This window comes from Genypterus blacodes, unplaced genomic scaffold, assembly GCF_046128005.1.
Source record: "Genypterus blacodes isolate CSIRO-AG114 ecotype Tasmania unplaced genomic scaffold, CSIRO-AGI_Gbla_v1 ptg000007l_1, whole genome shotgun sequence".
Taxonomy (NCBI): domain Eukaryota; kingdom Metazoa; phylum Chordata; class Actinopteri; order Ophidiiformes; family Ophidiidae; genus Genypterus; species Genypterus blacodes.
The window spans coordinates 3,080,332-3,319,298 of record NW_027466821.1 but is presented as its reverse complement, the minus strand read 5'-3'; the positions used below and the strand labels follow the sequence as shown (position 1 = coordinate 3,319,298).

The window sequence follows — 238,967 nt, the reverse complement described above, 5'->3', positions numbered from 1 at the left end:
CACTGACTCAGCTGATCCAGAATTAGAGAGAAAGAGAAAAAGAGAGAAAATGACAGATGACCATAATGTAGATGAGGAAGCTCATTTTACAATCTATTTAAAACCACATCACATACATTTCTTACATTTCTAATAGAGGACGTATATTGTTCCAAATTGCAGCATTACCCTTTGCTTGGCTGCGTTGGAATTATCAGTTGTATATTTGATTTGAGTTGTAAATTACAGTTTTACTTTTAGTCTGCCGAGCACAGTTTGAAACAAAATGAATCACATAAACTACATTAGGATTTTATGGGGTACTTTAAACAAGATGTTTTTGCATGATATACTTTGGAACCCAATTAAAGTTTATTCAAAAAGCTGTAACGCAGACAACTGCAGCCTGTGATCACTCACAGTTTTATTGAATTGCTGATGTCTGAGAGCACATGAAAAGATTAATCAAAAACCGTTAATGTAATTCCTTTTCATTTAAAGTTTGACCAGTGTGCGAGTTTGCTGTTCAGCTAAATGTGTTGTATCATCAAACTCCCCCGCAGACCTGTGTGTGTGTGTGTGTGTGTGTGTGTGTGTGTGTGTGTGTGTGTGTAAACTAGGCAACAAGTCGCTAAGTGTGAGGGCTGGAATATGATGGTTGGTTCAGATGAGAGGTAATAGTTGGGTTGTGTATGTATCTCAAAACATTGCATATGAATCGCTATAATTGGAAAGCAGAGATTAAAAGCAATTACGGCAGATATAATGGGATTTGTACCATCTGCACCGCACTTGTAGGCATATTGTAAGTGTATGTAACTGTAAACGTGCTCTCAGTAGTGAGAAACCTGTCTCCTGTGTCTGTTTCGCTGCGCCCACTCACGACGTCCCGCAACAGATTCAAACACGAAGAACAGTTTGCATGGCGTCGGTATCACAGATGCACTCTCACAACAATGCTCGTCGCGATGGCAACAAGGGTTCTTTTCCCGCCAAACGTGTCGGATATGGTGAAGACGATTTCGAGGGTAGTGGCTTGATTGGCAATTTGGGCGCTCGTACTAAAAATAAACACACAGCATTTTAGACCAAATTGGGCATTAAAATCCATAGAATAACACCGCTGAGCAATTTTCACCAAAGCATGACTCAACATTTGCAGGTGGCATACAGAGAAGCTGACTGAGTGCAAATGAGCACAGTTGGACATTTTTTGTGAAATAGCACAGCATCATAACCTAATGATTAAAAGAAAATCTCCACCTATGTAATGCCGTTGGTTGCTGCATTCGTATCCCATTGTCTTTCTTTGTTGAATGCTCCACACCCCGCTTAACGATGGAAACGGGGTTGAAGGCATGAACGCTGCAGCCAAAAATAGAGCAGATTAAAAAATGTGTCTTGTTCATTTGAAATATGTTTTTGTAATTCCACTGTTCAGAGGGGAAATCCTCTGCACAGAAAGGATCAGGGCTGGCGTGGGGCTTCAAACCCATGCCTCTGTTGCTCTGAGGCAACAGATCTGACTACTGCCCCGCCGTGCGCCCTAAAGGCATCTGGATCGAATGATTGAAAACAAATTATGCGTCCTTCGTCATGGCTGTGTCCTACCCTTCCTCTACAGAATTATTAGAGAACTTTTTAAAGTAATCCTGCAACAAACCAATCGACACAGGCAAAGACACACACTGTATAGAAAATTGCGTGTGTTTTTATCGATTCAACATGATTACGGCTACAAAGGGCAGCAGTGATGACATTTTGCATGACCTTTGTGTTTTTGGTGGCTTAAAACTTTAAATGTGAACCTAATCGCAACATAGAAACAAGAGAAACTCCCTTAGTTTGTTTCACTTTCAGCAGCTATCGATGTGTCCATTTTGCCCTGTTTTGGTCACAGCACAGGGTGTCCAGCTTTCCAGACAGCAGGTCAATAGGCTCGGTCACACGAGCACAGCAACCCGAGCCACCACAAGCGTCTGTAGGCTCGATGTATGTGCTAGTGGCTTCACGCTGCTGCACAGTATGTGTGCGCATATATGAGGCCAGTCACACACCCAGTGGTTTAGAAAATCACTCGGCCTGACCTTAGTCTCGGACTCTTGACAGTGTGTGGATCCTACACGGCCTATAAACTGCACAATAGGCCCAGTGGCTGGCAGGTAAACACAGACGCACGCGAAAGGTCATCGTATACAACCCCTAACAAGATTAAAAATGATTCATGGGACCTTGGCGAGGCCTTCCACCCTCCTGCCGAGAATACTTCTGTTCTTTCCCGGCACAGAGAGGTGACAAAAATATATTTATTCGGTAACTTTCTGAACACGCAGCCATTAAAAGGGTAGGGCTTTGAGTTCTCTCGGCGGTGTGCTTCCCGGTGGTGATGGGTAATTACATAGGTGCGGCTCCTGCAGGAAAGAAGCTGCAGATTTAGTATATTTTCATGAAAAGGGGGCAGTATAGTTAATCGGTGTGTACCTTATGATCCGCCTTGCAGGGCGTTAAGCTCATTTTAATATTCAAAGCGGTCGAATAATAATAATGACAGAAATATCTGTAGTACCCAAATGTACGGTAGGGGCCTGAGAGTCTGGATCACAATGTATAATTTAAGTCTAAGTCCTTTAACCTTTGTTGTTTTTATCCTGCCCCTACGGTGTCTAAGTTGACCAAGCTTTATTTGTTTTGGTTAGCTTTCACAACAGAAACAATTTGCTACGGCTGTCTCTGGGACCGGGCATGTCAGAGACACCATTCGTAGGTGCCGAGACATTACAATGAAGCGGGAGACACAATCACAACAATGTAACGCTTTCCAGATATAGTGACGCACATAAAAATGAAGCGTGCCACAGAGCAACTTGAGGATAAGAAGTGGGATTGAGATTGGGAAGCAGTGCAGCTTAGAATGATTGGTTGTTATTCCACCGAGAGAGCTGCACTTGTTAAAGGGAACATGTTGTGCTTTTTGTTACTTTTCATCACACTTACAGCGTATTATCGTATGGCTTATGTCTTGAACACTGTGAAATATGCTAAACTTGATGCTTAGGCCTGTAGAAATGCATCCAGTAAGACAAATTTATAGATACTAAACTGCTGGAAGGTTTGTCTTTGTTAAATTGTTTATTTCCTTAACCGGCCGGATGCAGCTAGCCAATCAACACACAGCAAGCGTTTGTGGAGGGGGGCCTTAATTAATTGTATTAATTGTTGCATATATATTTGTCATAGAAGAAATCTACTGATGAGAATGTGGGAATTTATACCATATGTCCCCTTTGAGAGAAGTAGCAGATTGTATCAGCCAGGATTTTGACCAGGTCGACCCAGACAACTGTCCAGTCGCAGGTTGTAATCATTGTGTGTTTTCTGTTTGCAGTGGTTTCAGCTGGATGAAAGCAGCTACAGGAGCAGATTGTGGTTACCCTTTCTGCTGTCGTTTCAATCGATTCCCATCCAACCCTTCTCTGAGCAAAGGTGGGTGTCTGTCTGTTTGTGTACATGCACACAGGTTTGTGCCTGTTGAGCTGTGTGTGTGTGTGTGTGTTTGTGTGTGTGCGTGTACACATGAGCCTGGGAAAATATTGTCCTTTTTTTTTATATCTGCATGTGTCTATTTGCGCGTGTGTGTGCACGCTGTATGTATGAGTCTCCAAACTGCAGGCCATTTTATTATCTAAATGGGCCCAGGCAGCACTGGGCTGGAACCAATCACACCAAACAGCTATGATAGGAATCCTCGGGGACAGCATCAACTAAATTCTTTCACTATTCCATCTCAAATGTGGCTGGTCTTTACTTTATATGCACATGAATCAACCCAGTATGACTGTTTAAGATAACGCTGGTCATCAAATTGTCAAGCAGGAAAACACCACCTGCATATGCATTGTAGAGGAATATAGAGCATGCACAAATAACTTTATTGAGGTTGTAGCCACACATCAATGCCTACATAGTTTTAATAGTTTCATTTGCAAAATTGCTAGCAAAACATTTCACTTTATATTTAACTGCTGCTGCCATTTTTTCAGATACTTCACAAACACTTTTTCACTCTTAATCAGATCTCCTTTAATAAGCAAAATAAGAAATGACTGGTTGACTGAATCTGCCCATTTTGATCACGGAAGGTGTAATTAATAAATCCAATTCAGATTTATTTCTCACTCCACTTTTAAACATTACAGGTGGAATCTCAACAAAAGACCTGCAGCTTTACCATTTAGCTTCTAGAAAGTTCCACCTTATTTGATATCCCTATTGTTGTCATGACCGCCGCTTTGTCTCCAGATAAAGTTGCAATTGGTGGGGGCAGTAATTCATGCATAGTGGATTGTTTACGTTACTTTCTTCTCATCGATTAAAGATAGAAATGGCGCAGAGCGGTTGTCCTGTTAAATGTTTCATATGGCATGAATTAAGAATGTGACAATCCCCAAGGACGGACAAAAGAAAACAGATAGAGGGAGGAAGAGAGCTATTGAACACATGGGAGTATCACCGATAGACTGTGTGTGTGTGTGTGTGTGTGTGTGTGTGTGTGTGTGTGTGTGTGTGTGTGTGTGTGTGTGTGTGTGTGTGTGCAAAGATACGGCTACAACATAGAAAAGCCTGCTCACAAGAGACCACTACGAAATAAAGCAGCAGGACAGGCACACAAATGGATATGCACATATGTTCACACATGTCCAAACTAATACATGTGCACCCACACACACACACATTCAGTGGAAGTCCACTCGTGCATTCCCAAAGCTGATCTCAAAATGAAATCCATCCAAAACGGCGGCTTTGCTTGTGTCTCCCCCTCAAACACTTTTCAAAGCCTGTGGTTTTTCTCAAATTTATGCCGAGATCAAAATCCATTTAGCCATGTTCTGCAGCACGTTAATTTAAATCAATATCCGGGAGAAGAAAAAGAAGGCTTGTGAAATCTCCCAAAGCTATTTAAGAGCGCGAGATAGGGAGGAAAGGAGAGCAGTGGGAATGGTACAAACAAGGAAAACAACTTCAACATAATTTGAATGATTGGATCAAACCTCATCCACACATTTATGCTCCAGCAGGATTTATCTTTGTAAATTGTGGCTTAATCTCCTTCTCATGGTAGAAGCCTTTTCCTTCATCCAGTGCGAGTGAACTGACTCGCACAAATCTTTTCCGAAGTAATGTTCAATATAGCAAATTATACAGCACGATATATAAGAATCCTGCTGGGACTCGAACCCCAGAGCCAAACAGGTTCCTGTCATGTCTGTCACAGCTTTGCTCAGAGTTCTGTAAGTGTCATAGATGGAAGCAATGGAGAAATGCCAGAGAGGCTCACAAGCAGCGTTGGGCAGCAATAGATCCTGGAGAAAAGGTTATTGCATAGACGGGACCGGCAGGGCCAACAGGGTGCGGAAAGGTAAGTGCTCATCGCTTACCAAATTGTTGTTTTCCACCGCTCATTTGTAAGCAGCCGAAGCCTCAAACCTTCCCTTGCTTATAAATGATCGGACTACCAATAGGGTCGGGGGGAAACCAGTTGGATCTAAACAAGCACAGTGGAAGAGTGAGGGAGAATTGGGCCCCTCTGAGACAGCAGGCTTTCTTTGCATGCAGTCTGTGAAATGGGTGTTGGCTGTAATGGGTTCATTAAGGACGTTGCCAGCCGCCTGCAGGCTGGCACCGCTGTTAAAGTTGTCTCCCCCCCCTATTGAATTCAACAGCGGGTTGCATTTAACGGGGAAAGAGAGGTGAGCACCCATACTAACGTAGGGCAAGACAAGCAGCCGGTGTGTACGCTGAAGCTCCGTAGAGACACGCGACAAACACAAGCCTGAATGCAAGCGGGCGTCTGATTGAATCATCTTCTGAGAGATGCATTTGCAAACACACACACACGAGGCGCACCTGTTGTCTGAACCTCGGCCCCGCGCGGTAGTTTGATTTGGAGGCGTCTTTGGAAAAGGGCAGAGGCGCACAGTGACATTTTGGGAGGCCTTGCAGTCATTCATTCATCCCTGTCTCTCTCTCTTTCTCTCGCTCCCTCTGTCTCTCGGACTCCCTTGGTAAACCAATACCGATCCCAGCAGCAGAGTAGCTGACTGAGTGCCTGTCTGGTAGACACGCCGACTGTGCCCAGTGGTGGATTAATGTGGTTACTATTGAATCCCCGGGTTAGGAATCGATGGGTCCATTCATGGCATGAATCTGCAAGAAGGTGCGGCGTGTGTGTGTACGTGTGTGCACGTGCACGTGCGCGATTCTGCTTGTGTGCCGAGTTCAGTGCGCTTGTGTATTTCCATTATATGTGCCAGTCCAGTTGTGCATTCCTGCCTTCTGAGCGTGTTTACATCAGATTTGTCCAGGTTTACATGACCTTTACTCTGCACTTATTTGTCTAGTTTTGACATGTGCGTGTGTGAATGTGTGCGCACATGTGTGTGTGTTTGTGTAGTGTACTTAAGTTTCAGTCCATCTTTCTTACCAATCCCTCTTTGTTGTCTTACTGCACCAGTGTTATTTTTCATCTATGCAATGGAAGTCCATTCTGATTCCTGTTAATTGTATCTGCAGGCTCTGCCGGTCACCCGTCTCCATTTCAAACCACGGATGGAGGCCGATTCCACCATAGTTTACCTCATTGCCTGATGCAGTACTATTACATTTGGCGTAATTACATTTTTCTAGGTGATTTAGCCGCATGTCTCCAACCGAGAGACCTCAATGAGCTCTAGATTGAATTGTACCAAGAAATCAGGCAGCATTGTGTGTGCTCTGTGTGTACTTGACTTGTATGTGTGCTGAGAGAGGCATTGTCTGTGTCTGTGCTTGGATATTGTGACAGCCAAAAAACAATACCGGCGCCGTTTCTGCGCCATCTGCCCATTCCTCTGATCAGTGAATCTCTCCATGCTGCACGGGAGGGTGGAGGAATGTAAAACGAACAAGGAAAACGCAGATTTCCCGAAACATTTGTTGAGTCGGAAAGACTGGACAATCATCTGTGTATAGTTGCCTGTGTTTCCATCTTTCCATCACTCGCATTCCTCATTTTGTTTAACATATTTAGTACATTGTGTTATTATCAGCCATTCTGGGTAAATGGGTCACACTCTGCGCTTCCATTTTAAATTTAGTCTCAAATCAGTCCAGATCAAATGGATTCTTTGAAAGTCTGAGTTTTTAGAAACCCAGTAGAAAAAAAGAGCTTAATTGAGGTGAACGGCGCCTCATTGGTCACTGGTCTGTTGCAGCAGAATAAAATATTGCAGTGTCTCATGGTGTTTCTTTGCCTTTATTGCGCACAGAAGGCTTCATTATTTCAATTATTTGAGTGCTTTGTATCGCACGGAATGACATCCGTTCGTTTATTAAAGCCTTCCCTCATTCCTCCGGGATGCGGACGGGAGGCCTCATTTGCGCTTGCGCGGAAAGAATGTATTAGAAAATGCGACGAGTTAGATGCTAAATCAATAAGACGGAACTCAGCGCGTTTGTCTTCACACAGTTTATGTACAAATGTCGTACAGGGATCATAATTTGGGCCACATTTGAAAGGCAAACCCCCGCTTCCTCCCTGCCCTCACCCAGCAGTCGTCACCCCTGCTCTCTAAATCAGTACCTTCCCCCGGCTGCCTCCTTCGCCCGCATGCTGCCTCCGTATCTCCATGGGTGGGACTCTTTGACTAAGACCATGCAGCCAGCATGCAGCCACTGGTGATGGATTGTCCCATTACTCCATGACTTCCCTGCTGTTTGCCTGTGGTCTACCACAGTGTCTTAGAGTGGATTGTGGAGTGTTTGCCTGTGTGTGTATGTGTGTGTGTGTATGTGTGTCAGAGAGAGAGAGAGAGAGAGAGAGAGAGAGATGTGAAGGGGGAGAGCCAGTCTGCCATTGTGACTGCATTTAATAGAATAAAAATATGATGCAACTGATTGTTTTGGGATTATGAAGACATCATTTGTAATCTAACAACTGTTGACTAATCGGTCCATACGCGGTGTGCTACGGAGAAGAAAACAAAACAGAACAGCAGGCTGTCCAGTAGGTGTCCACCTGTCCCTGTCTGGGGGAAAAAGAAGCATGTGCGGCCAGCACCTGCTTGCAGGTCTCACTGGAGCCCAGTGAGAGTCCAGCCCGGCCGTTCGGCCCCTAGAGACCTCGATTTGAAGCATTGTCATACAGCCCCACTACACCGTCTAGACTGGGCTACACAGGGATTTGGTTATTATTACTGCTGGCACATAATGGGAGCGTTTCAGTGACCTCGGCATGCTTCAAAAACAGCATTACAGCTCACGCAACATGGAGTCTGAGCACACTAGAAATGAATAGAATTCAGCCTCTTCTGTGCGTCTTTGTAATCCCGACACGGTGAGTTACATGAATGGAGATAACGGCGCACACTTTGCCACACTTCGTTTCATCAGTCCCCCCCTCCAGTTCACTCCATCCAAACAAGTACACCCAAAGGTTCCACTCCTCTCATTTGCCCACATGAAACCCGGTCACTTATTGCTTTGCACCACCATTGCCTTGTTTTTGTTTTCCCCCAGTACATTCAGATGCAACTATCGCATGCTTGGCTCGCTGGCGTGTTTGTGTTGCAGCTACTGCCTCTGGCAAGTCCATGTCACTTTTTTGTCACGCTCTCGTATGTCGGCCTTTGCCAGCTTTGTGTTTGCGCCACATTGGTAGTGGCACCGGCGACTCCGATCCAATCCCGTTTGTAATTTGTAGAATCACTGGTAGCACACATGCCAGAAACATGAGCTTGCTGTCATAACCCTTACAAGTTGAAAGTTTGAAGGAAATTAAATAATATATCCATATATCAGCCTTTCCTCACTAAAATATAACAGTGCTGCAACTTCTCATGGGGAGAGAACATGGGCCATTATTCTGGATGTTGCGCTATTATGACTAATACATGGAAATATCAGGGGGGGGACGGGTTGAGCTCATCGGAATGGCTATTGTTGTAAAGAAGCAGGGAGTCTAAATCCAGCTGTGGATTGCTAGTGGGGTCGGTTTGGAGCGCAAGAGGGGTAGAACACCCAGCGACTGACTCATACAAGGGTTCAGCCTGTGATTGGTGACTCGAGCGAGCACTGTGCCGTAATGATTAGGGAGCTTTTTCTCCTCGCGAGCTGCATCCCGAAGTCTTTGGGGAGTATGATACACACTCCTTTCTTCCCACTGCGGGTTCCTGGCTCAGGAAATGCTTTACAGAGCGAGTGTGGCGAGTATTTGCACAGTGACACGCTTTCTTATTATTTCCGATGTGAAATGACAGTGTCAGCGCTGACTGCCAGCTTTAATCCCTCGATATTTTTCAGGGGCCGATTTGTGTAAGGAGCAGAGCCACAGTTCGCAACACCCCCTTTATCACATGTCGACTAACAGGATGCCGACAGATTAGGATTGCAATGAATAATCTGGTCTCTTTTCTGGATTGTCGAAAAGTCTTCATGTGCAATTACTTCTGGGAGAAAAGACAGGCCGAGAGAGGAGAGGAGAGCGTTTTGCAGATTTGAGACAAGCAAGGTGACACAGTAAAAGAAACACATGTGGAGACAGAATTAGAGAGGAGCCACAGAAAGGCAGTGAAAGACAGATGAGGAAGGAGGAGAAACACCTGACAGCTTCAGCCCTTCATTCCGCTTTGCCAGCGCAAATCTGTACACCCCTGCAAATTTCACCCCCCCCAAAAAACTGGGGCTGTCAGCAGCGAGATGGCCCCTCTTCACAACAGGCGCTACATGCAGCACACAACCACAAAGAGGAATAGGTAGGTATACACACATGCAGCAATGCACAAAGGCACACACATAAATACGATGGCAGACACACTCATAAGGGCAATTGAGGTGGTGGAAGAATCCTGTCAGCTGTCCACCTCCAGATTGAGTAAGGCTGGAGACCATCCGGGGACATACACACCTATACAGGGAGAAGCACACTCTTGTCACTTTGACTTGTCGCTAACCTGCTGCAGGTTGCATCTGGTGGTGAAATGTGGATGACAGTCTTCACCCCCTGTGTGTAAACAAACGCATAAAGGGTAACGTGACACGGCACCGCGTTTCAATAGCCCAAGAAGAAACCCAGTCTTTAGCTGTAAAATATATACTGTATATTAAAAATGTGATTTGTACCTCGCACGTTGAGGGTATTGAGATCACAACGCTGCCGAATCCAATCTAGGCTCCCATTGTGATCAGATCCCGCAGCCAGCCAGGTGCCGGTGCGATCCGTCCAGCTGGGACGCCGCTGCTAAGTGGATGCCTGCACCTGGATTGGTGACAAGGACAGCCCATGCCAAAACATCATTAGCTGCTTTAAAAATGGACGAACCAAACTGCACGGTGACCATCTGCAAAGATCCCAGACAGATTTTAATCCCTTTGTGGCGTCATTCCCATAATGCATTTGGATACAGAGAGAGTGAGGCGAGAGTTAAAATTAGTTTCTTTGTGTGCCGAAGTTCCATCAAGGACGAGCTTAACCCAAAACCACACATCAGCTTCCTACATCAAATTTTTTAAAATTTGTTTGCACCAGTGTGAAACCACTTTTGATTGACATCTGTTGATGAACCAATTTTGCCTCCTCGTGTTCTAAAGCTCTGCTCAATAAAGTGTTGATTAAATATTTAAATCAGCCAATAATTACAGGGAAGAAGGAGAGCGCACACACACTCACTACACAGCAGCTGACAACAACAAGCACAAGGTTTGGGTGTGTACTATAACGGAGAGCAATATCCATAATCAATAATACATTTCACAGTGAGAGTTTAAATTCATCCAATTATGAGACTCGACGGGTTGTGAATGTTTCCCACTAAAAATAAAGCTTTATTAAGGACAAAAAAGGTTGGAATTATGAAAACAAGACGTCCTCGTAAAGTGGGAGCAAAGTGGACTCGTATGATGTATTGTTCTCGTTACTAGAGTTGTTAGTAGACTAATTAGTGACGGTGTTTAAAGTTAAAGTCAAAGTGGTTATTGCAGCGCCACCATCAGGCTGCACAACTGTACTGCCTGATGCTGCCAGATACTGACCCGTCTGTGTTGAGTCATCCAATACACATTCCGTGCACAACACAGTTAGTACGTTTGTCCCAACAGCTTCAAAGTCACTGAATCCAAAGGCAATAACGTATAGTATTGATCTGTTAAGCCGCTTGCAGCCAGACGCACATCTACACAACACGTCCGTGGCTGCACCGTGACGCATTAGAGGATTAAGGAAAAGGTTGTAAAAAAGAAAACTTTTTTTGAGGGGCCGAGGAAGTTCACTCACTTGTTTCGCAGCCGGAATACAAACAAGAAGATTCTTCCTCGGGTTCTCCAAGTCAAACTCCGGCAAAATAGGTGAGTCGTTAGTGTCTCTCTTGTAACCGTGAGGACACGATGGTGAAACCAAGACTGACGCAGCTTAAATGCCAATAATAGAGGCAAGGCCAAAACTAAACAGCAAATCAAACAGAAACTCCACAGCTCATGTAAGATCGTTTCTCATGCGCCGAAATCTCTTGACAGCAGTCATTAATCATTCCCATCATTACGAGACGGCAAATAAACAGTGGGGGTGTTTCGGCTCCTTCACTACTCTCCTTTTAATCTTAACCCCCCCTCCTCTTTCTGCCATTTGCTTGTCATTCCTTTTGATCGCCCATACATAAGTTTTGACTTTGTCTTTCCTTCTCATAGTGTCTTTCTAATCCTTGAACCATGATGACAACAACCTGACAGCCATCTCTCGCTCTCTCTCTCTCCCTTTCTGTGGGTTTTGGAAGTGCATAGTGGATTGTGGTTGGGAGGGAGGGAGAGAATGCATTGGCAGGTAATTTGAGGGAGAAAAAACAGTGACTCTGGTCCACACACTGATACGCCAACAGCGGTACTGAGCAGCCGAACCCTCTCTAATTACTTCCCAACCATGCACAACACTTTTGTGTGTGTGTGTGTGTGTGTGTGTGTGTGTGTGTGTGTGTTTTGTAGACCTCTGTTATATTGTTTGCAGTTAGGCATTTTTCATTGCAATGGGACTTTGTTTTCCAGGGCTCACAGGCTAGCTTTGAGCCTGGGCAGTAAAACCCATTTGGGGATATTATGGACTGAGGCAGGAGTACTGTGAATGGTGGAGTAGATTATGGAGCGATTCCCCTGTGCTCTCCTCTGCCTCTTCACATTACACAACTAATACACACACCGGCTCAATGGCATTGCTTGTCCCCTGGATCAAAGCAGACTTTTTTCCCCGCAGTCAGTTGGGAACCGAACCAATTGAGGCTGCATTTCGTGGCTCTGCATGACTGTTTTGCAATAAATTCGCATTTGTTTCGCTGTCAAACAATTTCGGAACAATGTAACGGGTTAGAACTTGACCACATTTGCCACCCTACATGTCCTCAGCATTAGTTTTCTGCCGTGACGCAGCAAGGAGACGCGGGAGACGACGAAGACAACCCAAAAGACGTCCCATTTACTGTATCACTGTTCAGATTAATGGAAACATGCAATTTAACTGTACCTCACCGCACAGAGCAATGGCACTGCTCTTCTCAGGGGAAATTCATTTAAATGAATTCACCCCCTTAGGTTCCTACTTCACACCTGGCCACTCCAGGAGAATGAATGTGTCTTTAGGGAGCAGGGCTGGGTCAGGTCCCGTTCCTGCGTGGGCCTCGAAGTGGAATGTGTTAAAACCTCTGTATGCTCCCCCCAGATTTTGTTTACCAGTACACAACTTTGAGACATTCATGAAGTTAATGACTAAATGCTACCATGAGGCGTGGCTGTAATGAGGCAAGCCGACTAAAATGAACATAAATGCGAAAACCTATTAAGATGATATTATTCTGTTCATTGATTTTCATACCTCGGCCTTGATTATAGGCTTAATGATTAAATAACACAACACGCAAGGTGTGTGACTACACAAGGCTTGCACACCACTGATTTACTTATCTTTTATAGCTCTTAAGATTTTCCCCTTCCCCGACTCAGAAAGGATCTGATTTTTATGCCGCGTTTCATTTCACGGCTGCCTTCCATGTGTTCCAAGGACTCATCTGGCCCAAGGTGTGAGCGACTCTTTGAGGACAGACACCGGCGTGCTGCCCACCACTGACTCAGAACTGAAGAAGCTACATGGATTAGTGACAAAACATCATCTAGATTAAACGGCGAGACATTTTGCCGTGAGGGGCGTCTGTTAGATATCAAATGACCTGGGTGAGCTTCAAAGAGGATGTGTGGTTGCCTAGTAGAGGACCTTCACACACACTCCAATATTAGTTTGTTTTTACTCAAAAGTCGACACTTGAGATTGAGTCCGACTTGAGTTTCTAAAGTTTCACGACCACAGCGTCTGAGCTTTACTGCGTTCCAGTTAGAAAACAAAGTGTGCGATGTCACTTTAGAAATGAAACCTTAAACGTGCAAGTGTGGTCATACATTGCCATCGATATGGCTGCACACACACACATACACACAAACAACAAATAACTTCCAAACTGCAAATCCTTCCTGTACACTTTCATCCCCAGAGTTTACTGTATATTGCTATTCCAGCCATCTGAGATGGTTCGATGGCACAGGCGCATATCCCATATCCCTGGATCTCTTTCGGGGGTTATTTTATATTTAGCCTTCTAGTGGCTGGTCTCGCATGGCTGCACGAGCCTCTTGCTCAGCGCTGCACCAAGAATCCATAAAGCTGCCCCAAGGATTCAAGCCTGTCAATTTGTGTTTTTTTCTGAGAATACTGATTCCTGCCCTTCATGCTTCTCCTCTGCTCCTCAGTCACAGCGTTGGGTAAGAAGAGACATAAAGCACATTGTGCAAAAGAGGACCTGAGTCCAGGAGCTGTAAAGAGGTCTGTGGTTTGGAGGAGAAACTGGGTTTGGCCAAGAGAGATGGCTCGGTGTTTGACAGCAAATATGAAACGGTGTGAAGTAGTGGCCAGAGGGCTGGTGGCAGAGCGCGAAGCCTGAAGTGTGGGCATTAAAATGCTGGAGGAGCGAGCTGGGCGCAGCAGCATGGAAACGGTCTGGAGGGATTGTGCGGTGCGGAGGAGATGACTTGCGATGGGGAGGGAGGCTCCGAGGTCGGGGGAAATGAGCACGGGATGGGAGCGAAGGAGTCACTGAGCATGGTGGTTGGCGGCGTTAAGAGGGTTGCTTGGATTGGGGATGAGGGCAGGGACAGAGTGCGTTGGAGGGAAAAGCCAGGGATCGAGGGCAAAGCCTGGGGGGAAGGGAGATTAGCCTGCTGCCTTGCTGTCTGGGATTGATCTAATATACTACAAGGTGGCTGCTCTTGATCGAATATGTATGATGATCTAGCAGATTGCCAAATAGCCGAAAGCATGACAGGGAAATGAAATAGAAGGGCACTTCCTCTCCTCGACATGGAAATGCTTACTTTTGTATTTGTCTGTGATCTAATTTTGAGAAAGTCTTAATCCATTTACAAATCAGTTGTATTTTGAAAAGGGATTTGCTTTCACCAAGACGCATTCTTATTCCAGCAAAACAATAAGTCCCAGTAAAGCCATACTGTAGGAGGTTTTACAGTTTTCCTCCTATAACAGTCCTCTTTTCAGGCTTTAGACTGAGCCAAGGAAGATTTACACCAACAGTAAATTTAGACACAATAGCTTTGATTAGAGCCTCTGCTTCACGCTCACCTCCCATTCCCAAAGACTTCCGAGTTCCAAGTGTCTCCCTGCTCGCTTCCAAAAAGCTCACGTGGGATCATTTCAGATTCCCAGAGAAATATATTCATTACCATGCAAATTAGTTTGGGAATCGTTGACTTAAAGCGCTCGACATACTTCATTTCAGAGTCTGTAAATGCAATTAATGGGGGCGCCGTTCACAACAAAGAGAATTGCCTGCAGATAATTGTCATTGTCGGGATCCTATTAAAAGTTTCTCCGGCAGTAAAACGTAGCATTGAGAGGAAATGTTAGCCGGCACGTCACTGGGACACAGGCTCCATAATGGGATAATACAAACCCCTTTCATCTACTCTGAGTACAGCGACGCTTACAACAAAGACGCACAGAATGATTTCTAACGTGATTTCCAAGAGCGCCCCCGTTCAATTACCACTCGTGAACAATCTATGCAAATCGTGTACCTGCAGTGCCCGGCCGCAATGGATGGCACAGCGTGAAATCCTTCTTAGCGGGGGGATTCTGGGAGGAGAGGGTTTGAGTTTGGGACAGGGGCATAAAGAAAAAATCCAACTGACTCACTAGTTCTTCTTTCAATGGTTGAAAGTGTATGACAATTGCTGAATTGATTTATCCACAGTTTGTTTGAGTCTCTCTTTCTGTGACCTCCGGCTCTTTCTGGAGGATTCCAAGCCACAGGGATCCCAGAAAATCAATGGAAGCGCCACAAGCAAAACAGACAACAGAAACCATATAAAAAAGAAGTAAAACAGGTGATTTTCAAAAACTAGACAGCACTTTGAGAGTGCATATCTCTGCCAAGGCTGAGTTCTCCAATTACGATTATGTCTGTCACAGGTGTACCATACTTGAGCTCAAGATTCACTCCCACTGTTTGAAACACAAATTCTCCCTTAGATCTGTTTTCTTAAGCCAAACTTTGAGCGGGTGTCGATTGGCCACAGCAGAGTGCAGACGACGATGGCGGCGACGGGCTCACCTGCTGCAGCACTGTGGTCAACGTGACGCCATGCGTCAGAGGACAGAACAGCAGGGAAGGGTCGAGACATTTATCTCATGCGTTTTAATAATCACTGTCAGACGCGTCATCCGTTATGATAAATTGTATTATTTTCCACGTGCGGGGGGCAGACACATGCACTCCATCACACACACGCATCCCATATCTGCGCCCATTCCCTCTGGACTTGCAGATAATCAGCGAGATGTCAGCAGAAGGTGCTGGGATGGAACACACTTTGATCATAGCGGCACATCTCCATTAGTAGTAAGGATAATTACAGTTTATTATAGCATCACATGGCTGGGTGTTCTGTTGCTGCTGTTTGGGTTATAAGGGGTTTCATAGAATATATTAACATCGGATCGAGGGGTGGAACAAAACGATGGCGACGACCTCATCGGGGCTTTCGGTTCCAAATCGTAAACACAGTGACATTTCAGATGAGAAAAAGGGAAATATTATTTTATTTTCCATACAGAAGTAGGATATTGAGTCCGAGACAGGAAATATAAATCATGGTGGTGACCTTTCACACAGCAGCACTCATAAATTACGCAAATATATGTAACCTAGGAACGTTTTCACAGTAGGTTACGAGAATTTTAAAGATGCTGTTGAATACAATATTAGCAGTGTTTGATGGTGTTGCCTCATCTCAATCGCATCAACAAGGGGACTGAATCAGAGACGTGAAGCCAAACTGTCCTCCAATTAAGGATATTCGAAGGGAGAAGGAGCTCATTTGTGCCGAAAATAAACTGTTGAGAACACGAGAAAGTGCAGCAATTAAAAAGTATTTTGTTGACTGGTTCTTTTGAAGCATATGATATTTCTCCTAACAAGTCCGGCCATCTGTTTGCATTGTTAATTGAAGGCAACACTGGACGGCCCTCATGGTTTATATCTGCATGTAATTTAGATGTCAATTTTCCAAACCCTTTGTGTCGCTCCCTCTCAGATTGTCGCTGAAGGCCAAGCTGAGGAATGTTATACATACTGTTATAATTCGGTGTTATCAGCCCAGCAATTAGCTGGCGGACTATGAGGGTTTTTCATCTCTTTTCTCTGTGTGGTGAGTCAATCTCATATTGCGAGGAGCTGAAATAGCATCTCAACTTCTCTCTCCCTCTCTTTCGATCCATGACGGCAAGAGAGCCCAGAATGCGCTTGAGTCAAAACTGCAAGTGGCAAGTGAAATTCAAAGCCCCCAGTCGGTGGTCAAAAGAAGAGGAAGTCGCTCGCGTCTGGAAGGATCAAAGGAAGGAAACGGAGAGAAAGGTCAGCGCTCGGACGCATTCACGCTCAGTGCAACGCTGAGAGAAGGAGAAGTTCCCTTGCCAGGTTTTCCATTACGGTCATAATGGCTGCTGCTGAGCTCATGCTTGGTGGTGTTCTCTTTTTCACCCATGGGGCCCGCCACTGACAACATCAAGGACACGTCTCACCAGGCTAAACCACAACGTGAGGCTCGCAAAGAGAAACGTCCTGCCTAATTGAGCCCCTTGGATTTGTCTTATTTGCGTAAATGAAGCTGTACAAACTCAGGAATCAAACTCTTGAGGGTGAAACACTACAGGCACTATCTCTCTCTCTGTGAGTGAGTGTGTGTGTGTGTGTGTGTGTGTGTGTGTGTGTGTGAAGTGTTTGGCTGCTGTCTGAAAAGCTAAATACAGTGACAAATCAATCAATCAATTTCATTATTATAATTTTTTGAAGATTTTTAAATATATACTTTTTGACTTTGTGAGCTCTATCATCTCATCAGTCTCCATTTTTTCTAAATCCAAATAAATGTAAATGTGGCGAGTCCCCTTCTAGTAAAAGGTTGATTATATTCAAATTCTTGTTTTCCCCAAATCAGATTCCATCAGTAAGAGAGACAAGATCTTTTTTTTTAAAGCACTCAAGTTGTGAATTTACAGTCAGGTTGTTGGCAGGAATGTCAACATTTCAACCAAAACTTCAAGAGAAAGATGAATTTGAATTTATCACAATTTGGGATTATTTCATCCAGTTACCTCAATATCTTTCAGTTTGATCCAGCTGATGTTACCTCTTCCTGCCATTTGGAAGATGTTGCCAACTGAAGTCTTAAACTACTAGTACCGATTGGAGTGTTTTTCCGTGTTTTAATGGCGGCTTACACCGGCTTACCTGCTAGGGGTTTTGGTATCTGACCCCATAAGGAGACGCACAGCTGCTGGACATGTACACAACTTTATGACCTTGTAGTGGCAGGACACTCACTGTGACCATGAGTGCCAGACCCCTCCTCATCACACACGCTTAGAGGAGAAAAGAGGTGTAAAAGTGAGCTCTTCTTAAACTGTTTACATCAGTTTCCGCCACATGTGTAGTTGCTGTTTGAGACAAACAATCCAATTTCCAGTGTGTACCACCAAGGCTGCGAAAGGTATCTGTTGCCAGGGACACTGCTTGTTAAGATCCCAGCAAAGTCAGTGACCACCAATCACGCTGTGTCCTCCCAGGACTCCCCACTATGTGAGTTCTTATTAGGCTGCTAGTCCGAACCAAGTCATGCTTCTTGGCTGTACTTGCTTCCATGCAGTTTGTTTTTTAGCAAATGCAGCAGTAGCTCAATATGTTATCATGTGTGCAAATATTAAGTCAAGCAAGTATTCAGGCAGACAAATGTCTGAGATGATGTCATCTTCGCCTTATTAAGTATTTCATTGACGTGCAAATCTAATCAATAATACAGAGCGTTGATTACAGTCAATAATCACTTACGCGGCTTCGGCAGTAGGGTTATCATTAAGTGACGCTTGAAAATGGAAACAGTTGAAAGATGGAATACAGCGTTCACATGGATGGATAAGCACTGCCTGTGTGACTCTCTCTCTCTCTCTCTCTCTCTCTCTCTGTGTGTGTGCCTCTGCCATTCTTACACACACACCCGCTTGTTCCATATTACTCTTTTCCCACATATGCTCAGAAAATGCATACAAATTACTCCATGGCAGAAATTCAAGTAACCAAGCAACGGCGGCGCTCAAAGTTCCAAAGAGCAAACAACAACAATTGGTCAGAGTAAGCATGAAAGGACGAGGTGAAAGTAAAAAATAAAAAATCCACCTTTTTAAGAACAGCAGGAACAACGTGCACGATTAAATAATAATATCACCTGAAATCAAAGCTTAAAAACATGAAAAGGAACTAAGCGAGAAATTACAGATCACTGCGCGAGCGTAACTGTAGGTTTGGGCTTGGAACAAACAGGCTTGATTACTGCTTCAGAGATTCAAAATGTCCCTTTTCACTCACATCTACTTGACCTACATGTTTGTGTTTCGCATTCACACCAGATTGAAGACAAAGCATGTGTGAATTCTGGGCTCAGCCAGATATTTTCCTCTGGACGCATAGCTCGGGGTATTACCTGAAGGTGCAGAGTATATACGCCTGATTGTATAGGCCAGTTTCCCGCGGGGGCCACTGTCTCACTCAACTACGGGACATTTATCATTCGGTCGTGATTTGCCCAGCCAAGTTGTACACATATATGCGTGCATACTGCAAGTCTTCAAAGAAACACCATTAAGTGCCGAGTAAACAAAACAAGCACAAACAACATCCGAGTTTTTGACATTCGTCTCCCTTCCCTGCTCGCCCCACAGCCGCCTCTACCACATCTGCTGTTGGTATCACTCACTGTCTCCTCTCAGTGTGAGCCTCTTTCTAGTGCGGCACACGGGAGTCCTTTGCTCTGCCGCAAACACAAGGGACCCTATTTTCAGTGTGTTTATCAGATTTTTTTTCTTCCAAAGCGGTCACATTTGGCGGCAGCTGCTGTTGAAATGTACATTCAAAAACAAACAAACTCTGCAACGAATCCCTATTATTTATCTGACTTGGATCCATTTCAGCTTCCACAGAGACCGTGGCGCTACACATGAATGAGCTTGAAGGGTCAGTGAGGCCAGGGCCGCAACGTGGATGTGCGTTAAGAGAGAATAAAATGTATCAATGCCTCTGAGCCAAAAACACAGGTCAGGCTGCATTTTTTGAAGCCTTTTAATGGGATAATACTCTTAAAAATAATCTCTCTCTCTCTCTCTCTCTCTCTCTTGCTCTGCACACCACGCAGGAGGCAACCTGCCAACGCTTTCCATCTAATCAGGTCTCTAATTGACTGTCTACATTTAGTCTTTTCCTTTTAAGATCAATCGCGCAACGAAGGGAGATGGCGCAAGGGGGAAGAGGGGGATGGGGGGGGCAGTTCGTTTTGAAAAAAAAACGAAGCCCTTTAACCACTTCACAGTCGTTGCTAACATAAGTTACTGAGTAGAGCAATTAAAGCTTTATTAAAGGATTACAAGGTCTAATTAGAACAAAAACAGCTGTTAACTATTTTGTGACAGCCAGTGCGGTTTACAGTCTGGTTTACAAGGCATCCAGTGCACATTACAAGGGCTGCAGGCTGAGCAGCACTGCCTTGGAGTCTCTATAAAGGAGCAACGCACTTGTTGTTAATGATCAATCCCCTGCCCCTCAGACACAGAGACACAGAGACACAGAGACACAGAGACACAGAGACACAGAGACACACACACACACACACACACACACACACACACTGTTTCCGAGTCAGCTGCAGCACCAAGACGCTGTCCATGGTGCTGAAGTTGGGCAGCAGTATGGGCACCAAAGGGTCATTGTAGCTGTCCGCAGTGCTGAATCTCTGCAGTTCCAGCAACTCTGTGCTTTACCCCATTAACTCTCACACACACACACACACACACACACACACACACACTTTTTGTACACAATCTACATTTGTACCTCTGTGAAGGAGATTACCCTTTCCGCCCTGTTTGCTGGTCACCCTGGTTGTGGTGCTGCTGTAATTACCACTTTTATATGTTGGCCTTTATCTTTATTGAGGACAATCCACATCCATCCATCCATCCATCCATCCATCCATCCAGGTCATGTCCACGTCTAATATAATCACATCTAATGTCTGCCTGCTTAAATTGTCTCCTAAATCTTTGTCTTAATTTTCATGAATGTTTGATCAAATACCTGTTACATTGCATCATTGAGAGACTGAGTCATGCTTGGAGGACTACTCCCTGGAGGAAGTAAGCACACTTGATGTGAGTTTTTTTACTTGTTTTCCCTCCCTTTTTCTCCTTATCTTCCTTTTTATTACTATGACCACCGCCTCTTTGCCACAGTTCAATCACACTATATTTACTGTCTGTTTCATATTAAGGAACAATGTTATCATTCGCCATTTATTTGCTTATTCTTCTCGAAAAAGAGCCAATCTGCGCAGCAATGTACAATAAATCCCACTGTTACACACCTGACAGAAACACACCTTCACTGCAGAGCTGAAAATCACACACACAAACACACACAGAGAAAGAGAGGGAGGGTGCGAGGGAGAGAGAGAGCAAGACCGACTTTGCATTTGGGAACATAACAGCGTCTCTGCTTGTTCTGATATCACTGTACGACCACCTCACGTGGCTGAACGCTGACGTAATATTGATTTCTGAATGTTTCACTTTGGCAAATAAAACGCTCGGAGACGCACAGTGCGCACTTTTCCCCCTCTCTCCCTTTCTCTCCCCCCTCACTCTCTCTTTCTCTCTGTCTCTCTCCTCTTCAACCCTCCGTCTTTTCCGACCGCAACCACGCCGCGATCTTCCGTATTTTGGATTTTTTTTTTTTACTTCGTCCGCGATGTTAAATGACTTTGTACCGCGTCTCACCCTCCTCTTCCTCTGCCTCCTCCGTCCAACGCACGGGATTTTAACGGGAGATCGTCGCCTTCGTGTCCTTTCTGAACCGCGTTTCTGGGCTCTGCCGGCGGCGCTTGGCGAGACCGGAGCGGATCGAGGAACCTACCACAGGTGAACGGAGGGTTTTCTTCTTTCCTTCTTTTTTTTTTCTTTTACGACGCTGCGGTATAAATGATTGAACACTTTTGAGCATCAACTCAACGCGATCCACCGGCACCGCTACGCCTCCGGATCCCTATCCGCAAAAAAAAAAAGGCATAGGACGGAAAACTGAGATTAACGCACTTTTGGGAGAAACTGGAGAAACAACTAACGGGGACGGGAAACTTGTGTTTTTCCAACGATTATCTAAAAAAACACTGCGTTATTTCCCCCAACTAGGATTCCCGATGGAAGATGTGACCTTTTTCTTTTACGCACCGGCAATTCTGACTACCTGAGGAGCAAGAAACGTCGCCTTTCATCCCCGTCGCTCGGTCTCAACATGCCTCTCTTTCTTCGGGGATTACGCGGAGCAATGAGCGTTGCGAGAGAGCGAGCTGGATTTTGAGATTCGGCGTCTTTTCCCCGTTTTTTGTGTTTGTTTGTCTCTCAAAAAAGAGGAGCTACCCGCCCCGCACACCTCCCACCCCTCACTCGACCAATGGCTTCTGTGTCGAGGTCGGCGAGGCGTAAGGATGCCGGTCGCTGGCCGAGGATGTCGTCAACTTTCTGGGCCGTGGTGCTTCTGACCGCGCTGCTGGTGCTCTACTGCGGTAAGTGGGCGACGGACCACACACGCGCACAAACACAGACACACACACACACACGCGCGCGCGCTACTGCGTGTGGAGCGTTTGGCACGAGACGTGGGTGCGCAGTGAGCGACGCGTGTCACGGTGTCGCTCTTAACCGCTTGTGTTGCGACTGGTGGTGCCATTGATTATCACTCTGCGTGTATTGATCTCTGCTGTTGTCACCTTTTGATTTTTTGTGCGTAAACGCATATTGGAAACCCTTGGACACAGGCGGGTAGCTGCGCAGCACATACACAGACCCAACGAACCGCCTTCATCTTCATTCCCTCTGTCACGCTCTCCCTCCCCTTCTCACTCACTCACTCATACTTGAGGCACCTATCCAGAAAGAGAGAGAGGGAGAGGGCAGAGACACAAACACACAGAGAAGGAGAGAGAGAGGGGGGGAGTGTGTGTGTGTGTGTGTGTGTGTGTTCGGTCAAGTAATAAAGTAAACATGTATTGAGGTCAGTCACTCATTGGTTATATTCGTCTTTGCATTTAAGTGGCTACAACACTTTGAATTGGTGAATACGTCCCGTCTGTTTTGTCCCAGGCAGTGAGACAGTAAGTCTCCCTCCTGGCAGGGGCAATTCAACTACGCCTGAGGATAACCTTATTAGGCAAATGTATGCTCACACACACACACAATCACAGCCTAGTTTCCTTGGTCCGTGGCATTCTCTCTCTCTCACACACACACACTCACTCTCTCCCCTCTTTTCTCCTTAAAACTGAGCCTGAGTCACGCTGGAAAGCAAAATCCAGCTGGCATACGCAAGCTACGTGCCGCCGCCATGATAAGCCCATTTGCAAACCGAGCTATTTCATTAGCCGCCGAGCTAATGACTAATATAATCATCTCCTTGTCTTGGAGCACATTAGCCATGCCAGCGTTGTCGAGAAATTAGCGGATTCATTACGCCATCACTTCATCCTCGCCTGGTGGCTTGTGGAACGGCCTCCGCTCTCCCGCTCGCCCTTTCCCCACCTTCTCTTCGTGTTGGATTGAAAGAAAATTGGGTTTGTTTTGTAATCGCACAGTGCCAGGTTGATCAATGTGGAGTGTGTGTGTTTGGGGGGGCTGTTTCATAAAAGCCTGGGGGGGTCTTTTTCTTTGATGGTGCCTTCAGCCATGTCGATTGATCTCCTGCTTGTGTCTAATCGATGGCGTTTGGATGTGTGTTTCAGTCAGCAGTCTTTGAACCCCCCCCCCCACATACACACACACACACACACACACTCTTCTGCCCTCAGCACCTAACCCCCCCGCTCCATCCTAAAAACTGGGCCGGTAGAGATTTTACTTTTGTTTTCTTGCATTTACACTGATTGTCACCACGACGGTAAAAGAGAAGAGGAAACAGACGATAAGCTTAAAATTGGATGTCGGTGTTTCTCTGCTTATGGGACGACAAATTGCATTCCAGGTTTCCTGAAGCAGTGGCAGCATTGCACTTGCTGTTGTGGTCCAGCCCAGCACAGTGTGTGTGTGTGTGTGTGTGTGTGTGTGTGTGTGTGTGTGTGTGTGTTTGGCAGAGAAAACTCCAATCATATCTTCCTCCACTTTTAATTTTGTTTAATCTTCCCTCTCGGCCGTCTTTCTCTTTTGTCCTTTTATTGTCTCTCTTTCCTGCCTCCTCTCCATGGCTCGCCTGCCGTCTTCCTCATTATTTCACTTCTCTCCTCTCTTTCTTCGTGTGTCGGCTCTGTCTCATTGTCTCTTCCCCTCTCCTTCTCTTCAATCGATGGACACAAAAACACACTCACGCTGGTGTGTGTGTGTGTCTATGTAGCCATTGTTTTGTACCAAAGGGTGACTTTGCTGCCGCTGTGTTATGCAGCCAAGTAGGGGGATTGAGAGAGAGCTCTGTGATTATGGCTGTGACTCATATGGTGCCTGTCACCTAGAATCAACATCCAGCTTCCCATGTTACGCCGGCCTCACCCCGGCCCCTCAGCGAGGGAGCGGACAAGGTGGGGAATGCAGAGGCGCAAAGGAGAGAAGAAGAGGAGGCAATGGGCAGAAGAGGGGAGGTGATGTCTTTGCTGAGCAAATGCACAGGTGCAGGGAGCAGTAGTGAGTGAGATGGGGGGAGATGGAGATGAAGATGAAGAAGAAGAAGAAGGTTGAGACTGAGGCAGAAGATGAAATGGAGAGAGAGCGAGAGGGAGGTAGCAAATATTGAGACAAAGCTGGAGGCGAGGAGGTAAGGCGAAACAGATGAGAAAAGAGAAAATGTGAGAGGAGGAAAGAGAGCGGCGTGAGGAATGAGAGCTGCACACACCACACACACCACATACACACATCACAAGCTGCTGCTGCTGCTGCTGCTGGAGCTCTCCTAAAGAACCCCTAATCACACCAACGCCTTGCTGCCCTGTGATTACATTTATACTGGCTTCACACGAATTTTTTTAAAACTGCATTGTTTTTCTGCGCACGGAAGCTCCCCCCTCTGGAAGGTCTCGGACATGCAGCTGTTTTGGTTTTTCATGGCCGGCGGAGCAAGAAGGAAGGCGACAGCGGTGCCGTGAGGCTCGCTAATCAGTATGCTCATCTTAACCCAGGGACGGGCAAAGGGACATAGCATGACTGTGGTCCTGTTGTCAGGGAGAGGGAGAGCGGGCGAGAGAAAGAGAGAGAGAGAGGTGTTGGGGGGGTGGAGGGGGGGGGGGGGGGGGGGGGGGAAGGGAAAGGTCAGTGTGTGTCTCCTTTCTTGTCGCAACCTTCAGCGTCAAGTGTAGTGATTGCTGATTCACCCGCAGTCTAAAATGTAATCCTCTCTGCTCTGCACGCAGTTACATACATGCACACACAAACTCTCTCTCACACACACACACATAAGCACTCAAGGGCAAACGCACACAAGAGACATAAATGAAGAGCGCCAAAGTAGGTGGGGAGGCACAGTCAAAAAGCAGGCAGGGCCACAGAGAGAAGCAGACAGAACACATGACCTACTTGCCCATGTGTGATCAGAACCTGGCGTGGATGTCGACGCGAGCGTCTTAAAAGAATGCGAAGAAGAAGTGTTAGAATCACAGCTTTGGGAGGCGTCCAGACGGTGTGACGCACACCCTGATAACCCGAGCGTATCACCTCGCCGCCGCTTCAGCTCAAAACACACAATCCTGCATGTAGCTGACGCACACAGACGCACAAAGTCGGAGATATCTGAGATCTTTGCCGGGGCTGATTCGGCAGCTGAGAAAGCGTGAGTGGGCTGACCTCGAAAATGCAAGCACTTGTAGGTGAACACATGCACATATTTGAATATCTTATCCTATTTTCAGCGTAGCCCGGAGCCTCTTCCTCTGCAGGGAGAGAGAGGCGGGAGAGAGGAGCCGCTGTCGGGAGGCGGCGGCGAGGGCTGGCGATGGCCCGGGGACGTGAATTCATAAAAAGCGAGTCAAACCTGTTGAGTTTCCCCCACCAAGGAAGCAAAGACAGCCAGCCGCAGTACGGACCCCCGGAAATGGGGCCAGAGACCGCGATGCATATTTCAATAGCTTTTGCAAAATGTAACAGCCTGCAGTGACGCGCCGCTGGGGGAAGGAGGAGGGCCGAGCAGCGCAGGTGCAGAATTGTCGGGAAGTTTGGAAGGAAGATGGCATTGTGCACGTAGAAACTTTGCCCAATTGTTAACTGATTTCTGAGGCCAATTTGCTTTAAGGTTCAGTGCAATGCGATTGTTCGGATATTGTTGAGGAATGCTCATCACAAATTCTTCAAACCACAGAAAATCCTCACAATGGAGCAACTACAAGCAGCAAACTAACAAAAATCATTTTCAAAATTATTAAATTGTTCTTTTTGTCAGGATTAATGGAGCGATTTATTACTTCCAGCACAAATTGCTTCCTTTCTTACGCAATCGACAGTCCTCGACGATCCTTTGACTTGAGCGGCTATTGTAAGAAGTATTTAGTGTTTCACGCTTTTTGAATGGAAACCTCTTAATTACAGCATTCATCCGTCGAGAGCTTTGAAGAAAGGCAAACGTCCTACATTCTCTGAAAACTTAAATGCGTCACGCTTCGATTTGATCAAAACCGAGAAGTCAAACATTGTCCTCTGTAGTGTCTCGCCATCTTGCCGAATTGATGAGTGTCGGCCTTTTACTTGATACGTGTAACATGACAGCCCCGGCATCTGTTCCTCTGGTTTTTGCCGTCTTCATGTTTTGCCTCGCCTCCAAAAGGCAAAATTTCTTTCGCCTCTTGGAGAAATCCTCGGCCTTGGTCAAACAGTGCGCCGCCTGTTCCTCCACAGCTGCTCCACGGCCTCTCATGGCCTCTCAACAGTTAACGGCTACAACAGTTGGCTCACTTGTTTGCCCTCAGATGCAGTAACAGTTGGGTTAAAGCGCTCCCTCTCTCCATCCTCTCTCTCTCCCTCCCTCTCTCTTGATGCGTCGCCCTTGTCGCTCTCTCCTCCGTCGTCCTCGCGTTCCCCGTCCCTCACTCCCTGGCTCCAGTATCTATAGCCTGTTTTTTTCTCTACCTGTGCCTTTGGAAAAAAAAACCCATAAATGTCATAATTGCATGCAAATAGCTTGTGACATTTACGTAATGTGAAAACAATTTGTCAAATGTTTTGAGTTCGCACTTATGCAGAGCATCATCATAGCCGCCTCCATGGCTAATTGCACCCTAAATACCGTGTGTACAATCACGACTTAATGTGCCAATTTGACTTTAATTACCACTAAAATTGCATGCGTAATATTTACGTCGTGAGCGGGCTGTGATTGGACGAGAGGCGCCACAGGTCACATGGCAAGGCCGGTGCCACCGCGAAACAGCAATTATACAGCGCACGAGGGGAAATAAACCCGCAGCCTCTCGAGATTGCGGCTTCTCAAACCAACATTTGATGAGTAATTAACGGCAGGTTTTGTAAATCAATCTTTGATTTCGCCTTGGGTGCCTTAATTGGGTCTGGATCTGGACAGAGGCTTGCGGCGCGCTTCTGCCTCGGGAGGATTTGCGGATGTGCTCTCGTGCTTGTTTTGCTTGGGGCCAGTAAGCCCATTCACAGAGACGACGAAGCTGCTCCCCCCCACCTTTATTACTGCGAGCGAAAAAAAGCAATTGCACGGAAGAAAATGCCAGAATGGTGCTTTGAATTCCTGGAGGGGCCCATCACTGAGATGCGGCCCACGGAGCTGAGACAGCCAGCATCTGGAGCGAAGACGTGGCGGCAAAGTGGAGGGAGGGAGGGAAGGAGGGAGGGAGGGAAGGAAAGACGGTAGAGAGGTAGTGAGAGAAAGGAGAGCGAGAGGGAGAAATGGTGAGCGCGGGACAGACGGAGCAAAGGGCTGATGAGAGAGTGGTGGGAGGAGGTTGAGAGCGAGAGACGAGGGCCGCGCACAGGCAATGAGACAAAAGACAGAAAGACGAGAGAACACTCAGACGGTCCACCAATTGACAGCCGGCTGGGGAATAAAGTCGGCTAACACAATGAAGCAGTCGGCAGACAGACTCGGCGCGGAGTAGCCGAGAGGCTCTCAGAAGTAGAAACAAATATTACATTAGAAGAGACAGAAGCCATTTGTCACGGCGGGAGGCCTGAGAGGTAGTTAAGCTGCAGAATATAGAGACCTGTGGCCTGCTTGATGCGTGTCGCCACCAGGAGGAAATTGTACTGAAGTCAACTCCGTTCAATCAATTGTCTGGTGTCCTTCAATGACTCCTGCACTTAACAAGATAACAGCGGCGCAAACTTTCACCGGCACATCTCTCCCCAACTTGTTACGGGGCCTCCAGGGCCTCCCTCAGCTACTTTTCTCCACTCTTCCCTCCTTCCTCTCATCCCTTCCTTCCCTCCTCCCTCTCATCTCTTCCTTCCCTCTTCCACACCAAGCAAGCCACGGTGACGCACTCCGGGCGCTGACAGCCGCGACTCGCCACTAATGTTTTCCGGAGGATAAATCTAGTGGACGTTTATAGCGCTAAATGACAGCTGCACTCTGTCTGTACCCAGACGCCGGAGCGATCCCGGATTCTGAAAGCGGTCCAGGGAGTTGCATTCGGTCACACGTCCAGCCACTCAGCCACTCACCTGGTCAGTCAGTCAGTCAGAGTGCTCTTGGCTAGGCGCCACCAGTTGCATTACCTGGCACGGGATTGAAATGGACTTCATTAAATGATGGCTGGAGTCAAACGTTCATGATAACAAAGGCATCTATTTCCTTATATTCTCTCTGTCCCTCCTTCATCCTGAGTCAAGCTTAGCTGCTGACACTTTGTGATTGATATTGAAATTACAACGTGTTTGCCCTCATTTATCTTCAACTGCTCCTTGTTCCTGCCCCAACAACCATTTCGGGATGCAGAAACGATGAACTGATTTGTGGTTGCTGCTGCTGCTGCTGCTGCACAGAGCCAATGGAATGTTAAGATTTGATTGGAGGCCCGGTTTCGCCCTCAGGACCGGAGAATTTTAATGGGGAAAAAACAATGTCTGTGCCTATGAGCACAAGTTTCCCCTTTTTCATCACATACCTCATTTGCTTGCACGCTTTATTTTGATACCATTGACTTTACTTGTGCCTTTTGACTCGTAAAGTAAAGGTTGTGCAGGTTATTAAGTACAAATTATATACAAGCACCCACAATTTGTGTGACGTTACCATGGAAATCTTTCTAGACTAGAGTAAGGACATACCTATCTTGGTGTGAGACCTACTCGTGACTCGATGAACTCTCCTTGTTGGTTAGAATAATAGTTTGAATGGTCCAGAAGTGGAAGAAGTATGCAAAGTCTTTACTCAAGTAAAAGTAGTAATTCCACTATTGCAAAATAGAAGTAAAGGTCAATGGTTAAGTACAGTTTTATCGAAAAGGTTAGCCAAAAGACTGGAATCAGGTGGAAACTGCAAGCCTACAACTACAAATATGTCTTTGTTTGTTGTCAATTGTACTATTGAATCATCAGTTCGCCTGTCCCTGTTTTGTCACTCCCGAGGATGATCCCTGTTCCGCTCTCCATTTCCCCTCCTTTTCCTTTCTCCTGCATCTTCTGCTTACGGTCTGAAAGACTGAAAGACGAGGAGGAACACTCTGACGCACAGAAGGAGAGGAGGACGGGATCAAAGAAGGAGAGAGGGAACGAAAAGGGGGCGAGAGGTTTAGGACGGCGTTGGAAATGTAGCCTGAAGGTGTTCGGCGAGCTGCAGCACTGCGATTCCAGCTGATGCTCTCCATGCAGAAACACAGCTTGATTAAGCATGCAAGGAAAGATGGAGAAGAGTTATATTCTCTCTCTCTCTCTCTCTCTCTCACTCTCGCCCTCCCTCTCCCACCCTCTTTCTCTCTCTCTACTTCCCTGAGCCTTTGGCACTGATAAACCCTTCCATTGTCACAGTGACAGCAGAACATGCGAGTTATGCCTCCCTCTCCGGGCTTTGAGGAGCTCATTACGACTCCACAGCAGGGAGCCTATAGGCAACAATATATTTGATGTGCACGTGGCGCGATCGGTGAAAATCATGCAAATGCAGTCTGTTGTAATGACTTATAGTGTAAGCTGTTTCCCTCTGAGCCACATAACTCCAACGCTATCGCTGACAAGCCGGTATTTCATATGAGAACTGTATTTATGCAACACCAATAGAGGGAAATAATCAGGGGAAATGGAGGGCGTTTCTCTTGATTTCATGGTTCCTTTCCATGTTTCGTGCAGGATTTCACAATATATCAGCTGCTGATGGAAGTAGAAATTGCTGTCATGAAGACCGTGAAATGCAATTTCACTATTATGAATTGATCGGATTGAGGAGCTTTTAACTCTAAACGACCCAAAACCGGGAAGGATAGTTCATCATTTCATGGTGAAGGAATATCTTTGAAGAGTAAAAATTGTATATTCGCGGTAATTTCAGTGGCCTGTCAACGTTTGCACGCACGGCTCATATCTCCAATGCGTTGCGTGTTTGAAGCAGTGACGTGGGCTGTTTCCATTAATTTCTCTCTCGCACTGAGAAGGAGACACAAACCACGTCCACTCATCTGTTCATTCATCAGTCAGAGATGCACACAGACAGCAGGCAGCCACAGAACGATACCCTCTGTTAGTTTGCTCACAATTCCAGGCAAAGAGCAGAAAACAATTTGTCAGAAAGACTGAAATTCAGAGCATTATTGGCTGGTGTAGGTTCATTACATCCACACACACGCATTCCATAGGTTGCATAATGACAGCTAATGATAATATATCAGCTCTCACCCCAGACTAAGGACAAGATCAGATGGAGCAGAGAGTTGGAATGTTGCCTTTACATTCCAAAGCCCCAGTGTAAAGACATCCTCACTTCCACTCCAGAACATACCAATACTGCTTTATCACCAGCCTGCACATTTCAAATTAAAAAGATGACGATGAAATATTAATAAAGGTTGCCAACGAGATTGCCCTGATTATTCTGTCGCATCATAAATACAGCTGAACAAACAAGTTCCATATTTCTCCTAACCTCTCGTGCATGAATAATTGTCACAAACTCAATTTGCCCCATGACGAAACGCTAATCATCATTGATCCGGGGCCATTTTTGAATACTGTACATTTTCGGAGCCGTCACATATGCAAGAGAGAAAGGGGGAGAGATTTCATTTTGATAAAAAGTGATCTGTTATCGCAGGACGATGCATGTGTCGCGGGCTCCCCAATTAAATCAGGAGCTCTCGGTAGCGAACGTCGCCTTATGAATCAATCCTACAAACTCACATAAATGTAATTACTACATTTGTCAACGTCGGGGGAGACCACATCCAGAACTCTTCCCCCATCTTCGTCTCCCGCGCAGGGCATGTTCCGCGCAGCTTAATCAGCAGTAATTGTTTCGCGTAGAGTTGAAGTACACATTTCATCCTTTCCCGGTGGCCCACAGAGGACGTTACAAGCCGCCCGCTCCCGGAGAAACACATGTATTATTCAACAACATGCTAACATCAATTAAAGCAAGATCCCATAAAAAATTAGCCTTTTTGTGCCTTTGAGCCATGCATATTAATGGCAGGTGGGGGTGGCATCTGTTGTTATGGGTGCTGTTGCGGAAAGGTGGCGATCAGACGATGGGTGTTGTTGGGTTTTTTTTGTAATCTAATCCCATTTTACATCGAGAGGACAGATGTTGGCGAGCTAATTAACAAATCCTCGGGCGACGCCGAAGTCAGCTGAAGCATTCGGATTCGTGTTGTATAGTCAGCCTCAGCAAACACACACACACACACACACACACACACACACACAAACCTCCTCCTTATACCTCTCATTTTGTTGCAACACATTAAACGGGGGAAACGCTGAGTCAGACAGGGCTACGTTCCATCACATCCCACAGCGTTTTCATTCTCACTCGCCGGCTTTATTGAAAAGCTACACTCGTTACAAGACGCACTGCATCGTATCACCGCTTTAATACACAACGCAAAAGTAAATACATTCTCACCTTTAGTATTTCTGGAGTCATTTTCTTAGCGCGCTGTCGCATTAACAAACTTTAATTGGAATATAACTGCCAAGTTCATTAACCACTGTGCCCTTTTGTATTCCGTTTGTTTTCATGTTGTTCTGTTTTAATGGTACTTCAGCATTTTAATTGCTTCACACAGTACATTTGTTAATTAGCTTTGTTAACCGTTTGGGACTTTGTTTTTTGAAACTGATAAGAAATCATTTCATTCTTTATAATTGATGAAGATAGTAACTTCCCCAATGTGGAACATTTGCTTGCAGCGTTGGAGAATGTGGAAAAGTTTGGTACATTTTAGACTACCGCCTAGTGAATCTGGTGTTCTCAGGCGGCCACAGCTAGCATCACACTGCGAGGCACAAGGTAGTAGGCTAGCAACGCGGATCTCTACCTTCTTACCGAAGTCGTCCATCTGTTTTCAGAGTGAGACCTCTGTCTCTCTGTTGGACATCCATATGGTGCTCACACAAACATACACAGAGGAGAGTAAGCAGTGACAATCACATGCTTGGACAAACATGCACACAGTCACATGCATATTTATTCACATCTGCATGCAATTTCATTTGCTCACACACACATGCAATCTAATTGTCCCTTTCTGTCTTTCTCATACTCACTCACACACGCAGTCCTGTGTGTGTGAGTGTGTGTGTGTGTCAGCCACGCACATTCCCATGTGCCCACTCCCACGCCAACACACGTGCGTTATTCTTGTCAAGGCATTTCTTGATTCACTCCCCTAGAGGTTAACCTGACTCTGACCCTAATATCCCCTACTTTTAACCTGTGCCTCCAGCTTAATCTCGGTCCACGGTAGCACAGCTAAAGCAGACTGGAACACACACACTCACTTCCACACATACATGATTTGCAAATTCATATGGTGGTGAGAGGGGACCAAATAATGAATCCACATCCTACAATTGCAGGGAGATGAATGGCCAAGAGCGAAGAAATAGAATTTCTCAATTTCATAACCTCATTCTTTTGTTGTATTGTCATCTCGTGTATCGAGGTCACCTCAAATCACTCCTTACCCACTAGGAATCAGGGGAACAAGAGTGTGTTAAGGGAGAGAAGAGGAGGGGAAAAGAGAGCGGAATGTAATGTCAGAAACGTAAGGTTCTCAAGGGCCAATTTTAACTGGGCCGGTTAGGTACTAAATGTGTTGATGCCTCTGAAAAGCCATATTTCAGCATTTGAAATGAGCACGAATTATGCTGCTCATTTGAATATACGGCTGTGTGTGTCTCTTTGTGTGTCTCTCTGTGTGTGTGTGTCTCTCTCTCTCTGTGTGTGTGTGTGTGTGTGTGTGTGTAAGCAGTTTTGTTAAGGAGCGCAGCGTTTCACAGTTAGAATGGAGTGAATCACCAGAACGCTTTATGCACGGTCACGCCTGAGAATACGCATATGCTTCCTTTTCGATCATCTCTCGCCATCTGACACACACACACACACACACACACACACACACACACACACACACACAATGAGCACCTCCTTCACCCTCCAACCTCCAGTCGCAGGATGGGGCCACTAACTTCTCCTCATGTGGTAGTCAATGCAAGAGATAAGCCTAAAGGAGCTTCTCTCTCTCTCTCTCTCTCTCTCTCTCTCTCTCTCTCTCTCTCTCTCTCTCTCTCTCTCTCTCTCTCTCTCACACACATTATTCAGCTGCGCCCTGCATCTATTAATGGAGAGCGCGGTCAGATTTATCGCACAGGTTTAACTGTACGGTAAAATAGCGCATTAAGCAGATGATATCACAGTGTATATGAGATGATTATGCGGCCTCCCAGATTTAAAAAAAAAGTAGAAGAAGAGAGGCTAAGGGGACCTGCTTAATTAAATGCAAGGTCCAATGTCGTACATCACGCACAGACCACTTAATGCACCACGAGGAAGAGGAGGTGCATTTTCTGTTTTTTTGCTGCACTTTTTTGTAGTAAAAAACAAAAAAAGCTGATCTGCAGCGTTTCTCCTCCTTTTCCTCTCTGCTGTGTCATCTCGCGTTCCAAATTACACCTCCAATTTCCTCCCGGCTTGCAGGAAAAGAGGGTTTCCTCTGCGGGCTCGTTCCCACCATTCCACATCTGTAATCTCCCCCCTCCGAAAAACAATAAACGCTGCGATCAGACAAATATCAGAGATTGACTCGAGTTGCAAGGTTTTCATCGACTGAGCGAGAGTGATGAGCGGTCTTGGAGGGAAGCTTGGCGACCTTTGCGTGAGGACAAACTCCCGTCAACTCCCCGCCACCAATTCCTCAATTCCTGAAAGCACACGAGGGGGCTGCGTTTCCTCGCAGCCATGTAAATTTAAATTTGGGATAAAATCAGATTCACTCATGATTCAGCAGCGTTTAAGTAAGCCGTAGATTCCGTCTCTGCTCTCTCGTCCCAGTAAGTACCAACGCCGGGATAATTCAGGCGGAATTGAACGCTCGATCCGTTTTACCGTCCGGCTCCTCTGAGCTCCCTCAAGCTTCTTTATTGAATAGCCCGAGATGTTTGTAAGGAGGAAAGTGAGAAGGGACCGCCGACGCTGCCAAACACACACTGGCGGCTCCAGAGTGAAGCAGTCAAAATAACTTCTGATAGGGTGTGAGTACTTTGTTCTGTGTGTGTGTGTGTGTGTGTGTGTGTGTGTGTGTGTGTGCACCTTTTTGTTTATTAATGCGATTGTGCTGATACAGGGAGTTTGGGATGTCTGTCTGTTACTTTTTTTATATTTGCTAATCCTAGGGGTGGCGTTTATCCAAGGCGACGCACATGTGAGGTAGACAACAACGCAAACAAAGAGCTGATCGAGGAGAAAATAAAAACAAAAAGAAGTGCCACAATGCAAATTTCTAGAGGGAGATGCATGAAGCCAAAGACAAAGAAAGGTTTTTTGAGGTTTTTCTATTTTTTGATATAAGCAGATACACACACTGGAGCCAGGATACTGGATTTTTGACGCAGGTACTATTGATATTTGACAGTAAAATAAATCAAATATATAAAGCTGCACCCCGGAGCAAAATTGAACATTGGTGTTAACTATTAAAAATGACAGAAGCCGGATATTTTAGTCTACAGTAAAGTTTGAAAATGTGATGACTATGAAGGCTAAACATCTTAAGTTAAACTAAAAGACACTCAGAGAGCACATACCTCTGCCAAGGCTACACAGTCCATTTGTCCTTATATCCTGTGAAAGGTGATGACAGAAGATAAATACAATTGCTGGTTACTAAGCACATTTTATAATGACACAACAGATCTCTGAGCAAAACGCAAAGCAAATTCAAACAGAGGTCATAATTAGTATAACGCACTGGAGGCGAGCAGATGACAGCCTGTGACTTCATATGGAACGTGCCAAGTCAAACCTACTGGGAGACCACCTGGGGTTACGTACGCTCCAATGTTCCATGCAGATCTGTTCATGTTTTTGCTCGCGTCACAATCTAACTTCCCACCAAGTTTGAATGAAATCCGTCTGTAACCTTTTTGAGAAATCCTGCCAACAGACCGATAACATGGAGGTAATGAATCTGAAATTGGGTGTAATACGCAGAAAAATGTCCCAGCTGAAGCACAGAATTCAAATATGAAGGTTAATCTTTCATTTGATCAGCCAATATGAGCCAATAATATCATCCATGGTTCCATATTAATATTGAAGATCTGTAATTGACACAACTTGTGATTTACCGTATTGGTTGGAGAACATTAAACCAAACTTTATTCCACACAGTTATCTTGGCACTGTTCACCTGAATTAAGAAGGAAACGCACACACCCAGGATGCGTTTTTCATCCTGGGTGAAAAACGCACACACATCCTGCCTCAGCATATCCTATTCTCCACACTTATAATGATCACATATCAATACCAGTATCACCCTCAAAGATTGTGTATCTGTCAGACATAACACACACACACACACACACACGCACGAACACACACACACGCGCGCGCACACACACACACACACACACACACACACACACACACACACACACACACACACACACACACACACACACACACACACACACACACACACACACAGACACTGTCACGTTGTGTTGAATACTACATAGTGCTGACAAATGCATTTCATTCAGGGTGACGGCACACAGCAGGTGTGTGCTACATCCCATAGCCTCTGAGTCATATGGATATAAAATATACAGTAAGTGCAGTAAGTCCTCGCAAAGTGTGTTGTTGAGTGAAAAGTCTGGGAGTGTAGGGAGCTTAAAAACGTTGTTATTCTTTATAGCTGTAACTATTACTGCACAAATCTGCTTAGTTCTCAACAGCAAGGCGTGTGTGTGTGTGTGTGTGTGTGGGGGGGGGGGGGCGGAGACGTGAGGAGACGTAGATAAAGACGTTGCAGCCTCGTGGATCAGGGCGCTACTGTCCCGTGCGAAACGCGAGCCAAGCTTTTTAACGATTACATTACGCCGGGGAAAACACTTATAGTAAAGTATACCATCTGCGAGCTAGTGGGAGAGTTTGAGTTTGCTACCCCCTCACTCCCTGTGCCCAGCTTGGGTCTAACTGCTCACATATTCACTCACGCACACACACCTTCCAAACATCCAGGTAGACATCCATTCATGTGAGCATAAATTCCACCGGAGACGCAAGCAGGTAAGACTGATGCACAAACAAAAGCACGTGTTTGTAGAGAAATGAAACCCGTGTGCACAGGCCAGCACACATGCAGGAGTGTGTCCCTTTGGAGAGTGTAGGTGGACTGTACGGGGGCATTTTCAAAGCCAGAGGCGCCTAAATTTACGCCTGTTCTGCCCCCTCTGAAACAATGCGGCCCCTGATCGGCTTTGTCTGAACTCAGTGGGTGTGAGCTCAGGATAAAGTGTTACAGTGAAGAGTGAATTCTCCTATAGCGCCCAGGATTGTTTACTCGTGCGGGAATAAACAGCCAGGCGTGGCGGAACCGGAGCTGTCGGTGTGCTATATGTGGAAAGGAATAAAACAAAGACAATATGGGCGGCGGAGATGTCGTTGTTTGTTGTCAGAACGCTGGACTCCATTTTATTCCACCTCTATCTGTGTCTATTCCTCTCCCGCTGCTTAACAGGGCGCCCTCGGAAGCAGCAGAGCCATAAAAAAGCCACATTTTACGACGAAGCTTCTGGCCCCAGACGACTCTCGCACAATTTTGCAGAGTCATGTAGTTATATTCCTGCGTCCAGAAATTGCTGTCGAAATCCTCGTCGGCTGTCGAAACGGCGGTGAACCTGAAGCGATTTGAATGGGGAGGAAAAACGCACACGCGGGACAATTACCCCGTCCCCCCCACCCTTGTCTTCCTCAATCTGCTAGTGCGAATCAGTGAAGGGAGGAAGAGTGGAGATTTTGTGGGAAGAAAGGGAAACTGACAGTGGGGGTGATGGGATGAGAGGAAAGGAGAGGAGAGGAGAGGAGAGGAGAGGAAAGGTTTTGTTTCTACTGAAGAGGAAGAGGAGATGTAAAGGATGTAGCCTGGATTTCACCCTTCATGAGATTCTTATTGGGGTCTCCTTGGCTGACCTGTGATGAAGATTTTGGCTCCTGTAAACACGGATGACATTCAGGTTTATATCCATACATGGATCAGCAGGGCCCAACAATAACACACAGGACACTGTCCACTGTCTGAACCAGCTCAGCCTCAATATTATCAAATGTCCTGCAAAAGTCTCAAAAGTCTTGATCCGTGTCGAGCCGTGTCTCACTTTGAAGTCCAGACTTATGCCCCAATGGCCAGATGTGAACATCGCAGATACCAGTGTCCAAGAGATAATGCAGGAGCTGAAGGACAGGGCAGGACAAGACGAAGACAGGGCAGAATAAGAGAGGAGAAGAGGACAGGAAAATAAGAAAGTCTTCATTTTATGGTTTTTGCCTTGAGACTGTCCTCGCGTGCTTTGCATATTTATGGCGGTGAAAGGGGGGCAGGTATAAATCGGAGCCGGGATTTAGAATAAAACTCCATTCCCTGTTGACCCCCCGGGCAGTAAAATTGTATTAATCCACCAGCGATCTGATATTGAAAGGTATATTAACTTTTAGAGCTTCCCCATTTCTCCTCTTGCTGACTGATCATCTAAATATTTGAATGACTTAGACTTTACTGCTGCTGTTTTACTGATACTGCAAAGACATGTTCCCCTAAAAACATTGAAAATTAAATTGAGAGATGTTTTTTCTTTTTCTTTTGACAAACATTTTAGTTACCAGCTAGTGATGACAAGATGACCACTGGCATTATCCAGTGTTTGTACAATGTACCATCTATGCATTCATCTATCAATTACCAATATACACACACAGCATATGCACAAGGTAACTGTAGCATTTGTGAGTGGTTTTTGCGTCCAGTTTGTTGAGTTCAAAAATGTGGACATGTTGACATCATTCCTTGCCTCCCCTTCCAAGCCCCCCACAATCCTCTCCCAGTCTCTCAGCGGGAACCTGTCAAGCGAAGCGCTGGGAAGTACAAAGTGCGTTCCTAGAGCCTTTTTCCCCAAGTACAGATCAATTTCCGAGCTTGATGTGATAAAAGTGTTTCCAAAAACATTTTAAGGGCAAAGACATATCCTTTCCATTCTCCCCAGTCTGCCACTTTGAAGTCTCGGCATGGGTTTTGCTGATAGCGTTTGGTTGCTTTCTTCCCTTTTGTCGGCTACGGCGTGGGCGTTGACTTGGGCGTCTGGTTTTGGGATGCAGCCCACGCAGCAGCCCGCAATCGGCCCACTGTTGTAGTAATCAGTCGGACACAAAAGCCGATGTTGTAGTTGCTGAAATATTAACCCCCTCTTTCAGAAAGGATCAAAACCACCTTTTCTGCTCTTGATTTAAACGTGTTTTGAGATTCGATTGCAGTGTCGGTCAGGATTTAAACCCTCTCGGTCGGTGCTGCCACATAAACAGGATTTCCCCGTCGGCGGTAAGGCTGGCATTGCATTCCCCGCGATCCTTTGAAGTGGCAGGGCCCCGAGTCCCCTGGGAGAGGCTTGGGATCTGTTCCCTCTGCTCACACACCTGTCAGCACACACACACACACACACACACACACACACACACACTCACCATCATCCAGGCACATCCACATCCACATACGCATAATCTCCCCTTGCTCGATCAAGCACCCACAAAATATGATCCCCCCCCCCTGCAAACACACACACACACACACACACACACACACACACACACACACACGCACACGCACACGCACACACACACACACACACACACACACACACAATTACACATATATCTATGCAGCCAGGGCTGATAAAAGGGCAAGCAGGAAGCTCCCAGAGTGCACCTGGCTCTGTGTTGATAAAGGAGCAGGTCACCGCTCCCAGCATGCACCGTGGGCCGGGCCAAGAAAAGAGGGATGAGCTTGAATGACAGAGAAACCAGGGATCTGCGTTATATGGTAGGAAAACGTGGTGTTTTCCGAATGCCTTATTATGTCTGCCTCCACATCTTCGCTCCTCTAAAAAATGGTAACGCGATAAAAATGTCCTACTAAAGTTGTGTTTCCGAGTAATAACGATCAGTCGTCTAATCTCAGCTGAACCCGCCCTGTATCGCCCTCACAGCACACATATCACTGCTACAGACGTGCTGTTGATTCCGCTACAATTTACCAAATAAGTCGTTTAAATAAGTGGCGTCTCTGATTTAAACGCCTCTCCAAATTGACAATTATAATTATTGGATTTTGCCTGGAGTGTGGGAGAGAGCCAGCGGTTTGCACTAATATTATTGGGATTCATTTAATTTATACTTTCAAGATTGTGTGTACTAATTGATTTGCTTTAATCTAACTAAATGAGGACGTCATGTTGCCCGAGGCACTGGGATTATGATACGCTGGCAGGTTATGAGGCTACACACTCCTTCTAATATGGCGCATCACTCATCTGCCCACAAACCGACGGGTGTTTGTTACACAGACCGATGCCGCGATTGATCACGCCACAAAAGGTGGAAAAGATTAAGAGCGAGGAGGAGACGGAGGCATAAATAAAGACGCCGCCCGGGTGAGAGAAGTAATTGAGGCGCGCGAGAGGGTCGAAGCCGAAGAGGCGGAGAGCGAGGAGCCGAAAATCGGGGGGGGAATCGATAAGGAGGGAGAGGTCATCAAAAGCTTTCAGCTCGGTGCCGAGTGTTATGAAAGAGGCTTCATCAAAATGGCTCACCTCCCCAGCAAACCCACCCGTCCTCCTGTTGATTGTGCTGTGCTCCATCAGCCAAGGGGGGGGGGGCAGCAGTGCTGGCGGTAATATTGCAGGGGTTGCCTATTATCGATTAACTCGTGACCGCCCTACTTCATTTCTGCCTGTCGCTATAAGCTCTATAAGGCATTTTATATAATAGAACCCAAACTCCACCTGGAATAAGAACAGTAACAGCCCGGGCAGGAATGTTAGTGACTATGAGTCAATCTGAACAAATTCCAACCTCTAGCGTCAATACCTAGATGACGCATACCGGATGCCGTCGGGTCTAACGTGCCATTCCGGAATCCTAGGTGACAGGAAAAGTAAAGTCCCAATGCTGCACTGTAACTGTCAAAGTACTCGGAAAGATCCTCCTCTCTACAGCGCTACTTCTTCCTCTTCCTCTCTCACCTTGCGTTTCTTTTCCTCCCACCCCCAGAGGCACAGGGGACGAGTTTGAAGCAAGGAAGAAAGTGCTGAGGACACTCTTTTTTTCTTTTCTTTTAAAGACCCTCCGCCGTTAAACGCATGTAAACAGTGGGGTCTCGTAAGCAGTCCAGATGACAGGCGGCAGATGTTTACCCCAGGGCTCCGTAAATCACAGGTTAGTTACTTTGATTACGGGCCCTCGCCACTCCCCAGGGGGGCTAACTTGACAGGCTTTAAGGCAGGCGCGTGGCATGAATTATAAATAACACAGTCAGCCAGTCACCGTTCTTCCATGGTCAACCAGGGAAATGTGTGTGCATGTGTGTGTGTGTGTGTGTGTTTGGGTTACGCTAAAGTGGGTTACACATATGGCAGATGGTGATGAGGCAGAGGGTTAAGTGACAGGACGCCCCCGAAAAACACAACTTCATGTGTGTGTGTGTGTGTGTGTATGTGTTTGTGTGTGTGTATGTGTGTGAAAGTACAGTGTAAGAGCTGTGTCTGTGCCATAAAGGAGCCTTCTGCGAGGTAGGTGGTAACACATGAAACCGTGGACATGCTGCCTGTGTGTGTGTTTGTGTATCTGTGGCAGCCAAGCGGGCAGTCGTGCATCACGCAGCCACTGTATCAAACAACAGCGGCGCGTGCCAGACACGCTTTCCGCTCCTCACATGAAAGGAAGAGCGGCATGGCTGGGATGCAAGAGTTTGTGGATGGAGGACAGAGGGATGGACGGATGGATGGACGGACGGCCCGAGGTGGCTGCCAGGCACCCAACTTCCCTGCACAGATGGAGCCTCCTCCTCCTCCTCCTCCTCCTTTCCCACCTCCTTCTCCAAGCACTGGCCAGCACCAGCCAACTAGTCCAGAGACTGTTGGAGTGAGTGTGTATGTGTGAGAGAGAGAGAATGAGTGATGATGTGGATGTGTGTTTTGGGGATTTTGAGGTGAGGTGTGTGAGCCTGTGGTGTTTTGATTGTGTCTGTATTTCTGAGCCTGGCGAGCGTGTATGCTTGGGTTTTTATTTCTCTCTCTCTCTCTCTCTCTCTCTCTCTCTCTCTCTCTCTCTCTCTCTGTGTGTGCCTGTGTGTGTGTGTGTGAGCGTGTGTACGTGCAGGAGGAGGATTTGCTGAGACGTCGGCAGGGGCGGTTGGAATGCAAATGCCCCACCACCAAATGAGAAAATTCAGGCATCAGCTCATTTTTATGCATTTTTTTTAACGGTTACTGCTCTTGAATCAATCAATAAATAAAGCAAACGTGGGGAAATAAAACGTGCATTTGTGGGCAGAAAATTGTCGGCGGATGAATATGTAAATGCCACGGCGGCTGTGAAACATAGCCGCTGCCCTCCAAGCATTTGGGGGCCTACTTTAGATGCAAGCACATGAGTGATCAGAGCCAGAGCTCGCTTGATAGTGCTCCTCCCCGAGGAAGCTTTTTACGACATGAAGGCTTTCTTCCTGTCTCTCCCTCCCTCTCTCTCCCTCTCCCTCCCTCCCCTCCCTCCCTCTCTCCCTCCCTTCCTCCCTCCCTCCCTCTCTCCCCCCTCTCTCTCCCCTTTCTTAATCAGTGCGCTCCTCTCACTTTCAATTAATCAACCACTCTGTTTCTCAATCTGTTTTCCTCTTTCCTACTTTCAATTATTACTCCTCTCTCTCTCTGGTGTACAGAGTGTGGTCACGCTAATGTTGCCGTCGTCGCTCCTGTGGTACATGGAGAGAGAGGGAGAAAGAGACAGAGAGAGAGCAAGAGACGGCTAGAGAGGGAGAGAGAGAGAGAGACTTCATAAGCACCCCCTGTGGTGAAAGTATGAACAGCCATTTGTGGTCTTGGCAGCAAAAAGGGGAGATTATCAGGGTGAGGTGTGTGTGCGGGGGCATGTCCACGAGTGGGTGTGTGTGTGTGTGTGTGTGCGCGCGTGTATGTGTCTTGCAGAGATTTATGATAAATATGTAAGAGGCTGATTTTGACTTGCAGAACAGGCAGCCTTGGAAACCACCATGCTCTTGACACCGCCCCTGCATGTCTGAACTATAAATTCTTCTCTTCCCTCTCTTTCTCTAAGACACACACACACACACACACACACACACACACACACACACACACACACACACACAATTTAGTAGGAAGGGGAACCTCCCAACACCCTGCAAAACTAATCTCATATCTACTTTTGCTGTGAGATTATTTGTGCGACGCCCCTAAGGAGAGCTGAGAAGGCGGAGAAGGGGACAAAATCAAATCTAGCTGTTGTCACCGACTCAATTCTCTCAGCAATGCTTGCATGTGTGTGTGTGTGTGTGTGTGTGTGTGTGTGTGTCAGCGTGCATGCGTGTGTGCGTGTGTGTTCAGATCCCCAACACTTGTACATCACCCCTGAGAAAATGGAGTTTGAGCTTTGTCCGCCTGGCATTCCTACACCAAAGTTGTACACAAGGCCCGTGAATGCGTCTGCTGCTCGAAAACGAGCGTCATCCATTCTCGGTTCGCCCTTCAACTAAAGAGCCTCTCGAGCCGCCAAGAACGGGCGAGAGTGTTTTCTTTTTCTTTCTTTTTTTTAAGGCAGTGGCTCGGGTGCGCAGGTAAGCGCTCTGCTCGCTGCGCCGGGGAATAAGAAATGGAGATGGAGGCTCGGCGTGTCTATAGCCGGGGATAATGGGATTCCAGGCCACATTTTCACGGTGTAAAGAGACAAAGTCAGCCTGGAATCAGGGTTGATCCCCTGTCACCCAGTGGATGGGTGCTCCATCCATGTTTGTTATCATTCTCATTCCCTCCTACTGTCCATCTCTTCCTCTTTCTCTTTCCTCTTCCATACATTCTCTCTCTTATTCTCTCACTCTCAGGTGTTGGGGCTTTATTTCCTTTTCTTTTTTTCATGATAGTGTTCTGAATGTGCAAAATCTTATTCCAACGTCGACTTATTTGTGAATGACTCTAAATCCAAGTAAGGAGGAGCCTCTGTTCTTTCTCAAACAAGTGAGATTAATCAAGTATAATTGACACCTTGATTAAAGAAATTATTGATTGAATAAAAATCCAAATTGACCAAATCATGATTAATTAGCAAAAGTGTAATTAGTTGGGATTGTTACTTTCTCCTGCCTGTCTTTACAAATATTGATGACCTGATTAATAATTCAAAATATCAAAATAATACCTAATGGCAGGAAGTTGACTGACAAGTAATCAAAGCCATGAGTCACTTTGCTGAAGTCCATTGTACCTTTTTGTGATATGGGTAAAAGCAAAGCAAAAGCAAAAGCCAACTTTTTTCATACATTCTGTGATCTCGTTATGCATCTTTGTGACTAAATCTCCCCATATCACTTATAAATCGACGTTAAAATGCCTGATTTAAGACAGGAAGTGGTGGTGTGTTGTGAAAAGCAACGGCGATCTGACCGCTCTGAGAGTCGTATTGGTGCTGCCTGTCTCTGGTTACTGGTCCCTTTTCTGTCCTACAACGGAGGTAAAATCACTTCCCGGGCACCGGCATGGTAAGCTGTACATGGCGTGCACAACAGTAAGCACAAAAACAAGCACCTCATAAGCTTATTAGTTTTGTTGTCGCCGCATAATATCGAGCTTAGAGCCCCGTTCCCCAGATAATCCCCTCTGACTGTAACCGAGGGCCGCGCGTCTACAGCGGAGCCCTACGACTGAGCGGAGAGACGCGGAGTGCGGATCCAATAACTGGCGTCCATCAGTGGCCTGTGGCGACACACACTCACACACACACACACACACACACACACACACACACACAGACTGTGTTAGTATTCGACTCCCTTGCTGGAACACTGCTGCAAATTGAGAATTGTTTTGCCCTTCGCGTCACGGCGTGCACTTACTCTCTGTCTTCCTCCCGTCCCAAAAGACAAAAATTTGCTTTTTTCTCTATGGGTCTCTCACTCCATCTCTCTCTCGCTCTCCCTCTGCCTCTTTCTCTCCATCTCCTCGTCTAATAATCACATTTCTTTTCAATTGCCTGTTCTTTTCCCTCCCGGTTGTAGGCAGGTACTCCAGGGTGATCCAAGGTTACGGCAGTCTGGAGGGGAGGCCGCTCTATTTTCTGTACCTTGCGCCAGACTACGCTTCTCCTCAATATCATCATCATCTGCTCGATTTTCACAATTGAATTTGGCTTTTTGACCACAGAGGCCACAGCCTTTCCTGCTTTCCAGCTATTGCTTCTTTTCAATTTCCGCCGTATTGCTTTTCATCCTATAGTGAGCACTGTACAGAGCTAAGCGTGCTGCATTTATTCAGAGCTATACGTACAGTGGAATAACCAAGGCTAACAGTCCTGAATATGAACACACTTCTCTGTGAAATGACACACCGGGGGGAACATTTCACATATTTCTCATGCTGCTACTGTTTCAAGCATCGTTACTGCAAATTTAAAGGAAGCTGTATGCAAGGAATATAAATCCCAGGTCTAGACGCTGCATATTGTCACCATCTTTGCACACCTTGTTGATGGTTGATGGCCATTATTATAGGTTGCGTAGCTTTTGCGGCAGCGGTCAATGTTTGTTTATTTTGCATTTTTCAATAGCAGTGGCGAATGAAGTACCTGGAAGTCCTACTTGAGGAAAAGTCATTTAGGTAAAATTCACCCATTACAATTTGAATTAATGAATGATTTTACTTTTTTCTTGAAATATTTAGATTTTATTCTTGTAATATTTTGATTTTTTTTCTCAAATTTTAAGTTTATTCTCAAAATGTCTCCTGTTTTTCCAACAGGGGCCCCATCAAAGCTTTGAAAGAGGTGGTGGAGTAAAAGTATATATTTGATTTATTTATTTATTTTCAGGAAAAGTAAATAAACAAAATACTCTACTCAGGTACAAATTGTCCCAAAAGTTTTATACCACTAATAGTCATCTGTCTGTCATTCACAAACAGTTTTACTACACAGCATACCATGATGTAGCTTATTAATTATGTTTATTAGTAGGTGTCACTCATGTCCTCAAACTCAAACTGCCACCGGATAGCGACAGTGCTCACTTATCGCACATTTTAGTTTAGTTGTAGCTAAAGAACCCAAATTAGCTGTGTGTTGGTTCTCAGAGGGGTGTGTTTGGTGCCATAAAGCTGGTGAGTTGAACGTTTTCGATTCGTATCCCCATGCACTTTTATTGGCTGGGTAGTAGGAACCAGAGCTGTTATCAGTTGGATCAGCGTCTCGCCTGTTCTCACTCTGACGCCATCGCGCTCTCATTTCCATAGTTAAATTTCCTCGCCTGCCCCTTGTGTACAAACAACCGTCGCATTCCCCTGTTTGCTCTCAGATGATCCCAATGCGTGCTGAGCTCTCACACGACGTACCATCAACCTTCCTGACGACCTCACAGTGCTTCATCTGCCGCGAAAACACTCTGACCTCTGGATGTTCTCAAGTCAGTCATCTCCCCCCCCCTTGCCGCCACTTGAAAAATAATGCCTAGCTTGCATTCCTTTAATGTTAATTACATATTGATTCCCAATTACTTCTTAACAGATTAAATATGACACACTCATTCCAAAACTTGATCAATATTTAAATGATAAAGTCTTTCTTCCTAAATCGCTGGCTTTGAGAATGAATTGGAGCGAATCGTCGTTACGCCGTAATTGATGTCAGCTGCGTTGTCTCTCGCCCCTAATCAAGGCAGTTTGTCAGCCACGACACATTTTTGGCCACTTTTGGAAAAATGCAATCAATATAACGGCAAAACTGTTTTTATTGCACTATTCTTGACTGAAAGTATAAAAACACTGTCACCTCATGAATGCGTAAATCATCACTATATTCCACACCATTAATAAAGGCCCATTGTAAAAGTACTGATTAAAGCCCTGAATAAATATTTAAGAAGAAGGAACACAGGCGACTTTCCACACTATCTCCACTTCATCAAACCAGGAAATTCACAAGGCAACTTTTTTTTATTGTGCCAAGAGTAATGATTGGATAAGAGATCAAAGCGCTTGGTTGATTACTCAGTGAGTATTTGCCTGACAGTTTTCCTTTGACGTGTTTCCGAGACTTTCTTGCGGTTAATGAAGCAATCGAGCCTGTTTGTATTTGTCATTTTCACCCATTTGGAAAGAAAACACCAAGTAGAAAAACTTCAATTTGCATTTGCTGAGGCATTTCTGAGTCTTTTCCCACCTTTTGTCGATTGAGACTACATTAGTTTTGCACTTGAGGCTTTATTAAATCTTTGCCTTATATTTAAAGTGCATTTGTTTCCTTTTCCAGTTTGCCGTCGGCGTGTTTTTGCTTTTCTATTGTTAATGTTACAGGGACATTTTGCCAGATTTTCAACGAAGAAGTCACGCCGCACCTTAAGCGATGCTCGCATGGTGGAAATTGGTGAAAACGGTCATGAATATTAACTAAGCAAACCTAATCATGCATGTAATCGTAATAATTCAGATGGCATTGCAGCACTTAACTGGTAACTAACCGACTGGGGTCAGCGATGGAGAGACTGATGAAGGGATGGGAAAGAAGCAGGGGAGGCAAACGTGTGGGTGCGTGTTTGTTTTCCTCCCCTGCTACAGGAAATGTAAGGAGCTTAGCGAGAGACTCAAGAGAGTGAGTCTATATCCAGTGTTTGTCGGCTCAGAATATTGCGTTTCCTGTAATAAGACTTAATAAAATGTGCCTGGCATTGGCGCGGCCACAGTTGTGCACAGCCAATAACGCTGCACGCAATAACTTCGTAGTCAAGTTGTTCCAAGCAGCGACGCCGACACTGTTTTGCGATTACAAAAGGAAGCAGTTTATTGTGGACACTGTAATGAGTTAGCGGACCACCGGCGCTATCAGAGATCAAAATATAACACGGAGACAGGTTCACAACACTATCACGTGCTCTATGTGTGTGTGTGTGCGTGTGTGTGTGTTTACCTGACATTGTATTGAGACTCCTTTCTCCATTTTTAATCTGATAAAGTTAAGATTTTACCTATTGTTCATATTATAAAACAAATGTATATTATATAATTAAAAACAACTAGCACCATTACTATCATTAGACCACACAATCAATTGGTTTAGCCTCATATAAACAAACAAACATTAATGAAACATTAAAATAAATCTCCCCACTGAATTTCACTTAAAGTAAATGACTAAGTAATGATTTGTGCCTTTCTATTGCCTTTATTTCTACATCTAGATTTCCTACAGTGATTTTGTAATGATATGCATGTAAAACACTACAAAGGACCTAGTTGTGTCAATGCTATTTACAAAGCGACATGTTTGGCAGATCATTTTCCAGCCAATAATCCAAGTTTCCCCACGGATGTGCAAACTCTCAACTTGGGCACAAAGAAGCACTGAATAAACGAAAAGTTTTGCCTGTTCAAAGTTAAAGTTTGTGCCACTTGTGATGGATTATCTCACTCAGGCAATTTTTAAGTCTGTGGTCAAGTTGTTTCTCATACTGAGCCAGCGTACATGGCAGCAAAAACCCTCCGCTGAAGGAAGATTGATCAGTAGTGTCTCCAGCTATGGCGACTGTGTGCAAATACCGCTAAGAATGAAATAAACAAGCCCAACAAGTTGGAGCGTTGCCACGTGCATCAACATCAAACTGGGACACACGTAAAGCTCCATTTGCCAGTGATTCCGCACCGCGATTCACGTTAGATGACTGGTTAATTAATTTCTTAAAGGACTCTCTTTTGATTAGATCTCAACTGAGAGACGCCGAGACGCTCATTGTTTCATGACGGGCGACAGCAGTGTGTTCATCTGCGCAAACATAATGGAGCCACCTGTCAGGAGACAAAGCGGGTCATGAGGGAAGCCGCACTAGTAGCTGCCACCTCCACTGTTATCTCTGATTAAACTGTGGGAGCCTTTACGTTGGACACACCGCTGGACAAAGGCCGTATGTTCCAGCTTTTCTCTCTGATTAAGCTCTCTTCAGATTTATTGGCCATGGGAAATAATGGGAAACACAGCGAATGTAGAAGTTTTAGGCCATTAGTCATGGCTTTTATTGGCATGGGCGCTGTCTGGCGCGTGGCCAGTGACCTGCAGAGGACAAAGCAAGTAACGCCTCTCCTGGCTCCTGGCACAGGAGAGCGAGGCAGCGAGGGGGGCGGTGGTTAGGGGAGCGGAGGGGAAGGAGGGACTGAGAGAGGTGAGGCGTAGGCTGGGAGGTGCAAGAGGAGAGAGGAAGGAAGTGGCGCAAACGTTTATGGAAGAATAAAATGGTTTCATGAACTACAGCGTTATGGGACATTATATACTGTAATAAAACCTCGTTAAGATAAATGCTGAAAAGTGTAACGGCGTATGCTCAGAATAGTCGGTCACCTTGGCAACAGTAATTTATGTACTGTAGGTTTATTGGGCTGATATCAGCAACCTAATTAGATAATGGGGTGATATGAAGTCATGCAACATGTTCTACTTACTTCAGTTTTAGAAATAGAGAAATCCATGTCTTGACACTCTTTTTTTGCTCATGGGGCTTTCAAGAGAGGTAGAGAGGTTTCAAGTAGAAACTGTGTTCCAGTGTTTATTCTTTATCATAGTTGCCTGAGGCGGAGGCACGGCATAAACATGGATCCACCTTTTTATAAATAACTGAACAGGAAAGCCTAATTGCCGGCGAGGAAGCGGGCAGAGCGCGTTACGATTTCCAGAACGCTGTATGTTGTCACCCTAAATTGGTGTGAAAAAATGAAGCTCCAAACAGCTTGCATATGGTTTGGGCGCTTTGGGATCATTTTACAGGTTCAAATGCATCAGACGCAATGGCAGGAGCAGGTGCACCAAGATGGCAACCCTGTGAATAGTTGTAATTGGTTGCTTTGGCATATCAAACTGAATAATGCCGTGTCTGTGTTTCCTACTGTTTCTTAATTAGGCTGTATGCTAAGTTATATTTAGGTTACACACACACACACGCACACACACACACACACACACACACACACACACACACACACACACACACACACACACACACACACACACACACAGTCATAGCCGCACACAAACACACATTTCCCACAACAAAATCCTTGTAGGGGTCATGTCTTTGTTAATTGTTGTCCACACAGCAGATTGATGGATCACAGTGTTGGTGAGGAGGCTGGTAACAGGGATACTCTCCAACACACACACACACACACACACACACACACACACACACACACTCTCGCTATAGATATACAAACACACTCTTAGTATGAGTCAAGCAAGCAAGCACACACTCAAAGGATTCACAGCAATTCACACACACAGTCTGACATGCATGCCAGCCAACAGAGAGCGTTCTCAGCTAATTAGTGCTGGTAGCTGCAGGGGCCACCCTTATTGACACCGCAATGACAGCTCCCTGGTTTGAGCTGTGCCGTCAGTCGCCTGACTGTGCCGTCGCGATTCAATTACAAACACACACACACACACGCACACACACACACACACACACACACACACACACACACACACACACACACACACACACTCAGACATGGGAATAAAACTCCCAACCACCCCAAAGGAGATGTTGTCTTCCGAAGCTGCCACCGTTTGAGCAGCCATCTGTTTGTGACCAGTGTCCCCCGACTGACTAACACGCCTGTGTGACTGACTGGCAGGGTGAGTGAATGAAAGCGTGCGTGCATGAGTGAATGAATATTTAATTTGGCTCTATAAGCACCCCATCCCACACGACATTGCACTGAAACAACACACACACACACACGCACACACGCACACACAAGTATGCATAAGGAACAATGGCTGTGTGGGTGCTCAGCGGGGGGCGGATTACACAGGCCATTGTCTTTCTATTCAATATTGGTCCTCCTCCAGAAGTCAGAGGATCTCCCTATCCTGCCAGCGGAGGATGACGGGTTCTGCACATCTGAATCGGCGTTGGTTATTTACTCCTACAGTGTGATGACATTTTAGGCTGCTTTTGTAAAATGGGTTGGGGCGGTGGAGCCTGAGGCCACCATACCAAAGTCCTCTGCTTGTTTCAATAACTGGAAGGCTCTGCTAATATGAGGGAGGAGGAGGAGGAGAAGGGGGGTTCTTCCATAAATAGCACTGTTTGTACTTCTTTCAATGTGCAGGGATGAATTGGTAAATCCAGCTAAACTCAGCACATTTTGATTTGTGGAGGCTGCAACCTTTTTTTCCCCCCAGCCGTGGATAAATATCTTGGGTTCCACCAAAACCAAAGTAACGTTTTGAATCCTATGATTTGTTTGTTTTTTGTAGTGTGTGTGTGTGTGTGTGTGTGGCGCTCCTCTGTGGCTCTGCTCGCACGCACCTACACAGCACCGCCGTCCCATGTTATACCTTAAAGCGTGGAGATTATTTGGGGGGGGGGGGGGTGTGACGTAACCTGGAGCTGAGCAGAACACACACAAGCACACACACGCAAAGACAGAGAGTGAGAGAGAGAGGGAGGGGAGAGCGAGAGAGAGAGAGCGAGAGAGCGAGAGAGCGAGAGAGAGAGAGAGAGAGAGAGAGAGAGAGAGAGAGAGAGAGAGAGAGACTGCTGCATGCAACAATTTTGATCCGTATAGATTATCTGATGGGAAAACAAGCCAGAGGGAGAAGGAGTCGGCGCTGTGCGTAATTCGCCGATTCCCGTGCGTAAAGAGGAGAGAGTTGCACCGAACTGGAGCAGCGGAAAAGAGAGGAAACCCGCGACAGAGAGAGAGAGGGGGAGAAAGAAGGCGAAAGTGACCGAGCAAACAGAGAGAAACGGGGAGAGAGTCATAACGCTGTGGAGAGAGAGCGAGAGAGCGAGTGAGAGAGAGAGAGACGGAGAGAAGCTGTGAGGCGACTTGGTGGTTGGTAGCGTGGGGGGCTTTTTTTCCTCCTCCTGCCGCTGCCTCTCCAGTAGTGGGAGAAGATGTGCGTAACATGCAGCGGAGAGCAGTGATCGTCGCCTGCGCGCCGCATCGCCGTGCGCACTACCGAAGACTGCGAGACACCGCCAGGGCGCTGCTCGCTCCCGCTCCCGCTGAACCTGCCGTGACCGAGACGCCGATCAAAGAGAAAGCCACCGGAGGAGGAGAAGGTGACTGGTGAAGTGGTGTGAGGGAGGATGTCAGCCCTCTAGACGGCGATCGGGGGTTAATTGCCCCTCGCTTTGGAGCGGTAACCACTCTGACGCACCGGCGGCGAATCGAGCGCATTGTTGTTGTTCTTTTTGTGGTCGTTCCACGGAATCTCAGCCCTCTTCATCGCGGGAGATTGTTACACGAGATGAGAGCTGAATCACACCAGGACATGAGCCGGCGCGTGTGTGTGAGCTGAGTTGGAGCGTGTGTGTGAGTGTGTGTGTCTCGCTCCCCCGCTTGCACGACTGCCTCTGTCCGCTCGAACACCGCTTCCTGCGCCAGGATGCAGCTCCTCAGAGTTGCGTGGGCACTCACCGGAGCGGCGATCTGCTGCTTCCTCATCCTCCTCATCCACTCCCGCCTGCTCAAAGAAGGTAATCGATCACCGCACCGGTTTTGTCTACCGATCCTGTGTGTCCCCTCGCCGCTTCCCCCCGTACTTTAAACAAAGTTTGCCCCCTTTTATAACACAGCGTTTGGCAATGCGGAGTTTGCGTGTCGCGCTTCGGCGCGGCGTGCAAACCCCTCAGTTTGTCTCCTCGGCTGTGCTGGAATGGAGCATCCAGCCGAAACGAGAGTCGGGGAGAATAATTTGAAAACACAAACGGAAAGATATCGCTCTGCTACCATTTTCTTCACTCACATCAACAAGTCACCTACCCCCCCGAGAGGTCGATCGACTGATCGATCACATTTGGTGGGGCGAAGGGGGGCTGGGGGGCTGAAAAATGATTGTGCAAGCTGCGCAGGGGGGTGAAAGAAGGCAGCATCAAAAACCAGCAGCTCCGTGTTTGGATAGAATACTGATTTGCTGTAAACGTTTTCAATAGATGGCACTAGAGTCTAGCTTAAGGGTAACATTGAGGTCAAATGATTCTAATGTTGTTCCATTATCATCTGCTGCGATTCTTAACTCCCATTTTCCAAGCTTCCAAGCATTTTACTAACATCAGAGCAGGCATCAGGGTTTAAATGCTGTCCATAATGTGCCCATAGGCATGTCCACGCTGTGTAAAAGACACAGGCATGGGAGCTCTGTGGCTTGTGGCTCAGTTGTGGGTGTAATTAATTGATTTCCATTTGCTGACATTGTGGAGTGACTAAATGGTATGTCATTTAATGACTCCAGCAATAATCAGAACCCAAATGGCATCCATCATAACCTAACCGGTGGTTCGTTGTGGCAGCACATGAGGCATTAAGTCGACCCCCAATGTCTAATATATACAAATAGTAAACTTGTCCAGAGGGAAATCGTCATGCAGGAGTTGAGTACACTTACAGCTCAAACTCCTCATGAAAGTCAAATGGTGGGACCTAGGGAATTGCTGCACTGTATGAACCTGGCACAAAACACGGCACTTTAATGTAATATTCCCACTCTACGTCTACGCCCTGGGGCGAGCAGGATCTGTTTGGCACTCAGGATTGGTCCTCTGTGCTGGGTTTTATACAAACACGGCTTGGAATGGCCCGCTATCCCCTTCCCCGCCTCGGGCCCTGGGCAAATATTCAGGTCAAGTAGTGGCAAACTCTCCCCCGCCATGGTACAGTACGTCCACGATTACTGCAGGCGAGGAGAATATCCAAGAATGCTGAGAGAAAGAGAGGGAAAGAGAGAGAATGAGAGAGGAAAAGAGCCAAAATGGCGCAGAATAGGAGTTTGGGATTTTTGCTTTGGCGCATCTCCAGAATCCTTCTTTTGGAGTTTTAATTTACCCGATTTTCCCCACCACAGAGGTCAAAATGTGGATTGTGTGGCTGACAAAAAGTGCTGCTAGTGGCAGTGTCAATGCAAGGGACTCTCATTAGATTCAGGCCATCAGCATTGTTGAGCTTGTTGACTGGCAAGGCAATATTTCTGACCTTCACCGCAGCCGCCGTTCCTCTGTATCATGTTGTGCTTTTACAGTGAAGTGTTTTTTCCCCTTAAGCCTGCATTTTCCTCGCTTTCAAACTTGACACCGAATAGCTTTTTGTTGTTGTGTTGTTGGGTTTTTGTTTTTTTCTCAGAGGGGGGAGGGTGGGTTGCTGCTGCTGCTGCTGCTGCCGGTCGCGCTCTGTAGCAACAGAAGCCGCAATTGAAGTTCATTACATTTTATTAGGTCCCTGCTGAAGTCTATTGAGGGAGAGAGGGAGAGAGAGGCTCACAGAGGAGGGTTGAAAATATGCTCACTTTAGGCAACAAGAATGGCCAAGGTCAAAGCCAGCTGTAAGGGCTAAAACGCACTGATAAAATGAATTAAAAAGACTGCATTAGTGGCGGTCTTCAGGGAGGAGGATAATGAAAGGCATGTTCAAGGGGTTTAAGAAAGAACAGATGTCTTTTACTCTACAGGCAGAATTCCATCGCAAGCATTAATAACATTAGTGTCATGCAGCACGGCCCACTCCAATATGAATTACCTCTGCGGGACAAAATGAAGAGGAAAAACAAAGAAATGTTATTTTTAATCCCCTCTTTATGTCACAAATGGTTGCACATGGTCTGGGTGGATACCTGGATCAGAGGTTTGCATGAATATGTGTGTGTGTGTTGATGTAGTTGGTGCACATGCCCATGCAGGTGGTTTGTTATTTGAATATGTCACAGCCAAACGTGTCAGGAAGTGTATTTTTGGGACCTGTACGCCTCATTACGTCAGTTCTCTCGCATAATGTGACTCGGGATCCTGTGGATTGGGAGTGGGAACATATTTAAAACGTCGTGCATAGGGAATGCGGATCCATTTTCCAGGATAAATGGCTCGCACCGGCCACTTTCAATAATTCAAGCTGCGGAGCAAATCCCATTTTGCTCTTCATTGGCTCAGAAATTTGTCTCATCGCAAAGGAGTCCTGTGACAGGTTCATAGAACAGTTCTTGGCGTGGGAAACAAAAATGGTTTCTCTTAGCATGAGATACAGTAGAATTGTAGGACAAAATGCCTTACTGATTATGGTAAAGCAAGTTGTTTCCACGATAAGGAGATTGATGGAATTTCTGCTAAGCAATACTTCTCGATGAAAAAAGGCAAACCAAGAAGTTTTGAGAGCTCATTGTTAAGTGAAGTGTAGTAATCTTGAATGATTGGCCTGAATTTTTCATCTTTTCATCTTCATGGCACTGTGGTGTTATAGTCTTGCCAACATTTTATAGTAGTGATTTGTCCTATCCTCCAAAACAGGCTTGAAAATATGGAAGATAAAGTTTAATTCCATCTGTAGTTACAACAAGCCTGAACTATAGGATGTGCTATTTTATGGATGTGCACCTGTAGTCGCGTCACCTCCTTTTTTAAGTCTACCAATATTTCTAGGTAGGCTTTATTACCGTGGGTAATGCACATAAAAAAGGCACATTGTCTCAAATCTCTCTGTCGCAATGCCGCGTTGGAGCACCATTCGGTCTCCTCTGTTATTCATTTATAAAGCCTTATATTTCCACATGCCGCCAGCCTCTTAGCATCCTCCGCCTCCCCCAAGCAGGCATCCCATCTGCCCCGGCTGCAGTTACTGATCCTCTGGTAAAACCACAGGCTGAGCCATAATGGGCCAAAGTGAGTGAGATTTGTGTATTTATACACCAAGCCTGACATCTGGCGACCAGAATCTGTTTTCATCGACAGCAGATCTCCTTTGGTCAGAAGAATTTTGGATTAGAAAGGACATTGTGTGCCGTGGCAGCTCCATGACGGAGCCTCGGGCAGATCTGGGTCGAGCCGTGGCAAACGCTTTGTGTCGTGCACGTATACGGCCCAGGGAGGAAGGGAAGCCCTGACACATCTCGGGTCCTGAATTTAAAAAGGAGGGGAAAACCTCATGTCTGCACTTACAAGTAGCTTCTGTCTTGCATTTCTTATTTAGCTTGGATTGCTTTCTGAGGGAAAAAGTTTCGGCTTGCCACTCACATCAATGCTCATCTGGTTCAGCATTGTTTTAAAATGAAACAATGTAATAAATGCCTCAAAACGAAGGTTGCAACAAGAAAAAGGCTAAGTATGCTTCAAACAGCACCTGCTCGTTGAAAAGTGTCTAAATAAAAACTGATGAACTGTAGAAGGTTAAAACCTGTTGCCTTGCCTTAAATACCATTCAGCAGAGAAGTGAAAGTGTTGACTGTTCTCCCCTGTAATTCATAGCAAGCTTACTGAGGCCTTTCCTTTAACTAGTAATGTCCTTGTGCAAACCAGTTATATCCTGAATTAAGATTCCTCATTGGCACTAGGGAAGTGACGAAAAACTGTAGTACAAATGTTCGTCATGTTCGCAATTGTAAGTCCCTCTACCGCACGTTGTATTGTTTTGTTTTCGTTGGCTTATTCATGCAGTGAGAGCTCGAGGGTTCCATTACTGTTGGATGGCGCTGTTTGGTATATATACATTCAGTCAGAGCTAAAGGAGCAGATTTGGAATGCTAAATAGCAGGTTTGTTATGAGGCATGGTTGGTTGCCAGCTGTCGCCTGCATGTAAGAGATGTAGATTGTGTAATTACAGTCGAGGCAATGGTGAACTGCAGTGAGAGCTGTGCCGTGGAATACAGCTTAGAGTGAGCAGAGGAGTAGTGATTAAGCATTTCTCCTTTGTTGCATATATTATTCTTCTGAAGAAAGCAATGATTTTAGACAATTCTACCCCAAAGTGCATCTGTAGGCACAAGTGACACGGAGATAATAAGCGTGTGCTTAATGCCGCAGCCGTACAGAATCCTACACATTTGCACGTTTTTACTTGGCAAATCTTTAATGATGTCAAATCTCCTCGCAACAATGATGCAGGTAAGTGCTGCATTCCGCCACATGTAATCTGCCGTAAACGGATTTAAATTGCGCACGATTTATCGTTAATGGTTAGTATCAGCAGTAATCCATAAGGGTAATGCACATTAATCAATTGCTTAATTGATTCATTACTTAAAGGGTTCCTTAATTAATTCACTTCAATGAATCAATCACAGTTGCAGGGGAAGCCTGTGGTGGTTTTTCGAGGCAATCTAAGTCTATTCCAAACGACCCCCTTGTGTACTGCATCTAGGGGCACTTTTAATCTGTGTGTGTGTGTGTGTGTGTGTGTGTGTGTGTGAGAAATCTCCAATATTTACTCATGGCCTGTTTTTTTCACAGTTCCTATTGATTGTGTTTGGTCTAGGACAGTAAAAAGTGCACTATTGCACCCTGTTTTCTTAAGATCCTATTGATTGCGTTTTGGCACTGCTGTGGGACAGTAAAAAGGCAGCGCTCGGAGGTAGACGCTAATGAAAAGCTGGCTGTGAGGATCCTCTCTGGGTCCCAGTTTTACGGGAGAGACTCATTGGCCTTTAGATATAGCGATGTCAGAGAGACATCGACCTAACACACTTCATCCCTGGCCTTCCACCCGTGAAGTACCGTCTAGAACTCCCCAAGGTCCCACCAATCCCAGCTTGAAGACCCGGTTCTGAGCGACTGTGTAAAACACAATCCCCAGCAAGGACACGTGACATGTTACGTCTCAACAATCTCAAGCACGTTGACGTGATGTAGATGCTGTCGATAAAACGTCTCAACACACGCAGCAAATTGAAGCACAGATCAGCACATTGCTAGATTGGTTTTATGGTGTATCTCTCTGAAAGGTGTGTGTGTGTGTGTGTGATGGGGGGCTTGAGTGATTTTAATAACTGTAACTATATCTTTAATTAAAACGTTCTGCAGCAGCCAGGGATAATGTAGTGGTCACTGCGATCTGATGTGGCTTGGCTGTATTAATTAGTTATATAAGCTACACACAAATACACCCACATGCACACACACACACAACACAGAGGGGTTGTGGAGGAGGAGCAATTCCGATTGGCAGAAGACACACAATTAAGAGCAAAGCTAGTAGTTTGAGAGGTTAGAGACGAGGGAGGCCATTTGTCTATTGGCCTGTCAGCTGGTTGGAGAAAGATCCCCTCAGATCAGCGTTTTCCTCGCAAGGAAGGGCGGAATCTTCTGGGCCCGTTCTGGCAGCGCTGACAATGTATCCATCACGGACATCCCTCAAAGAGAAGATTGTCCCTCCCCTCTGCGCCCTGTAAATAATGGAGACGATCCACCCGTGTGCTGATTTAAGAGCCCAGAGAAGGGTCCTCCATCTGTTTTATTCATAAGCAAACTCTCCAGATTATCGATTCGTCGACTGCTGCGGATTGCCGAGGAAAACCGCAAGCGTGAAGTGTGCTTACCCTTCTGTAGTTTCAATTTGTGCCTTCCTGCTGTGTCAAAGGTAGAGACGAGGTCATGCCGTTGTCAGATCAATCGCTCCGTCTCTGTGTTCATCTAGCTGATCAATAGGTACTTAAGAAGTTTGATCTGCTGGCGCGTTAGATCGTAGTCATTTGAATGGATTTGGAAACAAGGTTTTCTCTGTCCTGGAGGCCATTGTGCCACAAATGTGATGTCAGTGATAACGGGCTTGGTCACGCTATATGGATCTGGCGTTTCCTCCTGCCACCTGATACAAACGCAGGTTTTTATCTGACATGAGGGTCGGCTGCGGCGCATTAGCTCTTTGTTTTCGGCGGGGGCAGAATATTACCGATGCCACGCCGCTCTGCCGAAACAAATTGCATGTTTCTCCCTTGAAAAACTTTAAAAGGCTTTCATCGATTCGAACACGACCGGCCACTTGCTTTGTCTCGCCTGTCAGATTGTGTCTAAAGCAATTTCATAAAGATCATTATTTTCTTTCGCGGGGTGTCTCGCAGCTAAACAAGATTCTCCGCCGTTCATTCCCGCCTTTTCCAGCGCTGGCGGCGGCAGCTCTTATGGTCCAATTGAAAACGAATTAGAATAGAATGACACATAATGAAAATCACTACAAAACATTGGCACGTCACATCCCCTTAGCTCGTTGCACCCTTGAATAGATTGCATGCAGGGTTCCAATTCGTATTCTCCATCTAATGCAGGAGGAGAAAATAGGTTTTTAGCTCACTGTAAAGGACGCACGGTAACATTATTGGTCATAACAGCCGGTGTCACCCGTTTATCTTGTAATGTCATTATACGGAGTGGAGGGAGAGCTGCTGACATGGGCGTTAGTTGCGCAACAGAGCGAGAGAACGCAAGATAACGCCACACTTATAGTGATAATCACCACTGTAATTGATCTGGCTGGCAGACTTTACATCGGCGAATAAAACGTAATCCAAACCGGCCGCTGCAATAATAACGTGGGATTTAATTGCATGTTGTGTCTTGTTGTTTTTGTCGGGGACCTTTTGTCGTAAAGTTGTCGAGTGAAATATTCTGGAACGGTGCAAACGGTTTTGTTCATTAGTAAAGTTAACGCGGCTGTAAAACCAACTTTTACTATTTCATCAAGGAGGTCGGATGTTTGGTTTGTAAGCGATTTTGTTCAAGGGAGGAATCAAAGCCCTTAGCAATATAAGTTTTAACAAGATTTGCTGGAAGAGTGGGGTATGATTTTGTGAAGTTGTGAGGTATTTTTCCATATTTTTGTCAATTCCTACAAACACAATGCCGCAATCGCAGCATTATCTGGCAGGACGCACGTTAATGGAATTTTTGCACAATAACAAACACAGCTAGAAGCATGCAATAACTGACACACCTTTTATGGATGAAAGAGGAAAATATGATGCTAATTTGAGGCATGTCTTTCTCTTTAGGCCAGTGTGTTATGAAAAAACAACACTTGGTCTCAGCTCGTTCAGCCTTCAGCCTTAATTGAGAGCGCGAGTCAAACAATTTTAATATACCTTAAACATGGAAGCCTAAAAAAGACTGTAGCTTTAAATGGCAAGAGCTGGCCGAGATTTGAGCGTCCGTTGCAGTATCTCTGTCTCTCTCTCTCTCTCTCTCTCTCTCTCTCTCTCTCTCTCTCTGACGGCCCCCCCATCCCTGTTAATAGCCCCTTTTTTTTTACAGTTACAACGTAGCAACATATAGTTTTATGCTTATGTTTACAGTTCTGTCAATACAGTGGGGAGGAGGGGAAGAAAGGAGGAGGAGGAGGAGGGGGTGGAGCAGAAAGAAAAAAAACAGATGGCGATTCTGCTTCATCATAATCATTACGGTCCATTCCACATGGGGGAGAGGAACTTCATTACTGTACCTGCAGGGACCGTTAAAGCGCGGTCATGAATACAGAGAGCTCTGCTTTATACGCTGTGTTGTTCCTGTAAAGCACCGCTACCAGGGAGGTTTAACAGAGACGCCGCCACCAACCCAGACACGCGTCCACGCAATTATCCCCATACGCGCTGCTGCGTGTGTTCAACCAGCCTCGGCTCAGTACGTACAGAAGGCCGCGCAGGTCAGCGACGCCTCAAACCGTTTTCTATCCCTTCCAAAGTAATGCACATTTTTCTATTTGATATGCATTGACGTGCACTTTTCCACCCATCTCAGTTTCCCACACGTCGCTCCTCTCCGTCGCCGTCCTCGTCGCCACGCAGACGCGCCCGCATCTCTTTGCCCGAATAATATTCCATATCTCAGAGGTTATTATCGCTGGGATTTTCACAGGAAGTGTTTGAATCAGACATATTTCAAACAGTGTATTGGCAGCGCTGTGTTGAAACACAAGAAAGGCGGCTGGAAAAGAATCATATTTTAATAATGATATGTATTCAGCAAATGAAATATGCCAGGCTTGCACATTTGCCTTGCTGAACAGACAATAAATTATACCTCCTGCACCGTCACATAAGCCCGAGGATAACGCCACGACCAATGAGTCGAAGGGGAGAACAGGGCTTTTTGGGGACGAAAGAACCAAACTCTTTTGCTGAAATCAAACATAGGACATGACATGAAGGTCCCTTCAAGCACGATTTACATCCGTGTGTTTCCGGTATGTAAACGTGCAGTCACACTCTTCTCTGACACCGTAGATAAACGTCCTGCTGTCTGGGTGGCTCTAAACTTCTGCACACTTCCAGTTAACGTGCATAGGTATAATGCAAAACAAATGCAGACATGTGCATACACACGCAAATATATGCTGAAGCTCGACAAGCTGTCTGTGCAATCTTGTGTTGCCTCTGGAGTGTGAGCAAATTCCTGTAGCTCCAAATCTAATTTATCAGACTGTGTGTGTGTGTGTGTGTGTGTGTGTGTGTGTGTGTGTGTGTGTATGTTCTACTTATTCATAACAAATACACTTTCTTTCTCCAAAGGATGTATACAAAGGCACAGAGGCAGACACAAATGGTCACTTGCGGACGCACACACACACACACAGTGCAGCAGGTTCTTATTGGACTCTAGAGGGGATGAAATATTGCTGCAGAGGCCACACACCCATGCATACAGGCAGTATCGACACAATCTCTCACACACACACACACACACACAGACACACACACACACACACACAGACAGAGGGATCATTGATGCACCCTTGTCAAAGATGGAGATGTGTGTGAGATACGGAAGAAGCATCTGCTGCCGCTTGTGCATGTCAGCAGTTTGATACCCTGACATACAACATGTGTACACGCAGATGCGCGTCCGCATAATATTAACATCATCTGTCATTTGGTCGCCACACATTGACAGATGCGTCCCGGTTAACGTCTGAGGACTTGACATATTGCACAAGCCCGTGCACAGACAGACACACACACACACACACACACACACACACACAGCCATATAAATGTATATACAGTGAGGCGTAGCCAGTCAGAGGGCAGAAGTAAAAGCAGTGACACCTCAGCTCTAATAGTGTCTGATAGGTAAACAGAGCATAGCCACCCACCTGCCTTTTGGCCCAGGTGGAACCACTTGAGCAAATTGCCTTCTTAATTGATGGACTTGAACTGGTTGCTGTGCGCGGGCGTGTGCGTGTGTGTGTGACTGCCGGAGTTTCTGCCGGTGCCTGTGGCTAGGGGAGCAGTAATAGTGGAAAGAGAAATCTGTCAGCTGGTAATGAAATAATTGGCACAAACGGTTGCACATGCAGGCTCCTACACATACACACACACACACATACACAGATTTAAAGCATTCACAGTGGTCTGCACTCTGTAGGGCACAGGCACGCACACACACAAGAGCACACCAACACGCGCACGCCCCCTGACCATGAGTACAGATAAGAGCGCGGTGCCGGCTCCTGATGCACCATTTCCTCCGGTTGTAGCTACAAATGAAGTGAGTAGCGGCTGGATACGGACAGGAGGACATGCAGCCTGTGACAGCAAATGAGGCGTACAGAGGAACAGACGGATAAGACGTTTGTAGGGATCCGCTAAGACGAAGGAGGAGGGAAAACGCATGGCTCTCATCTCTCCGTTCACATACGTCCGTAATGGAATGTATGTATGCAGAGCAGAGGTGGAAACAGACAGAGCGGCGTGAGAAAGAGAGCGAGCAGGCGGGTGGGCACGAGCGAGCGAGACAGACAGAGAGAGCGAGTCACAGGTTGTTGCCGATGGGTTGCTTCCTGAAATAAATTCTCTCTTTTTTTGGGAGGGGGGGTTGCCATGGCAACTCAGGTAACGGCAGGCGGCGATTGGTTGTGCTAGTAACCTGCGCCAGCGCTGAGCGAGCTACAGAGAGAGAGAGAGGAAGGGAGAAAGAGAGAGGGAGAGAAATGTTTCCTGCGTTTGTGAGTTTTACTTTGAAGCGCAACATTAACAATGACGTAATCGTTTCTGCATCCCAGATGAAGATATGGATTCAACTTGCTCATTTGATGCGGGACAGGAAGTGATGTACAGCAGGACGGAGCTATAGCACTGTTGATTATAGAGCAAACATTTCACTCAAATCTGAATCATTATCTTATTTAAAAACATACAGAAGTGATGAGTACGCATGAGTATGAGTTTCATTTCCTTCACTTTCTGGCTTTAAAGCACATTAATCAAAATATCCCTTTACTTGTACACATATCCTATTATACAGTATACAGCTGTCTGTGTGTAATCAGTGCTTTGGGTTGACTTGCGAGTGTTCTTCTCTGTTTTAGTGCTTCATTCCTCGGCAGATATGATTTAAATGAAGTGTTTTTGAATATTAAATCCCAGCTGAACATGTTCTGCATTGTGTATAAATCCCTCGTTATCCGCAGTGTCACAAAGGAACACTTTGAATAAGGAAAGCGTTCCCCCGTTCAGGTCAAAGGTCAGACGGCTTAATGACCTCTGGCGTCCGTCTCCATTTGTCATCCGTCGCAGCTTTTTTGTTTGAGTAACTCGCAGTAACAACATGAAAGAGTCCTCGTTTGGTTTGAACCCCACTTTATTTTGACTGCGCTTGACATTTTGTCGCCGCTCTGTAATTTGCTTTAAATGTAATTTTGTCAGTTTTGACAGCCACCTTCCTTTCATCTCCAGTTGTTTTTTTTGCGCCCACCTCCTCCGCTGCTAGCTCGCAATGTTATATGTGTTCATACTATAGACTGTATATATATAAATAGTTTGCGTGATTAATTCTCATGCAAGCCACTGTCACACTTTACAGCAGTGAGGATGCTGCAGTTTGAGTCGAGAGCTGCTCGCGTTTACTTGCCGTCCTCAAAATAGACCCGTAATGGTGCTGTGCAGGTACATGTGTCTTGTTGTGTGCAGCCCTCTGGAATTGAGAGGAGATAGAAGAGAGGACACGGGGAAAAGGTGTGTGTGTGAGTGTGAGTTGAATGGGGAAGATGCAGATGTGGGGGAGCTGTGCCAGTAAAACTCTTCTCAGGGGGGCTGCATAAGGTTGTGTAATGTGTGTGTGGGTGTGCGAGGTGCATGCATGCAGGTGTGCATCCGCACTGCCATTTGAATATGAGTGCAAGCACGTACCTGTGTGTGTTTGTGTGTGTCGTTGATGACTCAGTTGGTCTGTGTGTGTATGTGTGTGTGTGCTTTTGTAGCTCGAAACATAGTCCGTCAATAATTAGCACAGGCAGCAAGGGGAGGATGATGAGAGAGAACAAGATGGAAAACAAGGCAAAAAAAACACAAGAGCAGAAAGCGTTGCGGATCACACACTCACACACACACACACACACACACACACACACACACACACACCCCTCACTCCCCTACCCCCTCCCTACCCACACACTCACCCTCCGGTTACTGTGGAAATCCAGATAAGGACGTTTCCTTATTCTGCTTAACAGGGCTCCACGTTGGCTCCGACGGAGCCTGAATACCAATTACGCCGCCTTGGCACCTCCTCCTGCTGGAGATAAAGACAGAAACACGGGGGTTTGAGGGGAAGAGAGCGACGGTGGGGTGTAAGGAGAGAGAGGGGAGGAAAGAGGGACGAAAAGAGGGGGACAGCGAGTGAGGAATGCCTGGGAAAGCGAAATGGAGAGACAGCGGGGTGCTGGGGAAGGAAAGAGGAGGAGAGGAAGTGAAGGAGAGGGGTAAAATGGCCTAACGAGCCGTCCCAGCTCGTCTCTTAGAGTCGCGTGAAGTTAAAGCCCATTTCTTCAGCGCGTTAATGTGATGGTTGACCGTCGCCGGGTAATAACAGCGAGGCCCGATGATAACTCTGGCGTTGGCGCCAATGAATAATTAATCATTTATGCCGCGCCGCAGTGAGCACATAGTCCCCATTAAAGCACATTGACTGTCTGTGCTCCAGCGCCAGCACCCTGCTTTTTATTACTGTCACACACACACACACGCATGGATATGCATAAACACAGTAATTCAGGCAAAAATACACACGCACAAATTTTAAAAAGTGAGCTTTCGCTGCATGTGCTTGACATTTGCCCATCTTCTTCTCCCCGTCTGGCCTTTATTCTCTTTTGTTATGCAGAAATGGCTGTGCTGCTCTCACCAATATGTCAATTACACTTCAGAATAATCTTCAGCGTAGTTTAACGCTTAAGAAATTCAGAGGTAGTCAGAGAGAAGCGTGGCAAGTTAGCTTTGTCAATGGGTCGTAATGGGAGGGCGGGGGTTGTAGGCGCAGGTATAACCAACAGGGGGCGGTCAAAGGAGACTTGACCCAAAAGCGACCGGAACAACAGCAGCTTCTCTCGCTCCTGGCGTTTGCCAAGGACACTTTGATTTTGATGATCTTCAGCTCCACGCAAAAAGCACAACAAAAATAAATACAAAAACACAACTTGGACATTCTCACACTTCACCCTCTTCAATCCTCAACTTGTGTAACCACGAGCTGTCACAGACATTGCTCTATCGCTCACAAGCTCTCTCTCTCTCTCTCTCTCTCTCTCCCACTCTTTCCTTTCCTCCCCCTCCCCAAATCTCTTTCAAAGGCGGCAACAGTATGCTTTCTTTTTTTTTTGCTGGAGTCAGTTGCCAAGTACTACCTTTTGTGTTCGCCTGGCACAAAGCTTTGAAATGCAGCGACTCCATCAGCTTAGGCTCATCCAGGTGTCCTGTGTGCGGGATACACACTTTGTACTCTTTTGAGTGTCATTGTCGCTCCGCCATTGTGCATATTTGACTGTTCATTTAACATAAGGCGCTTTGTTGTTGACTGAAACGCTTTTTTCTTTATAACACAGTTTTACACACCGACCTGTTATGTTGCGCAAGCATCCAGAGAGTTTTCATGTATGTAGTTTTAGAAAGTGGCATTATAATGAATAATGGAGAACAGGTGAGGGTCTCGTTTGCGCTGGATGTGGCTAAGTGACACACTTTATGCTGCATTACTGCCATGTTTGATCTGTCATAATTCCTTTGACATTTTTGGGAGAGTCGAGAGCCTCAAATAAGGCTGCGCAAGCGAGGTAAAGTAATTTCACAGTGACTCACACCCGTGTAAAATGAAGATGAGCAGGCGACTTTAATTAGCTGCCTTACAGATTTTGTGGCAAATTGGAAAAAAGCACAACAGGGCTCGATGTAGCGGAAATGGCAACCTTTGTACTAAAAATGTCTCTGTGCAACTTTTTGACCTGAAAAGATGATACTCATGTTAAAACATAGAGTAATGAGTGTGGCAGATCTGGCGCAGATAATCCTGAGGCCTGTAGTTTCTACTATTTTGTATCCCTTTGTTGAAATGAGAGGGAACAAGCGAGTTTTGAATTTTGCAACAGTAACATAATGTAAGAAAATGACACTAGAGGGCTCCAAAAATGACCTAGTGTTGTTTTGACATCGCGGAAGAAGAAATGAATACTGAAACGATGTAACCGTTAATTCATTGAGCGCCCACTCTGATCAATATACTGTACATTTAAAAGTAACCCCAGTATTTTGGCTACCCAGAATCCCACTAAAATTGCGCCCTGGTTCACGCAGGGTGTCCATACCAATCCATATCTCATTCCCTGCAGGTAATATTCCCAAACTTATTTCAGTATATTCTGTTATGTGCCGCTGCCTCCTTGCTTCCCTGCACCTTCAAGGCGCAAGATTGTGATATCTCTGCAGCCATGGGGTGGGCAGTAGGTGTTATCAATGTTGACACACTTTAAGAGGCACGGCACACACACACACACACACACACACACACACACACACACACACACACACACACACACACAGGTGCTGCATTGCACAGATAAAAAAGATGGTCTCCCTTTCAGTGTACCCAGGGGCAAAGGAGAAACAAACCAGTCACACCCTGAAAATGACATGGCTGCCATTTTCTATCCCCTCCCTGAGTTTGTCTTTGTTTTAAACCAGATTGTGGAGTTGAGTTGCTTTACTTGCATGTCTGTAGCATGTTTAACAGTATGCGTGTAGGCACATCTGGGTGTCCACCTCCATCCCTGTGTATGTGTGTGTGTGTGTGTGTGTGTGTGTGTGTGTGTGCGTTCCGTTCGTCATAGCGGTGGCCAGGTTTTCTCCAGGTTTTCCCCTCCTCCTTCATCATTATCTCCTACACCAACTCATAAATCTGCGTGTTGATAGTGCCGCTCCAGCGTCCTAATGCATATTCATAACGCCACGGCCTAAATATTCATGAGCAAATGTCTGGCCAAACACCCCCCCCCCCCCCCCCCCCCTTCCTCCACCCCTCCACCCCACCCACCAGAACAGTGAAATATAAGCCGCAGTTTGTCGTTTTATGTGCTTGTTTCCTCTGCCGTTTGCGGCAGTGGGTGGGGAGATTCGGAGGATGTGATGTATTAGCATGTCTCAGGGAGAATTATGGGCGCGAAAGTTTCCTTCCAACTATACAGATGACTTCGCCGTGGTACTTTCGCCGTTCATTTGAGCTTTTTTCCCCCCACACCTTCAATATTGTCCAGAGGCTGGCTGTTTGAAGTTGAAAAATGAGTCGAGTAACAACTTCTGACTGGTTTATTTTGCAGGGACGCTGCAAGTACATCAAGGTGGCGACAATAAATGACATATTACCATGCAAATTACAGACGCATCGCAGCCACTTTTTTACAGCCAAAATAAAACCCTAAACTTTGCGTATTTTATCAGCTCATATCGCGACCCTCTGATGCTTTTCTGAGGTTTTATTGGACCGTGCAGTGTACGTTTCTTGAAATAAGGATTTAACTTAAACCGTTTTCGGTTACTGTTGCCTCGCAGTGGTGATAGTTCACTTTTGATTACCGACTCCGGCTGATATAGTGGAAATTGGATATGGAGAAAGGACAAGGACAAGTGGAGACAGGGTGAGATGTTTTTGACTTCAGTTATTCTCTGGTTGAATGACTTGGTGGCAAACTGATGGCAGGCGGAGAGAATGGGAGGTGAGTTATGCCGGGTTGTCAAGCACAGGCGGAGGTTGTCAAGAATCCTGCCATTGCTTTATTAGATACATAAGTGTTGTTACACTGACAAAAGCACCCGCACAATGCAATACCCTCACATAAACTCTTCAACCCTGAGAACTATAGAAGATGTGTAGAATGAAGAGAATTATAAGGGACATTATAAATACCACATCTTTAATAAGTAAGGGGTATTATAATGTAATTAATTCTTTTTTTAATGCCTTTTGCACATGCTTTATAAGATCATTAATGAGTTGCTAATGTGAGAAGACCCATTAACTTTTTCCCCAAGTCCATTAAATGACCCTGGACCGTTTAATCTTTCTTAATTTTGACAATTAAAGAGATTTCTATGATCTTATTGTCACTAAGAAATCTGCTGCACACTGGATGAAAACACGTTGTTTTAGGCGCTGTTTTTTTTCTCCTCTCTGTTGTCTATCTATTCTCCAGCTTCATGGGTAAATTGACGTCAATGTTACTTTATGTCATTTTAGGACCTGTGGATTTGTCTGGCTCAGTGGATGGATTCATAAAGGAGTGACGATTTATAACATTTACTTCCTGGCATATTTCACTATACAGTAGGAGTAACAACAAATCTCAATTCCCCAGATTTCAAGACCTGCCCCTTAATACCGAATCACTTCCTGTTTTCCCTTTATCGCCTCAGCCTGGTGTCTATATCAGCCATTTCTCTCGCTTAACAAAGGAGACAGTTACATCATATCACGGGTATTAATAAATACGGCTGCTCAGCAAACCTGATGATTCAAGCTTAGCTGGACAAAATGTTGCACTTATAAAATTGGCCTGAGTACTAAGTAACCCAATTATATATACTGAGCAAAAAAGCCCTAGAGGGAATTCTTCTATTAATGGCCTCTTTTCTCTATATGTTCACTATGCCTTGCACTTTCCTCTTTACTTAAGCCCCAACACAGAGTACACTATATGGCATAACAGTGTAATTTGCAATATTTATGATGCACTGACTATAATTACATCACAGCTATACATTTTCAAAGAAATATTCCAACCACCATAAGTAGCTAATGAAGTCTTTACACCAGGGGCTCAAAGTCCACAAGGTGTTCCGCCTGAGCAACCGCTATTACAATGGCGGCAGAGGCATCTTCACTGCCTCATTACCGTCTGTTTGTGTACCACGGCAAGTAGCAGTTATTGATACCGCAGCCAATGCTGCGCCGCAGTACGTAGCTTTAACAGTGAGGGAGAGTGTGATGGATGAAATGAGAGCAAGTTACAAACTATCCAATAAATTCCACTATCATTTCGGGTGTTAGGTTGTATTGACGGGTGTAATCAGGAAACGTGTAAGGCTGCATTTACGCCTCCATTGAAAAGTGTTGTTTGTCCAGTTAAAACGCGTGTAAATGGAAGGCATAAATGCAGTGTGATCAGACTGCAATCTAACCAGATGCGGTCTCGCCATTGTGGTCAAATCTCGACTACAACATGCCAGGTGTGATTTGCAGTTGCACCTGGGACGCAGTTCTGATTCGGGGGAGTTTAGTCCCCCCCCCCCCTTAATGGGGACGTCCTACGCAAAATATGTTGGCAGACAGATGGGAGAACAGGAGCACGCTTGGAAGGTGTCGGGACAGGAATAGCAGAAGCAGGAGTGCCAGAAACCACCCGAGCGCCCACACGCTGCCGCGGACGAGCAGACGACAAGGACGCATTTTAACGCAAGGTGTCAATGCAAGTCCATGCGATAGTGAACCTCATTTTTTGTGTGAAAACAATGGGGACATGTAACAGCTTGTCCCCGTGTCTCAGAGCTAATGGTCCCTAATCCCTGTTTCCTCCAGCATTCATCATGGGAACACCAGATTATTCATCTTTAGAACATTTGAAAGTTTCCTTCTTTTCTTTTCCATCGCTCACTCAGATGGTATTTTCTGAGTAGGGCTATTTCAGTTTCTAACAAGGCAAAAAGTCTAAGTCACGTGTCAAGTCTGTGTGTGTGTGTGTGTGTGTGTGAGTGCATGTGCACGAATGAAAGTGAGCGTTAACAATTGTGCGACATGAGACGAGCTGCGTTTGTGGTGTTCTGCGTCGCCCTCTCATTGTCAGTCATTCAGCTGTCAACGACATCATTGCGGTGATTAGGAAAAGGCCTTTTGTTCACACCAGAGTGGCATCTCTGTTCGACGAGAAGGAGAGTGGAGAGGAGGAAACGCTGATGAAAAGGCAGAGGTTGGAATACGCCTGAATATCAGAGGCCAAGTCGTCATTTTCTCCTGATTTTCTCCCACTCTCTGTCTCGTCCCATCTCTCCTACTTTCCCACTTCTTCCCTCTCTTCCCCCGTTTGTCATCTCTCTCTCTTGCCCTCCTTCACATGGCGATCTTTGAAATCCTGATGAAGTGACAGCTGTCGCTTCCTCGCCGCCTGCTCAGCTTTTATTGGCGCCCGTACATTGCGGGGTGATAATTGGGTAAGCTGCTAATCAAGCACAACACAGGGTTGTTTATGTTATTTAATTTTATTTTGTGCTATCGCTGTTTTCGAGCATGACACAGCTGAACGCATCTGGTAATTGCCACCACAGTTGCTTGTTTTACTTTAAATGTTTGGGATTGCCTAACCTTGTGCTTAAATGTGGCATTTACTCCACTATTGCCTCCAATTTGGAGAAACCTGGGCCTGTTTTCACTTGTAACCATCTAACAAGCGTCCGCTGCCCTGTTCATCTGAAAGGCAGCCAAAAGCATCAGTCAAGTTCTGATAGGTCAAGTCTCTCTGTTTACTACCCTGACTTATCCTGGCATCCTGGCTCTCCCGGAGGAGGCGCAAATATTAACTTTCAGGCTCTTGCTGATTCGGCGGTGGCGGCCAACTTTCCAGACCTCGCAGGCACATTCTGTCAATCACAGCCACCGCTTCAGACGCAGGTCTTCTCAGGTCCAGCAGCGTGTTTGCCGCGCCATCATCAAGAGAAGATCTCTCCTCTCACCTAATAGAATGTTCCAATCTTCGCCCCCGATATTGGGTCTTCCCTTGTGGGCTCATCATAATCCCGGCATAGATGGCCTTTGGCTTTATAGAATCCTGTGTATCCCTCTGTCAGTCATCTCACCTCAAGATCTCCCGGGATCCTGCCTGCTTTTCATTCTCATTTTTATTCCTCCGACTGCACAGACCTGCAAGGGTTTTTTTTTTTTGAAAACGGACTACTTTTACCATCTGCACTGCACTGTGTGATTACAGGGTCCTTGCCCTCCCCACGGCCAGCGCTACTCCCCCTCATTTTCAGAGATGACAGTTCAAACAGTAATAAAGAATCCCTTTCTTTACGCCTGCTCTCGCCTGCTGGAGGTTTTTTTTTATACGTCTTTGTGGGCCTTTCAACATCTCTTTTGGATCGGCATCTCCACCAAGCTGGATGTGCACATTTGAGCAGGTAATGAGAGGAAGAAACGGCACATTGATCTGACTAAGAACACCAGGTGATACCGCTCACATTAGCGAATGCTCCTGGCAGGATTCTGTACGTTTTGTTTCCTGTACATTTCCCTAGACTTATTGATCCAGTCGACCCAGCAGGTATTCTTGTCCACCGTGTGGTCGAAGACAACAGCTTGAAAAATGTCTTTTTGTTAAAGAAGGAGGAAGGTACAAAATATTCCTGGATTGCGTTTGTGTACAGTGAGGGCGTTTTTTTTCCACCACGATAAAACAGCCAAAGTAAAAGCTGGCGTTCACTTAAGAACAGCAAAGTGAAGCAGAGAAATGTTTTTTATGGCACCAAGAATAAGTGAAAACACACACACAACACGCAGACATTCAATGTAATCAAGGACAACGACATCCTGAAAAACTTGAATCGGAACAGTTGGAATACACTTCTGCTCGCATCCCAGTGCCAACAGTCTAAAGCAGAAACTGGCAGTGCAGTGATTCCTGTGTCTGTTACACTTTCCAGGAGGAGGAGGAGGAGGAGGAGGAGTTCAATTGAAAAGCATAGAAAATGATGATGAGATTTCAGCAGCGTGGCTAGAGCGGGTAAAAGAAGTGCTTTTAGCTGAGAGATACCTTAAGCTGCAACTCAGCCACCTCCAAACCGGCCGCTGATCTTATTACATGCGGTCTACAGTGCCCCCCTTTGGCTAATGAAGTAAAATCAATAATATTCAGACAATGGCATTGACATTTGCCTCAGTTACATAAAGCAGAAAAACCCAGAAAGGTACCTAGATTTCCAGCTAATGGCCTGTTAATGTTGATAAATCGTTTGCTTGAAAGATCAGTAATAAGCCATTCAGAAGAAAACCTTTTTTCTTGCCAGGTCAGGAGAAATTCCTTTGGTTTGGGTTCTATTCGACTCCAGCCAGCAGGTCTCTATCATTAATTCACCAGGAAAGCTGCAGGAAGGGAAATTGATGATTTTCCCCCCCCTGGTGGATCAGCCCTTTATTACTGACATGCAAATGTGTAGCGCCACAGACCTGATGTTGTATTACAAAGTGAGAAAACGAAGCCACTATGTCCATGACTCACTCACGTTTCTAACTGCAGACTTGATGGCTTTTCATAAAGTCAGACAATCTAGCAATCCAACATATATTTGTTGATTAATTAATGGCTTTTTTCTGATGTAAAATGCATGAAAAATTGATTTATTATCCATTAATGAATCCATTAGTTGCACATTAAAATCCCTCTACAATATCTGTCATGAGCAAGTGGGACCCAATGACCTAAAGGAGGTTCTACCATCTATTAGCTTGATCCATTATATATAATGGTATGATTTATTTTCAGTTGATTTGTGAGCCGTTCAAACATGCCGTTGACGACTGAGATATATCAGAAGGGGCTACATATTCTGAACTGTTATGGAGTTCAAATCCCAGTGGTGTGAAATCTGTTGTGAACCGCCATGACAGCATGGATACAGGGCCATAGTTCTATCAATATGTTGCTTTGTTTAATTCCAGAATTATGATTGTGATGTAGCATGAAATACTCTGCATACTGCATATGTAACTTCTTAAACATGTTTGTAGTTTAGAGATGTTATGGACTCATGTGTTGTGAACTATGGGACGTCATGTGCAAAGCAGAGAATTTGATCTGCGAAATGAGTTCTGTTCCATGAAAAGTTTATTTTCAAGATGAAACCAAGTAACGGTGCATTTTGATGCATTTTGTCCACATAAATCAAAACGGCATTTGTATTTCGTCCACAGAAATGTTGAGACAGGACTTTCTTATGCACACAAAATGACAAGGAGCATTGATTTTTGTGCATTGAATTTCATTTTCTTGACAAAATGCATGCAAGGTGTTGCTTGGTTTTGTCATGGAAAATTTGTATTTCATGGCACAGAACATATTTCATATACGAAATCCCCCATGAACAGCATGGCGATTTGACAACAGAGCTCGGGGTGTGTGTGACCTCCGCGTATACATCAGAACACCTGCTGTCATAGAGAGGACACGGCAAGACGAATGGAGGGAGACCGTGTGACCCAGACGCATAGAGAAACTGCCACGGGGGACATGAGGCAACAGAAAGACACACAGATCAAAGGACAGATAGGAGTATTGGGCGAGACTGGCAAACATTGCAGAGTGTGTATGTATGTATGTATGTATGTGTGTGTGTGTCTTTATGCCCCAGCTGAGCCTCGGCAGAGCAGCGGCACAGAGGCCAAGTTGAATGGGGAGGAGAGATTAAAGTCAGTGCCGGGGCCTGCAGCCTCAGTATTCAATCACCGCTCTCTCACATACCTCCGCCTGCATGCTGATCAAGCGCCTGTGAAAGGAGCCATGCACCCTGCCACCTCCACAGACACACACATACACACTTGATGCTATACATGCACACACACGAGCAAGTGCAGAAACCTCACACAGATAAACCGGCGTGGAAGTGCCTGTATGTACTATTATACTCACACACAACTAAACACGCTAGCAATTGTCGTCTTGTAGATTTGTCCCCGTTCAAGGCCTGATCATACACACCTCGCTTTCTGTCCCCCATGGGTGCAGCAGGAGAAAAATGATAAGTTTCACATCTTCACCCAGGGGTCTTTAGTCTGTGAAATTATAATAACATTTACGGGACTTCACCCCATCATCATTGCCCCGTTGTGATGTTTCCTCTGGGGGAGGGAAAATGTGCTTAATTGCAGTGGTGAAGTGGCTCCGGTATACGTGTGTGTACGCACACACACGTTTGCCTGTGTTACCAAGGGTTACTGGGGTCATTTGTTTTCCCTTTCCTTCCGCCGTTTTAATTGATGATCATTCATTGTTTCACGGCGACACCCCATTATTAAGCAGAGTTCATTATTCTAAAACACCAACGCTGGGGAAAAGAGGGGCCCCGGGGGAGAAGGCTATTCTTTACGTGCTTTACACAAGGTCACTCCAGGAAAAAGGGCTCAGGCTTCATTATGGGAACCCTATTAAGCAACACAGGGACTTAGCTGATTTTATTTTAATCACAAGTGAATGCAGAGGAAAGAAAAGGAATGCATTAGGTTAATAAGCATGTGTCTGAGGGGCCCCGCATCCGGTGCGTTGTGGCTTCCAGGGGCCTGCGGGGAGCCATGGTGATGCCTGTCATCCCTAATCTGACATCCTTCATTTGCGCGCGAATTGACGCATTAATCCAACTCCATTTAATGAGCACCGAGCTTTTCTAACAGCAAGAGAAGGAAGCAAAAACAACACAGCTTTCATGCTTTTTCTTTGGCTGCAGCTGTGGTTGCATGGCAACATTCAGTCAGCTAATGTGACACCGGCTGTCCAAAGAAGCAAAAAATAAAGGACGAGGAGCTGTGAGAAGCTGCGGTGCTTTTCCTGTAGCTTCATGTATGTGTACTTGCTTTCACTCGAGTGCCTTTGTGTATCCTATGCTTTAACGGATGCATGTATTAATATCTCGGTGTGTCTGTGTGTGTGTGTTTATCACCACTCATACGTGCCTCCTGCTTGCCAAAGCATTTTAGGGAAAAGGGCAGAACAGGAAAATCTCTTTTTTTTGTTTCTGAGTGGCTCCACAAGCAAGAGAAGCAATCAGGCAAGCATGCTTCCCCCAAAATAGATCCGCCAGACGACATCACCAAGGAAATAGTCTGTTTTTCATTCACAGCAGCATAGGCAATGTATTATTAATCTTCAAAACTGGCTTTAAAGTGAGATTTGGGTACAAGATGGCAGAAGATTATGTTTGACTGTTCCATTCAATCACAATTGTAGCCAGTATGGGAAGGAATGTGGTTTGGATTTCAGCACAGGGAGGAGCAGATGTTCATTTGAGCTTTTCAGTCGGCTGCATAAAACGCCGTCCTGCAGATCAAACCCATGACTCGTCCCAGCCACTGCAAAGCTAAACCTGTTTGGATGAAACGCAGTGGAAGTGTGGGGGCAGGGGTGCGGGAATGACACCAGGTCCCAATCCAGGGGCGGATCCGGGAATTTTCTTCACATCTTGTTGCTAGTTTGAGGAATTTCTGTCAATTTTGGGCATTGATTTGATTCGTCTGCTCCATCATTAGCCTCATACCAAGTTTGGCTCAGCTCAGTTCGGTCTTGGCAGAGGTACGAGCATTCATCCAGCATCTTCCTCTGACATCTTTCTCAGAATAAGTTTGTTAGCCCTGTCTCTTCCACGTCCGCCCCGGCGGGGGTCATTTCCAAGGATTCATTCAGCCCCTCCATCATCGGGCCTCTCCGTTACCGCAAGCCGTAATTCTTCTCTTCACCGCCGTCCTTTCTGCTACAGCGCGTGCTGCTGGAGTTGGCCCATCCAGCTCCCTGATTAGGCTTGTTAAAAGGATTCATTTAAAAATTCGCCCGCCAGGCCTCGGGGAAGAGGGATGTCATCAAGGTTCGCCTAATGCAGCCTTTGGATCCAAAATGGGATTTCAGAGTCGCAGTCTTGGCGCCGTACCCGCCTCTCTCATTCTGAACAGCTGTAGCACGCTGGAGTGATATAGCATTTTAGTCTGGCAATGTCTCTCATGTACACACACACATGCACACACGCTCTGTCCTCTCTAGCATAACAGATGTAGTGCTAGATTTCTGACTACACCAAGCTGCCACAGAGCGTTTCTGGGTTAAGTGGTGAATGTGAGGAAACGGGGATGCTTTGTTATGGAGGGTTTTGTAATTGCGGACTTGTTTTCACGTTTGGAAGTGACCGTCTTTGCTCTGCACGCAAATCAATATGTTATATACCAGCTTTTTCACATTTCCAACATGAATTGTGTTTCCCCAGCCCAGCCAAAGAGATCAGAGGGAAGAAAGTCTGGTGAATTCTGTATTGTGTTTACATGTGAACACAGTCGGTACCTAAACAGTGGGACAGGAAGCAGTTACAGTAGGTGGACAGGTGATTTGACCCAGCTCGCCCGCCATGCGTAGTGACTTCTTTGCTCCTGCACTCATATATCATAACCAAAATGTGTTTGCTTAAAATGACGGAAAACCAAACAAAGTGGCAAATCCAATATTGTAACAATTAAATTCTACGCTGCCATGACCTCATAGCTACAAAGTTGGCATCAAAACCCAGAGCGAGTGCGTTTGCTCTTGCTCACACAAAATCACATTTGTTTTATTGCTTGGGACCTTTGAGCTACAGCGCTGATTTACCAGCAGCAAACATTTAGACGATTTAGGAGGTTGTGTTCGAATGCCAGGCTGTGTGTGTGCAAGTGTGCGTGTGTCACGGTGTGTCTGTCATACAGTGCCTTCATCCCAACTTAAGCTTGCTAATTAAAATCTTACTTTATTCAGTCGTGCTCCAGCATCTGTGCCTCAGTGCCTTTTGTGGCAGATTGCCTTTTTGTGTTGATTTTACAAGGTCGCTCAGCAATACTTTGGTATTACCTGTTCCTGGTGCAGCACAGCATGCAGCTCCAGCAGGCTGTAGATTCTGAAATGAGAAAACGCACTGCCCTCACACCGATAAACTCACATATTTTTTTAATAAACATCTCAGCAGTGGGTTCAGCAGATTGAAACTGTAAGATTCAGCTGGCTGCAAAACCACAGATACTTCCACAAACTGTTGAAAAAAGGGAAAATAGGTGGACTCACCTTGTGTTGCTCTGCTGGACGTTTGTGAAATGACTGCGCACGGCACGGCAATTGTAATGTGTGTGTGTGTGTGTGGGGGGGGGGGGGGGGGGGATAATAAAGCATACAAGCATGTCAATAACATTACGTTGTATTAAGCTGTAAACTCTGCCACATGAATCCATCTTCTGCCACTGTCAGGAGCTTTCATTTCACTCTAGGGTGGCCACACATACATTTTAATCAGCCATTTGGCCAGCCAAGCTGACAACTACTCGACAACAAAAGCTGATAAGGGTGATGATAAATCATACCACTGCTGCTGGAAGCTGTGGGTTCACCAACAAAAACACCTGCCAGTTTTTACATTTCTCCTGCTATACTTAAGGATGTTCCTGATTATGCAGCAAGATGTCTGTGAATAATTTGAGCGTGTGGTTTACTATTATTTATTTTTATTGGCCGAACAACAACAGAAGCCGTTTCAAAAAGACCAAATGCTTCCTTGAAACCCAATTTGTTGGGTTGTGGGTTGCCAGCAGATCCCTCCAGGACGCGAAGAAACACGGGGCACTGTCTCGTTGAAGAGGAGAATTGGATTTGGCCGTTTATCGGGTTCAGTTTCGCCTAGTTGTGTTGTGTGTGACAGTAGCGGAGTATGTAGCGGGGGGCGCTCGGTGCAATTCGTTTTCAGAAAGGAAGGAACGAAGCTCACCCCTGCCGCTGCATCAGGAGAGTTTGTCCCTCAGTTCTCTGACATGATGTTCTGAAAGACGGTGGAGTAAGTTCAGGTCAACAGGTTTTGTTTAGACATATTTTCAACAGTTGGGATGTAATGTAATGGAATCTCATGTTTACCATATCCCCTGTGTAAAGCGGAGTGCGATGAAATACTAAAACGGGCACATAATCGTGGTGGAGATGCTCTCCACACTCTGCTGCTGCGAGGAACGTTGATCTGGTTGTCAGGTCACACGTGTCCCAGTTGTCAATGCCAATAAAGTAAATAATAAATCTGCACTCGCGTTCCCTGGTGAGTCGATGACATTTCGCTACGCCAGATAGCTGGATACATCAGCAGCGAGGTGAGATAGCAAACATAACAAAAGCAACATGAGATGTGTTTACTGTTGCTCAGCGGCAAGAGAGTGCCATAAGTTACAGGTTTTAGCTTTTAGTCAGAGTTTTTTGAATCACATTGACTTTCTCTGTAAAGAAATGTCCTTTACTCTTTATCTGACATGAGCTCTGCCAGCGCATGCGTTGCAATTGTGCTATTTTATGAGCACAACAACAATGAGTACCAGCACAGCTCATTTTTTATTTTTAATGGGTTAAAATAAGAAGACTATTTATATTACCCGTGAAATGAGTGCAGGAGCAAAGAAGTCACTACACAATGCCAGACAACATCAGCTTGAAATTAATTCAGCTTCACAGCAGCTACAGCTTGGACAGTAAAAGCAAGTCGTGTTTGATGAAAGGTAGGCAGCTAATGAGCTCCAGCGACACAGGAAAGAAGAACAACAGAGGATTGCGAAGTCAAATCTGCTGCAAGTCTTTGAGCTTGTTGATTCCGCGTATGGTAGCGTGGCGCCACAGTGATCCGTGTGATTAGACAAGACGTCGAGAACGGAAGCGTCCTTTTCAACTCCTCGCTTTGGAGGCGCACCAAAGGAGGGAGGAACTGCCAGAAGAGGGAAGCGGGAAGGAGGCGAGTGGATGCGGGCTGGGGGGAGAGCGGCGCGCGCACACATGAAAAGATGCGCGCGGAAAAGCTCGGGTTTACATGACAAGTCATTATTCGGCATCACCCGGAGAAGACAGAAGAGCTACGAGGGGGAGGTGGGGGAGGGGGGGGGGGGGGAGGGAGGAGGCGGCTAAGTGTGAAGGCAGGAAAGAGAAGAGAGAAAGCGATGCAAAGGGAGACGGGAGGATAGAGGAAGAGGAGGCGACCAATGGAAGAGGCTTGTGCTTGATCTTGCTGTGCAAAAAGGCCCAGGCAGTGGGAATTGTGTTGACAGTGTGCATTGTTTTGAGCAAAAAGCGCCCGGCTGCTCGGCTTCTCCCATCTTCTCAGCCCAACTGCATTTCTAGTTAGACATATAGCGCTGATGTATAACTACAGGCTACAGAGCGCTGATACGTTACGGTCGAGATCGAGGCAGAAAAATTAACAAAAAATCGAAGGAGGGCAAAGACGACAGCGCTCACAACTACAAACTGGAGCAGAACCGTCATTTTAATTTCAAAGTTGAACAGAATTCACCAAGACTATAATTTGTGAAATTCTCTATGGTACCACCAGGGGGAGTTTTATGTATCACAAAAACTTTATGGGTGAAGCTTGTGTGCGTAAATCTTTCTCAGCCCTAAAACATGGTCTCAGATACAACACCATTAATTAAAAACGGCCCACACTCTCTTTATAGACACCTAAAGCCATATATGGAGCTCCATACCCGTGGAGATTTCCTCCACAGGTACCAGGCACGTGGCTGAATAGTGAGAGATCCCCATTACCCCGGGTGTGACCCCTCGCCGCTCAGTTCATTAAGCCAGCCGCCCGAGTGTTCGTGACTTAAGTCCAGATTTAATCACAACTTCCCTCCTCTTGCCAATCACAATTACATCCTGATAAGCCACTCCTGGGTGGTACCCGAGGGCTCCAACACAGCGACAAAGGTTAATTTGTGAGCAGCAAGGGCCCAGCGACAGAGGGCAAAGGTCATTTGATTGAATACGTGGGCGGCATGTGTGCAGGGGGGAGGGGGGGTTTGCCAGCAATTATAAAGTTCATCAGTATTCATGCGTTTCGCTAATGGCTAATGGGTACATTACCTTTAAAGAGGTGTGCTGATAGGATGGGGCCCGTAATGGGGAAATAGCTGCTGGGTAGTCTGGGATGTTCAATATCGGCTGGGATGATTCCTGGATCAGAACTCTCCATACACTCTCCTGTAGGTAAAAAGTTTCCCTCCGCTTCTGAACCGCAAACCAAGATGCTTTGCTGATGAAGGACTTGGGTAACAAACCCTGACAGGACATGGATAGAAATGAGTGCCGAATTCCTTAAAGTTGTCGCCAAAACAGTTTTCATGGGATATTGCATGATCAAAGCATTGTTCATATTAATTCTAACAATTCTGCATTTGAGTAAATTGTCTAATTTTGATATTTGCACACAAACAGAGGCACAACAGAGGACACATTTCACCCTGTCTCTATCCCATGTCTCTAACCCCCTGTATCCTCTGCCCCCATGTCCATTTCCAGGCCAGCTGGCGGCGGGGACATGCGAGATTGTGACGCTGGACAAGGACAGCAGCCAACCACGGCGGACCATCGCCAGACAGACGGCCCGCTGCGCCTGTAAGAAGGGCCAGATCGCTGGAACCACAAGAGCCAGACCCGCCTGTGTGGACGGTAAGAGGACGTGAGGGGATGAGGGGGTTGCCCCGGCTCAAAAGCGACCATGTTGGCGAAGGAAACAAAGCGAGGAGGGCACGTACAATTTTGCCCAAGTGTTTAATCGCAGCTTCAGTCTCAGGGCGGTAAGGGATTGGAGGTTTCAACCGAGAGCTTAAAGTGGATAAACGTACACGGTTGTAGCAAAGTGGATCACAGGGCCGCATTTGTGATGTTGCTAAACCTCCCCAACCATTTTACAGTGGGATCTCACATCTCACATCACGTCTCACACACCACAGTTATAGTACACAACCTCCTTTATGACAGAGAAAGGATCAAAAGCAACTGCAACGCCAAATGCTCCGGCGCCACCAGTGTGACATCCAACACGCCTCAGTGGTTTATAATTCAAAAAGTTTTTTGATGGCGTCCTAATGGCGCTTTAATTAGGCCCACAATCTCATCACTGTTTGAATAGCTGTCATTTATTGTTTCATGTTTTCTGTGCACGTTTGCCTTGAGCTAATGATTTGACATTTCTGGACATCTGGTTTATCTGACTCCAAACTGCATGAGGAAGGTAAATATTGAAACATGCAGTGTGATGTGAAGGCGGTCGCAGTGTTCGTCCATTTGTGAACAAATAGAGGATTCACATTTACAAATGTGGAGATCCGGTCCGTTACATCATCCTTGGGTTGTTCAAACTGTGTTTGATTGAGTTTAAAGATGCTGGACGATTTAATGCCATTTCTCCTGGCAGCCATATATGTCACCCCCTCCTCTAAGATTTCGGCCCATTTTTCTGCTTTGTGACTGTCGCCACTATTATTGCTCGACAGAAGGTAGACGGCAGATATTGTTCAACCAACGTGTGTGGACACATTAACGTTGTGTGTAACACTGGCCTGGCTCAGGGCTACAACAGCAGCTCTGATGTTTTCTTTGTGAAGATTCAGCTTACACAGCTTGAGGTGTCTTCACAGTTTCTAGCTCTGTTTGTAGAAGGTGTTTACCCTCAGTGTGAGCTGCACTATTTTTGACCAACTGATCATATTTAGCAAACAGGGAGAAGGCTTAGGGCGGTTTGTAGGTGGAGTGAGGTTCTGTGTGGAAGGCGCAGAACACTTCATCAGCTTCATACCTGACCTCAGCGCTCACATCCTCACAGTTGTTTCTCACATATTCAATTTCTCTCCTCCGCAGCTCTGCCCCACAGGACTCTGATCTCGTAGCCACCGAGTCCCTTTGCTGTCCCAAAGCGTTGCCTCTTTTGCTAGGGAACGCGTTGCAGGGATGTTGCATAAATCCACACCATCCAGATAATATCTGGAGGCATTCGTCAAAACGCGGGCTCGGCGGAGCACAGTGGCATTTGTGTGGGCTAGATTCTCTAGTGTTTCCTGGAGCGAAGCGCAGGCTTATCAGCCAGCGCTTCAGAGGCGCAGGTGGGCGGCAGGTTTTGAGGATCACAGTGGAACGAACCAACAAAAGCAGCGAAACACAAAACGCTGAAATGATTAGGGAGAATCACACTCGTATAGGCGATTGATCACGCACGTGAAAGTGCAAAATACAAGACGGAAAATATCCTGGCGCTTTCATAAAACCAGTTTATAAATTGCTCGTGATTTGCTTTGACTGCAGTCTCCGTCACTTCAATAAATTCAAAAATAATTCTAATACATTCCAGTTGAAATATTGATTTGTAAGACAAGGATAGAGCAAAAATAGACGAGCAGTTTAAGATAAAAATAAAATGAGTAGATTACACAGTTGGGTGCTGTAGATGATGTGTGTCGTTGCTGCTTTAATGACATGCGCCTTAGACGGTCCTGACCTTCGACATGCCAAACTGTGACGCGGCCCGCGGGTCGAGGGTGAGCAGATGTGGTGGGGCTTAAAGTTCTGCTCCCCGAAGTTTGGTCACAGCTCAAAATAGTTCTGGCAAATCCCCACCCGTTGGTGACCTTCAACGGGAGCGGCGAACAAAAACACTGGGAGAATGTGGAGTGTTCATGAATCATTCCTTGCATGTTGTTCGGTAACACAGCAACCACATTAAACCGCATACAGCCTGAAACCGCTTGTACCTTCCAATCTATGTATATTCACATAAATCAGCGACTGGAACTAAATCACGATCTGCTGGCCTGTAGATGTCTGTGGTAGCGCAACTGTGCTCCCCAACTCCTCATCCTGCGGGATCATGTACGTTTATTGTCAGCCATTGTGTTGCGTTGACGACTGCTTCATCCGCTGGAGCCTCTTATTATTGTTGAATTTTCGGTCGAGTTCGTCTTCCCGGGGAACCAACCAAGCACTTTTCAGTCTTGTGAAGTTTAAGTTGTAAAGATTTGCAATATATAATCTGACATACAGGCTGTGTATGTGTGTATGGTGTCACTGTAACAATTCCTTCCCACGTTGTCACATTGCTTCCTATCAAATTGCACACACACACACACACACACAAGCTTGAACCTTATTGCAGTCCATATTACTAAAAACCCAATGCTTGATATTGCCACGCGCGCCGTGAGATGCTTGTCTCCGCAAATGCAATCTTATTTGTTTATTGTCTGCTTCTGAAACGCCGCCCGGCTTCACTTTGGGGACCACGAGCGAGCGAGGGGGGCGAGCAAACGGAGCAAACAGCAAAGTCCCCAAATGCCACAAATGGGATTTCAATCAGTTTTAATCTCCCGGAGTCCTCGAGGTCGCCTCTCTCTTGTAATATCGTTTTCCTTGGGCTGACACTATTTGTGTCCTTCACGCCCCGAGGCTCCATGCGGAGAGGTCGTCCCGTGCACGCGGGATAATCCACAGCATCGTCAGCTTGCACAGCTTCCTTTTCAAGATGGAGCGCAAGGGATCCCAGAGACTTCTTCTTTGTTTTCTTGTGTTGGCAGATTTGTCAGGTTTCTTTTGCTCCGTGTCTGCTTGTTGCTTTGAGGGGAGGGGATAACATTTCCATTGCTGCAGCTTTTGACGTGCCGGTCCACGAGGGGACGAGCGCCAGAGCTACAGAAAGCCACCAAGAATCTCACCTCTGCAGCCTCTTCTTCACTCCCCATTCTCTCCTACCTTTTTAACCATCCCAACACACATCCACACACACTCTCCCTCTTTCCTTCTATGGCTCTGCCCACTGGAGGCCTCTGCATGCCCTGCAGTTGCATATGTGCGCATGCTTTCTTATCTGCAATTTCATGCTTTGAGCCTTTACCTCGCCGCTTGATGACTTTTTACAGAGCCGATATTGATTCTTAATAGAGGAGGGTGAGACCAGATAAGAGAGGGGGGAGGGGGAGAGAGCGAGGCTGTCAGAGGAAGACAGAGAGTGCAGCAGTCTGTGTGTTTGTGTGACTCAGAGTCACCATTTGCTGTGCTGCTGACACTAAGGTGATTTACTGTAGTTATATGCATTATTGTTTCTTACATAACAACCTGAACAAAAAACCTGAAATACTGCAGCAACTTGTTTACTTGACATATCTGTAAAGAGACGATACACATTCCTTCCTCCATACATTAAGCATTAATGTAAGTATAAATGGCAGGACACCTAAATTGTTTAATTTTTCAGATTTTACTTAACTGTGCTTAAAAATCACAGAAACCCAATCATTAATTAAATCGCCAATATGATCAGTTTTTGCAGCGGTTTATATTATAATGTATGTCCTTCTCATATATGTGCAAATAAGACCCAAATCCATACATTACATATACATAAAGGTAGCTAGGCTGAGATTATCAAATGATATTATCTTAACCCAGATATATTTGTACATGTGTAACTGCTGGCAGCAAGCAGTATATAGCAAAATGAAATTGCAGCCTATAAATATTTTATAGGTAATTTAATGCACATTTGACCCCATTTTGTGCTCCACTTTGATGTACAGTTTAATATTTTCTAATAATTGTTACTTGTATTGATATATCCTTTTTTTTTTTTTTTACAACTTTGTCACAAATATTTTACTGCATTTGTGGCCTCCTTGCCAAAAAACGGGTAATGTAAATATAAATATCAGCTTTAATGTTGATTTGCAGTGGCTACAAATCACACACACACACACACACACACACACACACACACACCGCGGTTGCTCTCACATATGTGACGGTCGCTGCGAGAGAGACGACAGCGTGCGTCAGGCCCAGTGTCCGGGCTATTAGACAGTACCAGAGCTCCGATCATGCTGCATCAGCCCGCTGGTTTGATCCGGAGAGGAGCCGCCAGCCTGTTGGGGCAACGTGTCATTGTCAGTGCCGGCAGCCCGTTAGCGAGCCAGCCACTGCCGCAGCGCCGTCCGCGGGGACCCTGGCCGCAAAGACGTGTCCAGCGGTGAATGTGTAATGCCGCTCGCTTCCCGTTTGTCTCCCTCTCTCTCTCTCTCTCTGTCTGTCCCACACACACACACACACACTCACACGGTGCGGAGCGGAGACTGATGACCTAGGGGGCTGCGGCCTTGTCAGAGGCAGAGGAAAGGGAGGAAAAGGGGGCCGGGGGGGTGGTGGTGTGGGGGCTGATGGGGGAGCGGAACCCGAGGTGGGTCGCATCTCAACATCTCTCGGGTGTATGCACGTTTTTAGATTGGAAGGATCACATGGCCTCGCCGATGGCACCCAGGAGAGGCAGTGCCACCTCAGTGTGTCACTCTCTCTCTTCTTTGTCTTCTTCTTCTTCTACTCCTTTAGTCCAAATTACAAAATGGTCTCTAGAAATGTCTCATTGGTTTCCAGTCTGTTAAAAATGCTCTCAAACTGTCCACGACTCTCGTTTTTGTAACCAACTATTACATCACATATCTCACACTCATAACATATGAGTCAATATCCATAAATCTGTGTTTTACATCATTGTGAAAACATTTTTGATGCAAAAGTCACACAGGGAAAGCAAAGATCAAAGCATATAATCTCTTTTTTTTTTATCTAGGATTGCCTTGAATGCCAGAATTAATTTTTTAAAAAGAACAATCAAGGTGTAAAAGTTTGCGTTTTTCATTCTAGAATAGGAGGGAATATCCAAATGCATCGGTTACCTGAGCAGCTTTCAAAAAGATGTGAAGGCACACGGAATCATTTGTCGTTCGGTCGGCTGTGACGCCAACTTTTACTAGCTTCTTCAATTTGAGTTTTACTTCAGGGAAGGAGGGGAGAGGTCGTTTTTCACTGTATAAAAGCAGCAGAGAAGTAAGAAAAAACTAAATGCATAATATGAAAAAAAAATAACCTACGGGCGAATTTTCAAATGGCTGCGACGGTTTCTGGAATAAAGTAAATACGCTGTTTATACTGTGGAGGGTGAATCTGTGCAGCGGCATAGCTCGGCCCGCTGATGAGCGGTTATAAATAACATTCCACAGAACAAATCTATTTATACATTGTGAATTAGGTCAGAGAATAAAGTGCCGGAGCCAGACAAAGAGTAATGATACGTAAAGATATCATTTGTAATCCAGCGTGTTCGATTGTTTGCGTTGTTTATAAACACAAAGATGTGGCATTAGTTTGAGACGGCCTAGAAGACAATTCTAAATGACTCAGATCTGAATTTGTTAATTTCCTCAAATCTAAGTTTAGAAAATGCCACAGACCCATGATAGATAAGTCCTATGACTAGTATTATTATTTACCTTTTTTGGCTTTAAAGGAACATTTGGGCCTCTCCGGAAATATATTTTCAGCGCTCTTCTGTCCCACCCCCCCACAGAGTGCCTGAATGTAACTCGGACCGACATCGCTGCAACTGTCATATTACAACGATATTACAAAGTCCCAAATGAACGTATTTCCCAAATACTCAATGCTGAGCTCTCCCTCCAGAGCGGCCGCTATCACAACAGAATCTTCCCACAGAGATATTGCGCTGTTGTTTTGCAATATGACAAGCAGAATTATATTACAAAGAAACGCTCGTGTTTCTCCCCCCGTAGGGCGGAAAGCTTTGACGACTGGCGCGCATTAGCATAAAAATAATGCAAAAGTGTCGTGCTGTGGCGGCGTTAAGAGTAAGCGTTCCATCCATTAACCCTGCATTATGTTTCCTTTTTGGCCTTTCCCTGCCGAATTCCTCAATGTGTCGGATACATTTTCGCACAAAACAGCCGTGTTTGTACACATTAGACAGTGACTAAGCAGAAGACGCTGGTACTTGCCGAACGCAAACACACACACTTTCCATTTCCATCCTCAAAATGATGTACATGATGATAAATGATGGTAAATGATGTTCATGCGGCCACTGTTGATCAGGTAGTGGAGGTGTACAGGAGCAACTCTACATGCATGCATTGATTGTAAATATTTAATATTCCCGACGATGCAGCTCATACCGATGCCGTAATGTATCCAGGCAGCGGCTACGCTCTCCCTTAATGAAGCCGCATTATCCACACATCCCTTCTGCCCGGAACCCGTTGCACTCTCCGCCATCATAAATCTACAGGCGCGGGGTGATGAAGTGGACCCAGGTGTTCCACGGTTCTGAGTTGTTGATAACGTCACCCGTTATTGATGCCCCATTGTTGTGCGTCGTGCTCTCTCGTGTTTTATTATAATTAATCCGGGTCGAACGGGAAAGAGGCCACTAAAGTTGTTTTTTTCCACGCTTTTGGGAAAGTGCTCGCTAAGCACATACGGCGAGAGCGCTCGTATCCCAAAATGCTCTACATGCTCCCACCCGAGGCTCTCTGTCACTTTGGGTGTTTTTCCCGCTGTCAGCGTGTCGTTACCTAAGCAACTGTGAGACTTTCTCTTTAAGGAGGAAAAAGTAGACAGTAGTTCTTGCTAAATCCGATCCTGATTTAACGCCACCTCATTCCGCCGGAGATCAACAGTGTTAGTGTCGGTGGAGTGCGGCAAAGCGACCGCATTGGCTGCGTCTGGGTTTCAAACGAGCAATCAGGCTCTCGTGTTGAAGTATTACGGCGCTCTTCACGGAGCATTCGCAGCAAGGCCAGCACACCAATCACTTGGCGAGCCCATCAGAGTCATCCTCACATCTTGGCCTTATAAATCTTCATGAGCTAATGTGTCTCAGCATGACTGTCACTCACTCCCACCCCGCAGCTCACACACTCACACACACACACAGACACAGACAGACATTAAACTGCAGCCTCCCACTAAACACACACATGCAACGCGGAGAACCGCACGCATCGTATAAATCACAGGATGTAAATACATAAAAAGTCGCCTGTTTATCACTGATGCCAGGACGGTCAGTCGCCCGGCGGTCCTGGGCGAGTGGGATGAGGCCGCTGTTGCTGCCTTTTGGCATTGCATGCCGCAGTGCGCCTCCTAAACGCCTGCCGCCTGTCCTCCCTCCCTCCCCTCACCCCCCACCCCGCGAGTCTGCTTACCGTCACGGCCGTGGTTGATGGGCCGTGCGCTCCCTTCTCCACCTCAACTGACTAATTGGAAGAGAAAAGTTCCCATGCCGTGAACGCTGAATGTCCAAAGGGCTGCGTGTGTTTGGGAGGCTACTGGGTATGAACAATTAATTAATAATTACTGCCTCTTCGCTCCCACTGGGACCTAAGCCACCGTCCAAATAGGTTTAACTACTGCTGAAACATTGCGAAGGCCTCATTGTTAAAGTTGCTATCCGGGGGATTGAAAGATCGGCCTGATTCAGGGCACATGCAGTATGGAACAATGTAGAATTATAGAGTAGAATCAGTGTTGTGTCATTGCAGTTGACAAGTGTAAGCCTTGTAGTTTATATGAGAAGGTCAAAGATTATAATTCTCTTCTCTTGTGTGTGTTTGTGTAGGGGTTTTGGGTAGAACTGGATCCAACATGAACAAGGTAGAGGAGATTTTTGAAAACGGGGTCACGTTAGGTCAGAACATGCAGGAGTCACTTAACGCAGCGAGATTGTATAAAACAAAGGGACGTTGAAATCGAGCAAAGATTCACTTTCATTCAACGTTAGAAATTCCGTTGCTCAGTGTTTACGCAGCAACAGACATTTTCCTCCAACTTGATCTAATCCAAAGGCAGTCTAGTCACAGATCCATGTCTCATTTGTTGATCGTTTATTTTGGATCACCTCAGGGGCATAAAGTTTATAAAAGTTCCCTCATCTTTTCCTGAATACGTGGCAAACACACACAGTGTCTCTTCCTTCTGGCATGCATCAAAATGTAATATGAACAAAAGCATAACGCATCCTGGAGTAACGATCATATCCGCGTCAGACTAGAATCCAGCAGGATTTGATTGAGGCCTCTCATGATCTTGGGCCAATCATCTTCTAAGATCCCGGCACCACTTTGATTTCCGCTGTCAGTCGAGAGGCCTTACTCACTCGTTCACACGCTCACTCGCTCACAGCTCCGATCTGACACGAGAACGCCAGCCCATCTGCCTGTGTGCGAGAAAGAGACTGAGAGAGAGAGAGGAAGCGCTTTCCCTTTTTAACCCCCATTACTCAGGGGTGCTGATTCCATATGATGGGTGTCAGAGCCCTGTAGTGTGCATCTCCTCCACTTTTCTGCACCCACTCATCTTCCTTTCATCTCGTGATTACAGTTACTTTTCTGGCGGGAGCCAGAGGAGACCAGGTGGTTCATCTGTTGGTTATTTGTTGCTTGCTTGGATGGACGGACGGATGGACGCTGCGGACATGGCGTGAAGTTTCTGGCAACATGATATTAAGGCTCTGCCTCGGAGTCAAAGATCTGGCTGCAATGTAAGGTGGGAAGTCGCTTTGAGAGGGGAAAGGGGAGACGAGGTGCTACTGCCCTTTATTTCCTACGCCGTCCAAACAACACAACACTCGAGCGCAAATACCCGTCCCCATGTATCCTGTCATTAGGTGCGAGTTGGCTAATTTTCAGAACACTCGGCCGCGGCTTCAATGACGGACGAATACAAGGCGACCTCGATTGTTGTTTCAACACTCATTTGCCTTTGTGATGTGTCCCCGCTCACCGTAAAAACAATGAAGGCGATCATGAATATCTGCCCCCCCGCGCACAATTTGGAAATGGCGTCCGTGTGACGCCGCTTGGAAGTAATTCAGTGGTCGCTGGATGTAAATATAACATGCTTGTGATTATTCTTTATCTTCCTCATTAAAGCGATGGAGGAACAGCTGCACGAGTACACCGGGTAACTAAAGCAGGGAGGCACTCTATTGTGACTGAAATGATAAAATGCATAATTAGGTAGTCAATGTTGTGTTCCATCTCTCTCTCTCTCTCCCCCTCCCTCTCTCTCTTCCCCTCTCTCTGTCTTGTGCTGATAGGTGCACCTCTGTTTTTGCTCTCCATTTCCAGAAATGATGTTGTTCATTAATGCAAGGCAATTTCAGGCAGGCCCCTCTTCCTTTCCTCACCGCCGTGCATTCTGCCTTTTGTCTTTGGTAATTTACTTTTATTGGCTGGCTTAGCAATTTCATCTGAACACGGGTTCATTTAATAATGTATGCGTCTCGTTGTTTTGTGCCGTGCCAACACCCACCTGTAATTGCCGTGCAGCTGGGCGCGCTCGGCTGGATGGATGCGCCAGATGAATGGCGGTGGACAGAAGGCAGAGAGAGAGAAGAATGGGACTCGGAAGACAAAGTTCTTGTCTCCGCCGTCTGTGAAACGCGCCGTGCAATCAAATCATGGCACAACGATCGTAAATTCAGCCTGCATGTGTATCTAAACTTTCCCACACTTTACAAGCATGAATTTTGACCCCGTTTTGACAGCTGATTGGCCAATAAGAGCCACAGCTATTGACTAGCCAATCAGAAGGTCAGATAGGTAGGTTTGGTCAAACACCAGCTGATTAGACAATTTGACTTGACTAACTGGATGGTGACACTAGCGTTCTGATTGAACAGTGTTTCTTAGCAATTCTGTCTTTAACATATATGACGTAGGGTCTTCTTTGTATAATAATGTTTGACCTACTGCATGTGTGTGTGTGCGCACGCTGTCCCCAAATGCAACCGCAGCCACCCTCTACTCTCATCTAATTGTTCTGCAAAGCCCCGCGAGGAGGACTGTGGTCACAGTTGTCTTTGTCCTTGGGTTGGAGCATCACTGGCTCACCTTGAAAGCCTGCTAGGCCTTCTGTCGAATGTGTGCCTGAAAATGTGCGCGTGTGTACACGTGCGTGGAAGTATGTCCCTCAGCAGGAGGACAGACATCATTATCCCCACCCTTCATACCACCCCCTCCTCTGTCTAGGGGAACCTTTTAATCTGCCTGTAAAAAAAATACAATAAAATCAGATGAATGAAGTAAAACACCACCCCTCCCCCTCCCCCTCGTGCATCATCCTCTGCTGTTGCGTGGGGGCAATTTTTATAAGAGCCAGTTATGGAACATCACATGGCCAAAATAATATTAGTGTGGTGGTGACAGGCATGTGAAGGCAAGATGAATCTGGGATAAAAATAAAGGCAAATGAATACAAATGGTGTCTCCTTCACCTAGAGGGGCGAATAAATCATATGTGGACTAAATGTGGTATGCTCTCTCTCTCTCTCTCTCTCTCTCTCCCTCTCTCTCTCTCCCTCGCCTTCTCTCCCTCGCACATAGACACTCTCCCTCTCCCTCGTCGCCTTCCATTCTCTGCATCACTCCGTCTGATTAGGTTAGCTACAAAGTGTCCTTCCGTATTAATCTGTGTGTCTGTGTGTGTGTGGGGGGGGGGGTTACTGTACGCACATGTAGGTGTCAGAACCGAGGGACAAAACGGAGGAGACATTGTCAACACACGCAGCATGCACTCTCTTAGGGTCCCATTTTGGTTCTCTTAGTGTTGATGAGCTCTTAGACCTGTTCCTACCAAAAAATGCTGAGTCATCTCTTGAAGCACTTCAACAGCGGGGAAAACACCGTAATGCGAGTGTGTGTGCTGCTGCAGGTAAATGTGTCTCCTGTCTATTAATTTTTCTTCATATGCTACCATGGTGTTTGCACGGTTGTAAGAAGTGTTGGTAACAACAGAGGGCACGCGTTTAGAAAGGTGTGGATGACATGATGCCTCCAAGCAAAGCTATCAGCTTGTCTTAACCCGATTATGCTGTTTTGTGACTTTCACAGGATATGTTTGAGTTTACGGCACATTATTAATTGTAGTTCTTGGCTAACGTGGCTTTCTTTTAATAGGATTTCTCTGACAGGGTGTTTCTTTGATTTAAGCAAGTTCAACTGAACCAGATACCCACAGGGGGGATACTAGATTTACTCGGGACCTACATGAAGATGTAAATAAAACCTCAGAGAAGGCAAGTTTGAATTCAGTTTAATACATTTCTGCCAACAGGGAGACGTGGATTACTTGGACCGTGAATAATTTGGATGAAATATTTTCTGAGATTGGAGAAAATCTACTGGAAATCATTTCACTGTCACTTAACCCAACAATCTTTTTTTTTTACTTAGCCAAGAACTCCATCGCCAAAATACTGTATCATTAATACACCTTTAAATGTCTTTTAGAATTCCATTTTTGTTGAACACCAAAGCCTCAGTGTGAAGTGTCAAAGTCTTTGTGTCCATTCCCAATATGAAGGCTTATAATTGGAGTAAGGTCGGCTTTGAATCGGACCCTCATTGAAAAAAAGATTATATGTTGGTTACCTTTGCATTGTTGGAACGTTGGTAACCATAGTAACAAAAGGCTCATGTACACTTGAAAAGATGGAAGATGAAGTAACAAAAGAGCAGGTCTGTAAACATATTGCACTTAAGACCTGGAATTCTTTAATGCCACTTCATCACAGCTGCTGTTGCAGGATTGGACACCAAAGGAGGTGAAAGAGGCTCAAGGCTCCCGGTACACTTCAGAGAGTAGAAGAAAGAGGATGTGCCAGGGAAAGAGTCTCAAGGCCCTGGTACACTTCAGAGGACAGAAGAAAGGGGACGGAGTGGTGAAAGCGTCCAAGACCACTGTGTGAACAGTGGTCGGCACAGTGAGATGATGTTTTATGCTCCATGCTGGTGGCTTTGAAAGGCTTAAAGGTGGAGAGAGGAGTTTGCAGTGGCTGTATTTACATACCTGTGAAGGCAAGACGGAGAAGTAAAAAGCTACATCCATCCAGAGAATTGTCTTACTTTAATCAACAAAAGTGGAGTGTAGCACGACGAGACGGGCAGCCCAGAGGTCTGTACGGCCTCATGGATACTCACAGCTCATACGTGTTTAGCGTAAGGGTGAGGCTTGACTAGCCTGAACTTACAACTGTGGGACCATATTCTTACAAAACAGAGGAAAGATTACAATGTTTCACACTCACATGATAGGGACTGACCAATCACATCCTGTTTACGCTCAGCTGGGCAAATAAAGGGAGGGAGTTACAGCAAGTGTCGCCTAACAAGGAGTTTTTCCCCAAACACACACACACACACACAAAGCAATGCAGCACCTACACAGCACTCTTAACCTCCTTCCTGAAAAAAAGGATAAACTTGTCGGGTAATGGGAGCAGGCCGGACTGATTTGAAGGTGCACAGATCACATCCAGATTGATGGACAGAAGAGGAAGAGGTAAAGCCTCCGACTACGAGATTGTGTGTTGGCTCGCACTGGCAGGCAAACCTTGCTCCCCGAGTCTAAACTGAGGCCAGAGGTTCGGCCCTGAGGTGGAACAACAGTTTGTGTCGTACAAGAGTACAAGCACTTTTGAGGCCCCAGCTGTTGAAAAGTGCCACACGCTCTCGTCAAAGATTTCCTATTGTACCATCATATAAACGAGCTGTTGTGAGAGTAATTGTGCTATAAATTTAAGTGGGCTGCAGATATTTCTTAGATACGCATCGATATTTCACTGCCGTTATCACTGCCAAGAATCGGCCTGATTACTGTGAACAAACGATGATTGGTAGCTGCCACTGTTGTAAATCCGTCTGTAGAAGTGCTTCGCAATATGGCCGTGTCTTGCGTAACAAGATCCTCAGAGTAGCTTGTGCTTTTGCCTGTGTAACTTGGTTTATTGGCGGGGTTGTTTGGTAGCAGCTTCTGACAAAGATGAGGTGGAAGAATGGAGCGCAGCTTCATTTTGGGGCTTTTAAGGTGTGCATGGCTAAAAGTGGCACACCGCTCTCAATGAAACAGCTAGGCACATTTGTCTGCTAACCAGACCAATTTTGTGACCAATAAGGCACTTAACTCCCATTATGATTCCAGTTGTTCAGCACTGTTGCCTCACAGTGTAAAAGTCCCAGGTTTGGATGCCCAGAGGGGCTGCGGTGGTGGATCCACATCCTCCTGCTTAGTGTGCGGAGGTGTGGAATCGATGATATAAAAAGAAGGCTTGCTTACTTAAACTACTACTTATTATTTGAACAAGAACAATTTTGCCTCAGGTTGTTCAGCCTCGAGGTGTGTGTCTTTGTGTGTGTGTGTGTGTGTGAGCGCATGCCGTAATGAGAGCCTTTCTAGTTCTATTTGCTTCCAGTCATGACTGCAGAGTTGCTGCGCGTCCTCAGAGTAACCCTGACTACTCTCTGCGTGTATTTTTCTCTTTGGCTTTCCTGAAAAGCGTAAACACGGTAGCAAGGCTTTTTGTGTGTTGGTGTGTGTTCACAGCTTTTGTGCAAATTTTAGAGGCCTGCATTGTTTGTGCTGGAAGTAAATCGCTCTCTCGCTGGTTTTAATTCAAGTCGCCCAGTCAGGGTCTGTTTTACACCTGCGATGCCATGTGAATACAATTAACCATCTCGCTGGCACTCTAAATTGTGAAGGTCAGACTTCACTCAGCGGCGCGCTCTGCACCGAGTGGTAAATTGAGATTTCAGACATTTATGAATCATCATTTTGTGGCACCACGGCCGTATGCAATGTCACAACTCATATTTACATACTTGTCAGCTCAGCGACAAAGGAAGCATTGTACTTTGTAGTTATTTATTGAAGCAAAATGGGATAGCCATGCTTTGTAAACTACATGTTTTTTTCTATTATTGAGCTTTTTCACTACACACATTTTTAAACAACAAAATGGAAAGAAAAGTCAATATTTATACAATAGAAAGCAAAGAGTGATTTTGGTAAAATAAACTTCCCTTCACAACATAAAGCTGTGTAGACATATAGGGACACCTAATGTTCTTATAATAACACTTCTATCTATTATGTATTAAAATTAGAGCAGCAAAAAGAAGAAACAATAACACTTTGCGGTTATTGAAACGTCTCCTTTACTTTTCTTGTTTTCTCTTCCAATGAACGTAATGGCAGCAGCAGCAGCTCTAATGCCTCGAAAGGGAACGCTGTCCTGTTGGGTTGTCAAATCCATAAGTGGTAGGGAAGTGAATCGCCCTCCCCGCTTTAGCTTTCGACCCCAGCGGCTCAAACAGACCGACAGAATAGTGTTTACTGAGACCCGTGCAATTAGAAAATGGATCGATAACCCTTGCGTCTCCATTTTATCTGCCTCCACTGCTATAAGTATTTGAGTGCAATCAGACAAAATATCAAACTTAACATAAAAAGACACTGAATCTTTTTGAGAACTTCATTTTCAGCCAGATGCTCATTTTCCTGTACCTCCCGAGTCCATATATGCTGCATTTGGCGCCATAACTCCACGACTTGGTCTCTTTGCAACTCTGGTAGTTGTAGCCTGATAGTAACGGCTGTAGGCGCCCCTTTGTTCTATCCGTGACTTGATTCCGAATCAAAGCCAGCAGACCCAGAACCTCCCAGAGTCTCTCAGGATTATTGTAAGCAGATTCTTTCTTGGTCTCAGCAACCGACTAAACCCTCGCTAGCACGGGCAAGAATCTATCCTTGGTTTTCATTCCCGATTAAGACATCACCAGACCTATATCTCCATTGTAGAGTCTTGTCAACTTGTGTGACAACTTTGACACACTCTGTGCATTTACATCCACTCAATTCTGCCCTTAATGCGATTAAAGGCAAAAGCATGATTAAGCCGTGATGTTTTAAAGAGATGATTAATTGCTTTCATCGCAGTATAAGTGATATAAATTCACTCATTATCGGCTGCAATTCTGTCCCGCAATGCTTTGACTCATTCTATTCTTGCGGAACTTCTTTGATGGCAAGCTATATGCAAGCTAATGTATATGACCTTTGTATCAGCGTTTGAAATGATGACGAACTTGCTTTAACTGCAAAAGTCTGTAAAATACTCTGAGAACTCATCCAACATAACCTTGTAACTTGGCATCATGTTCACTCTGATGATCTAAAACTCCTGTTGGTGCTATTGAAATGAGCAGGAACACACACACACACACACACACACACACACACACACACACACACACACACACACACACACACACACACTTATGCTGAGGCATATCAGGGGTAAAATAGTAGTAAAATAGTTTTATTTGGCTTTTTGGTTCCCAGCTGGGCAGGATGGAACTGAGAGCCAACAGCCCCGCCCCCACCTTATATGGACTAATTACACTTATCATTAAAATTAATGAGCTCATTTGCATGGCGACGCAATTCATGCTGTTTATTAGCAACATGCAGAGGTTGTCGGAGAGATAGAGAGAGATGCAAGTACGTATGTGTGTATCTATTGCACACATGCACAATAGGCCTGTTGGGTTGTGGTGTAAAATAAGTGAGAGCTGCAAATGTGATAGACTGGAGAGGTCAGAGGTCAGGGTCAGGGTTACAGAGCAGCAGCCCTGGAGGAGCCATTTTGAATTCTCTGTGGTCTGTGTTTAACTTCTTATTCACTGAGGCAGCAGCTGATTATGCAGAGAGTGGGACTGGAAAAATGCGAAAACAGAAACGGGCCACACAACTGTCAGCTATCGATCTCTTGCCACTCAAAACTTTTGTTTGCTGTCTTCTGGCTGGAGAAGCTGAAGGATGAGTATGAATGAAGGTGCAAAAGCCTTAGTAGAGCTTAACCTTCCTACTTTGCTCAAGGGCACACAGAAGGCATGATGCTCGCTGTCAGAGAAGCTTCAAATGTTACAGTTCAAAATTGGTCTTTTTTTGACAATTTAACCCTTGACGCACAGCTTCACAGTGAATTCAGATGTGGCTCTCTAAAATTGTTATGAAATGCATTAGAAAGTACTTATTAATTACGGTGTCAAAAATCGAATTAAAGGTATCATATTTTCTTCAGGTCACTTTTTTCATTGTAGCGCTTAAATGGAGAGATCTCATCCAAGCAGAATTCCCCCTTTGGAAAATATTGAAGTGCGCGAATGAAGCATTTACACTTTTGACCTCACTGGTTAAGACTAAGATATTTTCCTGTATTTGATGTTACGAAGGAAAGAACATGTATATATGCACATGAAATTGACACACAGTAAGGGGTATGGAGTCTATACTGACTATGCCGCCACGTTTACAGTTACCCTTAGTGTATGTGTGTGAACGTGTGTGTGTTTCAAGACGTGCATGTGGGGAAGAACGGGGGGATTCCCGCGGGAGACGAGATCATCTCCTGAGACAGGACAAAGTCAATATGGAGAGTTTCACTGAGTCCACGGGGAGCAGGCCACCAGAGGCCGGACTTATACTGACAGATAAAGATGGAGAGGGAGGGAGAGGACTTTACACGTGTGTGTGTGTGTGTGTGTGAGAGAGAAGGGGAAAGTGAAGGAGAATGGGACGGAAAAAACTTTTGTTTATACCCCCGTGCACAGAGCGGCACACATGTACGAGTGTGATGAATTGTCCCTCCGTGTGTTGCCGTATATTCAATAAAGCACTGGCATGTACAAAAATGAAGCGTGGGAGCCAAAGCGGTACACAAGCAACGCATGATGTAATATGAGCAATGAAGTTACGTCTGTGCATCGATATCAGGATCTACGATTGCAACGAACATCCTCTTTATAATCATTTATCTAATGTATTTTTTTCATTATTAAACATCTGAATGTTTTATAATTCCATTTAAAGTTAAACACAGTAATTATGTTGAATATATTTAATCATGATAATTCAATTACTGTGTTTGAGAAGTAGGAGCAATAAGGCGCAAACAGCAAAGCTTCTGATTTCTATAGTAATTTTAAAACATAGTTCTATTATGTAAATGTCAGTATATTGTTAAATATGTTTGACTTATTTAACTGTTCATCTCTATCTACTGTCTCGGCTCAAATGGGGTTTTACTGCAAGCATGTGATCTTAAATTATTAACAGATTTGTGGTTGTCGTCTCTATTTCCGCAATAATAGCCTTGATTCCATTTATCCTCCGTCCCTCCTTTCATATTTTATGCAGTGTTGTCGTGAGTCCTCTGAGTGTTGTTTAGTGAAAGTTTGGGGAAAGTAAGTGAAAGTGAACACATTGACGTGAAAAAGGACAATGCATTTGTTATTTTTAATTCCATTAATCATGTTTCCCTCTTTATTGTGCCGTGCACTCCATCCTGCCTCAGGCTTTATGGCTGCCATGTTGCACACAGGGGACTCTGCTGCCCTGCATTTGGCATCTCAGGTAGCTCTCAGTCCCAGGCTGAGTCCCTTAGTGGAGATGCACACAGCCAGAGATGATGTGATGCCTTCGAGGTCCATCTCAGGGGAGGAAGCAGGGTAACCAGATGTCCTGATTAAATTAGGACAGCCGTCATTGTCAAGAACTCACCCTGATAAAGCAGCTGTAGACAGTTTTGATTTTATGAAATAAATGTTTAATTTCCATATGTGTGATGTGTTGCCAGAGGCCAGATTATGGCATAAATCAGGGACAGGATGACGTGTTTGCTCTCCCCCATTATCGCTCCCTGTCTCCGTCTGACTGAATCAGATTTTACACTCATTACATACATGAAAGGTCACATCAAGTAAAAACAAAGTACAGCTCAGACAAGAATGAAGTAAAAGGTCAAGGTCAAGGTTATTGTCATGGAGGTTGTTTTAATTGTATGATATACAACTAGTGTGAACTCAAACTCAAACTTTTCAAAGTAAAAGCATTGCAATGTGTTTGGCATTTTATTTATTTATTCATATATGATTCTTAATTTCTGTTTTGATTTTAAGAGAAACAGATGGACAGGAGCCTTTAACATGTGTGTGTGTTGTATATTTATATTTATCTACTACAAGGCACTCAGCCTTGTAGTCTGCATGTAGTTCTGTCTGCTCAGGGAGTTCAGTTCCCTATTTATTTCCTTTTTAAGCTAATTTCCTGTGCCACATTGATGCTGTGCTTTGCCACTTAAAAGCACCCTTGTTTAGGTGATTTACTCTGAGTGGCCCGTTATGTTTCCCTTGCCATGATTCACACTCAGTGCTAAAATCAACTCTGCTTAAACCTCAGTACACAGGTAGGATTTATGTGCACCAAACGCAGAGGTGAGTGCACAGTAAAAATAAGATGCATCACTTGGACATACTTTTATGCTTATCATATCATACTGTTCTAGACAAACGTATAGCCCCGATATACCTTACCAAGTTCATTTTGTCAAGGCTTAGATTTGTGGACATTTGTCTTTCCTGGTTGGCCATATAAACAGTCCAAATGTCATGGCTGCGTCAACAGTGAGGGGCCAGTGGGCAAATGTTGGCTTTTTTCTGACGGAGTCACACCAGAAGCAGAAAAGGCAAAAGTGAAGGACTACTCCAATGTAATCTTTCATAGCTTTGCTTTATATATTTTGAAGTATGCTGAAAGACTTAATGTTCAGTGTGATGATTACAGTTATCTTGGTAGACATGGCGTCATCCAAAATGTGGTTGTATTATCTCAGAACATGTTGCAGCAGGGATGCCACAGATTTTACAGTTGCCGTTATCCAGTTAGGAACACATTGTCGCTACGCTCAAGATTTTCATGCTTTCACTCCAGTTGAATTGAGAATTTATCAAACCCTAATATTTCCATCAATGCAGTGTTTTAAAAACTAAAGCTTAATTTTTCGTCTCGACATTGTAGGCATTTGCTGTGACAATATGTTTCCTATAAATCTTATTCATTAGGCCTCAACAGCGCAGTGGCTGAAATGTGAGTAATCCACACTTAATTCTAATCAGTTAAGATATCTGGAAGTTCTTTCACTGAAAAATATTGTGGAAAAATGTGGGAAATGAATTGCAGAAAAAAGTACATATTTGTATATATTCAGAAAAAATATCACGTGATGACTGGTCTGGCTGTAAACAACAAAAAAAGGCCTCCGAAAAATGTACAGTGCAGCTAAAGAAAGCAGTTATATTCTCTCAGTATGATGGCCTGAATTAGTGAGCATGCCATATATCAATCTTTGTAATACTTAACACGGAGGACCCAAAAGCTCTGAACCCTGGAGAGACTGGAATCTGATTGCTTTTGCCAGCAGACAGCAGTAACTAACATGAGCCACTTTTAGTACCTGAAACCAGTGTTTGGGCAGAATGTGGAAAGAAAGACATGCATGTGGAGGTGAATACAGGGGAGAGAAAGAAAAAGAGAGAAAAAGAAAGTTCACCGTCAAACTTGTGCTGGAAGTTGTATGGCCTCATGGGATGAAAGAGCGAGAAAGAGACCAGGCCTCCCTTGTACCAACATTCTCCCATGGTGCCTTGTTGCCGGGCTGCCTTTAAATTTGTCCAGGGACAAAGCAGCACAAGGTATAATCCACCTGCCAGTCCTGCTCAGCATCAGCAGCACCCTGGCAGGAACATTCTGCCCCCACTTAAACACAAAATACCATCAGTGCGGAACAGTAGAACCCATTCTCCGCTCCCTCTCCTCCTCCCTCCCTCTTCGGTGGATTACAAAGGCTCAGCCGGAAAACAGTGTGGGTGGTGTTGTGGAAAGACAGCTGAAGAGGGGGAGAGAGGGTGAGAAAAATGAAGAAAGGAGAGAGTGAGAGAGAGAGAAAAGCAGACATGGTGCTTTAGCGGCAAAGAAGGAGAGGAAACAACATGGGCAAAGAAAGGAGATAAGACGCAGGAACGAAATGAGCGAGGAAAAAGAGAAAGAGCTTTTTTAGTCCTTTCCCACCCTGCCCAGTCACGGGGAGGCCCCCGGGGTAGAGAGCAGAGATTGATCGGTTCATTTGGATCCAAAAAGTGGATCTCTCCCCCCACCAAAAAACTTCTTTCCTTCCAAACCAAATGACAAATGAGCTATCGATTTGTTGTTTACAATCTAGGATGCTCAATGCCCCCTCAGCGTGCATGATGGACTTCATAATGGCCGGGCCTCAGAGGTTTACCGTTGAGGCTCGCCACAAACTGACAGCTCTCCAGGCCGCCGAATCCCACCACAGTATGGCAGGTACTCGTGATCATGTAGTGTTGGACAAAAGTGGGCCAAACGCAGAGACTTAAACATGTCTGCCAAACAGTGAGGTAATATTTCCCCTCATTCTCTTCGCATTTTCGGAAACATAACAGAAGTAAGAGATGTTCCTCCACTTTTGGAGAAGGTGTCAGGATCAAAACACCCACAATCTCTCTCTGGTATTTGCAGCCGAATTGCGACATGATGCTTGGCGAGGACGAGTAAAAAAAAAAAAAAAGAAGCAAAGTCGGGGCGATCAACAGTGCAGCCGCAACCGCCTCCCCGTGTTAAGCATCAAAACAAGCCCAAGGTTATTGTTTCTGTAGCCTTTGCTATTGATCCTCGCTGATCCTTGGAAATGTCAAGTTAAAAACTCCACAGCCCTCAGCCACACTTAGCACACAGTCTGGAACACTGACAAATATACAGAATCCCAGACGCACACAGTCACACACACAGGGAAGATTTTTAACCTAATTTTATTGAGAAATGTAATTATGAAACAACATTATTGTCTGCCAAGTACATCTAATTATTATAGTTATTGGTGTTCTGTGATGAATGCAAATCTGAAATAATGCATAAGCCTCGTAATCAGCGTCTATTCTTCTGTGTCTTAATAACACTCCATTACCATCACCAATAGGCTTTTGTGAGGACGACCGCTTTATTAGATGTTTCACGCAAGAATGTGGGATACTGTGGGAAATGTGTCTCTCCCACGCAAAAACACACACACTCTTCTTGTAGCTCTGATTGCAATTGCATCTTGAGAGAGACCACAACGCAGAGTAGTGTGCAACCATGGCTCAGTATGAGAGCGAGTGCCTTACACCATGCCACTGCAAAGGTAATGTAGTCGCATGGATCGCGGATGGCAGCAGAAGGAAATGTTTCTAACTCGGCCTCATTGGGCCATCTGTACCATTTGGTTCAAGCGTGCTGCACACAAAACACATTTGTCCTAGTTCGTCCTGAGCTGAAGGTACAGGTACCGAAGTCAGTTAAGATAGCGCGCTAATTAAGGCGACTGGGTGGCTCAGGGGAAAAGCACCTCACCGCAGAGATTCTGGTATAATCCTTGGCAGCGTCGGCCCCACTGAATACAATTAGAGACGGCAAAGTCGGCCGTGGCACAACACTAGTGACTCCTACTGGTCGGTATGTCAGTTTCTCCTTTGCACATCGGAGGAAAATAGTTTGAATCATGTTGTCGCAGTGTTAGATGGTGCATTTTGGATACTTGTGTTTCTGAAGGTGCAAATGCCCCAGCAACAAGTTCTTTAGTACAAAAGATTAAATTGTTGTTGACTTCTTCAAATCTGTTGTGTTTTTTTTAACAGTGCAACTATGAATATAACTTGAGTGAACTTTATTGTTCTCATATGTGACCTCTGCCTTGTCCCTCAAAGCAGTGTCGTCATCTATACATGGTTTGATTCAGTAGGAAAAAACAAAGCGTGAGGAAGAGATAAAATCACATTTAGGTGAGTCAGATTTTGATCTGTAACTCAGCACTTTTAAGGCGAGAGTGTGGAGGTGGAGGAATCGCAGCAGGGTAGGCACCTTATTCCTCTGTCCACACGGGCTCCACGGGTCGAGAGGAGAGGAGGGAACAGTAGGGACAGTAGGCAAGGATTGATGCAGAGCTCAGCCATGCAGCACTCTAAATACATAACTAATGTTCCTTGCGGTGCAACTAGAGACCCGGCTCATTTATTGTCTCAATAAAGCTCGTCTGACGGCCTCTGCATCAGCTATCAGTCACAGAAAACAGCCTTAACTGGGTCAAGACCGCTGAGGTGGGGTGGGGGTCGGGTAGGCGATTGGAGGGAGGAGCGGTAGGAGTCCAGCCTCCGTCTCTCTCCATCTTTGTCGCTCGACATCTTTGGAGCAGCGGTGGCGGCAGGCACAGCTGTTGCCCGGTTATCGCTCACACTAAATGGAGAGAGGCTTTTGAAATTCGGAGTAGCGGGACAGATAGACTTGGAGCGTTTATCCTTTTGAAACGCACACACACACGCGGGCGAGTGAAGGACACTCGGTGCATGCTGGGTACACTGGAGTTAATGCGCCCGCCCGCGACGAACGTCTGAACTCGCTGTCAAATGTGTTAAGTTCTTGTCATAAAATTTAGTTTAGTTTAGAGTTATCAGCCTATTTTATATTCGATGTAAAGCGTTGAGAGGCTGCTGAAAACAAATCTTGCTTCAAGCCATAAGCCCGATTCTGCCTGTTGAACATCCTTCTTACGGTTTTTGTTGTAGAAGCACTTTTCTCAAAGTACAAGCACTCTCATTGTGGCCTTTTCCAGGCTAGAAAATTGTCAGAGGGAATAATAACGCAGGCTGCTTTCAGGTTGGAAAAATGGTATGATTTTGAACCTACATGGTATAATTCAATAAAATAATGCCTGATTAGTCTATAAAAAGTGTTTTTTAAATAATAGAGATGAATCATCAGTGTGCTATGTGAAAGGCTCCAGCAGGAACAAGTGATGAGAAACGCAGAGGAAGTAGCATGAGGTGAACTTAAAAGGTAATGTGTTGGTTTGTTTGGAAAAGAGTAAATGGAGCGCACCTGTCATCTTCACATACAAAGAGCTTTTAAGGAAAGAATTGTCGTGTTATGTTGGGAAATAATGTGCGATAAATAACTTTAAAGGCTTTAAGAATGTGCGACATCCAAACACAGAGCGGAAGAAATTGCACACCAGATAAACAAGCCACAATAAACTAGATGTATAACGTCCCTGTTCGTTGCTTGCTTTATCACCTTTTTGCAACAATTGTCAATCTAGGCGTCAAACATGCATGTTTAAATTGGTAAAATAGAAATCCCACTTTTCTTCTCCCTGTTTTTCAGTTCTTTGAATCAGTTTTCAATCACAAATCCGTGAGTTTGAATCTTATTTTTTAAACCCACTTTTCCTCCATTTTGCACGTCAGAAATTTCATAAATCCAATACCAAGGCTTTGTAGATTTTAGATGAGATTATTATCATATTGATTTATTTCTTCACTGTGTCTTTCTTCTGTCTCTTTCACTCTTGTAGCCATTTTATCCAACATTTTATTTGAGTGCATTCTAACCTGAAGGTGCCCGCCTTGGCCTCTGTGCTCTCTGCTGTATTTTTACCTGCTCTGTTTTGCTTTGTTTCAATGCCTCTTCGAACATCTGATCCTATTTTTACTCTCGCACCCACATGTCTGAAAAGCACTTTGAGCCACAAAACCCTACTGATGAGACTTGAGATGAGATTTAAATTCCTGCTCTCTAAATCAAAACTTAATAACGTCACACGCTCTAGACATTCTTGGGTTCTTTTTACCGAGTTAATTATCTGAAGAGTGTTTTGGTTGAAAACATCAAATATTCCATTAATGTTTCATTTTGTTTTCTGGCTCTAATTATTAAATTATCCGGCTGAATAGTCAATGAGATTTCAGCTCGTAGCAGAAGGCAAAGAACTTTACAGCAACATTGAAAGAGCACATTTACAGCTTGCTTTGATACAATGAACAATAGTAAGTCAATTAATAAACATCAATATTTATACTGTCTTTTATCGGCTCCATGGTGATAGAAGTGGGTGGAGCCAACTGAGCATCTGTAAGCCAACCCACCTCTTACCTTATAAGGATGTGGTCTGACTAACTTAGCGATTTGCTTGCCGGGTGTAAACCTTTGAGAGAAAAGACAAACTTTCAGATTCAGCATTCAGAGACTGAAATTTGATCAATAAAAATATTTTCCTAAGCATCTTGTGGCTTTAGCTGACAGTCTTCATTGTGAGCAGTGTGTGAGTAATGCTTGTGAGGGTTCCAGCCAACACACATACACGCAAAAGCACAAACATTCATGGGACATATTCATGGATGCATAAACAACAGCAGACACACTCACTCTATTTACAAAGAACAGATGACCTGTAAATAATAAGCACAAGGCAGAAACCAGGGAAACCCAACAGTCTTTTATAAGCCGCCTTATACTAAACAGCAATGATTATGCTCTTATCTTCTTCGGGGACTGTATTGAGTTGAATTATCATTCATGCTGTATTGCTGTTTTGCTTAATTGGAATTTGTTTAGCGGCCTTTGTAAGGGAAGCAAACAGGGAATAAACAGATTTATGGGGAGCTCTGCCAAGTAAAAGGTTATGCATAATTTAAGGCGGATTAGTTTGGATGTAGAGGTCACTAAGGCTAAATAGACGAATAATAAAGTCCAGGAAGAAGAAGCGGGAATGTTGAGGGTCTACGTAGGTCTGTACCAGGAACCCACATTAACGCAGGCATTAAAGCTTGTGCACACATGTTCACACACAACCTCAAAGTGTGTGCTGCATTCGAAACAGAAGGCGAAGGAAATGAGCGAACTAATTATGTCAGTGTGTTTATTTCTGTTTTTTAGCCAGAAGGCACTGTTCCACTTTTGTCTAAGTATGTTTGTAAGTATGTCACTATGCCATCATCATCAACTTCAACGTACCCACCGTTATTATTGGGCTTATGACGATGATGACAACTGTCAACATCAACATCATTACACAACTAGATCATTTTGCTTTCCTGTCCATTTGTCTTATTTTCTGGCCATCTGCAGCTTTTAACATTCACTACATTGGACACAATCTGTCACTAGGTGGCGTTCTCAACTTCTCCCAAGTCCGCGCAGAGTAGAAAAACTGTTTGCGTATCTGGATTGTTTTGAAATTTGATTTAGCATGCTGTTTATTTAAGATTTAACAATCTGTTTAAGTGTCTGTGTAAGATTTTGTTATTTTGTGGACAAAATACCAGACTCTTCCTCATTGTTGCTTTGGCCCTGGGGACATTAATGTGTTTATTTCTTAACATGAATATACAAAAGTGTTCCATTTTCAGCTTTTCACTTGACGTATCATTTGACATGTCTAAAATGATGATAAATAGATGTCAGGGGTGTGAGCAGAGTTTTAGCTGGAACAATATTAACCACATGGGGTCATTTTGGCTCCTCACATGGATACAATCGTGATTCTGCTTGTAATCATTTATGCCTCTGCCATTGCCCTTGAGCAAGGCACAATAGGCTGTAGACCTGGAGCTTGATTTGGGCTCGGAGAAAAGAGTTGGTCCCTGGGAGCATGTTTGTCCACACATGTTCAGCCATGGCAGAGGTATGCTCTGCTTTCTAGTCAGTGCCTTGCTTTATTACCACTAATGCACCCAAGTAGAATGACTCAAAGTTTATGTGAAATGCAATGCAAATGTGTTGTGCGGGACCTTACAATCTGTAGTTTTTGTCAGGCAGCTGCCTCCAGGTGTATCTGTCAGGGATTTACCATTCACCGCTGATGTACTGGTGTCTCTGTAGGCACTGGTTGTTAAATGATCTCCTTCCCACACACTTCTGTTCACACTGACATTTCTTCCTCTGGCTCACAGTGCCTCTGGGCTCTGTGCTGTGTGAGGGAACGTGTGTGTGTGTGTGTGTGTGTGTGTGAGAACAAATCAGGGGCTGCTGTTGGCGTTCAGCTGTGGGGAAATGTCAGACCACATCTGCGAATGAACGATATCGCCGGTACCTGGTGGCCACTGCACGCACACACACACACACACGGAACCACCGCAAATAAAAAGAAGCCTGGGGCAATGGCATGCCACAAACCTGCCAGTTATGCACCATACAATGGCACCTTGGGTAAACAGTATGCAGAGAGAAGGAGTGTGTGTGTGTTATAGCTGCAAGGGATGCAAGAGTGGCTATTTGGTCACGGAGTAACAAAGGGAATGGATTTTCCTGCTTTTCACAATAAAATTCCTAATCAGTCGCAAATTCATGGGGCACTTAATTAGCGTTTTCTCATTGTGTCTCAGACTTTTCAGCGCAGTAGATTATAGCACACAACCGAGAAGCAATTAGGCCACTTAACGTTCACTTTAAATTGTTTACCACCACAGATTGAGAATTATGTTTTTGTTCTGAGACTGAAAACTCCACCATCCTCCACTTTTAACGACACAGGTGCCTCTAATAACATAAACGATGTGCCTGAGTGACAGTGACGTCCATTTCTATTTTTCATCATGCTGAATTTTATGTTCTAAAATAAGTACCAACTGTACAAAATTGGTCTGGGACATTTACAAATTACAAGTGAGTTCAGGAAAATAATCCAAACCCCAAATACAAAGTTTTTATTTTTAAAGGCAAGGGCAATGTGTGCCCTTCTTATTTTGCTTATTTAGCAGACAATAATAACAAAACACTACAAAAGCTGCAATACAGCTAAAAAAGATTTACCCTGAACATAGTTATATTAAAAATTGTAAAAACTTGTAATTCTTAGAAAACAATGAACTATCAACGCAGACTAAGAGCACTCTCTCGTTCTAATGCCATACCTGTCATATGCACGTTGGTAAAAGATCATTCAGTGTACTCAAGTGCACACACACAGACACACACACACATACACACACACACACACACACACACACACACACACACACACACCCACCCACACCCACACCCACACGCACACGCACACACACACACACACACACACACACACATACAAAATGTATGCACACAGAGCTGGGGTCTGTAAATGTCAGTCAGCATGCTATCTCATTATTTCTGCCTCTTGAAGTTTCACAAGTGTGGATGAGCTGTTTGGGACACTCTAATTCCACACAAAAAAACATCCTCTGGCTTTTTAGAGAAGGGGCTGACAGCATTTATTGCAGAGAAGCTCATCAAGGCCGCCAAACAGTTGGAATAATCTTATAAAAATCAGGAAAGGCAGCAGACTGTAAAGGAACTGAGAGAAAACGGGAAGAGAGGGATACAGACGGGAGTGGACATGAAAGTGTCAGGGAAAATGGTGACGAGAGGAGGAGGAAATGAGCTCGGAGAAAGTCGAGGGGCGGCGAGCTGGTGGCTAATTACAAAACGGAAGGATTTATTTCTTTGCTTTGGCTTTTCTTCCACATTCCCTCTCCTAATTCCACCAAGGCTCCATCCAGGTTCAGGGAACATCTGCCCACCGCGGCAGGTCAGATAGTCCAGTTAATTATCCCGGCGGTTGATCCTCACTAAAACGAGACAGGGAGGGGATTTTGCGCGATGAAAGCCCATCTCAGCTCCTTAATAACACTCAGCTGGACCTTTCCGAGCCCACTCTTATATGATTGGGTCGCTTGGCGTGCCTGCAAGGAGATTACTGTGTGTCTGTGCGTGCGTTTGCATACGAGCTGCACATGTGACTGTGCGTTATGGGTTTGTGTGCATACTATCCACTGTATTAACCCCTCTAACCCCGCCATTTTTGAAAACACTGGCACACTGAAATGGAAAAGGGAACAGCAGGAGAGCCATGCATGACTGGGGGCTCATTTGAAAGGCAATATTGTCGAGTTTCATTTAGTACCAGCCTGAAAGACAACCAGCACAAGATGAGCTCAAACATGGAGGGAAAGCCAAGTTTTTGAGTTGTCGTCTTCAGTATATCCCGTTCGAATCGCAATATCTAGGAGTCAAATCGGAAATTGCGGGTATGTGTTTGGCTCTCATGTGCTACAGGGAGATTTGCAGAGGACGCAGTGCATAGGGAGCAAATGGTGATAGATTCATAGCACTCCATTGTGAAATGAAGAAGCGGCAAATTTGCTTAAAAGGCTCTTTGACTCTCCATTATCAGGCGCGGAGAGTCAGAGCTGCACACGATGCATTAGTGAGCAGAAGGAGGGCAGAAGTGGCAGAGAATTGACAAAGAGCAGAGAGAAAGCGCTTATGTATTCTTGTGAGGATGAGGTTTGAATGTACAGCGTGTGTGTGTGTGTGTTCCTTTGAGTGTGTGCAACTTGTAAACAACTCATTCTAGTGAATCAAGAGTGATGTTGATTCGTTGCCATCTGACAGCAGTTCATTCTTGGCAGGGAATGGCACATGCACACACAATGTTGCGCAGCTTAACGTTAACTAGCGCGAGCATGTTACAGACAGTATATGACTCCTGCTCACACCGCTGAAATAAACAAAAATAATGAACAACACGATGTGAGCCATTCCGCTCATCACGCCCCATTTGTTCAAAGCGACGATTGGGCTGTGGATTCGGCGAGACGCAGCACCTACGAGACGAATGGCGCGCAGGAAGTCAAGCCAGCCGAGCGGCAACAGTGACCACCAGCAAAACATCAGAGGAACTGATCGAGCACGAAGAGATTCATTTAATGGCCTTGCGTATGATTTAACATGATGATCTCTTTGTTTGTTCCTGTTTTTGTTTGCATCATGGAGCAAAACAAATGACAATACCACACAATAATAGACAGCTCCTTATTGGCTGGACATTCAGTTTCCATTGTCCTCCTCATTCATTGGCCAGTCCTATGATAGTTGGTTGGACATTCAGCGGTGTAAGATGTCCATTAATGATGAGAATCATGGAGTTTTGAAGGTAGTTCTTTCCTGCTGCGTAAAATATTTGCTTTTGTTACTAAATTCTGATTAATATTTGATCTTTAATCCCTGACAGATGTGACATTGTCGTACATTTAGAACACTGTTGGGTTTCCACTGCTTCGAAAGGACGGAACACTGATCTACTTCCTATTTGGGGGGAGAATAGCCGTAGTTGCCGAGAAGATGACCTTTTTGTTTATGTTGCCTGTCAATGTTCATGCAGCTTTGCCCCGGGACACATGCACAGCGGAAAGTACAAAGAAAGTAACGGCCATCTTGAAGAAGGAACATGAGATGCATTTCAGGATTTCGTCTTTGTGGACATACTGCTGAAAATAGTATTGTTAATATGATTGGCTACTGCAGCAGCCATGTCGGGTGTCCTGCTGCTGGTCGTGCTCCCTGCTGGACAAATGTGATCTGTACAGTATGTAATAATCTCAGCACATCGTTTTATCTCAGCACCGTCTTTTGACAAGTGCTGTAGTGTATTTGTTATAACAGGCCTTTATCGGATCGGTGCCTTTTTTTGTTCTCGCTCTCTCTCACATACACACCCTTGCACGTGCCTCTTCTTCTTCTTCTGCCATCGCAGCCTTGGCAAAGCATTAGACAGGATTTATTAGGCCAAGACGCTGGCTGTTGACATGAGTGTGATCTACCATTTGGTGGGAAGATAAGTGTCCCATGGAGGGTGTAATCATGTTCTCCCCCTCTCTGCTCCTTATCTCCTGCTGATGAAACCACGGCTGATACCTTCGCTTCCACATACATAGCAGCAGCAGATATGTCTGTGATGTGTGTGTGTGTGTATGTCTGTGTGTATGTGTGTGTGTCTGCGTGTGCGTGTGCGTGTGTGTTATGGCTGGCTCAAACGCCACAAGATAAGATATATGATGGTTTTATTTTATATCAGCTTTGAATCTTGAGGGTTTTTAACATAAACCAGTGGCGTCACTTTGACAAGACGTAGTAAAAATATCAGAAAAGACATTTTGGAGACAAGTTTATTGACGGTGAGCCAAATATGACAGGTCGTGTGTTGTGTTTTGAGCTGTTTTACCCTCTCTGACAGATTGTTGGTGTGTGGTGGAAGCTGTCAGTAAACATTGCATGTATGTAATGTAAATTACCCTGACAACACTTCTGTCAACTTTACATCTCAGTTTTGTTAATGTTGCAGTTTTGATGGTCGGTACATTCGCCTTTCAGTTGCCATTTAACAAGCTGCTTTCTGAAAACATAAAATGGCTACGAGACCAGAATACACACATGAAAATCACTCTGCAAGCCCATCCTTTTTTTGAATCTTTATTCCCTCTGAGGGAAAATGTCGAACTACAAAGGCAAGTAAATAAATAAATAAATGTATGACCCCAAGTTTTCTACACGAAAAAAATTCACAAAAAGAATGAAGTAATTGATTCATAAGACAAAAGTGTAAGTAATAATGCAGATTTCTTCCAAATTAAAAATTCAACCAGCAAATGTTATGTCATACTAAAATATGAAAGTCATATCACAACGATTTGATGATTTTTATTTGTAATTTTGAAGCCATTTATATTTTATCGGTTGCGCGTTCTGAGCGTAAAATTCATTCTTCTGTAAGCATTTACCAGGCCAGGGTGGCCTCGCTGGATGGTGATTCAGTCGAGAAACAAAGAGCGGCCCTGAATTGCGGAAGCGACCTTGCTGCCAACATTCATTAGATGAATTCTCAGGAATGTGTTGAATGAAAAAAGACGAAGGAAAAAATGACTTGTGGCCGACGCTGCCCGGCCTCATGTTATCGCGGCTGACGTGTTGTTCCTTTCGTCACAGTGAATGGTTGCGTGTCCGTCGATTGATCATCTCAGTTTCTCCTCTGCCCGCTCGGCACCCTTTTCCATTTGCAAGGTCGGGGTCTGCTCATATCCTCGCACTGCCATTTCACATCTCTGTTAGCTGGAGCTGAGACTCCTGAATGGAATTGATTCAGTTGTCAGCCAATCTAGAGATAATTAATCATCGGCGACGCCTAATCACATTCAATTCTTTTCTTTAACCAATGATAACGGCGTAGATTATGCATATATGCATCGTACAAGTCCCTGGATCTCTAGCTGGTAAAGAATTGAGTCATAACTGGAGGATCACTCACAGCCTTGGCGGAGGTATGTGCTCGCTGAGTGCCTTCTAGCATTTCAAATGTGACCCAGATCCAAGCTAACAAGCTATGCTAAGGGCACGTCTTTGATGATATGCGCTTTGGCGCCGTGCAAACAACTTTCACCGCCGCTCACGCGTAAGCAGCCCCTTTCCAAAATTGAGGTCAACAGATCGGCCGGCACAGCGAACATGGTAGGATGTTAATTGCTGGTATAATGTAGTACACCTGTCTGGAAGAATCTGCACTCGTTACTCTCCCCCCGCCTTTTATCCCGGTTTTGCCTTTAATTCGTCACCCATCTGGATTCGAGTCACACGCGAGTCGCCGTCGACGAGAACCAACAGCAGCGACGAGTAATTCAACCTCAGCGAACTGCTTTCAAACACACTGGTGACACAATTTCCAGCTTATTGTTGACCGTGCTGACATAGTGTTTACTATCTGGTCCTGCAGTAACCCTAAACGTACACACTCATACCTACTCTACTGTACTTCATGGTTGGATTGATGTACAGATTTTGGTTTTCTTGGAAACGTTAGCATCGGCGCACAAACCTTGCTAATGATCTATACGCGCTGGGTGTTGACAGCCACTGAAGGTGCCCTCGGAGCAAATTTATAGATATGGAACTGAGGACAATTCCCACATGTTTTATAAGCGAGCCACCATCGCGTGAATGCCATAGTGAGAAAAACATGATGTACTGTACGCCCGTCCTATAATTCATCCAGAGTTTCAGCGTTATACATTAAAGCACGCCATTTTCCATCCATAAATGCATACCAATATGAGGCTGATTTTACGGATGCCTCGTTCTTTATCTTCTTCTGCATTCTGTAATGGTCAAGAAAGCGAATTGAACATCCTTATCCTTTAGTATGACTTCTCCCTCTCTCGCTATCTCAATTGCTTTTGGCTTCTTCTCTCTCTTTAAGGTCTTGTGTTATATTTTAAAATACAACACGGACTTGTAATCTGCCCGACAACACCTCATTATGACTATGAATATTTTTTTCTTCCTGTTTTTCTTTCTAGTTCTGCATGACACTTTTTACTGTTGGGGAGGATTGTTTGTCAGACTGTAAGTCACGCCTCGTCTCTGGCTGTTGGGCTGATATATGATCACAGTGGTGCCGTTTCAAAAGCGTCAGGTTTAATGTAAATTCTCCAAAGCCTCAGACATATTTTTTTTATTTTTTCATATGCAGATTGATGCTTCATGCCGCTTCTCACCTCTCACAGAAACAGCATAGGTAACTGTATGTATTACGTCTGCGCTCTGTTATCGTTTCTGACTGCCGTTGCAATGCGTCTGCCTCTTTTTATGATCAAACCTGCTGGTACTGTGGTGCATCCTTTAGTGACAGTATCCTACAGGCTTACAGGGTCGGTACCATTCTGAGATGGGATGTTATAACTTTTGATTGAATACCGTGCCTACAGAGAGTTGCATAATCTGATTTTCTCGAGGCAGAATCCAATAAATCAGTAGAATTCCATTAAAACGCTAATCTCTGCATTTATTTATGTTGTTTGGTAAAGAGGTTTGGAGCACAGCAAATTGATGTTTGGCAGGAGATTTCAGATTAAAGAGTCAAAATGTCAGCTTTCTGTGTCTGTACTGCAAAATCAACAATCTCTTTTTCTCTATACATCCCTACACTCAGCAACCACACAAACCGAGTGAATGCAATGTGGCACACACAACTGTCAGTGACTCCTGCTGTGTGGTGGGAGTTCCCTCTCCTTCTAGGTGGAATGGAATAAAAGGAGGACTCATTGTTTGAGATTACAGTAGTTATACCATACATATTCTCCACCAACAATTGACTGCAACCTCGCTTTTCCTCATTGAGAGAAACTCTAACTTTATAAATAACTAACGCTTTATTTATATTGTTGATATCACATATATAAAAGCAATTGAGGTTGGGAAATGCACGAACAAAGCAAATAAAGTTCAGGAGTGAAGCGAAAGAAAAACACAAAATGGCAATTGATGCAAAACCAACTTGACGATAAAGAGTGCTTGTTCTTCCTCTGTGACGGCAAGATTTGCTCTAAACTTGATAAATATCATTTCTGATGTGTGATTTTCTGTACCTGACTGATCACAGCTCTCCCTTCTCTTTCCGTCTGTCTGATTTCCTCCATCTTTCACACATCCCTCACTGTCACCCCCTGTTCTCATATCTCTCAATTCCCTCTTTCCTTCATTGCTCTCCATCTACCTGTATGTCTCATCTCTCTCTTCGGGCATTCCTCCATCTTTTACTGCATCTTTTCACTCCCCAATCCATGTGCATTTTCCTTCCATCATCTTAAATCTGTCATCCCGCCCCTTCCACGCATTCTCCCTTTATCCCTCTGTCTTCTCTGCAGCTGGTATTGTTCGGAAAAAACAGTGGTGTGAGATGGTGCCATGTTTGGAGGACGAAGGCTGTGACCTGTTAGTCAATAAATCTGGCTGGACTTGTACACAGCCCGGAGGCCGAGTCAAAACCACCACGGTGAGTTCTCTTTCAGCCCCGCAGGCGCCACACACTACTCACAAAGCAATAGGTCTGCACAAAGTGTGCGTGCATGTGCTGCATCAATTCCAATGTGACTGGATGACTGTTGAAAGTGCAAAACATAAAGCACATCTATAGGAAAAAAGCAGTGATAGACTTTAAAAGTTGGTAGTTGCAGGTAAATTATGGCTTTATGAAACCCAGATGGGAAAGTAATCCATTGCCAGACACATCACGATTCTCTCTCAAATGATTCAGCACTCAGCCCCTCTACCTAAAAGTACTTAATTACTCTTAATTTTCAGAAGCTGTGGCCAATTAGCGAGTCATCATGACTCAGCAAAAGCAGGAGAAAAACAAATTTTGCAAAATGAGCTCTGAAAGCTCAGGTAGGTAATAGCGTGTGCAATCATATAGGTTACTTTGAGTCAAAATTAAAACACTAAAAAGACAATATAGGTACTCATAGGACTTTTAGATAGATATGATGAGCTTTTTTGTTGCTAGCTACTGCAATACTTTGCATATAAATTGTATTCTGTAGTACTAATGGAAGAAAATCTCTGACCTTTCAATGAGGAATATTAATCATTTTGCTTTTGTGAATGTGGCCACAGGTGTAGGAATTAGAAAGCGAGATGCATCGAGGGTCATCTTACACCCTATCAGCTGAATGACTGATTCATAATTCTTCATTTGGATAATGTATTATCTCTAAAGAAATGGAAGGATAGAGTCTATCGTGAGACTTGGTTCTGCCTTTGCTACCAGAGTGTAGAGACCATCAAAGAGCGCCGAGCTGAATGCAGACGCCGAGGTATGCAGGGGAAATTCTGGTCGGTGCTTTGTAGACCGACAATGAGGACTTGACCTTGGAGCCCATGGAGAGAGATGAGAAGTGGTGTGACGTGACCTTTCTCACTGGTTTAAGACCAAACCAACTGCTGCATTCCGGCTCGTTTGAGTGAACACGCCATGTTAGATTGCAAGTGTCCTTACAAGGAGATGTTCATCAAACCCCGACAGATGAAGCCTAATCCAGGGTTCGTACAGGCGCAGGAAATGTGTGTGGCACTGATGAAGAACAATGAGCCAGTGATGTCCACATATGGTGTGAGCATGAAGGACACTGTGGAAAGACGCAAATCTTCTTGTTTGTTACATGATGCACTCATACACGGAATGGCTGAACATTCTTTATGCTGCATATATTGTTTAAAAACATCTGGATATCAACACAAAATAATGCATTTACTCTCAAACACATGATCCCACCACCACACCACATGCACCACCAGACACACACAAGGCACAAACAGTCACACAGAGAGGTGATATAAGAGCCATGCCTAGCCTCGGGAACTTTGTGGACACCACGTCACTTCTAAACCACTTTAAAACCAACGAGCCACAGAAGTGTTGACAATGCATCGTGTCTGTGGGATGGTGTCACACACGTGGATATGTAACTGAGCTGTTGCAGACATTTGTCAGTAAATGCATTATTTTGCGTTGATATCCTGATATTCTAATGAATAACACAATGAATGCAACAAAATTATGCCAGAGAATGTTGAGCTACTGTATAGAGTGGAGATGTCATGAGTACATCTTGTAAACATACAAGAAGAAGAACAAAGAGATTAAATTTACATTGAGTCATTTAGCAGATGCGTTTATCCAAAGCAATGTACATATGAGGTTTTGATAATACACAAGTGAAGATCTAGCCTGATGAGAACAAGAGATGTAGGACAATACAGACACATTCACTCTTCCTCTACATGCCATAACCAACAGAGATGATTGGTTATCATAACTCATGCTGCCCATCTCATATCTGCTTCTTATTCACCTTCACATAAGATGCATGCATGTATGTAAGTGTATTGTTTATTATTGAAATCATTCTTCTGATGGCAGCTGCAGGTCCACAGTGTCCCCACCGCCTGGTCCACCGAGCGCTTCATGCTCTCACCATGATTCACATACTTGCTCATTGTTCTTCATCAGTGCCACACACACACACACACGTTTTGATGATTCTAGTCTTTGTTTAGTCAAGAGGATTTAATTTTAATGTAAAATATGATTAAATAATGTTAGTAAAATGTTTACAGTTGAAGCTAAGATCCGACTGGTGCATCACACTTTATTCTTGTTAATAAATAAATAAGTAATGTTGAAATTACGTAAAATATCAAATATCAACCCCAGCTGTAAGGGGTTGCTGCTTAGAAAATGTTTGAGTTTGACTTTGTGGAAAGTGTACAGACCCTGCTGTTCTTCCTCGTATAGTACAGAGCTAAAGACATACGCATTGTGATCTGTAAAGGTCATCTGGTTGTCAGTCACGATGTGCTGGATATCCTGACTTTTACTGATATTCCCAATGAAACCCCTGAGCTGTGATGAGTAAAAGATCTAAGAACTCCCCTAAGGATCAGTCTAAAACGTTGACTTATGCTGAACTTCGTTTCACGTTTGCTTCTCGGTGCCTATTCTCTCCCTCCCTCCTCTCCACATACTATACGCCGTTTGTTTACTTCCTCAACGCCGGCAATTAGCTCGAATTAAGGACGCTCTTAATGTTAATGATGGTAACAGATGGGGAGCACACAGTGTGTATTTGCTGCGATGCCACTCGTTCACCCGCCCTTCCTCAGCACTCTTGCGCGCTCCCTGTTCCTCCACCTCCTCCTCTTCCTCCCTTCCTCCACCCTACCAACTTTACATCCTCGCCACATGCTGTGCCCGGGACTTAACACCGCTGCTCCCTTGCCAGCCAGGCACAATCTAGAGCGAATCCAGGGCTTTCGGGTTGTTGTAGGTGTTACAAAACACACACAGCTGCTGCTGTGTGAAAGTCAAAGGGTGAAAGCTGCAGATTGGTAGAGGATCATTAATGCATCTGCCACGATGTATTTATTTTGTCATCAGCCAACTACCTTGTTTCTGCTGAAAGACATCCGCATGCATACGACCCCTCAAACCCCAGAGGCACATATGTAACATGCATTTCAGCGCTTTGCTGTCGCACAAAGGACGCTGAATCCAAATTACACGGTTTGCTATCAGGCGGCTCCTGCCCCTGTGCCCTTGGTGTGTGTGTGTGTGTGTGTGTGTGTGTGTGTGTGTGCGTGTGTGTGTGTGTGTGTGTGTGTGTGTGTGTGAGTCGCACGTCTCTCAGAGCCCCGACACAGACCCGACTATACTGTACCTGGTAGCGTGACAGCCGTTACACGTTCCACCTACAATGTAATTTGTTATCTGTGCGGGCAGATAGCCCACACACACACACACAAGTATCATGTACTGTAGTTGCATCCATTTATTATATTTGACAGGTTTAAGTGCAAGTGTGTCTGTGTGTTGAGTGTTGGCTAGGAAAATTAAGGTTGTATGTATGCATGTGTGGGAAAACCTAAGTATGCAGACCGCAGGCGTTTACATGGATGTATGAGTGTGTGTTAGTATTTTAGTGTGTAAGGTATGCATTCATGTACGTCTGCTCACTGTCCTATTCCTAATTGTGATCTAGTTGCGTGCGTCCCCCAATTTCCTACCACTTCCCTGTACATTCCATATCCTGCTTAGGATGTCAGTCAGCGTGCCTCTCATCGGCTTATGCTGACACTATGTGGGACGTGACAGGTATTTCTTGCCTGCTTCATTGGCTACTTTAAGCTTGGTGACAGCTAGTCAAATGGCTGGACAGCTCTGTGCACTCATCTGTGCCAGTCTATGTGTATGTGTGTGTGTGTGTATGTATGTGTGTGTGTGTGTGTGTGTGTGTGTGTGTGTGTGTAAGCAGCTTTCTCTGTCTGGCGATTGTAATACCCAGATCACTGTCTAGAATTCCTCCAAAAACATTCATTTACATGACGGATGGACTGGCCTAATGGGGTTGCGCTTGCCGATCTTCAGCGAGTCGAGTAGATTTCACGCATTACTTTCTCACGATTTAACTTAAAATGCAATTAAGCTAATGGCTGTTTCCTCCTCTAAAACAAAATTATATAATCCTCTTGTTATCTGCTGCAAAACAAACACTTTGCCTCTCAGCCTCCCTCTGGTTAGGTTTGAGCAAAAAGCCCCGTTGCTTTTCAAGGCTTATACCGCCAACCCTGTAGTACCTGAGGACGAGTGCTGCCAGTGCACAGTCCAGTGAGCATGTCCAACACGTCTGTCAGGTGTTGGTATAAAAACATCAATGCGGACAAACGGACATTTCCCAAGGGGTCGTCTGACTAAACCGGCTCAGTCTGACTCAGCTCCATACGCCTATAAAAGGTTATTTTGGACAATTGTCAGTAGAAGTTTGTGTGCAAGGGAGAAATGTTTGAGAGTGTGTGTTTCTCACTGGGCGAAACTGCCCTCCAGACTCATTGCCGGCTCCTCCTCAACCTTCTTTTAGTTGTCGGCAAGCCTGACTATGAGTGGCTTAGGTGTGTGGTTCTTGTGTCTTCCCTCATCCTACAGAACGCCACTCATCTGAGCTGCCACCACTCCTTCTCTGACTTTCTCGCCATTTGGCTTTAACTCGATATTTTACCTTTACATCGGCTGTCGTCCCCGCCCTTCCCACGCCGCCCCATTTATCATAACCTGACCCTGCGCTGAAGAGTACATGTTGTTCCTGTCGATAAAAACACGCTATGGATTTTCTTCCAAGGCCTGCCGCAATAGGAACATATGAAGATTGATATGTACATTGGCGATTGTTGACAGTGACAGTGCTTGGTCGGTGGCTTTTCTGAGAAGCACACAGGGCAGATATCACGCGTGTGTACTTCTGAATGTTACAGCCATTTAAGTTTCTCCTCAAAAGGGATTAATGGAAAATCAAATTAGTTTCAGCAACAAAATCAGGCGGCTAAGCTTTGAGTGACCGCAGCTAATTCAACAATGAACACACAAGGACGCTTTTTGTCCTGTACTTCTGCCAGAATCGACCATCTCCACCTGCATCACAAGGCACTACTATCATGATATGTTATGTCATGACCTTCACCGATTGTTGCCGTATTTCGTTCATTGGGACACTGGTTCTGCTTTGGTAAAGTTTGATATTTTGAGACTTAATTGTGAAGTAGCACTTTGATTTAGACAACTAGAACTGGCTATATTCTTTTGGGGATGAGCCAGAAAGAGCTAGCGTCTTGAAGGACATCTCAGACATACATTCATTACCGAAATGTACTTTTTGCTCGGTTGTATTATTATGGCCTTGTAGTACATGTACTCTTGTACATTCAGGCTACATAAACCCAGCACAATGACTCAACTTCTTCAAACTGTCCTTTCCGGGCTAACAGAGGAGCTAAGGGATGTGGCAGCAGAACCAGACATCACAAATACCCAAGATGAAAAGGTCGATAAATCCACAGGGACAACTGTCACAAATCATAGCAGAGCATAAAACACAAAACAGGAAGAAAAGATATGTGTCCCTAAACAGATTGTATTTTCATCAGTAAATGCAGCCTAATGTTCACTTGTTTTGCAGTGCACTATTAAATGGTAGATGACTTTCAGAGGACACGGAACACAGCCGCTTAAGCTAAATCAACAGTACAAATGTAATTATGCTGGGTGTTCAGTACACTTCATAACTGATTTACTGTATGTGGCACCGTGCCCGCAGGTTTCTTGCGGTACTTAACCTTCAATACGATCCGAGCGCATGATTGACACAAACAAAGTGAGATAAAGTGCGACACCTTAACTGTTTTCTAACCTTCCACTTGCCGGACGAAGGTTTCATTTACATGCAAGATAAACCGAGGCGACTACCCAGGAACAATCCCTGGAAAAGATCATCTACATAAATGACAAGATAAGGAGGCATTTCCAGGCTGCAATTTCACCAAGCTGCCGAGGGTTAATTGCCAACTGCCAAAATCCTCCCCTCTTTTCATGATGCTAATTGATTTGCATATACACTTAGCCATCACAGTCAACTGCTGCCTTTGCCGCTTTTTTGAAGAATCCGCTGTTGGCAAAGCCATATGTAGTCTCAGCAGTCATCTCCCATACTCCCCTCTCTCAGTGAAAGGCTTACCGCCGTCTCTCTAGAGAGGAGGATGCTCCGCGCTGTGCCCTCCACCATTTTAGACTGGCAGATGAAACGGCGCGAAGGAGCTATCTCCCTCTCTCCCCCTGCGCGCGCGAACCCCGGCGGCGAAGAGCCCGACGAGAAAGCGGCAGCATGAGCACGCCATTAGAGGAGAAAAGCAAAATCACCTCGGGTTATCTGACGTGCTTTTGTGACAGGCTGATAAGGCCCGCGACTCAAAACAAACGTTGAGGCGCAGCATGAGGGAAGGAAAGAACGCCGCGTGACTGAAAGAGACAGAGATATATGACAGTCAGACGTATTGTAAAACATTATTCAAGTCATTCTCAGTTGCCGCACATGAAGCCACAGCTCTTGTTAAGGGATCCGGAGACTGCTAAATTGGCGGAGAAAGACACACCTTTCAAATTTGCTTTTCCCTCGCCATGTTACACTTGTGCTAAATTCAACATCAGGGATATAAGGAAGTGGTGTGACAGCTGCTGTGCCGGCTAACAGAGTACACAAGTCATTAAAAACAGTCCGGTCAGTTCTTAAAATTCTGTGAGACAGACAGCAGGAGGAGGCTGCTCTGAAACATCTGAAATGACTTGAAATCTGCTCACTTTGTTTTGCCGTTCTGACATTCCCGTGTGTGTATACAAATATACAATCACGCACACAACAGCGGCTACCGAGGAGTAGACCCTTAAGTGTCTAACTAGGTCTTAATCATACGTTCCATTAGGCCAGTCCTGATTAGATATTTAGGCTGTGAACAGAGTGCTATGAGCAGAAGTGGCACCCACTGAGAGAGAGACTGTGATTACTGTAATCAAGGCTTTTTCACTGCGGAGGAGAGAGGAGAGAAGGAAAGAGTTGAGCGAAAGAAAGAGTTTCTGTGCACACGCAGAAAGAGTGAGGGTGCGTGTTTGCGCCCTGTGAAGGGCTGGTAGCGTCCTTGGGTTTCTTGAAAGGCGCTATAGAAATGAAAGCAATTACTATCATTATTATTATTATTATTATTATGTTTGCCGTAACGTCGTGTGAACACATGCTGAAGCTCCAAACTGTGTGCTCGCATATATTACGCGCCATCTTGGGCTTCATGTACGAGTCTACATACGTCCGCAGATTGTTTGTCTGTAACTTCAGGCCTGGTTCGTGTCGCCCCCGAGCGAAGCAAAAAAAGGCCGTCGTTTCCATGCACAGGCTGAGGGCCTATTGCAGTCCACCCCCCTCCCCACCCGCTAGCAGTCCCTTTCCTAGCTCTCCATGGATCCAGCTCAGGCCTGATGGGATCCCCAACGCCCCACCATCACAGCTTCCCCACCCCCCCTGTGGTTCTGGGTCGGTACCGGCCTTGGTAATTGATCCCTCTGGGCCCTCCGTAGGATCATCCAACAGTAGGTTGAACAGAATCACCGCTAAGAAGACAGCTGCTTGGCCACCACAGATGAGCAGAGAGAGAGGGGAGAGGGAGAGAGAGAGAGAGAGAGAGAGAGAGAGAGAGAGAGAGAGAGACCTTGTTGCTGCTAACCATTAGCATTGTCTGCCAGCTTACATCTAGAGGGAGCCAAGTCAGCACAACCTCTTCAGTTGGAAAATACCAAGTCCTCCATTTTGAGGAATTGAGAAAGACACCGTGACTATTTCCTTGTTAGTAGAGAAAAGGAGGAGGGAGAGAGGAAAACATCGCAGCAGTCTCTGCAGGTTCTCAACATCAGGCAGAGGGCGAGCGGAATTGATCCGATAAGTGAGTCGTGTTAAAATTCGAAGAAATGTGTCCACGCTTCAACTTCCGCCAAGCGCCCACGCAAAACCCCAGTTTCAGCCGTTTGTATCGGGAAAACAACGTGGTGTTCTCATTAAGCAAGGAGTGACTTGGTTTTTGTGCGCCTGTTGCCAGCAGGTTCTATTCAGAAAAGCTCAGATGCAGGTTTGCTTCGTCCTTGGAAGGAGAAAATATATGCTCAAGTGTATATAAGATGGGCTAAGAATCCAGTGCTATACTAAGTCTTGAAATTTCGTAAAAAATACCAATTAACACACACATACACAGTTTTAGATCTTATATACTCAAGCAACTACTTAAATATGAAACGTCCTGAAAGTGTTTGTTACAGTCCTAATAATTATTATTCTGAAATTGGCTACTGGATATACTTCTTATGAGAATAAATATAAGGTAATTCCACTGCATAAGCAAAGATAAATGAAAGGAAAGTCGAAGCAGATATTAGATTGCGAGATATGGAGATAATCGACAATGACAATTCTACACACTTCTAAATTTAACTATTGCCTTGTGACGAGCGAAAAACAGACCACCAGGTTTATCCAACGCCGAAATGGGCACATTTTCAAGACCTCTTACTAAGATGGAGGTGGTGGCGGTGGTGTGACTGTGTCTAAATCTGGAAGAATAAATAAGGAACAAGCAAACAATCTCGATAACCATACTGCCTCTCCTCTTCCTCTCCCCCCTCCCTCCTCTCTCCCCTCAGGCTCTATGACGCGACAAGAGTCGCCCTCGACACTGTCGCACAATGGAGCGCATTGGTGACCCCTTGACAGACAGCCAAAAACCACCAACCACCACCACCACCTCCTCCACCCCACCGCCACCGACACCACCATCACAGCAACTCCAAACTCCAAACCCTGGTCCCGTAAAGGCAGGAAGCAACACACGCAGCTGCAGAGCGTCAAGGGCCTCATGGAGGCAGCAAGGTACAGCAAAAGCCCCTGGGAAAAGGTGTATTTAGGCTGACACACTATGCCTCATGGGTGCTATTTGGGACTTTACTTTTCACAGTGAAGCGGGTTTTGCACAGGACCCAAAAAATAGAGATCAACCCAGTCGTGTTCTGTTATTGACAGGCAAATGTCTGTATTAGAATCCCTCCAGTCTGTATGTAGATATCCAACTCATCCAAAGCCAATATTCAAATGTGGATAACACGATAAAATAGGTCACTGATTTGCTTCTCTTTGGAATGTCTTAAGGCAATTACAGCAAGTTATAACCCCACTGCATGATGCACTGTATCAAAATGTGCAATACTGAGTTTGATGGATCCCTGATGATTATTAATTTTCATCTGCGACAGCTAGTATAGTAACACACACACACACACACACTGCCATCCTCCATCTTAAAGGAACCTGCGAACAAGATAAGGTGTGTCTGCGCAAGCAAGCGGACAGAGACAACACACACATCAATCTCCTTCCAGTTTAAACTTCTTAAAACAGCTGTCTGCCTGTTTGATAGTTTTTATTTGGCTTGTGCGCAGTCCCTTAGTGTGGATTTTAATCACAGAATATCCTTATGTACACCAACAGTGGTAAAACCCATTGTTGTCTTTTTGGAGCTGGTTCCACTCTCTGACACGCCTTGTAAATATTGTTCCCAAAGTATTTTGTCAGATGGCGTCTGTACATTCACAGAAAACAAGGCGCCAGACAGACTTGGTTATTAATGACAGGGGGGTGAGGGGGTGAGGGGGGGGGGGTGGGGTAGCGGAGAGTAGCCCTGTAGTAAATTTAGCCGGTGGTGCAATAAAAGGGATGAGGCTGAACTCATAAAAGTGCCCAGTCTCATCCCGTTTCAGAACACTGGGCTCTTCTGTTGGTCAATATTGTCAGCGTTTATGGCGCACGCTATGATTTGCTTTTAATAAAAAAACTGATCCCGATGCTTTTGAGTGGAGACACACTGTCTACCGCAGATTTGATGCTATAAATAGACCCAGGGTGGAATCCATGCCGCGGCACCTGAAAAATACACAACCTTATTGTATATTTACTAAGACAATACTGTACTGTATCATTTGATCTCGTGCAGTACACATGTGTATACAGATGTGATCAGCACGTCGCCACAGTGTGTGTTGTCTTGAGCAAGTTGTTTGCATCTCAAACAGATTAATGACATTTTGTTGTTCTACCCTGGTAAATCCCATTCTAATGTATCCTCCTGAGCATTAAAGTTCTGTTCGCATCGCAGACGGCACATTGTAAAGTCGGGTGGCTTTGATGTTCTGAAGAAATGCGGTATGAAAGGCTTGATAATGACATAACACCCCGGATGGCTTTGAACTCTCTCTGAATGTGGAATGGGGCCTGGCGTCGGGAGGCCTATGCATACATGTTCGGGTCTGCGTGTATTTTGATCTCGGCATCTGCTCCAGGCATTATCCAACTTCACAGCGTCTAATGAGCGATTTCCCATCCCTCATTAACCTGTGGCTCGCTGCTAACCTACAAGTTCACTTATGAATATTCATTTAACGACCCATTGTCCCCGCATCCTTTGGAACGGTGCATTATTCATATCCACCGGAGTCTTCAGAAGGAGTTTGAACAGCAAAAAATAGATCCATTTCCTCACATCCGTGTCCATTCACACATTGGCAACGGGTCGCTGCTCTATGACATTTTGAGGGGAGTCGGCGGGAGTTCACACGGCAACGAAATGTCAGGCCGGGGCCATATGTTTGGACGCGTTTGCTTTCAATCCTCCAACTCCCAGCTGGCAAATGACTCCCGTGTATAAATAGCAGAATCGTCTTCCAACAGAAGTGTCTGCGTGCACCTGCAGCAGATTACACAACACGTAGATGAATTTACTCGCTTGCTGCACCCACAAATGCACCGCGCTCTCATATACACGCAGAAATCCTGCATGATATGTTCAAATATTTTCCTTGAGTGTCGAGCCGCTCCCCTGCTAGCCAGGTTAGTCATTAACACATCTAGGGAGTCTGTCCGTTGTCGACACCTTCAGCAGTTATCAATCTTGCTCACCCACCTCCTGGTCTTGTTTGAACAGCCACTGCTTCTGCATCGTATTCCCTTCATCTCTGCGTTCCCTTGCCACAAATGTGAAACATTCTCTCTCAGTTATATGATATAAAATAGAGTGTTATGGTCGTTTTCTTGATAAACCTCAGGTAATAATCACCAAGGGCCCGTGAATTTTATTCATAGGGCAGATACATCTCATGCTCATCTGACATCCCTTCCACTTTTTAATAGAAGGCTCGCGTTTTCCCCGAGATGAGATTTGCGTGCGAGATTTACGGGAAACCATTTGCTACAGTGCGAGCGTGAGGGAGAAGAGAGAGAGAGACAGAGAGAGACTACATTAGGATCTGTGTGTGAGAGGGAACAGAGAGAATGAGAAAGATAGTCTGTTAGATATAGAATCCCATATGTGGCTGCCTACATAGAACAAGATCTCATGGCTCTATTCCTCCAATTGTATTCAAATACCCACGAGAGCTCAGTCTTCATGTCCCTAGTTTAATGTCCATACCCTGGTTTCTATCCCCTTCCTGCGTGTCTTTTCACAGCGACAAAGTGCAAAGGCGTGAAGAAGCATTTGCGCATTTTGCTACCGGCAGCTTGTTTCCATCCATTTGGCTTTCTAAGCATTAAAATACTGTGTCCTGAAAGAAATCACTGCGGCAACAGTTTCAACCGTTTCCATTTATAATTTTAGCTTTGTTGCTAATTATGCCCGCTAGTGTTCCATACATACAAGGGTCAGACGCCAAATGGAGAGGATATTAGGCAAGTAATTCATATTCTCACCTGAGCTCAACCATCGCAAATATACAGTCATGTCAATTTAATTTGTATAGCCCGATATCACATAGAATGTCTCAAAGGGCTTTACAGACCCACGACATCAGAAAAATTCCCTACCCCGCCCAAAGCTCTCTAGGAAGACGAGGGAAAACTCCAGTGAAAACGTATAAAATGTATAAGGAAAAGGGAGAAACCTGGGGAGAGGCAATACCAAGAGAGATTCCCTCTCCATGAATGGCTGGGTGTGTAGTCGGAACTTCCAGTGGAAGTGGTATAGATGCACCTGCTGTCAAAAGGAAACGTTTTTTTGATTCCACTGACAAGTGCTTGTGTGAAGAAGAGGCCCTCAGACTTTCTCATTTCTTCTCTGCATAATATGTGTGTCTGTGATGAGCAAGAGGGACATCTGACAGATTAACCGACATCGTCAATAACAAATGACCTCCTATTCTTACGTTTTGTGCCCTCGTTTCTTTCTCATCTGTGTCTGCACCCACACAGGGAAACAAAGTAATCTTGGGTAATAGAGATAGATAGGAGACTTCAAAGTAGATAAAGACTTTGAATTCGCCACAGCCAAAATATGTGGGAGGGAGCATGCAGTAGGGCATTCTGGGAAGTTCTAATGCAGACACACTTCAAAGAAGAAAGTCTCAGTTTCAGGATGTCTTGGCCAACACACCAAACAGGTTCTTGGCGTTTTCGCTCGTCCCTCTCATCCAGCTGAACATCTCTGCCATGCTTTGCTGTGGAGAGACATATAGTGTGTGCAGTCATCAGCATAGGATTAATGCCCTGAAATTAAACCGACCTTTATATAATATTATAGCCAATTCCTGCTTCCATCAGCTTTAACAACTAATATTTTGACGTGCAAAGACTATTGTACTATTATTGTATGTGTGTATTTACTATTGAGGACGGAAATCACTTGGACGGAAACCAAGTTACCAAGTTACCAAGTTACTATCAGTTCGATTCCTTTACCATTACCTGTCATCTCAGTAAGGCCAGAAGCGGGAGAAAGTACTCGCAGTGGGACTACACACCTATTTGGGTATCAAGCTGAGGCAGGTATTTAGTAGCAGCCTGCTTTTAGGCAATATACCCATGGGTCATTTCATGCCCATTTCCAGCACAAACCGTGACATTATTCCTATTAGACCGTCTTTCATTGACATATTTATTACTCCCACTGCATCGAATATCACCTGTGATCCATGCTCCAGCTCCGGCCAACACCTGCCCTCTTTCATGGCAATTTGCAGCCCGCAAAACGGCGAAGAGTTCATTATTGTGAATTAATCTTGAGTGGCAATGCGGCAATCTTGGAAGGCATTAATGCCTCTATCAAGTTGGCTGTGTGACTGGCGGGGGCCAGATGGCAAGGAGGCTTCCAGATTTGTCTTTCTGTGGTAGATTAATTGTTTCTCACTCTCTGCGCTGTGAGACTTGCTTGGTTATTGGGTTACACCCGCTGAATAGTTCCAAATATTTGACTGCCAAAAGACTTTATTTGACAATGAATAAGCTGTTTCCACTCCCCTCCCATGATGTAATCGTAGTTTAGCCAATGCTGCACCTTCCATTCGGTGTAGAGGAATGGGAATACACGGTGTTAAAATGCAATGTATACAATAACGCCACATCCTCCGGCAATGCAAAAATGAAAAAGCCGATTTTACAACATCTATGGGGAAGCAAATAAATGTAAAAATATGTTATATTTGTAAATCACTGAATCGTTTAGTAATTACATCTCTGCAATGGGTTACTCAATGCAAATAAGACATTCTGATAAAGGCTCAACTCTGAAATGCAAGCGTCATTTCTACAGTATTGACAGACTAGATGTCCTACAAGCCTTTGTTGCAGATAGTAATGTTTAAAGTATGATTACATTAAAAGAAGCCAAAGTGTGCAGTACATTGGAATGTCTCAACCATGCCTAATCTGTGTTGTGTTCTTTTCGATTCCTAGGTTTCATAACGCAACCAGAGACGGGACGACCAGGGTGTGACTGCTTGAGGAAGCAAGCTTTCCCCTGGACACTGGACGAACTGCTTACTGTACTGTAAAACACTATTCCCCATCATTTCCCTGGATTTGCACCCTCCTGCTATCTGTCATCGGGTCAACATGTTGCGTCCGCCTCCTCTCCGCTCCAACATCCGCTCTGTGAAATTAGCAGCACCTCCTAGTGCCCGCGGAGGACCGGACAACCTCAAAAATCCCTAAATGGGGTTTTGCCTCTGGTTTGGAACTGCTGCAGCAAAACGTGACCGATAAAGGGGATTTGTCCCATTCTGGCCTCTACAGGACGCGAGTGGCTTTGAGGGACGGGAGTTCTAGAGTATAGACAGGATGGTCATGGACCAGGACCCTGTGGCTTCTCGGACCACCTCACGAGGCTGTCGACCGAACTGAGCGCTCACTGTTGTGAATAGGCCTTCTGCTGGAGTAAAACCTCCCATATTTTTATAGACCAAAGAGGAAAAACAACTACGACTTTACGACTGAACGGATCACCTGGCAAAGACCAGAGACTTTGCAAATTTTTCCGATCGTGTCGCCATCGACCAATGACAGCGTCCAGAGACACGGTACACAGCAGAGCGATTGGTGGGATCCACATTCGCAAACAGTGGAGTACTTTTAAAACTTTGCAGGCATTTTTTCACAGACTAAGCCCACCACTGTATTTTGAAACTGGAGATATAGGTACTACATACGTATAACTGTGTATAAAAAAAAACGGGGGAAAAAAACAAAACAAAATCGGATTTGCATTTTTCAGTAGCCACGGTTGGGACAGCTTGCAATAGACTTGTCACGGAGAATGAGTGCAAATCATGTTGAAGAATTGATGAATATCTACAAAGAGAGTATAAGCGCGGTTGGGAAGAAGGAGTGAAGAAATGTCATTTAATGTATTTTGAAAGGCCCTAAAAAGTTATATATTTAACAGTTTTATATGTTGTACCTTTGTAGAGAAGCTTATTGGACTTGAAAATGTGGTCACAATGGCAGTTTAGTAGGATGTGAACACATGCTGTTGTTCTCATTGCTGCTGGCTCGTAGTCCCAGGCTTTCCGTTCACACATCTGTAGCCGCTTTCTTTTCATGGTCATCTACAAGTCGCTGTCTGTCTGAACCATTGATGAAAAAAAGGAAAGTGACACAATTTATTGGACTGACTGATCTACAGCCAACTAAACATTGTATATCTATGGTAGTCAGTGGAAGCCATTGGAATCTGCTAATTTGCTATGATATTGTATTGTACAACGGTGTGGAATACTGACTCGTTTCCTCTCGATGGGTTTTTGATCTCTTAATTTATTTTTGTGCTTGTGTTTGTTTCGCACAAATATGGCCTCTCTCCAGTTGACTGTGGCGGGTGGAGAGAGAGAGAGAGAGAGAGGGAGAGAGAGAGAGAGAAAGAAAGAGAAAGCAGAGGAAGAGCCGCAGACGTATTAGAGTCATTTACATACATTTTTTTTATCATGAAGTATTTTAAGAATAAATTAAATACATGAAAGAAACGTCCCATGCAAATTCAGACAGTTCTGGTGTTTGAGGTCATCAAACCAAGGAAAATTCCATTCATTTTACTCTGGTTCTAACTGAATTTGATGGTATGTTTGTGACTAAAAAGGTATCTTTTCTAGAGTTGTCATGAAGTGTTGACAGGAGGTCAATACTAGAAGCCAAAACCAAACAGTTGGAGTTGATTTACCAGGAAAGCGAGTGAGGTAAATACAAAGTACATTAAGTTGTGGGTAAAATATGAAAAGACCTCTTCTGTCTGTTTCACCACTTCACATCATGCATCACAATGGTGGAAGGTAAAGGCACTATGGGTGAGGGTCAGAGCAAGAAAAGGCTGGTTGGTTCACCAAAAAAATAAAAAGATACCGCAGTTGCACAGCAAAAACCTCGACGCAGGAAAATTACAGCTGACACACACACGTTTGATTGATGCACCAGACACCGGTGGCATAAATGCAACACCACAGTAACCATTCTGTTTATCCTAATGGATGATTTAAACTTGTCCATGTCTCCCTGCGTCAACAGCGCACACGCAGTACAGTATTTTGAATGGAGAAGACGGATGGTTTAAAATTGTAGATAAGGAAGCTATCTATGTCTTCCACGGACGCCATCTATCACCTACTGACAAAGCTGTCCCTCCATCTCCACCCTGCACTTTCAGAGTCGTTTACAGCTCCATTTCATGTGACTCCGATGACTCTACCATGACTGCTGTGCCACTCTAATGACACTCACGTGGCTTCTATGTGACCCAAGGTGTGAACGGCTCTCGGGGGGATAAATGATGGTTTACTGACTCAGCCAGAAGAAGCTACTTAGATGCTTTGCGGGAAAACGTCTCCCAGTGGCTTTGAACTACTGCTGCTTGATGGAGTTACTACATGAATTTGAAAGGGAATTACTCAAAGACAACACAAACATGCACAGTATGAACTTCCTTGGGAAATATACATAAAAAAACATGGCAGAGAGAGAGAGGGAGTTACCAAGAAGGGATTGAGACACTTTGATGGGAAAGCCAGCACTTATACCATGAAAAGTGCTTTTTGTAGAATCTCTGAAGGGAGCTCTCACCCACAGTCTCATACAATAACTGGCCATAATGAAGGATAATTGATTACCATGCACAAGTGCTGTTAACAGTATGAAAATGTCAGTTGGTGGCATTAATCCATATAAGCAGGCAATTATACATTCCACAGAACCCTTTTACAGGATGATGAAGTCTTCAAGGGCTTTTCAGCTGATTTTAGTGGATGCCACCCACAAGCGACTGTTACAACTATAGGTTCCAGAGATGATGAGGGCTCATTATGGGTTTCATTTCGGTGTTGAGTAAAAACAACAATTATTTGTGAAATATGATACAAGTTCTATTTTTTAAGTCAAAATACCGAATGTAAAATGCATTCTAAGATCAGCTCTTAGAAACCATATGGTCCATAAGATGAGGTTTCTCTCTGTGGAAACTTGTTACAAATAGGGAAGCAAAATAGAATAAATGTCAAATATAAATTAAATTAAATAATAAGCAATTTAATAAATGTATAAAATTGCTGCATGGATCCTTCCACAATATATGACAAATAAATGTGGAATAAACAAGTGCAAATATTACATACATTAAGAAGTAATTCACAGAGTGTATGGTGTAATATTGCACTGGTGATAAGGGATTGGAGAATTGCAGAATAATGTTAGAATTACAACATAAAAAGAACAAGAACTCCTTATGAAACATGATCTATTCTCCATGTTTGTTAATCAAAACCATCATAAAAAAAAAAAGATTTTGGAACATGACTTATTATTTTCCGTCCTCTGCATGACACCCATAGGCCCACAGACCTACTGGTGTGTGTCCAAGGATGGTGAAATCATTAAGTTACCATATGGGCGAGATGCATGGACGATGAAACATGTTGTCGGGCTATTTACAAGGCGCCTGTTCACTCTCACGCCATGGAAGTGGTTGAAAAGTGCACACTGGGCTTAACACACACTTTAAAACCATTTCTCTATTATGATGAAGTGTTGAAGTGGTTTTTGAGAATTGAGTGTACACCATAAAAAAAAGAAGAACTATTCAGTACATAGCAATTTCCAAGGTACATTCAAGTATTTGTTATAACCTTCTCTGCACAAATGGGAATATGTATTATCCCCATTAAACAAGCAGCGAAAATCCCTCTGAACCCCCTCTGACTTCACACAGGCAACAAGATCTTTTGATTCCAAGATAAACACTGAAATCGAAGGTCTTAACCCGAGCTTCTCCCGCTAAATCCCAGTCTGAACCGTTACTCTCAACCCAGCCTTGGCTCGTAGTCAGAGAGCTAACGCGGTGATCCGGGCTGGCTCATCCCGCGCCACAGAGGAATATCTGGCGCCGGAAATGATTCCTCCTAGTAACCACGGGGACATTCTTTTTCCAGTAAGACACTGATTGCAGGGAGAGGGGAAGAGGTGTTTAATTACATCAGATTGAATTCCAATAATCTGCACCATATCCTTGAGGTTTTCTGACAGCGTTTGGAGTCGTGCCGCTACAAATTTTAATTTGATTAGGACAGGGCGATCTGGAGTTTCCCGGAGCAGCGGGAATGTAGGTACAGCGAGGAAAGACTGCAGAGGACGGCAACACAAATGGGTCCAGACATACAGCATCACACGAAGGAAGGCCGAGTGGATTTGTGCTACGGGGCGTTTTTACCTCTGCAGTGGAGGTTTTCAGGTTATGAACCAATTGTGGCAAAACGTGGGGGAGGGATGGGAGAGGACCCAGGGGAGAATTTTGTAGTGGATCTTGATCCAGGAATTTAGGAGCGGCCTTATCTTTCCCCTAATAGACATGATCAGTACGTGCAATTTGATCCAGATCTGAATAAGGACTAAAATACTATCGGTGCTTTATGGAATTGGTGTAAAATAACAAATAGGGTCACAAAAATACTAGATTTATTTCTATTCTGCCTTGGCAGAGGTATGCAAGTGCGCTTCAAGTGTCTTTCTCTACCTGCCACGTCTGTGCACAAATTCCTGAAACTGTGAATGTGCGTGCATCGGTGCGGCCTGTTTGTTTGACATTTGTGTGTGTGTGTGTGTGTGTGTGTGTGTGTCATTGAGCAGCGGCTGCAGAGAAAAGGGGAGCATGCAGCTTTACAGCCTGCAGTAAAGCCTAAGAGGCTAGATTCACACTCCGTTTACAGCCAAGATAAATCTCAGAAATACCAATACTGCATCACACTGCACAAAATATTATTATTTGCTTTGATGGATAACATTTACCTGCTAATTCAAATTTCATACTGTGAGTCTTTGTTTACAATATAAATCTAATTAAGTTCAGCCATCACAGCACACGGTGGATCGATACACAATATGGCCAGCACAGCTGCTTACCTCACAAGGATGCCTTCCCCTGCCAATATTTTCCACCCATAAAACGGTTCAGGTTTTTCCGGCCTGGCCAATAATCTGTCAAGGTTAGGGCAACAAGAGACGAAACATTGCCTCCGTAGGTGATGTCCTGGTTACATCGCAGCTAATGACTCCACCGGTGTCGTACGTCTTTAGATTACGACTCATCCAGCATTTCTTACTGCCCTCAACGGGAGAAATACAAAAATCTGGTGCTTGTATTTGTGCAAAATCAACATTGTTTTCCACGTGAATTACCTGCAACCTACATTACAAAGCATACAGTACCTCCACCCAGACAAGAACAAGCAGGATTTCATCATACACTGCCCTAACGAGAAAGAAACCACTATAATAAAGATGTATTTTCTGGATCTCTCAGTAACAGATATATCATAGGGTTGCATCCTACTGAATCAGCATCATCTTGGTTACACATTAGTGGTTGTTGCATGTTTATTGCGCTATTTGTTACTGCACAGCAACTCCATTAATGCGTCCCCGCTCCGAGCATATATTACAGCCCGCTGGATCCAGATCCTTATCCAAATCCAGACTAAATTGCAGCTATTAATAGTCGTCCGCAACCCATCCATCCTCTGTGCCGGGGTCTCGGCGGGCTGGAGCGCACCCCGACTGTCATTAGGCACGAGGCAACATCGGCGCAGGACAGGTCGCAAACTCGACGGTGCTCACGCTCGCACCTACGGGGCAAACTCCAGTTTCCAAATCGTCTAACCTACATGGCCTGGAGGAGGAGGAAGAGGAGGAGGAATGCGGAGCACCTGGAACATACTCGGACACGGTGGGAACATGGAAACAGCAAAGATTTGAACCAAGGACACACCTACACAATTACACTATCACCATTATTCCTGCATTGTCCACCTGAATGTTTTCAATATGAGCATCACACAGACTATGAATCTCATCCATTATACACATTAATGTTAGATCTCAGTGTCAGAGCCTTTGTTAGTATATATATATATATAGATTTGCAGTCCGGCCCTCACCTTTTGCCCCATTAGACAGCTTGCTCGTGTGCTGCTTGACATGTCAGGTCTCTCGCGTTAAGTTCCAGCGCTCCAGGCCTGAGCTCTCCCTTCACTCCCCCAGATCAACCTCTCTGTGGTAGACGGTTCATTGTCAGCTGGGTGTTCAAGCTCCATTTAACTCTAACTAACAGCCTTTAGTCATTATCGCTGCTCATTAATGCTGCACTGGTACTGCTGAGCAGCCCTGAGAGCATCTGGGTTAGGTGACTGCACTATGTATAATTGTTAACGCCATACAGGAGCTGCGTATTTCGTTTTACTAGTTTTTTCATTGCGGAATTATTGTCATTATCCTAATTGTGCATTTTGTTGAGTTTGTTGACAAAAAGCTGAGATTCCTATGGGCGTGATAGCAAAAGTAAAAAAAACGGATAGAGAAAAAGATTTGGAAGGAGGGAAAACAAAGAGACCCGTTCTCCATCGGTTCTGGCATTAGTAATCAAGGTCTGCGACTGTACGCCGAGTGCCCATCCGTATCCCTGAGAGGCAGGGATGCAGGGTGACAGCTGGGGACCCGGCCAACACATTGGACCACTAAATGAGAAAAATGACCAGCTTTCACCGGCTCTTTTAAAAACTCATTTACATCCTGTCAGATTCCATTATGGCCGGGGACCTGTGCCGGAGCTGCAGGACAGGACTGGGCCCGGGCGCAGCGACTGTGCCGGCCAAGCGCCTATCAGCCTGACCCGGCTCACCGGTCCAGCAGACAGCTGATTCTCCTGTGTCAAGGTTTTCTGGCGCCTCTCCTTCGCTCCTATTTTCGCCTCTGCTACTTTTGCCGTGCTCTTGGCAAAGAGAAGGTGATTATCAGAGTGCCTGAAATCCCACTTTTACTCTTTTATACAATTATTGCACAGAACGAGCACCTAAGAGCATCGGCAGAGAGGATTAGGCGCGCTAAATGCTGAGCGTCTAATAAATTATCTGAAAGGGGGGGGGCGTCGATTCAGTTTCTTCAAATCGAAATATATTCAAATTTCACTTTATACTCAGCAAATAACTTTAAACAAACAGTAGAAGTGTAGGCCATTATCAAGCAACAAAAGATTATTGTCATCGCTGCATTTCTTTGAAAAGTACAGCCATTATAGGTTTAAAGTATATTAGGCAGCAAATGCAGATTATCCTTAATGGCGATGCTACTCTCTGAAATTAGCATTACGGGAAGCTGGTCCACATGCAAATTAATTATAAATGAGCATGGAGGTGAATTGTGAAGGACCTAAATTAATTTGCGTTTGTTTAGTTTTAGGATTATGGCAGGAGTGCTGTGGAGAGTCGCTCTGCGCTCCCTGAAGAATAACACCAGGTGACCTGCAGCTCAGGTGGGAGCGCTTTTCCCACATCCATCAAATGTCATTTTAAATTAGCGCACGTCCTTGCAGGCGAATGTGGAACAAAATATTTTTCATAAGATGCCACAAAGCAGAGGAAAGGAAATAAATAGACACAGCAGACACTGTTGACAAAGAATGTACACGGTAATGAAATTTCAGTTCCAGTAGTATTGCTACTGATTCATTAAGTACAAAAGTTCAATCAAACAGGGTTTAAAAATATATATATATATATATATATATATATGAAAAAACTCTTCCAAACACTCTACAACACTCACATATCCATTGCTTTTGTTGCTCAGTATTTAGTGAAAAAGGCAAGTTTAGTGTGTAATATAATCTCATTAAGTGTTCAAGTACACTGTATGACTGGATTGATACACCAAAAGCTAATTTTTTTATTAATTACATTCAGTTTGTTCCTTTAATCCACTAAATTACTCGCTTTCTCGCTGCATAAATTCAGACACATTCAATATTTAACATGAAGCAACACAATCACACCCACTGACGGTGGCACAACACGGCTTATGCAAACATTCTACAATTACACTAACGACATTTAAACTCACAGAGGGCCCCATCTATTGATACACACTCAACCACAAGTGTGTTTCACGGCTCTATCTCAAGCACGTGTGTGTAACTGACACACACATCAAAGCCACGGAGAGGACCCCGGTACACACCAGGAGCTCCATCAAGCCCCTCTGGCCTTTGGAACCCGCTTTTCTCTACACAGTCGGCCATCAAGGGTGACATCCTTGAGGAGGCGATACAAACGGCATCTAATGAATTTTTAACGACCAGCGTTGCAAGTGGCAAAGAGAGAAAAACAGAGATAGAGAGGAAGAAACAGAGAGAGAGAGAGAGAGAGAGAGAGAGAGAGAGAGAGAGACCCCTGCTGAATGCATTACAGTGATTTGTGGGCTCACCTTTGAGCAGGAGTAAGAGGCCTCCTGCCTCAGATCATCAGGGTGTTAAGTGTGCACCGTGGGGGGGCCTCTCTGCACCGCATCGTGCGCCAAATGATGTTTGAAATGTTTTAATCAAATCCTGTCTGTTCATTAGACTAACAATGGGCTTCGTGGGGCGAGCGCCCAGCGGTTCGGCTTCTTATGGCCCCCGGGGGAAGCCTTGTGATGGAGTTAGTTCCCTAACCTCCCGGGGACACATTTTAACGTGACGCCACTCTATACATTTAAATGGGCTTTTATCAGTGGTGGCAGCTTGTCATGCAGTGTGATTTATTTGAAGACAGAGAAAGAAAAAAATCTCCGGTTCCAGTTTCAATTTGTCTTCCCGAGCAGCGGTTAAGTTCTGTCAGAGATTATGTGTCAGTCTAGTCAACCTACTGTCGTCGGGAATGTATATATTGAATTGATCGTGTTGACACGGGTGACGGACAGCTTGTAACTAATAGCAACAGACACATTCCCTCACCTAATCCCTTTAGTTGTGTGCCAGCGTTGCAGCCGGCAGCATTCCTGAGCGACAAACTCGACAACAGCAAAAGTTGTTATTTAATGTTACTGTAGAGTAAAAGACACTGCAAGTAAACATATCATAACAGGAAAACACTGGATCGCAGGTAAAGTTCACCCAAGTGACATATTACTGCTTTTCCTGGTGAATTATCCCAAAACTGATAGCACTGATTCCCATTTTCCTGATCCTACTTACTCAAGGTATGTTTTGGGGTGGACCGCGGCTGAAACAGCCATTAAAAGGACACGCCGCAATTCATTCTTAAGAGCCCAAATCACTTAAAAAAAAGGCTCAACTCTTTTTCATTCATTTCCTGACACTTTGCTCATTTATTTGAAGGCATAAATCTCGTCGGTGTATTAACGGAAATGTGGCTTCATCAATCAACACGAGTGCGTCATTACAAATTAAGAGAAAGAAACCTCGTGCAGATTTCTGTAACCGCATTATAATGAACCCATTTGTAATCCAAGCGCACCGCAGTGTTGCACAAAATGATGGAACGCATGTTTTACAAATGTATTTATATTGCAGCAGCTGTGGATGGATGAGGAAGTGTTTCTGATGGGCGAAATTGCTAAATAAAAAAAATGTTTACGACGTTAATTGAACATTCTTGTCTTTTTCTTATTATTAAGAGCGAAATCATGAATCATTTTGGAGACAGTGTTTTGGTTCTTCCCTCTCAGGAGCACAATGCGCCGCGGCAGTTCATCTAAACTATGAAACCTCCCCACATTGCAAAACCACTAAATCTACTTTATTGTGTTATTTCAACCTGTCAGACCTATTGATCAGTGGATTAAGACAAAGATGATGCTTTAAAGCTTTGACTGAGAGTTTCATAGCTATCCCCCGAAATCCAATACCAATAGGGGTTCATAGATCCGCGGCAGGATTTAGTGCGGTGGGCAGGATTGATGACAGGAGAGCGGGCCAGATAGTGGAGGAGCACGAGGGCGGGCCATCCTGCAACATAACTCAGAATAACAGTCTGTGTTTATTTCCTTATTAGAGTCATTCACTTTCCCCGTTACTTCAAAATATCCAGTGTGGCACGTTGCAAATAATGTGAGACGATATGCATCACTGATTACTGCTAAATTGTGATCTAATAAGCCTGAGATGCCGTAATGCTCCAAGCCAGAGTGATATGATCAGATTTGTAACACTTTATTCCATCGGCTTGATACAAAACCATTTTTGGTTTGCCGTTTTCAGAAGATGGCACATTATACTGCCAGGCAAGTAGTGTGTTTGCCTGCTTTTGTCTGTTTTTGGGGAGGATTACTCAGAGGGGGACATGGCTCAGGGATAAACCTATTATACCCATAACTCCCATCGTTTCCTTCCAGTAGTGGAAAAGGGCTTTTAAAAATATAGTTTTGCCAAATTCTTCAAAAAGTACCGTAATATTCCAATCTCTTCGATCATAGATGCAGATAAGGATGTGAACACAGAACTGAAACAGGGTCTTAGACGTTACTGACCCAGAGCAGTTGCGCTAGAAAAACAAAGACGACCGGTTAAGACGACAGGAGTTTACACTTCATTTTAACCGTGTGAGGCGTTCCAGGCGTAACATGTGTGACAGTGCGGCCCTCATGAATTTTGTAGGTATGGTATAGCCGAGCATTAATGTTTGAGGTCGTGCACAACCGACCCTTAGGCGACTTTGTATGAACGCAGATCGTAGAAATTATGCATATGCGAATGTGTCGTTATCAAATCACAATCCTGACCTACTTGTAGCCTCTATTCTGTTTTTTCAAAGGTGACCTGATTAGATTTTGTTCTAATTGGTCCTCGCTAGGTGACAAACATTCATTTGTATCCTTAAGTTGTTTCATTGTGATGGTGTAATGTGTGTTTGGGTTGAACATTAGCTTGGAACTGCTCAAGGTGGGAGATATTGTAATTGCTAAGGATCACACACAGGCACACGCACACACACGCACATTACTTTACAGAACAGTTACACCTTAAGTGTCAGGAATGTAAGAAACGGAAGGAGGCCTGGTCCAGACCTGAAGCAATGAGCTCGCTGCTTCAAAATGAGGTCTGTAAATTCAGGCCTCAACCGCTGTCAATAGTCCCCGTGAGGAAGGGCGAGCGTTTTAAATCACACTGTCATCCTTCACTGTTTCAAAAGGATTAAGGCTGTTAGGAAAGTTAAAGCCATAATGGGGTCACCAGCTTGACAGCCCTATTCCCGCATTGTCAACCCACCATAATTATTTCAAAAGCAAGCGTTCATATCATCTCATCAATTTCATGTCATCGCGGAGGCCTCGTGTCACCGCACTCAAGAGATTCTCCGCGTGTGTCATAATGGCTTATGGTAAAGAACGGCCGCATCAGCCCCTCTTTAATGGCCATTTTCTGCCTTCAGCGGGACTGACAGGTACTCCGTGTTTATCTCCGCCTCAGTAATTTTAGTTATTCTATACGTTTCGCCGCCTTGTTTCATATCAAAGTTTAATTTACTCTGTTGTCGTGACTTGCAAAGCAAATCTGCCGCGCTGCTCAGTAAAAACAATATACGCTTCTCTGACTTGACTTGAAAACAGCAGGGTTGGGGAGATTTATTTGATGACAGACAACAGAACAGAAAGTAAAAAAATTCTTAAAGACATCATATCTTTACGAATTCTCTTCTGGAGACTGGGAGGAGGACAGATGGGTGCGTAGGTAGATTTCCATGCCTATCCTGAAGCATACTTTTCAATCACTTTGACTTCTGATTACTTTCCGCTTTAATGGTTCTATGGCCAAAATTCCATTTGGATAAAATGATGAAGCAGAGTTCATTTGGTCCTACTTGTTCTTAAAAGTGATTTATGGATTTTTCATCTATGCAATCAGAGGAAGGGGCAGCGGGTTGGTCACTTGGGCCTTTTCTTATCTGATGGGATTGAGTAAGTGAGCAAAATAAGCCTCTGGAGTCTGAAGTCATTTGGCAATTTTACTTGCAAAAGTTCTTTACTAGATGGGATGATGAATTTTGGATAATGGAAATGTTGATATTTCTGTCCGGCCTCTGAAAGTGTCTAAACCTTAGACACATTTCGTTTTTTCCTCTCCTCAGAGGAAAAAACAAAATAATAAAAATAAATGACTAGAATCTAGAAAGTTACTCTGTTGATTTGAAAATAAAAAGTCCCAATAACTAATAAAGTAAAAACATTTCTGAGAAAGTCTCTATCTGGAGAGAAAACTGCATTTTTTATTTTTGCAACCTCGTAAGCTTTTTACAGGTTTGGTAGAAATGCAAATAAAGCCAAATTCAATGAAAAGTAAAATTACAAAAATGACTCCAGACTCCAGAGGAGTTAAAGCAGCCTCCTCTGTGCCTTTTATATTACTGTTTTATTATAATAATTAAATTTCCAGTAGGCTGCTGCCGCTGTTGAGCTGTGCAGTCTGGGCTGATTCAGCTGGAACGGCGGAGTGTTGCGACAGTCGTAACTCTCCCAGACTTTCCCGCGGCGCTCATCGACTTTATTCAAAATCATCCCCAAAAGACCAGGTGAGGAGTGAGGGATTGCCTCGGCTGCGGGCGCGCTGCACCTTGATAATGGAGTGAGGCTGAAGCGATTAGCGCAGCTTCACACTGGGAAGGACGGGGGGAACTCTCAGAGGGGGGGAATGACGGGGAGGAAGAGCAAGGGATGAGCGAGTGACACAAAAGCAACACAATTCACAGCGTGACTCCTGGCGGTGCCATGGCACCCTGACACTCCTTGAAGGACTTGGCGCCCTGAAAGGAGAGGTGACGTGTTTGACCTTGTCTGTGAAGATAGCGGGTCCTGGTTTTAAGCAGGCGTCCATGCGCAATGTCACCTGTCTGTTCACCATGTTTTCAGTGTGTACAAACAAGAATTGCGGACTATAGGTCAATAGAATATACATTAGTTGTTATGTTATCTCGTCTCATCTTAGCCGTGTGTCTTCAGGCCCAGCGATCAGATTCTGACCAACAGCAGAACTCAGAATAATGCTGATATAAAGCCACTGCTGCCTAACGTTTGAATAGAACTATCACCATTTTATCAATTTTATACACTGCAAACATCCTATAAAATATGATTTTTTTGGGGGGGCCAAGCAATACTGCCAGAAATTTAATTCAAAATTAGTTAAAATCATGCAATGGTCAATGAAGAATGCGTCAAATTTATGGGTCTAATGTTTTTAAAAACACAACATTTTGTAATATGGAGATGGCAAAGTCCTCTATCTCAAAACAGGTCTGGGGGCATGAAGAGCTTCAATATGCAGAGGTCATGAAATGTTAAAAAAGAAGAAACATTTATTGACGTTACTCTGCATTATCCTGTATTTCCTGCTCAATTCTGGAAAGTTGGAGTAACTTGTGTGACCAGCTGCAGACTGAGGACAAACTCCTCAAATGCAAATTGTATTTTGCTGTTCACAGTACATTGACCTCGGAGGTTAAGCAGAGAACTTTTACTGTGCAGCACTCCTGGAATAATCTATTTCCTGTGAGTACTTCCACTGTAAATATGTCACTGAAGTGAAGAAAGGGAAAAGTACAGAAATAACAAATTAACTAAAAGTGCGATAGAGGGCGCATGAGCATGCTTGATTTAGTTAAAACATTCTGACACAATAACATCCAGCACCCGTCAATGGTTGGCTTTCTGAGATCAAAAGGACACAAATTGTGGTAAAATGCCTCAACTATGCACCTAAACTGTGGCATCATGTGTCCTTTCCTCCATCTCAAATATCTAAAGTAAATCTTTAAGGGCCTCTTTGCTGGGTTTGAACCTGAAATAATTTTCCTCTTGGTGGGTGAAATTCCCATTCTTCCTGGAGTGCTGCCACCCGACGTCTCTCTACTGTCCACTGATGAGCGTGTTGTTCATTCCATGCACGTGTTGCACGTTGAATTGGTCCTTGAGCACACTTTGCTGAAAGGCACAAAGGCAAAGTGCACAACAAACGGTGAGTATTGCTCACAGCTCTCACAAAGGGGAGCTGTCAATCTAACATGTTTGTATATTTATATAGAATGTTACGTGCCGAGCATCCGTTTAATCTCCAAAATGAAATCTATTCCTCCAGTAGGGATTGTTGTTTTGATGGCTGGGGTAGGAAGGTGATCATGGTGTAATCAATAACCTATTCAATGATCACTGATAGACATGATTGGAGGACTTCACTGTCTTCAGCAAAACTACTACATCAGAAGTACAATACTGTTCAAACAACGGCTGTGTGGAACATACTGCAAACAGATGGACATTCATTATGTTTACTTGGACACTATATGCTTGATTTGTTTCCGTCTGTAACCACGATTAAGACAAAACAATGCAGCGTTTACAGCTTCCTTCTATAACATTCTGTGTTTGCAGAGTGGCTGCACATTTTTGTCGCCATGAAAACACAGATGATGCACTGAGCTGACCTTGCTCAGCGCTACAGACAAACCCACACACTGCAAATACCACTCAGCTACATGCCTGGCATCTTATTTAATGATAGCGGATAACCAACACTGAACCTTTCACAGCAGACAACTGTGAAATCTAAAAAAGAATTGCTTGCCATCCAAACAACATTTGGTATTTCTCACATATTGCTTCCAGTATACACACATTTCCATACCTCTGCCTGTTATTACTTTTTCCTAAGGAGTCACCCATGCCAGTATTGAGACAAAAGAAATAACTGTTTGTAGGAATGTTGAAGAACTTTCCGTTTGAATAAAAAAGTTAATGCAGTTTTGAAATAGAGTGGCACAGGAGCCATCAACATAATGGAAAAACAGCTGGGTAGGTGTGTTCAACGTAGCATGCCAGAGCATGAACAGGACACAGTGTACTTTCTCTTGCCTGTACACAGCGTAGGGCAAAAACGTAAAAGGCATTTAACTTTTTCATCTTGGACATGAAAAAATACGGTGTACTTTGATCTTAAGGTACAAACAACTTGGAACCCCTTTTACTGCACATTAGCTGAGAGATTCCTCCTGATTGGACATGAGAGAAATATTTCAGAAGAGGACGATCAGCTACAGATCTGATCTCCAAAAACACGAGCTACCTGAATGAAGCCCTTGATGGACCCTGGATCCTGGACCCGTCCACCATTCGGCCCATGGATGGCTCACAAAGTCTCAAAGTCACCTCAAGGTTGTTCTTTCTATACCATATCAACCAGGCTTGTTGAAAACTCTCACATATTTAGATCAGCTGCTCATCAAAGTTAATGGGAAACTAAATGATACGGAGCCCGCAGAGTGATTTAATGGGCCCTGTATGCTCGGCACACAAGCACCTCAGGAGTTTACCCATGCGGAATCTAGCACTTTGCGCCCTCGGAGTCAAGCACACAAGTTATTAAACGATTTGGAATTTACTCTGTTATTTTGCCATTTGCACAAAGTCATCAAGTGTCACTGAGTAATTACATTAATTAATATGTGCTTTGTCACAGAAACCAGTGTCTCCCATTACTGAGAGAATTTATATTGTCCTGGAGTCCTTGGAGAATAAATGTAAAAATGAGTCGAGCTCAAAGAATTCCAATTAGTTGAATAAGCATCTCTGTATCTGGATATTACAAGACCTGGCTTCAACAAGTGTATCTCTAAATTGACCTCTAAGGGTTCTACAATGAATATGTATTTAATGTCCCGTAGCAGAATGATTTATTTGTTTAATAGCGTCACTGCTTTGCTCATTAGCCGGAAGACATTTTTTTTGCCTAAGACACAATGTGTTCTCAGCTCCCAACCTAATGTCACTATTCTCTGGACGGATCAGTATTCATCCAGGTGTTATGATGTCAGCAACTGTCAGCTAGCTCCATGTCCCTCTCACTTTGTATAGACCCTTCCTCACACTGCCCAGAAAACATTAGACCACCCTGCTATGCTGAATTAGAGCTGATTGATGAAATAAGGTTGACCTTTGAGGGCTTTGCTATAGACAGCATTTTTGGTTTGTAATTCAGCATGTTGATCAGATTAAAAGCTTAAAACGTTGACACACTGGACATTAATAGGAGCAAAATTAGAACCCATTAAAATGCCAAATGAATGAGTCATTCCTAAATTTTCCGCGAGACATTATTGGACGTTCACAGCGGTTGCTTCGGGATCTGTCCACATTCTTATACGGTCTCTCTCCCACTCTCTCTCGCTCCCTCTTTCATACTCACTTTGCTCCCATCAGCCATGAATAATTGATAATCCAATGAGATCTTGGGCATTAAGAGTTTGAGTGCTCTGTATCTGTCTCATAATGATTAGTGAAAGGGTCACACTGCTCGAGCCTTTCGGTCACCAGCATCCACCCTTAATCCGCCTTAATCCCCAAAACAATGGGCTCCTCCGTGCAGGGGACTGTGAGAGATTTTTATCATCCTGCTCAGAGGGATCAGTGTGCCGTCACACTGCCAACACTACAATGATAGCAGTTTAGAACTGTCTGCCCTTAGAAGTGCCAAGTCCTGCCTAATACATGACACAAACCACAGGAAGGGCATAAGTAATTAAAATGTAGACACGAAGGGATTCTATTTGAAGTGTGGTATTAATGCAAAAGGTCCCATCTCTGTCACTCTTTAATGCGCCTTCCATCATTATTCATGGGGAAGGATGGAGGCTAGAGGCCTATATAATCACAGGATCTGGTTTTGGATTATGACCAAAGAATCAAGCTGAGTGATTCCCAATCCTCATCCAGCACCATCTCCATCTGCATCAAGTGAATATCTGATCGAGCTGGTGCCTCCCAGATTCTGACTGTCTGAACACACCTGATTTGGCTAATTAGATGTGGGTGTACAGCAGGCAGAGATAGAAATCAAGGAGTGCTGTGGTACTCAAGGATCAGGAATACATCTCCTGCACATGATTAATCTAAAACTACTCAAAATAAACTATTTCAGACGTGCAATAAATGGGACCTGGGGTGCTGCAATATATGGGGCTGCTGCAGACAATTTTCAGAGATCACAATTTGAGGTTGTCAATGAAAAATACTGGAGAACAACAATCACCAGCCTAGCAGAAGTTTCAGCTCTATGTTCCAACCTACTGGTGTGCATCCAGGGGAGAAGTGCGTATCCATCTCCTCTGCGAAAAACAAGCTTTATCAATTAATTGACAACCGGATGCAGCTGCTATGACCCATGTCTAGGAAACAGTTGCAGTAGCATGATGCGTTTAAGCCTGCATAGATTTCTTTACTCTGATTGTTGTTGTGGTAAAATTTGCAAGGCATTCATTACTAATCTGCCATGCAAATTGACACTACAATCAATCGATCAATCAATCTAATTTTGTCACCCATCATCTCAAGCAAAGACACATTTCATCTGTTGTTGTTTCATAACATGTTTTCCTAAACTTGGAGCCAGTCAAACTTTGCCAATGCAAAGTTTACGAAGTCATCGTGATTTCTTCCCACATGCCTAAATTATACAGTAGTATAAAGTACAGGGACTTTTGACCCACCTGAAGACAAACTCTGAATACCATAACACGGCATTTCCCATTCAGAACAGCTCCCTCAGTTGAACATTATGATAATCTCTCCAACCGGCCCGTATTGCTGAAAATGGGCTATCAGACACACACCAAATAAACAAAGCACAGGGAAAAAAATAGCACATTATGTTAATACACACATACACGCCGCCGATGGATGCAACCATAAGAAAACACCAGCATTGAGACACACAATCACAGCCGTTATTACTTGGCATTTTGCAATGGCATCCATCAGAGGCAGCCATTCTAAGCACTGTGATGGTACATAACTGCTCAGCCTGAGAGCTGATTTAATAGAGCATGGTCTGACAAAGTCCCTGCAGAGAACACTTAATGGCCAATAGGTTGTTCAGGCAGCTAATTGGTCAAAAAATAAAACCTCTCCTAGGAATTGAATCCAATGTTATCATGGCAAGTCTGGCATGCTATTAATGAGTTGCATTACCTCCCTTTAGCCCCCCTAACTATATTTCTACTCTAGGCTGTGCATGGGGACTTGTAGTTGGGCATAATTATGGTGATGATGACCAAATGTTTACCTTAGAAGAGGTTCTACTCTGGAGGATTTCTGCAGACGACTACTCGGGAACAGTTGGGAAGGAATAATAATATTACAGCCACCCAGATTCAGCAGTCTCGCTTATGTCCCAGCAGCTGGTTTGCTTTTTTCATTGAAATTTCCTCATCCCATTAGCTTTCACTTCAGTGCTTCAGCAGAGGAGACCAATATTTAGGGTTTGGTAGATGTTGTGGCACTGCGGGGAATCCGAGCATAAACCCAGCCAGCGTTTGTAGGCTGCACAGTTCTAGCACATTAGCGTGACCAGCCGGTACTTTTTGTACAAGTGCAAATAACGATAAATCTAATGACATCACTTCTATTGCGGAGGTTATTCTATAAATCACGGAGGAGTGCTGCTCACAGTCTAGGTCTATACTAATATATTTATCCATGCACCCACTGTTATATCCAATCAGGCAGTAGAGAAGGCCTCAGTGCTTCTCTCTGTGGAGCATATGGACTGAAGGACACACACACACACCTAGTCGAAAACTGGAGCTTGTTTTGTTTGACCAACCCTGTGCTGTCCGTGCAGTGGCTGATTGCGATTATTAATAACCTGCGGACTGCAAAAACACCCCTGTGGTCAACTTTGTATTTGTGAAATAAAGCAAAACGACAATTCACTTCACTCTGGGCCCGAGCACACCATTAGACAAGATGAAGATGTGCTCACAAAGCATATTTCAGAGGCGCAGACAAAGTCAAGCGAGGGACCCGCAGGGATGTAAACGGGGGACAGACTCTTACTACACAAACACACACATTGCAGAGCTTGTTTGCAAGTTACAGTGAAAATCAGGCCCATCTGAGCATTGGCTGTTTTTCTACTTCAGTCCATCAGTAAAAGTTACATCATCTGCATAACGCAGCAGATTCTCCTGTTTTTTGGCTAGGTTGGAGTACTCACGCATGGTTTATCGACTAATCAGCAACTCTACCCAACAGTGTTATTCTTATCTGCATCTCCCCTCGTCTCTCTCCTTTACTCCTCTCCCTCCCCTCGTCTCTCCTCCTCCTCCTCCTCTTACCCTCTTGGTGTGACAGGTGACTGACGGTGCTAACAATAGTGGGTGCGGGCCCCTGCTCAGCAGAGTACAAACCGCATGATAAATTACCCTCATCAGTTTGTTTTGCCAACAGCCCACACAGGTCACCACCAAGGCCGGCCGTGACATTTTGTTGCAAACTGTATATGCAAATACCTGCCAATCAATTAGCACGCCGCTCCCCCTGCTCCCTGCACTGCCCATTGTGATTAAAATGAATTGATTGTGGGCTAAAATGAACATCAGCACAGCCTGCCAAACGCGCAGGGGTCAGCAGGACGCAGGGGATGCAAATAAAATCTGAAATATTGTTGTTGTTTCATCACTCTTCACTGTTCCCTCACATCCTTTCACTTTATTCTTTATCACCACCTCATAACTGCCGGCATAAAACACTGAGAAATTCGCTGAAAATGAGAAAACTGCAATGTAAACAGCGCGTAATAAATTTGCAGCAGGCTGTCGGGGCTTTCTGGAGATCGGGTTGATATGTGATGGAAAAAATTATGGCGGCGGCGACATTCGGAGCGGTTGCACATCTCGATTGTTTGCAGGCGTGTGCATATTTGTACATGTCAGCACGCGTGTTGAAAGCTGGAGAGGAAATCGGACAAGCTTTGGGTTGTTTGGTAGCAATGACATGACGGATGGACACGGGGCGAGCGCTCGCAGGAGTCACCAGGAAAGAAAAAAAAATACAACCAGCTTTTGATTTAGTATCAAGGGCTTAAAAGCTGGGGTAAACAACTCGCTGATGGTTTACGGAGAGACTGATTAAAGGAAGCACTTATCATTCAAAACCATGCCTGCTTACATAAACAATGTTTGCTCAGGAAGAGCTGAGAGCGACACGGTGGCGAGCTGCAGTCTGAAAGTGATAGATTTTTGTCATTTCCTCCTTAAATCTATTTAACAGCCATTGGTTGATATCTGTACTGCATTGATCTTTGCACCATATGGCTGATTGAATTTGTGTTTTGATGTTGCCTACGCCTGTGTTTAATACTGATGATGTCAGAGCAACATGGCTGAAATTCACAATGTACTAGTTGTCAAACTGTTGTACCTCAAGGTGGTGGTACAGGGCGAGACTTGAGTATAGCACACATTATATTTTTCTGGAATATTTCTTCTATAGACAAAACATACTAATTAGACTGTGTGTCCATCAGACATGTACAGTAGAAACAAGAGCAGAGCTTATGTTTTATGAATGTATAACAATGCGTCCTCATGCACTGGCTGACTGACTGTTTCCCCTATTTTCCCTCTGCAGCTACATCCAAACCAGAAACCTTGAATAACTTCACCTCCTCTTATTCATGAATGCATTTCCATTTGCCGCATTTCATTTTATGGAAACAAACATTCATCCCCCTCAAGTCCACATCCAAGTGTTTTTGAGCAATTTAGAAAATGCGTATGATGCAGATTTAAAAAAAAAAAAATCACATGAAAAGTACTTGAATGGAACCAAAGCTGATGTCTGATGAGGGAGCACATAACCTCTCTCTCTCTCTCTCTCCCTCTCTCTCCCTCTCAGTGTCAAACAATCAAATCTAGTGCCTGTCTGAGCAACGGAGGCCAGACCTGAATAAACATTTGAATATTAAACATTTTAATACATCATAAATCTTCATCAACTTAATTGTTAAAATGTCTAAAGGGAAAAATTACCAACAATTACATCATAATTGGATTGTATTACACCACCAGGTACAAGTGACCCAATTCTGATATTTTTGCTCACGTGCGGTGCAACAGAGAACATGTGTTGTGAAAATGAAAACAGTAGAAAAAGCATGTGGAGCTTTGGCTTCACCTCCTCCCTGTCCTCTCCTCTCCTCTCCTGTCCTCTCCTCTCCTCTCCTCTCCTCTGCTGACCTGGACTACCCTATTATGTACATGGGTGACTTTGGCAGCACAGGACCATAGAGGTCACCCACCCTCACCCACCCTCACCCATTTCTGCTCACATAGTGGCAGCGGCGACCAATGGACGCAACATATGTAGTCGTAATTTTGGCTTTCAGGAAAAGTTTCCGTGCAACGTGGCCAGCTTGAAGTCACAGCGATGTCATTGCAGGCTGAGTCGTGCCGTCTCAGGTCAACAAAATGTGACTAACACTATAAGTTAGATATCAGACAGAAGGCAAATATAAATCATCCAGCACCACCGACGCAGAGCCTTTATTATTCCTCCCTGTAATCCTTCCAGGGATAAAACTATTTTTTTTCCTTGTGTTAGCTCACATTTGCATTTTAAAACACTGCATTCTGGGTCGCGAGATAACAAACATGCTTCGCTCAAGCAACAATTCAGTGATTAGGAGCAGGGAGGATGTGACCAAAGGGGATAGGCCGGATGATAGCGCTCCATGTTGCATTGACATGAATTGGTAAACAAATATCTATCATCCTTTTTTTCCTGTGCACCTTTGTTTATGTTAGGGAACAGATTTACTCGCACATCATAATAATGAGGTGTCTCTCCTTTCTTGGTGGCGGCGGCAGTGTGGCTGGAATGATTCCTAGATGAACGGGAGTAATTGAGTAATAAAGATCCCTTGATTCAGACTCTCTGCCTGGAAGCTATTGTGCTGTGCGGAGGAAAATAGAAAAAGAGGGAGCGGGGAGTACAAACGGAAGTAAATGACTGAAAAGTTTGGAAGAACTACGCCACTGCACCATCAGAAACCACATGAAATATGCTGTGACGCCGCAGAGTCACAGCAGGTGGCTGTGTTCTGACCTTACTCATCTATCAGCTACTGACTGATGTTACATACTGTAAAGATAAATACGTGCAAGGCAGAAGTATATAATGGGCAAAATACAACAGGAAAACTGTGATGCAGACTAGATTTTTCATGATTTAGTCCTTTTAATATCTGCTTTCGGTGCGCCATGCAGCTGTAAGACAACTCTAAATAAGAATCTGAGATATTGATGCTCAATATTAAACGACTTGACTCATATGAACTATCATTACGTACTACACTTTGCTGTTAACCCACTTTGATGATGTATCAGTGAACTCAAATGGATAGATGGAGCTCTTGTTGCTAGGTGATTGGTGACCAACCGGCGGCGTCTCTCTTTCAAGCCAGCCTCGTCCCCGACTGTTGCTATGTGTTACCGCTGCCATGTTAAGTGCAACAACAGGCAGGGAAGAGGAGGTACAGCAAAGAGAGAAGAACTTTCAGAACTTCCTACTCTTACTTTCCCCCTTCTTCCTCTCCTTTTCTCGCCAAACAAACTACAGACTGCGGAACAAAAAGAACCGATCCGGGTCACGTGTCAAGCTGTTGATGTGTGTGTAAACCCGTGTTTTGCTTGTATCTCCGCCGCGTGTGCTTGACGCGACATATTGTGGGTGTGTGTGTTCCTCACGTTGGGATGAACAGGGAAGCGGAGGGGCTGCACTCTACGCCACAGTGCATAGGCCCCATGCATAATTCATGGCTCCAGCGTTGAGCCATAATCTTTGCTTCGTGTACTAATGAAAGCCGCAGCGCCGCATTTTTTACTGCGTGGAAGTCAGGCTGAGTAGACAGCAGAGAGGAGAACATCGCATCATTACTGGGTTCACCGACTTCCATTCCTACCGGTTGCCATGTCTCCTCCTCAGATACTTGTCCTGACGCAGTCCCTATAATCCAGCAGTCCATCAAATGTCACTGGCGGCTCATGATACACACCAGGCTTTTATGCGCCTCAAAGCTAGTCAAAGGCGCAAAATACCTTCTGTTAGTCAACACACACAGACGGCATCTTGAGAAAACATGAGCAGCCGTGGAGGGAAGAGGCCCTGCTCGGGTGTACGGAACGGATCCTGGCTGGGCTCATGCTATAATGAACAAACACTGGCAGGTGGAGACGGCGTTGACGGACAGTCAGCCGAGGTGTTTTCCCTCAGCTTGACAGCATCAATTTTCGCGCCGCTCTTCCGACACGGGACATGCGTCGTTTGGCGGCGCGAAATTGGCCCGGCGAAGCCAAATCTCTCACCTCCTCCATTCCACAAGAAGAATCTGGCCGTCATGTGATGGAATAATGTGCAGTCGCGAGAACGGCACATTGTTTGCTCGCTCTCTCTCTCTCTTCCCTCTCTTCTTCTCTCTCTCTCGGCCCCTCTCTTCCCATCGCCCATCAATTCCGTGGGTTCCAGCTCATTGGGTGCAGTGAAGTGAGACGGACTCGCATGGTCGCGCTCAATAGCACCACGCTGCTCAGCACGGGGATATTAGTGTACTCTGCCAGACGGTTTGGATACCAGCCTCTGACCCCACTTGTAAAGAATCAGTTTCCTATCTGTCAGCCCCCCCCCTCGTCCACGCGTTCCTGTGTCCCTTGTCCGGAGGTGCGGCGGAAGAAGAGGAGGAGGAGGGGTCGTGTATCTCGCGGCTGTAAGTGGCTGATAAATGCTGACAGCGGAGAAGATGCTGAGATGATTGAGTTGAGGGAAAAATGACACTCGGGGACGGTTTGTGGAGGACATGCAATGCTTTTGGTGTCAGAGGGAGAGAGTGATGGAGGCGGACAGGACAGCCGAGCTCTGACACCTTAGAATTGTTCCAGACAGCAGTTCGAATTTATTTATCATGTCGCTAATACAAGAACAACAGGGCGTCGCTGCGAGGAAAACTTACTACAGTGAATTTGAGCCAAAATGGAATGGGAAAAAAGGATTTTTTTTGTCTCGTTAATTTTCCTCTCTAGCTATCAAACATGGCTGCCCTGTAGCTGAATCAGTCAGCTCGTCTCCAGGGCGCCGGCGGAGCTCTTCCTCTTCTCACCCTCATGTGATTGAAGGAGGTTTCAGAGTGGAACCGTTGCTCTTCATCTCTCAAAGGAAGAGGACTGAAAAGAACTGAAAACACACAAAAAAATACAAACCCACGTTTGCCAAATGTGACTTGACTTAAACAATCCTGTACTGCTGTACATCTGATTTGAGCCGACACATCTATTTATAGAATTAGAATCGGCAGGAATAGCTAAAGGCAGAAGACGTGTGTGAATCTTGTAGGCGTATTGGCGCTTCCACGTCTCACTGCAGGACTCTTCTCCGAAGTAGAACAAGAAGAAGAGAAAAATGTGTGAGGGTTTTATCAAAAATAGTAACTCATTGATTCATGCAACAGCAAACTCCTTCATTCCAGCTGGGATCAAATCCGAGTGGAAAAAAGGAAAAGAATTCCCAACTCTCAGCACGTGGGTTGCTCTGAGCTGTTGCGTCTGTGGGCGGCGTCCTCATTACGGCTCCAAAGGATCACCTACCACCTCGCCGCCAGCGCTCGCCTCTGGGTGGTCCTTGTCAATCGCGTTGCCGTCCATAAGGTCGCCGCCGTCTTCTGTCACCCACGATGAGCTCATGCATTATTCGGCGCCGCATGAAGAGGAGAGGGGTGACCGACTTGTATTTTCTGTTTCTTCCCCCTCTCCGAGTCTGTGTGTTACTCATTCTTCTGTGCGCCTCGTATTCCTTTCTCTCTGCTTGACCTACGCCAGTGTGGAACAAAAGCAGCAAAAGCGATCGACACTTTGACGCCGCTTCGTACGTGACGTCAATCTGAGCTCTGCAGGATTCCGTCAATTATTCCTAATTACCTCTGGGCTGAATCACAACAGACTGAAAGCACAAAAATCGAAACAAAAGAAAACGAGCACTTATTAAATATCCCGACTGGGTTTGATTTCTGAGCGACTTTGAGCAGAAAATGGCGTTCCGATGCGACGAAGCAGATGTGGCGCGTTTCCCTTTCAGAGGTTCACACCAGCCGTTTTAGGCCAAGTATTTTGAGCCGCACACAGAGAGAGAACCTGACCTGATCGCCGTGACCCACTGTTTCCTCTGCCTCGCCGCCGCTTGGTGGGATACTTGGTCCCCGCAGCAGCTGTGTTCCAATTAGAGAGCCGTGACTTATGTGGCCTGTATTAGCATTTCATTTAGGCTCCCCTGCTCTTCACCTGGCTCGCACCGTGCGGTGGTCCACCACAAACTGTCACCGGGCCGCGACGGACCGCTTGGCTGAGGCTGCCCACCAACCCCTACTAATTGACTCCTGATCCCCCCCAAGGTGCACAGGTGAGCGTGCCGCGCATTAGCTCGGATTTAATGTCCAATATGGAGCAGAATATCATCTTAACTCTTCCATCCGTGTGATAAAGAGGGAACGGGCCCTTGGAAAAGTGCCTATGTCCACACAAGACTTATTGATAACCCAACCAAAATCAGAAGAGTTCACCTCACACTCATACTACATCATCTGACTTCTCTCAACAGTGGAAACAAAGAGAGCTATGCTCAAGGTGAACAGAAACGCTTTATATGCATACTGCATCTTGCAAAAGTAAGAAATTAATTCTGTTAAATCTCCCGGACGGGGAGTTAAACCAATAATACTGAACTTTTCTTGATTAAAAACATGTTGCAAAGGCTGATCCAGGTTAGTAGGAGGCAAGACTGCAGATCAGAAACAGTGAAGGTTTTGGGGGTAAACGATTTCAGCATGTCAGTATCAATCAAGTATCAAATATATTGGAGTACAAAGAAGAGTTTTCCCTGTTGTCTTAAAACATACTCAAATATATTAGAGTAGTACTTGAGTAGATGTATTTAGTAACTCTCTCCTCTTGTTGTAAAGACACCAAAGAGAGCAAAGGAGCGATTTATGACGCTAACCTGCAGGGCGTTTGATGAGCACCGTTTGATTCCTGTCAAATAAAACGCCACCCTGCAAAATTACGTGTCTAACGCTTTACAGACAGCAGGAGAGCTGCTGTGAATCTCAACTGTAGAGCCAGATAACATCGCCCAGCGCTGCGCCCAGTGTCTCAGCGTGAACATTTGGTGGGTGCCACGCTGCTGGATGTGACTGCAGAGCGGGGAGGGGGAGGTAAAAGTGATTCCTCTAATCACTGTTTGCCCGCTGTGAGGGCTGCAGAGGGGCCAGCCACTGCAGCCTTATCTATGGGAAACATGCCACTGCCGCTCGCAAACACACATAACACACGGGCGCACACGCAATTACATGCATGCACATGCGAATTCTGTGGCATTGCAACACTAGGAGTCGATTCCCTTCACGGCGGGGAGGCAGACGGCCCCTCGCTGTGTATACTGAATTATCTCAAGTATTCAAATGCTACACACTACCTTTTTATATATAAAGTGAATCCCTGGGCGGCTACGGATAAGAGGATTACAGCGGGAATGATTCCCAAGTTCAGGCCGCAGCGACGCAACGGAGAGCTCTGCAGAGATCTAAGAGGAATGTTCCACACTTGCCTAACAAGGCGTGGCTTGACTCTCCTTTCTGTTTACACAAGTTATTTGAGAGTTGGTAAAGAATGGAGAAGTTTAAAGCATTGAACCACTGGGAATCTCATTTAGATTGAATTAATGGGGTTTCCAAAGCAGAAAGGCACAAACAGTGATTTCCCTAAACAATTGGATTCATTCTAAATAAGAAGATGGCGAACTTTGCTGCAAGAATTACAAAATTCAAGATTAGATAGAATGACATATATATATATATATATATATATATATATATATACATACATTATCATTATATTGTAATCGGACAGCATGATGAAGCAAAAGTCACGTCCATAATTTAGCCGTGATGTTCCGAGTGCTGCCACGTCACTCGCCTACTTCACTGTTACCCAAACCTGCGACGCGCATTCATCACCGCGCTCCGTCTTGGAGCGTTCACTCCCTGCAAGCTGCGGCTGTCCAAGATTTCTGTTGCATCTGCAAGACACGCTGACAAGAAATGGATTGCGGTGCTTTCCCGCCCCAGTAAACAGGCTTCCTGCTTGTGAAGGTATAGATGGGTTTGATATAGGATGCTGTTTAACCCAGAAACGACGCCGCGGCCCCCGGGACGGCCCATTCCTCACACTGCACATCCATCATGCGGGGCAATCGAATGAGCGGGATGCAGGGCTTCCCCCAGGGAGGGCGAGGAGAAAAAAGGAGAGGGGAGAAGTGGAGGGAGTGAGGGGAGGAAGAGGGTGTCAGATTTCCTCCCGTGCACGTGGGCGGAGGTAACAACAGGCCCGCCTCCCACATTTTCCTCACTTACCGCGTTCAATTTTTAACAGGCTCCTTTGTCAGCCTCAATCACGTCCCGACTGCTAAACAGGCGCGGGGAGATCGGCGAGGACGCCAGGTGAACGCACAGGGGAAATCTTCGCTTTTAGGCTGGAAAACACAGGATCCAGATTGGTGCGGGCTGTGTCGGAGAGAGGAATCCTCCCTGTTTACCTGCTCATTTTGAAGTGCCAGACCTCGTAACGGCTTCTTAGGTGCCACAAACCCCCACCGGAACTACATAAAAACACACACACACACACACACACACTCACACACACACACACACACACACACACACACACACACACACACACACACACACACACACCTCTTCCACCATCCCTGCATGACAGCCAAGCTTGATGGATCATTAGGGGAGTCGCCTCCGCATTCACCGCTCTCGCAAAGGATAAAGGAATAGAATTCTCATTCCTCACCGCCTTCTTAATCGCCTGCTTTCATCGTCTCGCTTATATTTTCAGGATTAGAATACATAATATCATCTAATGACTCTGAGATTGCAGACGCAGGCACACGCCAGACGCACATTTCATTGGGCGGCTGACGTCTCACTCCGGGAGGGCAGGACAGTAATAGCACATCTGATTGGCCGAGACATTAATTATGCACTTGGCTTCCCTTGACCGTCTCCCGCGTCCCCCTCGGTCCCGACTCTCCGCTGAGTGCTCATTAGCAAAATGGATTACTAATGGATTATTAATCTAAGAGGAGGGAGTCCGGAGCGACCCGGCTCTGAACACCTGCGAAGCAAACAGTAAATAGTAGTTTACTCACACACACAGACACACAGACACACACACACACACTGACGCTGTACAAAAATAGCGTGAGGGCAGTATAAACACAAAACACACCAACACACCCTCATTAGCATATTCATGCACGCTTGCTGGGCGTTAGTTACAAGTCGAAGTCTTTAAGGACAAAAATAGCTTGACCAGTTGATTTATCGTTGGCCCAGTAAATATAACGGATTCGTCTAATTAGCCGTAATTAATTGTTGCGCCATCGCCTGCTTCTCCAGGTTTTGGCCTCCAAACGTACGGCCTCTGCTGCGTCCTCTCCCTCACATCCTCACCACCGGCACATTTCCATCGCAAACAAATGGCGCTGCGTGGTGAACCGCGCACAACACACAACATATATCTTTTGTGTGTGTATGTGTGTGTGTGTGTGTGTGTGTATGTGTCGCCAAGGCACCATTACGTTTGCTTTTGTCACCTAATTATTCCTCAGGAGAGGCAATTAGCCACCGCGCTGCAGCTAAGGCGCCGTGATTTGATACATGCGACACACGTACACACGCAGGTATACGGAAAACATTCCAGTACATGTGAATGCCCTTACGCCACATGCAGCACTGGCATGCTAATACGCGCGCGCACACACACGCGCACACACACGTGCACACACACACGCACACACACACACACACACACACACACACACACACACACACACACACACACACACATATACGCAGGCATAATCACTCAGGAGCCCGGGGTCCAGAGAGAGCAGCGCACACACAGCAGATAAAAGAACCTCTGAAACAAACCAAGCCGCGTATATTTAGACAGTTAATTTAATCAGATAAATGTTTTTACTTTATAAGCGGGAAGAAAAACATTAATCTAAGTCGGCGTTCTTACTCTCCATATCAAAGACAGAACTTCAAAAGGAAAGCATGTCCGTTTGGGGTTTGTTCCTTTCATAAATAAGCACTGGCCTAAGCAAAAGTATCAAACTAAAGACGCGAGAGGGAAAACAGCGCTATCTTAGCGGCGGCAAATGAGCTGCTCGCTACCACGATGGGCCGGAATGTCCGACGGCGTTCTATTTTTTTATATTCCCACGTTTGCCCCGAATGTGTCACGTTGTTGTCAGTTGACGCACAATGGAGGCCAGAGCTTATCAAACCATCCAGCTGTGTGATGGGACGTCACATCTAATCAGAGAGCAATTACAAACGCCAAGACGCAGAGCAAAACAGACCCGGGACGGCCGATCCACGCTCCGGAGTTGAAGTTCTGTGTTGAAGGACTGTGTTGGTTCATTATAAATGAGGCGGAGGAGCAAATACTGAAAGAAATGTTGACAGGCTTGTTGGTGATGTGTCTTAAAAGTTCCTCAGAGGCCGATGTTGCTCTCAGATTGCATTGTTTGCCCCATTTAAGTCTGTTTCTATTGACTCAATTAATCTATTATGAATTTGCTTTGAGTGTCACACGCCTTACATACATTCCCCTCAATCTTCTGCCGCGTGTTTTCCGTTCGACACCGCCACTGCCGCCGCCTTGGGGACCTGATTAATTCCGCCAGCCTCTCTCCCGCAAAAAAGCGACGGAGGAGGTCCACAGCTCTCCATTTGCTCTGATTGCTTACAAAAGGTCTCCCTCTCACCGCCGCTACCCTGGCCAAGATGCGTCGCCAAGATAATTTGGCACTCGCGCACCAAGTGTTTGCGAGCACATGCCCGTACACACGGCCGCGTCGGGGAGTGCACACATGGTACACTTCATTTGGCGCGACACACGTGAGCAAATATGCACACAGGCCCGCGCATCCGCCCCCGCACTCCTCACACAAAGCCCATGATTAGGCTGCAGTGTTTTAGGGATGCAAGGGAGAGCAGATAAAGAATTTGAATTCCTGGCAGGACTATCAGTAAAGGTTATTAAGCCGTTGTTGATGCATCCATTTGTCGTGGCTGTATCCAGCAGTGTGACATTTATCAAGTATGTCCAGTTAAATGTCACAGAGAGAGGTAGCTCGCTGTCCTGTTCCTAATTAGGACCCTGAAAGTCACACTGAAAGTCCCTCTCATCCACTCCTCCACTTCGGGACAACATTGATCTCTTTCTCTCTCCTCCTTTCTAATTCTCACCTCTATTTTCCGCACACCCTCCCTTCCCCTTCATTTCCCCCCGCTCCAGTGTAGCAGGGAGTGCATGTTAAGCAAACTTTGGGGTTTTAACAATTGATTCTGAGATGGGGATAAAGCGCAGACAAATGGGGAGGGATGTAGGCCATCCGTCACGGACACAGGACTCATTGTTTGCAGATTTTAACCTATGGGAGAGCGAGCTTCTTTCCCAGTGGGCTCCACAAATCATAGGCAGGCAGGGGAGAGCAGCACAGTAGGCAGGCCTGGCCTGGGAATAGTCGAAAAAACAGGACGGAGACTCAGCTGTAGTGAACAAAATGCCGAGCTTGTAGTGCTCGCCGCTCTCGCCAGCCCCACTTTCACAGGCCACGCTCAGAAAAGGATTTGTAGGAAATCTGTATTTTCATACACATATGCGTTTAAATATTAAAATGATGTATACAATATGAAAATACAGTGGAAGCAATAAGTTTGATCAGCAAGATATCACGTTGGCAATATAAAAAGCAAAATGAAGAGAGAATCATTTCCCCTCACTGATCACATCACTGTTAGGCAGGGAGAAATCTTCATCAATATCTCAAGGCAAGTATAAATAATCCATACAGTAAATTCAGTTACATCCAGTGAAGATATTATACTTCTCTACTGCCTCTTTCTTCATATTTTTTATGTATTTTTACTCCCAAAAAGCAAATATAACACAGATTTTAATGTAAAGGATATCATGATGCATTTGTACTGCAAGTTAGGTTTGTTAAAGTGTGTTTGTCTCACCACCACAATACAACACTGAGAATTGAAAACTCCCATCACAATGCAACAAAAAGCACGTTGGTGTTATTAATATTACACAATAAAGTCGGTTGTCTAGAATAGCATAACATGGTGGTTGTTGTTCTTTCTCTCTCTCTCCTTTCTGTTTTGTCTTGCTGCTGCTCTGAACCTGTTATTAAAATGTACTAATCATATCTAATCCACACACTCTGGTTAAATCCTTCCTCTGAGCTGCGTGTGTGTGACAGCAGTCGCATCCAGCTGGCTGTAGCTCAGTGTGTCGTAACAGTTTAGGGGTATTAACGGAGTGCAATACACACTTTGGAGATGTGTCATTCAAGGAAGACAAATGGCCCCGTCTGCAACAGAAACAAATGCTTTCAAACCAAATCCTTCATTTAAAGAGAATAATAACCTCAACTTCAAACTATTCCTAAATGAAGCCTATTATATTTGTGAAGAATTTGCCACAATAACAGAAATTTAGTTTCCCTGCAGAACGCTGTCGGTGGAACAAGAGACCAAGAGCCACTTCACAGCAGTTTCTAGGGAAGATCTAAAATTGCGCCCTGAAACAAACAAAAAGTACTATTCAAGGGAAAATACTCATCTAATAATAATAATTTAGTTTTGCTGTGAATGAATCGAATTGGTCCAGGGCCTACCAGTGTCTCACGTTTTACTGCAGAATCCGCCTGCAGTACTCCAACATCAGTCAGCACCAAAGTTACTTAGCGAGGAGGAAAAGTTTCTTTGTGTTCACGGTTGGACAAGGGGCTGCAACGGAGAAGGTGGGGCCTGATCTGGGAATAGTCTCCTGAAAGCAGGACAAAGGCTCAGCTGTGGAGAACAAAGTGCCTCGTTTGTACTCCACCCTTTACTGCTCCTAAACTCCACGTCCCCGTTTCAGCCCCGGCCCCGGTTTCGCCCCGATGAAGGTTAGGGTAGACGGAGGCAATATTTTAAAATAAATCACAAACGTCGAGTCAAGAAAGAAGAAGAAGAAGAAGAATGGTGGAGCGTTCTGGGGTTCAGGTGTTGCTGTCGTCTGGTTACCGCCTCCTCGTCTCCTGTGACCTTCTTGCGGAGGGTAGGGAGTGAAAACACGATTTCACTGCGGGGACGAGCCAAGTACTGTGTCACAGGATTACAGAGAGCGCCGACTCATTCCAAAGTCTTACCCACAACAAAATAAAAAGAAAGAAATCCCCCAGTTGACGTGTTTCCTCATTACTGAAAGGCGGAGTGGGAGCGAGGAAAGCAGGCGGCCCCGTGGTTCGCCGGCTAAATTACACAAGGAAGAGAATATATGAATGCAAATCATTATGTTGCGCTGCTTTATTCATACGAGTCATGAGGGAAAACAAAGCTGATTTTCATTTATGCTTTTGTTTAAATCAAGATCACGGCTTGAAAATAGTGTTTGCCGTCTTGAGGCCGACACAATGTGTGACTTTGTGAAAGGTGCAGTTATGTAATGTGCTGCTTCTCGCTGTAAACAGAGAAGCAGAAGTTGCGAGTTGATCTTTTTTACATTTAAATGAAAAATAAGGCCTCCTGTTGTCATGTAAGTGTGAAACCAAATAAATTACACAAAACCAATTTGTGTAACAGTTTGAGTAATTTGGAAACGTATTACAATGAAGCAACTGTCTGGATGTGGTTCTCCTAATTCAGCGGTAATCAATATTTACATCTTAAATTGCTTATTTAGGCGTGAAACTCTGATAAACAACAAACGACGGGCGAGGCTCCGCATGTTCACTGCATGTCACCATTATCAGTTGGAGACATGAAAGAAAATGAAATCGGAGCCTAATTTTGAAGTAAGGAATGTTTGCCTCGTTGCTCATTCAGCTGCCTGATTAGTTAGGAGAAATGTATCTTGGTGTGTGTGTGTGTGTGTGTGTGTGTGTGTGTGTGTGTGTGTGTGTCCTTTGAAGTCACTTTAATTCACAATCTTTTGTTTTTTAGTGCGGTGTGAAAGGCGTCTTGCAGCTAGATTTTGGTACAAACCCAAATGGGTTATCACACGCCGCTCTCTTTTTTGCTTTGATACCAAACTTTGCATCCCGCATACAATCCCCCCCCCCCCTTTTCGGGTTCCTTATGTTTGTTTTTGGCCTGTGTGTGAGCTTTGAAGATAGGCCAGCAGTGTAAACCCAAGCACACAAGAAACAAGAAACCCTTGAAAAAATCCCACGGGGGTGCAGAGTGCGATCCTTGAACATAGAATATTCCTCCGCCGCCTTTATGATTCGGTGCAACACTCGGATAAAAAACAACGGCGCTGCAGCTCGCGTCTATTCTAAAAACGCTGCCCCGGATTGAACCGTGATTCACCATCAGTCTCCCGTCTTAGGTGAGGCTCTACTGCGTGCACAGGCCCGAATCCACTCTGTGATGCTTGCGAGCGGCAGCAGCAGCGAGCGCACTGAGGGTTCTTAATGGGGAAGTATGTTGCATTAATGTGTAGTGAGCTAACCCAGTGGTGAGTATCAGGAGACCTCCTACCTGCATGGAGACGGAGCCAAAAACAGAGCCACGGGCTCAGGGGGGGACGGCTCTGAAGCCCGAGATTGATGATAGCTGGGGTGCGCGTGTGCATGTGCACGTGTGTGTGTGTGTGTGTGTGTGTGTGTGTGTAGTGTGGATTGCAGGAACTTATTATGTGTATGCATGGCTATTTATGTGTATTTGCTGCATGCGTGAATCCATGGCGAGGATGCTGTAAATGAATATCCCTGTGTGAATTAATCCCTCCGAACATGTGAGTGTGTGTGACACGTGTGGTAAATACCTGTGTGTGTGTGTGCGTATGTGTGCATGTGCTGTACGCATAAAGCACTCCACAAATCTGTGTATGACTGTGAGTTCCATTCCCCTGATCCCTACACCTCTTTTCTGTTTTTTTGTGTCATTTAATTTCCCCTTGCTCGTTACCTTGGGATCCCCGCTGATTCCCCCTGGCTCCCCAGCTGGCCCCTGGCCTCCCGGTTCCCTAACTGAATCCTGTGTTGTTCAGTCTCCGAGCTGTCTAGGGGCCCGCCTGGTGTAACGTAAATAATTCATTGAATTCCTATGCTTTGGCAGAAAGGTGATAATGCCTTTCTGGGTTTGTCTCATCCCTCAGGAGCGCCGCAGCCCAGTGAGTGCATCAAGCGGCGACGGCGGAGGCAAGTGAGGGAACTTTGCATAACCCCTTGATAAACACACGCAACGGTAAACATGCCGGTGTATGCGAACACCTATGCATGCTTGGAAGCCCTGACATTCTCCCTGGAAAGTTGACAATGTCAGAAATGTGATCAGGTGAGTGAGATAGTAATTCAGGTGTTGATCCAGGCGCCATGTTTTGCAGCCTGCCACAGTTGGCCTTTACGCAACAATACCTGCAATGTGTATTTTCACTCAATGTGTTCAGCAAGGCTGCAGCAAGTGTGTGTGGAAGTGTGTTTTTTAGCACATTTAAGCTTTCAAACTAGACCCCAGGAACTCAAATTATATCTTCTTTAAATGCAGTAAATCTTCTCCACTCTAGCTGTATGTAATATGAAAATAAATAAATAAACACAGAGAAACAAAACCTTAACGTCGTTAACGTTAACATTACTCCTTTGCCTTTTACATGTTTCATATTCATCCCCTGCTTTCTCACACCTTTGAAAATGATGCAGTAATTACGTGCTAAATTGGAAAATTCGGCAGCATTACGAAAAACATTTAGCCTTTGGTTGAATTTGCATTGAATTCCACAATGGCAGAATTGTAAAAAGCTGGAGGGTTGCATGAATAACTATACAGTCCAGCTGTCAAATGGAACACTTCCCAGCTATGCACTAACAATATAATCCATAATTCATTCTTTAACAGTTAAAGCCTATACTCCAACACCAATTTCACAAAAAATATAATGCGTCTTTGCTGATCTTATGAATAATAAATGCAGCAGGAGCTTCGTTAGGAAAATGGAGATGTTTAAGAAGTCTGGGTTTTTGCAGTGGAATATACTGAAAAGCCACAACATTTAACATATACTGTACTGTACATAAAAGAAATAAGAAATCATGAGGAGCTGCAGATAGCGTGGCGCTTAATTGATTCCCCCGGGTTTAGAAGAAGGAATCTCCGGCGCATCAAAACTCCAGCTTTGGCAAATGAACTCAAATAACTGCTGGTCACGGAGCAAATGCTGCAGTATTCTCGACAATATTTGCAATTTACAATACAGGCAGGGAGAAGTAAGTTCCCACCAATATCAGCAATTTGAAACAAACAGCACATCCATTTCCTGTGCTGTTTGGACTCTTTGGGAGGCTCCTAGGTGGGATTTGGAGGTCGGCAGGTCTGGATGAATGGGCCCGTTACTGAGTAAAGCATGGAGTTTTTGTTGTGTTTGTACCAAGAAGATGCCAAAAAATGGTATCGTCTGCAGAATTACACCCGTGTAAAGGCCATGTAAATTCCATTCACTGTTTTTTGTTTTTTGCTGACTGCACGTCCCGTTTTGATGATTTTGCAGCACGATAAACACAAGCTTGAAATCTGTTGATGTTGAAGGAGGTTATTTTAGCTCAGCGGAAAATAGTTTGCATGTCACAGAACATAGCCACACACAGACACACAGACACATACACACACACACACACACACACACACACACACACACACACACACACACACTCACACACACACACACTGAGGCATAGTGTTATTCTACAGGCATAATAGCTTTGCCTGTATTGGCTCTAACAACCAATGAACCTCTCAAACTCAAAACTCCAAAAACTAACAAGGACGCAAAGAAAACATTACAAAATCTGTGCAGACTCCAAAAAGGGGTTTAACGTCTGTGGCTTTGTTGCCAAAAGGCTGCGGAAGAGTTCTTCAAAGCAGTACATGCCTCCTCTGTTCTTCTCACATCAAAAACATCCTACATGTTAAGAGAACTACATACATCCTTGATGTGTGTGTTTGCGCAAGCACACACACGCACGTCTTCATCAGCCGCCTCTGATGAACGAAGCGTAGCTTCAAAGATGACAGAAGGTGGAGTCTCCGAGAGGCTTTTCTGTGTTTTAGCTTAATCAATGTTTTTCTGCGCGTTTGATCTCGACGGCGTTCGCGTTGGCGCGCCGGCGGCCCGCTGCGAGCCTGTGTTAATGGGGCAAGAGGAAGCGAGGGAGGGAGAGGGAAAGAGACAAAGATTGGTGTTGATATGAAAGGAACACGACGCGGCTCAACCCAAATAGCTCTGATCAATCGCTGCCTGTTGTGACACACGCTGGGAACATGGAGGAGGTGCCTGCCTGTGACACGTCCTTGGGAGCTTTCTTCGTCTCCTTTTTTTCCACCCATCCACTGGAAGCTCCTAAATCCTTTCACTGCAAGTTTACCCCTCCAGTATTTTCATTAGTTATTAAAAGCTGTCAGGCTGAGGTCGGCCTTCACTCCATCATCCCCAGGAGCTCCTGCACGTTTGGTGCAGTCCTGAGGAGAGTAAGCATAACACACGCCATCTATTAAACGTAAAGTATGCGAGGGAATTCAGCGGAATATTCACTCAGTCTGACTCGCTGCCTTTTATAAATTATCATATTACTAAAGAGGCACATTTGCTATGTATGGTTTGTTGCCTGGGAGCTCATTCTAATAGCCCTCTATAAAAGAAGAGGGGGGGGGGGGGGGGGGGGGGGACTGAGCTCACCGTCAGCGGCAGGCCCGGCCATTATTTATCAAGTTTTTTAAGAGATCGCCAGATGGGGGGTATTAACAAGCATATTTGGCGGCGCTAAAAGTCTATAAGAATCTTAGCGCCTGTACTTTGCTGACACGATACGGAGAGGCGGGACAGCAGGGTGTGTGTGTGCGTGTATGTGTGTGTGGTGGGGGGTGTTCAGGGATTGGTTTTCAAGATCTTGAGTGGATGAGTGGAGGATATATCCACACAATATGCCTCAGTCAATTAGCGCGTGCCATGTTGCGGCGCCGCATTCATACATCATCTGAGAGGGTTTAAATCGAAAAAGTGACACTGCCAAAGTGATGACATTTTCAAGCGGGGGTGAAAATGCATTCCCCACTCACAATGTTCCCCCGAATAAATCCTCCGCATTGTCAAGATACAGCACGAGGCAATTCCATTAATGCGTTGTCCTAACAGATGCATCATTTTTTGTTTGTGGTGTAGCTGAGCCCAAGTGTTTAATGTCACGGGACGGATTAATCCCCATCCTAAACCATGTTATGGTAAAATATTGTTTAGATAGAAACTTCCATTCTTTATCTGAGAATCAAGACATTTACTCTTTAAATGACTGATAGCTTTAATTACTCCTCACTCTTACAGTTTGCTCTGACCTGAATCAGTGATGAGGTTGCTTTTGTTGCAGGTTTTGTACACAGAAAACCCCCAAATAAGAATCAATAAATCCACATGAGAGCACTTGCGTCTCTATTTGCACACAAGAAAATCGAAAGGTGAGGAAGGTTACAGTGCTTGTGTAGAAGAAGGAGTAGTCGTTACTTTGGGGTGTATACAAAGCCAAACTATGCCAACCGTAAGGCGTGTTTGTAAGAAATTTGAAATCCACATATTGTGTAACATCACAAGAATGTGCAGGAGAGTGGAGCACATGCAACAACATGCTAACCTTCAAATGTGTTATTCTCAACACATTTCAGATAGATGTCTAAAGTTGGGAGTGAGTTCGGAACTTGGTCTCATCCAGTGTTGCAAGGTCTTATAGGCGGCTTTGGGTTTGTTTTCACATAACATTCCTTATTGTTGGTTGCGTTTTGTTGAGGCTTTTTTCTAGAAAGTGGCTTATTTGGGCTTATTCTGTACTACTTAATAGAATTTCACCAAGCTACGTCTAAGTTGTCAAACGTTATTGCAAACTGTCAGAGACGTCAGAGACTTTGACATCTTTAGCAGAGATTTTCTTGATGTATTTTTCTCTTTACTGTGACCAGATAATGAGACACTAATTGTTTTAACAGGACAGAATTGCAAAGATGAAAGAAATTCAACTATGTATTTGCGTCTTTATGAATCTCTTATTTTGTCGGCTATACGCACTTTCTTGACAGAGAAACTCAATAAATGTTTTCAATGTTAATCTTTTATTTTTCAGCTTGTTTTCACAGGCCTTTTCGCTTGTTTGCATCGCAAGGTCTGGCAACACCGGTCTGATCGTATTCCCGCCGCACACAAACTGCTCCAGAGTCTCCATGACAAAGACTCAAGTCCTAAAACCCTTCGCAAGCGAGACAATTGTACCAATTTCTCTGAGTGCAAGTGAACTAGCCTAGACCCTGCAGGTGCTAATACTCCTTTAATATAATTCAACATGCAGGATACAGGAGAGGACATCTAGCGAAAAATAAAAGCATTTGTATACCAGACGGTGAAATGAATACAAAAGGAAGGCTAATGCTGCACTCTTAATATTCTTCAACACATGTTTATGCAACAATTACATGAGCAGAAAAGCAAGATCCTGATGCATATGTATTACCAATCAACTGAATAGCGCCGATCATCATATAATCACGCCGTCATTGTTAGACACAGCGATCGCGCTCATCGTGATCCAGCCTTCATTCTGCTTTTCAAGGGGCACGCAATTCAATTTGTGCGTGGTGCCGTTGCCGTGTCGGAGGCCCGGTGCCGTAAAGCACAAATGTTTAACGAGCCCAGACTTCTGTTCTGACGTCGAGAGACCGAGCCTCGAATTAATAAGAGAACACTGGCAAGGCCGCGCGTTGAGTCGCTGTGGCTCCCGTGACTGCAGGAATCTGCTCGGGATTTATTGGTTGCAATTTCACACCTCCTCTCTTTTAACGCCTGCTGTTTCAGTCGTCTCCTCGACACGCTGCTTTCCGCCTCTCCTCTCCAACCTGCCGCGGCGCTCCAATCCAACCAAATTTCCTCCTCTCATCCCCGTAGATTCCTTTTCTTTATCCTTCTCCTTACCTGCTGATTATTCCCCTGCATCACTCCTATGTCCCATCCATGGCTTCCCTTCGTTCTCTCTAAGCCACTGCATCATCATTTCCCACATGAACGCTGGCTGTTCTCTTCAGATTTTAACTATCTGACATTTAGCAAAATCTGTGTATCCTTGTTTCAGCTTTGACGTCTTTCATTTGAACCAAAAGTACCCCAAACCAAATCATTGCTCATCTGGATTACATCCCCACACAAACTGCAAACAAGATTACTGCAGACAGCTTCTGGGTAATAGAAAGAGAAAAGAAAAATGGAGGGAACATGCAAACAAGCTGCTAATTATGCACTTGCAATTATGTACTCCAGTTCCTGGGTTAAGCTTAAAAAACAACAACAAAAAAGTGCTACAGAGTGCTTTGCCCTGTGAGTGCTACAACTAATTTCATAACCCAATTTCCACTCCAGTTGTTCCCATTTTCACCTGTTTTTTTCAAATATTCAGACAGTTTTTACTCAAATAATTAGCCCTATTTTGATTGTATTCACACGCGACTCTTTATAAGCACCGTTACAACAACATGGAGGCAGCTGAAACAATCTGGACGGGGTTAAGCTGAGATTTCATGTCATAATTAAATAACAGAAGAAGTAATTTGCTCCGAATGAAAATTTCACTCTCAACTTGAAACTTACTTGTGCTCTGGGAATTGAATCTGGGTCATCAAAATTAAATAGAAATGCGCACGCCCATCCTCCAAATTGCTTTCTACTTCATTATTTCAATGTCAAACCCGGCCCATCTCGTCTGCCCACCTTCTGTTGCATTCCTATTCCTATTTTTCGGGCACTATAATTAAGAATTTGATACAGTATCGGGGCTGCGTTTACTCCTGTTGCTGCCGTGCCCTCGCTTTCTCCTCCCCGTCTCCTCTCATCGCTGGGGCATTTCGCTGCCCTTCCTCCGCGCCTGTGTCTGTCGTTTCCCGCCGCAGAGGCACAATGACCCGCAGGCGGTGAATTTAAACGAGGCTGAGAGCCGGGCAGGCCTGGGCCGCACCCGGCCATATGGCTCCGTCTCTGATAGAGGGATGGGGGGAGTAGGGAGGAGAGACAGGGAGGAGTGGGGCAAGGATGAAGAGTAAGGACAGGGCAGAGGAGAGGAAGAGGGAAAAGCTTACTTAGCAGAACGAAAAAAGAACAAAAGGAGGGTTACGGATGGGAACAGAGGGTATATGGAGGAAAGCAAGTGGTTGAAGATGGCTAGAAAAAAACAGGGAGCCGAAAATGTGGCTCTCTCACCTGGAAGAAGTGGCGGGGGGGCGAGGAGCAAATTACCTGGCATTAATCTGGAGGTAACAGGAGGGAGGGAGGGAGGGAAGAGTGGTCACAGGTGGGGACGAGGCAGCAGCTCGCATGGCATAAGAGAGGAGTTGGGGAAAGGAAGGCAAGAGGAGGAGGAGGAAAGAGGGATCGATGCCACCTCACCTGGGGAAAAAGAGAGAACAGAGGGTGGGAATGGAGTGTGTAAGGGAAGGCGATGGGAGAGATCCAGACCAACACACCTGGCATTAATCTGGAGATGAAGGGAGACAGGGGGGGTGGAGGTAAGGAGGGGTGAGGAGACAGAAGGTCTGGTGGAGGAAGAAAGATTAGAGGTAAAGAAGGAAGGAGGGAGTCGGAGGGGAAGAACAGCCGAAGAGGCAGTTTAGGGGGAGAACAAAATGGGAGGCAAGCAGCATTAAGAATGGAGGGATGAGCCAGATGGAAGGAGGGAGCGAGGGGACGGATAGACGGGAGGATGCAAGAGAGGACGGGGGGGGGGGGGGGGGGAAGACGAGACGTAGTGGTCGGGCGCACAGGGTGTCAGGCCGGTCTCTGCGGGACCCACGGGTGCAGACAGACAGAGGGAGGGAGCGGTGGTGAGAGGGGAAGAAAGAGGGAGAGAGGATCCATTCTGTCAGAACTGGGTTCATACCCCCGGGGCCACAGAACTGGGCTGGCCCAGAGAGAGGGGGGGAGGGGAGAGTGGTGGCAGTGGCGGGGGAGGGGGGGCAGTGTGCTGTGCTGCTATTTATATCATTTCACTCTGGTCTTAAATGTTACACAGAAAGAGGAAAAAGGGGAGAAGAGAGCCGAAGTTTACGCCGCTCGCGTGACGCACAGGTTGACCAGTCGATATACAGGGTTAGAGCGGCTTCAGAGGACAAACGCAGAGAACCTCTTGTCATTGCAGGGGGGAGGAGGAGGAGACAGCCAAGCAGAGAGAGAGAGAGAGAGAGAGAGAGAGAGAGAGAGAGAGAGAGAGACAGAGAGAGAGAGAGACAATGACAGAGAGAGAGAGAGAATGACAGAGACAGAAGAGTGAGGTAACCCTGCCTCATCCCACAGCACCGGGGGGAAATCTCCACCTCCAAGGTTAATTAAGCACTGGAAATGAGATCAAGAAGCTTTCCCGTTACGACTCATTAACCAATTACAACGCTTCTTCAAAACAGTTCGCCGCCGCTCCTGTCTGCGTGCGCAATGAATCGTCTGCCAATGCCGATCGAAATATATGTAATTTCGTCAAACAATACGGGTAAATTAGGGGACAAGGAATCTAGATTTCATCATTGTGAAAGAGCACAAGTATGGATAAAAATCATACCCACCCATTTCTGTGCATTTTCCAAACTTTTGCCCACACCAGGGATCCATAACCATGTAAGTGAGCACCGCTAACATTCAAATTACACACGCTCACTTCTCTACATAAAAAGCCAATCATTTGAATTACAAATGTGCGTAGTTCTCATGAATACTTCATGTGGACGACCCGGAGCGGAATTGATTGGTGCAGGTCAGATGTTGAGCTTAGTTGGCTCGTAATGCCTAATTGTGATAACCACTGTAAAAATACTTAATGCCTAAAAAGGCGTGAGTGCATGAATCCAGCCATTTGGTTCTTTACATGGGGTTGCACGAATACTATCGACTTCACAAACACGCCTGTTAATACCTGCATCAAATGAAAAATGCTGTTAAGACCATTCCTGTACAATTACATCTCTGCTGATGTTTTCTTGCCGAAATGATGCAACAAGCGAAAGAGATTTGATGTCGACGGCAGACTCTGTCCCTCAAACGTGAGGGACTCGGGGTCAGACAGAGTGGAATGTCATCGGAGCGTGCCGAACGAACTGCGCACCTGGAGAGAGAGAGAGACACGGCACGGACGAGCAGTCACGGTTTGGCTTGGGGGGACATAACACTGTACGTTGCCGCGGTAATTTAAGGACCCCCTCCCCCTCCCGTCCCTCGCCGTGTCACGAGTACTTGACCTATGATCAGTTGTTTCATCACGGTCGCAGAGCCGCGGGCGTTTTAACATCACAGGGTCGGCGGTTAAGAGCTTCTTTTATGGAGCGACCGCATAGATCATGAATTCTGGAGATGGAACATCGCCCGCGCTGCACATGCATGTTAAACGCGCCGCAGGCATCCAATCAGCGCGTCGTCGGACATTTTATGCATGATGAAGGGTAGGAAAGGAAAAGAAGGTTCATTGAGGTTCTTAAACTGCCAAGCGAATTGTGATTTTAGAAAGTTTATAGCCACTCCTTGAAGGCTTAGAGCTCCTATGATGTCACCACCTGCAGGAGTGACTAATACATTATCTAATATGATTTGTCTCATCTAACCAGAGTTTTGCTGCTGTCTTGTTTTGAAATGCGATGGCACAATGACATCACCTGAGGGAAATACAAACCAAGCTCATATTCAACTGGAAATATCCTCTTCCAATATCTCCATCTATTACACTGACTGATGACTGTAAATTGAAGTGCATTTTCTTGACAATTAGCGATGTAATGAGTGCGAGGCTACATTCACATCTGCAGAAATACTCTTAGGGAACACTTGAGCTACTGCGGTTTCCGGCTCCATCCACACGGGCCAGCGTTAAGGAAAAAATCAATCTCTGCACTTTATCACGCTGTCACAAATTACAAAGAACGTTCTGGCCGCGTCTTGTCGTGTAATAAACAAATTTTGTTTGTGCCGTGTTATACTAAAGCGAAATCCCTGCGGTATCCATTTGTGACACGCAGTATAAATGGGAGAAAGCAAGACTTCCAGAACTCCTCCCGCTGCAGGAGCTCATTTAACAACCAGCTTTTTGCCGTTTGTGATTTATAGATTCTAAATGTGTGACGGGATCGTACGTGTGCTACAGCCTGCGACGGTTTGTATCCAGGTTACAAAGCTGCGAGCAGCGAGTAAAACTGTAAAGTAAAAAAGGGCAAAAACTGGACGAGACAAATTCCCCGCCGCCTCCCTCGCACACCTCCACTTTGCTGCTCATTTGTCTTAATTTGCAAGCGTCCATTCAAGTTGTGCAATCGGTAAATTAATCCCACCCACCAATCTATTTACTTTACCGTTTCCTTTTCTCTGTTTACTTTTCTCTCATTCCACTTGAGCGGCGTCTCACCTTTCCGAAGAACACAATCGCAGTGATTGCAACAGTGGAAATAGCCAAATAATGGGATACTTGAGAGTCACAGTGGCTATCAAAATACCTTTTCATGCCAGTTTAATGAAATCAAAACACCTACTGGGTTCTTGTCAAATTAAAACTGAAGTATGCGTAAAGCAAAGAAATGTGTGGATTCATTTGGCCACATTTTGCAGCAAAAATACGACAAATTCAGCAACAATAAGTGCATAAAGAGGAGGAATTCAACAACAAAGAGACCCTGAAACAGGTATTGATGGACACAGACTTCATTATTACTATGATATTTGCATTTCACTGCAAATTGTCCAATAACCTTAAGAGGGAATGTCTCCAGAAAACTGACCTTTAAGGCTGTAATGGACGAAAAATGGAGACATCGTTGCTCTTCTTTTGTCCTTTGAATTGAACATGTAATTGCGCTCGATTTGGATTGAGGTCGTTGGCAGTGGAGGAGGGGCCGTATTTCATCAGAATCAGGAGGATTCATCCTGTGAGGAACATGATTACCCACAGCAAGTGTCATACACATAAATGTTTACTTTACAAGTCAAATGGACTTTTAATTGGCCGGCACTTTCTGCATGGGCGCAGATTTATCGCACAAAATATCCGATTCAAAATAACTTTATTAATGAGCATTTACACCTGGCAAGCTGTGATGCAAATCCCTGTTGTGTTGTTCCTTATTCGGATACAAATCATATTGGCCCAGGAGACAGGTGGATGGACAACTCCACCGACCGAGTGAGCGAGTGAGCGAGTGAGCGAGTGCCAGCGAAAGAAAAATGCTGCTCCTCGTTATTTTCCGTCTCACTCCCTTTTCCTCTGTAATGGAAAACAGAAGCAGCACCAGCTGGCTGGTCAACTGTTGTCCTTCACATCCCAGTGACCAGCTCTCACTGATCACAATACATTACTTTATCAAGGCCTGACACAGGAGAACACACACACACACACACACACACACACACACACACACACACACACAGCTACTGTACAAAAATGCATAAGAACACACACAGGCAGGCAACAAAACATGAATTGGAGATTATGAAGCTTCACAGATATAGGGTACGTTGCAGGGCTACTGTGTTAAAATGCAGATCCTCTCAAGCTCGTATGATATTCGCCGAAACATCGCTCAGAAAAATACAAACACCTACTAGAAATGTGCACAACTCCCACTTGCTTTCCCTGTTAGACTCATCCCGCCGCTGCTCTTATGTTCAGGCCAAATTTGTTCATCCAGACATCTACCACACACACACACACAAACACAGCCTGGATCACACAGGAAGCAGCAGCAGAGCATCTCCTCTTAGCCAACAGAGACGTATGGACAGTATGGAAAAACCTTTGAGCCAGGCACCGGCAGCTCGCAGGCCCACGCAAAGTCCATGAGTCAAAGCGCGAATATAGCAAAATTCAAAGTAGACTGGATTTATCTTGCCTCGCTCGTCTCGTCGCTGTGGAATCATCCTTCTACTTGTTACATTGTGAGCCAATTACAGAGGCTTAGAGGTAAAACATTACATTGAAGCATTGTACAACTTGAAGTAGAAATACTTACTATACTCACAATAATCACCAATAATTATATAGGTAGTAATATCTGAAAATGTCTGTTGTGTTTTTACACTTCACATTATGAGGCTGCTGACATTACAAACTTTTAAAAGTCATTGCTCACATTAAACCCATCCCCTCTTATTTCCTCTGGTGTCTCCACACCGACGTAGCGGCTATGATATAATTGTAAATGAGGTAAACAGAATCGCCCCACCGCGCCGACACTGAAGTTGGATGTCTCTATTAGTGTCCCACGGGGCAGGAAAGGTGTGTGTGTGTGTGTGTGTGTGTGTGTGTGCGTGTGTTTGTGTGTGTGTGTGTGTATGTGTGTAGCTGTGCCACTGTGGGGAGTGTTTCCCCAGTAGATTACTTACGTCGCCCTTACATCTTTCCTGCCCTCGACACGCCACTGCAGTTACCTTGGCAAATAACATTTTACTCTTTTCTGTGTGTTTGTGCGAAGTCTACGGTGCGATAACAGCCATTAATATTTCATGTTCTCTGACTGGGTGTGCATGATGGGAGGGAAGGGGCGGGGGGGCATTGTTAGTGTGAAACTGATGTCTCAGTTGGTTGTCACACCATTTGAGTGGCAACCTGACCTTTCCAGTTCCCACTGGACAGGAACACACACACACCCCCCGCCCCCTGGGATTAACCAATCAGAGATACCCTGCTGAGCACAGATTAAATCAGCCTGCCAGCTGATCAGAGGGGATCCATCTCAGACACACACAGACACACACCGATTGAGAGAGAGAGAGACTCTGTGATCAAGCCTTGTGTGTGACAAAAGAAAAAAGACAGTGCAGCCATCTGAAGTGATGGAATGTTATATAATGCCAACACCCCGCCACACACACACGCACAATGTACATTGTGTATATGGTCATGGTTGATCAGAAACAACACATGTTGACTGGAACTCGTGGGAACAGATGAAAGCTGGAGACCAAAGTGTGAACCTTAGACGCGCCGATATTTCCGAGAATTCCGTTTGCTCATATTTTGTGAGGATTCTTTCGCAGCAAAGACAAAGAAGAAAGCTCAAGAGGTTGCAGTAAAAGTCAACATACAAATGTTATTTAAAAAGAAAAGGGGTAGCGTTATTCCACAGGAAAGGCAGAGAGGGGAAGGATTCGTCAAAACTCTGATTAAATTCACATTCAGAACTTTTATCTGTGCCTCAAGCACGTGGCGACGATTTCCTGGATGTGGAATAAAGCACAGAAGCAGAGCGGAAGGAGAAGAAACAAGCTAAAATAGTTCATTTTTAATAAGGGAAATTCTCTAATGAGGCTGTTGGGGGAGGGAGGTGGGGGCTGTTCTGTTGTGACAGAGAATTCCTTCTTTAATTCTCCGGCGTCCGCCTCTCCTCTGGCCCTTTCCTTTCCCTTCCCGCCCTCCCAGTGCTAATCCCTATTATCTATTTGATTGACCAAACCCTTTAATCACACAGCTATCTCTGGGATGGAAATGCAGCAGCTTGATAATTAGCTGGAAGATAATGGATGCTTCTTCTTTCCTCCCTTTCCTCCCTTCCAAACAGCCATCGTCTTCTCCTATTTTCTCCAGTCATTCCTAGTTTAGAATTAATTGACTATTCATCACCAGCCATCTGATGGGCACCCGGCTGCTTTCGCCAACATTTCACTTCCCTGCGTACAGATGCAACAATCCACACAAGAAGCGGTAGCGGCGGCCCACGCTCACAGACATGTGAACGGCAGCCGTCACGCCTTTGCATAACACGAGGCGCCGTCACCGAGGAGGGAGGCGGAACTCATCTGCATTCACGCTGACGGCAAGGATTCATTTAGACGCTGTGGAGGTTTGATTATGTGCTCAACTACGTGGACTGAATCAAAAAAAGAAGCAATGCGTGTGTTAAGGTATGTGACCTTATGCACATATAATCAAGCTCGGGTGTAAAAAGGACACAAAGCAAACTATAGAAAGTAAATATTCATACATCTTATGAGTTTTGGCGTCCTAAAATTGGTTTCTTGTTGTCAACATAGACAACATTGAAACAACAGCTCTACTTCCCGTCCTCCTAAGAAAGCCAACATATATCATATGAGCAAATCATGATGAAGTGCAAGCACAACGTACAGTGGCTCACAATGGCCACGCTGGGGGTTTCGGGGGTCCGCGGCTCATTGTTGCCCCGCAGGCCTCATGACATCTTAACCCGGCCCTGCCATCTTCCCCACAAACACTAAAAGGCAACGAAAGCCGTGTACATGTTCATGTAGGCGCAGTACGGGGCGAGTCCTCCCTTTGGATGCGGCTTACTCCAGTTAAAGACGTTTCCTGAATGATTTATAAACGCATAATTTAGATATTGTACTCGGAGAGAGCGTTCCTCAATTTGTCCCGATTTAAGATGATTCTGATCAAAGTTTAAAATGCGTGTAAATTGCGATGGAATACAAGGACCCGGCTCGACTTTGAGAAAAAAGAAGCGTCCACATTATGCGGTGTGCTAGTCTATACTGTGTTTGTGCATTAAAGCGCGGTCAGAATAGGCAGGATGAATTATTTAGGAGAGTACTGTTAATTTTAGGGCAATTAAAGCCCCTTAAAGTAGGTCTGGCAACACCGCTGGAGGATGGATTGATGCTTTTCTCTCATCACGGGGCGAAAGTGCTGCTCGTGTTCCCTTCATCAAGCACCTGCAGCTTCCGCCGCCATAATGTAACCAGAATGACATTCACATTTTTCCCCAATTAAAGCGTACTCGGTGGAAAGCTCTGGGATAAATTGCCTTCTAATGGGGCAGGTGGGCTGCAAGGACTCTGGGCATCAGAAGGCTTTAGATCATTCCATTTATTACCAACTTGATTTAATCAGCACTGCTCGCTGATTTGATGAATTGCCGTTATAAGCCGCTTGGTGATTTGTTAATCTTTGGGGCAAGACGGAGTGTTCATAAAGTCTTTTAATGCTGCCAACACGGATAAATAAGTGTGGGCATTAAGCTTGAAAGCAACATATGGAAATGGAAAGGAGACAAACAAGTGCGATTGTGACGGAGATAAAACACGAGGGGGGGAAAAAAAGTGTCAATAAGAAAAAGTGAGAAATGGAGATGGGAGAGGAAGTGAGAAGTGGACCTCCTGGCAGAACACGACACACACACACATGCGGGGAGAGAATGTGTGATTAGCTAATTGGTTAATACCATCTGAATATCCAGCAGGAAACTATTTTGATCGTGTTTAGCACGACTGAGCGCAACAATCGGCTTTGTCATTAAACTAAAAGGTTGTTTTTTTTGTTCGCGTCAGCTCAGGGAACAAGTTGTGCTCAGGAGATACACACAACACTCCACTGGTGGAACGTTTGTATTTATAAACAAACATAGCTGTTGGTGTGCTGCTGCTGCTGGGGGGTAAACAGGAAACACATAACCTACGTGCAACGGCGGCCGTTTATATCTCAGCGAGGTCGATCCCACACCAGGACATTACCGAGCTTCACTTCACTCCATCATCCAATTCATTACTGTGAAGCAGCAGCAAAGGACAGAAAGTCTGAGGTTTTATGCTCCAAATACGCTTTTTTCATGCCTAATTTACACGTACAGATGATTAATGAAACAGTAGTTCCTGTCACATGAGCTCGCCCTCCCTCCCTCTCTCTCTCTCTCTCTTCTATCTGTGCATATACGTATATGTGTGTGTGTGTGTGTGTGTGTGTGTGTGTGTGTGTGTGTGTGTGTGTGTGTGTGTGTGTGTGTGCGTGTGTGTGTGCGTGCGTGTGTGTGTGTGTGAATCGACCAACAGACTGTGGTGCGAACTCATGCAGAGAGAAAAGAAGTGTGGGGTGGCGGAGGTCCGTCCCATCTGTCTCCCTGGAGAGCGCACACACGCACAAATACGCAAGCATTCATTTGTTTATAAGGACGCTTCTCTCTCAAAGTGGACGCCGAGTGACAGAGGTGATCACAGATGTTGTATAACTTTATGTAAAGTGCATACATGCACGACATAACTCGAGTAGTCTCGGCCCTCTAGCAGTTTGCAAGCAGCTGTTTGTTTCGCCGGAATCCCACTCCGTCAGTAGGAGGTGCTACAGGGACAGGATGGAATGAGGATTCTGCCATTTAAGGAGCCTGGTGTTTGTAAAGATTACATTCTTATAATAACAGTCTGCTTTTTTTGGTTTGTTCATTGCTTCTACGCCCGACACTACATTAGTGCCCGATTCCTTATCAGTAGTGATTAGCATTTATCGTTTAATGAGCCGGGGTGGATTGCTTAACAACAGAACAATACAGGCGAGCTAACCTTCTATTTTTGTTACCTTGGGCAAAGCCAAAATGCACGACAGGACGACACAATTAATCTGCTTTTCTATTTGATCTATTTTTCAGCAACGTATAATTGGAGACACAGCCTTTATTTGCAGTAATTAATTATGCATGGGCTTTTCCCCTTTGAAATTATGCATTCTGTCCATGTTTGTGCTCACAGGAAATGTTTAGCTTTGCTATTTGTCCTAGTTAATAAGAGTGAATAATATTCCCTCCATTTGAGACTTTGTATGATTCTTTTGGAGCAACCGTCTCAGTTAAAAACAACCTCAATCAGACATATTTAACAGACCGTGTCAGATGTACGACTCCAGTTCAACCGCAATTAACAATGAACTTGTTTCTGATGCTGTAAGTGCCAGAAAATCTGTTTGACCTTGATGCTCGATTTTCATATTTCTCACTCCGGCTCGGGGAATTGCAGGATGGTTTATGAGCTGAGACGTTTCGACAACGTATTAGACTATTTCTAAACTCATTTGGTTACGCATACACCTCTAAAACATGGCTGCTTGTCTTAGTTTTTTGAAGAATTAAGAGGTGGGAGATTTGAGGTTTTTACCCAGCGATGATTTGCTACATTAAAAAGGTCTCTGTGCTGCGCATCACTCTGAAAGCAGATTAAAATGTCTCGGCTGTCATGTTGATTCATGAACGCAGTCTGCTGAGTGGAGAAAACTATCAGATTTTGAAGTTTACGGAGGCTGCAAGGGATCTCCTGGAGGTTAAATTGAGGCTGGATGTTTAGGACACCAAAACTGGAGTGATTCCAGCAGCTCCAAATCACAGTGCAACCCAACACGGACTATTTCAGAGATGTTTTGTACTTTGTGCAAGATAAAGATTTGGGCTTCAACATAATTTGAAAAGATTATAAATGGGACATATTGTGAAAACTGACCCTTTTACTTCTCACACACACACAAGGACACACACACACATGAGCACACACACACACACACACACACACACACACACACTTGCATTGTTCATGCCAGTGGCTGCTCCCCTTTGATTGTATAATTTTATAAAAAGGCTGCAGGAGATAAACAGCCCGGGATGAGTCTATTCATCTCATTGAGATAGGATGAAAAAATAAAGAAATGAACAGTTCTAATGACTGTAATGACTGGATGAATGCACATACTGTCCTCGTGCAACACTAAGATAATATGATCCGTGTAACAGATTCTGACTCTGTTCTCCAGTAGCAAGAGCAAAATAATGAAAAAAAATGACATCCGTTATCGGCGCATGTCATTAATAATGAACATCACGCTGATTTAAACAGGGAAATGGGTTTTGATGCCGTTTCGCACATAGGTTTGATATCTTCATGACTGAAGCCATGATGCCTCACACTCCAGTCTGGCTTCCATGGTAATCAAGGCTCCGTGGCTCATGTGCCTGTGTATCATCACAACCCTGTGGAATATGGGGCAGCATGTGAATGTAAATGGAGATGTGTGACCTTGCCGGTTCAGTGTGAGACAAAAACAGATGCTAACGTCCTGTTTGAACTGCATGAATTCGATGCATTCGACTGCGAGTGATAATGTCGCAGATGTTGCTGACCTTTCCTATTCCCAACTCGCTCGTTCCAATGCTCGCACACACACACAGGCACATGTGCAAGCATGCAAACACGCCCTCACATTCACGTGTGCACACATGTGAACAGACGCACACATTCAAGCAAGCTCTTATCAAGGACTCCTGCTGCTTAAGCGTCTCTCCCTTTCTCTCTTTAACACAACACAAAGGCGGACAAACACACATACAGGTACATCAACATGCTCACATCGTGTGAAGTGACCTGTGTCACATCTGGAAGGCAGCGCCAGCAATGGTGGGCTGTGATGGGGGTTCTTGTCAGAGAGCCTGTTCTCACATCTGTCTCTGTTGTGACCTCTCCCTATGCTCTGAACTATTTGAGGCTATGCACACACACACACACGCGCACACACACACAGACACAAGCTGGCAACTGAACCCATTAGAAATGACTGGACGCTCAGGCCCGGCACGGTCAAGGAAATACGTCACGGCTGTGCGCATTGTCACATGGATCTGGACGCTCACGCACGCATAAAATCTGTGTTCTTTGAACAATTTCAAGAGCAATTAGTCTGTCCATGCCGCCAGGGTTAGGCAGCATAGCCGACTATGGCTCAGAACCAGAGGAGGAACACTACCAGCTAATGATGTGGAGCTGGGGGAAGGGTCACACATGACTTTGGTCAAGACTCGCTTAACACGGTTCCTCTCTCTTTTTACTCAAACGCAGGCTGAAGGTTTGTATTAACGCCTAATTGACTCAACTCTACCCGCTGGCTGTGTCCTGTCCGCTGTCATTTTATGTGTAATGTACATTCCAAAGCCCGAGGCCTTTTGTTTTAGCTGTGGCCTGTCACCCGGTTTTGCTCATTATATTGAAAATAGCAGCTGTAAGATACATTGTTCGTATGAACACATAATGAAAAGAAAAAATGGAAATTTCACACCTTCATACACTCCTACAGTGCATGCACAGAGAGAGCATTATGTGGAAAATCCCGCTCTGGCCTGAGACAGAGACCGCTAGTTTGCCCTCTTAACTTTAATGGCTGGAAGTCACTGACAACATAGTTAGAGAAAGGGACAGAGAAAGTTCCGGACCATCATTACAGCAAGCAGAAGTCGGATGACAATGTACCTGGGGATGGAACTCCCCGAGGAAAATAGCAGCCAATAATTAACCGGCATGCTGTCTGAGGGGTCCCGGATCGTTAGAGCTGACATGAAGTCAAACATTAATATAGTTTTGAAATAAGAAAGAAATTTTGAGGTAGTGGCTAATAGTGGCAAGTGTTATGAATCCAGTATGATGTCACCCGCAAACTGATTATTGCACAAATGGACGTACAGGATATATGCCAAATACAGTATGTCAAATAGTCTTCAAAATTGGTGTTGAATATGACGAAAGAGTACATTTACTCAGATAATATTTAGTCATTATATACAATAATTGTGTGCGTTACTTTCTTCTCCTACTGCACTTCATTTGCAGATTAGGACTTCCATGATTTAATTCAGAAAAAGAAACCTCCTTAACTTCTGGCTGTACCGTTCCTTTTTCTCTGCTACCATCTAGTGGAAATTAAGTGTAAATACAGGACAAACAGGTCTGAATGGTTGTATACATGAAAGAGCATAGAGATTCCAAATTGGGAAGAGAAAAAGGGAATAAATGCAAAAAAAACAATATAAAAGGATGTTCACACTATCTGATGACAGACCTTGTGTCTAATCTTGGGGATTTTGATAATTAATGCATTAAGATAAGTCTGGCACAAACACCGACATGGATGGATGTATCATCAGAATAATTATCTAAAACAAATTAAATGAAACAACCCTTGTGAATAAGGGTCTTTATGTGGTTATCTTCAAATTAAGACGCTTCACAGGAGACGAGGCAGAATGAGAACAAAGGCTTGCACGGGTTCTAATTCTCGCCTCTTGGCTGTCTTGAAACAGAAAAGCTTTGTTTGTTTGGCACCACCAGAGAAATCCCACTAACGTATATTAAAAATGTAGAAATGGATAATGGATAATATACCAGATGACAAGAATGTGGGAATTAAGAGAAAACTTTATTTTCTTGCTCCCGGGACGCAAGCGCTTCATCCTCCAACGGACGCAAGAAAGGAAAAGACATGCTGCCCAACACGTGGCGAACTCCGAAATGAACAAGTGCGGCATCCCAACAGCACGAAACCCAAAGGAAGTTATGAGAGCGGCAGGCGGATCAGAGGCTCCCCCCCCCCCGGTGGCACATATGCACAGAATACACACAATGAGAGACAGGAATATGGCAGCGGCTCCCTTCTTCTCCCCTAATTATCAGGCGCCATATTGGCTCACCTCAGGAATAGAGGAGGTAATTTTGTTTCGGAGTCCTTTTGGGAAATTAATTCATTTTACTTAAGTGACTTGGTAATTACAGTGACATCGGGGTTAATTGCCAAATCTGTATTGCTTTGGTGCCGTCAACGTCAAAGAAATCTGTTCTCTAAACACACACCAGTAGACAACAGACCATGCAAGGACGCGCACACTCACACACGCACGCACACATCCTGTCTGCTTGTACAAATATAAAAGCATGATATCACAGAAATTCAAACAATAACAAAGAAAAAGCCAAAATTCGAAAATGTAGGGGTGAGATTCTTGATGAATTTAAGGAACATTTAAGGTGTTGCTGGCTGTGTTTCACTCGGCTTGGTAATTAGTCTGGATATCTAGTCATTAAATGAAACCATCAAAGAAAATTCCCTTTATAAACCTGCAGCTAAATGTGACACTGCGCAACAGGAAGAACCAGCGACTCGCCAAGTCTACTAAAAACTAACAGAGGAAGAAATACATCCTGCCAACTCTGATTCATACTTATTTTTAATGACTTAATTATCTAACCAGTATTTCATCTCCAAATGCTGTGTCACATAAATGTGACAAGCCGTATTAGTACTTTTAAACTGTATCTCAGCGATGTCGTGCTCGCTCTCTGGCGCCTCCTCTGACGGGTTTCGACGGTACTCGTCGCTGAGGTTAACAGCGAAATTCATAGCGGAAACTTTATTAACAAAACAAAGCAATATCATCAGGGCTTGCATGATTTTCATTTTCAGATTCCTTTTTATCTCTTGGGACTGTGGCAACAATAAAGTAATCGCCTTCATTCACGGACCAGAAGAAAGGTGCCGACGCTCCACAAATATACTGTAAGTGCTGATTTGCAAGCTTCGTTCCTATGCATTTATGCTCGGAACAAAAAAGAAAGGAAATAAATTGGAATTGCATTATTTTGCGTGATACACTTTGATGTCTTCCATAATGTGTGTGGGTGTTTAGGTTTGGTCCCATTTCTTGCTGTGCTGTTCAGAAAGTTTCCTGCAGACAACATTATAGCCTCCAGCAGCGCCGCATTGATCAGCATGCAAGAAAAGTCAAACATAATAAAAAGATTTGCACCCATATATCCCTTTGTAGACATCTTTGTAGTCACACACAACAAAAGGTGTCATATAGAATATAAGTTAAGAGTGCGTTTTTACTGTTCTCTGTCGTTACGTGCTTGACACAGCGCTGCCAGAGAGCAAGCAGGGTGCCAAGAAATTGTCAAAGACGGCGGGGTTTAATGGAGGCCAGGTGTATATTAAACACTACATCACAAAGCCAACAACCTTCACATGTAAGCGTGTCTCGTCTGACTCCATATGCTACATGTGTATTCTCAATCCCGGTAACAGGTGGTGCTGCAGACACGGTGGATAATCCCTCACGCCTCAGTCTCCTGCTGCCTGCTGCAGTCGGTAACAAGCAGACGCCCCAAAGAAAACACAGAGTTGCAGCCTAACAACGGCCCTGTCGTACATATTTGATCTCATTATTTATATCATTAATTTAACACTTGCTACAGTCCTGGAACTATTTCTCAATTAGTCAATAAAGAGAATATTATTGCTGACTACTTTTATGATAGATTAATTATTAAAATGATTCATTTACTCAAATTTAAATAGTGTGTCAGTGTAGATCCAATCCAAAAAATTATTTTGTCCTCTGTGTTTATTTTTCATTTTCTGCAGTAGTCGGAAAGGATTTATCCTTTATTGTGCTGCTTAATTCCGTTACCCACTCGTACATGTGCCTGAGAATTTAGCACAGCTCTTTAAGTCTTGTAAATCATTTGTTGTGTCCTGTTTACTTAACACAACAGTTCACTGCTTTTGTGCAGCTTTAATCCAATCAGAGAACAGCTCAAGGCCATTTGATCCTTGATCAATGATTGGCCTCGACTCATTAAGCCCAGATGTGACGTCTAATTAGACTCACCAGTCTCAATTGGTGTGATATCAAAACACACACAAGCGCACACACACATGCACACAAACCCAGCTTCTTTCCCCCACCCGGTCACCCCCAGACAACCCGGGCTTCCTGAGTGATCAATGTCTCTGTCATCCCGAGCTGTGTCCAGGGCGTCAGGCAGGGCCTGAGAGGCGCTGCGGCCAGGCTAGGGGCTGACATTAGCGGACACGGGGTGAGTGATGTCAGCCGGCTTCTCCCGTGGGGCGGCAGAGGCAGGGGATCTGGCTCGGCCCAAAGCAGCCGGCTCGCGGAAAGGTCACCGCTCAGCCTGGTGTGATTAATAAGACAAGCAGCCCGAGTGTCCCCAATGCCATTATCAATATCCATGGCCACCGGCGTCCCTAAATGCATATGCAGCGCGAGGCGGACACACAGGAGGAGGCAGAAGAAAACACAAATGCAATGATGCGGGTGAGCATTTGCATACTTACACATAGTTTAGTCTGACTCAGTGGCGTGTGTTGTTTTCGCTCCCCGTTACCTCGTTAATGCGAGAGGTCAGCTATCAATTAGATCATGTTTATTCACAACAACGGCTCTGACTCAACCTGATTCTGGATAATGACTCAACAAATCCAAGAGGTGAAAGTCTGGGAATGAAATGTCAGCGCAGCCTCCGCGACAAACATGACATTTAAACAAACATCTGTTTCGCTGTTCTGTTTCCGCGCCAAACCAAAATATTTACCCTCACCACATTATCCTATGTAAATCAGCCCGCCACCAACATATTAGGCATTCTGAGCGTCTCTGGGTTTGCGCAAAGTTCAGACAAACTAAACTGAAGCGGGACACGCATGTCCTCTCTGCTGTTGGCTTTCCGTCCAACCCGTCAGCACCGACGAGCAAATTGTGCTTCCTTAAATCAATTAGCCTCTGCATGTTGAGTGTAACTAATAACCCTGCTGAATCCTAGATTAAATATGCTCCATACAAGCCACGTATGAAGCAGGATAGTTAAGATAATTAAGAGGGATAAATCTAAGAGAGAGGGAGGGAGGAGGAGGGGTCAAGGCAGGAGGAGAGATTAATTGATGCAGGGTTACGGGATGAGAGGTCGAAGGGGCAAAGGAGGAAGCGAGGCGGGAAACAAGGTGTGAATGTGGGCTAGAGCGGCGACGGCTGGGGAGCCAGAGTTGTTTGCAGCTTTCGAGCCTCGAGGTGCCCAGATGGCAAGGGCTCGTCTCCGTCTCGCCCCCGGTGGATTTGGCAGCAGCTACTCTTTACTGCTGCCTTCTCTCTGTCTCTCTATCCCTCTCTCCATCGCTCTCTCTGCCCCCCTAACAGTGCATTAGCATAGGCCGTGAAAGATTACCCCCACAATTTCACACTCCACAAAGTCTTCCATTTTAACACCCTGACCTCCGTCTAACGTTTCTTTTTTTCCCCTTCTGCATCCAGATGTACAGTGCGCTCACATCTTTGTCGGCGTCCTGCGTTCCACTGCGACGCAAATCAACCGTTGTCGTTTTTGTGCAGCGTGTGGAGCAAAACTCAGATGCCGTCGACGTTCGGGGACGCTCCGTCAAACCTCCATGCTTTATTTACCGCTGTGCCCGCATCAGTCAGAGCTAAAATGATTGCTTGTCTATTGGAGTTAATTGGCTTAATGGTAGACATAGAGCTCCGGAAAGCGATCATACAACACAGTTGGAACCGTACGGCATGTGATGATCGCCTCCTCTGGCAGGCTAATAAAAGCCTCGGGAGCGCTCTATCACTGTGAGAGATGCTTTTATATTTCCCTCTGTCATCCCAGACACAAGCAGGCCCCTGATTTAGTGCGAGCCGCACAGCAATGACTTTTATTAGCGAGGTAAATATTAGTGTTGGGACGAGCGAGAGAGCACAGCTGGGGCTGCGGTTCAGACAGTGGAGGGATCGTCTGAGGGATGACGGAATTTCAGCATTTTGTCAACTCCCAGCAGCTAATCACTTGTTCCTTTAGACTGCGTCCTGGTTTTAATGAGAGGAAGAACTTTAAAAACTAAGAACTGCAGCATTTAATGGAACATCTGTGTTGCATCCCTTGGATATTTAAATAAACTGTTCACCGAGACGTATCGTTCCTCTGCCTACATACACATAATGTTACTTAGTATTCCTAGCATGGCATTACGAGCAACGCTAAATATATGCAACATGTCCTCAGTTGAAAGATGTTGGATGCAGCTCGGTGGTACTTTTGAAGCTTTAAGCGCAGCAGGATCCCAGAGTGGCTCCGTGCCTAAGCGCCGCATCATATTTTATAAGACATCTCCCTTCCTCCCATGGGTGTTCTCGCTCACGCCGTAGCCATCAGTTGTCAGACGGAGAGCCCGAGAGCCAGACCACAACGAGATGAGCGGAGTGGGAAAACGCTGGAGTGAACTCCCAGCGATGAAAGCGCGCCGATGCCTTTTAGAGTGTGTAAGAGGAAGGTACTGTTGTGGTGGGAACGGTGGGGGGAAAAAATGGTTGGCGTTAATATCCTGCCACACGCTTTGTCACCGGCGACCACCGCCACCTTCCCATCTACGCCTCAGCGGGTCCGAGTCATAAAGGTGAGAGGTTTTTCAAATGATGTCCTCAGGAATGCCCTCCTCCTCATCCTCGTCCCTGCTCCCCGACACCGCCGACTACAGCATCGATTCCCTTTGTCAAGACGGCCGTGACGGCTTTGAGATTAGCCGAGATAAATATAAAGACGGAGGGTTTTACTACATGGCTCATTGGCGTGGCAGATGACAGTTATTACATGCTGGGGGTTACGAGGAGAAAGCCGCGGAAGAGAGCGGAGGAGAAATGGCAAAGGCAGATGGATGATAATAACACAGCAGATGTTTTCTTCTTTTTTTTTTCCAGAGGATGAATAATAAACATTTGCTTAATGATTTTTGAACAGATTTTTGAATAAAATAACACCAGCAATTCCCACTGCAAACTGTGATGTTATGGAGGAAGGTGAGAAAGATATAACTTCTGTCATACACCTTGTTAGAGAGTTCCTGGATGCAGGAGGTTGGCATCACTCTTTTAATTGCATACATGTGTGCTTTTGCCACTTCTTCCCCAAATCCCACGTGTGCTTAACATCGGAGAACATTACAGCAACATACAACACAGAGCAGATGTGTCAAACTTTCCTCTGAGGAGATTATTCATAAACTCAGTCAAAAACAGCAAAATCCATTCATTCTTCCATTATTGGACCTCCATCCATGAACGACTAACTATTGTTGTTGTTCTTGTTTGCTTTGACAGTTGGTCAGCACTAACGGTGCTTTCATAATCGCTCTTTTGGATTTAGTGATAAATCAGTTCTTCCATTGATCTTTACTTTTGTCTTTTCTGTAGAAATCTGTCAACATTGAAGTTGAGTGCAGAACGGTACTGTCTCCTTCAAAAACCATGCAGTCTTAATCGTCAGATAACAATAAAACACCTTAATGTGGCGGTCAATTCAACTACCTGACAATTAATTCGGAATGACTGTAAAAATTGTATATTTCAGCTGTATTTGTGCATTTCGGTGCAGGTGAACGCTCTGAAGAAGACTGACACGGTGAGAGTGACTGTGATTGGTGGATCAGTGAAGCAGATATAACACGCAGAGCAGAGCTACTGTAATGCACACTGCTTTCCGAAGTTTTCCGGCAACTGCCACAGCCGCATTCACATTTGACGGACTCGATACGCCGCTGTGGTCGAGCTTATAGACGCTGTGAGGAAATGAAAACCTTGAAAATATGTCTTCACTGATCATGCAAATAGTGAAGACATATGCGGCAGGTTCTGGGGATTCTGAATTGAAACCATATGCAGCCGTGACCCTCGAAATCAACAAGTAGCAGCGCCAGGTGTGTTAGTGCCAGCGCAAATCTATTTTAAAATATATAGAAAAAAGTACAAATATGTCCTTCAATACAAGAAACAGGTCTGACACTATCCATACTATCATCGTACCTTGGATCGCAGCCTAACGTTGCCCAAAATGTCCAAAAATCCATTGGGTGGTGCTGAGATTAACCTGCAAACTAACAAACTGAGTAATGGAACTGGATCACAACTGCCGGAAGTAGACAGAAAGTGTGTACAAGCGGAAGATTTGTGCAGTGCAACATATAGTATTTTCGCGTACTAGTCGGTCTGCTCGAATCCATCTGACCGCCCGTGACTTGCGGGACCTGCTGTGCTTCTGATTTGCCTGCTGATCAGGCTTCATACGATTTCTTCGACAGACCCAGCAGAAGATGGTAAATGTGCTTTCCAATAATTACAAGTATGAAACATTAAGATAATAAGATAGAAGAAGAGAGCAACAAAGTGTCATAACAACTGGCAACATTATTTAAGCAGGTGTTAAGCATGTTGTCAAGTTTAGTTTGTAGCATTTAAAGGAAGGAAGGATGGAAGAAAACTCTTAGAGATTATTAGAAAAATAAAATAAAGAAATCAATAAGTAGGTATATTAATTTCTAGTTTGTAGTTTGTGGTAATTGGATTTTACAGTAAGAATTTATTTGCAAAGGAACTGCAATTTATCCTGACCTCAAAAACATGAAAAACCCTCTCAGGTGTATTAATTAAGATTAAAAATAAAATCTTTCCACAACCAACCCGCCCCAACCTCTGCGAAGGGTTCCTGAACACACCGTGGCAGCTTTTCTCACCGTTTGCGGGCTTATTCGGGGAAGTAATTGAGGATAATGAGCTGTAATCCATTTAAAGCCCGTACTCGTGTGTTGCTGAAAAACATGTTGGAAATGTACACTCGCTCCCCTGACAGGAGCCGCAGACCCCTGTACCTTTCAGTCTCCATGACAAAAGAGCTCTTAGAGGCCCAAGTAACCAGGATGAACAACTCGTGTGGCAATTGAAAGTGGCTGCGGACACAAATGCACACTCGTTCTAAGCGTTTCTCCACTTTGCAGCTTAAGAGGGCTGGCAGGCTCGCTGCTAAAGATCACTCACCCTCCATATTGATACATTGCCTGGCATATTTCCCACCTCCCCCCTCCGCAAGACGGAAGCAAGCTGCAAGACCGTTCACTCAATGTTACAATCAGAAATGACCTTAATGTTGACAACAAGGACACCAGCAATGGATTACTTGTCAATTTGACTGCATAACAGAATCATGGAGTTGGAAGATGAATTACCCTGCAAACCAGGCAAGACAAGTGGTGTGTGTGTTCATTTAAACCCGATTTATGTATTTAACAGCTTACGAAGGCGTGTACGTGACAGAGCGCCGCCGGGGCCCTTAATTCAGATGTATTACGGCAAAAGCAGAGCGGATCTGACGGACAGGCAAAACATAACGCTTTTGGAAACACTTATGTGCGATTCGGCGCGGAATTCTAAAGTAGTTGACCACGCCGCCGTATCATGATGAGTGCGAGGGCGTCGGCTTAAATCATGACTCCCATCAGCAGCCATGAGCGTTTGTCCGTGAAAGTGAGCGGCGGCGAGATGTACAGGTCGCCGCTATGCGCCCCCTCAGGGTTATATTATCGTGATTGCCGTCGACACCGTGGCCATAGTTGCTGATTTAATCACTGCCTGTCAATGTGTCCGCACTGGTGGAAGCTTTGTGTTCCGCGATGGATCATTAAATGTTGCACAAAGGAAAGGCTACTCTCGATCGATATATATCAACAACGATGACAAGGCCCGGAGAAGTGTCTGCATTGTTTGTCTGAAAATCAGGTCCCCGCAAGGTCAGCTTGTGTGTGTGTGTGCATGCTCGCGTGTTTACTTTGTATTCATCGAATCGGGGACACGGAGCTGGACATGGACAGACGCGGGACATTTGAGGACGTGGGAGCAAAGATGAGGACCTCACAAGGTCAAAAACCTATTTCAGCTTTGTGTATTCATGTTGTTATCAGGACTACATTATGGTTAAGGTAAGTGATGTTATCTTCTATGGAGGAAGTACTTTTACCTAAGTAACAGACTACATTGAAACATCCTTCAGTTCACTCTACTGCTGATTTACTTTGAATAAGTGTAACTTTTCCCACTTCCACTTTGATAGTTTTGGTTGAGTAAACAATTTGAACGCTTCTTCTACTCACCGGTTTAGACAAATTCCGATACATTTAGACTGGAAACGTATCATTTGTATGCACGCAGACACTGTCATGTCTGTGCTGTTTGTGTGAGTTTGTGTGTGTGTGTTTGCGTACCTTTTTCTGCATGGCCACTTATCAGTTTAATATGCTCCACTCACCTCCTGATTCCGTCCCCGTGCTCCACCGCGGCCCGTCACTTCATTCCCGGTGCGTCTTGACACGGAGCACTGCGGCGCCACATTCGCTTGTTATCTAATATCTTCTTCCTCTTCATGCTTGATCTTCTGGAACCTTCGTCAAACAGAGGGGAAAGAAAGCACAAACAAAAACAACATCATTAAACCCAGAAATTCTTTCCTATTCATTTGAGCATTCAGGCTCCTCACATCACATCTATTTAGGGGAGGCAAACTGATTCAATTTGCCATGTTTGCATCACACTTAATTGAACGGCCTCTATGTGAGCTATGAAACGTGCTGTGTGAGGGAGGAGGAGGGCGGGAGTATCAAGGAAGATGTGACTTTCTCCAAAATCTCGTTTATTAATGTTCACAATCAGATGAGAGCAGCAGGAAGCAAATAAAATAAAGCTCCAGATGAAACGCTGCAGATTAGGTGATCAACACACTGCTAGAGTGTGTGAGGATGAGAAGAATACAAACATGTTGCTGTTAAAAGGGATAATCCTTAACTTTCTGTAAAAATAAAACACTAATTCGACACTGAACACTGCTCAACAGTTGGGTGTGACTCTTTAATTAATATGTGATTCTGTCGGTTGCACACAGGTAATCGCTCCTGAAGGCAACACTGCTCATGTGAGGAACTGGATCACCATGTCGAGTTTATTTTGCACACTTTTGTATCTTATAATAATCATTGGGTGATCTTGTGAGGCTAAATAAACTGATTACTCATCTCAATCCTGTACAATGAACTTCTCGTGTAAACACAGCAGAATATGACTGAAAACTACAATATTTCGCATTTCATACAACTCAGACGACCTATTTATAATTGTACTAAGCTCTCAAACACATTGCAGACGGATCAAAACATTTCCTCTAGAACTCCGTATTACACCGTTTAACTTCCACATTACACATACTCTAACTTTAATCTCTTGTCTTATTCCCTCAGCGTTCCCATCTCCCGGAAGAACCTGCTGCAGCACCTAAAGCGAGGCTAAATCAATAGCATGTACAGGTTAATAGCAGTCGTGTTTTTGTAAGCCAGCACATCAACTATTAATTAGCTGGTGATTAGAGTCAGCTGGCAAGAATGATTCCCAGCCTGAGGGGGCAATCGTCCTTGTCCGCCGCCCGGATGCATCAGCCAGCATGGAAGCGGAAGATAAAGGTTCCTTCGGCGTGGCGCATTCCCGCGTGTTCTCGTGTCCTTCGCGGGGCATTTATTGACAGGTGAATTGTAAAATCGCAAAAGAATAGATGCGGTATTGATTGGACCATGAAAAGACCAGAGGAGGAAGGAGAAAACGTCCAATTTTGAACATCGGTTGTACATTTACAAGCGCTCTAAAAATGGCAGTTTGGAGACACAAACAAGTAATTGAGCAATAGCTGAGGGAGAATTTCACAGCGCTGATCAAAGTGTTGTTTTGGTGCCAATGTCCTGAACGCTATACACCCACCACAAGACAGCAGGCACGTTTGATTGGTCCTTTTGCACTCTCCACTTTCCAAATCTCAGCTTAGATATAGCCTAAATAAATTCCCCACTGTGAAGGGACTTGGCAGAAAACAACTTTGTTTTGGTTTTTTTAGTCTATTGTTTTCACTCTAGCATTTGTGCTGCAAACTGAGGATAATTGGAAGGTGCACCTTCATATTCACGATTCAAAATAGAGAGAAACAGAGAGGATATTGGATTGCAATTCAAGTGTTTATAGTGTCTGGTTGCTCCTTGTGTGTGTGTGTGTTCACCATGACTACAAAGAGGCTGTATACACGGTTTGAAATGATGGTACCATGACTTTACGTAAAGAATTGATTTTGCTCTCTTTTATCAACTTAATTGCAAAGACTACAACAAGCGGAAAAAGTTGTACTTTCTGCAAGGCGTATTCGAAGAAGTGCTGAAATGGAGCTGCAGATTTGAAATTCGTCTCTCCGCTTCCAACCTGAAACAAACATCATCACGCCGACTGCTCAGTCACAGCAGAAAATCAAAAGGATGACACGTGTCAAACAGCACAACACAGGTTTGGCGGGCAGCGCGAGCGGATCGGGAGGCCTCAGAAGCAATTACAGCTATGATTCCCAAAGTGAAAAACAGCTGTCAGACTTCATAGTCATATCTGTTGTTCGTCTGCCGCAAATCTAGTTTGAAATTGATAAATGATGCTGACGGATACAAAAGAGGATATTTATATTAAAGGGACATATGACACAGATTTGTTCTCATTCCTATGCTCTTATGTTGATTTACGGCTCTACTTTGAAACCTTGGCAAGGCTTTAAACACCAGCAAACATCACGTCCTATTTTAGTGCAATACTTTTTCAATCAGGTTTCTCTTCACTTTCAATCTTTGCCGTTTATTAAAAACGTAACAAAACAAATGAAGGCTGGAGGCCACGTTTCACTCAGTGTTGTTTACCGCTGCTTACAGTGCACTGGAGGACTACCACTGTCATAATTATCTCGCAAAACAATGGTGTAGGCGGATTGCATAACTAACAATGGCAAGGTGTGTATGAATGCGAGCGAGTAGAAGTAAAATGTGAGCAAGTTATTGACCTGAAAAGTTTTATTTTCAGCACTTCACAGGATGCAGCTGCCTGTAGTTAGTAGAGGATCTGATCTAGTTTACAAAGTGATTCTTCCTCACATCTGAGATAAAAAACAACCCAGAGAAAGGTGGATTCCATCACATAACATGACTAACGCATATAGTAAAATGTCCCCAGCTTAATTAGACCGACGAGATCTGTGGCTTGGCTATGAGGTGTCGCCATAACGACCAGCAGCAGCCATTGTGCACCCCCCTGCCCCCCTCACTTCCATCTACAGAAGTTGTATCAAGGTCGTTTCAAATCCCTGCCGTCCCCATCAAAGCGACGAGTTCAAACCTGATGCATCCCCGCGACGCCCAAGATGACATAAATAAGCTCGGCTTGACGAGCGAAAATAAGGATTCCGGCTGGGAGGGGAGAGAAAATATTTTTCCAGCCCTTAATGGAGCCGTCAACAATCACTTTTCGCCAGAGCGATGGCGTCGCGAGGCGGTTGGCGGTTCTCACAGGCTAAGGCAGAGGGGAAGCATCATTACCATAGAAAACATTACGGCGAACGACGGACATCCAGGCCATCAAAGATGATCATCTCATAAATTCCGTGCGCTGTATAATAGGCCTGTCACTCTTGAAGGCTGAAGGGAAAATAATGCCCACAGCTGATTTTTTTTTCCATCTTTCTCACTGCTTCTGCTGATTACTGCTAAATAGGCTTCAGCTTGTTTAGCTAATAGACGCCGCGCATGCAAATCCACAATGTGGTTATGGTGGTGGAGCATTTTGATGGCTACTGTCCGAATCCATATGTCCCCTTTAATATCTCGGGTCTTATCGTTAAAGCCAATAATTTGATGTGCAATTAAAGCGGGGCCCTTATAAACAGCCACTCAGGCGCTTTGATGGGCAATGCGTCCAAAACCAAAGAGAAAGACAGAGAGAGAGAGAGAGAGTCCTGCAACTTAAATGTCAGTCATAAATACGTCTTAAATGCTTATAAGCGGGGAAGACAAATATGCACACACACACATACACTTTCACATTCACACAGGGATGCTAGATGCGTATGGCTTCACAAAATCCGCCCGCACACGCACTGCATGACAACGAGACATTAATTTAGGAACGCAGCCCGGCTTAATCACATTCTGATGCCTAACAAAGCCAACCCTCTCCTTGGCTTAAAGGTCACAAAATAATGCTTCACTCTGGGAAAACATGGGAGTCTAGACGACGTGTTTGGGGGGGAATGTTTCAGGGAGGAGGGCAGCATCGCACAGGCAGGCACTCACGCACGCACGCACACACACCACACACACAGACACCTCTCGTTAACTACCTGATTAAGCTCTGCTAAGGTTAAAGACCCATTCACATCCCTGCATTGCTAATTGGGATACAAATGAGCGCGCTGCCCGTCCGTCTTCATCTCCGGCCAATCTGTCTGCTCTACATGACTGCTGACGGTTTGCAAATGTGCACCGTGAGGACTCTCAAAACGCGTTTGCACCTTCCAGATTAGTCAATGGGTTCTATTCAATCTCATCTGGCATCAAAATGAATTATCGGGGTGATCATATTTTTCTGCTTGTGCTTTTATCAAAAGTTCCTTCATCGTCATGCTGTAATACAATGCAATCTGTAATGAAATGCCCTGGAACAATAATGTAACTGGCAAAAAATGAATACAGACTTTATGCTCATTGCGAGACATTGGCCAACTCAAACCGGCTTCAGATGTCTGCTAATTGATTTTCATACCAAGCAGAGATAAATTGAAACAATCGGCTGCTCAAACGGCAGGAAAAAAAGCTCAACAGTGCAATTTATGTTTAATCGGGGTGTGAACGCCGAAATATGTTTAAGTATTTGTTTTTTAGGGCAACCAGCAGGAAGAAGCAGGAATACCAGAAAGGTCAGAAAAGTTAATCCACCCGCAGAGTATTCATTTAACAGGAATGCTTGTGAAATGATAGACGAGCTATAGAGAGCAGCGAAAAGGTTTCCTTTAACTCTGAGATAAAGAGACAAAGGAATGTGTCTGTGCTCGGATTTCTGTGTATTTAAAACATTTACCCGAGTGTGTGCTGTATGAGGAATATTCCCAAACAACCAGCTCTACCGGTTGCTCAGCTCCTGCCCACCTCTGATCCGACATCTGTCAGCTCCTCTTGACACTTTGACTACCAAATGCCTGCACAGTAGAGGAAAGAAAGCTTTTAAATCGGAGAGGAATGGCTCGGAGGAGTCGGCGTACCACTGAGCGCGAGAGACGGCTACAGACTCGGCTGGACTGAGCCGTAATGAGGAACATGAAAGGACCATGAAAGGCCCACGTGGCCATGGCGAGCTGCAGGCTACAGACAAGACCCTCCGCGGCGCGCAGACTCCGCTCCTTTATTACAATGGGAAAACAAAAAGACTTGGGCTGATGAGCGAAGGAAAACAAACTGAATTTAACCCCCCTCCGTGTATCGCTTTACGCTTTCTGCCTGCTCGACTTGAGGCGTGGACAGAGACGAATACACATCGCTTGTGTAAATGGAGCAGAAGGCATTCAGAGAGGGAAGACGAATAGGGCACACACTCACACAGTTTGGGAATCCACTTTTATCCTTCACTATATAGAAATAGCCTTCTCCTCTCTCTTCCATTCCCTGCCTCTCTCTCTCTCTCTGGCGAGCTGAGAGATGGTGATCTTTCCAAAGGTCATTTGAACCATTTGTCTTATCTTGGAGTAACTTCACTGAGATGGCAACCACAACAGAGAAACTTTGCCTCGGGCCTTGGCATTGTACTCTCACTGTATTCTCTGACTGGCCGGCGAGAACCCAGACATGCAACACACGTCTCATAGCAACAATATCACACTCTTATTAAATGACAGCATCACTGAACGCTTTAGTCTACGAGCAATCAGCAAAAGGAAAACACTCTAAATAAATCTCATGAATAATGAATGAAGACCCCTGGCGTTGGAGTATACTCATGTAACCGTGCATGTGCTTTCAGTTTGAATTTGGCATTTGCCACGCTGCCATGATTTGGCCTTTTCATTTTCCTGTACGTCTCCTGTAAACAACAACAACAAGCCCTTACAGATGAGTGGAACAGACGTCCTAAAAATGAACCGAGTAATTACCTAGGGGTGTTCTTGGCTTCTGGTGTCCTAGTGCGACGACTACTGTGGCTGTGCCGGAGAATTTAGCTGCCGTTATGACAAATGAGCGCTGATTATTACCCAGGGTGCACTAGGGACACCAGTCATTACCTACTTCCTGTTTCAAAATAGCTCGCAGTCAAGCCAACTGTTGCCCGCGTAGCGCACAAACACCTGTGTTGGACGTCTCAGGCAAAGTGCGATGATAAAATAATATTTATACTGGGGGACGGATCCATCCACTTCAACTTATAATATTGCAATAAAGCAGTGTATTATCTTTACATCATCGCAGTTAATTTCCTGAGGAATACACAATGGCTTTAGAGTCTGCAATTAATGATGACTGCATAAAAAGTGAATGAAACACAACTATAAACCACACTAATAACCACCACTGCGGGCTGCGTCCTCCCCGAGCTCCTGCGTTTCTTGTCCAGAGCTGCTGTGATTGATGATCGCATGAAAAAGCCAAAACACTCTTGAAAATGTGATATCTTAATTGAATTCCTATTGCACATACGTTACTGGATTTATTCCAGTCTCGTCGCCTTGAAGGAGGCATTTTGACAATGCAGATAATGTATAGGACTAATTTTCACTTATTTCTCAGTTTGAAATGACTTAATATATATAGTATAACGACAACACAATAATACAAATAATAATAAAAGTTCAAAAGAGTTATCCATTGTTTGCAAATTAACTCTTCAGTCTGTTCTCATTTCCAGCCCAATGCACAGTGACACTACAGGGTGTTCACATCCTGTAGTGATGGATGGTCCTCATCTTTGAATGGAATGAGAGCCGGGTAATATGAGATGGTGGGGTGATAAGGAAGCAATAAAGCTTTCACGGGTTGTCACTTCACAGGGAAACATCTCGCTCGATCTGGCAAAGCAGAAAATTTTTATATAAACGTGAAACGCGCAAAGTGATGGTTGCAGAAAACGCTTATCGGTGAAAAGCACAGCAGCAAACTTAGGCAGGTGAGAGAAGACGTGCAATAAATGGATGTGTGTGTGTGTGTGTGTGTGTGTGTAGTTTTAAAAGGTTTAAGGGGGTTGGTTTAGCCAATCAGAGTTTAAGGGCACGTCACCCCCCCCCCCGCTCTGCCTCCCCCGCAAAGCAGCACATGATGACAAGACGCCTTCAATTAACCCGCTGCACTTTGGCCAATGACATTTAGGCTCAAGCACGACCTGAATCACAAACTAGCTCCCCTCTCTGTTCCCGCCGCTGTTTGGCTTCTAATTGCCCGTGAGGAGCTGAAGGAGAAACGAGCAGCTCACCGCAGAGAGAGTGTGTGTGTGTGTGTGTGTGTGTGTGTGTGTGTGTGTGTGTGTGTGTGTGTGTGTGTGTGTGTGTGTGTGTGTGTGTGTGTGTGTGTGTGTGTGTGTGTGTGCGCGTGCGCGTGCGCGTGCGCACGTGCCCGTCTCGGCGCCCTCCTAATTCCCACCACCCACCTCACACACTCGCACAAAGCTGCCCACTGTGTTGATGGCGGCTCTCACAGCTTTCGCACCGGCATTCCCACAAAACTGAAATCATCTTTAATAAGATGTTTACGGCCCATGATTTATTTTGATAAGCCTACGCCTGCTGCTGAAAACATTCCTGGCTGATGTTACAGAAACAGAATATTCATACAGCTCTGTCTGTTACATACACACACAGACACACATGCACTCACTCACATGTTCTCTCTCATTGATTTTGGCTGCTAGTGCCACCAAGTGGTTGGATTGGTTGCAGTGCTTTCATGTCTCCTCCTCTCTTCTTCTCACGGAGCTCAGGGTTTCGGTCTACACGCAGGACTGTTCCACCATTAAGGGAGTGGATGTGCCTTTTTACACGTTCAAGGCAGCGCCAGCTCAGTGCCTGTCATCTACAATTCATCTATAACGGAGAGGGAATACACCTGTACGTGTCAGTCGCTTCAAAATTACTCAGAGAGATGGTGATAGATGTGTTTCTGATTGCTGAGTAGCTGCTGGATTGAAGAGCAGTCCAGCAGCATCCCTTCCTCCTCCTCCTCCTGTCCCTCTCTCAGGACTCCCTCTCCCGGGATGGAGAGGTGGGCAAGAGTCGCGAGTGATATACGAGCCGGCCTGAGAGAGATGAGAAGGACCTGCCATTCCCTGTCAAGATGCCGACGTTGCCAGGCAAGAGGTTACGCACATTTGAAATGCCATATCCAGCAGTTCACTACTTCACACTCCCTGCCGCCGCCTCCGAGGGTGGGATGAGAAATGCGCCCTCATGAAAAATGGCTCCCATTACATGCCTGACCCCAGCTGATCTCTGCCTCTGACCCCCACATCGCATGAGGGTGACCCCGTCGCAGTGTCTCGACCTCTTCAGCCTCCACACGCAATAGAAACGCGCGCACACACACAAACACTTGCACACGTCAAGTGGTTTCCCCTCCCGCAGGGGCCTTTTACCTTCGTAATGAGCGTCCAGCCAGCTGCCAATAGGAGCGCAGCGAGCATCAACTGCTAAACGTAAATGGATTTGCTCTACACGAAAGGACATGAAATTAATCCAGCACTAATCACTACCATTACCAAGAGTATCAACAGCAACCGGATCCATGCTAATGAATTAATGAAATATTTGTGCTGGTACTGCATGTTTAGCAGGTACTGTAAAAAAAAGTAATTTGTACAAAGTAATTAATCGAGCTTCATTAAATCCACTTACTCAAGTTACTGTAAGAAAAAAAAAACGAAACTAATTTCAGTCGTTTTGTGTTAACCACTTCAAGGCTCCAACTCTCAAGTGTGCCGTTATTGTTTAGAGATTGAATGCCTTGGCAGTGTTGCTGTGTTTAACACAAGGAGCCATTTTGCACATTTAGCACCGCGTTTCTAAACTTTTAAAGGACTCAAGAGGTCCACAGAGGATTATACATTTTCATTCAGATATATTGAAATTATTTAAAACCTCTAAAGTATACAACTAAAGTCATTCACTTATGACACGTTTGTCATTGTGTGTCAGGTTATGAAAGCTTAATCCTGCTCCTTCAGTTAATCTGTGTAAATCTTTTCCACAGATGGAACTATTAACTGTACATTTCTTAAAGTAGCTGCGTTATAATAAATGTTTTAACCAGCCTAAAAAACACAAGCCACACACACACAGGTCACGTTCGCAAGTTGTCACATGGTTTTGTCACCAGGCGCTCACTAACCTCCATGTCCCCACACTGTAACGTTTGAAAATGAGTTACATAAACATAAAACGTTGGCATGTGTGAACCCTTAATGACACCAAAAGTAATTTTTGCCAACTTATTTCAACTGCGGCGATGTTGCCAATTTATTTTTCCATTAACATGTTGATTACAGGAGCAGAAGCGTGGCTACATTCACACCAGATTGCTTAAGGGAGGATCAAGTAAGAGACTCTTTACTGGGGCGCAAAACAAGAACGCATTGATGTTACACAGTTATGCGAGAGTAATCCGATCCGACGTCACCTCCAGGCGACGAGACAAAAGAGAAATATGTGGTGGGAGGCAGGCAAACAAAAATTTGATCAAAGTTATAAAGAATGTCTCCTTGTTACGCTTTTCATCTACATCCAAGTGCAACTCCGCCGCCTGGCAACAACATCCACCAATGAAATCCAAAACGCAGCGTCTCTACTGTGGCACACTGTGTTCAGCCAGGAAAGCGGATGATAGATGTCCATGTCATTAGTGAGAAGTGTGTAATATTGCTGAGGAGGCAATATGACAATTTGATTACAGTTACACTGATGGACGCTCGTACAACAAAGGCAGGTTTATTGCAAACACAAAAGTGTCAGAAATGTGTCTTTTTTTATCAGCAGTGTGACTGTGATGAAGACTGCAGCTATTTTCAAGAACTCGGCTTCTGACAAAAGAAACTCTGCGGCCTCTGTGGGTCAATATCATAACTATGGTTAAAGATGGGTCACATATTAGAGAATAAACTCCAATTTACTGACTAGGGGGTTATTTTGAATGCGTCTAATTTGTTTCATATTGCCAATAGAGCACACGGATCTCTGATTTTGGAAGTCATTAGATTTGCCTCTGGAATCGTTATTAAAATAATTACCTTTCGCATATGAAATCCACAATCCAGTACCCCGAGGGGATCATTTTGCCTTATTCACATTCAGCCACGGTAGAGTGAGTAACAGTGAGTCGTCCCCTCAAAATGAATGTCAAAGGAGCTTGGAACGATTGAACTAATAGTTAAACAAGAGTAGAAAGATCATGAGAAAACATCCAATAGATGAAACGATGCAACTAGTTAGTAGTCTTGGATTGTTCTGGGTAAAGTAGTTCCGAATATAGGTCCTAAAGTCTTTAGAAAGCACCGCAAAGGAACAATACCACTAAAGCAATGCAATGCGAGCTTTACAAAGGCAGTTGGATGTTGCTGTTGTATTGGAAACGTAACCAACGCGCCTGATAACCTCTGATCCGCAAAATGCAATTATCGCTAACTGAAGATGAGATACGCAGAGAGAAACTTTGCGCAGCACAACTCAAATTCCTCCACGTCACTGCACAACACAAAATGATTCTTAACTATCCTAAGAATATCAAAGACTGGAGTTTCCCTTCGAGGCGCCGCTTGATTAAAATGCCCCTCTTTCATCCGGACCCTCAGGGATATTGAAGTCGTTATCACAGCCGGCGCTTCTCTCTCCATCCTGTGTGTTTTTATTTAATACACCACGTGCCTTCAGACCACCACTTTCTACCTCATGAGATGTTGATTGACTCCTCTCCTATTGTTGGGATTTTAGCCCATTCATAGAATACTTACTGCAATAATACGCTCACGGTACCAACACTTGCAAAGGTTAGGTAAATAACGAGAAAACGAGAGCGCCAGGCAGAAAAATGAAATTCTGGAGAGTAATTAGAGTATGATGCAGAGAGGAGAGGAGACATTATGCGGTGGAAGGAGAGCTCTGTGAAGAGCTCCTGCCCGAGTTTATGATTGAATCTTCAGTTTCACACCGTCCCGAGGACCTTAACAATCTTATCAAGAGTGGAAATGCAAATGAAAATATCTGATGGAGCTTTCAAGACGCTTTAATATCAATGTGGGTGTTTTAATTATCCTTGTTCTTCTTCCTCTTTATTCTCGATTTCAGTTTATTTAATTCTTCCCACCACTGTTTTTGCATCTGTACACATAAAGGAAAACGTTGCTAGAATGGCGTTTCTGAAACATTTCAGTGGAATCCTTGGTCGCTTCTACCGAAACAGGCTGCTCGAAACTGAGACATAAATGCATAATGAGAAAATGGCAGATAATTATTTCTAATTGTCGCCATGATGGTGTCAGCATGGGGTTTGGAATCATTCAGTGCTATTTTGTCCTCTCCGTATATACTGTGAGACACCAGGATAAGACTATACCCGAAGCAAGAAAGAAAGGCACTCAGGGGTTGCTTTTAAGTTGGCAGAAACTGGAATGGAACAGCGAGGAACTGCCCAGTTCAGCTGGAGTGCAGATGGAGCCTGTGGGGACACAAACCCAAACCTTTGACAAACGACTTGCTGTCCGTAAAATGGTCCTGGACCCTGTAAGAGAGACTCCCTCCCCTCTGAAAGTTGGTCACATGTAGGACAACAGTGTCCGGCTGCTGAGCAATGGGCTGAAGCAGAACATTGTGTATATACAGTTTATATGAGGAGTTAAAGAAACAAAGAATTTGCTGAGATATGGTCAAATATGGGTTTATTTATATTGTTATATAATGAGGAAGGGGTGAGTTCTTTTCATCATTTATGAACTATACTTTTCTTGTTGCTTCCTTTCATGCTATTGCACACTAAATATGGCCACAATTCTAACAAATTAATTACACTTGGCAATTTTGTGAGACGAGAATGACACAGAGCATATGGATGGACGGCGAAGTGGATCGAGCTGGGGGAGTGTGAGAACTTTACACACACACACACACACACCCTCCTGCTGCTGGTGCTGCTCTTCCGTTTGTTAATGTGTTACATCTCCGAGTTGTGGAAACAGAGCTATTTCTGCACCGGGAAAAGGTTATTTTTCTCTTATTCTAGGTCATTCCGAAAAGGTGGTCATGAGAGAAACAAAAAAATCCCTCTCCCCCTATATCATCCGTCCCAGGGCCTTGAGCCACAACGCGCTCTTCATCTTCTACCTCTATGGTGTAAATGTGCACCGAGCGGTCGGATACGATGACACGCAGCGTCATGAGAGCATTATAATGAAATGTAGTAGTATTTGTAGTACTGGTGAATCTCTATTTTAACCAATGCAGCTGGCCAATCACGTTTTCACTCAGTGTGCACAGCCAATACATTTGGAAAGTTTCTACAAAGACACCTAAAATTACAATATCAGCGTGATAATCTGTATATTTCTTGATTTTTTTCCTTTAAACTTGGAGGTGTCATATAAACATGACTGCATGCTGTGTGTTGTTAAAGCTCAATCTGAAATTCAAAGCCCCGCCGCCGACAAGCAGAAGCTGGAACAGTTTGCAGGTTTTTTTTCAAATGTCACTCACTAGACCTGCTTTTGAGTGGGATGAGAGTCGGAGCCACGAGTCTGACAACAATTGACAACTAAATCCAGACAGTGTGTGGGGGATGGACTGGAAAATCGAAATTTTGGAGCTATTTCAGGGTTGTTTTTCTGATGATGTTTAGAGTTTTCACTGCATTCATTGCTCTACTGATACCCCCCACCCCCCAAAACTAAATGTCTCCCGTCTGGCAGATGTGCGTCTCTGATCCAGAGGCGTAATCGGTGAACAGCTTTGTCAACATCGCCGGCTGCCTTTTCACGTTTATCGTTGCGTCCCAGAGAAGCATGTGGGTGCGTGAGAGAGAGAGAGAGAACGAGCGGGCAAAAAAGTAAGAACGAAAGAGAGAGATAAAGGTGAGAGGGGGGGAATGTGAGGGATAGAGAGGAGGGAAGCGGAGGAGAGGAGGAAATCACTCAGTCGTTGCTGCGGAGGGAAGGAGGTATGAATATTCCAATTTCATCGTGCTCATTAGAGACGCTGCCTCTTCCTTTGGGGGAGCCGTGCTTGTGTTTGTTTCCAGTCTGATTATTTGCATGATGTATTCTGCAGCTTTATATGCAGTGATGGGAGAAAGAGGACATTGTGGCAGGTTGACAATGAGTTCCTAAGTGCACCACGGTGACGGTGTTTCCATCCAACCATCTAGGGACATAAAGTGACCTCTGTGATCTAAATCCAGTGCAAATCTGCCATGGCTGTCATTTGCAAAGCTAAAATTCCACAGAACATTACCAAGCTATATGTATTGGAATACAGAAATCCAGATTCATAGCGAAGCATCTCTCTTCTCTGGAGCCCCCTCAGTCTCTTGTGAGTGTTGGGCCCATAGACTGCCCCCTGTTGGACTATGGTGGCTCTCCTCACTGCCCATGTATTTGATATTGGACTATACAAATAAACTTGACTTCAAAGGGAGGAAACTGCGGCTGTGAGGGTTTTTACATTTAAATAAATAGAAAATATGCAAGTTGGACATTTTTCATTTGACATCATGCTCACACAGACTGACATATGGCCATGAGAGAAAGATGATAACAGAAGGCAAATTGTGCTAGAATTGTGCGAGGCAGGATCTTCAAACATAGAAATTATGCCTTCCCAGCATGATGTCCACCTCCCCTCGCCCACTCAACTTGCTAGACTTTTCACCTTCTTCTCCTCTCTTCTTCACTCCCCTCTCCCTTCCTCCCTTCTGCTTTGCAGGGGAGCCCCGCAGTCACATTATCGCCGAGCAGTAACTTGCAACTGAGACACCCCCTGCGGTGCCTCAGCTATCTATAGATATTTTAGCAGATGTGGAAAATCTGTTTGTCTCCATTTCTGGGAGCGATGCTGTCATGAGCACATGCTCGCACACGTGGATTTCAGCATGTATTCTCTTGATACATACACGTTTGATGTGTGTACATAACGGCAATCGGATACAGTTTGGTGTCAGGCAACCTGTGACCAACCTGCTGCAAAACAGGAGGGACAGAGAGAGGAAGAGGAAACTCTGGGGACTTTACAAGGGAGAAATGATGCCTTTGCTGGAAGTAAAAGTGTAAAAAATAATGTATGCACAAAATCAGCTGAGGTACCGATGGAGACAAATGCATCCAGGAAAACAAACCCACAGCTCCTGAACGGCCCTGAAAGCTTCAATTTTGATTAATGCTTCACTTCCTTGCCTGTTGACAGATCACACTAAAGTGCTGATCGGCAATGTGCACTTTATACACAATTCTCATGCATGAAATAAAATAGAATGTTATTTTTTCTTCTGCTGTGCATCAAGTGTATACACTTGGCTTATCCCCCATATGTGAGAGAGTGGAGACATATGAGACACAGGCTCTCTGTGCTTGGTCACAGCTTTCAACTTTATCAGGGTTAAACGAGAGTTAAGTTCAGGGTTATAGCCATGGTTAAGGTTAGGAAAGAGGCTAGCATTTTTGGCGTGAGTGCACACGGACACACTGACTTAAGCAGAGAGAATTGGAGAGAATTAATTTGTATAATTTGTACCTGCTGGAAACGATCATACAAATACTTATTAATACTTTTGACCTTCCAGAGTGCTCTGTGCTTTCCTACTTGTTCATGGTCAACAGCACGGATAAATGGAGTTATCGCTCCTAGAATTCCCTGCAATTCTGTGTGTGTGTGTGTGTGTGCGCGCGCGCGCGCACACACACACACACGCGTGCTTTGTTCTTTTGTGCCGATGCTGTACATTAAGTGTGTCTGACATGCTGCCATCAGCTTGACAGCCCATTATTCCAAATCGAACATTCAACAGCCAACACACACACACACACACACACACACACACACACACACACACACACACACACACACACACACACACACACACACACACACACACACACACACACACACACACACACACACACACACACACACACACAGCAGCTTGGTAAACTCACCTGCTGATCAAAGTCACTCATTTATGTCTCCCTCACTCTGCCAGAGCACAAGATGACACACCTGCAGCTGGAGATGGTCTCACTGAACAGGCTATTAGGATGCATTCAGGGACGGCTGGGAGGGCTCGTAATGCCTCTATTATCACACAGGCCATGATTAGATGGGCTGATTGCTCTGGATGGGCGCACTTGTGTCCATTCACATTCAAAATTATTTGTCTGATAAAATTGTGGCACACAAGATGCACAGGAGGATACTGGATTCATCAATAATTCAGAAGTCGTGGGTGGACATAATTATTTCTCGAAAAAATTTCGGGTTATTTTACCTTGCCACTGTCAGCACAAATCATCCTTTAATCTGACTTAAGGAGTTTGTGAATTGATACAGTTGAAATGGTAGAAATGGTGCATGCGCCCCCCCCCCCGGTACATTTCATTTGGTCTGGTCTCACCAACACAGCTGTAATTGATGCCCTCTTCATCTGCTCGCCACAACACACTCTGCAGCAGGGCCAACGTAACCCAAACTAGTTCAAGTATCAAATTACTTGTTATCTTGCACACTTAAACAATTCCAATTGGCATTGGCGAAGACATCAATGAGATACCGTTGAACCGTACATGATATGGACAAGACCGTGATATCTTGGGTAGGATTTCACAGAGCAAGCGGGACGACAGGCCTAAAGACACTTTAGAGTTTCAGCCATGAAACTCCGCCGCTCTCTTGCAGTATCAAACCCAAAATTGAATTTTCTGCTCTGTCGCGTGTTGCTTGTTGAGAAGGAGCCGGGGCGAGCGGGCTGGGAGGGAGGGAGGGAGGTGTTCTTTGAATCTCTTAACCTTTACGGCTTGTTGCAGTATCAAGCCCTGCGGACAAGATCGGACGCTGATGCGTTTGCCGAGGGATGACAAATTAGCTGTCCTTCCAGATGCCTGATTGCCTGACCTTTATTCACTAAGTGGCAGTGGTGGCGGCGGAGGGTGTGTGTGCGTGAGGGGAGGGTGACAGCGGTAAATGGTGCCCGTGTCAATGAGGGCCTGCTAAGGAAATGCACATTTCACCCCTGTCGATTAGCATTCACGATGGGCGTAATGGAAACACAACAGAGCTCAGCAACATCTCAGCAACATCTCATCTTCTTTATGGCCAAATGCTGGATAATATTTGATTTGCTGGGGATGCTTGGCACTTGTCATTTGGACCATTATGTGTAATGATGATTGTGGCTGTGTTTAATATTTCAAGCTAACAGACACTGTTTGAAAGCATTTCATATGAAAACCTCATTGAGATGAGAGAAACAAGCAGATGTGCCTGAGCCAGTCGCTTCTTCTCTTCCCGGATGTTAAAAAACATATTCCGTGTGATAAACACCTAAAGTGATGAGTATTAGTAAGCGCTTTAACATGCATACCTGGGGAAGACATGAGAGCACCAGTTAAAAAAATTGAAGAAAACGATTGCAGCTTAAGCTTAAGTTTGAATATGAAAATGTGCCAATCAGAGTTCACTTGGATTTTGCTCCTTGAAATTAATTTGACGGCTCATTATCGGTCCAAGTCATAGTGAAACCAAATGAATGCCAAGTTGAATTATTAAAATCTAAATGCCACGTCTCCCCGCATGTTTTTAATTTGTTATTTCACAGTGATTCCAAAAATGTGCAAGCAAATACTTTACTCTGCTATATCCGTCTGTATCAATGTCTGGAAATGGCATCCGTAGATACGCACGTGTGAATTTCTAATATGAACAAGCAAAAAATATTGGCAAAGACAGTTGAAGACGGCGGATTAAGTCTGTATTCAGAGCTCAATGCAGATCTGCCAGAAAATATAATTAAATCTGCCTTGACCCGAGTTCCACCTAACTGAATTGAATCAAAATCTGTCACTTTTTGAGATATGCAGACAATACGGAAAACAAAACCTGCTTGATGGATGTAATAACTTCTCAAGAAGGCACAAACACTTTCCTATACAGTATAAGCACAATATAGCATCCAAATATATGACAGAGTATACACAAACACACACAATACAGTAAAGTACTATACGGTATGAGTCAATTGCTGTGGTGATAATTCCATAAACACCTACAGGCACAGACAGACACTACACAATATGCCATCTTTCATCTAGATCATAAGCATGCTCATTCTACACGCCGATGTCATCTCACCATCTGATGGCCATGGATGACATCAATGCTCCAAGCAGAATGTAAGCAAGCAGAACATCTGTTATCGCGCACGCACACACACACACACACACACACACACACACACACACACACACACACACACACACACACACACACACACACACACACACACACACACACACACACACACACACACACACACACGACTGTGATCGTCTGTGCATTGAGAAACGTATTGTATCAACACAGTAATTTCTCATATCCTTCACTTGCAATTTCCCTGTCAAAACACCATTTCAACGCAATCCGAAGTCAAGAATTCTTTTATGACGAGGCTTTTGTGTGTTAGGCAAAAAATAGCTATTTGCGCTCTGACACTGAAATATGGATCTTTTTTCTATTTTAAAAAGCATGGCAGTGATGAGCATCAAGGAGACCAAAGGTTGCGTTTACACTGCAAGCGCACGCAACCCATGTTCCTGTCTGGGATTTGAAAGCGGAACACATGTAGTCTGACCCTGAACCAGTACTACAACAGAATCCATTAGATTTAGCAATAAAATGTACCGGTTAAGTCTACCGGTCAAGTTTCAGATAGGTTTAATGACCTAAGTCCTGTGCAGTTTCCAACACGTCAGCGTTGCCTGCCCTGGAGGTTAACGAGCAGTGAGAAGATTTTCCCTCAACTGCCGTCTTTGCTGTGTGAAATAAATGATGTACAATTTGACCAAACTGCGTCAGTATGTCAAAATGAGTGACTTATGCATTAACTGAGGCTCTGTATTACATCTATATGCAGTTGCTCAAGCTCCATTGTAGGTCACAAAATAGATGTTAGTACCAACATAACGGACGACTATTCGAATGACAATCACATATTGAATGGTTAAAGCTGGGAAAATGCCCAAGAGACACTTGGATTTCTAGACAACAATCTCAGTATTCAGTGAGCATGAATATATACCAGATTGTTTTTGGGTGTAGTCCTCATCTTAGCATACAAATCCACTCTTCCAGAATCACTTGTTTGAATAAAATATAATGTCAAAGTTGTTTGAAAAAGAATTCTTGCCGCCATGTGAAATAAGAGAGAAAAGGGAAATCACTTGCAAACCAGTCAAAAGAGGAGATTCTGTAAGAAAATATAGTGCTTTAAAGGCTGGAGGTATCCAGAAATGAAAAATGGATTTCAGGACTTAACGGAAATCTAAAATTCTGTTTGCCTGTGAGCAAGAACACATTAGGCTGTCGAACCTCAGTATGCAGAGAAGCCTTCTGTCTCACATTCCAAAGTGGGAACAGATCGAGGCTATCCTTCACCTTAACTTTTGTCTTTCCTTGCCTCGCACAACTTTCACTGTATTCCTCTCCGCTGCATGTTAAGCAGTTCCTTCTACAGTAAACTTTATCCAAGTGTGTTGTCTCCTACCTAATTGAGTCAGAGGATGGCATCAGCGTCGAGGAACAAGGCATTAAGCTTCCCTCTCAGGGAATGGCAGGGAAAGTAAATCACTTTTAATTAGAATAAACCTTCAGATTAGATCTGGCCTTTCCCTCCCTGTCATTTGCATAGCGTCTCTCAATGCAATCCAAGCGCCGGCGCATGATAAGTCAGATTTGAAGATGAGGATAAAGACGAGGTGCTAGATTTCAAAGCAGCTCAACAGGTGATATGAAAAGGTCTCCGGGTTGATCCTATTTATTTTATTTTATTTATTTAAAAAAAATAGAAGATAAATGTGGATATTGGGAGGATGATGCCGACACTGATGTGAGGATCCCTCATATTTGCATATCACGGCTCGCCAGGAATGACATTAAAGAAATCATAAAATCACAGAATTACAGAAGTACAACAAAAATGTCAAATTATATTAAGAAAAAAATGGTTCAAGAATAGTGTGGCTGCTTTTTACTTACTGTTCAAATAGATGCAGACTCCAGTAAATGCATGGCTTACATGGTGCTGCAGCCTGTTGACAATTGGCTGTAGCGCCACTTTAGTGTGAATTAAGTGCTCAGGCTGTTTGTACTTCTAGCATGCTGGCAGAGAAACTTTTTGTTTCAGCGCCACTGCATCTGTCTGCAAGTCCTGCTGCGTTTGATAAAAGCTGGGGTGCATCCCATTTCACAGTACATCTGTCCTGTGAGTCCAAGAGTTCTCTAATGAATAAAAAAACTGACACCAAGCAGCTGTTAAGCAAAAAAAAAACAATTCGAAGGTGAACAACAATCATCACGTTCCAATTAGAGATAGAAACAATAGAAATAAATCAAATATGCCCTTATTCTTACCTACGGTGCTATGAAAATCAGTCTGTGCTATTATATGAGGTGTTTGTAAAATATATACACACACACACTTGCACAAATGCCCGTCAAGGACACACATTGACTCACTCAAAAAATGGGACAACCTTAAGAGAACATTACACACAGTTCCATTATGAGCTACCTTACACTCTGAACTCTCCATCTCTCTCTCTCCATTCTGCTTCAAGTCAGTAAAGTTATTCTTGGTTGAAAATGTTTCGTCGCCATTGATCCTTGCTGAATATGGTTTCTGAATTCTGAACATCTTTACAGCATGAGAAGAAGACAGTTGGCAGTTGGAGGGAGTTAACCTACGACCTCTCTGTAATAATGCAACTGAACAGACGGAATGGGTTTGAAGTGAGGCAGGGGGAGAAAGACAGGAGGAAGGATGGAGTGACACACAGAGCTGAACAGAAGGGAATCAGTGAATGAACCACACTCGGGGAGATGTGAGGGGATGTGTCCCAATCTCCTCTCATTCAGAGGTGACAGTCCATCTGTCACCACTATAGAAGTCCGCAGGGGGATCAATGTCTGCTGAGGTGGCCAAAGCAAAAGCTATCTGCATCCACATTAGTATTCCTTGGCGGTGGGGCCTCGAGCCGTCTACTGCATCAGCCTCCGAGCACAGCCGGCAGCACAGGTGCCACGTCGATAGATTGATAAGACAAGCCAGACGCGGCCCTGGGAAGCTCACGGTTGGACAAACGCTTTAACCCCCCCCCCACCCCGGTGGCAGGATAAACTTTAAGAATTCACACACACATTCACACGGCCAAGCAAGGGAGCCAGCGCTCTGATGCCCACATACATAAAACATGGAAGCGGAGGCACGTTCACCCCGGGCCGGTGTCGCACATACACGCCCTCGCACCCGCGCCCAGAACAGATATGGACATCTTACAAGGATGAATGGCTGGCCAGCGAAGGACGGCAGGACAGCATAATAACAGCCAGAAGAGGCATTAATCCTCCTTGTGCGGTTCGCTGATGTTTGCAGCATTATGGCAGGTCGAGCACATTTTTCACGTCTCCCGCCACTGCGAGGTGGGGCCCGGAATTAGAGGGCCACCACTAAGTGCAATGCTAAATCACAACTATGTGCTTGGCATGTTGTGTTATCTTTATTACAGGCCTGAGGGTGGAGGGCCGTTTGTTGAGATTCAGCACAGGCAATCCTTTTAATGTTGTGGACAGTCCAGAGAGCGGCTCATTTGTTTACACACGCACCCTCTGAGAACCTTTTTGAACGGGAACTTCTATTAATTTTTTTCAACAAACAAAAACACAGAGTAAACTAACCTCCCAGACAGGTTTTTTTTTTACAGGACCACCACAAACAGAGCCCTGGAACATTTTTTTTAATTTGATTTTCTGGGCCAAGTATGTCAGGGCTGTTAATAAAAAAAAACAAGTGAGCACTCCATTTTATGAGTGGAGCTGACCTTTATAGGGCTCTGGATACACTGAGGGGATTTCAAGCCACCAATTAGCACTCTAGTTTCCACTATAGGGCATTCTCGGGGCTTCGAGGCATACACACACACACACCTCATCAACAACATCTGCATATAAAGCGGGAGGCAGGACGTCGGACAACGACAAATGGATACAAAAGGGGGCACTTCGAGCAGAGGTCACGCTGCATTAGAATTTGCGGAGAGATCCCCAAACAATCAGCTCAGCAAGGACCAAAATGACTCCTGTGCTATTTCGATGGTATATATTATATATCTAATCAAATCACAGCTTTTTACATAGTAGGAATAACACAAGGACAAAATCTCAATTAAAACACTGGATCGGATTAATTGTGCTGCGTCACATTGGTGTCATTTGGAGCTTAGCTTGTTTGAGGATCCCAACAGAAAGGCTTACTTACTGCCTAAACTGTCTGATTTATTGCAAGAAAATATCATTAGCATGTCATTCAACTACTAAATTGCATATAATAATGTAAAAATAAGATGGAAAGATAGAGCGACAGATAGATGGGAGGGTCTTGAGGGATAACAAAAGACTTTACACAACAGGCAATGCATCAAAAATCCGTCTGGTACACAAACACTGTGCATCTATGAAAAATGACAACACCAACGCACGCATGCATGCACTTCCAGGATTATGCCCCAGTAAGCACACTAACAATGTGGTCAAGGTCAACCATAATAATGAATTGATTGTCCTCTGAGAGTGTCATAATGAAAGTGAATCAGACTATGCAGCGTGCTTTTAACAATCAATAAGGCTATGAATTGCCACCGCTATCCCAGTGATTGATTATATTCATTTCTATTTAAGCATAATAGAGGGTTAGATCAATTATGATTTTTTTTCTAGAGTCCTTTACCTTCCTTATGAATAAAAATGAAGATAAACGTTTTCAAAAAGCCAAACAACAAACGGGCTCCTTTCTGTTTTCCTGTTTCGAGGGGCACGCACAAGAAATAAACCAAATTAGAAAAAGAATTAGAAATTAATCTCCAAAGAGTTGTCAATATTCCTGAAGTGTGGCACATGCGGCGCCGAGCTATGGCGCTGCATTAAGCTTTCATGAAAGTGAAAGTTAATTAGATATGATGACTGAACTCCCGGGATTGTAATTAGCCGAACTGCGTGACTGCTCTCCTGTAATTAAATGTCATTTTCCCTCAGTTCACTGAGCCTGAAAAAAAAAAGGAGGGTGGGGGGAATGGAAGAGCTTTACGGCTGAAAATGTCAGTTGCAACAAATTCACCTGTGCCCTGTGGCCTGATCCCAGACGTTTCTGGAACATGGGCAGGCATGGCCGACAAAAAATGGTTTTAGGCTGGGTGTCAGCATTGCACAGCGCACTCATAAAAATGGGCCCCTGTGTGGTGGGTTATTTGTGCCTGTGTCATACTGCTCTATTTTCATTGCTCTCCCCTATGTTTGGATTGTGTTTTGAGGTTGGTGCCTGGACATCCAGAGGTTGCGAACGCGTATAAACACTCAAGGTTAAAGCGCAGGAGGGAGAACGCGAGGAGAGGTCGTGTTTGCAGGTGAGAATGAGATGTCACTTTCCTTCCCTTCTCCTCCTCCCTAGCAGGTGTCATATGCGGGTAACCCCTGGATATGAGAGAAAACAGCAAGCAGGAGACGAGAAGGGAGCCCGTCCAGCTGAGGACACGGCGGGTCTCTTGTCATGTGCTCGAGGAGAGGAGTCAAACCTACGGGAAACAAACTATTGAGTGACACCAGAGGACGCGGCGTGAGGACGATCAGGACAATGGTGGCGAGCAACGGCTTTGAGATGGGAAGCCAAAAATGCCGAAAATGTCAAATAAGCTAAGGACACATGAGGGACGTGGCATTCCTCTTATATTAATGGTTGTGTGCATCAATGCATGCATGAATATCTGAATATCTGCATGCATGGATGGTGGATGTGGCTGATAGGAACACCCACAGGCTATGTTCTCAGTAATAATCACTCATTTTACTGTCTCTCTATAGCACACACTCTCTGAAGAGATATCATTGACACTGGAAGAGACAGTGTGAGCAGGGAACCTAATTACCTCTGCCCTGTGGACAGAAAATGATCACTGTGAATGTAATAAGGACCTTCACGTGTTTTCCCGAGAAAACGAACTCGGGGCTCCCTGCCGTGTTTTGAATTAGAAAAACGACAGGTTAAGAACCCACCTACGTCTTTGACTCCATCACTAATGCAAAAACAGTCCACTTCTCCTCCCTGGAAAATGACTGGCGTGCGTCACAACTCTTTCCAAGTCAACGACTCCAAAGACACTTTAGAACAGCCATCGAGTACATTCAGTGTGGGAAGTAGCAGCGCAAATGGAAGTCAGGGAGTCATTTTCGCAACATTGCCTCCCCTATTCACTACTACTGACACATTTAATTGGGTAGATGCTATTTTTGACCACTGGAACACCCTGATGGACCCTTGGGGCTGCTACAACCCCTAGTTTGGGAACCACTGACAGGAACAGGTAGAGGCTGATGATTATGGTGAAATGCACTCATGTATATTATTATTATTAAATGTATATTTATACTGCTTTTATTGATAATTTTCTATTAACCTCTACAGAGCTTAAGACCTTCTTGAGAGTGCAATTTTAGTCTTTGTATTCTAACTCTCAGAATTATTATGCAATTATCAATGTTCAAAGAGAATTAAGATTGAAATTAATTTCTTTTCAATCTTTTAATATTCTATTCTATTTTATTCTTCCATGTCGCATTGCAAAAGGTACAAGAAGAGTAAAGCCAGAACAACAGCCATTTTCTCCATGGAACAGTGTCTGAGGTGAACCCAGGTGAAAGACATTTTGCTTTATTGATTTCGCTGATAAAAAACGGATGTCAGTGGCGAGAGGCGGGTGAGTTTCTGAGACAAGAGAGGCTTTTTGGGGAGCCGAGACAACCGGGATGGTAGATTGTGCTACTTTGGGGGATACAATCCGAAATGTGGTTCCAATGGATTCTATCAGTACGGATTCTCCTTCCCCAAGAATTTTTCATTTGGTGTTGGTATTTCATTTGTTTCCTTTCGTCTGAGAGCAGTTTTACAATAGCCGAAGATGATGAAAAAGGAAGCCAAAGTAGAGTGGAGCAATAGAACAAGTATTAAGGATTCATCATCTGAATATTATTCCAGACAGAGTCTTTTATGGAAGCTTTAAATTGGGTGATTTTATGACTGCTGCAATCTATGTAATATAATCACAAACTGCCTAAAAGGGCCTCCTAAATTCTCCTTATGGTCTCACAATCTCTCATTACCACCGTCCTGAACTGGAAATGAAGCTGCTGTTACCAGTGGTGGAAGTGCCAAAATCCTATATTTATGCAATAATAGAACAATGGAAAAATACAAGTAAAAATTAATGAGTAATAGTAAAATATACAAAGTATCCAGAGTGAAAAACATGCACACATGATATCATATGTCATGACATGATACTATACTGTATGTCCAAATTAGGGAGCAAATATCACATGGCTGGTTTCCATTGTCAAAAGCTTTTGATATAATATCTACATTTCCATTAATAAACACAAAGAATTCAAGATTTTAATCTGACAATCATCACATATTTGGAGTTTAGCTGCGGTTAAAAGTGCATTGGAAATTGTCAGTAGATACTGACAAATGCTCTCGAGTACAAATTACAACCTTATCCTCTGAAATGTCAGGGTGTACTCTAGCAAAGTACCTCAAAACCTCTACTTTGGTTTGGAAGTTGTGAGCATAAGTCTGACATTTTGAAACAATGGAAACAATTCTACGCTGGACTCCGGTCGTCTGCTTCGACCGCTTTCCCCGTCACAGCCGTATTCTATGGCACCGTCTGTCCTCTAGCTATAGCTTTACATCCTGCCTGCCTATCTCACTCGCCGGAGGGCACTTAAGGTGTCCACGGCTAATTCCACCTGAGCCCTTAATTACCTCATTAATTTAGGCTGACAGGGTAGGTTAAAGCCCCTCTGTGATCTCCAGGCACCATACATGGGCATTAGCCACTGAATGGGAGGCCATAACCTCCTCCCCTTTTTGGAGACCCTTAAGTGTTTAACAAGGTTTATACCTAATCCACAACTTTATCTTTATGGATCTTGGCCTGGTTTTTCAAAAAAGCAGCCAAAAGCAGCTGGGCCACTGTGGAAAACGGGCGAGCGGGGCACGTTTGGGGACATTCCGTCCGGCGTGGCAGGTAAAGTAGGATATGAAACCATCAGTTGAGGATTTCCGCTGTGGCTTTGGCTAAGCCGTGCCCATCCGGATCCCTTCAGTGAAGGACGGAGCTTGGGGGAAATACAATACCTGGAAGCCTCCTGGAGATGCTATCAAGGCGGAGGAGTAATAAGGAGAGGGCTGAGGGGAGGGTTTTATTGGACCAGGCTGGATGGCGTGGAGGAGAAAGGAGAGCCATCACACATGTCCAGCCTTGACTGAAGATGGGATTAGAAAGAGAGAGACAGACAGACAGCGATAGAGAACAGACAGAGGAAGCGATAGAGCAGGAGAGGGTGAATGAAGGAATGGCGGGGGGTGGAGGGGAAGGGGGGAGATTGGGAGATTGATGGCTGACTCGTCCTCGCTGGGTGATTTTCCATTTCTCCGGATGAAGCCCGTGTCCAGGAGGCTCCTGCTCTGCCTTGGAGGAGCGAGGTATGGCGAGCCACAGACGGTGGAGGAGAAGAAGAAGAAGAAAAAAAATTGCAGAATTTGTCGGAAAGCTGGAAGAAGGGGCAATAGGGAGATGGTTTGAGATAACGCCGATGATTGTGAGTGACGGAGGGAATGGGTGAGCAGGGAGGGAATGCCTGAGCAGATAGTTGATGGAAAAAGGGGAAAATATGAGAAAGTAATGAATGAGGTTAATGAAAGTAAGGGACGGCTTGATTTTAGGAAGCCCCAGGGAGCCGTCCATCTTTGTTCTTGCTTCTGCCAGACGTTTGAGGCGGCGCAAGGAGCCATTACAACCCTGCTCTGGCAACCGCAGAGTCTGGATGACTTTCAGCCTGACGTGCATTTGAGGGGAAACAAAGTCCCCATTAATTGTGGAATAATCTAAAATGTTTGTGCGTGTCAACGTTCCGTGCTTAAGAGACTCATTCCACTAGACATAAAAAAGTAACCTCATGTTCTATGTTTAGTAAATCACAAACGCCATGGTGATAGTAGCTATACGTCAACAAATGCTTCATTATTGATGCTGCCACTCTAGTCGATAATTAATAAGAATTGACGAGCACACAGTCCGGAGGATGATACAAATCTATTATTAAATCTAAAAGTTTGTACCATTTGCCGTGACAATAACTGTTTACGATTACAAAAACTATTCACAATTCAACTGAAGAAGCTACATAACGCCACTTTATAATTCAGGAGCGACACACTTAATGTGGATGATCATGCGTAGTTGTACACAGCTGAATCTCTTTTGTTTCCTAAAGCGTTAACTGTGGCCGCGGGGCATGAAGACGAGGCAGCAGCACGTATAGGCAGAGTCAACGCACCGTAAAGCATGTATGATGATGTGAGATCCGCGCTTTAACTTTGTTCTCGCTCATGTGTAGTTATGCATGTAAAAAAAAAAAAAAGGATGTACCGATATTTTTTTTCATCAGCTTACATCTCACCAGTTCACTTGAGAGTCGAGAGTTCTTTGATTGGCGATGACACAGTTTTGCCACTTTGTCGCTTGTGTCAATTCATATTTTTGTCTATACATTGAAAACACATCAATTAATAAAGAAATGTCCCAGTTAGAGGGCTGGAATATAAATAGTAGTGATTTCTACTGACACCACCTTCAAACTTTGTTTCATAAACAACCTTAAATCCAAACGGCTATGGGAAATCCAATAAACAAGAAGAGATAAGAGATATAGAAACTTTTGCTACAACAACTTTACTAAACTGGGCCAACACCAACACCCGAGCAATAAATCATAGCCATTTCCAACAAATAACTTGATAATAGTCAAGGCGGCCATATAAAAAGCAGAGATGAGGCCCCTGTATGTCCTTCCTATGCCTGCAGGCTCACTTCGCCTCCTTTAAAAAAACATTGAATAAACCATACTGGCAGTTTACAGGTCCATTAAATCAACGGGGATAGTGCCGGAGATCGGAGGGGAGAGGTATTACATTTGTGTTATTGGTCAAATATCGCTGGCCTGTGAAGGGAAAAAAGGGGCCATATCCAGCACGGGCTGGGCAAATGGAGGGGGGGGGGGGGGGGGGGGGGGGGGGGTAAGGGAGGGGAGAGGAGAGAGGGGGGGAAGGGGGGGGTATGTCACAGCTATGTCCTTTCTGATAAGTGAGTTTTCACTCTGCCTCCCCCCCTCCCCCCACCACCACCGTAATAAGAGTTGACACCTATTTGTGACATATGACTGTATCTCAGATTGCCTGGGGCGCGATAGCATCCCGACGCCAGCTCAGCCTGTGATGGAGGGATAGAGAGAGTGAGGGATGGAGAAATGGAGGGGTTGGAGGCTCAGATGTGCCGGTCAGTGTGATAGTGTATCTGCGGGAGACACGGTGTGTGTGTGTTTGTGTGTGTGTGTGTGTGTGTGTGTGTGTGTGTGTGTGAGACTGCTGTAGGTGTAGAGGGGGTGGGATAGAAAAATCGGGAACAGTGCAGCTCATGGGAGGCAGGCTGTTAGATTTGTTGGATGGAATGAAGGAAAAAATGAATGGAAGAATGGATGTATGGATCGATGGGAGATCACTAGGATGGCCAGTGGTCTTACTCAGAGTCACAGGGCAGAGCAGACATGTTTCTCTGGGGCAACACAGTCCAGCTGGAGGAGCCCCAGGTATTCCCAGGGGGCCCTGACCAGGCCATAAGGGCTTCCTTACTAGATACACAACCAGGCCCAGGGCCTTAGCTGGAGTTCAGACAGGCTAGTCTTAAATAGGTCATGAGGCGGGCAGTGCTAAAGTCTGCAACTTATATGGGAAAAGAACATGGAGGAACCATGTCCAAATATCGAAAGACATTATAGGAATAATCAGGTTTATATATTTTAGGGTAATGGATGGGGAAGTATGTCATTATGGCGGCACGTGATACAGACTGACTCTTCACATTACATCCTTGTTGTCAGAATACAAGTGGACACCTCATCTCAATTATGTTTTTACAAGTTTTATTCCTCTACTAATGGCCATCACACACTTTAAGCCATCACACTGCAGGGAACAATCAGAAAGAGGTAAAATTCAAGATTTTCATTTTTATCACGTTTTTCACAGACACATACTTCACTTTAAGGATATTAAATATAATAAATTCAAGTGCAACTTTCAATTGCTGCTGCCAACTGTCAAGTCACATATTACTAACAGTGCCAAATTCAACCTCCAGCAAGGGGCCAAGGACAGCACTCCAATGACATCAGCTCAGAGTGGAGGGCTTTTAATTATTGCTGCAGTGAAGTCAGCAATTAGTGGGCTTCCATGCATCTAATCCTCTGCACATGTTAAGTTTGAGCATTAAAATAACAAACGGAAATACCAAAAAAAAAAGGACTCAACATTACAACCTTGTTTGCCCCCTCTGCCCCCTTATTCATTGAAGACTATATAATGAGAATGATTTGCATATTACTTTTATTACTTTTTAGAAATTTGCTAAGAATCAGAAATTACCTGAATGGAAAGCTGGTTGATGTTACTTTTTTATGATGGCAAAACCTTGAAAAGTACATCCCAAAGTTAAAATACTTTTGACACGCTTGATGAAAACAAAGAAAGTTGAATAATTATTTTTTCTGAATTCCTTTTAAATTGGAGAAACAGACACTCTGCTGCCCTCCTATAAATCTATATTTCCTTTCAATTTCACTATGAATACATTTCACAGCTTACCTACTCAATGCAATGTTTGTTTAATATAATAAGGATTGGAGCATTTCTAACCTTCCAAAATAGTTTCCTTTTCCACAATTCTGTATTTTGAAGTGTCTACAATGACACATCTGGTGGCGTCATTGTCATACAAATGTACCTGAACTGAATACGGGAATATGTGGTCTGTATTCAGCCTCCGAGAAAAATGTAGGACCCAATAAACGACAGAGGCCACGGCGTGACATGTCAAAGCCCGGCACTGTCCCCGAGACACCTTAGTCAACCTCTCCAGTTGGAAGAGGAATGGCTCAGTCTCAAGGTCCTTTGGATGGCAGGAATAATCACCCTATGGCAGAAAATAAGCCCAATGACACCAATGATAAACCTCATCTTTAATACCTGTATCCGTGATCTCATTCTGTTCCTCACTGCATGACCGCAGGTAGAGAAATGGGTTGTACATCAGCCCGTAAATCATGAGCCTCTGCTTATGTCTCACGTAGCCTCCTACTCTACCACCGCCGTCCTGTTAGAGCACCTGCACTGCTGCAGCCACTACACACGACCACTGGTTATTCTCACTTACCCTCTCCTGAAAAAGACTCTCTGACACTTAAAACCTCCAACTGGGGAGCTGCTTCTCTCCCACCTGCAAGGGAAAAGGCAAACTGTTTTTCTTCAGATGAACCATCGCCTCAGATTTGTGGGCTACAAGCCATGCTCCGGCTACAAAACAAAGCTCACCTCGTCGCGATCCTGCCCGGGAAACTATAGAGAAATGCCACAAACCTGCAGTTATAGTTGGACGTCTATGAAAATCTGGTTTGTTTGGTGCCCTGGAACCCAAAACTTCTCTTCCCCAAGCTGCAACTATATTTTATTACTTGGGACATTACTTGCGTTTAGTTTGGACCCTCTACTTAATGAGCCCGTTTCATTCATGTGCTGCTATGACCGCCACAGCTGTTAAAAGGTACGAGATGAGAAGTGTGACTAGCCGAGAAGATAATTAATCACAACAACCTCCAATTTATATTCCACTTCACTCACCCCTTCTGCACATAAAATGCTTGCTGTGTATAAAGGAAAATAATAACGGCGCTTGGATACACCCTCATTGTCCTTGTGCACATGATCTAGCACTTTACGCCAGCCGTCATGATTGTGCCATAAAAGTAGAGCTTTTATTTTTCGACATGTAATTCACAGTAAAACGTTTTAATAAATCAGAAGCGCAGTATAATGAGGTTAGATCAGTCACTCGTATTAACCCCTAAGAATGTCACAGACACCCACATGGAAGTGATGATTGCCTTGCTAATATGCATAAGAACCAACCTGTTTCTATGGCTATAGAATGTTTTCTAATACATCTCCCTGCTTTATTGAAAAGATGTGCAGCACGCTTTTATGTATTTGTATTTTGCACAAGCAAACAAGGAGGTGGGCACACAATGTCCCAGAAAATTTGGCGGGATTTTGAGGAAACCGTATTTAAGTTATGACGGGCGTCGCATGAGAATGTTTCCATCGATTCCCGACGTTACAGCCTCCACGTACTGTCCGTGCAGCGTGGTGCTGGTTTGACACGGTGGTTTCACAGATCAATAGCCTCTGCTCTGCAACATCTCCGGCATGATAAAACACTCCCTCCCTCACTCAGTATGCTGCCCGAGTCTTGGGCAACATCTAAATGTGCCGGGACACGAAGGTCACCGACGTGAAACAGAAGTGGACGTAAAAGTCTATTTTTTTATCAATAAATTCCGAGGTAGCGACAGTTGTTAACGCGGGCGTTATATAGAACATGTGGAGATATTTGACAGATTGCGGAATGGAGCACGACTACATGGCTCCTACTTCTGAGGAACATCCAGCACATTGTTAAATATTCATTCCAAACTAGGACCTGTTCATCTAGGTCATCCCAGCAGGATGTAGAAGTGCAATCACTGGCCTGATATATAAGATGGAGGATGTTTCTTCACTTATCCAAAAGCCTTCTTCACTTCGGCTGCCGGCATTTTCGCAAGTCCGATCGTGACGCCAATGTGCGAACGCCCGTGTGTGACAATGGGAGTCGGTTTGGATTAGTAGATGGTGTGACATATGGTGCTGCAGTCTAGCTGGCAACTGATCGTGCCTAATTATCAGTAAGTAATCAGTCACCTATCATTAACAGTAACCTATTTATGCTTCTTTGAGAGAGGCTGAGGTGCAGACTGCTGGATGCAAGCTGACAGACAAAGCAGAGATTCACCCAGCAGTGGAAAGAAACGGGTGAATCTCAATATTTTTCAAGTAATTACAAATGCAGGATCCATGAAAATTACTCGGGTTAAAACCAATGAAGGAAGTAAAGCTTTTGCGTTTTGGGACATCGTTTCTTGAAACAGAAAGAGGGGGGAAAGGGAGAGAAAATAAAGAGAAGTTGACTGGGAACTGTAAAATGTGATACACACGTGGACAAAATGTATGCAGAGAGGCGCTTTTGTGTTTCTGTCGGATTGTTTCTAGAATATCTGGTGAGCCACAGAGGCAGCACAGAACCTCCTCCTGTAAGAACTTTACACCATTCCTATTCATTAACCTCTAACTCAGATAAAGCCTCCAAACTTTGAGCTAATAACCTTTACGGCTAATGACCTAAGACTGAATAATGTGAAGTCATCAGGCTTAGAAGTCAATGTTGCCTCCTGACCTTAAAAACTGAAATTACATACATCTTCATCGTAACATGCACAGAGGATTTGTGTGATTAACTACGGGGCTTTCATTTTCTTGAAAGTGGAGCGGGCAGACACTTTGGAAGGGACAGGAAGGAAAGGGAATGAAGCCCTCGTCCACCTGGGCCACATGTGGTATCAGAGGTGCGAGACGGACAGCAAGTATGGCTGCTTTTCCACAGGTGACCTTTGTCCAACATCAGACGCTGACCCGGTTGACCTGTTGTTATTTTGGTGCGGTTGTTGTGTTGCTGGTCTCCCCGTGGGTATTAGAAAAATGTCTCTTGTCTGTCATCCTGTCTGAGAGAATGATTGCATCACATAAAGTTTACTTCACGGAGAATTGGTGCTTGTCACCTCGCTGAACGTCAAAGAATTTCAACCAAACAAAGCCGTGCCTCAGTCCTGTTACTCCTGTTTGATGTTCAAATCATATTAAATGACAGGATTTGTGTTTTCACACCTATACCTTTTTTATACATTAGTCCCAAATGGGGATAACAGCACACTCTTTCACTTTAAGAGAGCATGTTTCAGCACTTCTTTGGAGAACAGCTCCAGCAGCCAATGAACTGACATTTTCCTGGGACATGTCAGACATTACCGGTCAAATTAAACTAAATCCGTGATCCACAGACAAAGACGAGGACTCGGCTTGGGCCAAAGTTATTAGTAGAGCTAATGGCTGCTTGCAGAGCGAAGTGAAAACACGGCTTAAAATCCCATGTTAGTGTAACGCGCCTGGGCTGAAACTATCACAATCCCGATTCCAGACTCATCAAAGGAATCTTAATTAGGAGACATCTCAGTTGACACCGGAGAGCTTTTCCATCTAATGAAGTACCTCATATTATTGCTCCACTAGTAAATTATTCAGTTTTAACTCCTGGCAGGGGGCGGCGGGCGGGTGTGAAGAGGAGGGGAGGGGAGGTAGAAAAGAGGAGGAGGGAGTGAAAAAAAGAGAAAGACAGAAATGAAAGAAGTCGCCTCATCGTCTTCAATTCGTCACCTTTTTCCATATTGCCCTCCAGATCACAGGGAATATTCACCTAATCAGATTTATGATTTATCCCATTTAAATTCAGTCGACTTTGTCAAACGCAGAGGGATGGTGGGTGGAGACGAAAGAGGTGGGGGGGAGAGAGAGCGGGTGGGGGTGCAATTTAGAATCGGCAGAAGAAAGACACCTCGAGCGGGTGACCTCTATTTGAATGAGTAAAGATCGGCTTTTCATATTGTCTCATATCTAATGGGCATAAATTATCACCAGCATGAACTGGAGGAATCACAGACAGCTTCCCATCATGTTTCATTATTGTCAATTTATGTTCTGTGAGGTGCGTTATATTGCATGGACTTACGAGACAAACTCAGCGTAAGAGTGCAGATTTAAATGAAAAGACTCACAAAACTCAATTATCACGAGTGTACATTATATTAATTAAACAGAAGGCTCGAGATCCATTAGAGAGTCAGGTGCGCGCAACCGTGCTTTTACTCTCCGTTTTGATACACAGCTCGGTGTGTTGAAAGGCTCTATTAAAGTGGCAATTAAAATAGCAATTAGGGCAAATTAATTGTAGGGTTCGGAATATGTTCTTAATCAAATGATCGCAACAATATTTTTCTTTTTAATTTATAGCAATATAATTTCACTCTCTCTGCGCAGTCCATGTTCTTGACAGATAACGAGCTGGTCAACACATCTGCACAGGTTGTACGCGTCCTGTGTAACAATGCCAATAAAGTTCCAGATAGAGGGGTACTCTAGTCTAGAAGCATGTAAAGTAGATGCCCCCTCCCCCACGCTGCCCCATGGGGGACAGTGTGTTGAAAGGCGTCTTGCTACGACATGCGGCTCCAACTTTGTGAGGAAAGGCTTGATTTGAACAAAATTTGACCGCAGAGCTCCAAATCTAAAAGGGAATTTGTTGCCAAATAATGTTGCAAATCGCAGTTCTACTTAAAAGAAAAACATATATATTGTGTTTAGTGCTGAGTGAAAGAATGAGCGCAACATAATGAGTCCAAGAGGCGGTGAGGTGAATGCATAACTTGCCGTCATACATCCATGTTGTGTACATTCAGTGCACAGAACATGCTGGGCAGCAGAGCTATAAAGCGGAAAATAAGTCATTTTTCATTTTTACTGTGCACTTTTCAATCACACTAAACATTGTAGGTCGTCATTCATTTCCCCACCGCGGACACACAAAGTTGAGGGCAGTGCTGACATGTTGGAAATGGCGCATTATTGCCGACAATCTCTGTGTGATTGATGCTTGCGAGCCTACTGTAATATTCCAATACTAGTTTGGACAAATGATCAAAAAGCTCAAATCTTTCTTTTTCTCATTTCAGCTGGCTTCAATTCAGGCTGCGTGTGTGTGTGTGTGTGTGTGTGCTGATGTCCACATATGTACATGCCTGTTTTGGAGTGCAATCCATCCTTAACTCGCAGTTACACATCCAACAAGCAATTACATTACAGTTACACACATTAGTCTGGTCATTATGCTCAAACTGTGGCTGAGGCTGTCGAGGCTGAAAGGGGACAAAATTGGCTCAATTGGCTTTATTTCATCTGTGCTGGTAATACACATTTATCGTTGGTCCTCATTTGCCATTTAATACATCCAATAATGTGTGTGTGGACAAGTTAATTAGCATGTGCATGCATTTTAATAAAGTCATTTCTGAAGGATTCTACTCACGTAATTAATTAGAATTGACCGATTTGGTTTATTTAGTTTAATTAGTCTTTTATTCAGAGTAAAACTGCATTGATTAGCACTAAACAAGAACAATCATTCAGCCTTTCATGACATCGAGTCTATGCAAATGAAATTAGTAGACAGACAAATAACAATACCAAACAGCAGGAAAGATCATTTAACTTGGCAAGACTGTCGGATTTCTGAGCTTCCATCATTGCCAACACTGAAGCAAATGAAGCCTCATAGCCACAGCATGAGAGCCTCTGAGGAGCACCTTTGGGTGGTACCAAACAGAAGAAGATTTCACACCTTTTGCTCAGCATGCAACTGTGAATGAGTCAGGTTTCTTTGTACGGGGCTGCACACTTAACTATTCTGTGCCGGGAGCTGGAGATGTCTCTGCAGACGTGGCAGAACATCAAAATCCACTCCGCGTTTTCTGTTCTACCACGCATGCAGAAGTCTCCCAGGCTTTTCAGCCAGTCTTGCACCGCTTCAGCCTTACAGATCACAAGGTTGTTTCTCCAGCGTCTACACTACCACCAGGCCAGAAGTACAACCGCTCCACGAGTGCTTTGCTTTCTCTGTGACAATCAGCCATTTCATTTACAGAACGTAATCGCAACTTAAAAAGGACAAACTCATCACCACTTGTTGGAGTCTTTGTTTTTGCAACCACTGAGTGAAAACATGGCAGCCACATCAGATCCGTTTTCAATTCTGCCACACACTACTTTATTTTACGGGTAAGGATGCACGTATGTGAATATAGTACCATACCATACCACACACACACACACACACACACACACACACACACACACACACACACACACACACACACACACACACACACACACACACACACACACACACACACACACACACACACACACACACACACACACACACACCCTTAACCATTGTGGCGACAGATCCGGCGCTCTCTAATGTAATGGACAGGCGGTTAATAGGATGTATCCATGTATCCACAGCGTTTACCCTTGACTCGTATGCTCGGCTCACACACACAGATGCCCACCTGCACAAAAGCCTGACAGCTTGACAAGCCGACGAACGATTGTAGCTCGACCCCTGCAAATTATTTGCGCAACTCTCTCAGCGATCCGCCGTGCCCTTTGACCCCTCTTTCCCTTTCATCAAATTGGGCGAGCGAAGATGAATTGCGTGGGGTTTTTTTCTGTCAAGTCTTACAGACGCTGTTGCTGGGGATGGGGAGGACAGACACAGTGTATCAAATATGCTGCCAATCTCAAACTGCAAAACTGGCACCAAGGCTACAAAATCAACTCAAATATCGGTTTAAATAACATAAATATGTGGGACTTGCAAACGTTAATACTGATCCAGCCTCATTTCAATATAAGGAAGGGCAACAATGACTAATGCTTGTCTTGACACTAATGTTAGATTGGATAAATAATGGATGGGAAGTTGGTGATGTAATCAAAATGAATCAATCATATGGAAATATATGAGCTTGAAATAAGATAACAATACAAAAAGAGGTGAGGAAAAAATGGAAAAAATGAAAGATGACAGCACATAATTTTGATTCGGAATACTATATCATCATTTTGGCTTTCACTGGTAGACTGACAGATTTTTAGTAACACTTTTCCCTCAAATTAGTACAGTACGATTGTATATTTCCAGGGTGGCGTGGTGTCGCAAATCTATTTTCCCAGTTCCAAATTGGATTAGAGAAATGTTCTCCCACCGAGTGTGGAAAGAGGAGCAGGCATGTGGAAAATGTTCTTCACTTAGAGGAATCTTCTGGGCGACACAAATCACACTGAGAGGCGTAGCTGCATTTATTGTGGTCCACCGTGCGAGGATGACAAGGCTTAACACAGACTCAAATTCACACACACACACACACACACACACAGAGAGATAAAGAAGAAGAAGCAGGAGCATATGTGTCTGCACAGGAGACTCACACCCAATAACAGAAATGTGTGTGAGTATGTGCAGACACAAGCGCACACTAAAAATACACAAAATAACTGCCATGTACGTACACACACACACACACACACGTACACCTGGGCTCCCCTTGCAGTGAAAAGGGTGTGAAATGGGGCGTGTTGTGCTTTTAACACATGCCTGGACACCGGCGAGCAGTCACGGCTCCTTGCTGTGTGCCCGGTCGCCGCGGCCTTCAAGATGGGTGGAAAACAATTAGCGCCGTCCTCTCGCTCTGAACCCAGGCGCTCAGCGTGACGCCAGAGCTCAACGGTAGCAAGACTTAGCCTGTGTTTCAAACCCACAGCGCGCTTGTTCTGGTCCAAATCAGTCAATCAAGTTGTTGCTTTTTGTGGAATATACCTCAGACTGTGGATCAAACAAATGCAACGCAACGCTCCGCTTGAGACCGGACCGGACTCCAGAAGAGGGCCTTTGGTGCGGGTGTTTGGTTTTCAGCGCAATTCCTGTACTCAGGTTCGACCGAATGAATCCAAGGGCCGCAACTTTGTTTTGTTGCCGTTACCGACTGTTAACTGCCCTTATTAATATTTTATCTCATTAGTTTGTCTGATACAGTTTATTTACTTTATATAGAGTACATGTATTCCTCACTCGTTAATTTGTTTATGTTCATCGACTTCACTTGAGTGGAATTTACTCGGATGAAGCAAATGACTGAGTTGATAAAACCATTCTGATTCACAACCCTCAAAAAGCAGGAAGCACAATAGCAAAGTCAACTTTCTTTCCCTTAAACGCTCCACAAACTGATGTCTATCTTCAAAATGGAAAATCAATGTCATTGACTACAGATAAATGTTTGCAAAGATGCATTTTAAGCAGGCGCTCATTAGTCAGCAGAGTGAAAGAAGCTGCCGTTAATGATTTTACGAAGACAGCACAAGCTTAAAGGATGCATTGGAATTAATTCAGATATTTTTGTGAAATTTGCTGCCGTGAGGAAAGTTGAAATAATTACCACAAAAACAAAAACTTAACCAAAGGAGAATAATAAAGAACTTCAAATTATTTTCATGGATTGGGATGGTTTTGTGTCCCCTGCTGAAAGTTCCAGAACCATTCACTGAACCACCAGGGGGCGAGAACCTGCACCGACGTTTCGACGGCGAAAAACTCAATAAGCTGAAGAAGAATGGTGGCGGTGATCGATACTGACAGGTTTTAATTAAGCCGGACGCTGCGCTCAGTCGAAACTTTAGCGCAATTTTCAGCGGCGCCAATAACTGCGATTGAATTACAGGAAATGACGCCGCGGTGTTACTCAAAAATGTGATTAGAGTGACGGTACCAGCCGCACACTGGCCCCTGCCCTGCTGAAGTGCCCTTGAGCCAAATCTGCTCTCAGTTCGACAAGAAAAGCACCGTTCAGGAGGAAGGGGGAGGAATTGTCCCTGGTCTTTACATATTGCTGCTCAAAAGGATATTTCCGTTTGGAGAGAATTAACGCTGCTCGCATTGAGCGCATCACACTCCTCCCCCCCTCTGCTCACACTGCCTGAGTCTATTAAACGTTACCGGGCCTGTCTGACAGCGGAGGGCAGCAAGATTCCAAACCTCTCTGTAACCCTGTCAGTGCACAACTTCACTTCTTTTCCTTTCTACTGCGTGTGTGTCTAGTGCGCACCTGCCCTTTTTCGCCCCCACGTGCCAAGAGCGCGCGCATGACTCACCTCCACTGCTGCTGTGGGAGCCGACGGTAAGACAGACGGGGGGGTGGGAGGTTAATCCGAGGTTGGTACAGTTCATCGGATTCCTAAAGTGATGTGCGGCAGCAGGGGCGGACAAGGTCTGCAGGGCCGGGGAGGGGGGAGGCTAAAAGCAGACCTTCAGAAGCAACAGGAGAGGCAGAAATTACGCTCACATTTGGTAAATGCTCAGAAAAGATGGGTCATTTTACACAGTTAGAGGCATCATTTGTGCTTTAAGTGCTGCCCTGCTGTCATGCGTGCCGTCGCGGATGAGTCTCCAATATGCTTCTCCAGCCATTTCAGCCTCAACAAGAGCGACTAAAAATGGCATTTAAGACAGAAATGGCCGTAATGACTCAAAACGAAGGCAAGAAGCAAAGGAAGTAGAGAGAGTGAGGTCCCAAACTGAGCAGTAAGTAAATTATGCTTGACATTTTGTCCACATATAAATTATGTACCAGTGACTCATATTAAAAGCAATCTAAGGATGCAGACATCCCTGTGAAGTGAGGCGGCAGCGTTCATCGCCTCATGTACACCGTCGTTCAGAGCAATACCTTGAGCCACTATTTCGCTCTCATTTGCCTGGACTACAGCATCTTATTTACTGTCAACTCCAGCCGCGATCACACCGTCCATTCTGAGCAGATCTCAGTGTCCAGATGTTATCTGGATAATGACATCTGGTGGCGGAGAGGGCACCTTGCAATAAAAAGGCCTTCTCATTATCTGGATTCTGCCGGCATCTCGCTTGGCAGTTAACGCCTCGATGCATTAAGAATCTACCTGCCTGCGTGATTCAAATTAACTTTATCAACAAGAGTGAGTGGCGGGTTTGCGAAATCACATCACTATGTGAGCTTGAATCTGGAGAACATATCTCGGTACAGACCAGGCTTTGATGCAAAGGCGGCCTTTTTTGTATGTCTAAACTAAGTAAGTACTAGGTTCATGTTAATATAGCCTCATTAGACCGTCTACATCAGTTTCTCATGTATCTGAGAGCGCACAGGCGGCGAGTGGGGGACATTAAAGGCGTTTAGATTAAGAACGCTAAGCCTGCCTTCGAGTGAAAACGACTGGCATGAGACGCAGCGAACGCTCGGCCGGATTACGGGGGGGGAAATATCTCCCATCAAAAAAATAAAGGAGAAGGGAAAAAAGAAAAAAGATTATTGAACCTCCTTACCTAATGTGCAAGCAATGAGAAAGCTGAATCAATGAATAATTGTGGCAAGGAGACATGGGAAGGACGGCGAAGCAGACAGACAGAGAGAGAGAGAGAGAGAGAGAGAGAGAGAGAGAGAGAGAGAGAGAGAGAATGGAAAGCGGGAACAGGGAAGATGAGGGATGAAGGAGAGGCAGCAGGTATTTAAAATCTGACATTCATGAATTGTGCCGTATTCATGAAGTGGATGGTTAGATGTGATTTTGTCTGGTAATAAAGAAAGCACATCAGCACATTTCCTACTTAGACTTGCACCAAAAAGGGGCTTTGAAGAGCAGCAGAGCAGCCGCGAGTAAGTTTTACAAGAACAACAATGACGATACGATGAAAACGCGAGTCAAAGTATAGAAATACCTCATAAATTTTGCTCTTATTGAATTAAAACCTCCTATGTTTGCTTTTCGGGGTCGACTTTATTGATTTCACACTCCAGGTGCCATGTAGGCATGAAAATGGACAGACGTCAAATACCAAGAGAGAGAGAATGAAAATTGTTTCTTCACAAGGCTCGGATTCCTAATTTGGCTCCCGTCACCGGTTTTGTCGACCACTTTTCGGAGGAGCTGGATCGGTTTCAAGCTGTGGTGGGCCGCTTGATGTTGTTGTCACATCTTTAGCCGTTTGTTTGTTCCCGCGCAGATATTTTTGTACCGCCGCCGTATGAGCAGGGGGAGCCAGATGGAGCGGGTGGCTTTCAAGTTTTTAAAGCCTCGATCCAGACTGGGTGCCAGGGCTGGTACGCAAACAATCCACTATCAACCATAATGTGACAGCGGGGGCGGTGTGGCTCAGACTATTTGGAACGTGGAAACATTTGTGGAATGCAATAAATGTAAAAAGTTGTAACCGTTTCATACGTTCTGAGTCAATAACACATTTGCGTCCCTGGCTTTCTTTGGCGCTGCTTAGCAATATGCTAATTATATATGAGACGAAGCTGTTGCAGTCGTTTTTCCCGAGAAAATCCGAACAGTGTAACAGCACCACCCAATGAATAATCTGAGTTATGCTCCCAGGAATGGTCTGTTTTGTTTGATCTATTTAAAATAATTACAGGTGAACAAGCAATAAACACCAATTCTACATCTACAATACTTCAACTTTGTTCAATTCGAGCAGTATGGTCATAAACAGTCCACTGCTGCCATGTCTTCAAAAGAATGTCCGCGTTCGGTGGGGCTGCAGAAGGAGTTCCAGAACATCTTACACCTTCCACATCAAAAATGCAACAAATGAAAGGCAGGAAATTCTCTCTGTGAGCCTGGGGCCTAGGCGGACAGGAGAAGAAGAGGAAAAGGCAGAAGGCGCGACTGGGCAAAGGTGCGTCCAGGATTTCTAAAAACGTCTCCACTTCTCTGTTTTGGGCAGCAATATGTTATTCTTCTTTGTTTAGTTGAATATGTTCCCTCGCCTCTAAAGCGCACCTCGGATCCACACAAACAATCTGTCCACCTTCCTCACCTTCATCCCCGCCCACGCGCATCCTTCCTGTTTTTCCTTTTTATACCAATCTCGCACCCCTATTTCTCTATGTTTTTGCCATGGCTCTTACCTTTTCCCCTGTAGGGCTGTGTGTCTGCTGTAATGAATTGTACTTAATTGCCAACTGGGACCCACAGCCTTAAAAATAATTCTCAGGACACTTAACCTGGGTCAGTATGAATGATAAACACACCTTAATAAATGGGCTCGGGCGCAGAGCGAGAAAGAAACCCATTTCTCTCTTCAGGCCCCACCACAGCACAGGCAGGCAAACATACTGAGTATAACTGATTGGTGCAATTATTGGTATTTTCAATTTGGGCAGAATCAAACCTAAATGTTATCCTGCTGCAACAGTGTACTCTCTTTTGGCTAACATAAAATGATGAGTTACCTTGAACTAATACTTAACACTTTCCTTCAGATTCTAACATCCTGTTACACTCACACTTGGTTTAAAGGGAGGTTCACTTGGGGGTTCATTTTGAAACCCACCCAATGCTTGAATATGCAAAAAAAAAAAACACGTAGATCCACTTCTACTCTTACCTGCCGCAACGCCGCTGTGCACACATAGAAAAAACGTTCCAATTTAGGCACCGTCTCTAAGAAATAAGCTCTATTCTGACCTGACCTCTAACTGTGTCAATGTATTCAACGCAAATTCCTATACAATATTATCTTATGAAACAAAATAAATTCACAAAAATATCAGTGGAGTATTTTATGGTGAATTATATCAGCAGTGTGCAAAATGAACGAAAAATGTTGCCTTCTTGTTTATTGGCTCCGCTTGTGATATGTAATAAATATTCTGGGATTCAAAATTCAGTCATTCAGAGTTGTAGCTGATGTTCAAAGAAAAGGTGACCAAGGTCCAAGCTGTGCCTTTCATTTTTGTATATCAAATAAAATCCCCCCTCGTACAGCTGTGGGGACATCAACCCTGTGTCCGGGGCCAGAGGATCGTCTCTGCCGGTTATGACACTCATGCATAATAGAACGTGCGCAGAGTCGGCAAGAGAGCAGGAAAGAGGCAAGGGGAAGACTTAGGTTGCGGGGCCTTGAGACAACCTCCCAATCCACTTTCCATCTCCCACCCACCCACCCACTCGCGCTTCCATCTCAATCTCTGACACATGCTGCAAATGCAAGGCGAGATCAAAGTTAAGCATAGCCCTTATGAATAAAAGAGTGCGACCCATCTGTGGAGAGAGAGAGAGAGAAAGAGAGAGAGGGAGAGAGGTTCTACGTCCACTAGGAAACCAAAGCAAACTAGCCAAGGCAGTGCTGTGCCGGGGGAGGAAACCCACGGGTCCTGCCCTTTCTCTTGGCAACCAGCGGCAGAATCAATCGCTTGAGAAAATACATGAAAAGACCATTGTGATTTAATGGATTTAATGGAGTGATAATGAAGACATGTCAGGAAAACAGGAAGAGAAGATGGCAGACTGCTTGTATTGAAGGCTGACATGTTGAGACAGATGCGTTTGAGTGGGAGAAATAAAAAGTGGGGAAAAAGTACAAATAAATAGCTTAACTGAATATGAACTTCACCTAAATTTAAAAAAAGATATACATTGCGGTAACAAATGCCGAATAATCAAGTCTTGCTTTGCTTAGTATTGGTAGGAAATAAGATAGTTCAATTATCCAGCCAGGTTTTGCATCAACTGGTCAACACCTTTTTCTAAAGTAGTCAACCATGGTCACTAGGGACACAGAGTTGTTAATTGACTTAATTTACCTAAATAAGCGGAACAACAAATAGTGCAGACTGACTTTTAATCCAAGATGTTATGGCAACCGAGTTAAGAAAATGTTTCGGACTAAAATATCCAGCAGAATAAGAGCGTTAGACTTTTTAAACAATTCAAACTAAACTTTTTCGTACAGAAAAATAACCAGGCCAGGCTGAAAGTAAAGAGTTGGCTGATGCTCTGTGTGTGCTGCACCCATCACTGACCCTTTCCCATTACGCAGAGCCATTTGGTTAAATGTTACCACCAAAAATATTGGATCCCAGATTAATGTGTGTGGAGTCACTTCTGACACGGCAGGAGTCCTCGTTCTCCGATCGTCGCCTCGGAAACCACAATACTTAACATCTGTACAAACAAAACCATTAGCTGGTGTTTCAGTGTCGGTGCCTTCCCGGAGAAACGCCATTACCACGGCGTTATTCTCTTAGCCTCACCCCGAGGAAACTAAGCACAGGCAAGGAAATACTCTCTGATGTGATATGGCCTGCACAGATGCGTTTACAGTGTGTTATTAATCACAGGAAGATCATTTGCTCCTCAGAGCCGCCCAGGAGCTTAATTTCATTTGTTCCCATCGATTTAACGGGCCATTTCAGAAAAAGGGGGTGGTGTGGGGAGTGTAGGCTCGATGCAAGCTATTGATCAGAAGCTAAATGACCTTGTGTACACCGTGACCGTGGAAACCAACCAAGAGATGACGGCAAAATTACATCTTTCACAGGTCTCGGTGGGTTTAATATGGTAATGTTAAAATGGAGCAGGTTACCCTTGGTCATAGGGGTCTGTTGTATGACACAAGCCCCAACACAGGTAGGGCAACCGCAGTTAATGCAAAACAACACACACACACACACACACACACACACACACACACACACACACACACACACACACAGATACACCTGGCCGCACAAGCATCAACCCTCTTCTCCTGAGCGTAATTAATCTTTCTGTTCAAATTCACGCTCTGCACCACTCTACCCCCCAGGAGCACTGTCATGACAACCGAATCTTCACCGGCGACTGATCCTCCGCGTCTCTGCTCATACAGTACTTGGCACAGGGAGTCAATTATGAACACCTTTCAACCTTTGGCCCTCTTGCACCTGAACTACTATTCCCAGGTTTAGAGCCGCATCGTGGCTAACTAGCGCCTAGGGGGGAGGGCGGGGAGGGGGGGCGGGGGGGGACTCGCTCTCCTGGCGTGCAAACAAACATTGTTTACACGAATTACATGCTATAGGAGATGATTAACTACCCAGCTGAACCCAGGCTCCGCTTTGGCAGCGGTCCCACCACACAATTTATGAGGTTTCGTGCATTTGAGTGCAAGTGTGTGTGTGTGTGTGTGTGTGTGTGTGTGGCACGGGGGTTAACAGAATAATGAGACTGCGATGCTGTGAAGCTACCAAGCAGGAATTAGTGGCATTAAATGAACTGTTCTTTTGTTTGAGGTGGTTTGATTACTTGGATGGCAGCAGAGGGTGTGATTTAATTCACATTTCTAATCCTAATCTCGTTTTAGTACATAACCCTCCACTCACACACACACACACGAGTAAGACTGTGTGTACGCGTGTTTGTGTGCGGGTTAAGAAGGTAAATGATGGATATATCTTGTTGCCTAGCTTACCTTATCAGCAAAAGGGCCAGCATGGGTTTCATCGGGAGGGTTGATGAAACTGGTGATACAGGTAAGCCGGGCAGCTTTTCAGAGGAGGGAACACACACACACAACAAGATTGGCTTGTCTTCACCGCAAAATAAATGGTGTTGCTGTAGCCGAGATAGTCAACGAAGACTGCTTTTCAGGTGCAGCCCACTTGATAAGGTCTACGCTGTGATTAAAAAAAGGTAAAAGGGAAAGGGAAACACAGACCTTAGACCTTAGCTCTGCGCTCACTGATGGGAAATTGTCAAGAACAAGAAGTTTCAAGTGTAAGTATAAACTTGTTTGTCGATGATGGTCAACTGTGAGGTGGGGAAAGCACACACACCTCCTCCAGGGTTGCATTTTTACATTAAGTCAGTAGATACCAGGAATGCAAAGGTACAAGTGGGATATTCTTTATGTTCAGTATTTCTGGCTGGAGTTATGTGACTGGTGTACAGGCCTGACACCTGTCAGGACAAAGACAGTGGCAGATCAAGCTTCATGTTTCATTTTGAGGAAGAAAGCCAGCGGTTAAGAGTGAAGGTTCCCTGCTTTGTGTCATCGTAGAGGAATAGAAGGAAGTTCAGTTCAGTCACAGCTCTCCCCTCAGCTGTCTTTAGGCTGCCCGAGAACAGAGCTGAGGGCCTGTTTATGCCGCATGCCTCCGCTGCCTCCGCATCGTTTCCCTCGCTTAATGCGAGTTGGCTGGCGGAGGCCGATTCATCCAAACTCGTGGAGGTCAATGCCGTGTTCAAAGAGAGCAAATTCAGCACTCCACTCTGAGCTCTCTTATGCGTCACCTCGGCGTTTGCATAACGGCCCGATGGATGAAAACAGGTGTTATTCACTCTGCCGTGATGAAAACGACCATCTGTAGATAAAGCTCCTTGAACCATCTGACATAGCTCCCTCTCTTTCTACGGTCATCCTCATACTTTTACATTTGAATGGTCACAAAACATCCAAGGCTGGAATCCAACACAAAAGAGCGAAAAAACTGAAGTACTCCGCTCCCGTCTGAAGTATCTCTTCAACTACTGCTTTTGATGGGTACAAACTGTGGATAAGGTAACTGCTCCGGACCAATGCAAGACAGAGAGGGAACGAGGGTTTGGAAGCTTTGGAAGACGTAAAGAGACAGAACAAGAGGATGAACGGTAAGACTGGAAGAGACGTAGGGTGTCAAAGACCAAAGGAGCAAGCAGAAATACAGAAATACTGAAGGGAGGGAAGAGTCTGACAGACAAGAAAAAGAAAGTCAAGAGGGAAAAAAAAGGAAAGATGGAGAAAGTTGGCTGTGAAGAGGTTGGGGAGAGAGAGGGGACTGGAACAGAGACAGGGTGAGTCAAGCCAGGAAAAGAGTGATTAAGCCAGCGAGAGTGAGTGAGACTGAGGGAGAGTGAGACTGTCGCACTTGGGCTGACACAATGTCTCTTCATCTTGTCACGGAGATAGAGAGGCCCGGCCGGGGGAATTGGGAGGAGTGGAATACGTTGGATCTCCCGGGCCCACAGTGCCCATCAATGTCAGTCAAGTCTGGCAGAACAACATATCCTGGTGACATGGAGAGATCCCTCGAGTCCGAGATGGGACCCCGCTCATCCTCATTCCTCTCCTCCTTCACCCACTCCACTCCTCCCAGGCTCCTCTTTGGTTCTGTTCTCCCAAATCCTTTCCCTAACGCTCACTCCTCAGATCATCCACTTGCATCCTAACTGCCCTTCCTCGCCTTATTACGCACCCATCATCCTCAGCGAAAAACGCCAAACCTCCTATTTCGGCGTCTTTCTCAATTCTCCCTTATGCAACTGTGGCATGTTCATCCTCTCAACCCTGCCTACCTCCATATCCTCCCTGCTTTCCTGCTCGCATGTGGCAAATAGAAACATAAAACAGGATCTCTCCGTCTTCTCTAGCCATCCCCCCCGTCTCCCATTAACCTGACTCCGCCCTGACAGTGGCGACAGGACTGCGATGGTGGCAACGTTGTGTACCCAAGTGCCAGTGTGTGAGAACATACGAAGGATCGCACCTAAGCCTGAGTGTCTCAGTTGGAGCAGCTGTGATGTTCATTAGGTGAGACCACTGGCTCCAGCCTTATTAGAGAACCGCTAGATTGAAGGGCCCCAGACCCGACCTGCCCACACCCGAGTGTGTGAAAGCGGTTCAGGAGTGCAGCCAGAGTAAGACCAGAGCGAACAACCACATTATCACATTTCCTGCCCCTATTTTCCAATTAGCTCGCTATCGATCAGAGCGCCAGCCTCTTGACGCGCAGTGCCTTTGCTCGACTGGGCTGGAAGCCACTTTCTGTCCAAGTTGTGTCTCGACTCCACCACGCGGCGGAGGTGGACTACCACGCTCGGCTTTGGAAACCGTCTAGATATGGAAGGAAGGACGACACATGGTAGGATTTGCTTATGAGGCTGTTAGCCATACCTACTTGCTTTTATTTACAAAATGCGAAAACGTTTAGAAGATGAGGACAAGGATTCCGCTCCAGCCTGATACGGTAGTTGATTTTACAGAAAGAAACTGAATAACTGCATATGCAGGCTTTGATGTGTGGCAATTTTCCATGTTTTTCTTGCGGGAAGCTATTTCTGCTGGTGTCTGGGGGAGGGCGGGAAATCACCTCTTCAGTTTAATGTTCTCACAGTCAAACACAATTCTTCCATCAGCTTGTGTGTGTGTGTGTGTGTGTGTGTGTGTGTGTGTGTGTGTGTGTGTGTGTGTGTGTGTGTGTGTGTGTGTGTATGTGTGTGTACGTACTGCATGCGTGTGTTCCCATGACTGACAGGGCAGAGGAGAGGGAGAAGGTTAAAGCCCCACTGATAAAATAGTGGGATTGCACTGATGACCCCATCACACCCTGCCGGACAGAGAAACAGTGATTAGAGGGAATGGGCTGTCTCTCTCTATCTGAATCTCTTTCTCGCTCTGCTCTTTCAATGTCTCTCTCTCATTTGCCGTGTTTCTCCCCGCCACGGTCTATTTATTCCTCCTCTCCTCTCCATGGAACATACAGTAGATGTCCCGACAAAGCAAGAGGCCGTGCAGCACGTACATTGTCTTGCAAGGAATCCTACAATTTCTGCCTGAAGTGATTGAATATAAGCCAATTTGTTTAAGAACTTCAAAGTACGACTGTAACGGGATGCCTTATTACAACCGCACCATTTCTTGAGCTCCTTATAGGTAAATCTGCATTGTAAATGGTTAAAAAGGGAACGTGCAAACGCTCAATTGCTTCAATTGTTTTCCAATATATCAAATCAATAGTGGACGCACAAACAAAAGGCATGGATGTTTCAAATCAATGGTTAACCCTGACACACCCTCACACACACAATTTCATTAAGCAAGGGGCATTCATCACACCAAATTAGCAGATTTGTTAAGGGAAAATTGGATTTTTAGAGGGAATGCTTCATTTTTTTCTGCAGTGCTGTCGGCCTCATAAAGCTCGTGAGAAGTGAAACAAAAGCTCCTGTCAGTTAGGATCTGCTTCTGTGTCTTGAACGGGCTGCACCCGCTTATCTGAGCTCAGCAAAAGTTCCCATCGATTGGCCGGCTGATTGTGTGTCTGTCAGCCTACCTGTCCAAACCCCCCCCCCCTCACACACCCCCGCCCTCAGCTTCTTCCTTCCCACACCTCCCTCCCATCCATCCTCCCTCCACCCCCAAGGCCCCATTGATCAGCCGTGCCCTGGCTGCTGCCCGCTGATCAGTCAGCTTGATGTCTTTTGTGTCTGGGTGAAGTGAATAAACTATCGGGCCAATCGAACGGGAAACGTGGGGGACAAGGAGAGAGCCGGAGCTGGGCCCTTGATTGCCAGACCCAGAGATGACGGAGGGATAGGAGGGGATGGGATGGAAGTGCGAGAGGGGGAAGTTGACGCGAAACAGGATGCCGGAAGGACGACAACGAGGGGTTGAGGTTGACCAGCGGCGGATCGGCTCTCTGGAAGATCAGAGGATCGGCACACAGGCGGGTGCAAATTGAGGAAACGGCTGAACAAGAGATGAAGGATAGAGGGCTGTGCCTCCCACGGGGCCCAAGTTCACGAGGCTCAGCAGGCCTCTGCCACCGCGGCGAGAGGGGCACATCCATCTCCAATCCACAGACTGATGACAAGCTCCTCGGATAAACACGAAAAGCAGCATCCAATCTGTCTTGAGATTGTCAGCGTCCCCGCGCTTCTTCACAACTGTGGACATAGGTAATAATTGCGTCCATGCGACTGCATAAATTAGCCAGCAGTTGTGGTAAATCCATACGCAAGTGGATGAGGCCTGAGCACGAGGATCAGCCCCTTGATGGAAGCGGGCTGGGATAAAGCGTCATTTCCATTTCACTGCAGTCAATAAGCATTTGATAATGGGGGATCAAACAGGAGGATGGAATTTGTTATTATAATAAGAGGCTTTTATGATGATATTTTGTAGCAAGGTGACTGAAAATTGCTCTGATGGGTACACAGATGGATGAGATGCAATTGAGGGATAATGCAGACAGTTGGTGGAGGAAAATATTGCCTTGATCAAAAACCCCAAGTTGCACTGAACGAATGCATTTATTCACATCAACACATTTCCAACACACAGTTCACTTTCTGCAATGCTTTTCACGAATTCCCCACAAGAAATAAAAATAAACCCTGTGGAAAATATTTCAGATTTATTTATTTGGAACTATCTAGTGTGGTTGGGTCTTTTTTTTCTGTCCTCCCTGTTTTCAGTCAATTGGTCCTTAGATAAAAAGAGCTTAGAAAGATTATCCCCCTGGCTTGCATGCCATTATCATTAATCAGTGTGTTATTGACTGCTCTGTCCTTTCCTGTTTCAAGTTCAGGCCTCCCTTAATCCACAGATTTTGCCCAGAAGACACACACTCGACTCCAGAAGGCTCAGTGCAGCTTGAACCGTGCCCAACCTTGCAGGCACCAATCGATCTGCAGCCAGCCGTCTACCGCCTACCAATCAAAATACTCAAACATTCGGAAAGTGATGTAAATCCCTCAGACCGAGAGAGTCATTTTGAAATTCTGTTACAAAGGCCAAAGGGCTCTCGACTCATAATCTGTCGTTTTGATTATTGAATGCTGCGGTCCCATGTGAGAGGAAGATTGGTCATCACCAAATCACCAATTCACAGAGGGAGACCTCTGTCAGTCAGACATATGACACAGCTTTGGTGATGAGAAACCACGACACGCCTTTCCAAATTACTACTGCTTACTAATGCTTCTTTACAAGACCGAAAAACATAAATAAAATAGTTTTACTTAGCTTCCCATATGTGTGTTTAAGATCAAATACACATTCTGAAAAGAATCCATCTGAATACTGCAGGTGCACATCTAATATCCATTCATCCATCGATTTTCTCTACCCGCTTATCCCTATTCAGGGTCACAGGGGGCTCGAGTATTTCCCAGCATACATTTGGCGACGTAAACTAGGAAAGCCTTCAAAGAGCTCACATCTCTGCCAAGGCTGCAGTCCACTTAATTCCTCTCCTCTGCCAACGACCTCATTTTCAGTGCCGTTTGTTCTGTTTGGGGGAAATCTTGAAACCCATTTAGAAAATTCTTTATATTACTATAATACTAAATCTTAGTCATTTCCATCTAAACATTATGATTTAAAAAACCACAGCATGATGAGCCTGAAACATTCAGGATTAACACCTCGCAACACTGCAATCATTCATGATCCTCCAAATGTAAGGTTTAACCTATAGGTGCCACTAAAGCAACACAATCAATAATAAACACTTCAGTATTTCTTGGATAAATCATGGGGTTGTCACAGTGTTTTGATGCAGATACACAGGCAGATTTCTAAGTAATATATATAAAGAATTGCGCAGCCTTATCTGTTTAATAAGCAAATGTTCATAATTTCACACATTGCCAGACAATCATAGGATGCATAGGCTTGATTAATTTCTTTCATTTCAGTATATGCAGCAGTTCCAGAGAAGAACTGAATATGCACAAAGTGTGAAAAATCCATTACTAACTGCAATGTAAAATAAAAGAGATCTTTTACAGATCTGCCAGCTAAAAGACTAACAAAGTGGACAGAAAACACACTTCTTTACCAGAAGCGATGACACTGAACCTGTCATTTCCTAGGACAGTGTGAAAGTTCCAAAGACTCCAGGGACCAAACTCAAATATCAAATCTGTGACCCTGACAGCAGCCATCACAACAAAACACAGTGCTCTCCAACGAAACGCTGAACTGAAACCAGCTCGCCCGCTGTGTGCTGCTCGACGTTAAATGTGAAAAAACAAACAAACACACACATACACACACATACACACACACACACACACACATATAGACACGCACACACTCCCAGGCATTCCGAGCCATGCCATGGGAATTGATGTTGCCAGGCGTGTTTGTGCTGGAGTACAAATCACGCTGTCAGTTTCGGCGCGCCTGTCAAAGAAGCAAGACATCAACACGGCCAGACGGGACGAGAGGAAGGAAGCCGTCGTAGTGCGAGTCGAAGCGGAGGGAGGCAGCCTTGACCCACGACTGAAGCGAGCGTGCGTGTACACGTGGTTTTCGACCATCCCCCCCCCCCTTTTTGCTGCACGTGTGTGTATTTGTACACCTGGAGAAATCACATATCCGGCAGTAAATATGGAGCAGAGCCCGATCAATAATCTCAAGCAAAGGGAAGCTCAGAGCCTAAGCACATTAACTCTACACTGTCAGAATGTTTGATCCACGGGCCTCCACTGTGTGTGTACCTGCATGTGCGCTCCACTGTCCCCTCCACCCATTCCCATTGTTTCCTGCAGCTATTTACCCACAATGCTTCACTGACAAATACAGCCTGGTCAAATAGATAGAGATAATCCATGCAAATTTAACACCGTTTTCTCAATCAAAAGCCATTTAGCTGCCAGTGTATCTGCCTGTACGTGTTCATTGAGACGGTTCCCAGAGGGCCTCACAGTGGCGCTGCCACGGTGAATCGACACTGATTAAAAGCAGTAGTCGCTTGTTTAGATGCAAGGACGCAACAGAATTTGTATTTGGTTAATGTACATGAGTCGCACGCACAGATCTCTGAAACTCATATTGTTAGATGTCGCATTTAAGGCTTCTTGTGTCTTAATCAGGTTTTAATTTGACTGAAGAAGTTTAAAATGGTTTTAATGATGT

General features: G+C 44.9%; 1 protein-coding gene across 1 annotated transcript; it reads left to right on the top strand.

The window, feature by feature from the left end:
• The first annotated feature begins 22,109 nt into the window (after positions 1-22,109).
• Positions 22,110-126,638, top strand: LOC143003595 (chemokine-like protein TAFA-5). The gene is made up of 5 exons (XM_076154364.1): positions 22,110-22,221; positions 79,497-79,646; positions 112,832-112,959; positions 121,602-121,753; positions 126,599-126,638. The coding sequence occupies exons 1-5, from the start codon at positions 22,110-22,112 to the stop codon at positions 126,636-126,638; spliced, it is 582 nt and encodes a 193-aa protein (XP_076010479.1).
• Positions 126,639-238,967: the final 112,329 nt, after the last annotated feature.

Bases quoted from the DNA above. Each gene is read 5' to 3' on its own strand.
- LOC143003595 (XM_076154364.1), top strand. From the start codon at position 22,110: ATGGCTTCTGTGTCGAGGTCGGCGAGGCGTAAGGATGCCGGTCGCTGG. The intron at 22,222-79,496 runs GTAAGTGGGCGA...GTCCATTTCCAG, and splicing joins GCTGCTGGTGCTCTACTGCG to GCCAGCTGGCGGCGGGGACA. The intron at 121,754-126,598 runs GTACAGCAAAAG...TTCGATTCCTAG, and splicing joins GGCCTCATGGAGGCAGCAAG to GTTTCATAACGCAACCAGAG.